The 267,292-nt window shown below is 47.0% G+C and overlaps 2 protein-coding genes across 2 annotated transcripts; one reads left to right on the forward strand and one right to left on the reverse strand.

Annotated features, from left to right (window-relative positions):
- The first annotated feature begins 6,049 nt into the window (after positions 1 to 6,049).
- CCDC152 (coiled-coil domain containing 152) lies at positions 6,050 to 107,968 on the forward strand. The gene is made up of 8 exons (XM_073655059.1): positions 6,050 to 6,130; positions 10,031 to 10,136; positions 12,305 to 12,373; positions 33,116 to 33,180; positions 40,721 to 40,823; positions 45,084 to 45,211; positions 70,109 to 70,195; positions 107,842 to 107,968. Exons 1-8 carry the CDS (start codon positions 6,050 to 6,052, stop codon positions 107,962 to 107,964), a joined length of 762 nt encoding a protein of 253 aa, XP_073511160.1. The 3' UTR covers positions 107,965 to 107,968.
- A 13,700-nt stretch (positions 107,969 to 121,668) lies between these two features.
- On the reverse strand, positions 121,669 to 130,334 carry SELENOP (selenoprotein P). The gene is made up of 5 exons (XM_073680290.1): positions 130,185 to 130,334; positions 127,602 to 127,817; positions 125,226 to 125,438; positions 123,752 to 123,869; positions 121,669 to 122,017 (listed from the first exon to the last, which is right to left on the reverse strand). Exons 2-5 carry the CDS (start codon positions 127,802 to 127,804, stop codon positions 121,700 to 121,702), a joined length of 852 nt encoding a protein of 283 aa, XP_073536391.1. The 5' UTR covers positions 127,805 to 127,817; positions 130,185 to 130,334; the 3' UTR covers positions 121,669 to 121,699.
- Between the last annotated feature and the right edge of the window lie 136,958 nt (positions 130,335 to 267,292).

Below are 267,292 nucleotides of genomic sequence, written 5' to 3' on the forward strand. Positions count from 1 at the left end.
TCACACATTGCATTTTTTATGCCTTTTTTATGCAAATTTTCAGCTGTGTTTTACAGTAGCAGCAAAGTCTATGAGATTCCAGAAATCTCATGCACACAGCTTGGTTTTTATTTGATCAGTATTTTGTGCTTTGCATGTTTTTTTGAAGAATAGAGCATGTCACTCCTTTCAGCGTTTTTTCACCCATTGGAAGTAATAAGTGGAGAAAAAAGCTCACCAAAAACGCAGGTGTCAGGTATTTCAGCATTTTTTCAGCGCTTTTTGTGCCAAAACCAGAATGACATTTTTTTTTCACTGAACTGTATGTACATGCACCAAACACACACAAAAAAACAAGAAAAAAAGCAAGAAAAATCCTGAACAAACCTCCTGCCAAGATATCAGGTTTTGCTGCAGAAAAAATACGCTGTAAAAATGCAATGTGTGAACATAGCCTTACGTCCTATGCCGAAAAGTAGTTTACTCAGACCCCTAAAAAATTCAGATCTTAGACCACATCCTCTAAATTGATTTAGACTCCAGATCAAATTAACTAAGTAAATTTTGACCCCCAAACCAGATGCCTGAGTTAATTCATATTGCAAACTATACTCCAAAATTAAATCAGACTGCAGACCCCTAAGTGATTTACACACTAATCCCGACACTAATATTTATTGATACAATAGTCCAGATCTTTAAATTAATTAGGACTCTAGACCAGACCCTTTAATTAATCAGACTATAGACTACTAGACCCATAAATTTAATCAGGCCTCAGACAAGACCTCCTACATTTGTTAGACCCAAACCTAAACATTTGAATCAATCATACCACAGTCCACATCTCTTAAAATGATTAGACCCAAAGATTAGATCACCTAAATTTATAAGACCCCTCACTAACCTCCAAAATTTCTCAGATGCCAGATCAGAACATCCACATTTATTATATTCCAGAAACAAACTCCTACATTTAATCAGACACTAGAAGGGGTTCCTAATTCTCGAATCTGGAGAATAAAAAGTAACCAGATCCCTACATATACGTCTCCTCTTGTCTCCACTTCAACTCTATGAAGCACAATGCCAAAACCTGACAGCATCACAATATTGTTTGTGCTGCTGAAAACCACCGTATGTCCTCCTGAGCAATTGCTCTAGTAGTCTCCAACCTCAACTCTCAACCCTAATGGCCAAGCTGCAAAGGTAGTGTAGTGTCGGACATAGCTATAAAGGGGGCAGAAGAAGCAGTCACACCTAGGACCTGTTGCTGTTAGAACTCTCCTGTTAGGTTTTTTTTAGTTTGCTGGTCACATGACCATTTTTGCCTATTTAATCCGGCTCCGCCCACCTGGTCTTGCTGGACTTCATTGTATTTACTACTCTTGAGCTAGCTTGGTGCTCTGTTGCCGTTCTCTGTTAGTTTTGCTAGGTCTTCTGACCTCTATGCTTTTTGTTGTGTGTTTGTCTTTGACTGCTATTTCTGCTAGGAGGTGTCCAACTTATCCCAGTCCCCAGTTCTTGTAGGGATCCCTCCCTCACATCTATAGGTCTTCGTACAGACTAGCCGAGGACTTTAGCGGGTCTGATCGCAGGATCAGGTTCCCCGTTACATCAGTGGATAGTTTTTTTTCTGCTTTGGGTTTGTTGTATGATGATCCTGATCGTGTCTCATCTGCTGAGTCTGAATTGAGACGTTTGAGGCAGGGATCAGGTAATGTGGAAAAATATTGTTCTCACTTCCGTCGGTGGTCTGCCCAGGTGGGGTGGAACGATTCAGCTTTGAAAAGCTTGTTTCTTGCAGGGCTAGGTGAAAGGGTTAAGGATTTACTGATTGTTTATCCCACACCTGGAAACTTGCAGGAGGCAATGCAATTAGCTATACGGGTGGACAGGAGACTGCGTGCAAGGGTTAATGAGAGCAAATCCTCTGCTATGTCAGCTCCAAGTCCTGAGAGGGTCTGTGCTGACAATGGAGAGCCGATGGAGATTGGGGCGATGACACCCCGCTCTCAGGAAAAAGACTGCAGGCTTTCTGAAGGCTTGTGCTTCTATTGCGGAAATTCTGGTCATTTTATTAAGAACTGTGTGCTTCGTATGAAGAAAGAAAAATTAAAAGGTCAGTTATGCCCGTATTGCCTGTTTAAATTCTAAGGGAGTATTCCTATCTGCCACTACTGCTGCTCAGGATGAATTAATTGAATTTCGGGTATTTGTGGATTGTGGTTCTACTCTGAATGTGATTGATGAGGGATTCTTGGAAAAACTTAGATTAGAACCTAAAACTTTGTCATCCCCTATTGCTGTGGTTTCTGTTGATGGCTCTCCCTTGAAGAGTGTTACTCATAAGGTCTGTGAATTTCCCCTCACTATTAATGGTATTCACCAAGAAAATTTGGATTTGGTGGTATTGGATAATTTGCCTTCTCCAGTAATATTGGGGTTACCCTGGTTAAAATTGCACAATCCTGTACTTGATTGGTCTACCAATGAAATTAAGTCCTGGAGCCCTAAGTGTTATGACAAGTGTTGTAACGGACGTATTGCTGCTGTGGATAAAGGGGAATTGCCTGTACCTATTCAGGATTTTTGGAGAGTTTTTTCTGAGGAGGAGTCACAAATTTTGCCTCCCCATAGAGACTATGATTGTACCATTGAATTTGTCCCTGGAGCGACTCTTCCTAAAAGTCGTTTATTTAATCTTACTATTCCTGAGAGAAAGGCTTTGGAGGAATACATACAGACAAGCTTGGCCGCCGGTCACATTAGGCCTTCCAAGTCTCCTGTGGCTGTTGGATTTTTTTTTGTAAAAAAAAAAGATGGCGGTTTACGTCCTTGTCTGGACTTTCGTGAGATTAATAAAATTAGTGTACGCAATCCTTACCCACTGCCATTGATTCCTGATTTATTTAACCAGTTAGTGGGGGCCAAGTGGTTCTCTAAAATTGATCTCCGGGGGGCATACAATTTGTTGCGCATGAAGGAGGGTGATGAATGGAAGACTGCTTTTAACACTCCTGTGGGTCATTTTGAGAATCTGGTTATGCCTTTTGGTCTCACCAATGCTCCAGCATTTTTTCAGAATCTTATTAATGACATCCTTAGACCTTTAATCGGCAAAAATGTGGTTGTGTATTTGGATGACATTCTGATTTATTCGCCTGATCTGGAGTCTCATTGGCGGAGCGTACGTGAGGTATTACAGTTGTTAATGAACAATTCGCTTTTTGCTAAGCTGGAGAAATGTGAGTTCGCTGTACAGAGAATTAGTTTTTTGGGCTACATTATCTCCAGTGAAGGTTTTGAGATGGACCAGGTTAAAGTTCAAGCTGTGCAGGAATGGCCTAGGCCTATTGGTTTGAAATCGATACAGAGGTTTTTGGGTTTCGCCAATTATTACAGAAAATTCATAAAAATTTTTTCTATTATTGTCAAACCGCTGACCGATCTCACCAGGAAAGGTGCTAATGCGGTTCAGTGGACTTCTGAGGCCATTGAAGCTTTTGTGTTTCTAAAGGAGAGGTTCACCTCTGCTCCCATCCTTATGCAGCCTGATGTGACTAAGCCGTTTTTGGTTGAGGTTGATGCTTCTTCGGTGGGGATCGGTGCGGTGTTGTCTCAGGAAAACAAGGATGGAGTACATCCCTGTGCCTTTTTTTCAAAAAAATTTTCTGAGACTGAACTTAATTACGATATTGGTAATCGGGAATTGCTGGCGATTAAACTCGCATTTGAACACTGGCGTCACCTCTTGGAAGGTGCTGAATTTCCCATTCAGGTTTTCACTGATCATAAAAATCTGATCTATCTTGATGCTGCCAAGCGCTTGAATGCCCGTCAGGCTAGGTGGGCACTTTTTTTCTTGCGGTTTAATTTTTCCGTTACTTACATCCCGGGTACCAAGAATGTTAAAGCGGATGCTTTGTCTCGCAGCTTTTCTCCCATAGTCGGTGTTGAGGAGGAAGAGGAGAGCATTTTACAAGAAGGTGTTGTGATTGCTGCTTTGGACTCCATTTTGGAGGATGAGATTCTTAAAGCTCAGGAGAATGCCCCATCTAACACTCCCCATGGGAGGTTGTTTGTGCCTAGGACCTTTAAGAGAGATTTGTTTGTTGAGTGTCATGAGTCTCGGTTGGCAGGTCATCCAGGAATTTCTGAGACCAAGAGACTTGTGGGTCGCTGTTTTTGGTGGCCTGGATGGCAGAAGGAAGTCATTAAGTGGGTGCGTCAATGTACTGTGTGTGCTAGATCCAAGTCTTCGCATGCTCCTGCTGCGGGGTTGCTTTGCCCTCTGGAGGTTCCTAGTGCACCTTGGACACATCTGGCTATGGACTTTATTACTGACCTTCCCCCCTCTGAAGGTTTCACGGTCATCTGGGTGGTCGTGGACCGTTTTAGCAAGATGTGTCACTTGGTTCCCTTCATCAAACTGCCTTGCGCTAAGACACTCGCTAAGGCCTTTGTCAAGGAAATTGTCAGACTACATGGTGTTCCTACTGACATTGTTTCTGATAGGGGACCTCAGTTCGTGGCTCGTTTTTGGCGTGCCTTTTGTGACAGGTTGGGAGTTCATTTGTCGTTTTCATCTGGATATCATCCTGAGTCTAATGGCCAGACAGAAAGGAAGAACCAGGATGTTGAGCAGTTCTTGCGTTGTTTTGTGGCAGACAATCAAGAGGGGTGGTCTGAGTTTCTGCCACTTGCTGAATTTGCTCTTAACAACCATACATCCTCTTCTGCTGGGTGTTCGCCTTTTTTTTGTTGTTCTGGGAGACATCCGTCTTTTGGGTCATTCTCCAAATTGGTTTCGGCTGTGCCTGAGGAGGAGAGTTTTTCCGGTGATTTGGAGAGAGTTTGGACGGATGTGCGTGGTAATCTTCAGGAGGCTAACAAAAAATCTAAGAGGTACTTTGATAGGAAACGGCAAGAGGTTTTGTTTGCTGTTGGTGACATGGTTTGGTTGTCCTCTAAGAATCTGCGATTGAGGATTCCTTCTAAAAAATTGGGTCCCAAGTTCGTAGGGCCCTTTAAGGTGCTTCAGATAGTTAACCAATCTGCTGTTAGGTTGGAGGTTCCTACGTCCTGGAAGATTAACCCGGTGTTTCATGTTTCTCTGTTGAAAAAAGCTGATGTGTCGGATGGTGACGCCTCTGCCACTGTTCCTCCGGTGGTGGAGGACGGGGAATATGAAATTTCCCGCATCCTAAATTCTAGACGGTATAGAGGGAGTTTGCAGTATCTCGTCGCTTGGAAGGGTTTCGGACCTGAGGATAACTCATGGGTGAGGGCGGATGATGTTTCTGCTTCCAGACTTGTCAGAGCGTTTCACAGGAGGTTTCCTGGTAAGCCTGGGCCTAGGGGATCTGGAGGATCCTCTTAGAAGAGGGGGTACTGTTAGATCTCTCCTGTTAGTTTTTTTTTAGTTTGCTGGTCACATGACCATTTTTGCCTATTTAATCCGGCTCCGCCCTCCTGGTCTTGCTGGACTTCATTGTATTTACTACTCTTGAGCTATCTTGGTGCTCTGTTGCCATTCTCTGTTAGTTTTGCTAGGTCTTCTGACCTCTATGCTTTTTGTTGTGTGTTTGTCTTTGACTGCTACTATTTCTGCTAGGAGGTGTCCAACTTATCCCAGTCCCTAGTTCTTGTAGGGATCCCTCCCTCACATCTATAGATCTTCGTACAGACTAGCCGAGGACTTTAGCGGGTCTGATCGCAGGATCAGGTTCCCCGTTACATCGTAGGGATCTAGTTTAGTTCTATTGTAGGGACAGTTCTCCTGTCTTTCCTTAGTCCCTGTAGCAGATCATAACAGTTGCCACATATAAAAACACCAATACAATAATAGCTAATGGTAGGCAGCAGGCTCTGTTACAAACTTTACATTGGGGTCTAAAGCTAATCCCACTCTCAACCTAGCATTGACTTTCCAAGTTCCTAGGGCTGGGTGCAGCCAATCAAGATAAATAGTAATCTGACACTGTATGCACTGTATTAATAGTCAATTTAATCTAATTTGTCTACTTGATTGATTATCCCACAGGCAAAGGTTTGTCTGCCCTAAATAATGTTTGAAGACACAGAATCAACGAAACCTTGTTCTATTAATCTTGACAAACTTCTTGAGGATTTTTCACAGATAGAAAAGGTACATACTGTGTACAATTTTCATTTGAAGGATGTGGTCGATTTTAGGTCTTTCTGGAAAAAGTAATTTTTTTTTCCAGGGTTTCATTGCTGCATCCTGAGAGCCATTGCTTAAGATAGGCATCAACTATGCAAGTACACATGCAGGGCTTTGTTAAAGGGAATCCGTCAGCAGGTTTCTACCATGAGAGAAGCATAATGTAGGCCTGAGAGCTTGATTTCAGCGATGCGTCTCTTACTAGGCTGTGTGTTGCTGTTTCAATACAGGGAGTGTTTTATTATCAGGGGATGATCACTACAGGACTAGGTGTAAAAAGCTGGTGACAGATTCCCTTTAATTAAGCTGCGCATATACTAAACTCTTTTGGCTGACAGCTATCTCTCCCTACTCCCCATACACATGAATGCTCAGCATTGATGTGTTCTCTATCAGGAGAGTAGAGTAAGCCGATGCCAGACTCGCCTAGCATCAGCTTATCTGCCTGCAGAACAAAAGGATCGGGCAATGAAATTCAAACCAACCAATCCTGGTCTTCCCCAACCTTATTCGTTGATGGAGAGTCAGCCGACCATATAAATTAGATGGTCAGCAGATCCCACCAGCAGGTTCAGCCAATTTATGAGCCAGAAAGGAAGTTAATTTTGATCCCAACTGTTACAGCAGGACATCGGCTGTTACTTACACCACTACCAAGATGTAATAGTAAAGCAGTTTGCAAGAATGGATAAAATCCTGCAAAATGCTATTACGATCTAGGGCAGGAAGGGTTTTTACAGGCATTTCAACTGATGTCCTATTTTTTGGATAGGATATTAAAGGGGTTGTTCAGTTTCTGAGCCGGGACCGGAGGGTATGTACAACCCCTGGCAAAAATTATGGAATCACCGGCTCGGAGGATGTTCATTCAGTTGTTTAATGTTGTTGAAAAAAAGCAGATCACAGACATGGCACAAAACTGAAGTCATTTCAAATGGCAACTTTATGGCTTTAAGAAACACTCCAAGAAATCAAGAAAAAAAATGTGGTACTCAGTAAGGGTAATTTTTTTCAGACCAAGCAGAGGGAAAAAATGATGGAATCACTCAATTCTGAGGAAAAAATTATGGAATCATGAAAAACAAACACACAAAAGAACACTCCAATACATCACTAGTATTTTGTTGCACCACCTCTGGCTTTAATAACAGCTTGCAGTCTCTGAGGCATGGACTTAATGAGTGACAAACTGTACTCTTCATCAATCTGGCTCCAACTTTCTCTGATTGCTGTTGCCAGATCAGCTTTACAGGTTGGAGCCTTGTCATGGACCATTTTCTTCAACTTCCACCAAAGATTTTCAATTGGATTGAGATCTGGACTATTTGCAGGCCATGACATTATGTGTCTTCTTTCAAGGAATGTTTTGACAGTTTTTGCTCTATGGCGCGATGCTTTATCATCTTGAAAAATGATGTCATCATCCCCAAACATCCTTTTAAATGATGGGATAAGAAAACTGTCCAAAATATCAATGTAAACTTGGGCAACATGTAATGACAGCCATCTCCCCAGTGCCTTTACCTGACATGCAGCCCCATATCATCAATGACTGTGGAAATTTGCATGTTCTCTTCATGCAGTCATCTTTATAAATCTCATCGGAACGGCACAAAACAAAAGTTCCAGCATCATCACCTTGCCCAATGCAGATTCGCAATTCATTACTGAATATGACTTTCATCCAGTCATCCACAGTCCACGAATACTTTTCCTTAGCCCATTGTAACCTTGTTTTTTTCTGTTTAGGTGTTAATGATGGCTTACGTTTAGCTTTTCTGTATGTAAATCCCATTTCCTTTACGCGGTTTCTTACACTTCGGTCACAGACATTGACTCCAGTTTCCTCCCATTCATTCCTCATTTGTTTTTTTGTGCATTACCTGTTTTGGAGACATATTGCTTTAAGTTTCCGGTCTTGACGCTTTGATGTCTTCCTTGGTCTACCAGTATGTTTGCCTTTAACAACCTTCCCATGTTGTTTGTATTTGGTCCAGATTTTAGACACAGCTGACTGTGAACAACCAACATCTTTTGCAACATTGCGTGATGATTTACCTTCTTTTAAGAGTTTGATAATCCTCTCCTTTGTTTCAATTGACATCTCTCGTGTTGGAGCCATGATTCATGTCTGTCCACTTGGTGCAACAGCTCTCCAAGGTGTGATCACTCCTTTTTAGATGCAGACTAACGAGCAGATCTAATTTGATGCAGGTGTTAGTTTTGGAAATGAAAATTTACAGGGTGATTCCATAATTTTTTCCTCAGAATTGAGTGATTCCATCATTTTTTCCCTCTGCTTGGTCTGAAAAAATTACCCTTACTGAGTACCACATTTTTTTTCTTGATTTCTTGGAGTGTTTCTTAAAGCCATAAAGTTGCCATTTGTAATAACTTTAGTTTTGTGACATGTCTGTGATTTGCTTTTTTTCAACAACATTAAACAACTGAATGAACATCCTCCAATCCCGGTGATTCCATAATTTTTGCCAGAGATTGTATGTGTTATGCATTCTCCCGGCCAAAGCTGACCAGTAGGCGCGGCCTCTTTCAATACAAGTGTATGTAGCGAGGCCGAGCCCAATAGTCAGGCTCTGGCCGGGAGAATGCATAACACATACGTACCCGCAGGTCCTGCGCTGTAGGGATTCATAACACTCCAGTCACACAGAGTGACTTATCATTTTTGACCGGAGAACCCCTTTAACGTTTCATCAGTGGGGACCACTACCACTGATAGACTGTGACATTTGTACAAGTGTGACTGTGCCTGGTACTTCAACCCAGTCTATGCAAGGGATACACATAATCCCATTAATAAATATACCCTTTTCAATTCTATTTTATTACATTTGATAACTGCACTCTATTTATTATCTTTAATTTTGTTTTATTTTTATTTTTGTTTCATTACATGTCATAAGTGTTAATTTTATGCAGCAGAAAAGACTTGAAGATTTAGCTTTCCTCAAAACATCATTTAAAAAATGTATATGGGTAATGCATAGCTTTGTTTAGAGCACCTTTACACCATTCCCTAATGTTTATCGAAGGCCACGGCCCCACTATCAGTATTTGGTCAGTATTTTTTCAAAACCAAAACCAGGAGTGATTGATAAATGCAGAATTGGTGACTTGTTTCTATTATACCTTTTCTCTGATTGTTCCTCACCTGGTTTTGCCCCCCACTCCTGAGAAAAAATACTGACCGAATACTGACCAAATACTGATAGTAGGGCTGTGACCATAGACTTACTATTGCACTCACCATATCACTCCAGTGAATGCTCTCTATATTTATTCGCTATACGGTTTAGAACATAGTGGCTAATTCATCATTGAATGTGCACATTTCTTGTCTAATTTTTGGTGTTTTTTGCCTGCTTTTCATTTGCACCTTATTAATCTTTTAATTTATGCAATTTTTAAAGACTATTTTATGTGTTTGCCTATTTATTTTTTATGTTCGCCATTGTCGTTGGAGTTTATCATTTCTAGATGTTTTTGCCCGATTCATCATTTGTGATTTGTTCAAAACTCGTAAAATTTGTTGCGATTGTACTCCCCACACCGGATTGATTTTCTGTCCGCCAGATATTTTGGTCTAATTGTTCCACGATTTTGCAAAATGTGCAACTTTCTAAAAAGTTGCAAAAAGGTTAAAAACAAAAGAAAAAAAATTTTTTTACAATATTTTGGAATTTCGAACAATTCAAGACATTTTAAAGAATTTGGCATAAAAAACACCAACGAATACCACAAGAAAAGAGAGAAAGGTGACTTTAAAAAAAATACAAATCATGAATCGAAGTTAATGTGTTATGCACACCACCATCTATAACACCATGCTTTGTGTTTGTGCAGAAATTTGCTGAGGTTAATGGAAAGAATAATCTGCTTGAAATCCAGCTGGAGAAATGGAGTCGAATGTGGAAAATTAGTCAGACAAAACAACTGAGCCTCACACAAGGTTTGATGATGATAATGATATTGTAGCATCCTAAAAACTGGTATCTCACAGCACTTCAGCTGATTAGTCTTTATTATTTCAGGGCACTTGTCACATGTAGACACCAGAATGTACTTAGTCAGGAAATGAAGGGCTGCCACAACTAATCTCAAATATAAAATAGGAATTTTTTCTGACGATTTTGCTGCAAACCCTGTGGCAAGTCCACAACAAGATTTCAATCTAATATATGTTATATGTAACCTTAAAGGGGTGTTCTTCTGGCATTGTTCACTTCCAAATCGAAAGATGATTGGTGCCACTGAATTGCATCTGTAAAATATGTGCCAGAACGCATGCATGATCAGCAAGTATTATGTACCAGTCTTCTTAATTAGAACCTTAAAGGAGTATTCTAAGCCGAGTGTCAGTGCTCTGTGCTACGATCCTCCTTGCATGAGAAAATCGCAGCACGGCTGCGGAAGACATGGAGAACGTAATTTCTCCATCTCCTCCATTGCTGGCATCTGCAGTAATCGCACTGCACTCAGATGAAATCCAAGTACAGTCCGATGTTTTGCACGCACCCATAGACTTGTATGGTGCGCACTGTCCGATATACGCTGCCAGTCGCAGCATGCAGCGATTTTTTTTTCTCATGCCGACTCAGCGTGAGAAAATAGATGCTAGTCGGCACGGCTCCATAGTATAACATTGGAGCGGGTACTATCCGATGAAACGTCACATAGTACTCGTCCCAGTTATTCGCTGGCTACTCTCCAGTGTGAGTGAGCCCTAACACCGCTTACTTTCACATAGGGAGATGAACGATGTCATCTGCACTGCTAACTTCCCGAACCAGAAATGTGTGTTGCTGGAATACCCCTTTAATGTTTTGCTTGTGGAAACACTAATTTCAATATGTGTGAATAATATTAGCAGATTATGTTATTTACTGTCCTATTGTATTTTTGCAACAATTACAGGAAAACTGCAGCAAAACAAACTGCGGCAAAATTACGTTTTTGCAGGATTGTGGCAAAACCTTTGCTGTGATCATGCAGTAATAATGGTAATAAAACACACTTTGAACCACAACGTATGAATGCATATGGCGGCACTTAGACACTGGTGCAGCTGCTCAGTTTTCCCAAGCACATCACCTTCAGGAAAATGCAGTTGGTCATTTCCCTAAGGCGGCTTCACCAGCATTGTAGTCGTCGTTCTTGCAGCGGCTCCGCCGCCTGAATCTTTCGATCTCTGTACTGTGAAGTATAGAGAGTGTACTGCTCCTTAGCGGAAACTGTCCAGGATAAACATGTCACTTCTTTTAACCTCTTTATTATTTCCAAACCCTGAAGTATTTAAAAAAAAGTGACATAGGAAGGAGCAAAATGTCTGTGCGCTATGTTCATTTTATGGGAAGCTTTTGCAGCTCTTCTTCAGGTGGATTCTGAGCGGAATCCACCTGAAAAAAACCCCACTGTGTACACATAGCCTTAGGCTGTGTGCCGACGATGAGTTTTTGGTACGTTTTTGAAGCTGAGTATTTTTGCTCCAGCAAAGTGAATGGGAATTATGGAAATCTCCTGCCCACTGAGCTTCTATTTAATGCTGCGTAGCCTGACCTACAGTGCGTGTTTCACATCCACAATATGGTCATTTCTCTAGCAGGTACGCTGAGTTTTATGTGCAGATTTTCCCATAGACTTGCATTAGAAGCAGAAAATCCGCAGGTAAAAAAATGCACATTCGATACTAGTATGTTTCAACTGCGGAAAGGCATCAAAAACGTGTGTAATCTCCACATGACTTTATTGATAAAGTTTTGTCAAAGACAAATACCAGAAAGTATCAAAAACAAAGCAGCTTTATTTAAAACATGACATGACAAAAATGGTTAAAAAGATGATAAAAACAGGTAAAAATATGCACTCAAAAGCGCAATGAAAAAAAGGCAAGTAACATAATTTACTTAATAGGTGCAGAAAGGGTGCAGAAAATCAGCAACATCAAAAACTCACCAGATACTCATCATGGGAACGTTGCCTAAATGATGCCGTGTGTACTTGGTCTAAGGCTCTGTGTACTTCAGGGTTAGAGTCTTGTTAGGTTTTTCAAGTAATTAATTCATTGTGAAAAGCATCATGCAAGAAATTCATGTCATAATTTTCTCTATTAATGTGCAGAGTGCCGCGCATTACAAGATGTGATCAAAGGTCTGCAGGAAACCATTGAATTACAATGTAACATGAGAGGTAAAACACTGTATTAATAGTCTATTATCATCGAATTACTAACATTGTGTTTATGGGGAAATAAACACCATTATGCTTACATTTATATAAAGATAGGAAAGACAGCGCACATAGGGCTTTATCCGTATAAAAGTAAATACCAGGTCCCACAATCAGTCTGACTCACCTTCTGAGGTTGTGTGAGTCACAACCAACTGTGAAGCACCTGTCAGATGGCCGCTGCAGGAGACCCCACTGATCAGTAAACAATGAGGGGAGATAAGAAGCTGGGCTGATCCTCCACGCTGGTCCAGAGACACACAAGGATTAATGATAAACCAAAACTTTCTTTATTACTTGGCCTACGCGTTTCGTGGCTACACTGCCACTTCCTCAGGGCTACCAAGTCAATCACAATCCACATATATATAACATATAATTACATATAATTTATAACATGTCATGTGTGACACGTGTAATTATATGTTATATATATGTGGATTGTGATTGACTTGGTAGCCCTGAGGAAGTGGCAGTGTAGCCACAAAACGCGTAGGCCAAGTAATAAACACGTCACCACTTCTGTATTTATCACCCACTCCTGGTTTTGGCTTACAAATACTGATGGAAAATACTGACCAAATACTGAACGTGGTAACGCAGCCTTATGTGATAACAACAGGTGTAAAAAAAATCCTCCCAGATCACTAGCTCAATGTCCTCCAATGTCAATCCAATAGAAGAAGGAGGCAGCACTCCAAAAAAAAATCCAGTGAAAAACACATGTAGTTTATTCACCCAATCTCCATGTAGCCTTTATCAAGCACAGTGGCGTGATCCCATAAACCCCCTGTATATACACACGAGGTTATTACATAACTGATTAAATTGATGATATTATTATATCAAAAATTGATAAATCATAAAAAATATGTTCCATTTCATCTATATCAATATGACCCTATTATACAGTAACTATGTTACATAGGGATAACATATACATATACAGCTCGGCTGATCGTTATTGGCACCCATGAAGTTTAAGTACATAATGTGGAATATCTCCTGAAAAAATGAATCAAGTGAAATAGTTTTTTTGTATAGAGACTCGTGTTACATACAAAAGAGCAAATCATAAACAATAATTTAAAACAAAAAACAATGGGAGGGAAAAATAGAAAAACCTAGAGCTTGCTGTGTCACTGGTATTTGGCACCATTTACATTTAGTATGAATCACATTTTGACTCGCATGTGGTAAATCACAAAAGAGATTCACCTGTGATTAATTGTTGGTGCCCATGTGACATGAATTAGCCAATTAATGATGACTTCAGTGTTTTAAAAAGCCACATGGAAGGCCCTGATCCTTTGTCACAATGGTGAAGACAAAGGAGCTGTCTGAGGACATCAGAACTGCTATTATTAGCAAACACAAGACTTCCAAAGGGCAAAAAGTCATCTCTAAAGACCTTGGTATCCCAGTTTCAACAGTGTGCAATGTTATTAAATTTTTTTCCAAGCATGGAACTGTCAAGAACCTCACTGGACATGGGGGAAAGAGGAGAATTGACAAGAGATGCAAAAAAAGAGCATGGACCGCACCTCCAAAGAATCATACATTGACCTAATACCTCTCGGCAAAAATATACAGTGCTGGCCAAAAGTATTGGCACCCTTGCAATTCTGTCAGATAATACTCAGCTTCTTCCTGAAAATGATTGCAATCACAAATTCTTTGGTATTATTCTCTTCATTTAATTTGCTTGCAAGGAAAAAACACAAAAGAGAATGAAGCAAAAATCAAATCATTGATCATTTCACACAAAACTCCAAAAAAGGGCCGGACAAAAGTATTGGCACCCTCAGCCTAATACTTGGTTGCACAACCTTTAGCCAAAATAACTGCGAACAACCGCTTCCGGTAACCATCAATGAGTTTCTTACAATGCTCTGCTGGAATTGTAGACCATTCTTCTTTGGCAAACTGCTCCAGGTCCCTGATATTTGAAGGGTGCCTTCTTCAAACTGCCATTTTGAGATCTCTCCACAGGTGTTCTATGGGATTTAGGTCTGGACTCATTGCTGGCCACCTTAGAAGTCTCCAGTGCTTTCTCTAAAACCATTTTATAGTGCTTTTGGAAGTGTGTTTTGGGTTATTGTCCTGCTGGAAGACCCATGACCTCTGAGGGAGACCCAGCTTTCTCACACTGGGCCCTACATTATGCTGCAAAATTTGTTGGTAGTCTTCAGACTTCATAATGCCATGCACACGGTCAAGCAGTCCAGTGCCAGAGGCAGCAAAGCAACCCCAAAACATAAGAGAACCTACGCCATGTTTGACTGTAGGGACCGTGTTCTTTTCTTTGAATGCCTCTTTTTTTTTCCTGTACACTCTATGTTGATGCTTTTTCCCAAAAAGCTCTACTTTTGTCTCATCTGACCAGAGAACATTCTTCCAAAACGTTTTAGGCTTTCTCAGGTAAGTTTTGGCAAACTCCAGCCTGGCTTTTTTATGTCTCGGGGTAAGAAGTGGGGTCTTCCTGGGTATCCTACCATCCAGTCCCTTTTCATTCAGACGTCGACGGATAGTACGGGTTGACACTGTTGTACCCTTGGACTGCAGGGCAGCTTGAACTTGTTTGGATGTTAGTCGAGGTTCTTTATGCACCATCCGCACAATCTTGCGTTGAAATCTCTCGTCAATTTTTCTATTCCGTCCACATCTAGGGAGGTTAGCCACAGTGCCATGGGCTTTACACTTCTTGATGACACTGCGCACGGAAGACACAGGAACATTCAGGTCTTTGGAGATGGACTTGTAGCCTTGAGATTGCTCATGCTTCCTCACAATTTGGTTTCTCAAGTCCTCAGACAGTTCTTTGGTCTTCTTTCTTTTCTCCATGCTCAATGTGGTACACACAAGGACACAGGACAGAGGTTGAGTCAACTTTAATCCATGTTAACTGGCTGCAAGTGTGATTTAGTTATTGCCAACACCTGTTAGGTGCCACAGGTAAGTTACAGGTGCTGTTAATTACACGAATTAGAGAAGCATCACATGATTTTTCAAAGGGTGCCAATACTTTTGTCCACCCCCTTTTTTAGGTTTGGTCTGGAATTATATCCAATTTGGCTTTAGGACAATTCTTTTTGTGTTTTTTCATTGAAGACAAATTAAATGAAGAGAATAATACCAAAGAATTTGTGATTGCAATCATTTTCAGGAAGAAACTGAGTATTATCTGACAGAATTGCAGGAGTGCAAATACTTTTGGCCAGCACTGTATATAACTGAACATGAGGTTCTTAGTTTAACATTCTGATCAGGCTGTATGAAGCCCACTGCCACGTCACGGCAAACCTCTTAGTGAGTCCTAACGTTTCCTGCCTAAAACGAGAGGTGCTGTGCGCCAACCACCGCCGCTGCGACAATGCACCAGCAGGGCGGGCGGCCTGGTGCCTCACAGCACCATGCTGCAAGACTGAGTCCTCATGACTCCAGGCCACGCCGCCTCACAAGCGCAAAGCCACAGCAACAATTGCCAACACACTGCACCAACACCACATGAAAAGAGCATTGTAACTCACATTCCTCAAGCTCTCAAGTGAGAGCAAAAATAGGCTAGAACCTCTTTGAAGTCTCCTGCTAATTTAAAATCACCTGTGCCAAATGGGAGGAGTGCTGGTCCAAGAAAGGGGAAAGAATATGCAATGCAAAAAAAGAGCATGGACCGCAAAACACCACGTCAAACATCCAAAGACCTGAAGGACAACCTGGAACAGTCTGGGGTCATGGTTTCCATAAGTACCATATTCCGCACACTAAACCAAGCAGACCTTTATGGGCGAAAGCCAAGGAAAAAACCATTGCTGAAGAAAAAATATAAAAAGGAAAGACTGATCTTTGCAAAACAGTAACTTGACAAACCTTAATCCTGCTAGGAAAATGTTCTGTGGACAGATAAAACAAAAATAGAGCTTTTTGGCAATGCAAAGCAACAGTTTGTTTACAGACGGCGCACTGAAGATTATAAGGAAAAGAACACCTTACCAACAATAAACATGCTGGAGGATCCTTAATGCTGTGACGTTGCTTTGCTGCGTCTGGTACTGGAGGCATTTACCGTATCACAGGAATCATGAAATCAGAGAATAATTAAGAGATTTTAGAGCGAAATGTCCTACCCAGTGTAAGAAAACTTGGCTTCAGTCAAAGATCATGGGTCCTCCAGCAAGACAATGACCCAAAAGTACACAGGAATAGTTGAAAAAGAAAAAATGGACTGTTTTAAAATGGCCAGCAATGAGTCCTGACCTGAATCCCACTGGAAATCTTTGGGGGGAGCTGAAATCAGCCATTGGGAAAAAGAACCCTGCAAACATTCAAGAGCTTGAACAATTTGCAAAGGAAGAGTGGGAGAAAATTCCAGCTGAGAAGTGCAAGGAGCTTATAGCTGGCTACAAGAAACGTGTGGAGGCTGTCAGTAATGCCAAAGGGTGTGCAACCAAGTATTAATTAGGGGTGCCTTTATTTCTGCACATGCTGTTCATTTTGTTTTTTCTTTGAAATTGCAACATGGAAGTTGAAAAACAATGTTTTATTGTTGTATTACTTTGGACAATTAATTAAGAAATCCTGAGGATATAACTTCGGTACATTTCCATTTATTTCTGAAGATGTTGTACAGTCTATGAAAAAAATGGAGTGCCAATAATGGTGAACAGGACTGTATACTTATATAGTGTATTCCAACACAAAGAAAATTCATTAAAAAGTGTGTAAAAACTATATTATTGAATAATAAGAATGAATTATGTACATTAAACCATAATAATATTGCTGCTTACCAACTCAAATAAACCACCACAGAGCTAATAACACGCAAGTCAGCAATCGTTATATATGGCCAAATTGTTAACACAAGCAAAGAGAAAAACAGTAGGAATAATATAAATAGTGGAGATAGCGGAGATAGGAACGGTACCGGCACGGGAGGTGAGTATAGGTGTTTTTCTTTTAATGGGGGCAAACATTCAGAGTGAGAAGGGGTTGTTCTAGTAGTGGACAATCCCTTTAAAGGTAGCACATGACTGCAAGTATTTTGTACATTTAAAAAAATGCATAAAGTTTTAGCATCAAACTGATATAAGTGCTCATTTATTCCAATAGCTAGTACACATATTCCCTGTTAACCAGTGGCGTACCACCAATGGTGACAGGCCACGCAGCTGCTATGGGGCCTGTGAACCAGGGAGCCAGCTCTGCCCTCCCACCCTCCCTGTCAATGCAAGTTCAACTGTATCCAATATAGATGAAAGCAATGTTGAACGAGGGAGCGTCAGCTGACACTTCCTCCTCCATTATTCTCCCCCGGCGCCTGACGTCTCAGTGCAGCGTCCGGTGCGCTGAGATGTGTGGCGCTTCAGTATGCCAGCTGTAGAGACCGGAGCAGTGGGGGAACAAGGAGGAGAGGTGAGAATTGTTGTTTTTTTTGTTTTGTTTTGTTTTTATATTCAATGAGTACATTGTGGTGGCCGTAATATTGCCTGGAGAACTATTATACTGTGTGGACTATGGGAGGGCATTATAGTAACATAGTTTTTAAGGTTGAAGGAAGACTAAGTCCATCTAGTTCAACCCACAGCCTAACTATATGTAGGACTATTGAGGGTGCATTATACTATATGGAGGACTATGAGGAGCGCAGTATACTATATGAAGGACTTTGGGGTGCATTACATTGTATGGAGGACTATTAAAGGTGCAGTATACTAAATTGAGGATTATGGGGTGCATTATACTATATGGAGGACTATGGGGAGTGTATTATACTATATGGAAGACTTCGGGGTGCATTACACTAGATAGAGGATTATGGGGAGTGCATTATACCATATTGAGGACTATGTGGAGTGTATTACACTATATGGAGGACTTTAGGGAGTGCATTATACTATATAGAGGACTTTGGGGTGCATTATACTATATGGAGGACTATGGAGGTTGCATTATACTAAATTGATGACTATGGGGAGTGCATTATAATATATGAAGGACTATACGGGTACATTATACTGTATGGAGGACTATGGAGGGTGCATTACACTATATGGAGTGCATTATTCTATATGGAGGACTATGGGGAGTGAATTATACTATATGGATGACTATGGGGAGTACATTATAATATATGGAGGACTATGGGGAGTGCATTATACTATATGGAAGACTATGGGGAGTGCATTATACTATATGGAGGACTATGGCGTGCAGTATACTATATGAAGGATTGTGGGCACTATGGGGCCCATTAAACTATATGGAGAGCTATATATATAACTTCTACAATGGAGCCCCATGATTTCTATGTACGACCCTGTTGGTATCTATCCAAAAAAGGGCAGTCCTTCAGAACTATACATAGGTGGTAAAATATGTGCACTTACCATGTATTTTGGTTATGGTCATGTGTGCTCCTTATGGTTTAAGGCTATTTGGGAGCATGGCCTAAACGTAAGGAGAAGTACAAAAATCGTGGGATTGTCCCACAATTACAGCTTATCATCTATCCACATGATAGGTATGACTCTGGGGACCCACTATTAATTATGACAAAGGGGGTTCTGTGTAACTTGTTTGAGTGGAGCACTTCCACTTCATTTATTGTTTTTGCTAATGATGAAAATAATACTTGGTGACTCCATCAGTCCCATGAACAGTAAATCAAGCATCAGCATACATGAGTGACCACTGTTTAATTTAAATGAGGGACACAGAACACCCTTTGACGTAATTGGAAGTGGGTCCCCCTGAGTGATTCGATACTTAAAACCTATCCTGTTGATAGATAAGTTGTCGTTGTGGGGCAATCCATATAAAACTTACCAGCAAACCCAATATCCCACAATCCACAAGGCACACCAATAAGGGTTCAAGAAGCTGAGATATTGAGGGTTTGTTATCTATGACATTAGAATATGTAACTTTTCTATGATGGGGGCATTTATCCCAACATTGTTATTACTTTGCGATAACCCAGCCTATCACTGGTTATGCTGCCTCTGAGCTGCCAAGGTGCCCACTATAAACCAGCTGATTCCAGCATTAAGCTCCCCATATACATTTGGGTGAGCTCACATCTGCTTATAAAAAGTAGCTGAGATTCTCAGCAAGAAAAGTTGGAGAGTGTCATGTGTTTTTTTGTCACCTAGTATTCGTATGACAAGCTATACGTTTTTAACATCAGCTTTTATATACAGTAATTCTATTTGTCATTACAAGCTAGTTTTCGAACTAATGAAATAATCTTATATACAGATATAGATATATACACTGCTCAAAAAAATAAAGTGAACACTCAAATAACACATCCTAGATCTGAATGAATGAAATATTCTCATTGAATACTTTGTTCTGTACAAAGTTGAATGTTCTGACAACAAAATCACACAAAAATCATCAATGGAAATCAAATTTATTAACCAATGGAGGCCTGGATTTGGAGTCACCCCCAAAATTAAAGTGGAAAAACACACTACAGGCTGATCCAACTTTGATGTAATGTCCTTAAAACAAGTCAAAATGAGGCTCAGTATTGTGTGTGGCCTCCATGTGCCTGTATGACCTCCCTACAACGCCTGGGCATGCTCCTGATGAGGTTGCGGATGGTCTCCTGTGGGATCTCCTCCCATACCTGGACTAAAGCATAAGCCAACTCCTGGACAGTCTGTGGGGCAACGTGACGTTGGTGGATGGAGCGAGACATGATATCCCAGATGTGCTCAATCAGATTCAGGTCTGGGGAATGGGCGGGCCAGTCCACAGCTTCAATGCCTTCATCTTGCAGGAACTGCTGACACACTCCAGCCACATGAGGTCTGGCATTGTCCTGCATTAGGAGGAACCCAGGGCCAACCGCACCAGCATATGGTCTCACAAGGGGTCTGAGGATCTCATCTTGGTACCTAATGGCAGTCAGGCTACCTCTGGCGAGCACATGGAGGGCTGTGCGGCCCTCCAAAGAAATGCCACCCTACACCATTACTGACCCACTGCCAAACCGGTCATGCTGAAGGATGTTGCAGGCAGCAGATCGCTCTCCACGGCATCTCCAGACTCTGTCACATCTGTTACATGTGCTCAGTGTGAACCGGCTTTCATCTATGAAGAGCACAGGGCACCAGTGGCAACTTTGCCAATCCTGGTGTTCTGTGGCAAATGCCAAGCATCCTGCACGGTGTTGGGCTGTGAGCACAACCCCCATCTGTGGACGTCGGGCCATCATACCACCCTCATGGAGTCGGTTTCTAACCGTTTGTGCAGACACATGCACATTTGTGGCCTGCTGGAGGTCATTTTGCAGGGCTCTGGCAGTGCTCCTCCTGTTCCTCCTTGCACAAAGGCGGAGGTAACGGTCCTGCTGCTGGGTTGTTCCCCTCCTATGGCTCCCTCCACATCTCCTAGTATCTGCTCCATGCTCTGGACGCTGTGCTGACAGACACAGCTAACCTTCTTGCCACAGCTCGCACTGATGTGCCATCCTGGATGAACTGCACTACCTGAGCAACTTCTGTGGGTTGTACTGTAGACACCGCCTCATGCTACTGTACCTCTAGGGGTGAGAGCAATGGCAAAATGAAAAAGTGACCAAAACCACAGCCAAAAAGGATGAGAACAGAGAAATGGTCGGTGGTCACCACTTGCAGAACCACTTCTTTATAGGGGGTATCTTGCTAATTGCCTATCATTTCTACCAGTTGTCTGTTCCATTTGCACAACAGCAGGTGAAATTGATTCACAATCAGTGTTGCTACATAACTGGACAGGTAGATTTCACAGAAGTGTTATTGACTTAGAGTTACATTGTGTTGTTTAAGTGTTCCCTTTATTTTTTTTGAGCAGTGTAGATAAGAGAGATAGATAGATAGATAGATAGATAGATAGATAGATAGATAGATAGATAGATAGATAGATAGATAGATAGATAGATAGATAGATAGATAGATAGATAGATAGAGTGGGGAAAATAAGTATTTGATACACTGCCGATTTTGCAAGTTTTCCCAAGTACAAAGAATGAATTTCTAATGAGTTTCTAAAAAAAATCCAGAAAATTACATTGCATGATTGTTGCATAATTAATTTGCATTTTATTGCATAAAACAATTATTTGATACAATAGAAAAACAGAACTTAATATTTTGTACAGAAACCTTTGTTTGCAATTACAGAGGTCAGACGTTTCCTGCAGTTCTTGACCAGGTTTGCACACACTGCAGCAGGGATTTTGACCCACTCCTCCATACAGATCTTCTCCAGATCTTTCAGGTTTCGGGGCTGTCGCATTCAGTTTCAGCTCCCTCCAAAGATTTTTTATTAAGTTTTGGTGGGAAGACTGGCTAGGCCACTCCAGGACCTTGAAATGCTTCTTATGGAGCCACTCTTTAGTTACCCTGGCTGTGTGTTTCAGGTCATTGTCATGCTGGAAGACCCAGCCACGACATATCTGAGGGAAGGAGGTTGTTGGCCAAAATTTCGCGATATATGCTCCCTTCAATACGGTGCAGTTGTCCTGTCCCCTTTACAGAAAAGCGCCCCTAAAGTATGATGTTTTCCCCACCATGCTTCACAGTGGGGGATGGTGCTCTTGGGGTTGTACTCATCCTTCTTCTTCCTCCAAACATGGCGAATGAAGTTGATACTAAAATAAAACTTTTTAGTCTCATCTGACCACGTGACCTTTTCCCATGCCTCTTCTGGATCATTCAAATGGTCATTGGCGAACTTCAAATGGACGTGTGCTAGCATAAGCACGAGGACCTTGCGTGCCCTGCAGGATTTTAATCATGGCCATGGTGGAGAGGCTGGAGTGTGATTGAGTGTGTGGACAGGTGTCTTTTATACAGGTAACGAGTTCAAGCAAGTGCAATTAATACAGGTAATGAGTGCAGAGTAGGAGGGCTTCTTAAAGAAAGACTAACAGGTCTGTGAGAGTTAGAATTCTTGCTGGTTGGTAGGTGATCAAATACTTATTTCATGCAATAAAATGCAATTTAATTATTTAAAAATCATACGTATTTTTTGGATTTTTTGCTAGATTCTGTCTCTCACAGTTGAAGTGTACGTGCGATAAAAATTACAGACCTCTCCATTCGTTGTAAGTGGTAAAACTTGCAAAATCGGCAGTGTATGAAATACTTATTTTCCCCACTTTAGATAGTATATGTCAGTGAGATATATAATTAGTGCAGTGAGTGTGTAGCTTACTGTACATGTATTTAGCTAATGATTAAATAAATTAAAGAAAAATGAAAAAAATGGCGTGGGGTCCCCCATATTATTCTCAACCAGCTGAGGGAAAGTCCCCAGCTGTCGACTTTCCCACAACTGGTTCAGAATAATATGGGGGACCCCATGCCATTATGTTCTTTAATTTATTTAATTATTAGCTAAATATATGTACTACACATGCACTGCACTAATTATATATCTCTCTGACATCTTTCTATCTACAGTGGGTACGGAAAGTAGTCAGACCCCTTTAAATGTTTCACTCTTTGTTTCATTGCAGCCATTTGGTAAATTCTACAAAGTTCATTTTTTTTCTCATTAATGTTCACTCTGCACCCCATCTTGACTGAAAAAAACAGAAATGTAGAAATTTTTGCAAATTTATTAAAAATGAAAAACTGAAATATCAAATTTGCCTTTGCTCAGACACTCATATCTAAGTCACATGCTTTCCATTTCCTTGTGATCCTCCTTGAGATGGTTCTACTCCTTCATTGGAGTCCAGCTGTGTTTAATTTAACTGATATTACTTGATTTTGAAAGGCACTAACCTGTATATATAAGACCTCACTGCTCACAGTGCATGTCAGACCAAATGAGAATCATAAGCTCAGAGCAACTGCCCAAGGAGCTCAGATACAGAATTGTGGCAAGGCACAGATCTGGCCAAGGTTACAAAAGAATTTCTGCATTACTCAGGTTCCTAAGAGCACAGTGGCCTCCATAATCCTTAAATGGAAGAAGTTTGGGACCACCAGAAGTCATCCTAGACCAGGCTGTCCAGCCAAACTGAGCAATCGTGGGAGAAGAGCCTTGGTGAAAGAGGTAAAGAAGAACCCCAAGATCACTGTGGCTGAGCTCCAGAGATGCAGTAGGGAGATGGGAGAAAGTTCTGTGTGACGCTCGCAGCCCTACCCTGGGAAGATGAGGGGATTACTCGGAGCCGGGTCAGATGTTTGGTGTGGGTAGTAGCCGTGGCCTGGACCCGTTCCGTGCCCAGGGCAGTCACATTAAAAAGGGTGGTACGGGCTATCAGGGTTGAGTGGTTGCTATCGACTACGCCACCTGTGGTACCTGGTGAAGGCCACCAGCGCTGCTGCAGTCCTCTGAGGTGGGATGTTGTGGCAGCCGTCGTTGATACTGCTCCCCACAGGCGGAGCAGGGCCTCAGGGCAGAGACGAGGATGGAGGGAGTTGTAGTGTAGAAGGTCTGGTGCTGCGCGGTGCGGTGCATAAATAAAGAGTCCGGAGGCCATAGGGGTTGACTTCCAGGGTTTTTACTCACGGTAGAGAGTGCGGCTGCAAGGCTTCTCCCTGCTCCTCACGGAGTTCTGCGGTCACCAGGAAAGGAGGGCCGGCAACCTCCGAGTGGTTCAAGTGCTTAATCAGGACCCCGCACCAGAGCATTCCTAGACTTCAGACTGAGTCCTCTCCTGTCTGTGTGTGTAGATAGGCCGGGTCTCCCTCTGGACTACGCTCAGAAAAAGGGTACGGGTGGCAGCTCCGCTCCTTCCGATATCCGGTGGGATCCTCTGGGCCTGCCGGGCTTCCCTGACTAGGACGTGGAGTAGCAAAGTCAGGTGTCGGGGGCCGGTACCCCTCTTGCAGCCGAAATCCCTCTGACTAGGCCAGAATAGCGAGGACAGGTGGCGTATACCGCTCCGTCTGCACCCCCTGGGATCCTTTTGCGGTGGAGCTACACTCCTAAGCTCCAGGCCTTCTTGGATATGGTCCTTGACCGGGTTGAGACATACGTTAACTCCAACCTGCCCCTCGACTCAAGGCCAGAGTACGAGGGCCGTGTCTCCATCTGACGCGCCCCTGGGACTGTGTCGCGCTGCGTTGCGCACGCGGGAGCTTACCCGGAGCCGGATCTCTTGAGGGTTGTAGTCTCGTGGCGGTGATCCGGTCCGTGCCCAGGGAGTCAGACTAAGTGGCGCTGTATCAGCGGTAGATGTTGGATGACTACGCCACCCGTTGAATGCAGCTTTGGAGCTGCCGCTGCAGAGCAGACCGCTGAGGCCGGTGGAAGGATGGTGCAGCGGGGATGGTATAACCCCCAACGGGAGGGGTATGGCCTCAGGGCAGCCGACGTGGATGATGGGGGTAGCAGGAACCACTCGGAGACGGTACGGTGTAGTTCAGGGTCTTTACTGGTGACAAAGATAGACCCTCCCGGAGTACTGGCTAGCGATTGGGGCCTGGTCAGTCCTTGAGCAGATGGGATCTCCCCTGGCCAGGCGGAGTTGTAGGCCTCCCAAACTAACTGTACTCTTCTGGCTACCTTGCTAGAGGCGGGTATAAGTAGCCCACGTCCCTGAGTGTACCGTGTGGTGCTCACCCGTATGGCCGGTGACTCGGGGCCTTCTAGTAGCTTCCGCTCCACGACGGCGGTGCTGGTCCCATGCGTGTGACCGTGCCTTCGGGTTTCTTGGCCAGAGGACCTGAAATCCCCTGCCTGACGGATTCTGCTGCTGGGTAGGAGTTAGTCCCCACAGCCTCGGACTCCGGGTCCGGTAAGAAATCTTCTCAGTCAGGGCGAGCTCTGCAGCTGCCAGCCCCTGACTCCTTGTAGCACTGCTCCCACAGAGCTCCTGTTGTTTCTTCCCATAGCTGCTTCTCTTCTCTGTCTCTACTTCTGGCATGGCTCAGGAGCTGGGCCCAGCCGGAGCCACAGCTCCCTGTCAGCCCTCCTGGCTGAACTCTCCCTCTGAACTCTCCAACCCTGCCTCAGCCCCAAGTTTATATAGGGGAAGTTCTTCCCCTCCCAGGACTGGGCAGGAGGTGTGGCATGCATAGGATTCCTGACCAAGAGACCTCCCACCTGCTCTCAGACATAACATTGCTGTTACTGTGGAAACCAGACCCCTGGGGTGCCACATTCCCCCCTAGTGAAATTTAGTACTCCGGGACTAAACATATTTTTAGAAAAACATAACAAGGTATAAACAATAATAATACAATAAGAAAAACACATAAAGATGGTCACGGCGTGTCCGCAACCGGGTGCAGTTTTTGAAGAAAAGCAAGGTGTCCATTTCACCAAAACAGGGAGACGTAACCAGGTAGGGGTCTGTCCTGCCCCGAGTCCTTAACAGTCTTTAGTCCATTCCTGGGTTACGCTCCAACCATGTACAAAGGATTCCCGGTAAATCCACCAAAGACTCCCATAAATTACTAGAAACACATAATTATTTACAGGATATGGCCGCTCTCAGTCCTCGGCCAGTGGGGATAAGGAATGGCTGCTCACAGTCCTCAGCCTGGTTTAAGATAGGGGCACATGGGGAACAATTCACTAATCCCAACGGGGACCATATTTTAATTAGCAGCAGTCCTTGTACCCTTACGGGTAACTATTTACAGCTCTTTATTCACGCTACTTCCCTTCAGTAGCTATGTCCTCTTTGTGCTCCCTCCTGAGGGTAGTCCTCAGACCCGTCCGGGTCCTCTTGGCTTTCCTCGTATTGGTGGTACTGCAGCTCCTCCTCGGTTAGCTGGGTTAGTATCTCTGCGACAGTCCTCCTCCCAGGTGGCCAGGACTTTACCTCCCTTTGGGCTGCCCCGGTTAATTGGGCCACCAGGATGCTCACTTTTTGCTCCTCTGTGAGGGGGTACACCTGGAAGAGGCTATCCAGCTTTTCTCTAAAGTCATGCAGGGTATGTGACTCCCCTGAGTACTGGGGTAGCCAGGCTGCCCCCGGGATATAGGGCATGGTGAAAGGCATGACCGCAACAGCGGTTGCGCTGGCGCGGGTTGAAGCGGTGAAGCTCTCCTCCGTATCCGGCATCCTTCTCCCCCCTAGTGGACCGTGGCCTACCTTGCGATGATCCTCTTCCGTAGGTCGCGGCTCCGCAGTGGATCGTCAGGGTTGAGGACCTTCCGTCGTGCTCCTGTGACGTCGGCGTCTGCTGGGCTCCTTCCAGGACCTTACGCAACGTCCGGACGTGAGGCGGGGCTTCAGTTCTCGCGCGCTTTCGGAGTCCACGCCCCTCTTCTTCCCGCGCGGCGTCCTCAAGATGGCGTCCAATGGCGGGAAAACTCCACGTATGGCGGGAAGAAGGCTGAAGATGGCGCCGGATGGCGGGAAGGAAGCGGAAGATGGCGCCGGATGGCGGGAATCTTCACCACAGGTAAGTTTGAACAGTCTTTTTCAGGCACGCAGTACCCGGTGGTTGCGGGCACGAAATCCTGCCGACTACGCCAAAAGTTGACGCGCCCCTGGGCCTGTGTCGCGCTGCGTTGCGCACGCGGGAGCTTACCCGGAGCCGGATCTCTTGAGGGTTGTAGTCTCGTGGCGGTGATCCGGTCCGTGCCCAGGGAGTCAGACTAAGTGGCGCTGTATCAGCGGTAGATGTTGGATGACTACGCCACCCGTTGAATGCAGCTTTGGAGCTGCCGCTGCAGAGCAGACCGCTGAGGCCGGTGGAAGGATGGTGCAGCGAGGATGGTATAACCCCCAACGGGAGGGGTATGGCCTCAGGGTAGCCGACGTGGATGATGGGGGTAGCAGGAACCACTCGGAGACGGTACGGTGTAGTTCAGGGTCTTTACTGGTGACAAAGATAGACCCTCCCGGAGTACTGGCTAGCGATTGGGGCCTGGTCAGTCCTTGAGCAGATGGGATCTCCCCTGGCCAGGCGGAGTTGTAGGCCTCCCAAACTAACTGTACTCTTCTGGCTACCTTGCTAGAGGCGGGTATAAGTAGCCCACGTCACTGAGTGTACCGTGTGGTGCTCACCCGTATGGCCGGTGACTCGGGGCCTTCTAGTAGCTTCCGCTCCACGACGGCGGTGCTGGTCCCATGCGTGTGACCGTGCCTTCGGGTTTCTTGGCCAGAGGACCTGAAATCCCCTGCCTGACGGATTCTGCTGCTGGGTAGGAGTTAGTCCCCACAGCCTCGGACTCCGGGTCCGGTAAGAAATCTTCTCAGTCAGGGCGAGCTCTGCAGCTGCCAGCCCCTGACTCCTTGTAGCACTGCTCCCACAGAGCTCCTGTTGTTTCTTCCCATAGCTGCTTCTCTTCTCTGTCTCTACTTCTGGCATGGCCCAGGAGCTGGGCCCAGCCGGAGCCACAGCTCCCTGTCAGCCCTCCTGGCTGAACTCTCCCTCTGAACTCTCCAACCCTGCCTCAGCCCCAGGTTTATATAGGGGAAGTTCTTCCCCTCCCAGGACTGGGCAGGAGGTGTGGCATGCATAGGATTCCTGACCAAGAGACCTCCCACCTGCTCTCAGACATAACATTGCTGTTACTGTGGAAACCAGACCCCTGGGGTGCCACACATCCACTGCAGGTTCACCCAGAAGCCACGTTCAGGGATGAAGATCACCATCAAAGAACCATGAGCCCAAGATGGCTGTTTATTAAATATGAAATATTAAGTGTAAACTAAATGTGCGTCCTCCACCCTCACCCACTACATGGTTCCCCCTATCTCTTGGTTCCCCAGTCTCCCATTTTCCCAGTAGGGGCAGCACACTAGTGCCTACTAGCCCCCTCTGGTGGGTGAAGTGTGGTGTTGGATATGGAGGTGGGGTCCTGACCATTGCACTGTTCTTACCTCGAAGGAGGAACATCACACCCCATTGAAGAGGTGCAGCATCCCTGTGGCGGTCGAACCCTCAGGGGCGCCACATTCCCCCCTGGTGAAACACAGCACGTCTGCGGGCTGCAAGGAGAGAAAAACCTGTTACAGTCTTTTTATATTTTTGATAACAGTAAACAATCTTCCCAATATGGGAGGCACTTCTTCTTTAACGTTACAAACTGCACAAATTATAAAAGTATAAAACCATCCAGAGACATTATGCATAGACAGACAGGTTAAAGTGCAAGGACGAAAAGTCAGTTCAGAAGCGCAAGGGACCTGTCCCAAACCCCCAACGTAGGCCCTGGGGTGGCTGCAGGGCATGAAGATCCCGAGTTGGACCTCCAGGAGAGCCACTCCAGACAGGTTTTTCTTCTGAGGTCTGAGGTAGAAATAGCCGCGGTTTTTACATAAAACCAATATGGAGCACCTAAAGAGATGCAAACTATATACAGTTAAAGAGTCTGCCTACTGCAAGTCCGCAGGGACAAATGTCTCTAGAAAAACTGGGAGGAAACATGGCAAACATTAATATAAACATAACATTGTATCTACAAACAGGTTACAGCCGCCGGGGCCGCTTAATCCACAGGTCCCCACCGGGGAAAAGGCTCATTCCTCCCGACGGAGGCTGGCCGGTCCTCCATGGCCGAGCGCGAGGGGGCATCACTCCTGGACACTTTGTGGAAATCCACGGCGTACCACCCCCGCACCCCGTAGTGGCGGGTGTATGAAACAAAGTCACCCAGGAAGAGGTTCCGGCCAGGGTGTCCCTTTTTCAGCCGCGGCTCGACGTCCCGCCGGCTGACGAAGACGTCTTGCTCATGCTGGGAACTCCGGATGAAGCCCCACCCCGCCTCATGGTGGAAGCGGACAACTTGCTCCTCCACACGGGGGCTTGGACGGGTTGCCTCCTCCTGGCGGGCCCTGGACTTTGCAGCCTTGGTGCACACCTCAAGGCGCTCGCAGCAAACTTCCCTCTGGCGTTGCTCCCGCTCGAGCTGGAGGGTCTGCTGGTGGCACAGCTCGCTCCTCCTACGCGCTTCAGCCCGGGTCTCCCGGGGGAAGCCCATCAGGTCCCCCCCCTGGTTGTCCCAGGCCCACTCTTCAGCCGCCGGCCAGGTGACTGTAGGTGCGGGCAGCAGTGACAGCAGGGGCTGCTGCGGGTCCTCAAGAAGTGTGGACCAGTCCGGGTTGGGGTCGGTGGATACCCCAGCAGACTCAGGTTCTTCCGAGTCGGGAGTTGGGAGGCAGTGCAGGTCCCTGCCGATAGCAGAGGCTTCAAGCTCCGGGGCAAAGACCTGCTCCCAGGTGACCGTGCCGGGCAGCAGGTACTCGGTCATGAGGTCCAGGAGGGGCACGGTGGGCTCAGCAGCCAGGACAGGGGTATCACACGCACCCACTCCTGGGCTGCACGAGACCTCTGTTGCTGCCTCCTCCTGAGCTGCTGCTCCTTGGCGGCGGGCCCGGATGCGTTGCAGTATTTCTTCCCGCCACGCAGCGGATGCCGCTTGCTGGGCCTCAGCCACTCTCCGAGCAAGGTCCGGAGTTTCCTGGCGGAGAAACTCCATATCTCCCGCTGTTAGAGTTATGCCACTTTGTTCACTGACGGGAGAAGAACCTGGGCCGGGTTCAGAAGGCTCCGATAGACTAGCTTCAGCAGCGTCCATGTCCGCTCCTGAGGATTGCAAGTCTCCAACTGCAATGGCTGCACCTTGTTGTTTTTCCATTACCTCCTCTTTTTGGAGTGGCTCCAGGGCGGTAGGCTGACAGGCACGCCTTCGTTCATCCCATCCGTTTTGACGGGTATTACCCCGCGGACAGTCTCTGCTGGAAGGGGCGGTCTGCTCTTTTGGCGCAATAGGGGAGCCTGGCCCACGATAGGAGGTGCTAGGAGACTGTCTTTTTGGTGCACTATGGCATCCGTTCTTCTTGGGCGGGCGCCATTTTAAGTGGAAACGACAGTCTATGGTGTAAAGGCGCACAGTACCCGGTAGCAATGGGCAATTTCCTTCCGTTGCTGCGGGCACGCGATCCTGCCGACTACGCCAGTTGTGTGACGCTCGCAGCCCTACCCTGGGAAGATGAGGGGATTACTCGGAGCTGAGTCAGATGTTTGGTGTGGGTAGTAGCCGTGGCCTGGACCCGTTCCGTGCCCAGGGCCGTCACATTAAAAAGGGTGGTACAGGCTATCAAGGTTGAGTGGTTGCTATCGACTACGCCACCTGTGGTGAAGGCCACCAGCGCTGCTGCAGTCCTCTGAGGTGGGATGTTGTGGCAGCCGTCATTGATACTACTCCCCACAGGCGGAGCAGGGCAGAGACGAGGATGGAGGGAGTTGTAGTGTAGGAGGTCTGGTGCTGCGCGGTGCGGTGCATAAATAAAGAGTCCGGAGGCCATAGGGGTTGACTTCCAGGGTTTTTACTCACGATAGAGAGTGCAGCTGCAAGGCTTCTCCCTGCTCCTCACGGAGTTCTGCGGTCACCAGGAACGGGGGTCCAACAACCTCCGAGTGGTTCAAGTGCTTAATCAGGACCCCGCACCAGAGTGTTCCTAGACTTCAGACTGAGCCCTCTCCTGTCTGTGTGTGTAGATAGCCCGGGTCTCCCTCTGGACTACGCTCAGAAAAAGGGTACGGGTGGCAGCTCCGCTCCTTCCGTTACCCGGTGGGATCCTCTGGGCCTGCCGGGCTTCTCTGACTAGGACGTGGAGTAGCAAAGTCAGGTGTCGGGGGCCGGTACCCCTCCTGCAGCCGGAATCCCTCTGACTAGGCCAGAATAGCGAGGACAGGTGGCGTATACCGCTCCGTCTGCATCCCCCTGGGATCCTTTTGCGGTAGAGCTACACTCTTAAGCTCCAGTCCTTCTTGGGTATGGTCCTTGACCGGGTTGAGACATACGTTAACTCCAACCTGCCCCTCGACTCAAGGCCAGAGTATGAGGGCCGTGTCTCCATCCACTGCAGGTTCACCCAGAAGCCACGTTCAGGGATGAAGATCACCATCAAAGAGCCATGAGCCCAAGATGGCTGTTTATTAAATATGAAATATTAAGTGTAAACTAAATGTGCGTCCTCCACCCTCACCCACTACATGGTTCCCCCTTTCTCTTGGTTCCCCAGTCTCCCAATTTTCCCAGTAGGGGCAGCACACTAGTGCCTACTAGCCCCCTCTGGTGGGAGAAGTGTGGTGTTTGATGTGGAGGTGGGGTCCTGAACATTGCACCGTTCTTACCTCGAAGGAGGAACACCACACCCCATTGAAGAGGTGCAGCATCCCTGTGGCGGTCTAACCCTCAGGGGCGCCACAGCTCCACAAAGTCAACTATCACTGCAGCCCTCCACCAGTCGGGCCTTTATGGCAGAGTGGCCCGACGGAAGCCTCTCCTCAGTGCAAGATATAGGAAAATCTGCATAGAGTTTGTTCAAAAACACATGAAGGACTCCCAGCCTATGAGAAATAAGATTCTCTGGTCTAATGAGATGAAGATAGAACTTTTTGGTGATAATTCTAAGCGGTATGTGTAGAGAAAACCAGGCACTACTCATCACCTGCCCAATACAATCCCAACAGTGAAACATGGTGGTGGCAGCATCATGTTATGGGGTGGTTTTTCAGCTGCAGAGACAGGACGACTAGTTGCAATTGAAGGAAACATGAATGCGGCCAAGTACAGAGATATCCTGGCTGAAAACCTCTTCCACAGTGCTCTGGACCTCAGACTTGGCCGAAGGTTCACCTTCCAACAAGACAATGACCCTAAGCACATAGCTAAAATAACAAAGGAGTGGCTTCAGAACAAATCTGTGACCATTCTTGACTGGCCCAGACAGAGCCCTGACCTAAACCCATTTGAGCATCTCTGTAGAGACCTGAAAATGGCTGTCCACCAACGTTCACCATCCAACCTAAAGGAACTGGAGAGGATCTGAAAGGAAGAATGGCTTAGGATCCCCAAATCCGAGTGTGAAAAACTTGTTGCAACATTCCCAAGAAGACTCATGGTTGTACTAGCTCAAAAGGGTGCTTCTACTCAATACTGAGCAAAGGGTCTGAAAACTTATGACCACGTGATATTTCAGTTTTTCTTTTTTAATAAATTTGCAAAAATTTCTACATTTCTGTTTTTTTTTCCAGTCACGATGGGGTGCAGAGTGTACATTAATGAGAAAAAAAAACGAACTTTTTAGAATTTACCAAATGGCTGCAATGAAACAAAGAGTGAAAAATTTAAAGGAGTCTGAATACTTTCCATACCCACTGTATCTATTCTATCTATATACCTATTCTGACAGTTCACGCTGTGATTTTACTGTATTCGGCTGATGAAATGTTGGGTTTCCTCTGACATTGGTGCATAAAAATCGAACGGCATATGCATGGTCCGTGTGCTGTGCGATTTTTTCTCGCACCCAATGACTTTCATTGGTGAGTCTCGGCCGTTTAACGCGGCCAACGCAGCATGCTGCAAATTTTTCCTCACTGCCTAATTGACTAACTTTGTAGCAAGTGCAATGCGAGGATTTCCCACATTGGAGTCACCGAGTTTAAACCCAGATGTGAGCGCACCCTTAGACTGATATTGGCCTACATTGCCTGGTCTGGCATATATATATGAGTCAACTGATTTTCAGAGATGTGGATTAGGAATGTCCGATTTTGTTTTCTGGGAGATAAGAGATGGGGTCTGTTGGCAGCTCTCTCATAGAAAATCACAGGAGCACTCTGACAAACGAGCACTTCTGTGTATGGGAGACACGGCCATGTTGGTTGTTGGCTAATCCATCAACCGAAACATCTAATGTCTATGCGGGCCTTTAGTTCTTTGTTATCTTTGCTCTGTTTGGTTCTTGTAACACACTTCTCTCTTCATTTTTGCATTTAGATGAAAATGACAACCTTAAGAGGAAGATAACTACTCTTGAAGAAAAGCTACAAGATGTAACACAGGTAACACTAGAATTACTTATTGGAAACCTACATCGGTTTTCTGCATTGCCCATTTACACAAGGCTATTCTTTTGCTTTTCAGTTCACAGAACATTTACAAGACAATAGTTACATTTTGGTGGATACAAACACGTTTTCCACCAATCAATTCTTAAAATACTGACTCCAAGAACTGCTGACTGCTGGCTCATCTACTGCACCAATGTGCCACCAAAACAACTATTTGGTACAGTAGTGTGCTGCACCCAAATGCTAGGTTTAAGATGTATAGTGGGCATGCTGGAAAATTGCTACTTTACCATTTCATCCACAAGTCAGTAGTACATAGTCAATTTGGGATTCTCCGGGTCAGTATGATTGCAGCAATCCCAAACTTGTACAAAATTTTGATAACTTAAGTGGTGAAATAAAATTCAGAAATCTGGGGAAAAAAAATAATAATAATATTTGGTTTGTGTCATGAATTTATGAGATTTGTAAAAAATTTTCTTGTGTCCATAGAACAGAGGGCTTGCTTTTTTTAAAAAAAAAACATTTTGGGTTACATATGATTATTATTGCATTTTATTGTATTATTTTGTAGAAGAAGCGGTCATCAAATACCAGCAATTCTGATGTTTTGATTTTGGGGGATCAAAGCGGCATGCACCATATGGGTTAAATTATATTTTATTATGATAGATTGGACTTTTGTCTATGCTGTGGTGTGAATTGTTAATTTTATTTCTTTATTTTGTCATGGAAAATGGAGGGTAATTTGAATTTTCAAAGGGTTTTTGTATTTTTTTTATATAAAAGGAGGGTAATTCGAATTTTCTTAGGGTTTTTGTATATATATATATATATATATATATATATATATATATATATATACACACACAGTACAGACCAAAAGTTTGGACACACCTTTTCATTTAAAGATTTTTCTATATTTTCATGACTATGAAAGTTGTACATTCACACTGAAGGCATCAAAACTATGAATTAACACATGTGGAATTATATACTTAACAAAAAAGTGTGAAACAACTGAAAATATGTCTTATATTCTAGGTTCTTCAAAGTAGCCACCTTTTGCTTTGATGACTGCTTTGCACATTCTTGGCATTCTCTTGATGAGCTTCAAGAGGTACTCACCGGAAATGGTTTTCACTTCACAGGTGTGCCCTGTCAGGTTTAATAAGTGGGATTTCTTGCCTTATAAATGGGGTTGGGACCATCAGTTGTGTTGTGCAGAAGTCAGGTGGATACACAGCTGATAGTCCTACTGAATAGACTGTTAGAATTTGTATTATGGCAAGAAAAAAGCAGCTAAGTAAAGAAAAACGAGTGGCCATCATTACTTTAAGAAATGAAGGTCAGTCAGTGCGAAAAATTGGGAAAACTTTGAAAGTGTCCCCAAGTGCAGTTGCAAAAACCATCAAGTGCTACAAAGAAACTGGCTCACATGAGGACCGCCCCAGGAAAGGAAGACCAAGAGTCACCTCTGCTTCTGAGGATAAGTTTATCCGAGTCACCAGCCTCAGAAATCGCAGGTTAACAGCAGCTCAGATTAGAGACCAGGTCAATGCCACACAGAGTTGTAGCAGCAGACACATCTCTACAGCAACTGTTAAGAGGAGACATTGTGCAGCAGGCCTTCATGGTAAAATAGCTGCTAGGAAACCACTGCTAAGGACAGGCAACAAGCAGAAGAGACTTGCTTGGGCTAAAGAACATAAGGAATGGACATTAGACCAGTGGAAATCTGTGCTTTGGTCTGATGAGTCCAAATTTGAGATCTTTGGTTCCAACCACCGTGTCTTTGTGCGACGCAGAAAAGGTGAACGGATGGACTCTACATGCCTGGTTCCCACCGTGAAGCATGGAGGAGGAGGTGTGATGGTGTGGGGGTGCTTTGCTGGTGACACTGTTGGGGATTTATTCAAAATTGAAGGCATACTGAACCAGCATGGCTACCACAGCATCTTGCAGCGGCATGCTATTCAATCCGGTTTGCGTTTAGTTGGACCATCATTTATTTTTCAACAGGACAATGACCCCAAACACACCTCCAGGCTGTGTAAGGGCTATTTGACCAAGAAGGAGAGTGATGGGGTGCTACGCCAGATGATCTGGCCTCCACAGTCACCAGACCTGAACCCAATCGAGATGGTTTGGGGTGAGCTGGACCGCAGAGTAAAGGCAAAAGGGCCAACACGTGCTAAGCATGTCTGGGAACTCTTTCAAGATTGTTGGAAGACCATTTCCGGTGACTACCTCTTGAAGCTCATCAAGAGAATGCCAAGAGTGTGCAAAGCAGTCATCAAAGCAAAAGGTGGCTACTTTGAAGAACCTAGAATATAAGACATATTTTCAGTTGTTTCACACTTTTTTGTTAAGTATATAATTCCACATGTGTTAATTCATAGTTTTGATGCCTTCAGTGTGAATGTACAATTTTCATAGTCATGAAAATACAGAAAAATCTTTAAATGAAAAGGTGTGTCCAAACTTTTGGTCTGTACTATATATATATATATATATATATATATATATATATATATATATATTTATATGTGTATGTTTTAACCTTTTTTCCCACTTTATTTTTTAGTCCCCATATAATAACTTGTACTATATACTGCAATACTAAAGTATTAAAGTACCTAGTGAAAGTGATGGCCTCCTGTAGCAGGACGCTGGCTGCCATGGCAGCCTGGGCATCCTTTGAATGTGTCATAAGAGGACCGGTGTCCAGATAGATCATGCCTTTTACCTGCTGCTGTCAGTGATTGACATCAACAAGTAAGCTGATGTCAGCAGATGGTGCAGGCTGTATCACACAGCCATTCCTGCTGTATGTGGAACTGGCTCATCTCCCACCTCATCTTGCAAATGTTTCAAAAGGTGTTTGACTTTCTGTCACTGATCGGAAGTCACAGACAACTCCATTTCCATAGATCTCAACTGCAACTCGCGTGCATAATCTTTTCGATTTTTTTGTTTTACAGCAAAATCACAACTCAAAGGTGACAGCAAGTCGCACAAATGTTGTTGGTCATGCAAATTGAGAATAGTTGTGCGACGCGTCACTGTGTATCCCCAGCCATACCGAGACCACACGGGATCTCCTAATTCTAGCCCCCCAGCCCCCATGAGTTGTACAGAATGGTATCTGATGATGCACAGTGGTCCAGGCATAGTTATACACTGCTGCTCACCTCTCCCTTGTCAGCTCGTGAGCCAGAGCAGCTCCTGATCGAAGCTCTTTAGGCCAAAAATGCTGCAGGTCTGAACCAACAGTCAAGGAAGACTGCCCGTCCCACTTTTCCCCCATCAAAGAGGAATTTGTGAGGCTGTGGAGCAGCAGACTCCACAAGATGGAAGATGAGGAGAACCTTGTAAGCTCTTATATTTGTCAAGTGAAGTTCAGTTTTTTTGAGAAAAGCTCTGTGAGAGTAGTAATGATACAATAGTTTTTATCTCAGTAAATTGAAATGCGACTTCTATAATGTTAATGGCTACAAAGCAAGCGACTCAGTGGTTATGAGCACCTCAGGACTAAACAGCATTGTTCTATATAATGCAGATATTTACATGGTGCACGCATTGAAAGCAAATCGATTCAGGGGGCTGCATTCATTTGGAGCATTTGGACGATCCTGATGATTACTCAATACATCATTAACCCCGAGAACAATCTGACTAAGGACTAATTTCATTTACTGCCGCAACAGGATAAATTGTCTTGTTCCCCTGCGAGCAATTAGTGGCAAAAACAAGTCAAATGAATACATTGTGATCTCAGAATAGAAGAAATTATCTTTTCCATTTTATTTTTTTGTAACTTTCGTAAGCAAAAAAGAGCTACTGTCTTGGTCTGGAGTCCAGTCCACTCCCCCGTGGCATTCAGACCAGGGTGGTCTTCACTTCTGCTCCTGGCATCCTTGGGCCAGCATCCTGGGCATATCTTGCGCTTCTTTGGCCCCATGACATAATGAAGATGCAATTTCAATGCGATACACGCAGTGACTAGGCTTTACTGGTCATTACGTTGTGTGGCCTAGTAAGGTGCCCTGAATGCCAGCTATAGGTATGAATACTCCCCTGGCTGACACGGAAGACCAGACTGGATGCTGGACTAAAGCAGCCCAAATGTTTTTTGCTTAACTCTAGTAACTACATGTGCAGTGTGACAATCTGGAGACTACAGTGTAGCATGCTACTGATAATTCATTGCAGTAGTTCCTCTACTGCAGTTATCTCCAGCCATAACTGAAAACGTTACTTTACACCTGAATGTGCAGTTACTGATTCAGGAATTACCTGTTCAACAGCTACCATTATCCGTGGCTTGATCACTTTATACTAAACATAATAATGCATGAAAAAAATATAAAGTTGATCATTTTTTCCCCCTCTGTTTGAAGATCCGCAGAATTTTCTGCATAGTCCTCAAACATTCTTATATGTTGGTCAACTCTCCAATACAGTGTTAGGCCACGGCCCCACTATCAGTATTTGGTCAGTATTTGGTCAGTATTTTTCTCAGGAGTGGGAGGCAAAACCAGGAGTGGGTGATAAATGCAGAATTGGTGACCTGTTTCTATTATACCTTTTCTCTGATTGTTGCTCACCTGGTTTTGGCTCCCACTCCTGAGAAAAATACTGACAAATACTGATAGTGGGGCCGTGGCCTTATACTATATCTAGCACTCCTGTGTTCTCTTGAGAGAGTCGCTGTCAAACATCTCATACATGCCTGATCTGTCAGGGGAGTGTTAAGGGGCAATATAAACATTAAACTGTCAGCCGAGTCCATCAATATCAGTGAGTTTGTATGACATCAGTATACTGTGGGGGCCTTCTACTGATGATCTGCTCATAGTCACCTGGGGGAAAAGCTGAGGAGATGAGACTTATCCACAGGTTGCAGCTTATCTATCACAAAGGCCCCCTTCACACGTCCGCTTAAAAAAACGTACACGTGAGGCCGTTTTGATGTCAGTTGTGTTTTTGGACGATTCACAGCTGACAATCCCAAGCCCCATCTCCCCGATGGCCACCACACCACAGCAGTTGGGAAGAGCGAAGGCGAGGCGCCAGAATTTGAGCATCTCATGTGATGCGCCACTTTTGGGGCCGCTGCGGGATGGAATTTTTAGGCTGGGAAGGGCCCAATATCCATGGACCTTCTCAGCCTGATATCAGCCCACAGCTGGCTGCTTTACCTTTGCTGGTTACCAAAAATGGGGTTACACCACATCTTTTTTTTCATGTATTTATTAGGTTAATACATGTATGACGCGCCGCCAGGGCAGTGGGGTACTCGGTGCCGGGCCGGTGGACGCTTAGAAAAGGGATATGTCACGGCGGCTGGCCCGGTCCGTGGCCCAGGGCGGTCAACAAAAAGGGGATTGTAACTTGGATAATGATAAAAATAAAAGTAAATAGTTTGTGACTCCACCTGTGGTACCTGGTAAGGTTTGCCAGCGCTGCTGCAGACCTCCGGGGGGTGATGGAATGGCAGCTGAGGTGTTTCTGCTCCCCACAGGTGGAGCGGGCCCCCGGGGCAGTGTGGAGTTTGGTGGTGGTGATGCTGGGCGTTGTAGTGCAAAGGGAGAGATGGCGCAGCTGAAATAACTGACGGAGGCAGTGCAGTGCAGTCATCCAAGTTTTTACTCACAGTTCTTATGTAAGTTCCACAGGTACACTGCGCGGGTGTCAGCCTCCCACGTCGCGCTGCGTCTACCAGAACAGGGGTTCAGCTCTTCCTCAGATAGATCAGGAGCACTTGACGGAACCCCGCTTTCTTATGTTCCTCACTAGACCGACTTCTCACGCTGGGTCTTCTCCCTCCTGCCCTGCGCTTCCCCATACACAGTCCCGATCAGGTGCTCTGAAGTCCCTCTGGGCCACTTGGAGTTCCCCGACCTACTTGACCTTCCCGGTGACTAGGATGAGGCTGTAGCAACTGCACTATAAAAGTCAGAAGCCTCCGGTTTTTCCAGCCGAGACCTGGAGTAACACGGCTGGTCCAGGGGCCAGTCCCCTTCTTGCATCCTGATCCCTCTGACACCTGGCAGATTCGGGGCGTACAGGTGCCGTCCTGCACTCGCCGTACCCCCTGGGATCCCTTCTATAGAACGGAGCCTTCCTCCTCTGCTCCCCTCCTGGGCCTCTATCACTAGGCCCCACTTGTGGAGTAGAGCTCCTGACGAGACTCTGCTCCCCGACTGTCTTCACACTCTCTAATCTCCTGGCCAGCCTGCAACTGGTCCTAGCTTCTGTGTCGTGCTGTTCCTTCACCTGTCGTTTGGTAGTAGGACCTTTTTCTGGCAACCACTATCCCTGGACGCCGGGGCCTTCGTGGTTCCTAGTCCTGTCAAGGGTTTAGCTTCAGGTCGACCAGGGACTTGTAGTCCTCCTGGTATACCGGTGATCCCTACTGGGTATAAAGGACCCTGTAGGCGCGGACCTGGTGTCCGTTTTGTGTCTTGGGGTGAGCCTATGATGCTCCTTTGTCCCCTCAACTCCTCTCTCCTCTCCTCTTTGCCTCCGGCCACACTCGGGGCCCTCAACTCAGCAGCAGACGTGCTGCGTCTTCACTGCTCTCAGTGGCAGCACACTCTCTCTCAGACTGAGAGACTGACTGCCTAACTCCACCCTCCATATATATATATCCCTAACGGGCTCCCTCTGGTGGTCTAAGGTGGAAGGTTGGATGTGTTTGTTTGTAATGAGGGCCTCTTGTGGAGAAGTCCATCCATGCACCCTTTTGGGTACTGTGGTACCTGTGAACAGCAGGGTGCCACACGTACAGTAAACTACACACACAAGGCACTAACTATATATTTCCCGGATATCTATCTGTCTCTATCTTTGCACATCTTTAATTTTTATTCTGCATTCTATTTGGTATGTGTTACACAGATGGCACACGGACGTCACAGGTACCGTCATCCGTGCTGCTGGAAAAACACGGAAATGTAATCAATCCCATATATTATAATGGGTGTGCGTGTGTACGTGTCTCCGGTACATGTGAAAACAGACGCCACACGTACCGGAAACATGGATGTTTGAAGGGGGCCTAATGCAGGCAGTGCATTTGGGGGAAATTCCTGCTTCAGCCAGTTATATTGCAGCCATACACAAGACATTGAGTTGAAGGGGGCAATGAACATCTCTGGACACATTATGAAGATTATGTCATATGTTTCTCAATTTTAGGCTACTGCCCCACTATCAGTATTTGGTCAGTATTTTTCCTCAGAAGCCAAAACCAGGTGAGGAACAATCAGAGAAAAGGTATAATAGAAACAAGTCACCAATTCTGCATTTATTCCCCACTACTGGTTTTGGCTGCCACTCCTGAGAAAAAATACTGACCGAATACTGACCAAATACTGATAGTGGGGCCATAGCCTTACAGACAAGGTTGTACAAAGTTTGTATTTGGTATATACAGTAGTGTGGTTTTAATTTGATTTTATTGTCATGATCTGTTACAAGCTTTATGCAATTATAAATTTTACACTTATGCACTTTTTTGCAGGAATATAAGAAAAATCTAGACTCACTACTGGATGACATGAGAACAAAAGAGAAAAATGACAAGATTCATGTACAGAAGGTCCAGTGTGAAATGGAGGAGAAATGTGGGTTTAACAATTTCAGTAAATTTATTAATTTATTTATTATTATTTTTTATATAAACTGAAGGTGTACAAGATGGCCCCAATTGTTAATTAAAATAAGTGACAAATACTTCCATGCCAAGTTACAGCATATAAACTTAACTGATGACACCCATGACCCTTTAAATAATTCACATCGCTGTTTGCCGTGCCATTCTGCTGCATAGATTTACGGCTGCTATTTACTTATAATGAAATGTATGAACCTGGTCTTATAACAAGCGTCATAATGGAGAGATCATCGTGTTTATCCTGTTCTAATAATATAGTATGTTCTTTGAGCTTGGAAATAAATGGACCCTAGTCATACGTCTCACAAAATTAAATTGAAAACTAAAGCTACAGAAAGAGGAATTGAAAATTTCCCCCCAAAAAATTCAAGAATTAAAATGCAAAAAAAGGCAACAGTATTTACCTGCCCAAGTCACAGAACTAATGCAGGATTCAGGAAAACCTCTTAATAAAGATGGAGGCAACGCTGGTGCAAAATACTGATGAGACAACCACTTACAGCCTACTAAATCAGCAGAACGTGATTGCTTAGTATTAAAATTGCACACAAAATAGGCTTGTATGTGGTGTTGGTCACACACAGGTAGTGCACAGTGTCTGGTTTACAGCCTATTAGTGACGCCCATACTATTCGACTCTATAAGTGCACCCCATTAGGACAGACATCCTAGTCTACAAGACCAACACTGATGGGTCTGGCTGCACCCTGAATAAAAAAAATACTGTGCAAAAAATATATGTAATAAATACGAGGTATTGGTTGGTATTTTGGCCAAAATACGCAAGCTCACAATCTGCATCAAGGATCCTCATACTCGCGAGTCCATACACTAAAATTAAAAACAAAGGTCACAGAAAGAGTTATTAAAATTTCTCAAAAAAAAATCAAGAAGTATTTACCTGCTCCGGTCACCTGACTGGGGTGTCATAGAATCATAGAATCATAGAATGGTAGAGTTGGAAGGGACGTCCTGGGTCATCTGGTCCAACCCCCTGCTCAAAGCAGGATTCACTAGATCATCTCAGACAGATGTCTGTCCAGCCTCTGTTTGAAGACGTCCATTGAAGGGGAACTCACCACCTCTCGTGGCAGCCTGTTCCACTCATTAATCACCCTAACTGTCAAAAAGTTTTTTCTAATATCTAATCTGTGTCTCCTCCCATTTAGTTTCATCCCATTGCTTCTAGTCTTTCCTTGTGCAAATGAGAATAAAGATGATCCTTCTACAATGTGACAGCCCTTGACATATTTGTAGACAGCTATTAAGTCTCCTCTCAGTCTTCTTTTTTGCAAGCTAAACATTCCCAAATCCTGCAACCGTTCCTCATAGGACATGGTTTGCAGACCAGTCACCATTCTGGTCGCTCTTCTCTGAACTTGCTCCAGTTTGTCTATGTCTTTTTTAAAATGTGGTGCCCAAAACTGTACACAGTATTCCAGATGAGGTCTGACCAAAGAGGAGTAAAGACCGATAATGACTTCACGTGATCTAGACTGTATGCTTCTGTTAATACATCCCAGAATTGTATTTGCCTTTTTTGCTGCTGCATCACACTGTTGACTCATGTTCAGTCTATGATCTATTAGTATACCTAAGTCTTTTTCACATGTACGCTTAGCTCTATTCCTCCCATTCTGTATATGCTTTTTTCATTTTTATTGCCCAGATGTAGTACTTTGCATTTTTCCCTGTTATAAACCATTCTGTTGGTTGCTGCCCACTGCTCCAGTTTATTTATGTCTTTTTGAATCCTCTCTCTCTCTTCTCTAGTATTAGCTATCCCTCCTAGCTTTGTGTCATCAGCAAATTTAATCAGTTTACCCTCAATTCCTTCATCTAAATCATTGATAAAGATGTTGAACAATACAGGTCCCAGGACGGAGCCCTGTGGTACCCCACTTGAGACATTCATCCAGCTGGATGTGAAGCCATTTACAACCACCCTTTGAGTCCGATCACTAAGCCAGTTATGAATCCACCTAACAGTTGCCTGGTCCATTGCATACTTGGTCATTTTTTCAATAAGGATGGTGTGAGATACTTTGTCAAATGCTTTGCTGAAGTCAAGATATACTATATCTACAGCATTTCCCTGATCCACCCAGTCAGTGATGTCTGTCCTCACAGGGTGCACTTAGATAGTGCTGGGCAGCCCACCTAATCTAATAGTATGGGCATCACTAATAGGCTATAAGCCAGACACTGTGCACTACTTGTGTGTGACCTTATACAAGCCTATTTTGTGTGCAAATTTAATGCTAAGCAATCACCCCCTCCATGAATTGGTATCCTGTGAGTGGTTGTTTCATCAGTATTTTGCACATGTGTTGCCTCCATCTTTATTAAGTAGGTTTGCTGCATGCTGTGTGACCTGGGCAGGCAAATACTGTTACCCTTTTTTACTGTCTCACAAAATTAGTGACAAGTCTGATCCATGTCTACACTAGTGCAAGACATAGCGTGTTTTGTGGACTATAAGCATATGTGCACAGAGATGTTTTTGAGGAGTCTTTTGGAGCAGGTTCACGCTGAAAACCGCCTGAAAAATTGCTGAAAAGACTCCTCTATTCATTTCTATTGTAAAATGGCTTGCTGATGGAAAAATCTCCAAACTAGGCACTGTGCAATCAAAAGGTTGTAAAAAAAACATTTCATGGAAAAAAACTCTGCAAAAACACTTCAGGAAATTAAAAACTCATCAAAAGCCTTTCCTGGAGTGGTTTTAACTAGAAAACTAGTAATTTTTGATTGCCTATAAAAAAAACTTTGAGTGTACATACCCTTAGATGCAGTTTTTAGTAAGTAAAAAACTTGTTAAATAGTGTGTGCGTCTAATGCTCAGGAGGCAACTTTCTATGATTAAGTAGCATGCTGACACAGCGTCCTTTCCAATCACTGAAATAACTATGCAGTGGCACAGTTCTCTCTCCTCCTGCCCCACACTGATCAGTGTGATTGGTGCAGGGCAGGAGAGAAAGCTATAAGGACTTGCATGTCGCCAAAGCTGCATGAATGCTGTAGGTCCTGACTAGTTCAAGGGCCTTTCTGTTCAAAGTGTGGTACTATATACACAGTCTACAGCAGAGTTGTGTGGGAGTATGTGTGTGTTGATGTAGCACAGCTGTGTTTGTGTGTTGATGTAGCACAGCTGTGTTTGTGTGTTGATATAGCACAGCTGTGTTTGTGTTTTCATGTAAAGGAGCTGTGTGTGTGTCAATGTAGCAGATATGTTTGTTTTGATGTTCAGTAGCAAAGCTGAATGTGTGTTGATGTAGCAGATGTGTGTTTTAATGTAAAGTAGCAGAGCTGAATGTGAGTCGATGTAGCAGAGCTGTGTGTGTAGCAGAGTTGTGTGTCATTCACAGTTCACACTGTGGCCATTTCACAGACAAAACTGAAGAAAAAAACAAAATGAGCATGTACTCTGTAGTAAATAAATAAGTAAATAGTAATAGTACATGTAAATAACATCGGGTACTTAGTTAACACTATTTTGATCAAAAAAATCGGAAAAGACATCCCATCACGACAAGGTGTATCCAATCGGGAGGGTACTATCCTGTCTCTAGTATTAAAATCTGGCTTTATGTCAGTCGACCTCAATGTAGATAAGGGCAGAGCAAAACAGGGGCCCGATTGTTTATCTGCCCATGGGAAGTTATATAGATGAAATTTATAGCTCAAAAAAATGGGGGAGCCACACCCCTGTTTGTACAAAGTACAATAAACTACAACAAAACCAAAGAAATCAGCCGGAGCTTAAGTTGGTATACGTGCAATGTGTAGGAGCACGTTCATGAAGCAGATGTGTCTTTGATGTACAGTAACAGAGCAGAATGTGAGTCGATGTAGCAGAGCTGTGTGTGTCTGTGCATGTACTTTGGCTGAATGTGTAGCAGAGTTGTGTGTGTATATGTGTGCTGCAGAGAGTGTACATATTGTGTGTGCTGTAAAGTTATATGTGTATTATGCACATGCTGCGGAGAAACACTAACAGTAGGTCTAATACCTTCCTATTCTACTCCACTGCATTATTGACTACACCAACTTCTTTACACCGCAAGCAAGGGAAGTTTTAATTTATTGGAAATATATTTTTCCAATATTTTTGCTGTCTTAACCTGGGTTGCGTCTTATAGTAAAGTGCGAGCTCTAGCATGAAAAATACAGAAATCCATTATCACATTAATTAATTTTATATTTACAGTATTGATTATCGAAGAAGAGAAATATAATTTGCTGTCTACAAAGGACAAGGAAATATCCGATCTATGGCTACAGCTACGTACTCACGAGAAAGAAAAGCAAAGCGAGATGATCAAGCAGCAGATAGAGGTATTTACAACTTACAAGCATCAATGATAGTAGGATCTATTACATAAATATATATATATTTTCCATTGTATTTGGGATAGAAATTTTTCAGGTTGTACAAAACTGCAGCCTATAGTCCTTGTGTTTTCAACCACAAGAGTCTGACCTTTTCAAGAGGTACAATTTCTTTGGCATTGGTCCGCTTCTATACTATTAGAAGTTTTGTCATGCTAACAAAGGGAGAATTTCTGATTTCAAAACTTTTTAAAGTTTTATAGGGAATTGCACAAAGCGCATTTCTCTTTATATCTACAGTATTTCTACGCACCATAAAGTGTACCAGCATAGACCCTACACTTTGGATTTCTTTTACCTATCCCAATATATCCAAATTTAAAAATAGGACAATTTTGAAAGAATTCTTCATGATAAATGTATAGCTCTGTATACAGCTCCTATGAAAAGCTTGGTGTTTCTATGGTAACAGACTACAAGTAACCCCCATGTAGACTGATCCTGCAGTCATGCTTGCTTCTATTTGTCCCCTACTTCTTGTGACTCGCCCCCTGGGCCGTGGGGTACCCGGAACCGGGCTTCTATGCGATGCTGGGGGTAGTAGTGGCAACCCGATCCCGTGGCTCAGGGTGGTCAGACCAAATTGTGGCAGTCTATTTATCAGTGTTTTGAATGTCCGACTACGCCACCCGTGGATTGCAGTCAGGGATGACCGCCGCTGCGAGGCAGACCACTGCGGCTGATGTTGGTGTGCAGCACAGGGGTAGGACAACTCCCCACGGGAAGAGTGTAGCCTCAGGGCAGTGTAGGTGAATGCTGGGGGTGATAGTGCAGGCCGCAGTAATAAGAGTTCAGAGTCCGCTTCAAACAGTCCAGGGTCTTTATTGTAGGTATTACTACTGACCCAACAGGAGTACCGAGTAGGAATGGGCCTGGGTGTCTGAGAGCATTCGGGCGAGCCCCACTGGTCAGGGTGAGTGTGAAGGCCTACCGTTCTCTCTCTGCCCTTGCTGACTATCCCCATTTTCGTGGTGTAATAGCCCACGTCCCTGAGCTGGCCGTGTACTTCGCCTGTATGGCTTGCGACTCGGGCCTTAGGTACCTTTTGCTTCTCCGTGCTGTACTGGTCCCTCTGTGTGGCGGAGCCTCCAGGCTTCTTAGGCCAAGGGACCTGAAATCCCTCGCGGGTTGGTTCTCTGCTGCTGGGCTTACAACCCTGACAGCCTCGGACCCCAATGTCCGGTAGAGTAGTTCTCTCAGCCAGGACCGGCTCTCGTCGCCTCTGTCCCTGGCTCGCAGTTTCTCCTCTGCCTCACGGACTCCTCAGCTACAGCTGAACTGTCCCTCCTTCTCTGGGACTAGTCTCAGTCCTGAGCCAGGTCGTCCAGTTCTCGCTAACCCTGCCCTCAGTTCCAGCTTTTATAGGGGCAGCCAGCTCCCCCTACTGGCCTGGGACAGGAGGTGCTGTATGCTAATTGTCCCTGACCAGGGAACCTCCTTCCTGCTCTCAGACACAGCCTTTAATATTTGTGGCATCCAGGCCTGGGGTGACACATTCCCCCCTAGTAAAATTTAGTACTCCAGGACTAAACAGGAAACACAAATACAGGGTATAAACAATAACATAACATATATACAAGTACATTTTGTCCTTAAGGTCACGGCGCTTCCATGACCGGGTGTCCATATCACCCAACAAGGTGAAGTTTTCCACAGTGTGGGGACCTGTCCCTAAAAACCCCAAGTTCCTGGCCTTGGGCGTGGCGGCAAGGCCGAGCTACCTACTTTGGACCACAAGGAGGCCACGCCGGACAGGTTTTTCTTCTGTGGCCATCTTCGAAAGAGGGCACCAAGTGCAACTATCTACATGGTAGTTCCGGTTATTCACCGTCCATAACCTGTCAGTCCATTGTATCTAGGGGAAACTGGAAAAACATTATCAATAACCAGGGTACAAACATAAAACATTAAATATATACACTGTGCATTTAGATCTTCCAGCGGGCTGGTATTTGACCCCTAGTGCTCCGGGTTGACCTGCATAACCCACTGTCTGGTGGTGGTCTAACCTGGCTTTCCTCACTAGTATTAAGGGTACAGCTACTAGCTGGGTTTACAGGCAGGGCAGGCAGCTGTCTTCGGGTCCTTTGGCTTACCGCAGGCATGGCAGGCTCACTGTCAGCAGAGGGTTGACTCTCCTGGGCCGCTGGCATGGGTTCTTCTGCCTCCGGAGCTGCTTGTTCTTCTTGTTCCTCCTGCTCTCCTGTAGGCTCCTGCTGGGTAGGTTGAAGGAAGTGTAGGACGCGTACCACTATGGCATCGTTTATCCGAGTCCAGGACCGGGGGAACTCTCTGAGAACGGTGCTGACCATTTTTTCCTTGTCCACTGCGGGTTCAAGGTCATCTTGATCTTCTCCTGCTCTCTGTAGTTGCTCGGGGCACCTTTTTAGGTGGTCTCTGGAGACCGTGCTAGTGGTTTCTCCTCCATCCTTGGTAATTACACATACCTGTTGTCGTGGTTGGACGGCAGTACTGTGTACGGGTCTCTCTCCCACTGGTCATCCAGCTTGTGAAGCTTTCTCTTCCGCTTCAGGACCTGCTCACCAGGTTCTAGGGGACCAGCAGGGGCGTGTTGGTTGAAGAGCCTCTCTTGCTTTTCTCTCGCTTGAGCCAGACTCCTCTCCACACTCTCCTGTACCTTCTTGTACTGTAGCCGTCGTTCCGTATCCCAGTCCGCATCTGGGGAGGTGTCCTCGGGTGTCAGGACTCTCATCTCCAGGTCCATAGGCAGCTTACCTGGTCTTGCTCGCGTCAGGTAAGCCTGGGTGCAGTTGGTAGCATTCACCGGGATATGGTTGTACAAGTCTATCAGGTCTGGCAGCTTCTCCGACCACAGGCTGCGTTCTTCCAGGGGCAACGTCTTGAGGAGATCAATGATGATATTATTCATTTTCTCACACAGCCCGTTGGTTTGCGGGTGGTAAGGCGTTGTCCGAAACTTCCTACAGCCGTAGAGGTTGCAGAACTCCTGGAAGACTTCCGCCTCAAACGCTGGACCTTGATCTGTCAAGACCTGTTCCGGATACCCGTGTGGACGGCAGAAGTGTTGTTGGAAGGCTCTGGCCGCTGTTTGGGCTGTCAAGTCTTTAACAGGAACTACCACCAGGAACCGGGAGTAGTGGTCCACTATTGTCAGGGCATAGACGTAGCCCGACCGGCTTGGAGCCAGTTTCACATGGTCCAGAGCTACCAGCTCAAGAGGCTGCCTGGTGACGATGGGCCTCAAGGGTGTCTTCTGGCTGGTACCGTCCTTCCTTCTGAGGTTACATGGGCCGCAGTCCCTGCTCCACTTCTCTATGGCCCCTCTCATACCGACCCAGTAGAACCGCTCTCTCAGTAGGAACTCCAGTTTCTTCCACCAGAAGTGTCCCGCTCTGTCATGGTAGGCCTCCAGGACCATTGCTGCATCTCGTCTTGGGACCACTACTTGCCAGGTCAGCTCATGCGTTCGGTGGTTGACAAGCCTTCTGCACAGCTTACCTTCGTAGAGGAATAGCCTGCTTTTCTCCTTCCATAACTGCTTGGCTTCCTCTGGAGCGTCCGGGCCAGGACTAGCGTCTGCCTGGGTTAACATGTCTTTCACCAGGCGAACTGCAGGGTCACTATCTTGCGTTTCAGCCCAGCCGTGGTGGGGTAAGGGGTTGAACATGACGGTGGTTAGGTCTTTGTCTCTTACCCGGTGAGAATACTGAGTGGCCCCATACCGGTGGAACGCAGGGAGCTCTACTTCCTCCAGCTCTTCCGAGTCTTCTTCTCCTTCGGGTAGGTGGGGCATTCTTGATAGAGCGTCTGCTTTGGCGTTGGTTCTGCCTGCCCGGTATTTGATTGTGAAGTCATAATTTGATAGCCGGGCCATCCGCCGCTGTTCTAGGGCACCAAGTCTTGCATTGTCCAGGTGTGTCAACGGGTTGTTGTCCGTGTACACGGTGAACTTTGCGGAGGCCAGGTAATGTTTAAACCGTTCTGTGACGGCCCACACCACTGCCAAGAATTCTAGGTTGAAGGAGCTATAATTCTCCGGGTTCCTTTCAGTGGGCCTCAGCTTCCGGCTGGCGTACGCGATCACCCTTTCTCTGCCCTGTTGGTTTTGGGACAGTATGGCTCCTAGCCCCACATTACTGGCGTCTGTGTGGAGGATAAAATGCTGGCCATAATCGGGGTAGGCCAGGATCTCATCCCACGTGAGGGCCATCTTCAACTGGCGGAAGGACTCCTCTTCCGGCTTGTCCCACTTGAAGGGTGGCTTGTGACTTCTGGATTTAGACTGACCTATCAGGAGGGTTCATCTTAGTGAACCCGGGGATGAACCTTCGGTAGTAGCCTACCAACCCGAGGAATTGCCTCACTTCTTTGATGTTAGAGGGGCTTGGCCAGCTCTTGTTGGCTGTAACCTTGTCGGGGTCGGGGGCTACTCCCTTAGCACTCACCACGTGCCCTAGGTACTGTACCTTCGGTTTTAACAGGTGACACTTTGAGGGCTTCACTTTCAGGCCATAGCCTGCCAGGGCTTCGAACACCTCGGCCAGGTGCTTTAGATGGTCCTCGTAAGTCTTCGAATAGACAATCACGTCGTCCAGGTAGAGTAGGACCGTCTCGAAGTTTCGGTGCCCTAGACAGCATTCCATCAGCCTCTGGAAGGTCCCGTGTGCATTGCAGAGCCCGAATGGCATACAGTTGAATTCACTCAATCCCATCGGGGTGGTGAAGGCGGTCTTCTCCTTGTCAGCCTCTGCCACAGGAACCTGCCAGTACCCGCTAGTAAGGTCCAAAGTAGAGAAGAAATTAGCTGATTTTAGTGCGGCTAAAGACTCCTCTATCCTAGGTAACGGGTACACGTCTTTATGGGTGATACGATTGATTTGTCTATAGTCCACGCACATTTTCATGGTACCGTCTTTCTTTTTTACCAGAACCAAGGGGGCTGCCCAGGGGCTACAACTGTCTCTAATGACCCCGGCTTCTTTCATTTCTCTCAGCATGCCCTTTGCGTTCTGATAATGTGCAGGGGGGGTACAGGTCTGTGTCTCTCTTTTATTGGTGGGTGGCTCCCCGTGGGGATGTGGTGTTCTACCCCTTTCACTCTGCCAAAGTCTAGCGGGTGCTTACTAAAGATTCTCTCTTACTCCTGAACCACCCGGTAGACTCCTTGTTTTTGGTGTGAGGGAGTGGAGTCAGCACCCACGTGGAGTTTCTGGCACCAGTCCTCCTTGTGTTTCTGGGAGCCATTATCCTCCACCGGTGGAGATGGAGGCAAGGGTTCCACGACCCTGAGAGCATTGTGTTCGACAGCAAACAATTTGGCTAATGTAGCGTACCGGGGCAAGTGTACTTCCCTCTCCCCAATGTTTAGAATGCGGACGGGCACCCTCCCATGGCGGACATCAACCACCCCCCGGGCTGTCAAAATGGTGGGCCTGCTGTCTGAGTACACGGGTTCTACCATGGCTTGGCATCATTTCACTTTTGGGAGGCATGGCAATGGGGAATGGGTCGCTCATCCTCACGCTACCGATCTCACCACCAGACAGTTCTACCTGTTGCCATCTCATCAGGGCTCTTATCTCTTTCTGGAGGACTCTCTGTTGGCTGGAGCTCGCATTCATCGCTACCTGCTGCAAAATTACAATCACTTCTGAAAGACAATTTTCAATCACGTTAGTACCCAAGGTTATTTTAGGGTGACTTTCTCGACGGTCAATGTCCACAATGATCACTCCCTGTGCCGGCAGTTCAACCTTACCAATCTGATTGGTCATCTCTCTGAACCCCACCTGCGGTACGGGCTGGCGATGATGCACAAGTCAGTGTCTGGATAGCGGGTTATGTCAGTGTCACTACAGTACTGCTTGAAAAGTACATAGGGGATGGTAGTCACTTGGGACCCGGTGTCCAGCAGTGCACTCATGGGGATACCGTCCAGCACTACGGGTAAAACCGGGCGTCCCCCTACGTACTTATCACGCCAATTAGACGGGCCTGATGACCTTATGCCTGTGGGTTGGCCCTCTGCCCCAGGTCGGACCCATTTAAAGTACAGTACCTGGCTACGTGTCCTGGCTGGCTGCAGCGGCGGCAAATCGGCTGTCCATCCTCAGTGTAACGGTCGGCGGGCCTCCCTCTGAATGACGGGATCCTCCTCTGTCGGCGCCACGGGACATCCTCCGGACTTGAAGCCAGCTTGATTGGTCCTGACGGGTCCATCTGTAACGACTGTACGGTCCTGGTCAATGCAGCAACACTCTTTGTCAGTTCTTGGACCTGATGGTGCAGGTTTGCAGGCTGGGATGGATTTAGAGCCTGTGCATCAGCCCCCACAAGGTCTGCGGGGTAGGGCGCCGCCCCCTGGTGGTAAGTGATGGCAGGGCGCCGGGAAGCTACAGCGCCACCTGGTGCGGGTTCTCGGAGCACCCGGATGGCCCTATCTTTGAACTGCGCAAAAGTCCAATCGGGGTTCTGTAGGGCCATGAGGCGCAGCTGGGTTCTGTGGGCGCTGGACAGCAGACCTTCTATGAACTGGTCAGTCAATAGTTTATCTGTATCCTGCACGCTGCCAGGGTCAGCTTGTTTGATTGCTCCCAGAGCTTCTTGCAGGTTCAAGGCATAGTCTCTGATACTATCTTGGGCTCGCTGCTTACAGCCATAGAACCGCATTTTGATCTCTGCTGAGGTACGGGTGTAAAGGTACCCCGCAGCCGGGTCAGAATGTCCTTTACAGTCCTTTTCTCCTCATCTGACCATGATTTCACTTCCCGCTGGGCTGCATCAGTTAGCTCCCCCTTCAGAATGCTTACTTTCTGTTCTTCTGTCAGGGGATAAACTTTAAATAAACTGTTCAGTCTTTCCTTAAAGTCAGTTAATATATGGGATTCCCCTGAGTATTGGGGCAGCCAGGCCGCTCCGGGGATGTAGGGCATGGAGAACGGCATCACCGCTGCTGCAGCCACGCTGGTGGTAGAAGGTCCCTCCGCGTTCGACATCTACCTCCCCCTAGTTAACCGTGGCCTACCTTCCGTTGATCCTCTTCCGTAGGCCGCGACTCCACTGGTGCTGCTCCGGGCGAGGACCTTGCATCGCGTCCTGGTGACGTCAGCGTCGCTCTCTCTCCTTCCAGGACCTTGCGCAGCGTCGGTGCGTAGGGCGGGGCTTCAGGTCTCACGCAGTTTGGACGTCCACGCCCCTCTTCTTCCCGAACGGCGTCCCGAAGATGGCGCCCGATGGCGGGAAAGCGGCTGAGGATGGCGGGAAACGGCTGAAGATGGCTGGAAACGGCTCCGGATGGCGGGAAACTTCACTCAGGTAAGTATAAAGTCTAATTCAGGCACGCAATACCCGTTTGTGGCGGGTTGGTCACAATCCTGCCGACTACGCCAAAGCTGACTCGCCCCCTGGGCCGTGGGGTACCCGGAACCGGGCTTCTATGCGATGCTGGGGGTAGTAGTGGCAACCCGATCCCGTGGCTCAGGGTGGTCAGACCAAATTGTGGCAGTCTATTTATCAGTGTTTTGAATGTCCGACTACGCCACCCGTGGATTGCAGTCAGGGATGACCGCCGCTGCGAGGCAGACCACTGAGGCTGATGTTGGTGTGCAGCACAGGGGTAGGACAACTCCCCACGGGAAGAGTGTAGCCTCAGGGCAGTGTAGGTGAATGCTGGGGGTGATAGTGCAGGTCGCAGTAATAAGAGTTCAGAGTCCGCTTCAAACAGTCCAGGGTCTTTATTGTAGGTATTATTACTGACCCAACAGGAGTACCGAGTAGGAATGGGCCTGGGTATCTGAGAGCATTCGGGCGAGCCCCACTGGTCAGGGTGAGTGTGAAGGCCTACCGTTCTCTCTCTGCCCTTGCTGACTATCCCCCTTTTCGTAGTGTAATAGCCCACGTCCCTGAGCTGGCCGTGTACTTCGCCTGAATGGCTTGCGACTCGGGCCTTAGGTACCTTTTGCTTCTCCGTGCTGTACTGGTCCCTCTGTGTGGCGGAGCCTCCAGGCTTCTTAGGCCAAGGGACCTGAAATCCCTCGCGGGTTGGTTCTCTGCTGCTGGGCTTACAACCCTGACAGCCTCGGACCCCAATGTCCGGTAGTGTAGTTCTCTCATCCAGGACCGTCTCTCGTCGCCTCTGTCCCTGGCTCGCAGCTTCTCCTCTGCCTCACGGACTCCTTGGCTACAGCTGAACTGTCCATCCTTCTCTGGGACTAGTCTCAGTCCTGAGCTAGGTCGTCCAGTTCTCTCTAACCCTGCCCCAGTTCCAGCTTTTATAGGGGCAGCCAGCTCCCCCTACTGGCCTGGGACAGGAGGTGCTGTATGCTAATTGTCCCTGACCAGGGAACCTCCTTCCTGCTCTCAGACACAGCCTTTAATATTTGTGGCATCCAGGCCTGGGGTGACACACTTGCTTACCATCTGAATGTATGTAACCAATGGGCGGAGAGCAAAAAGTATGGCTGCAAGTTGTTACCTACACAGGGCTTGTTTTCAGTCTCTTACCATGGAGACCCATAGGTCTGCATAAAAATTGTAGATCATAGATAGTAGTCAGTTCATTACTCATTTTAGATGCTTTGGGACGATTGAAAAATGTGGTTGCAAAACTGGACATGATCTTTTAATATGACCTAAGAACAAAGCTCTGCTGTTTGTTAGGTTGTATCACAGCATAGTTGCTAAACTTTTTCAATTTGCTGGGACTTTCACAAAAGTTTTGGAAACAATCCTGACAAATTCCAGCAAGTCATGGCACAGAAAATGTGGGCGGTTTACACAAGTAGGCATTCTTGTTTGATATTGGGCGCTTCTGTGGCGCCCCTGAGGGTTCAGTCGCCACAGAGGTACTGCATCTGACCCAGAGGTGTGGTATCTCACTCTCAGGTAAGGAAGGAGTGCTGCCCGGGACCCTAACACCTGCATCCAACACTACACTACTCCAGACCGGAGGAGGGGCAAGATGCGTCACTCTCCTGCTGAGCCCTGTCCCTGGCTGGAGTGGGGGGAACCAAAGTAGGGGGAACCATGTAGTGAGTGTGGGTGGAGGAAGAAGTTTAGGGGAGCTCAGTAAGAAGTGATATAAAATGGGATGGAACCATCTAGAAGGGGTTGTTGTTCTAGTCAGAGGAGAAGTGAGAGAGAGTCAGAGGAGGAGTTGGGAGCAGGAGCTATGCACGAGCTCTGCTCAGGGAAGTGCGGGCCTGAGAGAGGAGGCCCAGGAGAAGGAGAGGAGGAAGGAATGGGAGCAGAGAGAAGGCTCCAGGAGTGAAGAAAGGATCCCAGGGGTACGGGCAGTGCTGGAGGCCACCCGTACGCCCGAGTCTACCAGCGGTGGAGGGATCGGGTCGCAGAGGGGACCGGCCCCTAACTAGTGAGAATTGCAATATTCAACTAGGTAACCGGAGGGTGCAGCATTTCAGGTGCTGCAGCCAAAAGCCACATCTAACTCACCGAAAAGGTGGCCATAGAGGACCCAGGGGACAGAGAAGACGTCGCCCGACAAGGTCCGCGGTCACTGGATTGGGACACTGGGTGTGAGGTGCAGGGAGATGGCCAGAAGGAACACACAAAAGGGGTCCCGTTACGTACTTCGGAGGTATCTGAGGGTTTGCTGAACCCCTCCCTGAGTAAGCACAGGACGACGTGGGAAGTTATGATCTGCAGTTGTAACCAGGAGCAAAGTGAGAACTGTGAGTAAATCCGGAAGACTGCACCCCACTGTTTCTGTGAATTATTACTGCTGCGCCATCATCCCCTGCAGTACACTGCACAGCAACATCTATAACATCACCATTTCCTGCCCTGGAGTTAAGCTCTGCCTGTGGAGAGCTGAACCAACTCTGCTGCACTAACATCAGCTCCAGAGAACCTGCTCCGCAGCGGCGGCCCCATATAGCCGCATACCACAGATGGCGTCACAAACTTTATATAAAAACTATAAATCCCCTGTAAATAACCCCTTTTATTGACCACCCTGGGTCACGGACCGGGTCACCGCCACTGTGACATCACCCCCAGCACCGACCGGCCCGGCTACAAAGTACCCCACGGCCCAGGGTGCGCGTCACTTCCATGGCAAGTTTCCACTTTGAGAATTTCATGTTTTTGGATGAGATATATGGAAGGGTGAGTGTTGTATTTTGGAGAGCTAAACGAAACCCTTAAAGGGCTTGTTCAGGACTATTTAATTTTTTTTTACTGAGTCTAAAAACTAATAAATAGGTACTTGCTAACAGAAAAATTGAAGAAGTGCTCGTTCTAGTGACGCGCCCCCTGAGCCGTGGGGTACTCGGTAGCCGGGCCGGTCGGTGCTGGGGGATGTCACGGTGGCAGTGACCCGGTCCGTGACCCAGGGTGGTCAATAGAAGGGGAATAAAATAAAATAAAAGGAATAAAGTTTTTATATATAACGTTAGTGACGCCACCTGTGGTATGCGGCTATATGGGGCCGCCGCTGCGGTGCAGATCCTCTGGAGCTGATGGTGACGCAGCAGAGTTGGTTCAGCTCTCCACAGGCAGAGCTTAGCCCCAGGACAGGATATAGTGATGCTATGAGGTAGATGTTGTTGGTGCGGTGTAATGCAGGTGATGGCGCAGATAATGACCAGTCCACAGCTTAATGGCGGCTTCCTCTTATCTTTACTTGCGGTTGTTACGCAGACCGGGGCATGGGTACTAGCTGGTAGTAGAGGTCCGGGCGGCCAGGAAGCAAGTTGGAAATCTACCAGGCTAGGTGAAGTTGTAGGCCTTCCCTCTGCGCTAATCTCTTTGGCCCTGCTGCTTGTAGCTATGCTGCGGCCCTCGTCCCTGAGTAAAACGTCTGTTCCTCACCCGTATGGCAGGCAGCTCGGGCCTTCCTGGAATGTCGCTCCCACGTGGCGGTGCTGGGCCCTATGGTGCTGCGGTGTCGCCGGGCGTCTGATGGGGCCAGGAGACCTGCAGTCTCCTGCCCTCCGGTTTCTGCTGCTGGGCCTTCAGTGCCCCACAACCTCGGACTCTAGTGTCCGGTTCTTCTGCGCTTCCCGCTGGGGTGAGCTGGCTTACAGCTCCACTCCCCAGGTCCTTCTGACGCGCCCCCTGGGCCGTGTTTCAGGGGATACCCGGAGCCGGATCGGACGGGGGTTGTAGTCTCCGAGTGGCAGCGACCCGGTCCGTGCCCAGGGTGTCAAACTAAGTGGCAGAGTACTAGCAGTAGATGGTTGATGACTACGCCACCCGTTGAATGCAGCTATGGAGCTGCCGCTGCAGGGCAGACCGCTGAGGCCGGTGGAAGGATGGTGCAGCGTGGATGGTATAACCCCCAACGGGAGGGGTATGGCCTCAGGGCAGCCGACGTGGATGATGGGGGTAGCAGGAACCACTCAGAGACGGTGCAGTGTAGTTCAGGGTCTTTACTGGTGACAAAGATAGACCCTCCCGGAGTACTTGCTAGTGATAGGGGCCTGGTCAGTCCTTGAGCAGATGGGATCTCCCCTGGCCAGGCGGAGTTGTAGGCCTTCCCAACTAACTGTACTCTTCTGGCTACCTTGCTAGAGGCGAGAATAAGTAGCCCACGTCCCTGAGTGTACCGTGTGGTGCTCACCCGTATGGCCGGTGACTCGGGGCCTTCTAATGGCTTCCGCTCCACGATGGCGGTGCTGGTCCCACGCGTGTGACCGTGCCTTCGGGCTTCTGGGCCAGAGGACCTGAAATCCTCTGCCGGATGGTTTCTGCTGCTGGGTAGGAGTTAGTCCCCACAGCCTCGGACTCCGGGTCCGGAAAGAAATCTTCTCAGTCAGGGCGAGCTCTGCAGCTGCCAGCCCCTGACTCGTTGTAACACTGCTCCCCACAGAGCTCCTGATGTTTCTTGCTATGCTGCTTCTCTTCTCTACTCTTGTTCTGTCTTCTTTCTCACTAACCCTGCCTCAGCCCCGGGTTTATATAGGGGAAGTCCTTCCCCTCCCAAGACTGGGCAGGAGGTGTGGCATGCACAGGATCCCTGACCAAAGGACCTCCCACCTGCTCTCAGACGTAATATCTCTATCACTGTGGCAACCAGACCCCTGGGGTGTCACATTCCCCCCTAGTGAAATTTAGTACTCCGGGACTAAACATATATTTTTTTTTTTAGAAAAACATAACAAGGTATAACAATAACAATACAATAAGAAAAACACATAAGATGGTTACGGCGTGTCCGCAACCGGGTGCAGTTTTGAAAAGCAAGGTGTCCATTTCACCAAAACAGGGAGACGTAACCAGGTAGGGGCCTGTCCTGCCCCGAGTCCTTAACAGTCTTTAGTCCATCCTGGGTTACGCTCCAACTATGTACAAGGATTCCCGGTAAATCCACCAAGGACTCCTAAAAATAACTAGAAACACAAAAATTATACACAAGCAACTATAAACAAGTAAACATTATAAGATAGCTTAAACATTTAGATCCTCCAACGTGCGGGTAGCTGGCCTCTAGTGGCCCTAGTGGACCTACGGAGCTGACTGTCTGGCCCTGAACTACAGGGTGTAGGAGCTGTCAAGGGTAAACTGGGCAGCTGTCTATGGGCCCTCTGGCTCACTAGGGGTATGGCAGGCTCACTATAAGCAGAGGGTTGATTTTCCGGGTCTGCTTGTGTAGAGTCTTCTGCCTCCTGGACCGGCTGTTCTTCCAGCTCTACCGGTTGCTCCGTAGGTTCTTGGGATGATGGTTGGAGGAAGGTGAGTACGGGTACCACAACTGCACCATTGACTTGAGTCCAAGACCGAGGGAAGTCCCCGAGCACGGTACTAACCATATCTTCCCTTTCCTCTATGGGTCGATGGTCTTCTTGTTCCTCTTCAGGGTTCCTCAGTTGTTCGAGACACTTGTTCAGGTGGTCCCGGGATACAATGGCTGTGGTTTCCCCTCCGTCTTTACTGATGGTACAGACCTTCGGGTTTTCGTGGCTTGAGGGCAGTACGGTGTACGGGTCCTTCTCCCACTGGTCGTCCAACTTGTGGAGCCGTCTCTTCCTCTTCAAGACCTGCTCTCCAGGTACCAGGGGAACAGCGGGAGCATACTGGTTGTAAGTTTTCTCTTGTCTTTCCCTAGCCTGACAGAGACTTCGCTCCACGCTCTCCTGTACTCTCCGGTACTGCTGCTGCCTCTCTGTGTCCCAGTCTGTTTCTGGTGAAGTGTCCTCGGGTGTCAGGACTCCCATTTCCAGGTCAACAGGTAACTTACCAGGTCTTGCCCTCATTAGGTAAGCCGGGGTACAGTTGGTGGAACCTACCGGGATGTGGTTGTATAGGTCCACCAGATCGGGCAACTTTTCAGGCCACAGACTGCGTTCTTCCAGGGGCAACGTTTTTAGAAGATCCATTACCACCTGGTTCATTTTTTCACAAAGTCCATTAGTCTGCGGATGGTAGGGTGTCGTCCTTATCTTCCGGCAGCCATACAGATTGCAGAATTCCTGGAAGACCTCCGCTTCAAAGGCAGGTCCCTGGTCCGTCAGCACTTGGTCCGGGTACCCGTGTGGACGGCAAAAGTGCTGCTGGAAGGCTCTAGCTGCTGTTTGAGCCGTTAAGTCCTTGACGGGGACGACAACCAGAAACCGGGAGTAATGATCCACGATGGTTAACGCGTAGACGTAGCCACTTCTGCTTGGGGTCAGTTTTACATGATCCAAGGCTACGAGTTCCAACGGTTGCCGGGTGACGATGGACTGCAGGGGAGTCTTCTGGCTGGCGCGGTCCTTCCTTCTCAGGTTGCACGGGCCACAGTCTCTGCACCACTTCTCAATGGTTCCCCTCATGCCTACCCAGTGGAATCGCTCGCGCAGCAGGAACTCCAGCTTCTTCCACCCGAAGTGTCCAGCTCCGTCGTGGTATGCCTCCATCACCATGGCTGCGTCTCTTCGTGGCACCACTACTTGCCAGAGTAATTCATGCGTCCGGGAGTTAACCATTCTGCGGCACAACTTCCCTTTGTAAAGGAACAGTCAACTCTTCTCTGCCCATAGTTGTTTGGCTTCCTCCGGAGCGTCTGGTTCAAGGCGAGCCTCCGGCCGAGTCAGCATCTCCTTCACCAGTCGGACGGCAGGGTCGCTGTCTTGCGTTTCCGCCCAGTTGTAGTGAGGTAAGGGGTTCAACGTAGCAGCCTGCTTACTCCTTACCCGGTGGGAATACTGGATAGTCCCATGACGGTGGAACGCAGGGAGTTCAATTTCTTCCAGTCCCTCCGGATCTTCTCCTTCGTCCGGCAGGTTGGGCATCCTGGACAGGGCGTCCGCGTTAGTATTGGAGCGCCCTGCCCGGTATTTGATTATGAACTCGTAGTTGGACAGACGGGCCATCCACCTCTGCTCCAGGGCACCGAGTCTTGCCGTGTCCAGGTGTGTCAACGGGTTGTTATCCGTGTACACGGTGAACCGGGAAGAAGCAAGGTAATGCTTAAAGCGCTCAGTGACTGCCCATACCACGGCCAGGAACTCTAGCTTAAATGAGCTATAATTCTCGGGGTTCCTTTCGGTGGGTCGCAGTTTTCGGCTGGCGTAGGCGATTACTCGTTCTTTCCCCTGCTGGATCTGGGACAGTACGGCTCCTAGCCCGATGTTACTGGCGTCGGTGTAGAGGATGAAGGGCTGGCTATAATCCGGGTACGCCAAGATTTCATCCCCCGTGAGGGCCATCTTCAGCTGGCGGAAGGACTCTTCTTCTAGCTCTTCCCATTTGAAGGGCGGCTTCTGGTTCTTGGCCTTCCGGGACTGGCCTATCAGGAGGTCCTGCATAGGCGCTGCCTTTTTGGTGAAACCGGGAATAAACCTTCGGTAGTAGCCTACCAACCCGAGGAACTGCCGCACTTCTTTTACGCTGGAGGGGCTTGGCCATCCCTTAATTGCGGTGATCTTATCGGGGTCGGGAGCCACTCCGTCAGCGCTCACCACGTGTCCCAGGTACTGCACCTTTGGTTTCAGGAGGTGACACTTGGAGGGTTTCACCTTTAGGCCGTAACTCGCCAGAGCTTCGAACACCTCCGCCAGGTGTTTCAGGTGGTCCTCATAAGTTTTGGAGTATACGATGACATCGTCCAGGTACAACAGGACCGTCTCGAAGTTTCTGTGGCCCAGACAGCACTCCATTAATCGTTGGAAGGTTCCTGGGGCGTTGCAGAGTCCGAACGGCATGCAGGTGAACTCGCTAAGTCCCATCGGGGTGGTGAATGCGGTCTTCTCCCGGTCCGCCTCTGCTACAGGAACCTGCCAGTACCCGCTAGTGAGATCCAAGGTAGAGAAGAAGTTAGCAGATCTTAAAGCAGCCAATGACTCCTCTATCCTTGGTAAGGGGTACGCATCCTTGTGTGTGATACGGTTGATTTTCCGGTAATCTACACACATCCTCATGGTGTTGTCTTTCTTTTTGACTAAAACTAGCGGGGCTGCCCAGGGGCTACAGCTATCCCGGATTACCCCAGCCTCCTTCATGTCTCTAAGCATCCCCTTGGCGTGTTGGTAATGTGCAGGGGGTACGGGTCGATACCTCTCTTTTATGGGAGGATGATCTCCCGTGGGGATGCGGTGTTCTACCCCCTTGACTCGCCCGAAGTCTAACGGGTGTTTACTAAACACTCTCTCATACTCTTGAACCACCCGGTAGACTCCCTGTTTCTGGTGGGAGGGAGTGGAGTCAGTTCCCAAGTGTAGTTGCTGACACCAATCCTCCATTACTTTCTTAGAGCCGTTACCTTCCTCCGGGTGAGATGGAGGCAAGGGTTCCACAGACTGTATAGAGTTTTGGTTGATGGTATATAATTTTGCTAGCGTGGCATACCGGGGCAGGTACACTTCCCTCTCCCCGATATTGATTATGCGAACGGGCACCCTCCCATGGCGTACATTGACCACCCCCCGTGCTGTCAAAATGGTGGGCCTACTGTCCGAGTAAACTGGTTCTACCATTGCCTGGTAATCCCTACCTCTCAGACCAATAGCTGCCCGGCACCAAATCATCATTTCACTTTTTGGGGGCATGGCAATAGGGAAAGGGTCACACATTCTTACGCTACCAATCTCACCGCCGGAGAGTTCCACCTGTTGCCGTCGCATCAGTGCCCGGATCTCTTTCTGGAGCACTCGCTGCTCGCCGGAGCTGGCGTTCTTGGCAACCTGCTGTAGAAGGAAAATCACCTCTGCAAGACAATTTTCAATTACATTAGTTCCTAGAGTTATTTTTGGGTGGCTCTCATGTTTGTCAATGTCTACAATGATCAGCCCCTGTGCTGCCAGTTCGACTCTACCGATTTTGATGGTCACCTCTTTAAATCCGATCTGTGGCACGGGCTGGCCATTGCTGGCGATGATACTCAAGTCGTCGTCAGGGTAGCGGGTAATATCCGAGTCATTCCAGTACTGCTTAAAGAGCACGTACGGGATGGTGGTGACCTGTGACCCGGTGTCCAGTAGGGCACTCATGGGAATGCCATCCAGTACCACAGGCAAGACTGGACGTCCTCCCACATATCTGTCGCGCCAGTTCGATGGGCCTGGTGATCTTTTTCCTGGGGGTTGGCCCTCTACCCCAGGTTGTGCCCGTTTAAAGAACAGTACCTTTCCATATGTCCGGGTTGATTGCAGCGGCGGCAGATGGGTCGTCCGTCCTCGCTGTATCGGTCACTGGGTCTTCCTCTGGCCGGTGGGGTCCTCCTTGGTCGACGCCACGGGATGCCCTCCGGTCCGGATGCCAGCTGGATCTTCCCTGGGGTGGAAACCTGTAAAGACTGCACAGTTCGGGTTAGCGCAGCAACGCTCTTAGCTAGCTCTTGGACCTGATGGCGTAGGTCTGGAGCCGGGTCATTGTCCAAAGCCTGCGCATCAGCTCCCACAGGCCCTGCCGACAAGGGCGCCGCCTCCTGGTGGTAAGTGATAGCTGGGCGCCTGTGGGTCACAACGCCACCCGGTGCCGGTTCTCGGAGCACCCGGATGGCTCTGTCCTTGAACTGTGCAAAGTCCAGATGGGGATCCTGTAAGGCCATTGCCCGCAACTGGGTTCGGTGGGCATTGCAATATAAACCCTCTATAAATTGTTCAGTCAACAGCCTGTCCTCGTTTCCCACCCCATCAGGGTCGGTCTGCTTTATGGTCCTAAGGGCCTCTTGTAGGTTTAGTGCATAGTCCCTTATACTCTCATGCGCTCGCTGCTTGCACCCGTAGAATCTAAGCTTAATCTCGGCTGAGGTGCGGGTATCAAAGGTGTCCTTCAGCCGGGTTAGTATCCCTGCGACAGTCTTCCTCCCAGGTGGCCAGGATTTTACTTCCCTTTTGGCTGCCCCGGTTAGTTGGGCCACCAGGATGCTCACTTTTTGCTCTTCTGTGAGGGGGTACACCTGGAAGAGGCTATCCAGCTTTTCTCTAAAGTCATGCAGGGTATGTGACTCCCCTGAGTACTGGGGTAGCCAAGCTGCTCCCGGGATATAGGGCATGGTGAAGGGCATAACTGCAGCAGCGGTGGCGCTGGCGGGGGTTGAGGCAGTGAAGCTCTCCTCCGTATCCGACATCTTCCTCCCCCCTAGTGGACCGTGGCCTACCTTGCGATGATCCTGTTCCGTAGGCCGCGGCTCCGCAGTGGATCGTCAGGGTTGAGGACCTTCCGTCGCGCTCCGGTGACGTCGGCGTCTGCTGGGCTCCTTCCAGGACATTACGCAACGTCCGGACTTGAGGCGGGGCTTCAGTTCTCGCGCACTTTCGGAGTCCACGCCCCTCTTCTTCCCGCGCGGCGTCCTCAAGATGGCGTCCAATGGCGGGAAAACTCCACGGATGGCGGGAAGAAGGTCGAAGATGGCGCCGGATGGCGGGAAAACTTCGCGGATAGCGGGAATCTTCACCACTGGTAAGTTTGAACAGTCTTTGCTTTTCAGGCACGCAGTACCCGGTGGTTGCGGGCACGAAATCCTGCCGACTACGCCAAAGTTGACGCGCCCCCTGGGCCGTGTTTCAGGGGATACCCGGAGCCGGATCGGACGGGGGTTGTAGTCTCCGAGTGGCGGCGACCCGGTCCGTGCCCAGGGTGTCAAACTAAGTGGCAGAGTACTAGCAGTAGATGGTTGATGACTACGCCACCCGTTGAATGCAGCTATGGAGCTGCCGCTGCAGGGCAGACCGCTGAGGCCGGTGGAAGGATGGTGCAGCGTGGATGGTATAACCCCCAACGGGAGGGGTATGGCCTCAGGGCAGCCGACGTGGATGATGGGGGTAGCAGGAACCACTCAGAGACGGTGCGGTGTAGTTCAGGGTCTTTACTGGTGACAAAGATAGACCCTTCCGGAGTACTTGCTAGTGATAGGGGCCTGGTCAGTCCTTGAGCAGATGGGATCTCCCCTGGCCAGGCGGAGTTGTAGGCCTTCCCAACTAACTGTACTCTTCTGGCTACCTTGCTAGAGGCGAGAATAAGTAGCCCACGTCCCTGAGTGTACCGTGTGGTGCTCACCCGTATGGCCGGTGACTCGGGGCCTTCTAATGGCTTCCGCTCCACGATGGCGGTGCTGGTCCCACGCGTGTGACCGTGCCTTCGGGCTTCTGGGCCAGAGGACCTGAAATCCTCTGCCGGATGGTTTCTGCTGCTGGGTAGGAGTTAGTCCCCACAGCCTCGGACTCCGGGTCCGGAAAGAAATCTTCTCAGTCAGGGCGAGCTCTGCAGCTGCCAGCCCCTGACTCGTTGTAACACTGCTCCCCACAGAGCTCCTGATGTTTCTTGCTATGCTGCTTCTCTTCTCTACTCTTGTTCTGTCTTCTTTCTCACTAACCCTGCCTCAGCCCCGGGTTTATATAGGGGAAGTCCTTCCCCTCCCAAGACTGGGCAGGAGGTGTGGCATGCACAGGATCCCTGACCAAAGGACCTCCCACCTGCTCTCAGACGTAATATCTCTATCACTGTGGCAACCAGACCCCTGGGGTGTCACACTTCCTCGTCGCTGTCCTGTCTTCAACTCCTCTTCACTACTCTAACTAACCCCGCCTCCAGATTCCAATTGCTAAGGGGAGGAGCTCCCCTTTCTGGTCTGGTCCCAGGAATGTGTTGTATGCTGGTATACCTGATTAGGGGACCCCTCCTTGCTTCCAGGCATGGCATCACCCCTTGTGAGGGAGGCAATGCCACTGTGGCAACCGGACCCCTGGGGTGCCACACTAGCTCCTTGAAAAATTAAGACGATGATGATAATGATGATGACGATGATGATGGAAACACGCACATGGTGGAAGAAGGAAAATAAAGTGACACAGTCTGAATGCTAACTTGCTAACAGAGGCAACTGACGCGCCCCTGGGCCTTCATTGCGCGACATCGCGCGCACGGGGGCTTACCCGGAGCCGGATCCGATGGGAGTAGTAGTCTCGTGGCGGTGACCCGGTCCGTGCCCAGGGAGTCAAGCTGGACGGCAGTGTTTTGAACGGTAGATGTTGGACGACTACGCCACCCGTTGAATGCAGCTATGGAGCTGCCGCTGCAGGACAGTCCGCTGAGGCCGGTGATATGGTTGTGCAGCGTAGATGGTATAACCCCAACGGGAGGGGTATGGCCTCAGGGCAGCAGACGTAAATGATGGTGGTAGTGATGGTGCGGCAAGGAAGCTCAGAGACGTGTGATGCAGTTTCAGGGTTTTTACTCACAGGTGTTGCTCCGGTCACTTCGGCCAAGGGTGACCACCCGGGCCGTGCTGCGTCCACCAGGTGCGGGACTCGGTCAACTCCCGGGCAGTTCCAGAGCGTGGTCCTGAGCTCCCCTCTCTCTTTCTTCCTACTGGCCGTCCCCACCAGGGACCCACCTTTGTCCGGCTCCCTCGGGCCTCTTGGTGGCAAAACCTTTCCTGGCTTTCCTGACCCTATTCGTGGTATGCCTTCCTGGTGGATGTGGTGAGGGTCGTGCCAAAGCTTGACCACGATCTCCGGTTCCTGGCTAAGGATATTTTGCCTCTGCCAGTTTGGGCTCCGGTACCCTTTTCTGCCAACCCTTCACCCTTCTGATTTACTTCTGGGATCTCAGGGTTCCCTCTTGTCTTGTGTCTCTGGGCCTCTCTTCCTCCTTCTCTCCACTACAGGCCTGGCCCTGGAGCTGGGCCCAGCCGGAGCCACAGCTCCCTGTCAGCCCTCCTGGCTGAACTCTCTCTCTCAACTCACCCTGTCTCAAGATGGTGCCCACAATATATACTCCCTCTATGTGTGAGCCCAGGTGACTAGCACCCAATGGGCTCCTACCTCTATGCCCAGAGCCCCTCCCCTATCTGCCCCTACACTACTGGGATGTTCCTCCCCCCTCCCCACTCCAGCCAGGGACAGACGCTGTCGTACCTGCACAACTATTTGGTGGGAGTACCGTTGTTCTGTCCCCCGGAAATGGGGTGAGTGTAGTGCATGCAGCTATCTGAGCTCAGTCCCACACTCCATCCTTACCCGGGAGTGGAATACCACACCTCTGGTTTGAGGTGCAATACCCCTGTAGCAGCCGAGTCCTCGGGGTGCTACATTTTCCCCTGGTAAACCACAGCACGTCCTCGGGCTGGCAAAGAGCATAACATAATAAAACATACAAAATTTTTAAAGTGTACACTCACATATAAAACACTAATTAGGAACCCATCCCTTTATGGGAGGTACTCTTCTCTTTTTTTTTTTTTTTAACTTTGCAGGTATAAAACATTATCAGAAAATACCATTAACTCTTTTAGCATACGATACATTATAAAATATTACAAGTAACTTTTTACATTATCATTTTAGCAGCATTAACTTTCAATATAAAAACTCTTTTATATAAAACACATTCTTGATCTTCTGGCCACGGGGCAACTTGTGACCAGGTAAAATGCAACTGTCACTGATTCAAAATAGAAAAGCAGTCCTTTCCATAAAACCAGAAGGGGGCGCTTTAAGAAGCGCAACTATTTACAGGGTATGGCCGCTCTCAGTCCTCGGCCAGTGAGGATAAGGAATGGCTGCTCACAGTCCTCAGCCTGTGGGGATAAGGAATGGCTGCTCGCAGTCCTCAGCCTGTGGGGATAAGGGCACACGGGGAACAATTCACACTAGTCCCAACGGGGAACACACTTTAATTAGCAGTATGACAAGTACCCCTACGGGTAACTATATACAGCTTCAGTTTATGCTACTTCCCTTCAGCAGCGGTGTCCTCTCCTTGTCTCCTCCTGAGGGTAGTCTTCAGACCCGTCCGGGTCCTCTTGATCTTCCTCATACCGCAGCTCTTCCTCCGTCAACCGGTGCACGTGAAGGGCGTACGGTCCTTTAGCGCACTGATGCCGGGTGAAGGTGACCTCATCACCCAGGTAAAGGTCACGTCCTCGGTGTCCCTCCGGCAGGTGAGACTCGACATCCCTGCGGGTGACAAAGACATCGCCGGGGGTTCTGTGATCCCGGATAAAGCCCCAACCGTGCTCCAGTTGGAACTTGATTACGGTCCCGGTGGCGCGGGGACCGTGGGCTGCACGGGGGTTTCGCCGGGTCCGGCGTTTCTGCTCCGCGCTCTGTACCTGCAGCCGCTCCTCGCGGACCCGCCTCTCTTGCCGTTCTTTGTTGAAGACCTCTAGTTGTTGTCGGCAGCACTCCGCACGCTGGGCTGCGGCCGCCCGGGTCTCTTGGGTGAACCCCATGAGGTTTTCACCGGTGGGGTCCCATGCGAACTGAGCCTCCTCCAACGGGAGTGGGGTGATCTTGGCGGGCGCCGGAGCCGGGATCAGGGGCTCACACAGGGGCCATTCCTTCCGGAGTCGGGGATTGACGTACTCCGGTGGCCACACAAAGGACTGCCCATCCGGGCAAGTATGTTGTGCGAACAGGTCTTCACCCAAGGGCAGCACTGTGGAGGTTGAGGGCTCGGTGGTGGTAGCGGCGCCCGGATTCACCAGGCCTTGCGACCAGGCCGGTGGCACTCTGAAGGTGAAGGGCACTGTGGAAACGGCGGCGCCCGGGGGTACTCGGCCTTGCGACCAGGCCGGTGGCGTTTCCTGCTTGGCCGCGCTCAGGGTTGAGGCGCGTGACGTCACATGGGGCGTGGCCACGGCTCCTGCCGCTTGAGGCCTAGTTTGGAGCGGTGGCGGTGCAGCATCGGGCACGGTAAGGGGGATTTTGGGCTCTGCGACAGGGAGCTGGGGCAGGCTCACGGCTACTAGGCCTGGGGTGGTGACGTCCCCTTTACCTGCTTCCATCTCTTCAGCTCCTTCCACGGCGTCGTCTCCGGCCTTCGTCCCTCCTGCACCATCCTCAGAGGCAGACAGGCTCCTCGTCCCGGGTGGCGTTCTTTGCTGGCGGGTTCCAGCCTGCAGGGCCATTTCTCTGCTCCACTCGGCCAGCACTTCTTGCTGCACTCGGGCCATCTTCCGAGCCAAGCCCTCCAGCGCGGTATGTGCATGCTCCCGATCTTTGGGGAGCTGTGCCAGGATCTCCACCAGGCCTTCTGGGGTGGCGGCCTGCAACAGTCTCCTGACCAGAGGGTCGGTGCTGCCTGACTCTCCCTCCATCTCCGGGTGCAATCTTTCCAGACTCCTCCAGGCTGCACCCATCCTCTCTCTTTTGTTCTTGATCCGCCCATACTGAGGGTGGTCCCGGGGCCACTTGGTGATTGTCAGTTCCAGGGGCAGACCCCTCGCTCTGATGGACATCTCTATCATTGCAGTCTCTGCTGGTGGGGGCGGTCTCCGCTTTTGGCGCTCTTCTGGGACCAGGCCCACGATGGGAGGTGGTCTCTTGCCACCCTCTGGCACGCCCATAATGGCGTCCGCTCTGCCAGGGCGGGAAATCGTCTCAGATGGCGGGAATCGTCTCCTAATGGCGGGAAACTCCGTGGATGGCGGGAAAAGGCTGCAGATGGTGGGCAAACGGCGGGAAACGACCCGAGATGGCGTCCGATGGCGGGGACCCTCTGGAATTGGCGGGAGACTTCTTCTGACGGTACATATAAACTTTTCTTCAGGCACGCAGTACCCGGTAGTTGCGGGCACGAGATCCTGCCGACTACGCCAAATTTGACGCGCCCCTGGGCCTTCATTGCGCGACATCGCGAGCACGGGGGCTTACCCGGAGCCGGATCCGATGGGAGTAGTAGTCTCGTGGCGGTGACCCGGTCCGTGCCCAGGGAGTCAAGCTGGACGGCAGTGTTTTGAACGGTAGATGTTGGACGACTACGCCACCCGTTGAATGCAGCTATGGAGCTGCCGCTGCAGGACAGTCCGCTGAGGCCGGTGATATGGTTGTGCAGCGTAGATGGTATAACCCCCAACGGGAGGGGTATGGCCTCAGGGCAGCAGACGTAAATGATGGTGGTAGTGATGGTGCGGCAAGGAAGCTCAGAGACGTGTGATGCAGTTTCAGGGTTTTTACTCACAGGTGTTGCTCCGGTCACTTCGGCCAAGGGTGACCACCCGGGCCGTGCTGCGTCCACCAGGTGCGGGACTCGGTCAACTCCCGGGCAGTTCCAGAGCGTGGTCCTGAGCTCCCCTCTCTCTTTCTTCCTACTGGCCGTCCCCACCAGGGACCCACCTTTGTCCGGCTCCCTCGGGCCTCTTGGTGGCAAAACCTTTCCTGGCTTTCCTGACCCTATTCGTGGTATGCCTTCCTGGTGGATGTGGTGAGGGTCGTGCCAAAGCTTGACCACGATCTCCGGTTCCTGGCTAAGGATATTTTGCCTCTGCCAGTTTGGGCTCCGGTACCCTTTTCTGCCAACCCTTCACCCTTCTGATTTACTTCTGGGATCTCAGGGTTCCCTCTTGTCTTGTGTCTCTGGGCCTCTCTTCCTCCTTCTCTCCACTACAGGCCTGGCCCTGGAGCTGGGCCCAGCCGGAGCCACAGCTCCCTGTCAGCCCTCCTGGCTGAACTCTCTCTCTCAACTCACCCTGTCTCAAGATGGTGCCCACCATATATACTCCCTCTATGTGTGAGCCCAGGTGACTAGCACCCAATGGGCTCCTACCTCTATGCCCAGAGCCCCTCCCCTATCTGCCCCTACACTACTGGGATGTTCCTCCCCCCTCCCCACTCCAGCCAGGGACAGACGCTGTCGTACCTGCACAACTATTTGGTGGGAGTACCGTTGTTCTGTCCCCCGGAAATGGGGTGAGTGCAGTGCATGCAGCTATCTGAGCTCAGTCCCACACTCCATCCTTACCCGGGAGTGGAATACCACACCTCTGGTTTGAGGTGCAATACCCCTGTAGCAGCCGAGTCCTCGGGGTGCTACACAACTACCTGCCTGTTCGACCCGGCGCAGGCTCAGAGTAGTCACGGACCGCTCCTGCCGGCGATTCAGCTGCTCCACGTCAAGAGAGCAGCTCTTCTTCTTCCGTGCTGCTTTGTCAATTTGGCATGACTGCGGACATCTTGCTGATTGAGAGCCGACTAACTGCAGTAGTAAGTAGGGAGTCGCCTGTCAATCAGCATGACAACGGCAGTCACTCCTCTCTCAACAGAGCTGAGCAGAAGAGAAGGCGCTGCTCTGTTGACGTGATGCCAGCGGAAGCCACTGAATTAACAGAAGGATCCGTCTGTGACTGCTCTGTGCCGGCCAAGATTGGCACCAAGCAGAACAGGCAGGCAGTTAGCAACTACCTGCCTGTTAGTTTTTAAGCCCGCATTAAAAAAATAATATATGGTCCCGGATAACCCCTTTAAACATCCCTATTTTACCAACAGGTATAATAGATTTCACCAGCCTTGAGCTTAGACTGTGGGGATTGGGCTGCAGCCATGTTGCTTATTGTTCGCAGTGTAAGCTTTTCTCTGAAGCATAATTATTAGACACTGCAAAAAAGCATTAATGCTTTTAGTTTCTAACTATTTACTATATAATTTACACTTTACTATAATGTAACAGCTTAATAATTTTCATTTTTTTTTATCTTTTCAGTTCAACGCCAAATTAGCGAGAATCCAGAGCAGAAATTCCAAATTACACCCAGATACCAACAGTTTATCTCAGAATATCTACAGAATGGTATTTCTACGTTAATTTCCCTATAACGCACAGTATTAAACAACCTAAGGGAGAATTTGGTAATCTTACAGCTCCATCCATGCCGACAGATCACACATGAGGACGTGTGCTTGCAGGCTGTAGGTGATAACATCTAGATTTGTAAAATCAAATTAAACAATGAAATACTGTACAAAGTTCAGGCGTCTGAGTAAGAGAGCAATTTGCTAGGTCGCAGCTGTCCAATGCACTTGGAGATGTTTTGTTTTTGGATTAGAGATGTGAAAGGGTGGACATTAGGTAAATGTTGGATTTTGGAGAGCTATGTTCACACATCATGTTTTTTTCTGCGTTTTTTAAATGCAGATGCGTTTTAGAGTACCAGAAAAGTCTATGAGATTCCAGAAATCTCATGCACACATCATGTTTTTTTTTTGTTCAGGATTTTGTGCTTTGCGTGTTTTTTTGCAAAATAGAGCATGTCACTTCTTTCAGCGTTTTTGCAGTGTTTTTTTCAGCGTTTTTTCACCCATTGGAAGTAATGGGTGGTGAAAAAAAACGCACCAAAAACGCAGGTGTCAGGTTTTCAGCGTTTTTTGTGCCTAAACCAGAATGAGATTTTTTTTTTCACTCAACTTTATGTACATGCATAACAGAAAGCAAGAAAATAGCAACAAAAATCCTGAACAGAAAATGAACGCTGAAAAAAACATGATGTGTGAACATAGCCTAACTGTCGATGTCTGCAAGTGCAATGACAAATTTCTTTGTACATAGTATGTGTACATAAAAGATGTATTGAATAATCCAATTTTAAGTAGAGATGAGCTGTCAGCTGTAGGGTTTTTTATTTTTAAAAGTCTGCCATACGGTTCCAATGATATGAACCATTATACTTAGGGTGCCCAATATGCTATTTTTTATGGTCTTTACCAAGGGGGCGTTGCTCACAGGATAATTATGCCGAGCAGCCTAAATACACGCCCTCAAAAGAACTGCAAGCTGACCATTAAATTGATAATCAAGAAACCATTTGTGGATCACACTTTCCTTCAGCCCTAATTTTTAAAGGGGCTGTTTCTTATCCATAAAGTGATCTGCAATACCAAATACAGCCTGCGGACAAAAGCGGAGCTGTGTCTCATATAATTGTCTTTAAGGGGGCCATAAACATACAGTACAGTAAATAAATAATGTTGATAGCTGCACATGGTCTTCATTATATCTTTTGCACAATATGCTCTAATTTTGCATATTAATACTGCTCAGAGTTTAATAATCTACCCCTCATGTGTGACTGTTGTATTCTGGCTCTGGGTTTATTTAGAGACGATCATTGCCTGGTTTCTATTCCTTTGTTCTAGCAGTGCAGGGCTTATGTTAGCTACAACATAAAACCTAATTAAAAATTCCTGCACCAGCGACCATCTGCGCTTTTCTGCACTGACAAGTATTTGCTCATTAAAAACGCTGCATGATTTATTACATGTCCATTTACCGGATACAGTTCCTCCCCAAAACAATTCCATTACTACCACCCATTATCCCACCCACTTGCGCTGTATTATTTCAATACAATATGGATTCAATATTAATTTTATTAGCATATAGCTTCACTTTGCTACAGATAATTTTTTTATTTGCTTTGTTTACATGATATTATTACCACTGGGTGGCGCTGCTTTACTAGAATGTGAGATGTGTCACCTATACGTCAGTACTCCATACACCGGTGAAAAAGATTAGATTGACAATGAAAAAAAGCTGCTCAAACATAATTGCTTATTTTTTAATACTTGCAATATTATTTTCACACCCTTCTCTTTTCTCATCTTCTCTGCGGAGTGTCCATCTGTGCAAAATAAGGGAAACTTTCACGCAGGGATGATTTTAAGCGAAGTGGAGCCCTTGGCAAAAGTTTAAAATGGGGCCCTAAATGATCACATATTGCACATGGTGTGGGGGCCCTGGGCAATTGCCCAGTTTGCCCTCGCTTAACGCTGGCCCTGCTTGCATGTGACATAAGTTTTTCTATTAATATATAAAGAGCGGCGTTAGTGACGCGCCTCCTGGGCCGTGTGCGGGGGAATACCCGGATCGGGTCTCTGTGTAATGCTGGGGGTTGTAGTCTCTGTGGCGGCGACCCGCCGGGAGGAGTATAGCCTCAGGGCAGCGTGTGTAAATGGTGAGGGTTGTGATGCACGGGCGCAGCAGAAATGACTCAGAGTCCGTGCAGTGCAGTTTAGGGTCTTTACTGTTGGTAATGAAGAAGACCCTGCCGGGAGTACTGGCTAACATTAGAGGTCTGGTCAGTCTGTGAGCAAACAAGAGTCCCCCTGGCCAGGTGGAGGTGTAGGCCTTCCCGTCTGACTGCACTCTTCCTGGCTACCCTGCTGTAGTCGTGTAGTAGCCCACGTCCCTGAGTGTACCGTGTGGTGCTCACCCGTATGGCTGGTGACTTGGGGCCTTTGGTGCCTTCCGCTCCTCAATGGCGGTGCCGGTCCCTTGCTTGTGACTGAGCCTCCGGGCTTTCTACGGCCAGAGGACCTGAAATCCCCTGCCAGGTGGTTTCTGCTGCTGGATGTGAATATCCTCACAGCCTCAGATTCCGGTGTCCGGTTCTCTGCGTCTTCTGCCAGGACGAGCTCTCTGCTCAAGTCCCTGGTCTTCAGCTCGTGGCTCCTACAGAGCTCCTTGCTGCTGCTCTGTCCCTTCCTCTGGAACTAGACTCACTAACCCCGCCCCAGATCCAGTTTATAAAGGGCAGGTTCCTCCCCTCCCTGGACTGGGGCAGGAGGCGTGGCATGCAATAATGCTCCTGACCAGGAAAACCCATGCTCGCTCTCAGACATGGTATTTCTACCACTGTGGCAACCAGACCCATGGGGTGCCACATTCCCCCCTGGTAAATTTTAGTACTCCGGGACTAAACACATTTTATGAAACATACATAACAAGGTATAAGTAATAACACAACAACATATGTACAAGGAGTTCAGTTTTTATAGGTCACGGCGCTTCCGTAACCAGGTGTCCATGTCACCCAAGATGTATTTTGAGGGACCCGTCCCAAAACCTCAACGTAGGCCCTGGGGTGGCTACAGGGCATCGATGATCCGGAGTTGGGCAACGTCTTCAGCCACCTCCACGGGTTTTTGTTCTGTGGTCTGGACAAAAGGGGCACTTAACAGGTGCAACTATTTACAAGGTACAGTTCCGTTTATTCATTGTCCATAACCTGTCAGTCCATAGACCCTGTCGGGTAACTTGAGAAACATAATTAGTATTCAGGTAACAAACATAAAACATTTTAACATTTGCAATATACAGGTACATATATCACATTTAAATTCTCCAGCGAGCGGGCTTCTGACCTCTAGTGCTCCTGGTGGACCTACGTTACACACTATCTGGTGGTGTTCTTTCTGGGTCCCCTGTTTCCACCCCTTGTGTAGTGGGCTCGCTAGTGTCTGCACTACAGGTGTTTGGAGATGTTACGGGTAGGTTGGGCAGCTTTCTGCGTACTCTTTGGCTTACCACGGGCACGGCAGGCTCACTACTAGCAGAGGGTTGATTCTCCTGGGCTGCTGGTACGGAATCTTCTGCCTCCGGGGCCGGTTGCTCTTCCAACTCTACTTGCTCTTCTGTAGGCCCTTGAGGGGCTGGCTGGAGAAAGGTAAGAACGGGTACCACAATAGCGTTGTTAATTTGTGTCCAGGACCGGGGAAATTCTCCGAGCACTGTACTGACCATTTCTTCCCTTTCCTCTGCGGTTTGAGGGCTATCTTGGTCTTCATCAGTGCTTTGCAGCTGCTCGGGACACTTCTTCAGGTGGTCTCTGGAGACAGTGGCTGTGGTCTCTCCTCCATCCATACTGATAATACATACTTTCGGATTTTCATGACTTGAGGGCAGTACTGTGTACGGGTCTTTCTCCCACTGGTCATCCAACTTATGGAGCCGCCTCTTCCTCTTTAAGACCTGCTCTCCAGGTGCCAGAGGAACAGTGGGAGCATGCTGGTTGTAAGTCCTCTCTTGCCTTTCTCTTGCTTGAGACAGACTTCTCTCAACACTCTCCTGCACTTTCCGGTACGGCTGCTGCCGTTCTGTATCCCAGTCTGCCTCTGGCGAGGTGTCCTCGGGTGTCAGGACTCCCATATCCAGGTCAATAGGCAGCTTACCAGGTCTTGCTCTCATTAGGTAAGCCGGGGTGCAGTTGGTGGAATTTACTGGGATGTGGTTATACAAGTCCACCAGATCAGGCAGTTTTTCAGGCCACAGACTGCGTTCTTCCAGGGGCAACGTTTTCAGCAAGTCTATCACCATGGTTCATCTTCTCGCACAATCCGTTGGTTTGGGGGTGATAGGGCGTTGTCCTTATCTTCTTGCAGCCATACAGGTTGCAGAACTCCTGGAAGACCTCCGCTTCGAAGGCTGGACCTTGGTCAGTCAACACTTGCTCCGGATACCCGTGTGGATGGCAGAAGTGCTGCTGGAAGGCTCTAGCTGCTGTCTGAGCTGTTAAGTCCTTGACAGGGACCACCACCAGGAACCGGGAGTAGTGGTCTATGATGGTGAGGGCGTAGACGTACCCGGACCTACTTGGAGCCAGCTTCACATGGTCCAGGGCTACCAGTTCTAGCGGCTTCTTGGTGATGATGGGCTGCAGGGGAGTCTTCTGGCTGGCACGGTCCTTCCTTCTCAGGTTGCACGGGCCGCAGTCTCTGCACCATCTCTCAATGGCCCCTCTCATGCCTACCCAGAAGAACCGTTCACGCAACAGGAACTCCAACTTCTTCCATCCAAAGTGCCCTGCTCCGTCGTGGTATGCCTCCAGGACCATAGCCGCATCTCGTCTTGGGACCAATACCTGCCAGGTCAGCTCATGTGTCCGGGAGTTGACAATTGTCCGGCACAGCTTCCCCTTGTAGAGAAACAGTTTACTCTTCTCCTTCCACAGCTGTTTGGTCACTTCCGGAGCGTCTGGGTCAAGGCGGGCATCAGCCTGGGTCAACATTTCTTTTACCAGGCGGATGGCTGGGTCTTGCGTCTCTGCCCAGCTGTAGTGGGGTAAGGGATTGAACGTGGCAGAGTGCTTGTCCCTTCCACAGTGGGAATACTGGGTAATCCCATGACGGTGGAACGCAGGGGGTTCAGTCTCTTCCAGTTCTTCTGGATCTTCCCCTCCGTCCGGCAAGTTTGGTATCCTAGACAGGGCATCTGCGTTGGCATTTGTGCGTCCCGCCCGGTATTTGATGGTAAACTCATAGTTGGACAGCCGGGCCATCCATCTTTGCTCCAGTTCACCAAGTCTTGCAGTGTCCAGGTGTGTAAATGGGTTGTTGTCCGTGTACACAGTGAACTTGGCAGAGGCAAGGTAATGTTTGAAACGTTCCGTCACTGCCCACACCACTGCCAGGAACTCTAGCTTGAAGGAGCTATAATTCTCAGGGTTTCTCTCTGTGGGCCGTAGTTTTCGGCTGGCGTAAGCAATTACCCGCTCTCTGCCCTGCTGGATCTGGGATAGTACTGCTCCTAGCCCCACGTTACTGGCGTCTGTGTGGAGGATGAAAGGCTGGCCGTAATGAGGGTAAGCCAGGACCTCATCCCCCGTGAGGGCCATCTTCAGCTGGCGGAATGAATCCTCTTCCAGCTTATCACTGTGATCTTATCAGGGTCTGGAGCTACTCCGTCAGTACTCACCACGTGTCTCAGGTACTGTACTTTTGGTTTCAGTAGATGACACTTGGAGGGTTTCACCTTTAGGCCGTAGCCTGCCAGGGCGTCAAACACCTCTGCCAGGTGTTTCAGATGGTCCTCATATGTTTTGGAATACACAATGACATCGTTGTAACATACCTGGCGGCGTCCTTGCATAGTGGTCCATCTCCCACTGTGCAAGAGCGCACACTTGATCTCCAGTCCAGAATGTCTCTCTGGCTTCCCTCCATGCTGTCTGTTTGTGTCTGTTTCTGCTGCTTAAGGGCGGCGCCCGATCACTTCCTGTTTCTTGTACCTGCTGTGGGCACACCCCTTGTGCGTCCTCAGCCTATTGCTGTCTGTCTCCTGGTATTTAAACCAGCTGCTCCAATTAACCCATGCCTGAGCATTGTGTTTCATTCAGTGTGTGCTTTCACTCTGAAGGTGCCAGGTCCCGTTCTGTGTTCTCTTGTCTGCCTATCCTGGAGGCTGTATTTCCAGGCCTGTCTGAACACGCTCCTAGCCTGTTCCTCCCGCCTTCTAGGGGCCGATTACCTAGACCCGCTCCTGTATCTTGTCTGTCCTGTCTGAACACGCTCCTAGCCTGTTCCTCCCGCCTTCTAGGGGCCGATTACCTAGACCCGCTCCTGTATCTTGTCTGTCCTGTCTGAACACGCTCCTTGCCTGTTCGTTCCTCCTCTCTGGGGGCCGTATTCCCAGACCCGCTCCTGTATCCCGCTGCAGTGTCGGTCTCCTCCGTACACTCAGTTCCAGTCTGAACTCTCTCCTATCTTTTACCTGTTTTTTCTCTATGTCCGTTCCTTTCCTTTTTCTGCAGAGTCTGAACTCGAACCTAACTCCTGCTTGTTGTCTCTGTACTCCCGTTTGTGAGTTTGTGGTCCACTCGCTACTTCACTGCAAGTACCCTGTGGGTATCTGGCTCTGCCTTTCCCTTCCTGTCTGTTCCGTGTGAACAGAGCCCTGTCCCCCCTGCTCTGCCTTGCTCACCGCTCCGGCGGTTCTAGCCTGCTCTGCCTTGCTCACTGCTCCGGCAGCCTTGCTCCGCTCTGACCCTTTTGCTCCCTGCTCCGGCAGCCTTGCTCCGCTCTGACCCTTTTGCTCACTGCTCCGGCAGCCTTGCTCCGCTCTGACCCTTTTGCTCACTGCTCCGGCAGTCTCGCTCCGCTCTTATCCTTTTGCTCACTGCTCCGGCAGTCTTGCTCTACTCTTGCTCACCGCTCCAGGCGGCCTCGTCCTGCTCTACTCTTGCTCACCGCTCCAGGCGGTCTCGTCCTGCTCTGCTCTTGCTCACCGCTCCAGGCGGTCTCATCCTGCTCTGCTCTTGCTCACCGCTCCAGGCGGTCTCGTCCTGCTCTGCTCTTGCTCACCGCTCCAGGCGGTCTCGTCCTGCCCTGCTCTTGCTCACCGCTCCGGGCGGTCTCGTCCTGCCCTGCTCACGCTCACCTCTCTGGGCGGCCTCACTCTGCTGTGTTTGTCCGCCACATCTGTGGTTCTGTTCCAGAGTCCCAGTGTGTACTGGGTCCTATCCCGCCTGTGTTCCTACCTGCTAGTGCCTTCCTGTCTGCACTCTAGCCGTGCTTGCCTGTACCCCCCTGCCTGCATACCCGCCTGCCTGCATACCAGTCGTGCCTGCCTATTCCCACCAGTCTGTGTGCCAGCCTAACCAGTCTGTTCCTGTATTCCCCTGTGTGGGTCAACAGCCGTGTCCGGGGTCTGTCCTGGAGTAGCACCTGGTCCCTCTGCTCGGTTCCTCCTTGGTGCACTGGCGTCGTATGCCGTCGTGCGACCCTGGTCGGATCGGGTGAATACCTAGTTACGCCCCTCCAGGCATTCACTCTCCGGCACGGTCCAGTGGAATCACACGCACACGCCGCTCAGCCCGGGCGTGTGCTTTACAGCATGCTCAGGCCATGGTTCCCGTTGAGCCCCACGGCCTTCGCTCTCTGAGACGTTTTCCAGTGAATACGTGCATTAAAAATAAATAAAAATTTTTTTTTCTTTAGCTGAGTTCCAGGCGAAGTACGCACCCGTCCAGATGGATCTTTCTGCACTCGTTCCTGCGGATCCGCCACAATACTTTGGGGATCCAAAACAAAGTCGTGCATTTGTGGAGCAATACATGCTACACTTCAAGGCCTACCCTCTCTATTTTCCTTCCGATTGGGCTAAAGTGGCCTTTATGATTGACTACCTAGCGGGTGATGCCTTGAAATGGGTCACTCCCCTATGGGAAGCATGGGATCCTGTCGTCCTTGACCTGCAGGCCTTCCTGGTGGCCTTTCGTATGGTCTTCGAGGACCCTAACCCTGAAGCCCCTGCTGAAGCTTCGCTTCCCAATATCCCGGAGCAGCCCCGACGGGTAATGTGTGTGGGTAGCGCACTAGTCCTCCTGCCCGAAGAGACTACTGCCCATCCAGACTCCACACAGGATGACTACGCTCTCCGGAATACTTCTCACAACCTCAAGAGGCAGTCCAGACGTGCTAGATGTAGAGACAAGCCGTCACGCCAGGGTCTGTCCTCCCTGAGACCTCCTGACCCCAACCTTGAAGTCCCTACTGAAGCTTCATCTCCCTGTATCCCGGAGAAGCCCCAACGGGTAATGTGCGTGGGTAGTGCACCAGTTCTCCTGCCCGAAGAGACTACTGCCCATCCAGACTCCACACAGGAGAACTTCCTGCATCCGGCATCAGGTGCTTCACCCACTTTAACCAGTGTGCATGTCCAAGGATGCTCCGAAGCTGTGATTACCTCCGAGTCTGTGCACCTCTACTACTTGGCGGAGGACCCCCTGTTGCCTCCTGAATCCTCCGGGATACCACTCGATGACAAATGGAGAGAGACTTCTCTACACCCGGTACTCGATACTTTGTCCGCTCCGTCTTGTGAGCCTGACAATGGGTACCCCAAAGTGGTAGTTACCCCCGAGTCTCTACACCCCTCCGACCAGGAGGAGGACCTCCAGTTGTCTCCAGAACCCTTCGGGGTGCTACCTGGTAGCGAAAGAACAGAGACTCTCCTATACTCTGTACCTGATACCTCGCTCGCTTCGTCCAGTGAGTCCAACCTAGTGTACTCCGAAGCAGAGGTTACCCATGAGTCTCTACACCCCTCTGACCAGGCGGAGGACCTCTAGTTGTCTCCAGAACCCTTCGGGGTGCCACCTGGTGGTGAATGGACAGAGACTTTCCAATACTCGGTACCCGATACCTCGCCTGCTTCGTCCAGTGAGTCTGACCTAGTGTACTCTGAAGCAGATGTTTTCTCCGAGCCTCTGCACTCTTCTGACCCGGCGGAGGACTTCCAGTTGTTTCCTGAATCCTCCGGGGTACCACCAGATAACAAAGAGACAGTGACTTTTCCTCATCCTGTACCTGATAACCCGTCTATTTCTTCCTGTGAGTTTGACAAGATGTACCTCGAAGCAGAGATTACCCCCAAGTCTCTGCTCCCCTCCAACCTGGGGGAGGGCTTCCAGTTGTCTCCTGTACCCTCTGGGGTGCCACCTAAAAATATGTGGAGAGAGACTTCCTTGTGTGCTGTTCCTGGTACTCCACCCATTTCGTCTGTTGCTGAGGATGGCTGGATAGGAGGTAGCATCCTAGCTAACCAGATGAGACCAGTTTTTCCTGTGGACAGTGGAAGTGATCTCCTTGAAGTGAAGGATTGGCCCTCGAATTCCCTGCGGAAGATTCTGGCAGGCCTGAAGAAGAGGGGGCGTAAGGGGGGAGGTACTGTAACATACCTGGCGGCGTCCTTGCATAGTGGTCCATCTCCCACTGTGCAAGAGCGCGCACTTGATCTCCAGTCCAGAATGTCTCTCTGGCTTCCCTCCATGCTGTCTGTTTGTGTCTGTTTCTGCTGCTTAAGGGCGGCGCCCGATCACTTCCTGTTTCTTGTACCTGCTGTGGGCACACCCCTTGTGCGTCCTCAGCCTATTGCTGTCTGTCTCCTGGTATTTAAACCAGCTGCTCCAATTAACCCATGCCTCAGCATTGTGTTTCATTCAGTGTGTGCTTTCACTCTGAAGGTGCCAGGTCCCGTTCTGTGTTCTCTTGTCTGCCTATCCTGGAGGCTGTATTTCCAGGCCTGTCTGAACACGCTCCTAGCCTGTTCCTCCCGCCTTCTAGGGGCCGATTACCTAGACCCGCTCCTGTATCTTGTCTGTCCTGTCTGAACACGCTCCTAGCCTGTTCCTCCCGCCTTCTAGGGGCCGATTACCTAGACCCGCTCCTGTATCTTGTCTGTCCTGTCTGAACACGCTCCTTGCCTGTTCGTTCCGCCTCTCTGGGGGCCGTATTCCCAGACCCGCTCCTGTATCCCGCTGCAGTGTCGGTCTCCTCCGTACACTCAGTTCCAGTCTGAACTCTCTCCTATCTTTTACCTGTTTTTTCTCTATGTCCGTTCATTTCCTTTTTCTGCAGAGTCTGAACTCGTACCTAACTCCTGCTTGTTGTCTCTGTACTCCCGTTTGTGAGTTTGTGGTCAACTTGCTACTTCACTGCAAGTACCCTGTGGGTATCTGGCTCTGCCTTTCCCTTCCTGTCTGTTCCGTGTGAACAGAGCCCTGTCCCCCCTGCTCTGCCTTGCTCACCGCTCCGGCGGTTCTAGCCTGCTCTGCCTTGCTCACTGCTCCGGCAGCCTTGCTCCGCTCTGACCCTTTTGCTCGCTGCTCCGGCAGCCTTGCTCCGCTCTGACCCTTTTGCTCGCTGCTCCGGCAGCCTTGCTCCGCTCTGACCCTTTTGCTCACTGCTCCGGCAGCCTTGCTCCGCTCTGACCCTTTTGCTCACTGCTCCGGCAGTCTCGCTCCGCTCTTATCCTTTTGCTCACTGCTCCGGCAGTCTTGCTCTACTCTTGCTCACCGCTCCAGGCGGCCTCGTCCTGCTCTACTCTTGCTCACCGCTCCAGGCTGCCTCGTCCTGCTCTACTCTTGCTCACCGCTCCAGGCGGTCTCTTCCTGCTCTGCTCTTGCTCACCGCTCCAGGCGGTCTCGTCCTGCTCTGCTCTTGCTCACCGCTCCAGGCGGTCTCGTCCTGCTCTGCTCTTGCTCACCGCTCCAGGCGGTCTCGTCCTGCTCTGCTCTTGCTCACCGCTCCAGGCGGTCTCGTCCTGCTCTGCTCTTGCTCACCGCTCCAGACGGTCTCGTCCTGCTCTGCTCTTGCTCACCGCTCCAGGCGGTCTCGTCCTGCCCTGCTCTTGCTCACCGCTCCGGGCGGTCTCGTCCTGCCCTGCTCTCGCTCACCTCTCTGGGCGGCCTCACTCTGCTGTGTTTGTCCGCCACATCTGTGGTTCTGTTCCAGAGTCCCAGTGTGTACTGGGTCCTATCCCGCCTGTGTTCCTACCTGCTAGTGCCTTCCTGTCTGCACTCTAGCCGTGCTTGCCTGTACCCCCCGGCCTGCATACCCGCCTGCCTGCATACCAGTCGTGCCTGCCTATTCCCACCAGTCTGTGTGCCAGCCTAACCAGTCTGTTCCTGTATTCCCCTGTGTGGGTCAACAGCCGTGTCCGGGGTCTGTCCTGGAGTAGCACCTGGTCCCTCTGCTCGGTTCCTCCTTGGTGCACTGGCGTCGTATGCTGTCGTGCGACCCTGGTCGGATCGGGTGAATACCTAGTTACGCCCCTCCAGGCATTCACTCTCCGGCACGGTCCAGTGGAATCACACGCACACGCTGCTCAGCCCGGGCGTGTGCTTTACAATCGTCCAGGTATAGCAGGACCATCTCGAAATTCCTGTGCCCCAGGCATCACTCCATCAACCGCTGTAAGGTTCCTGGTGCGTTGCAGAGCCCGAACAGCATACAGTTGAATTCGCTGAGACCCATTGGGGTGGTGAACGCGGTCTTCTCCTTGTCTGCCTCTGCTACAGGAACCTGCCAGTACCCGCTAGTAAGATCCAAAGTGGAGAAGAAGTTAGCAGACTTTAATGCAGCTAAAGATTCCTCTATCCTAGGTAACGGGTACGCATCTTTGTGTGTGATACGGTTGACCTTTCTGTAATCTACACACATTCTCATGGTGCCATCTTTCTTTTTCACAAGAACTAGTGGAGCTGCCCAGGGGCTACAGCTGTCCCTGATTACCCCAGCCTCCTTCATTTCTCGCAACATTCCCTTGGCATTCTGATAGTGTGCAGGGGGTACAGGTCGGTATCTTTCCTTTATGGGTGGTTGGTCTCCCGTGGGGATGTGGTGTTCTACCCCCTTTACTTGCCCAAAGTCTAGCAGGTGTTTGCTAAAGACTCTTTCGTACTCCTGCACCACCCGGTAGACTCCCTGTTTTTGGTGTGAGGGAGTGGAGTCGGTGCCCACATGCAGCTTCTGACACCAATTCTCCATTTGTTTCTTGGAGCCGTTACCCTCCTCTGGTTGAGATGGAGGCAAGCGTTCCACGGCCTTTACAGAGTTTTGGTTATCGGTGAACAATTTGTCTAGAGTGGCATACCGGGGCAAGTATACTTCTTTTTCCCCAATGTTTAGGATGCGGACGGGTACCCTCCCATGGCGTACATCGACCACCCCCCGTGCTGTCAAAATGGTGGGCCTACTGTCTGAGTAGACGGGTTCTACCATGGCTTGGTAGTCCCTTCCTCTTAACCCGATTGCAGTCCGGCACCAGATCATCATCTCACTTTTTGGGGGCATGGCAATAGGGAACGGGTCACTCATCCTAACACTACCAATCTCACCACCAGACAGTTCTACCTGTTGCCTTTTCATCAGGGCTCTGATCACTTTTTGTAGGACACGCTGTTGGCTGGAGCTGGCGTTCACCGCAACCTGTTGTAATATGACAATTATCTCTAAAAGACAATTTTCAATAACATTAGTACCCAACGTTATCTTAGGGTGGCTTTCACGACGGTCAATGTCCACAATAATCAGTCCTTGCGCTGGCAGTTCAACTTTACCAATTTTGATGGTCACCTCCTTGAATCCCACCTGCGGTACGGGCTGACCATTGCTGGCGATGATGCTCAGATCGTCATCTGGATAGAGGGTAATATCTGAGTCATTCCAGTACCGCTTAAAGAGCACATAGGGGATGGTGGTTACCTGTGACCCGGTGTCCAGTAGTGCACTCATAGGAATGCCATCCAGAACCACAGGCAAGACCGGTCGTCCCCCTACGTACTTATCACGCCAGCTCGATGGGCCTGATGGTCTTATGCCTGGGGGTCGGCCCTCTGCCCCAGGTTGGGCCCGTTTAAATGACAATACCTTGCCATATGTCCTGGTTGGTTGCAGCGGCGGCAGATGGGTTGTCCGTCCTGGTCATAGCGGCCACTGGGCCTTCCTCTGGATGATGGGATCCTCCTCCGTTGGCTCCAAGGGAAGTCTTCCGGACTGGAAGCCAGCTGGATCTTTCCTGGGGGGGACACCTGTAAAGACTGCACAGTTCTAGTTATCACGGCAAAGCTTTTGGTCAGCTCTTGGACCTGATGGTGCAGGTCTGCAGCCGGGGCTTTGTCCAAAGCCTGTGCATCAGCTCCCACAGGCTCTGCAGACAAGGGCGCCGCCTCCTGGTGATAGGTGATAGCTGGGCGCCTGTGGGTTACAGCGCCACCTGGTGCCGGTTCTCGGAGCACCTGGATGGCTCTGTCTTTAAACTGCGCAAAGTCTAAATCAGGGTTCTGCAAGGCCATTACACGCAACTGGGTTCGGTGGGCGCTGGACAGTAGACCCTCAATGTACTGTTCAGTCAACAGCTTATCCTCATACCGCACGCTGTCAGGGTCTGCCTGCTTAATGGCTCTCAGGGCCTCCTGCAAATTCAAAGCATAGTCCCGTATACTGTCTTGTGCCCGCTGTTTGCATCCATAAAATTTTAGTTTGATCTCTGCTGAGGTGCGGGCATCAAAAGTGTCCTTTAGATGGGCCAGTATTTCCTTTACAGTCCCCTTTTCCCTGGCTGACCAGGACTTCACTTCTCTTTGGGCCGCTCCGATTAACTGGCCTGTCAGGATGCTCACTTTTTGTTCCTCGGACAGGAGGTATACTTTGAATAAACTATATAGTCTTTCTTTAAAGTGCTCAGGGTATGCGACTCTCCTGAGTACTATGGTAACCATGCCGCTCCGGGGATATACGGCATCATGAACGGCATCACTGCGGCTGCAGCCGTCCTGGCGGTGGGAGCTCCCTCCATTCCTTGTGTCTTCCTCCCCTCTGGTTAACCGTGGCCTACCTTCCGTTGCTTCTTCTCCGTAGGCCGCGGCTCCGCAGGCGATCGTCGGGGTCGAGGACCTTGCGTCGCGCTCTGTTGACTTTGGCTTCCGCTGGGCTCCTTCCAGGACCTTGCGCAGCGTCAGTACATAAGGCGGGGCTTCAGCTCTCGCGCGCTTTTGACGTCCACGCCCCTCGTCTTCCCGTGCGGCGTCCCGAAAATGGCGCCCAATGGCGGGAAAATGGCTGCGGATGGCGGGAAAACGGCTGCGGATGGCGGGAAACTTCACCACGGTAAGTATCACAGTCTTTCTTCAGGCACGCAGTACCCGGTGGTTGCGGGCACGAAATCCTGCTGACTACGCCAAAGTTGACACGCCCCCTGGGCCGTGTGTGGGGGAATACCCGGAGCCGGGTCACTGTGTAATGCTGGGGGTTGTAGTCTCCGTTGCGGAAACCCGGTCCCGTGGCTCAGGGTGGTCAAACCAGTGGCAGATCTGTTTACTTGGTTTTTAATGTTTAAATGTCAGACTACGCCACCCGTGGATTGCGGTCGCTGAGAACCGCCGCTGCGGGGCAGACCGCTGAGGCTGATGTTGGGTGCGCAGCAGAGGGTAGTATAACTCCCCACGGGAGGAGTATAGCCTCAGGGCAGCGTATGTAAATGGTGAGGGTTGTGATGCACGGGCGCAGCAGAAATGACTCAGAGTCCATGCAGTGCAGTTTAGGGTCTTTACTGTTGGTAATGAAGAAGGCCCTGCCGGGAGTACTGGCTAATAATAGAGGTCTGGTCAGTCTGTGAGCAAACAAGAGTCCCCCTGGCCAGGTGGAGGTGTAGGCCTTCCCGTCTGACTGCACTCTTCCTGGCTACCCTGCTGTAGTCGTGTAGTAGCTCACGTCCCTGAGTGGTACTCACCCGTATGGCTGGTGACTTGGGGCCTTTGGTGCCTTCCGCTCCTCAATGGCGGTGCCGGTCCCTTGCTTGTGACTGAGCCTCCGGGCTTTCTACGGCCAGAGGACCTGAAATCCCCTGCCAGGTGGTTTCTGCTGCTGGATGTGAATATCCTCACAGCCTCGGACTCCGGAGTCCGGTTCTCTGCGTCTTCTGCCAGGACGAGCTCTCTGCTCAAGTCCCTGGTCTTCAGCTCCTGGCTCGTACAGAGCTTCTTGCTGCTGCTCTGTCCCTTCCTCTGGAACTAGACTCACTAACCTCTCCCCAGATCCAGTTTATAAAGAACAGGTTCCTCCCCTCCCTGGACTGGGGCAGGAGGCGTGGCCTGCAATAATGCTCCTGACCAGGAAAACCCTTGCTCGCTCTCAGACATGGTATTTCTACCACTGTGGCAACCAGACCCCTGGGGTGCCACATTAACAGTAGTGTTGAGCCACCCCCGTAGTGTTCGAGTTCGGTTCGGTTCGTCGAACACCCGTGTGTTCGCCGAATTGTTCGTCGAACTGTTCATCGAACACCTTCGAACACCGTTAAAACCAATGGCAGGCAAACAAAAACACATATAAACACATAGAAAACACCTTCAAAGGTGTCCAAAAGCTGACAAACTGCTCAGAAGACACAACTAACACATGGAAAAGTGACAAGTACATATAGTCATGCGAAAAGAAAAGAGGTGGAGGAGTGAAAGGAGGGGGAGACACAGATATAGGCATGTCATGCCCTTCTAAAATCCAAAAAGTGAGAAGCCGACACGGCCAGTCCGTTCCTGCCCGTGCCACCTCTGTGTCGCCGGGTTTGTGCCAGAGCCGTGGTGGACCCTGACGGCCAGCCCCCCTATCCCAATACTGGTGCCTGTCCGCCGGTGGGTCGAGGCCCCCCACGGTGGGGGGGGAGTAACATCTGCAGAAGAAAGACCATCTTCCAGCCAAACTAAGATGTCGACTTCTTTTCGTGGACAATGTGATACGATCCCATTCTTACGGACACGCCCATCGCTACAAATTCTAAATGAGGCACAAAAACAGCAGGTGCTTCAACGGATATCAAGTGCTCCTTCAAGTGGGCTCTCCATCACCTCAATTTCAACATCACAAATACTCCAGTCCTCAGAGGTGTCACCCCAATCGCACTTGCTTCCTCACAGCTCCCAAGTCTCCAGCTGCCCGTCTGAGTATGGGGTAGCACAGATGGTTGAGTCTGCACAGCTGTTTACTTATACTATAGCCTGGGAAACGGAGGTCTGCTCCAGAGCTTCTGTTAATCCAGATGAAGAAATGATCTGATCTGATGCCCAGAATCTTTATAAGTCGGATCCAGGACCAGATAAAGAAGGTTCTGAGCATAATGTAGACCCTTGTTCCCAAACTGTAACTCCTGTTGGTGGAGACAATGATGAAGACGATGATGAGACTCAAATACCTGATTGGAGCGACAACTTGACTTTTCGGTCAGGGCAGGAAGAGGTTGGCTCTGAGGACGACGGGTGTGATAACACACAGGGTGATGATGACGAGGTTGGAGATCCCACTTACTGTCAACCCACAGTCAGCCAGTCGATGAGGTCAGCAGAGGAGGTGGAGGAGGATGTGACTAGCCCTGGGGATGGGGATGACTCGGTACCCGGGCATTTGCCTGGCCTTGGGGATGTCGCGGTGGTCGGCTCCCTGGCCCGTACCCTGGGGTCTCTCTTTAAAAGGGTGGATAATTGTTAATTTTATAAGAGTTCATGACGCCACCTGTGGTATCTGGTGACAAGCACCAGCGCTGCAGCAGTCCACTGAGGCCGGTGATAAGGCAGCTCGATGGTATAGCTCCCCACAGGTGGACCTAGGTCTCAGGGCAGCGTATGCAGGGGGAATGCAGGACAGGCGAGACCCAGCTGGGTCAGTGCAAGAACGGGAACGGACACGGTAGTCACTTCAGTACCTTTTACTGGTGGAAATTCAGGCACATCCCGGAGCACTGTAGGGTGAAGGGTGCATATCAGGATCCTCCCCAATGAGCGGGTGTAGGGCCTCCTGTTTCTTGCCTCTGCGTAGTAAGTTTCTGACCTGCCTGGAGCTAGGCCTAACTTTGTCTCTGTCCTGCGCTGGCTGACCTTGTGGTAGGGCCTTCTCTTGGAGTTCACGCTCCCAGTATGCGGGGCCTAAGCGTCTCCTGGCTCTGTTACATATCAGCACCTTAGCGATCCTGGGACTTGTAGTTCTCCAGGGATTCCGGTTATGCCTTACTGGGTCATAGAGATACCGGTAAGCTCGGATCCTGTGTCCGGTAAATGCTTCGGGGTGAGCTGGTTAAGCTCCTCTGCCCCTTATGTACTAACTCGCCACTCGCCTTCGGCCTACTCGGGCCCTCACTAGGCTATACACACTAACGGCAGCTTGCCGCTCTTCACTGATCTTACGGCACCGGCACACCTTAAGCTCTATCTGTGCTCCCTGAATCTAGCAAGCAGGAGCCTCGTGCTCCACTGCTGAACTATTAACTGCGTTCTCTAGACTAGACTGAGCTCCACTGCAGACTGACCTCTCTTAGGCTTCTCTACTGCAGGAACTCTTCAGAGGAACTGAACTGCCTAGCTCCACCTTCCCTATTTATATCCCTAACGGGCTCCCTCTGCTGGTCTGAGGTGGAAGGTGGAGATGTGTGAATGTTTATGGGGGCCTCTTGTGGAGGATTCCATCAATGCACTCTTCTAGGATCTGTGATACCAAGCGCAGCGGGGCATCACAGATGCTATTGACGACGAGGTTAGGTTGCGCCTTCCTGAACAGAGACGGAGTACTGGAAGCACGTCAACAACTGCATCCTCAACCACAACTCTGCCTCTGACCACAAGTCGTAGTGGCTCTTCAGGTCACATGGGCTCTAAGCCTTGCATAGCCTGGGCATTTATTCAGATCGATAAGGATGACCCAACTCGTGTTATCTGTAATATTTGTCAGCAAAAGCTAAGTAGAGGCCAAAAAATCCATAGTTTGAGGACTTCATGCATGTACCGTCACATGGATATGAAGCATAAGTTGCAGTGGGAAGCTCACTGTGCTACAATGTGGCCTAGCCGGCTGGGCCAACCACCGTCTGCCCCATCTTGTGCATCCGCAGCCTCTTCATCCTCTGTGACTGGGGGGACAGCAGTCACACATGTTTTTGGATGCAGACCTGCCACCTCTTTACCCGCAACAGCCAGTGTGATTGGCAGGTCGTCAGTTCATTGGGAAGTGGAAACACCTGCTAGTGTTGAGCGCTCTCCGACATCGAGAGCACCACCTTTGGATCAAGGCAACCTAACATGTCCGCCTGCATCTTCCTCACAGACCGGCAGTTTGCCGGGGACACCCTACTCAACACCGTCTAAGCACAACAGCCAGCCCTCGGTCCCTCAGATGTGGAAAAGTAAAAGACCATTTCCTCCTAGCCATGAGAAAGCTAAGAGGTTGAATTTCACCATCTGCAAGCTGTTGGCTACAGAAATGCTGCCTTTCCACCTGGAGGACACAGAGGATTTTCAAGACCTTATGTCCGTCACAGTGCCCCAGTACCAGATGCCCAGTCGGCACTACTTCTCAAAGAAAGGTGTGCCTGCGCTCCACTAGCATGTCGCACACAACATCACCGCTTCTTTGAGAAACTCTGTGTGTGACAGGGTGCACTTCACCACAGACACTTGGACGAGAAGGCATGGACAGGGGCGTTACATGTCGCTGACTGGGCACTGGGTAACTATGGTGACAGCAGGACAAGGGTCTGCTGTCCAAGTCTTACCGTCCCCACGAGTTGTGCGTCAATCCTCTTTATCTCGAAGTTCCTCCACTGCTTCTGCCTCCTCAACCTCCTCTCGGTCCTCCACCTGCACCCAAAGCCTGTCTGGTAATGCCACCTGCTTTCTAACTGCGCAGAAGGAATCCTGCACACCTCCTTACTATGCTGGCAGCAGGGCTCAACGGCATCAGTGTTTACTTTGAAATGTCTGGGAAATGTGAGTCACACAGCTGAGGAGTTGTGGTCAGCTCTGGAGACCCAGTTTCATGAAAGGTTGTCTCCACTGGACCTGCAACCAGGGAAGGCCATGTGCGACAATGCTGCAAACCTGGGTGCGGCACTTCGCCGGGGCAATGTCACACACGTGCCTTGTATGGCTCACGTGTTGAACCTGGTTGTCCAGCAATTTTTAGCCCACTATCCCGGACTAGATGGCCTTCTGCAGAGGGCACGGTCGCTGTGTGCTCACTTCCGCCGTTCGCATCCCGCAGTTCAACGACTTAAATCTCTACAGAAGTCGTTGGGCCTGCCAGTTCACCGGCTGAAATGCGATGTGCCGACACGGTGGAATTCAACTCTGCACATGTTGCAGCGACTGTGGCAGCACCGACAAGCCCTGGTGCAATACGTTCTGACGTATAGCCTGGGCCAACGAGATCCAGAGGTGGGGCAAATCACGCTGCAGGAGTGGTCTCAGATCAGGGACCTATGAAGTTGACGCGCCCCCTGGGCCATGGGGTACCCTGAGCCGGGCCGGTAGACGCTGGGGGTTGTAGTCACTGTGGCGGTGACCCAGTCCGTGACCCAGGGCGGTCAATCCAAGGGTAATTTGTATATATGGATTTTATAATGTCTGACTACGCCACCTGTGGAGTGCGGCCAAAGGGGCCGTCGCTGCGGAACAGTCCTCTGAAGCTGGTGGTTTTGCAGCAACGGTATTATTACTCACCACAGGAAGAGTGTAGCTTCAGGGCAGTGTGGGTGGATGATGGTGGTTGTAGTGCAGGGAGTCAGTAATGAACACAGAGTCCGTGTGATGCCGTCTCAAGATATTACTCACAGTTGTTGTAGTCCAGACTACAGGTACCAGAGCAATCTCCCCCGTCGTGCTGTGCATACTCAGTGAGGGGCTCAGTCCACCCCCAGATAGCTCCGGAGTACTTAGCAGGACCCCCTTCTGTGTGTCTTTTCTCTGGCCTTCTCCCTGCACCTCACACCCAGTGACACTTCTATCCGGTATCCTCGGGCCTTGGCGGGTGACGTGTGTTCCGTCCCCTGGGTCCTATGTGGCTACCTTCTTAGTGAGACTGGTGTGGACTTTGGCCTGCAGTACATGAAATGCAGCAGCCTCCGGTTTCTAGTTGAGCCTTGCTGTTTCTCCGCTACTTGAGGGACCGGTTCCCCTTATCTGGCCTGACCCCTCTACCTCCTGGTAGCAGCGGGAGTACGGGTGGCCTTCTGCACGGCCCGTAGCCGTAGGGTCCCTTCGGTTCCTGGAGCCTTCCAGCTCCCACTCCTCTCTTCTCTCCTTCAGTCCTGGGCCTCCCAGGCTAGGCCCGCCTCCGGAGCAGAGCTCATGCCTAGTCTCTGCTCCTGTCACTTTTCCTCCTCTGTCTGGCTTGCTCTTTCTAAGATGGCTTCCTATTTATACTCTCCTTGTCATGTGCTCCCCTAAGCTGCTCCCCTAAGCACCCACTACATAGGACCCTCAAACCAGCTAGGGACCTGGGACTGTGCTCTCCCTTAGGAGCAATCTCGCCCTACCCCCACTGCAGGTATGTGTTGGATGCAGGAGTCAGGGTCCCGAGCCATACTCCTTCCTTACCTGAGGGTGAGATACCACACCTCTGGGTGAGATGCAGTAACTCTGTGGCGACTGAACCCTCAGGGGCGCCACACACCCTTCTGCACAGTTTTGAAATGGCGACGAAGATGTTTAGTGCTGACGACGATGCCATTATCAGCATGACTATTCCGGTGATTTACATGCTGGAGCACACATTAAACAGAATTCAGAGTCAGGTGGTGGGACAAGAGGAGGTGGAGGAAGTAGAGGAGGAGTCGTATGCGGAAGGGATAACATCTCCAAGGTCCAGACGGTTGGCAGCACCAAGGCGGCAGGCATGGGAGGGTGGGGGAGAGGGATTAACCAGGGCGCATGGTAGCAGCCAAACTGTTGAGGAAGGTGCAGGAGCCGAGGAAGAAGTGGAGGACGAACTGGCGATGGGCATGGAAGACTCATCAGATGAGGGAGACCTTGATCACATTTCTGTTGTGCGAGGTTGGAGGGAGAGGGCAGAGGAAGGAAGCATGATTCTTACCTCGCTACCAACACAACAAGGACTTGATACTTCTGGATGCGCAAGACACATGAGTGCCTTCATGCTGCACTACCTGCAACATGACCCCCCGATTGTCAGAATTCGAAGTAATCCCGACTACTGGGTTGCCACACTCTTAGATCCCCGGTACAAAAGTATATTTGCCGAAATAATTCCTGCCATAAAAAGGTATTGACGAATGCAGGAGTATCTGCAGACGCTGTTGCAGAATCTTACATGTGCTTTTCCACAAAACACCAGTGGTGCACGTAGTGAATCTCACAGTTCTAACTTGCCAACGGTGGGACTGTCGAGTCTTCATCACTCAAACAGTAACAGTAACACAGTATCTGCTGGTAACAGCAATTTTGTGGAATCGTTTCACCACTTTTTTAGACCATCCTTTGCAAGGCCACAGGAGACAAGAAGTCTGACACATAGTCAATGCCTAGAGAGGATGGTACAGGAGAATCTCCAAGTGAACATCGAAGCCATGACTGTGTCACTGGACCCTTGCTCATTTTGGTATTCCAATCTGGAATAATCGCCGGAGCTCGCCACTCACGCCTTGGAGATCTTGTCATGCCATGCAGCCAGCCTTCTCTCTGAACGTGTGTTCAGCGCTGCTGGTGGTGTGCTGACAGATAAGCGCACGCGGCTGTCCACTGAGAATGTAGACAGACTCACGTTCATAAAGATGAACAAATCATGGATTCGCAAGGACATTTCTACCCCTGTGTCATCCTTGGGAGACTAAAAGCTTGGGGATTTGGTAAAATCACCTCACCAACCGTTTTAAGCAACAGTGGGGCAATTGATGCCACTTAACCCTAGAACGCATGACCATAAAAATCTACCCTTTCACATACCTGGGGCCCTTTAGGCCCGTGTACAAATAACATGGAATAACTCAAACTCAAATGACAAACAACTATATACATGAAGAATACCTAGAGTTTCAAAATTCTAACTAAAGTAATCTTGCAGAAAATAGAAAACAATTAACTGGGCGGGCCTGCAAGGCCACAGGTATGCGTTCTAGGGTTAAGTGGTGTCTGTGCCACAATTTTGGGAGTCCCCTTGCTGTGTCTTACGTGACGTTGGCATCGTCAATTCCAGGTGGGTTGGGTCGCACCCCCCCCTTTTAACTGTAAGAAACTACATACACTATGGCTTGGGGTAACACAGATGGTTGAGTCTGAAGAGCTGTTTACTCAGAGGTCTGCTCCAAATCTTCAGTGTCTGCTAGTCAGCATAGAATTTTTAACTGCATCTAGCCTAGGCAATACTTTGGGCGTAGTAGCCCAGCTGCGAAGCAAGCTGCACCGCCTGTGTATCTAATAAGAATTTTTAAATGAATCTAGCCTAGGCAGACTGTGGGGACCCCCAACCAAACCCAGACGCTCAGCCCCCCTACCGCCTCCCTTTCATGGACAATACAATAATGTAACTCTTACAACTGGATGGGTGAGGATCGGTCACAGCTTTATTAACTCTTTATACTCATTCCATTAGAAAGGCATTTTATTTCTAAAATAATTCAGCTTGTTGCAGCATGCCCTGGGTCCCCACTCCGGCAAGTTGGCCAACAAGTGTAACTCTCCAACATGTCCTTTCTATTTCCAGGCCACGGAGGATCCAGCGTACTCGTATGCAGGACTCTGACCCCCACCCATCACTCTTAACGCTTGTTCCACTCCGTCCTGGAGTCCTGACAGGAATATGTCCAGTCCAATATCTATTAAGTGAACACCGTCGGGCCGTATGAGGCCTGCTTTATGTCCTTCCAGTTGTCGGTGTCGTATCACTACACCGCCTCTGACTCTTCTAAATTTTGCCATCCGAATATTTATTACCCGCCTTGTCCATTCGATGGCCGTGATGTCTCGCGCACCTTGCCATACCGCTATCGGCACAATCTCTGACCATACTATAGCTAATTTTGTGAAAAATTCTCTGAAGCGCTCAGTGTCTAGTTTCATTATTGCCATTAGTTATGCGCTCTTGTGATGACCTAGGTTGTTTCCCCCGGCCTGTATAACTAAGATGACCGGACCTCTTGCCTCTCTCCCTACCTTGATTACCTCCATTAGTACCTGTGGCCATAGCAGGCCTCTAATACCTCTCCAGTTGAAATATGTGTTATGAAACTCTAATTTCCTCCCGCCTGGGCGGACTTTCGCCCTTTTTTGTGCCCAATATATATACGAGTGGCCTATCACTCACACTGTTGGCTTAGCGTCACCTGTAAAAGAAACAAACCACGTTAGGATAACAAGTCCGGTCTTATGTATCTCGCCAAACACGTGGTTTGCCATCTCCCTATCCTCTGAACTTCCGTTTCTGACAATCCTGCTCTTGCTGCTTCCGTGGCCGCACCTATGCGGAATGAGTGTGTCCCGTAATCTTTGGGGTGGTTCCCTGCCGATGTTATGCATTTATTAAATATAGCTTGGAACAGGTATCTTGATAATGGCGTTCCATCAATGTGTGATAGGAAGAAATTACTTTGTGATCTGATGGTTAGATATGTTTTTACTATTGTTACCCGACTCAGTGTACCGTTTGTGGGTTGTAGAAGTACCCAAGTACCCCTGCCCGCTGGAACCGTTTTCGATTGGTGTATGCGTAGACGTATTGCATTATTGGCTATGACTACGTCCTGGTGTAATAAGCCTCCACTGGTGGTAATTTTGGATTGAGGGACTAATTCGCTTATACATAGCGCCCCGAAGAAGGCGATCACAAATGCAGTAGACATTAGTGTTGCTTCAAATTGTGAGTGTCATGTTAATGGTGTTAGGGATATGATGTGAGAAATCAGTTTTAGTGACACGGGACGGGACGTCTACATTCCTGACTTGGCTGACCCCTTTTCCACCCTTTTATGGATTGTCTGATGATGAATCTTTGTCACATCTCCCCAATTCAGTAGTTGGAAGTGAAATGCTACTCCGGTCAGACACCGCTGCGCTGACGCTCCTGATATGCCCCTCATCATTAGCTGGTGGAGAAATTCTATGGTGACTTGTGATCTGGCTTGTTCACATTGGTCAACCCGTCTGCCTGCTACTAGTCGTGTCCACTCTTCCCATGCCTTACCGTATGCTTGCCACGTTGACGGGGCAACTGACGCTCTGATTAATGGCATCAACTATTCGCCACTAGATCCCATAGGGAGGGTGGGCAACTGTTGCCCGATGGGTGGGCGTTGTGGAAGAGCTCTGTGAAAATCTGCCAATTGAATTGTTATAAAGCGTTAGCAGCATAGTGGCTAGCGCGGACCCATACATTGTGTTTTAGGCACAGGAATGCTAGCCTGCGTAGTAGGCCTAGCACTGGGAGAGACGATGATGCCATCTTATTAATGCAGTGCGCTAGGCTGGTGTTTTGTGTTATGAAGCGTATATTTTTGTTAGCCAGGCGCGCGCCCCATATTTCTATTGCTACCACTATTGGGAAAAATTATTTTCAGGGCTAGATGCAGCTAAAAATTATTATTAATTTCAAAGCTAGTGGAGCTTGGTATAGATGGCCTAATACAATGAGTCCCACACACTGCTAGAAGCCCAAATATTTTTTCAGAGCTAGATGCAGATAAAAATTATTTTTAATTTGCAACCTGATGGAGGTCAGTATAGATGAACTAATAGACCCAGTCCCACACACTGCTAGAAGCCCAAATATTTTTTCAGAGCTAGATGCAGAAAAAAATTATATTCAATTTGCAGCCTGATGGAGGTCAGTATAGATGGACTAATAGAACAAGTCCCACTCACTGCTAGAAGCCCAAATATTTTTTCAGAGCTACATGCAGAAAAAAATGATATTCAATTTGCAACCTGATGGAGGTCAGTATAGATGGACTAATAGACCAAGTCCCACACACTGCTAGAAGCCCAAATACTTTTTCAGAGCTAGATGCAGATAAAAATTATTTTTAATTTGCAACCTGATGGAGATCAGTATAGATGGACTAATAGACCAAGTCCCACACACTGCTAGAAGCCCAAATATTTTTTCAGAGCTAGATGCAGATAAAAATTATTTTTAATTTGCAACCTGATGGAGGTCAGTGTAGATGGACTAATAGACCAAGTCCCACACACTGCTAGAAGCCCAAATATTTTTTCAGAAGTAGATGCAGAAAAAAATTATATTCAATTTGCAACCTGATGGAGGTCAGTATAGATGGACTAATAGAACATGTCCCACACACTGCTAGAAGCCCAAATTTTTTTTCTGAGGTAGATGCAGAAAAAAATGATATTCAGTTTGCAACCTGATGGAGGTCAGTATAGATGGACTAATAGAACAAGTCCCACACACAGCTAGAAGCCCAAATATTTTTTCAGAGCTAGATGCAGATAAAAATTATTTTTAATTTGCAACCTGATGGAGATCAGGATAGATGGACTAATAGACCAAGTCCCACACACTGCTAGAAGCCCAAACATTTTTTCAGAAGTAGATGCAGAAAAAAATGATATTCAATTTGCAACCTGATGGAGGTCAGTATAGATGGACTAATAGAACAAGTCCCACACACTGCTAGAAGCCCAAATATTTTTTCAGAGCTAGATGCAGAATAAAATTATATTGAATTTGCAACCTGGTGTAGGTTAGTATAGATGGACTAATAGAACAAGTCCAACACACTGCTAGAAGCCCAAATATTTTTTCAGAGCTAGATGCAGAAAAAAATGATATTCAATTTGCAACCTGATGGAGGTCAGTATAGATGGACTAATAGAACAAGTCCCACACATTGCTAGAAGGCCAAATATTTTTTCAGAGCTAGATGCAGATAAAAATTATTTTTAATTTGCAACCTGATGGAGATCAGTATAGATGGACTAATAGACCAAGTCCCACACACTGCTAGAAGCCCATTTTTTCAGAAGTAGATGCAGAAAAAAAATTATATTCAATTTGCAACCTGATGGAGGTCAGTATAGATGGACTAATAGAAAAAGTCCCACACACTGCTAGAAGGCCAAATATTTTTTCAGAGGTAGATGCAGATAAAAATTATTTTTAATTTGCAGCCTGATGGAGGTCAGTATAGATGGACTAATAGAGAAAGTCCCACACACTGCTAGAAGGCCAAATATTTTTTCAGAGCTAGATGCAGACAAAAAATTATTTTTAATTTGCAACCTGATGGAGGTCAGTATAGATGGACTAATAGAGAAAGTCCCACACACTGCTAGAAGGCCAAATATTTTTTCAGAGCTAGATGCAGATATAAATTATTTTTAATTTGCAACCTGATGGAGGTCAGTATAGATGGACTAATAGAGAAAGTTCCACACACTGCTAGAAGGCCAAATATTTTTTCAGAGCTAGATGCAGAAAAAAATTATATTCAGTTTGCAACCTGATGGAGGTCAGTATAGATGGACTAATAGAACAAGTCCCACACACAGCTAGAAGCCCAAATATTTTTTCAGAGCTAGATGCAGATAAAAATTATTTTTAATTTGCAACCTGATGGAGATCAGTATAGATGGACTAATAGACCAAGTCCCACACACTGCTAGAAGCCCAAACATTTTTTCAGAAGTAGATGCAGAAAAAAATGATATTCAATTTGCAACCTGATGGAGGTCAGTATAGATGGACTAATAGAACAAGTCCCACACACTGCTAGAAGGCCAAATATTTTTTCAGAGGTAGATGCAGATAAAAATTATTTTTAATTTGCAGCCTGATGGAGGTCAGTATAGATGGACTAATAGAGAAAGTCCCACACACTGCTAGAAGGCCAAATATTTTTTCAGAGCTAGATGCAGATATAAATTATTTTTAATTTGCAACCTGATGGAGGTCAGTATAGATGGACTAATAGATAAAGTCCCACACACTGCTAGAAGGCCAAATATTTTTTCAGAGCTAGATGCAGAAAAAAATTATATTCAGTTTGCAACCTGATGGAGGTCAGTATAGATGGACTAATAGAACAAGTCCCACACACAGCTAGAAGGCCAAATATTTTTTCAGAGGTAGATGCAGATAAAAATTATTTTTAATTTGCAGCCTGATGGAGGTCAGTATAGATGGACTAATAGAGAAAGTCCCACACACTGCTAGAAGGCCAAATATTTTTTCAGAGCTAGATGCAGACAAAAAATTATTTTGAATTTGCAACGTGATGGAGGTCAGTATAGATGGACTAATAGAACAAGTCCCACACACTGCTAGAAGGCCAAATATTTTTTCAGAGCTAGATGCAGAAAAAAAATTATATTCAATTTGCAACCTGATGGAGGTCAGTATAGATGGACTTATAGAATGATGCTATGCCCAAAAGATTTTACTTCACTAGGTGCAGTAAAAAAATTGGTATTCTATACACAGGTGGTATGTCTTGCAACACAGATAGGCTACTCCACTGACTAACACACTCTGCAATAGGCCAAAAAGGATTAGCTTTGCTAGATTCAGCCAAATGCTGTGAAAAAAACTTGCACAGCACTGGCACAGACCTGCCTGGCAAAAACTGATAGGAACTGATGTAACCTAGTCCTGAAAAGGACTGCAATTACAATTAGTCTTTACTCCCACAATCTATCTATTTAAGAGCACAGACCTGCCTGATAAAAGTCGTAGGAAATGCTGTAACCTAGTCCTTAAAAGGACTGCAATCACAACTATTCCCTACTCCCAAGCTATCTGTAGATTTGTGCGAAAATTGGCTTGAAATTAACAAGGTATAGCGCACACAGCAACAGCGGTGCCGTCTAACACGCAGCTGCAGCAGTGAGAAAATGGTGGCGACGGGGAAAATGGCTTGGTCTTATAGGGCAAGGACATGTGACATACACTGCCAATGACACATGCCCTTGCTTGTGTGAAAAAAAGCACTTCGCTCCGTGTGTGCGCTGCTGATAGGCTGACAGATTGCACCTCCCCACTGTAAATGCGGGAAAGAGAAAAAAAAATGGAGTTCTTCATTATTCCTGCAGAGATCCATCCCCTGCCCCTCCCCCCGCCCCGCTGTACACTCAAACTGCGTATTAACATTAATTTTCATCATTACTGAGAAAAAATCCAGTTATGATTTTGGTGCACGAACAGTTATCGAACATAACCTCGAACAGCCGAATTTTTCTCAAATCGTTTGTGTTCGCCGAACGTCTCGAACACCGCCCAAAACAGCTCGAATTTGAGATTGGCGAACAGTTCGAGTAGAACAACGCTCATCTCTAATTAGCAGTGGTGCAAATAGGTGTTTTCGGTTGATCTAATTAGTTTCCATCACTACTGCCCACAACTTTTTACAAAACTGATCCATTGGTGCAGAGCGGAGTCCGCAGTCACACAGCTATTGTCTACATTGGGTGTCCTAGTGCCTTATATTAAAGGGCTAGGCCAGGGCTAATATACTGCTGACCTATCCATAGGATACATTAACACCCATGAGTGCCTTATGTGCTTTATGGGATATTCACCATGATGACAACAGATACATTTTTCATTCACAGGCAATAATGCACTTGTTTCCAAGAAAGGTGAATCTTAAAAAAAAGATTACACTTGACAGGAAAGGACAATTTACAAGTACTGAGGAACTTCTGAGTTTATTATAAATGTTCTTCAACTCGAGCAGAAATGGAGAAATTAGCATTTAATAAAAACATATCAAATGTCAGAATGATCATAAATCAGAGTTTAGTTAAATAGTAGCTACAGATTTGAATCTTTTATTAATAAATCAGTATATCTGAAAATGAGAAAATTATTTTCTCACTTCTCAATCACTTCTCTCTTGAACTGATCATTCACTGTCAAAAGCTACTCAAATCTGTCTACAGATCTGTCTTCAGTGAAGATCAAATTACACTTGATGCCTATAGAAATCTATGTAGGGAAAGGGAAAGTAGCTGGAGGAAAACAAAACCATACAGGCACCAAGACAAACTGATGAGGCTTCTAGTCCCAATTCACCAGCAGCATGTACCAGACACTGACTGCATGATTTCAGCCATGTATGTTTGACTCTAAAATGCTGCAGTGTTTCAGAGAAAAATATACTTTAAAAGCCACCGGGACCAAGCCACACTTGTAGGAAACTTGTAGGTCTTGAAGGAAAGGCTGATCCCCAGCAGTTTCTCCCCGCCCGCTGCCAGTTACTCACATGTCTCTCCCTATGCACATAGGGAGAGACCTGTCAGTCATTGGCAGTGGGTGAAGACAAGCCACTGTGGTCCAGCCTTTCTGACTTAGTCCCTGGTTGTTTTTAAAATATATTTTTCTCCGAAACTCCGCAGTGTTTCAAAGTCAAACATATAAGACTGAAATCAAACAGCTAGTGTCTGATGATACATGTTGCCAGTGCACTAGAATTCTAGCACAAACTATTGTGAGTAACAATCCTAAAAGTCAATATTGACCCTTTATCAAGCCTTGTCCCCTCATCAGGGCAAAGAAAATATTCTGATTTGGCTAAGTGAGAGGCCTCTGACTTAGGGCCAGCTTGGCATTATCAGCTGGCCCTAAGCCCGAAATTCATGGGGTCACGCCAATATTAGACATGACCACCATGAATTTCTATTAAAGTATTTAAAAAAACACAACACCCAGAATAAAGTCCTTTAATTGAAATAAACACACAATTTTTTAATGTTCTAAATTAAACCATACTTACCATCACGCCCATTCCAGCTGAAGCCAACGATCTCCTGCAATAAAAGTAAAATAATAAAGCAACCTCATCCTTACCTTTCCATGGTTCCCACGACAGCTTCAGCTCTGCTACATTGACATGACAGGCTGGATCGCAGCCGAAAGCTGCCATCCAGCTTGCCATGCCGCAGACACTGAGAAGCGCAGGCATGCTTGCGCTCTGCAGTGTCTATGAAGGATGGCATGCTGGATGGCAGCGCTCAGCTGTGATCCTGCCTGTCATCTCAATGCCATCCCAGCGTTGGAGAATTCTCCTGCTCAAGCGCTGACTTCATTCACAGGACTGCGCTTCTCAGTGTCTGCGGCATGGCAAGCTGGATGACAGCTTTCGGCTGCAGTCCAGCCTGTCATGTGAATGTAGCAGAGCTGGAGCCGTCGTGAGAACCATGGAAAGGTAAGGATGATGTTGCTTTACTATTTTACTTTTATTGCAGGAGATCGTTGGCTTCAGCTGGAATGGGCGTGATGGTAAGTATGGTTTAATTTAGAACAATAAAGAATTGTGTCTTTATTTCAATTAAAGGACTTTATTCTGGGTGTTTGTGGTTTTTTTTTAACTTTGACTATGGGGTTAGTAATGGGGGTGTCTTATAGACGCCTCTCCATTACTAACCTGGGCTTGATGTCAGCTGGCATTATAAGCTGACATCAACCCCAGCCCTATTACCCCCTGCCATCGCTACAGGGCAGTGGGAAGAGCGAGGCTAAGTGCCAGAATTGGCACATCCTATGGATGAGCCATTTCTGGGGCGGCTGACGGCTGGTGTTTCTAGCCTGGGAGGGGGCCAATATTCATGGCACCCTTCCTGGGCTATTAATATCAGCCCCCAGTTGTCTGCCTAGCCTTTGCTAGCGAAATAAAATAGGGGGGACCCCACGTCATTTTTTTTGGGGTCCCCCATTTTAATAGCTGGTGAAGGCTATGTATTCAGCTGGGGGCTGATATTAGTAGCCTGGGAAGCTCCGTGGGTATTACCCCCTTCCCGGGCTTCAAACATCTGCCCCAGCCGTCCGCTTAACCTCCGCTAGAGACTAAAATTACGGGGAACCCCACGCCAATTTTTTTTTTTAATAAATCCTTTATTTTAACACTAAATGTCAAGTACAGTAATCAACACTATCACTGTACTTCTTATATATGTGACTGACTTGTTTCTATCTATCTAATCTATGTGTGATGCTCTATTCTTTCTGTTATAAATTGTCGGGTACCGGTGTATGCCGCTGCTGAATTGCCGGCTTTTCATGTAATACATTCTACATTATTCTTAGTTGTTTTCCTTCATGTAGAATTAACCTACAAGGAAAGAAAGGGTTTATTTTTATTCCGATATTTGTGTCCCATTGACTTGCAATGGTTTCCGGTATCGGAATCGGCGATATCCGATATTTTTTGGGTATCGGTCCGATCCAATCCGATCCGATATTTCCCGATATCGGAAGGTATCACTCAACACTATTCGTAAGCCAACCAGCTCTTGCCCGCCGCCTCACATAGCGCGCGTGTGCATGGAGCAGAAGATAAATGGTTTTAGATATTCAGGACAGGTAAGTATAGCCCTGTCATTAGCCCTTTTCTCACTTCCTCCCTCTATTCCTTCTCAGGGTGGTAGATTCTGGAGAGTGCATGGCTCCGGAGAAAAAAACTAGTTGTGGGGGCACCTTTCCCTGCCATCCAGGGTGCGTGCGGCTTTTTGGGAGAGGTCCTGTATGGTGGTGGTGGTGTGTGTTTGTCACGTTAGGTATTTAATCTCGAGGCCTGGATATGCTCAAGCTAGGTACAGTATCCACGTATACACCCTGTATATCAAACTTGGGTGTGACCTTGCACTATTCACACACTAAATCACTTTTTATGATCAACTCGTTCACTGCTCTAACACCCCAAGCCACTGAGGGTTGCCTGTGGGCCTCACCTGCTGGTCAATCAGCAGGTCCGGTGGTCATCCATCTGACCAATTAGAGTGGGTCCTTCCTGCTGTGGGGCCACGTCTCTTCCTGCAGCTGGCCCACCCCCCTCATCTACCTGTGGTTTGGGCTTCTTTTTCTCTAGATATTCAACCAGGATGGGTCTTCTAACATCGCTCCATGACTTGCTCCAGCACGACTTAATGCACTGGTCGGCCTAAGTGTCCTCAGTCATGATCCTATTGTTTGTTGTTGGGGTATTCTACACTCACAGTGTCCCAGTGGCTCCCCCTCTCTTTTATCACCATCCAGTTACCTAGTATGTTTGCATGTCTTGCAAGGTCGGATTTCCCTTGGGTCAGGCAGTAACATATTTAGCTGCTGGTACCTCCCTTGTCCTCTGCCGATTGCTGCCCTGGGGATCCCCGTGACCTGGGTATGAGGATGTGCCCCTCCCCTTGCATGGGCCCCAGCTCGTCTGTACCCTAGACCTTGGGTGTGGTTCTGGAACTAGCATCCAGGGCTTTACCACCCTTAGTACTATGACCACTGCCCAGTCTGTGCTCACTGCTTCACCTCATACCACTGTCTGCAGTTATGTGAAGGCATTCTTCAGGACCAATCAAGCAGTTGGTCAGTCAGGCGATCAACACTAGCAGTGTGCTGACAGTTCAGTTGACCCTATTGGGGCCGAACCTGGGAAGTATTGTGTTCGCCAGACTGTCCTGGTCACTCCAAGGTGGGCGCAGGTTCTCAGTCGTTCAGTCTGTAGCAATGTACACTTCAGGAGTTACTCACACACTCCACTTCTAGATGGGCTGTAGCCTTGTCACAGTGGGGCAAGGTTACCAGGGTAATATATTCCTGATTTGCGGCCATGTGGCATCTAACAGACTCCTCTTGGCCCTTCATATGCTGTACACCTCCCAGAGAGCGTCAGACCTACCAACTGAGGCTGTTCTGTCTACCATCCGGAGTAGGACAGACCAGCCAGCTAAGACCTTACAGCCAGGTAAATCCCACAGAGGACCCTGCAACCCAGAGATTAATCTGACCACCGTCCAGAGTGAATCAAGACACACCAGTTGAAGCCTTACAGTTGGGCGAATCCCACTGAGGACCCTGTAACTCAAAGGTTATTTGGACCACCATCTAGAGTGAGTATAACCTTCTAGATTAGACCTCACAGCCGCGCTGTTTCCACAGATGATCCTGTAACCCGGACACTAGGTGGATCACCTCCCACAACAGGTAAGGTGGTGCATCGCAGGTGTGATTCTGTTAGCATTCTACCTCATTCCTGGGTGAGTCAGGCCCATGGGGGGTTCTCTTTGTAGAGCGCACCGTATGTTTAGCAATCTACAGGTGCTCCAACCACCTTCCTCAGTGGCTCTGAACTCCACAACAAGGACTTCTTTGGAGGAGAAGGTCAGGCAGGCAATCCAGATAGTGTGAGTGGTATATTACAGTGCTCTGGCTATTTTCCACAGTTGGTCAGATCAACAAATAGATTGCAATCATAGTGATGTATTGTTCAAGTGAATCAGACAGTATCCTGACAATGCTCCCATTTGTCTACAGCTTACTGAGTCTTCTCAGCTGTACGTATGGTGAGGGAAGCTATGATATGCTCTATCTTAGGGGTAGATTTGGGTAGCTGCAGTTTTGGCCTCTCAGATCGTTCGTATCTGCTTTATCCCATTGGCTTCAATTAACTGTCAGAGCCCTTCAGCAGGACGTGACCGCACTAGTGAACCTGACTGTATTCAGTGTGAGTCTGACCTCTTAACCAGTGTCTTCTCATTTTTAGGTCATATCGCACAAGCAAGCCATATGGCATGGAAGCAGACAAGGCACTTTCTACTTACCTTAGATAAGCTCCCTTACCAGGTGGATGACAATAGCAGACCAGTCAGTACACTGATATCTTTCTTAGATGAGTTAAGCCCCCGTCTCACATAGCGATATCGCTAGCGATATCGCTGCTGAGTCACGGTTTTGGTGACTCACCAGCGACCTCACCAGCGATGTCGCTGTGTGTGACACTTTGCAACGATTAGGCCCCTGCTGTGAGGTCGCTGATCGTTGCAAAGTGTCCTGGACCATTTTTTGGTCGTTGGCCTCCCGCTGGCCAGCACACATTGCTGTGTGTGACCAGCGGGACCAACGATCTGGCTGGTAACTATGGTAAACATCGGGTTACTAGGGGCACGCGCGCACTTAGTAACCCGCTGTTTACCATGGATACCACTCTGCTACGGTGCGCGGAGGCTCCCGCGCACCGTAGCAGAGTGGTATCCATGGTAAACAGCGGGTTACTAGTGGCACACGCGCACTTAGTAACCCGATGTTTACCATAGTTACCAGCCTGCTCCTGCTTGCAGCAGGCTGGTAACGGGAGCAGGACATCCTGGAACGATTCTTTCCACGATGTCGCTGCTCCCCTGATCGCTGGTGAGCCTGCCTGTTTGACAGCTCACCAGCGATGTATTAGCGATGCAGCAACGATCCCTGACAGGTCGTATCGTTGTCGGGATCGCTGCTGAATCGCTTAGTGTGACGGGGCCCTTAGACCATCAAACTCAGACTCATAGATTCAGGGTGGAATGTAACCAGCCCTAAGGGGACCCTCACCACTTCTCAGGACAGATGCCTCTTCAGAGAGAAATCAGTCAGGCTGAGACTGTTAGTTTTGCAGATTACACAAGAATTGTTCTGATCATTTATTTTTTTCTCTGCAGGCCAGCACCACAAGCAGGGCCTTCTTTCTATGGCTGATCACAGATCAAAAAGGCAATCCAATTGGTACCAGGACTACTATACCGCTTGGTAAATCAGGTTGCACACACGGACCAGTAAGTGCCTTGGCCTCGTCGTAGGTGAGTCAGTCCAACTAATTCAGACCCCTTGGTATTTCAGGTGAACAAAAGGTCTCTCATCTAATTCTAGGTGAGTCAGACCTATTGGCGAAGACCTTTCAGTTTGGCAAAGTTGCAAGACTTCTGTGCACTTCTTCAACTTCCAGCTAGTGTTTTTGTTTCAGGGAGAGACCTCTCAGCTTAGTGCATCCCTAAAGCAATCAAGGTTGCCCTGCTGAGGCTTTTCCGCTGAAGAACAAGGGCTCCCTCTTGATTCCAGCATTTAGAAGGCACTTTTCCTCTAATTCTAGAGACAGGGGTTACTGACTCACCCAGTAGATCCTTTTTGCTTGGCAATGTGGGATGCAGGTGGCTTACACTCATTTAGGCATCTTCAGCCGATAAGAGACCGTTGATCAGATGCACCAGGATTGATGCTTCCTGAGTAGGGCTGTACTTTTTAAGTTGCATTGGGTGACTATTGAGGCCTCTCTTTTGAGGTGGTTAGTTCAGTACTTTTTATCCTTTATGCTGTCTCTGTCTTATCTTAGTCCTGTTCATCTACAGTCCTTGATGCCTGGGTTGGAGAATACTGGTAGTGCTTTCATCCTTTCAACTCCTATGGGAGCCCTGGCCAAATTTGTCTCATTTTAGTGTTAATGCAGGTTGTTCAGACTATCGACTTCAGATATGTTGCCTGGTTCCCCAGGGCGTGCAGAGATTTTATGCCTCTGATGGTCTCCCAAGTAGCCTACCACCTACACTAGAGCTTCCCCCAGTAGGTGATGGGTCAGGGCAGATGTGTGGGCTCTTCCACATTCCAGAGCAATCTTGGTCTTTCCTTAGTAAGGCAGGAGTCTCTTTACCCAGGTTGGTCTGAATATTTTGAAGGCTGGTTCTGCTTAGGATTCTGCAGTTTGAGTCCAGAACCCCTGTTCAGCATGGCAGATGCCCCCAGTCACCAGCTGCCCTCTTCTACACAATTTTTTGGTCATTTAGTTTATCGGCAGGCTTGTAGGGTCCGTAGTTATGAAGGTTTCAGATTTAGTTTGCCTGTCTAAGATTAGGGAACAAGGGCTTTAAGGGTCCTTTTTCTCATATTTACTTTAGCATCTGTCTCATAGGTGAAGGCCTGTGGGCAGCCTTCGTATGGCAATATCCTCCTTTTTAAATTTTTGCATGCCTATATTGAGCTAGGACAGACTCCCAATAGCCAGGTTTCTACCTTAACGTTCCTGGTCCAGAAGAATTTAACTTGTAGGCCGTGGATCAGGACTGCCTCTAGTGGGGCTTGTTGTTTTGCGGTCTTCTCCCTTTCGCCAATCAGCGAGAACCCTTTATTTCGGCTTCCTAGTGATTTTTCTCCTTTCTAGTGATCTCCTTCTCTGGGACAGTAGTCTGGCGTTTGGCTCTCTCTCCTTTCACCTCAGCGGGATTCTCCGCCTTTTGACTTTAATTAGGAAATTGCTCTCCTTCCTCTAAGTACTACACCTCTCACCTTCCTGAGAGGCTCTCACATAATCTGACATGGTCAGAGCTGTGCATCTCTATTTGTCTCTCAGAACTCTGTTCGGATGTCTTGTGGTCATCCCGGTATGCTCTGGCAGAGGTTTGACTGCCTCTAGGGTGATCATTGCTTGCTGAGTCAGATCAGCCATTAGTGAGGCTTATAGGGCAGGTGCCAGTTCTCCTCCATTCAGGGTTAGGGAACACTCTGCGTGGACTGTAAGAGTTTCCTGGGCTGTTCTTCTTCAGGCATAAGTTTTCCAATTATGTAAGGCAGCGTATTAGTGCAGATCTTTTCTAGATTTTACAGAATCCACACCTTTGCTTCTGTAGACGCAAATCTTGGCAGGAAGATACTGCAGTCAGCAGTTGCCTAGGTGGCAGCTTGAGCCGGAGTGGAAAACTTCTGTGGTAACAGTATAATATTTGGTTTTTCATTCCCACCCTAGGCCCAGCTTTGGGAAGTCCCATGGTTTCTGTGTCCCCCAATGAGATGAACGAGAAACGTACCGTAGATTTTTGGTACTCACTATAAAATCTGTTTCTTGTAGTCTTCATTGGGGGTCATAGCACCCACCCTTGGTTGCCCGGTTTTCTCTCAAGATATAATTGGATTATTTTCCATTTATGTTGTAGTTCTTTTTAGGGCTTCTCCTACTGCTTTCTCACTAAACTGAAGAGCCTGATGCTGGCATGCAAGGAATAGTCTGCAGGGGAGGAGCCAATTTTCAATTAGATGTATTAATAGTGTCAGTCTTCAGGTGGTAGCAGACTATCCCACGGTTTCTGTGTCCTCCAATGAATACTACAAGAAACAGATTGTATGGTGAGTACCAAAAATCTACTTTTCTCATTTGTCTCATTGGGGGATCTCTCAAAACTGCCCCATACTCTCGGCCGGGTGTACCTGTGTTCCCTATGAGAGAGCCGATGCCATACAGCCATACTGGCTTACCCTTCCTCTAAAAAAAAAGCATCTACCTCTGAAATTCAACAGACTGGTCCCGACATCATCTGTTGGGGAAGAGTGGGGAGACCCCTATATACATTATAGAGTCAGCTGATCTAGCCAAAATCGGTTGGATGACTTTTATCTAGGGTGTACAGGGCGTTAAAGGAGTTGTCCACTACTTTTACATTGATGCCCCATCCATGGGATAGGGCATCAATGTCTGATCGGCTGGGGTCCCTCACCCGGCAGCCGCTGGCCGGAAGTGCTTCCCTGCGGAGCTTGGCCATCTAGTTGTAGTGGCCGCCGAGGGGTACTGCACATCCGCCTCTTATTCAATTCAATGGGAGGTGAATGTGCAGTAACCCGCGGTGGCCACTACCACTAGACGGCCAAGCTCCGCAGGGAAGCACTTCCGGCTAGCGGCTGCCGCCGGCTCTGATAACAGCTGATCAGCGGGGGTGCCGGGTACGGGACCCCGGCCGATCAGACATTGATGCCCTATCCTATGGATGGGGCATCAATGTAAAAGTAGTGGACAACTTCTTTAAGGATGACTGTTGACGATAAGAATTACCAGTGAATACCCACAAAAAGCTGAGTTCATTCTGTATGCAAGTTGGATGTTTTAATAGGTTCTTTAAAGAATGAAAGCACACCCAGAGTTTGACAAGAGGAAGACTGCAGAGGACGGTAGTTGAGAAGGGAACCCCTATGTTTTGTCTTTATTTTGTAAAAGCAAAAGCTTTTAGAGCAAAGTGTATTAGCACTAAAACGTTTGTGAACTATTAGTCAATTATTCTAATCAGAATCCTAGATCTGCTTCTCTTCTTACAGAAATTACAGCATTTGCAAGAAGAAAAGAACAAGGAAATTGAAAGTCTCAGAAACATAATTAAAGATTTAGAAAGAAGACTGAGTGGCGGATCAGACTCCCGGCTAAAGAGGAAACGTTTCTGAAAAATTTCAAGTAAATGGATGTTATACCTTGTTATACCTTGTAGAAAAACATTGCCGGATTTTCTATTTGTCCTTAAAGAGGTTGTCCACTACTTTTTCATTGATGGCCTTTCTTTAGGATAGGTCATCAATGTCTGATAGGCCGGGGTCCGACACCCGGCACCCCCGCCGATCAGCTGTTATCGGTGTCGGCGGCCAGAAATACTCACTTGCGGAGCTGGCCATCTATTTGTAGTGGCCGCCGCAGAATACTACACATTCGCCTCCTATTCAAATCAATAGAAAGTGGATGTGCAGTACTTGTCTGAAGATTGCCATCGCATGACACATAAGTCTCTTTTTTCTTGTGACTGCTTTGCTGTTTTTTTGTGCCAAATTCATCAGTGTCGCTCAATGATTGATAAATTTGGTGCATCTTAATAAGATATTACACTTCTGTCCAGGAATTATACCTTTTATGTCACACCCCTAGTGGAGGGAGTTTGCAACTTCTTCTTTGTGGCTTTGTAAAAAACTAATCTGGCTAAAACCTCAGTTTTGAAAAGTAAAAAGGGGTGTAAAATTGCAAAAAATCACCCATTTTTTGTGTAAAAATGCTGTGCAGCGAAATTTGAGACTTTTTTTACACTAGTAAAACTGGCACAATAGCCGTAATGCCCCCTTCCTCCATGACTTACCGTAATTTCCAGGACTGGCAATTCCTACCAAAAATCTCCAGACTGCGGCAAGGAAACCACTCAGAATGTAAAGGTCCTCAATAGCCCTGAAGCAGTTTAGAAACCATATCCAATGCATTAAAAATTTGAAGCCATTCCCTAATATATTCTGATAAAAGGCATCAAAGTAGAGCTTCAAGGGGTATTCCCATATCCATGGTCCTATCCTGGTATGTAGTGAATGTAATTATACAATTAGTAAATATCTCCAATTAGAAATGTAGTATAGTTCTTCTCATTAACTATGTCACTTACCCCATGTGCACGGGATATGCAGTAGCTTAGGTATCCATTGTGGTCACCACTCATATAGTGACAGTTAGTTGCTAGTGGTCGAAACCATGGATACCTTAGCTACTTCAATGCCCTGCACATGAGGTAAGTGACATAGCTAATCAGGAGAACTATACTACATTTCTAAATGTAGGTATTTTCCAATATTATTATCACACCTACTACATAATGGGATAGGATTATGGAGATGGGAATACCCCTTTAATTTTAGGGATTATGGACATGGTAAAGCCTTTACAGTAGTGGTCAGGGGTTGCACTTTTTTTGCGTGTGGAGAGCTGTGTAATCCTCCAGCGGGTGACTGGAGAGATATACTTTCCCTCGAAGCAATGCTTTTAGGCCAGGATATGTATAGAGTCTAGTGTTGAGCGAGCACTAAAATGCTCGGGTGCTCGAAGCTCGGGCCGAGCTCACTGTGATACTCAGGTGCTCGACCCGAGCAACGAGCCCAATGTTAGTCTATGGGAGACCCGAACATTTTTGCGGCGGCTCCCCCGGCAGTCTGTAGAAAGCCTAAAAAGTGCCCAAAACGATAGTGACAGTGCTCAAATGACATGGGGACAGCATGGGGATCGCCCCAGGAAGCATTTCTGACCCCCAGGTCACTGCTGTCAACAACGTGGTCAGAGGTATTAAGCCACTTTTACAGGCTCACAATAAAATGTTCAAAAACGAAAGTGAAAGTGCTTTCCTGTGAAATATGTTAACCCCTTAACGACCATGGGTCTTTCTGTTTTTGTGTTTTCCTTTTTTGCTCCCCTTCTTCCCAGAGCCAGAACTTTTTTAATTTTCGTTCAATATGGCCATGTGAGGGCTTATTTTTTGCAGGACGAGTTGTACTTTTAAACACCATCACTGGTTTTACCATATCGTGTGCTGGAAAATGGGAAAAAAATTCCAAGTGCAGTGAAACTGCAAAAAAAAATGCAATTCCACAGTTGTTTTTTGGGTCCTTTTTTTACCACGTTCACAGATTGCTAAAACTGACCTGCCATCATTATTTTCCAGGTCGTTACGAGTTCATAGACACCAAACATGTATAGGTTCTTTTTTATTTAAGTGGTGAAAAAAAAATCCAAAGCTTGCTAAAAAAAACAAAAAAAATGACGCCATTTTCCGAGACCCTTAGCTTCTCCATTTTTCGGGATCTGGGGCCAGGTGAGGGCTTATTTTTTGCGTGCCGGGCTGACGTTTTTATTGATACCATTTTGGGGTAGATCCGATGTTTTGATCGCCCGTTATTGCATTTTATTGTAAAGTTGTAGCGACCAAAAAAACTTAATTCTGGCGTTTAAAATTTTTTTCTCGTTACGCCGTTTACTGATTGTATTAATTCTTCTTTTATATTGATAGATCGGGCGATTCTGAACGCGGCGATACCAAATATGTGTATGTGGTTTTTTTTTTATATATATATATTTTATTTTCAATGGGGCGAAAGGGGGGTGACTTAAACTTTTATATATTTTTTATTTTTTTTATTTTTTTAAAAACTTTTTTTTTACACTTTCTGCTTGCTTCTATAGTCTCCAGAGGACACTAGAAGCAGCAGTTGTCTGATTGCTTCTACTGCATACAAGCGATGAGCAGATCGCTTGTATGCAGGAGAAATGCTCACTTGCTATGAGCGCTGACCACTAGGTGGCGCTCATAGCAATTGAGACATGACAACCACAGGCGTCTGCTGCAGACCCTGAGTTGTCATGCCCACCCATTGGTGACCCGCGATCACGTGACGGGGTCACTGATGGGCGGGGCTTAGGACTCCCGGAAGCGCGAGTTAAATGCCACTGTCAGAGATTTAACATGTTAACAGCCGCGGGTGGATTGCGATTCCAATAATCAGCTGACATGTGCTCGCTTCAGTGCGGGCTCACCGCCGGAGCCCCCGCTGAACCGGCCTTCCCGACCTGGTGCGTACTATTACTGACCAGGTCGGAAAGGGGTTAAGGAACATCCTTTCCAGGGTAAAGACTTGTGTATAAGGTAAAATAAATAACCAAAAACAAAAATAGTCCTCCACACCTTGGGCTATGTTCACAAGTAGCATTTTTTATGCGTTTTTGCACGTTTGTATTGCTTTCAACCGTGACAAATGCATTCACCGGGAAATGTCATTTTAACATTTTACAACCTTATCTGGCCATGTGCTGTGTGACACATGCATACAGTGCTAAAAAGACATGGGAACAGCATGGGGAAGACCCCTGGAAGCATCTCTGACACCCAGGTCACTGCCTAAAAGTGTGCCCATCAGAAGTGATCCTTGCCGCATCAGAAGATGCAGACTTGCAACTATCCCTGTGCAAGTCCTTGTCCCAGGGCAGTGTTCAATTGTACCTCCCCCATAACTTGCAATACAAGCGCAAGTATGCAGCCTGCCACCCACCCACCCCCAGGCTGCAATACCATACTGCTAGCTTGCTTGCACTTGAAATTGGGCCTTTTAGGCATGTGGAGGTGGAATCTGGCCACCACGTCATGGCTGCGTCGGTAGCCTGGTATTCATACTCAGTCCCCAGCCGCCCGGCGGCCGGGTGTCCACGCTTGGTCCCCAGCCGCCAGGGGGCGGCCGGGTGTCCATACTCAGTCCCCAGCCGCCCCGCGACCGGGTGCCCACACACAGTCCCCAGCCGCGTGGGGGTGGCCGGGTGTCCATAAACGGTCCCCAGCCGCCCCAATTTGTCCCAGTGCGCCTTATACACAAGCGCACATACCAAAACATTACCTGTGCCCTCCCCAGTGCATTTAGTGGGAAGGACAGCCTAACCACAAACACGTGGACAAGTGAATGTGGCCAGGAATGGTCCATCTCACTGACGCCTTCACACTGGGTTAATATTGTGGAAGCCGGGACACAGTTGGACACTGGGATGCAACACGTCCTCCAGACATAGAGGATTGCGGGTCCTGGGTCAATCAGGCTTCAACACAAAGTTCAGAAGGTAGACAGCAGCAGTGGTCGGCCTCCTACACAACGAGTAAATTATTCATGATCATGAGGCCATCCACCTCCTTAGCTTTCTGTTCCTTGGAATGCAAGCGCATGTATGTAGTAGCAGCTAGGCCTGAGGTGGTCAGCGTTTTGGCGCATATTCTACCTCCTTCGAGGATTGCTGGATGTTTTCCTGCTACTATCCCAGTTCTATGACTCCTGTTAAAACAAAGCTTCAGGTGATGAATGATGGATGAGGTGGTGGCAAAGGAGAAAGAGCAGGAGGAACAGGGACCATTCACATCAATATCAGGCCAGCCAACCACACATGTCTTGTAGGATATGTTTCTGTACCAAAAGGAGCGGTTCAGCTACACAGTTATAAGGCATACAGTGAATGCAATGCCTACCAAAAATTTCGAGGCACTCCAATGCCCCTTGGAAGTGACATGGAGGTCAGAGGGCCTTAGCTAAACCGTTTTTTCCATTTATAGCAACTGGGTCTCCTGTACACTGTTGGCCTAAGCAGGGAATGGAAGGCTTTCCAAAAATTATTAGGCACTGCAATGCCCCTTGAAACAGACGTGGACTACAGCGTATTAAAAACCTTCTACCCATTATCGGGGACTGGTTCTCCCTTAGTGTTCGCCTATGCATTGAAAAGCAAAAGCTGACAAAAATTAGGAGGAAATGCAATGCCCGTTGCAAGAGTCGTGGAGGTTAGAGGTAATTAAAAACAACATGTCAATGCCCCTTGGAAGAGCTGTGGAGTTCAGAGTGGTTTAACAAGACGGTTTTAATGCCCCTTAGAAGAGACGTGGAGTTCAGAGTGGTTTAACAAGACAGTTTTAATGCCCCTTGGAAGACATGTGGAGGTCACAGTAGCTTAACAAGATGGTTTTAATGCCCCTTGGAAGAGACGTGGAGTTCAGAGTGGTTTAACAAGACAGTTTTAATGCCCCTTGGAAGAGTGGTGGAGGTTACAGAGGAATAAAAAGACAATATCAATGCCCCGTGGAAGAGACGTGGAGGTCACAGTAGCTTAACAAGACGGTTTTAATGCCCCTTGGAAGAGTGGTGGAGGTCGCAGTGGAATAAAAAGACAATATCAATGCCCCTTGGAAGAGTGGTGGAGGTTACAGTGGAATAAAAAGACAATATCAACGCCCTGTGGAAGAGACGTGGAGGTCACAGTAGCTTAACAAGACACTTTTAATGCCCCTTGGAAGAGTGGTGGAGGTTGCAGTGGAATAAAAAGACAATATTAACGACCCTTGGAAGAGACGTGGAGGTCACAGTAGCTTAACAAGACGATTTTAATGCCCCTTACAAGAGCCATGCAGTACAGCATATTAAAAACATAATTCCCATTATTGGGGAGTGGGTGTCCCATAGTATTTGCTTATGCCTTGCAAGCAAAAGCTGCCAAAAATTAGGACGGAGCAACTTGCAATGACCCTTACAAGAGCCATGCAGTACAGCATATTACAAGCATAAGTCCCATTATTGGGGAGTGGGTCTCCCATAGTATTTGCTTATGCCTTGCAAGCAAAAGCTGCCAAAAATTAGGACGGAGCAACTTGCAATGCCCCTTACAAGAGCCATGCAGTACAGCATATTACAAACATAAGTCCCATTATTGGGGAGTGGGTCTCCCATAGTATTTGCTTATGCTTTCCCAGCAAAAGCTGCCAAAAATTAGGATGGAGCAACTTGCAATGCCCCTTACAAGAGCCATGCAGTACAGCATATTACAAACATAAGTCCTATTATTGGGGAGTGGGTCTCCCATAGTATTTGCTTATGCTTTCCCAGCAAAAGCTGCCAAAAATTAGGACGGAGCAACTTGCAATGCCCCTTACAAGAGCCATGCAGTACAGCATATTACAAACATAAGTCCCATTATTGGGGAGTGGGTCTCCCATAGCATTTGCTTATGCTTTCCCAGCAAAAGCTGCCAAAAATTAGGACGGAGCAACTTGCAATGCCCCTTACAAGAGCCATGCAGTACAACATATTACAAACATAAGTCCCATTATTGGGGAGTGGGTGTCCCATGGTATTTGCTTATGCTTTCCCAGCAAAAGCTGCCAAAAATTAGGACGGAGCAACTTGCAATGCCCCTTACAAGAGCCATGCAGTACAGCATATTACAAACATAAGTCCCATTATTGGGGAGTGGGTCTCCCATAGTATTTGCTTATGCTTTCCCAGCAAAAGCTGCCAAAAATTAGGATGGAGCAACTTGCAATGCCCCTTACAAGAGCCATGCAGTACAGCATATTACAAACATAAGTCCCATTATTGGGGAGTGGGTCTCCCATAGTATTTGCTTATGCTTTCCCAGCAAAAGCTGCCAAAAATTAGGACGGAGCAACTTGCAATGCCCCTTACAAGAGCCATGCAGTACAGCATATTACAAACATAAGTCCCATTATTAGGGAGTGGGTCTCCCATAGCATTTGCTTATGCTTTCCCAGCAAAAGCTGCCAAAAATTAGGACGGAGCAACTTGCAATGCCCCTTACAAGAGCCATGCAGTACAACATATTACAAACATAAGTCCCATTATTGGGGAGTGGGTGTCCCATGGTATTTGCTTATGCTTTCCCAGCAAAAGCTGCCAAAAATTAGGACGGAGCAACTTGCAATGCCCCTTACAAGAGCCATGCAGTACAGCATATTACAAACATAAGTCCCATTATTGGGGAGTGGGTCTCCCATAGTATTTGCTTATGCTTTCCCAGCAAAAGCTGCCAAAAAATAGGACGGAGCAGCTTGCAATGCCCCTTACAAGAGCCATGCAGTACAGCATATTACAAACATAAGTCCCATTATTGGGGAGTGGGTGTCCCATGGTATTTGCTTATGCTTTCCCAGCAAAAGCTGCCAAAAATTAGGACGGAGGAACTTGCAATGCTGGCACCCTGGTGGTATAGTGGTGGTGGAGGCTGAGGATAAGGAGAAGAAGATTAAACAGCCGAAACGAGGAAGCGTATACCCATGTGTGGGTGTGAAGCGGTGCATGTGAATACACCTCCCGAAATAACACAGTGGATTTGACTTTATGTTACTCTGCTGTCATTTGGTGGTGATGAGAAGTCTGGCCCAATCCAGGCCTTGTTCATTTTGATAAGGGTCAGCTTGTCAGCATTGTCAGTTGACAGGCGAGTGCGCTTATCAGTTATAATTCCCCCAGCGGCACTAAAAACACGCTCCGATAACACGCTAGCGGCAGGGCAGGCCAGGACCTCCAAGGCGTACAGAGCGAGTTCATTCCAAGTGTCCAGCTTGGATACCCAATAATTAAAAGGCACAGAGGAATCACGGAGGACGCTGGTACGATCGGCAAGGTACTCCCTCACCATCTTTTGAAACTTTCCACTCCTTGTGAGAGTACCCCGCGCCTCAGGGCCTGTAAGCTGGGCGGGTGTCAGAAAACTGTCCCAGAACGTTGACAGTGTTCCCCTGCCTCTGCTGGATTGGAGTTGCATCTCTCTCGCCTGTACGCCTTGGTTGGGCAACGAACTGTGACCTCTGCCGCTTGCGTGTTCAGATGGGAATTTTTTTAAGAGTTCTGCAGCAAGGGCCTTCTGGTATTGCCCCATTTTTGTAGACCTCTCCACCTCAGGAATAAGAGAGTGAAAGTTCTCCTTGTAGCGGGGGTCTACAAGTGTCACCAACCAGTAATGACTGTCACCCAACATTTTGACAACGCGAGGGTCATGGTTAAGGCAGCGTAACATAAAGTCAGCCATGCGTGCCAGACTGGTAACGGGCAAGATTTCCGTGTCCTCACCAAGATGACGACTGACCATGCTCTCCTCCTCCTCCTCTTCCTCCTCTCCCCTGTCCTCAGGCCACCCACGCTGAACCGACGGTATGACACTTGTACAGGTACTACCGTCTACAACGCATGATAGCAGCTCCTGTTCTTCCTCCTCCTCCTCCTCCTCCTCTCCCTCATTGTCCCCCAATGCACGTTGGGATGAGATGAGGCTGGGCTGTGTGTAATCGCCCGCTACGGCTTCTTGATCCATCTCATCATACTCTGGCTGCAATGCCTCCTCTTTAATTCTCTGCAGAGAGCGTTGCAAAAGACAGACAAGTGGGATGCTGACACTAATGATGGCGTCATCGCCACTCACCATCTTGGTGGCCTCCTCAAAGTTTGTCAGGATGGTACATATGTCAGACATCCAGGTCCACTCCTGAGGTCTTATGTGTGGAGTCTGACCTGAATATCGACGGCCTTGTTGCAGCTGGTACTCCACAACTGCTCTCTTCTGCTCACAAATCCTTTGCAACATGTGGAGGGTAGAGTTCCAACGTGTGGGACATCACACACCAGTCGGTGTGCCGGAAGCTGCAAACGCTGCTGCAACACAGCAAGGGCGGCGGAAGCGGTAGCCGACTTGCGAAAATAAGCTGACAGGCGGCGTACTTTCACAAGCAGATCTGGCAACTCAGGGTACGATTTAAGAAACCGCTGAACCACGAGGTTAAGCACATGAGCCAGGCATGGTACGTGTGTGATCTCACCTCGCCTCAGAGCCGCCACCAGGTTATGGCCATTGTCACACACGACCATGCCGGGATGTAGGTTCAGCGGTCTCAGCCACAGATCTGCCTGCTCTTTCACAGCTGTCTACAACTCACAAGCAGTGTGAGGTTTATCACCTAAGCTTATGAGTTTCAGCACAGCCTGTTGCCGCTTGGCGGAGGCAGTACTGCAATGCTTCCAGCTTGTAACTGATGTGGTGATATCTGAGATGGAGGCTGAACATGAGGAGGAGGAGGAGGATGCGCAGGAGCTGTACACTGTGGGGGCAACTCTGACTGACATAGGGTCCGCAATCCTCGGTGTGGGGAGGATGTGTTCCGTCCCAAGGTCCGACTGGGTCCCGGCTTCCACTATGTTTACCCAGTGTGCCGTCAGAGAGATATACCGTCCCTGGCCACAAGCACTTGTCCACGTGTCCGTTGTCAGGTGGACTCTCCCAGTAACTGCGTTGTTGAGGGCACGGCAGATGCTTTGGGACACGTGCTTGTGTAGTGCGGGGATGGCACACCGGGCAAAATAGTGTCGGCTGGTGACCGAGTACCGAGGGACGGCCACCGCCATAAGATTGCGGAAGGATTCCGTCTCCACCAGCCTAAAAGGCAGCATTTCCAATGCAAGCAGTCGTGAAATGTGCGAATTTAGGACTGTGGCCTGTGGGGCGTTAGCTGCGAATTTCCGCTTTCGTTCAAAGGTCTGGGATATGGACAATTGAACGCTGCGGTGGGACGTGGACGTTGATGCTGTTTCTTGAGAAACTGCCATAAGTGAAGACTGAGAGGAGGGGGCATCTTTACATGCAGTATGGACAGGGGATTGCCTTGCACACACAACAGGGGGTTCTATTGCATGCACAACAGTGGAAGAAGCAGTGGTGACACCCGCTGACACTGGTCGTGGACCCTGGGTTTCGCCCCACAAAGTCAGGTGCTTTGCTGCCATGTGCCTGATCATGCTGGTGGTGGTCAGGCTGGTAGTTTTGTCACCCCTGCTGATGCTGGCATGGCAGGTGGAACATATGGCCTTTTTGGGGTTATCCGCAGAGTCTTTAAAAAAATTCCAGACTCTGGAAGACCTACCGCTTGTACTGGCAACGTCCCTCGTGTTGGTGTTACGGGGAACGGTTGCCTGCCTTCTGTCTGCGGCCACCACACTGCTTCTTCCTGCCTGTTGGGGTACTCTGCCTCCCTCCCCCTGTGTGCTCCGGGCCTCACTCTGCATGTCCTCCTTCCACGTTGGGTCAGTTACTAGATCATCCACCACCTCCTCCTCTTCCACTTGCGCACCACGATCCTCCTCCTCACTTCCTGGCAATTGTGTCTCGTCATCGTCCACCTCTTGTGACAGATTGCCAACGTCGACTTCCTGTGGCCGTGGCTGTTCAAATATTTGGGCATCGCAACATGGGATCTCCTCTTCCACCACTTCAAGCCTATCAGGCGAGGGGCCCAAATATGGAAATGGACCAGTGAACAGCTCTTCAGAGTGTCCAAGTGTGGGATCACTTGCTGTCTGACGACACTCGGCATGGTGGGAGGAAGGAGCATCAGGGTGAGGAGGAGTATGCGGTCGAGACTCACGGCTACTAAGAGATGACCGTGTGGAAGACAGACCGGAGGTGGTGGTGCCCAGGTAACTGGAAGTATTGTCTGCTATCCAATTAATAACCTGTTCACACTGATCAGTTCTCAATACTGGTGTTGTTCTGTGCTTCCCTAGTAATTCGGTCAAGAAGTGGGAGCGAGAAGATGTGGCTGTTGGTTGTGGCACATTTTCACCTTGGCCACGGCCCCGTCCTCTGCACGAACCATCACCAGAACGTCCACTTCCACGTCCCTTGCCACGCACCTTGCCCATTGTAAATGAAGTAAAATAGCTTACACTTGCACTATCAATGGAAAAAGGGTAAAGAGTAGATTAGAACCGTGGAAGAGGAAAACCACAGTTATTGTTTACTGGGGTATACCACACTTTTTTAAATAGAGATATTTGCGGCTGAACAGTGAGCGACACACTCAAACTGCTTTTTTTTTTAGATACCAAAGGCCCAAAACTGGATAGTACAGAGATTTGACCCGTGGAACTGCGAAGCCACAATGGGATGTCGGGCCTACACAAGACTATTTTCAACAGATATATTTGTGTCTGAACAATCAGGAGACACTTTATTTTTTACGGCAAAAAATGCCAAAAGCAGGATAATAGAGATTTTTTTACTGTGGAACAGCAAAACCACAGTTATAATTTACTGGTGTATACCAGGCTTTTTAAAATATATATATATTTGCGGCTGAACAGTGAGCGACACACTCAAACTGTTTTTTTTAGATACAAATGGCCCAATGTCTGATCCGGAGTGACTGTGTTTTAAATACTCGAAGTGACGCTGTGCGGCCAGCCAATCACTGTAATGCCCACAAACAACATGGCTGCGCCATTACAGTGACTGGCTGGCAATCCCTGCATGTTCATTGGCTCTGTAAAGAGCGCCAAACATGCAGGGCGGAGACCCGAGCTCCCGCCCGAGTAACCCGGAAATGCTCGGTGCTCGCCGAACATCCCGAGTAGCGTGCTGCTCGGGCGAGTACCGAGCAGTGTCGAGCATGTTCGCTCAACACTAATAGAGTCCAATTGAGTAAGTTACCTTCCTATAAATTTGGGTCATACCGAGGTACAGTAGAGACCTTGTGCCTCTATGGCAGTCTGATTACAGCTCGTTTGTGTCTGTGTTTTCTTTTTTAAGGACAGAGGTGTTAGTGGGAAGAAATAGGAAAGTCGGAAAAACATCTTGGGACCTCTTTTTCTCGGTAACGGTTGGATATCTCAGGAGTCAGACCACCAACTATAATACTTTCATCCTTTTATGACCTAATTTACAGGTTAAAATGCAATAAAAAAAAGTAAAAAAAAAACAAACAATAAAACTAAAAACCTAAAAAGATGGATGGACTAGAACAACAATCTTCTTTTCAAGGGAATCTATCAGCAGAAAATGACCCAAATTTACATCAGTTTCTTTGTTAACTGTATTTTTTTTTTGCAGTGTTTTATTTTCCATATCGCAATCTCTATTAACGATAAAAAAAATAGAAATCTTGCAATTTTTACATTGGCCACTGAGGCTTGTTTAGATCTGTTGTCTCAGCAAATCCAGATGTACATAAGCGACAATACGCAGACTATTCTATAAACTCTTTTGTATTGAAGCATCTAATGAGCGTGTGCAAAGGTCATTGTGAAGAGAGGTGCATCAGGGGGAGCTGTGGTATCCTGGGTTATCAGCTGTGTATAGAAGTGTTAGGCTATGTTCACCACATGTCCAGCAATGATCCAGCAGCAATCTGTTAGTAAAAAAGTTGTGCAGACCCAACTTTTTAATCAGTTTTTAAGAAAATTATCTGTACTGAATCCGTTTTTTAACATTGAAGACCATGGAAAATGGATCTGTTAATTAGCCATGAATTTTCTTCCATTTGTAACGGATTCAGTAAGCAAAAAACGGATCCTTTAAAAGTGAAAGAAAAACAGATGGCCAATTAACAGATTCTTTTTCAATATACTTCAATGATAAAAACTTCAGTGTCAAAAATCTGTTCAAAACTTTCAATTGAAACCCAGAACAAGGATGCCAAAGTGTATTTAATCTTTTATTGCGCTTGTTTTGAGACATCAGACATCTTCTTGACACATACAACATTCCTGCTTTGTAGTATTGCTATAAAGGGTTAGTCAGGTTCACTAGGAGGTAAATTTTCCCCATTAACCATCATTAATTTACAACATCTGCCGTCAAAGCCAATTACTCAACAACTATTTCTCATATCTCAAAAAAAGAAGCCTTAGCCTATGATATAGCATCAACCTATCGCAAATAGCATTAGCAATTTTACAGACTAAGCGTAGGAAATGTAGAAATGTGGTCTAATGGATAGTGTTTGGTCGGTTAGAATGATGGATCTAAAAACTAAAAGTATTTTTCATGTCTAATGTTTACAATATAGAAAATAAAATTAGGACTCAATAAGTTTGCTTTCTTCCCTAGCTCTACATCCCGTCATGGTTGCGGGCATCAGACTGAAACCCCTATTTTGTAGTTTATGCTTCAGCCTTCATGGGTGCAATCACAATTTAAGGACACGAACAAGAGAGGCTAAATACTTGAGCTGCATTCGAAAGTTCTAGGATGGTAGATGGTACGTCTTCAAGGTTGACCTTGTTGATACTCAAGGGTCAGGCAACAAACTGCTATGCAGGCCATTGTCCAACTCTGAAGCCACAGGCCAACCATTGAGATCTTAGGAAACAGAAACCTTGACCTACTACATGCATCCCCACTAGATCAGGCCTGGGCAATCTAGAGATCACCAGTGACGTAGGAACTCTGAGATCTAGCGAATAGTGATGAGCGAGCGTGCTCGTTTAACTCTTTCGCCGAGCACGCTCGGGTGCTTTCCGAGTATCTTCAGCGTATATTAATTTCGAGCCCCTGCATCTGCATGATTTATGGCTGTTAGTCAGCCTCAACACGTGCAGGGATTACCTGTTTGTTAGTGAGCCTCAACACATGTGAGGATTCCCAAACAGTCATAAATCATGCAGACGCAGGGACTCGAACTTAATATACGAGCACGCAGAAGATACTTGGAAAGCACCCGAGTGTGCTCGGCGAAAGGGTTAAACGAGCACGCTCGCTCATCACTACTAGCGAAGCTTGCTAAATCTGAAGTCTCCTAAGATCTGGAGATCTGCTGGTTGCCCACCACTGTTCTAGGATCCTCCATGTCTGTTGGTATTGAGGTCACATTACGGTGTTAACACATTATGTTTGGTCTTATGATTGGGGAATACAAGCAGGGACATAGTCTACTTTGGCAGCTTACACGTGAACCCTGCACTGCTCCTGTCACTGTCAGTTCCCTGTTTCCTTGGATCATTCTCAGGCAACACGGTGCTCTGTTGCTGACAGGGGCTTGGCGTCAGGCTGGCCTGCACTTGCTTTCTGTCATGCAGCTGGAGGCAGACGTCACTGTCAGGATTCTGACAGGTCTTCTGTCTGCAGCTCCTGTCACCTGCAGGAAGCTGGAAGAACCTCCTTACACTGTCAAGTGACCCCATTATGTGCTGCCTGGATGGACAGATATCTGCAGTGTCATCATCAGCTGTTTGAGACCTTTCCTGACTCCTCCTCCCAATCTCAGAGGTATTGCTTTTGTCAGCTCTTGACCTTCTTTCAGAGCTTGTTTTCTAGAGCTGGACCTTCTGTTTCCCTGTTTGGGACAACTGCCCTCTCAGGGAGACCCTCTGATCTTCGCTCTGGCTCATTACGCTCTGCTGCCCTATCAAGTGGAGTCTGACAACCCTCTGCCTTATGGTGGTGGTGATGGTGGTGATGATGATGCATTTTGTGACCATGGACATTTGGCCGGATAGAATCTTCCACTGCAATCTCCTTCTCCCGGTGATGGCTACCAGAGTGTTTGTGAGGCTCTTCATCGGTCTTTGCCTGCATTGGTGTCTCCTCTTCTTTTTTGCACACATCGTTGGGGGTCTAGGATAATAGATATCATAAATAGTACAAGTAACACAAGATGCAAAGAAATGTTTCGGTAAATGTAGCTATTAGAGCAGATCTGTCATCAGATTTTATAAAAATGTATACATTATTAAATAGACGTCTTAGACATAATGGGGCTCGTGTACCTGCTTTATAAAGCCATGTTAGAATGGATGTATAATTCCTGACAGTAAAGTGAGCTAATAGTGAGAGTGTCTAAGTGTATTCAGTCTCTTACCATCCACCCAGACTGACAGCAGTAACTGGTACTGAGCAGTGTTAGATATTAACAGCAGCAGGGAGGAGGGACACTGAGGAGTACTCTCTACATATCGGGGTGTGCCCCCCACTTATCTTCTTTATATAGTTTTCAATGGGCAGAAAACAGTCGGTCCTGGGTCCTGCTCTGCCCCATTTATTGAGGCCTATACTAGAGATAGGACCATCCTGACTGGGTGCACCTTGTCGCAGTGGGATGGCTTTTATGCTTTTTTTATCAAAATAGTGTCAACCAAGTACCCGAAATTAGTTGCCTGCACTATTATTATTTACTTACTTCCTGGAGAGTATTTGCTCATTGTTTTTATCCTAGGTTTTCTACTTATACAATATGTATAACTGAAATAACTAGCAACACATTGATTGAAATCCCTGCTTATTCTGGGTTCAGAACACCAGTTCAAAAGACATCTCAATAATTGAAAGTCTTTCCAGTAGAGCTGTCAATCGCTAATTAGGACCGCCCACTGGACTCCTAAGCTATGAATAAGCAGATAATCAAGTTGGCATGTTTTACTGAATCTTTTCACACAAAACATTTTATCAATCGGCTCAGCTTCTCCTGCTCTACAACATGATGTTGGCCGATCAGCCACATACAGAACATGACAAGTGCCCTTTAACAACTTTCTCTTAAAGGGATTTTCCCACAAACACAGTATATTTTAATGAATAGATCTTTGAAAAATATTAAGTTCCACAAATGGATGTGTTTAAAAAAATGTTCCTGCGCTGAGATAATCTTATAAATGTGCCCCTGCTGTGTACAGTGTAATGGCTGTGTCTGACCGTACAGGAACATGGTCTGATCATACCACAGCTCCTGGGCAGGGGAGGAAGAAAAAGAGTATACAGACATTATAGCAGGGGATGGATCTCAGCTGATTCTTTTTGCGAGCCAAAACATTTCCCTGCCTTTCTTAAGCAACATTTTACATCAAAGAAAGAATCATTTCAGCGATCCCCTGCTGTCCTGTCTGTATACTCTTTTGCTTCCTCCCCTGCCCAGGAGCTGTGGTATGATCAGACCAAGTCCCTGCACGGTCAGACACAGCCATTACACAGTACACAGCATGGGCACATTTATAAGATTATCTCAGCACAGGAAAAAAAAATTTAAACACATCCAATTGTGGAAAATATTATTATTCAAAGATCTATTGATTAAAATGTTGATTAAAATTAACTTTGTTTCGTGGGAAAACCCCTTTAATCTTGCTTATCCCATGACAATGCTTTCACTGCATTGTCATGTAGACTTAATAAATCAGTCTTTATCCACATGTCCACACCTCAACAAGCACAGATAGCCGCATCTAAGCATATAACGTAAGTGCTCGTTCATCTACACACCTTCCACCTTCCTCTCTCCGCTTTGTTCAGGCAACAAAAATAGTAACATTTAGAATAGACTTTCCCCAAAAATTTCCATATAGGAAAGTAAATTACCTCATGCTTGCATTCCCCACAAGTCGTGCCACAGTACACCTGCTTTATTGCGTCTTCTACATAATTAAATTGCAGGAACGAAAAAGGAAGCGTTAAATGTTTCACCAATCGTCCGCACCTGAAAGAGAAACAGGAGGCATGAAGTCAGGGTGCGCAATGTGGGGCCCACCATAGTACTCTGCTCAGCTCCCAGACAAGAGGATGCAGACACACTATCCTCGGAGGACAATGTGTGGCTGGCACTATGATGAAGGGGAAGGTTTGACTGGCATCATTTCAGCACCATTGTTGGGCTAGAACTCTTTTGGGAGCCCCTCATATGGGGTCACCAGTTTTTTAAGATCTCCCCCATTAGATGGAAGTCGAACCTTTAGACCCCTTACCTTGCGGATATCTATGGCCCATCCTGCATATATGTAATAAATGTCTCAGATAGGGAGACCCCTTAAAAGGGGTTTCCAGCCCAAACTCCTATCCACTGAATAAGTGATCGTAGGAGGGATTTTTGCCTCCTGTTCTTCCCGGACCACAAAAATGAAGGCAGGGCGAGAAGAATTGTGTGGTAGGTTGCCCATGCCCCTGCCATGCCATTTACTACGCTGCCCTCAGCTTTCATTGTCAGTGCCATAGACGTGAATGTATCGGCATGTGGCTCCATTTAACACTTCCCAGCATTGGGACCGACATGGATCATATTCTTATGACTATTGTTGGAGGTGATCACCTGTGGAATTACCGGTCTCTCCAGAACTTGATAGCAACATCATTGGATGAAATATACTGATGCTGGAAGTGTGAGGGAGGATTGTGGTTGATGCTGATTCTGTAATGAAGATCATTATTGCGGTAAGGTTGTATTTTAGCTGTATTTATGCTGGACCTCTTTTTTTTTAAACTTTGCCTTGCTCCGATCTGATTGGTGTTTGTGCTAAATAATTGTAGTGATAAATTAGATCCATATCCCCCATTCACCAGATAAAGACCAATTCGGCTTCTGATCAGTAGAATAAATGGGGTTTCTGTCTTATATGGAATAAAAAGGAAATAAGCATGTGTGCAGGGTTCGGACAAAAACTGCTCCCACTAAAATCAGAGCGTTGACCCGGCATTATTCTAATGTCTATGGTGGACTTTTCAGGACAAACAGACCAGGAGACATGAAAATACAGTACAAAATAAACCATGTGTCACGATATTGGTATCAGAGTAAGGACTCCTGCAGACATCCGTGTAAATCGGTCCCAGTACGGACCACAACGCACGAACTGATCTCCTGACCCAAACACAACAGCTTCATAGACATATACAGTATGAACCTATCAAGTTCAGGTCAAGAGACTAGCGGACAGTCCATGCATTGCCGTCCATGCTCTGACCCTATTTTACAGATGTTTGCTGGAGCCTTTAGGGAAAAAATACACAGTAAAAAGATGGAGGACTGGGGGAGACATTGTGTAGTAGATAGATGACAAACCTGTCATAAATTAAAAAATCATTTTTTTTCACTTTCAGCAGGCTCCAGATGTCCGCCTGGTCCTCCTCTTGTTGATACACAGGAATGTACTCGGAGACTCGGATTTTCAGCTCATTATATTTCGCTCGGGAATCTTCCCCTTGGTGATTGACCACAATGAAGGACACGTTCGTGTAGTTTTCTTTCTCCAGTTTCACCCGCAGTTCATCCAAACTAAGACAGTAATAAATAAGACTCAGGTTCTCCTGCTTAACAGCTTTCAGTTTTTTTTCAGGCTATATAATATAATGCAACTTTCTATCAAACTATCGGGGATCTTACTGAGATTGGCATGTGATACACCAGATGTAAAGAGCGCAGCACTCGAATAAGAGTAACGATAAGCCCACGTTGTGTGTTTGATGCAGATTTCGCAGCTCATCTGCAGCAGAATCTGCACCAATATCCACTCGTGTTACATGGGGATTGTTCTGTGCAGTTGGTGCAAGAGTAAAATCCGCGCTCATTCCGCTCAAAGAACTGACACTCTGCATGTCTTATAATCTGCGCCCAGGTCGCTTTCTGCAACATGTAGATGAGACTTGTTGAAATCTTGTCATCTTATCTGGTGCTGATTTTGTTCATGTAAACCTATGAGGAAAATTTGCAACAAATACACAAAGTGCGGACACACCCATGAAGGGGAAAACCACCTACAATGGGCACCACATCTTTGCCATGGAGCAATGTAAAAAGGTGGCCTCTGACTAATCTCCTTTTTCAGCGATTATATGTAAAAAAGATTTACAATCACCAAAAATAAGCACAGATCTTAAAATTTGTGAGGGACAAGGCGGATTAGATGTGCTTAAAGAGAAATGACAACTGATTCATGTTACCTGAACCACGGGCAGCATAAATCACTCTCCGTCATTTCAGTCATGTTGTACTCTGAAACGCAAACGTCGATTCAGAGAAAACATATTTTTTAAAGCCGACAGGGATCATTCGACTAGAATCCAAGAGGCCGGTTACCGGTGGCTTCTCTCCACTTGCTTCCCTTGACTGACAGATTTCTTCCTATGTGTGTGTATAGGGAGAGACCCTTCAGTCAAGGGGAGCAGGGTGGGGAGAAGCCGCTGAAGACCTGACTCTTGGACTAGTCATCCGACAGCGCATAGTCCCCGGCCGGCGTTGTAAGTATGTGTTCTCTGAATTGCCATAGTTATTCAGAATACAACATACATGGCTGGTTCCTGCTGCCAGTGGTTCAGGCAGAATAAATCAGCTGTCTAGTTCCTATAACACAAAGAAATGATAAAAACCATGAGATGGATTGGTGGATGGATGGATGGAAGGAAGGAATGATGGATGGATGATTGGATGGAAGGAAGGAATGATGGATGGATGGATGGATGGATGGATGGATAATTGGATGGATGAATTGGTAGTTTGATTAGATGGAGGGACTGATGGACGAGATGGATGGATGGAAAGAAAGAATGGTGGGTGGATGGATTGGTAGTTTTATTAGATGAAGGATAGATGGATGATTGGATGGATAGGTAGTTGCTTAGATGGAGGGATGGATGTATTGGATGGATGAATAGTTTGATTAGATGGATGGATAGATGCATGATTGGATGGATGGGTAGTTGCTTAGATGGATGGATGGATTGGATGGATGAATAGTTTGATTAGATGGATAGATGCATGACTGGATGGATGGGTAATTGCTTAGATGGATGGATGGATGGATGGATGGATGGATGGATCGGATGGATGAATAGTTCGATTAGATGGATGGATGGATAGATGCATGATTGGATGGATGGGTAGTTGCTTGGATGGATGGATGGATTGGATGGAAGAATAGTTTGATTAGATGGATGGATAGATGCATGACTGGATGGATAGGTAGTTGCTTAGATGGATGGATGGATTGGATGGATGAATAGTTTGATTAGATGGATGGATAGATGCATTACTGGATTGATGGGTAGTTGCTTAGATGGATGGGATGGATGGATAGATGCATGATTGGATGGATGGGTAGTTGCTTAGATGGATGGATGGATGGATTGGATGGATGAATAGTTTGATTAGATGGATGGATAGATGCATGATTGGATGGATGGATGGATGGATGGATGGATGGATGAATAGTTTGATTAGATGGATGGATAGATGCATGACTGGATGGATGGGTAGTTTCTTAGATGGATGGATGGATTGGATTGATGAATAGTTTGATTAGATGGATGGATAAATGCATGACTGGATGGATGGGTAGTTGCTTAGATGGATGGATTGGATGGATGAATAGTTTGATTAGATGGATGGATGGATGGAATGTCGGTTGATGTGAACTTGAAAAAAGGGCAAGTGTGATCTTACCTGGAAGCCTGCAGGAGGCACAAGTATCAGCTTGCCGACAGGATTGCCACAACGGTGACCGTTCCATCTGAATCTTGCATGGGATTCTGGTTTCCAATCTTCCAGTCCGGTGGCTTTTTGCACAGTGTGCGGTGACCCTGGCTCTCTGCCCCTCCCCAGGGGAGAAGACAGAGAGCCAGGGCAAGAGCAAAGCCCTTCCACATGGTTGGGCTTCACCTGCAAAACAAAACAGTGTTATATTTTCTGTAAATAAAGAGCCAAGTGGCTTCTAATCTGTGCTCTATTAGGCCATATTAACAGGCATTAGATTTGTTGGATAATATATCTTTACACATGCTTGCTCTCCTTACAGGTCAGTGATAACAAATACACATAACTCCGAAGGAGTAACTTTTCGTGGAATTCTGCACTGCATTGTGTGTCCCTCTATTATTCCTCCTGGAAATGTATAAATAGGTTTACAGACGGATTGTACCATTAATCGCCGTGTTTCCACAAACACTCAGACGCTGTTTAATGAGCACTGACAATGTTATGCTGTGCATGGATGAACCCTACTGACAGAGGGAACAGTATCACCCAGTTGTCAATGCGATAGTTCCAGGAGTAATAACGGAGGAATTGGCACAGTGCAGAGTTGTAAAAATATAACATTTTTTGTCATTCTTAATTTTTGGGGAAATACAAGTATTTACTAAAACAAAAATGTAAGTGGGGCGACAGGTCCTCTTAAAGCAGTGAGACACCTCCTTATACTCTATCATTACAAAACTAGGCAAATATCTAAAAAACAATACAGGTAAGGGAGGATGCCCTTTATTATACAGTCCAGGACAATATGTGCTGTCATTAATCACATCTGGGATTACTGCCATGCTCTCTTGTTCCAGGTCCCCATCAGGTAACATAGCATCCTGTTCTTTCTGAATGAGCTTTCTTTACATAATGACACTTTCAGAAATCAAATCCGGAACATAATGCGCACATAATATAAGGTGCGGCTTCTCCACTTGTGCCCTCACCTGATCCATCATACAGGACTCCATCCTGCGTTCTCAGATTTATACAACCTTGCTCTGGTTTTGGCCACAAAGATTATAATTGTAGTTTTTTTTCCCCCATTTAGAGTGAGCAGCAACAACCCCATTTTCTAGCTATTTAAAGAGTCACCGCTTATTTTATTTATTAACTGTTTATTTATTTTCAGAAATCAATAGTGCCCATCAAAATAAGAAACTCTGCAATATACAAGTGCATCTCACTAAATTAGAATATCATCAAAAAGTTAATTTATTTTAGTTCTTCAATACAAAAAGTGAAACTCATATATTATATAGAGTCATTACATCAGAGTGATCTATTTCAAGTGTTTATTTCTGTTAATGTTGATGATTATGGCTTACAGGCAATGAAAACACAAAAGTCATTATCTCAGTAAATTAGAATACTTTATAACAACAGCTTGAAAAATGATTTTAAAATCCAAAATGTATGTTCAGTAAATGCACGCAATACTTGGCCCGGGCTAGTGTAGAATAATTGCGATTTTATTCTCAACTCATTTCAAATCTCTATAATAATTTTCAGTGCATTCTCCCAATGAAGAAATTATAGAGACTTTGAAACGCGTTAATAAAATCCTAATTATTCTATAATACTCTGGACTCTCTGGATATCCTTCTTTATTACCGACCAGCAGTGCAGCACACCTGCATTTCCTATATCAGAACATATTGAAATGGCAGGATCACAGGTTGTTGTTTTTTTATTAGTTTACCAGGCCTCCCAAAATGAGATCAGAAATTCATATGGATCAAAAATGGTAATGATAAAAACTAGTGCAAAAAAAAAACAAAAAAACAAGCCCTTATACAACATTATCGATTGAAAACTAACAATTACAGATCCTGGAAGGCAAAGAGGAAAAATCGAAAGTAAAGAGGGGGCGCTCAAGGGATCACATAAATGTGGAGCCGTCCTTCCTGGTTACAAAGGAGGAAGAATACAGCAGCCATGCATGGGGAGGTCAAGAGACGGAGGCCCCCTTTGCCCTTGTAGTAAAGTGCTTATGATAAAGGACAAAATAAAACATTTTAATGACATTTTATTTTAGCTCGTGCAATCCCCTCGGTTTGCTCTGTGTAAAAATCATGTTTGATGACAAAACTGTATATTTCCCAATAATAAGGAACAATCGCAACTATGGGTAAAGCAACAGGCTGACTACTACACACTTGTAGCAGAACGGACCTTGCCAGATGTAGCAAAAGTTGATTTTGCCATATGCAAAGGTGTCGAATTTGCCATATGCAACAAATTTTTGAAAAATTGAAACAGAGCAAGTAATTGAAAGATAAAACAGAACAGAATTTGACATTTAGTGTAACTCATCATAACTTATCACTACACACAAACACTGCAGCCCCCAAAAGAGTTGGATTCTTTAAATCTATTTTCTTTGTTCTACCACAAAATCTTTTAAAATCTGTTCTAAGCGGCGTAGCGGAGCTGACGGAGGAGCGCACAGATGACATACACCACAATAAATATTATAGTAAATATTATTGGAATGTGATCTCTTACTCTGGCCCTGGTCCTGCGCAGGCTGCACCGCTCTGCAGGACTCCACAGCACGGCCCTATATATACTCAGCCTGTTTACAAAGTGCACACAGGACCAAGAGTCCAGGACCGTAAAAGGGAGGCACCAGGAAAAAAAATTACTCTAAAAGTACATAACAAGGAAAAAAATGCAAAATCTGGATACATACAACATAGGCAGAAAATCCCTTGCAAATAATAGGAGGGCATCTAAAACATCCCAGTTCCTAAAAAAAACAAAATAAGTGCTAATACAGTCCCCCTCACACCCCTGTAAGGGAATGGTTTGCTCCATCCTGAGTTGGGAGCGTCCTGACCTCACATTCCTCTTGTGTCCAAGATTTTGAGGAAGAAGAGATTGAAAAGTGCATAGTTAGCTATTTGTTTTGCAAAGTTGTCGAAAACTATCTTCTGCTGTTTCTTAAACCAGGGCCTGACAATAAGGCCACCATTACGGCTCCCGAAATGGTTTTCACTCAGCTTTCCTACAGTTCTGAGTGGCAAAACAGACGTGTTCAAGAGACGTGGATCATAGATATATTAAATAGACAAGCAAAGTATAAGTCTCCACATTACACCTGCAGGAGGTTTTATCACTTCTCATTCTAAAATAAGTCCATATGACTCGCCCCCTGGGCCGTGGGGTACCCGGAACCAGGCTTCTGTACGATGCTGGGGGTAGTAATGGCAACCCGATCCCGTGGCTCAGGGTGGTCAGACCAAATTATGGCAGTCTATTTATCAGTGTTTTGAATGTCCGACTACGCCACCCGTGGATTGTGGTCAGGGATAACCGCCGCTGCAAGGCAGACCGCTGAGGCTGGTGTTGGTGTGCAGCACAGGGGTAGGATAACTCCCCACGGGAAGAGTGTAGCCTCAGGGCAGTGCAGGTGAATGCTGGGGGTGATAATGCAGGCCGCAATAGTAAGAGTTCAGAGTCAACTTCAAACAGTCCAGGGTCTTTATTGTAGGTATTATTAATGACCCAACAGTGGTACTGGTTAGGTATGGGCCTGGGTGTCTGAGAGCATTCGGGCGAGCCCCACTGATCAGGGTGAGTGTGTAAGCCTACCGTTCTCTCTATGCTCTTTCTGACTATCCCCCTCTTCGCGGTGTAATAGCCCACGTCCCTGAGCTGGCCGTGTACTTCTCGACCGTATGGCTTGCAACTTGGGTTCCTTTTACCTTTGGCCTCTCTTGGCCTTGCTGGTCCCTTCTGTTGTGGCGGAGCCTCCGGGCTTCTTAGGCCAAAGGACATGAAATCCCTCGCGGATTGGTTCTCTGCTGTGGGACTTAGAGTCTTTACAGCCTCGGACCCCAATGTCCGGTTAGATTAATTCTTTGCCAGGACCAGCTCTCGTCGCCTCTGTCCCTGGCTTGCAGTTTCTCCTCTGCCTCACGGACTCCGCAGCTGCTGCTGACCTGTCCCTCTTCTCTGAGAACCCTTCTGGTCACTTCAAAAGTGGGTTCTGGTCTCTCTAACCCTGCCCCAGTTCCAGCTTTTATAGGGCAGCCAGCTCCCCCTACTGGCCTGGGACAGGAGGTGCTGCATGCTAATGGTCCCTAACCAGGGAACCTCCCTCCTGCTCTCAGACACAGCCTTTAATATTTGTGGCATCAAGGCCTGGGGTGACACATTCCCGTATAGTAAAATTTAGTACTCCGGACTAAACAGGAAACACAAATACAGGGTATAAATGATAACATAACATATTTACGAGCACATTTTGTCCTTAAGGTCACGGCGCTTCCGTGACCGGGTGTCCATATCACCCAACAAGGTGAAGTTTTGAACGGTGCGGGGACCTGTCTCCATAAACCCCAAGTTCCTGGCCTTGGGCGTGGCGACAAGGCTGAGCTACCTACTTTGGACCACAAGGGAGCCACGCCGGACAGGTTTTTCTTCTGTGGCCATCTTCGAAAGAGGGCACCAAGTGCAACTTGTAGCGTCGGCGTCCCTGCCTCCTGCCACTGTGCTTAGGGCACTCACGCGCTCCCCCTCTCTTAAAGGGGCCGCGCGCGCCGTCCTAAGGAGTCCCCGGCCAATGGCCGGAGGATCTCACCATATATAAGGCACCTCCTCCAAAATGGAGGTGCCCGAGCAATGTTGTTGCAAAGCCTATCAACTCTGCTTCAGCCCTCAGGTCCCGTTACCAGATACCTGCCAGTTACCTGCCAGATTCCTGCCTGATACCAGTCTATCTGCTTGCATTCCTGCGGTCCGACAGTCTGCCTACCAGCACCTGCCAGTCTGTCTATGGATCAGTCTGCCCGCTCACCTGGGAGCGCCCACCTGCTACCTGCCTGCTAGCCTACCTGGAGGCTCTGCCGTCACTTGCCGTGACCACCAGCCAGCCAGCCGTGAGACTCTTACCCGCTCACCTGGGAGCGCTCACCTGCTACCCGCCTGCTAGCCTACCTGGAGGCTTAGCCGTCACTTGCTGTGACCACCTGCCTGTCCAGAGACTCTTGCCCGCTCACCTGGGAGCGCCCACCTGCTACCTGCCTGCTAGCCTACCTGGAGGCTCTGCCGTCACTTGCTGTGACCACCTGCCTGTCCAGAGACTCTTGCCCGCTCAACTGGGAGCGCTCACCTGCTATCCGCCTGCTAGCCTACCTGGAGGCTTAACCGTCACTTGCTGTGACCACCTGCCTGTCCAGAGACTCTTGCCCGCTCACCTGGGAGCGCCCACCTGCTACCTGCCTGCTAGCCTACCTGGAGGCTCTGCCGTCACTTGCTGTGACCACCTGCTTGTCCAGAGACTCTTGCCCGCTCACCTGGGAGCGCTCACCTGTTACCTGCCTGCTAGCCTACCTGGAGGCTCTGCTGTCACTTACCGTGTCCACCCGCCTGTCAAGAGACTGTTCCGGTCACTTGCCGTGTCCGTTCTGTCCTTCTACCCTGAGACTGTTCTTGTCACCTGCCGTGTCTTCCTTCCCGCCTTCCCTGGGAGCCACCTGCCTCCTTACAAAGACTGCCCCTTTGTATAATAGCTCAGAGGTTCCACCTCCCAGACCTGTTACAGTTTGCTCGGGCCATGGAACCCGGTGGCACCCAAGCTCCCTCGCTCTCTGACCTATATCATGAACTCTCCCGTCAGAGGTCCCAACAGGAGTCCATCCTGAGTCACCTGCGTAGTGTTAACTCCCGCCTGGACACATTGACTGCCTAATCGGGAGCTGCCTTCACTCGCACACTTACTACCCCAGCACCGCCGCTGCCCATCAATACCATGGCATCTCTTCCCGGTCCCCGCCTCTCCGCCCCACCTTGTTTTGGCAGAGATCCCGGCCAGGCACGGGGCTTCATTAACCTGTGCACTCTGCACTTAGAACTGTTGGCACACCAGTTTTCCACCGACCAAGCCAAAGTAGCCTTCATCATGTCTCATCTCACAGGGGAGGCGCTGGCTTGGCTAAATCCTCTATGGGAGAGAGGAGACCCCCTGGTGTCCAACCTGCCAGCCTTTCTCACGGCTTTCCGGAAAGTCTTCGACGAACCAGGACGGAAGACCTCATCCGCCTCATCTCTGCTACGCCTCCACCAAGGAAGTCTTTCCGTGGGCCAATATGCCATACGGTTCCGTACCCTTGCTTAGGAGCTTGCCTGGGATAACGACGCCCTGGTGTCCGTCTTCTGGGAGGGTCTGTCCGGCCGTATTAAAGATGAACTCGCCGGTCGGGACATTCCTACCACTCTCAACAACTTAATTACACTTGCCACCCGGATTGACATCGGGTTCCAGGAGCGCACCAAAGAGGTCACTCGTGAGAGGAGGTTTCCACGCCTTGCCCCTACCTTCCAGAGACCTGTCACTTCCTCCGTTACTCCCCAGGCGTACTCACCCGAGCCTATGCAGGTCGACCAGACCAAGATGGTCAAAACCCGTCAAGAATTACGCCGTGCCGAGGGGAGCTGCTTCTACTGTGGCAGTAAGGAGCACCGGATCCGTTCCTGCCCGGAGAGGTCGGGAAACGCCTGTGTCTAGGATCGCTCAGAGAGGTCGCCCTAGACAAAAGTAAACCCTCTCCATCTCTGATGCTGTTGGTCTCTATCATCTGCGGGGAGAACCGTTATTTTGAACTGGCTGAACTTGACTCTGGAGCTGCCGGAAATCTCATTTCTCAGTCCCTGGTAGAGAAATACCGCATTCCCACCAAACCTCTGGCTGTACCCTTATCTGTCGCCGCCGTGGATGGGGGCCTCTTACCACATCTCATCCAACTCATCACCGAATCCATAACTCTGCAGGTGGGAATGCTGCACTCTGAGAGCATCTTCTTCCATGTTCTGCCTGGACTCTCTCACGCCCTCTTGCTAGGCCTACCTTGGCTCCAGAGACATGCACCCGTGCTTGATTGGCAGACCGGAGAAGTCCTTCGCTGGGGACTGGACTGCCATAAGACTTGTTTAGTTCCCGTTCATCCTGCTCGTCCTTCTCCTACCCCAGCCAATCTACCCGGCCTACCGGTTCCCTATTGGTCTTATGCGGACGTCTTTAATAAAAGAGAAGCAGAGACATTACCCCCTCATAGACCATACGACTGCCCAATCGACCTGATGCCCGGCGCTACTCCTCCCCATGGGCGTATTTACCCTTTGTCCGCTGCTGAGACCCGGTCCATGTCTGAATATATTGAGGAGAATCTGGCCCGGGGATTTATCCGGAAATCTACCTCCACGGCGGGAGCAGGCTTCTTCTTCGTCAAAAAGAAGGACGGCTCACTCCGTCCCTGTATAGACTATAGAGGCCTTAACCAGATCACAGTGAAAAATAAATACCCCCTTCCACTCATTCCTCAATTATTTGACCGTCTGAGGGGGGCTAGAATCTTCACCAAGCTGGACCTCGGTGGGGCGTATAATCTGGTCCGTATCCGTCAGGGGGATGAATGGAAGATGGCATTCAACACCCGGGACGGCCACTATGAATACCTTGTAATGCCCTTCGGTCTCTGTAACGCTCCCGCCGTCTTTCAAGAGTTGGTCAATGACATCTTCCGTGACCTTCTCTACTCCTGCGTGGTGGTGTACGTGGACGACATCTTGGTCTTCTCTCCGGATCTTCTCACTCACCGGAGGGACGTTCGTCAGGTCCTGCTCAGGCTCAGGCAGAACCACCTCTACGCTAAATATGAGAAGTGCCTCTTTGAGCAGACCTCGCTTCCGTTTCTGGGCAACATAATCTCTCAGACCGGCCTACGAATGGATCCTGAGAAACTGTCTGCCATCCAGAAGTGGCCCCGACCAGAGGGGTTGAAGGCTATTCAGCGGTTCCTGGGCTTCGCCAACTACTACCGCCTCTTCATTCCGCACTTCTCTTCCCGGACTGCCCCTATCTCTGCGCTCACCCGTAAGGGCGCTAATCCCAGAGAATGGCCGCCCGAAGCAGAGGAGGCCTTCCTTTCCTTAAAACAAGCTTTCTCCTCCGCTTCTGTGCTGCATCGTCCGGACAGCAACAAACAATTCTTCCTAGAGGTTGACGCTTCCTCCTCCGGAGCCGGAGCGGTACTTACCCAAAAGTCGTCTTCCGGAAGAATGGTAACCTGCGGCTTCTTCTCCGAACTCTTCTCCTCTTCTGAGCGCAATTATTCTATAGGAGACCGAGAATTATTGGCCATTAAGCTGGCACTGGAGGAGTGGCGTTACCTGCTCGAGGGGGTACTTCACCCGGTAATAATTTACACGGACCACAAGAACTTAGCTTACCTCCAGAGCGCCCAGAGACTTAACCCGCGCCAAGCCCGGTGGTCCTTGTTCTTTGCCCGCTTTGATTTCATTCTTCATTTTCGCCCGGCAGACAAAAACATCAAAGCTGATGCCTTGTCCCAATCCTTTTTGGTCTCTGATCTTGAGGAGGAGCCTAAGCACATCATCGACCCCGCCAGAGTAATGCAGGTGGCCCCCGTGAATCTAAATCGTCTTCCACCCGGAAAGACGTTCGTAACAGTACCTGATCGTGAGAAGGTCCTACACTGGGTACACTCGTCTAAGCTAGCTGGCCACGCTGGTCAGAAGAAGACCCTCCAGCTTATTACCCGGCATTACTGGTGGCCTACCCTGCACAAGGACGTAATAGATTTTGTTTCTGCCTGTGTGTCCTGCGCCCGCAACAAAGTTCCGAGACTCCTGCCAGCCGGCCGCCTCCTTCCTCTTCCTGTACCTGCTGCCCCGTGGCAGCATATAGCTATGGACTTTATAACGGACCTCCCTGTCTCTGCCGGTTGTACGGTCATTTGTGTGGTCGCTGACCGCTTTTCCAAGATGGCTCACTTCATTCCCCTGCCGGGTCTCCCGTCTGCATCTGAGTTAGCTAAAGACTTTATCCACCATGTTTTCCGTCTTCATGGTCTTCCTCTCCACATTGTCTCCGACCGAGGGGTTCAGTTCACCTCTCGCTTTTGGCGAGCCATGTGTAAATTGCTGGGGGTCACCTTGGACTTTTCTTCTGCTTATCACCCACAGTCCAATGGCAAAGTAGAGCGTATCAACCAAATTTTAACCAGTTTCCTCCGGCACTTTGTTAATGCTCACCATTCCGATTGGGTGGATCTTTTACCGTGGGCCGAATTTTCCTACAATAATCACGAGAGCGAATCTTCCACCAAATCCCCGTTTTTTGTAGTCTTCGGTCAGCATCCTCGGATCCCGTTTCCCGTCTCCACCTCGGTGGACAATCTGGCTGCGGAATCTCTCGTTAGCGAATTTTCCTCTATTTGGGAGAGTACCCGATCCGCACTTCTTCGGTCATCCGAGCGGATGAAAAAACAGGCTGACAAAAGACGTCTGGATCCACCACAATTCCGTCCTGGAGATAAAGTCTGGCTCTCGTCCAAATATGTCCGGCTCAAGATTCCTTCCTACAAGTTAGGGCCTCGGTTCATCGACCCACTGGAAGTTATCAAACAAATCAACCCGGTGGCCTATAAATTGAAACTCCCGGCCAACTTGCGGATTCCTAACTCCTTCCATGTATCTCTACTCAAACCCGTGGTACTTAACTCTTTTTCCAAGTCTACAGGTATGCCTCCTGCTCCGATTTCCGCTGAAAACGAGTTTGAGGTAGAGAACATTCTGGCCACCAAAAGGGTAAGAGGAAAGTCCTTTTTCCTACTGGATTGGAAGGGGTTTGGTCCTGAGGAGAGAACGTGGGAGCCCCGGGAGAACATCCATGCCCCTCTCATCCTTGATAAATTTCTCTCTGGCCTAAAAAAGGGGGGGCCTAAAGGGGGGGTACTGTAGCGTCGGCGTCCCTGCCTCCTGCTAGGCAGGGACGCCGTTCCCCTCACCTCTCCGCTCCGTGCCCGGCGTCTTCCTCCCACTCTGCTGGCAGCGCGCGCTGCTTCCCGGCCATTGTGCTTAGGGCGCGCGCGCGCTCCCCCTCTCTTAAAGGGGCCGCGCGCGCCGTCCTAAGGAGTCCCCGGCCAATGGCCGGAGGATCTCACCATATATAAGGCACCTCCTCCAAAATGTAGGTGCCCGAGCAATGTTGTTGCAAAGCCTATCAACTCTGCTTCAGCCCTCAGGTCCCGTTACCAGATACCTGCCAGTTACCTGCCAGATTCCTGCTTGATACCTGCCTGATACCAGTCTATCTGCTTGCATTCCTGCGGTCCGACAGTCTGCCTACCAGCACCTGCCAGTCTGTCTATGGATCAGTCTGCCCGCTTACCTGGGAGCGCCCACCTGCTACCTGCCTGCTAGCCTACCTGGAGGCTCTGCCGTCACTTGCCGTGACCACCTGCCAGCCAGCCGTGAGACTCTTACCCGCTCACCTGGGAGCGCTCACCTGCTACCCGCCTGCTAGCCTACCTGGAGGCTTAGCCGTCACTTGCTGTGACCACCTGCCTGTCCAGAGACTCTTGCCCGCTCACCTGGGAGCGCCCACCTGCTACCTGCCTGCTAGCCTACCTGGAGGCCCTGACATCACTTGCTGTGACCACCTGCCTGTCCAGAGACTCTTGCCCGCTCACCTGGGAGCGCTCACCTGCTATCCGCCTGCTAGCCTACCTGGAGGCTTAACCGTCACTTGCTGTGACCACCTGCCTGTCCAGAGACTCTTGCCCGCTCACCTGGGAGCGCCCACCTGCTACCTGCCTGCTAGCCTACCTGGAGGCTCTGCCGTCACTTGCTGTGACCACCTGCCTGTCCTGAGACTCTTACCCGCTCACCTGGGAGCGCTCACCTGTTACCTGCCTGCTAGCCTACCTGTAGGCTCTGCTGTCACTTGCCGTGTCCACCCGCCTGTCAAGAGACTGTTCCCGTCACTTGCCGTGTCCGTTCTGTCCTTCTACCCTGAGACTGTTCTTGTTACCTGCCGTGTCTTCCTTCCCGCCTTCCCTGGGAGCCACCTGCCTCCTTACAAAGACTGCCCCTTTGTATAATAGCTCAGAGGTTCCACCTCCCAGACCCGTTACACAACTATCTACAAGACAGTTCCGGCCATTCAGTGTCCATGACCTGTCAGTCCATTGAACTAGGGAAACTGGAAAAACATTATTAATAACCGGGTAACAAACATAAAACATTTGCAATATACAGCATTCAGATCTTCCAGCGAGCTGGTATTTGACCCCTAGTGATCCGGGTTGACCTGCGTAACCCACTGTCTGGTGGTGGTCCAACCTGGTTTTCCCCACTATCATTTAGGGTACAGCTACTAGCTGGGTTTACAGGCAGTGCAGGCAGCTGTCTGCGGGTCCTTTGGCTTACCGCAGGCATGGCAGGCTCACTGTCAGCAGAGGGTTGACTCTCCTGGGCTGCTGGCATGGGTTCTTCTGCCTCCGGGGCTGCTTGTTCCTCTTCTTCTTCCTGCTCTCCTGTAGGCTCCTGCTGGGTAGGTTGAAGGAAGTGTAGGACAGGTACCACTATGGCATCGTTTATCCGAGTCCAGGACCGGGGGAACTCTCCAAGAACTGTGCTGACCATTCCTTCCTTGTCCACTGCGGGCTCAAGGTTATCTTGATCTTCACTTGGACTCTGCAGTTGCTCAGGGCACCGTTTTAGGTGGTCTCTGGAGACAGTGCTAGTGGTTTCTCCTCCATCCTTGGTAATTACACATACCTTCGGGTTGTTGTGGTCGGACTGCAGTACTGTGTACGGGTCTCTCTCCCACTGGTCATCTAGCTTGTGAAACTTTCTCTTCCGCTTCAGGACCTGCTCACCAGGTTCCAGGGGACCAGCAGGGGCGTGTTGGTTGAAGAGCCTCTCTTGCTTTTCTCTCGCTTGAGCCAGACTCCTCTCCACACTCTCCTGTACCTTCTTGTACTGTAGCCGCCGTTCCGTATCCCAGTCCGCATCTGGGGAGGTGTCCTCGGGTGTCAGGACTCCCATCTCCAGGTCCATAGGCAGCTTACCTGGTCTTGCTCGCATCAGGTAAGCCGGGGTGCAGTTGGTAGCATTCACCGGGATATGGTTGTATAAGTCTATCAAGTCTGGCAGCTTCTCCGGCCACAGGCTGCGTTCCTCCAGGGGCAACGTCTTGAGGAGATCAATGACGATATTATTCATTTTCTCACACAGCCCATTGGTTTGCGGATGGTAAGGCGTTGTCCGAATCTTCTTACAGCCGTAGAGGTTGCAGAACTCCTGGAAGATTTCCGCCTCGAACGCTGGACCTTGATCTGTCAAGACCTGTTCTGGATACCCGTGTGGACGGCAGAAGTATTGCTGGAAGGCTCTGGCCGCTGTTTGGGCTGTCAAGTCTTTTTTTTTAAATCAGATATTTTTTATTAAAAGACTTTTTATAACATTATACATAAACAACAGTGAAGCATCACTAAACTAGCAGTGCCTCTCAAGACCCACCCGTTCCCCTTCCCCCCACCCATACCAGCCCCAAGAACCATATGGCAAAAAACAATTTTTGTTACAGACCGTATACCATCATAAAGCTTATCCGACTGTTAAAGCATTACTAGTTTGATCCATGGGTACAGAGCTTAGTATCTGATAATCAGTAATTAGTTATACAGAACATGAGAGACCACAACATTTTAAATTCAAGTGATATTTAAAATAGACATAATATGATAACCATGAAACATATTCCATTTACCCCAGATTTTATCGAATTTACGTATAGCCTTCCGCTTTTTGTACACTCCCTCTTCTAATCTCAATAAAAGACGCATTCTATCCAAGAATTCCTGGAACCTGAGAGGGGAGGGATCCAACCAATGTGCAGCTATAAGCTTTCTGACCTGGTATAGAGTCCTCTTAACAGCTATTATTTCATCCTCTTCACATCCTATTATTTCTACAAGGCCTAATACACACACTTTAGAATATAGGGGTAAATTACACTCAAACACATCATTAATGTATTGCACACACTCATTCCAGAATACAGCGACCCTTCTACAAGTCCACATCATATGCATAAGATCTGCTCCTTCCTCTCCACATTTTGGACACGCACTGTCATTCCTTGCCCCAATGCGCTGTAGAAATTTGGGGGTTCTATATACCCTATGTAATAAATACAACTGTGAAAGTCTATGTGCCTCACATGTAGATAGTATCGGAACGCTCCCCACCACATCTTCCCACTCCTCTGAGGATATAGTACCAATGTCGCGTTCCCACCTCTCCTTAACATTTAAGGGTCTGTCCCACTGAAATTGCTGCATAAGTATCCCGTAAATTCTGGAAATCAATCCCTTCCCACCTCTATGGCATAATAATGTGTTAAACAGTAGATGATGTTGGATTTTACTTTGCATATGTCACGGCTGTACAAACCATGCATGCCTCAATTGGAGATAAAAATAAAAACTAGTTTGTGGAATACAATATTCTTCTTTTATCTGTTGGAACGATTTAAATATTTCCCCCTCTAATATTTGCGCCACATTAGTTATTCCCAATTTTTCCCATATTCCAAATCCTTTCAGTTTATGGATCTCTGGAAGGCCCGCATTATGCCACAGCGGAGTAAACGGGGTAAAGCCTTTTATTCCCAACAACAATTTGATTTTCTGCCACGTTTTCCCCATAAGTGTTAGGGTCGGGAGGTGTCTCCTAGCATCCCACCCCGAGATTCCTGTTTCTAGAAAGGAGGTAATTGGCAGATTGTGTGATAATAGACGTATCAGTTTATCTAGGTTCCCCTGGATTAACCAGAGCTGTTGCATTTGAGAAGCTAGAAAATATATCCATGGATTAGGTGCGTCTAGTCCCCTTCTGATCTTTGGGCCTTTTAAGTGCATCCAAGCTGATTCTGGCCACCCCTTTTTTCCAGATCAATTCCCGAAACAGTGCCTGAAATTTATAAAATATTCTCATGGGGATCCAAACCGGTGAATTATGAAGGATATATAATAATTGGGGCATTAACACCATTTTAATTAAGTTAGTTCGACCTACCATTGATAGGGGAAGTTTGCTCCAAGTATTGGCCTTTTGTTGAAATTTAGTAAGCAGTTCAAGTAAATTTAAAGAAATATAATCTCCGATAGATGCGGTCACTCTAACTCCGAGATATTTAAATTCTCGCACCACCTTCAAGCAAGTACTCCCTACCCTAGTATTCTGAGACAAACCATCAACCGGCATAAGAACTGATTTGTCCCAATTAATCCGTAAACCGGAATGATCTCCAAACTGCCTTATTAAATTCATAGCTGTCGTCAGAGATTGCTCCGTGTCACCCAAAAACAACAGAAGGTCGTCAGCATATAGGGCCACCCGCTCCTCCAGTGTTTTGTAGCGGAAACCCTGAATTTCACTGCTGGAACGAAGCTTAACAGCCAATGGCTCCACAGCCAGGGCGAACAGTAGGGGAGACAACGAGCAGCCTTGACGCGTGCCCCTGCCCATTTAGATGCTACCAGAAAGACTACCATTAATTCTAATCCGAGCTAGCGGATTGTTATATAGAAGCCGTACCCAGGCCCGAAATCCAGTACCGAACCCCATTTTTCGCAAAACAGCCCATAAATACTCCCATTCGACACTATCAAAAGCCTTAGCGGCATCAAGTGATAGTACTGCCCTACTACCCGTATTTTGTGACTGCATTTGTAGATTAAGAAAAAGCCGACGCAAGTTAATTGCCGTCGACTTGGCCGGTATAAACCCAGTTTGGTCTTCTGCAACCAGATGTGTAATAACTGTCACCAATCTGGTAGCCAAGACCTTAGCTAAAATTTTAACATCTACCGAGAGTAAGAATATTGGCCTATATGATTCGGGGTTTAGTGCATCCTTTCCAGGTTTTGGCAAAAGAACTATGTTAGCCTCCCTCATTGAAGTCGGCAAGGCCCCCCCCTCCCTCGCTTCCTTAAACACTTCCAGTAACCTGGGAAGTAAAACCCCCCCAGCCTCCTTATAAATTTCCGTGGGGATCCCATCAGCACCAGGGGCTTTGTTATTTTGAAAATCTTTTAAAGCTTCCTGCATCTCCTCCAGTGTAATTGGTGCATCTAGTTGCTCTCTCTGGCTATCTGTTAGGCATGGTATTTGCATATCATGAAGGTATAGATCTATGTCCCTTTGTGCCTTAGTCAGTTTGGACGCATATAATTGTCTATAGAACTGAAAAAATTCTTCCATTATATCCTTTGAATCAGTAATTACCACACCCTTAGTATCCCTGATAGCTGCAATCATAGGAGCCCCAGTCTGGGCCTTGGCTATAGTGGCCAGCAAGTGCCCTGCACTCTCTCCCTCCACATAAAACTGTTGTTTAAGAAAGAATCGTTTATGTTCTGCTTGTTTCAATATATGGTCATTTAGTGTAGCCTGTGCCCGAGTCCAGTGTTCCCTATTCTCTATGATTGGAGACTCAACATACCTCTGCTCCAGTATGTCTACTTCCCTCCGCAACTCCTGAGTACGAGCCCTATTTTTGGATTTGATCACGGAAATTTCCTTAATCAGGATCCCCCTTAAGAACGCCTTCATGGCTTCCCATACCGTATCTAAAGGAGCAGAGCCTATATTGTCTTTAAAGAAATGCTCCAATTTACCTGCTAAATCTAACTGTTCCCCGAATACGTCCAGCCAGTAGGGGTTAAACCTCCACAGTGCCCTTCTGTTTATGGTGCGAGGATCGATCCCCAGAACAACCAATAATGGGGAATGATCAGATAACAATCTCGTGCAGTATTCTACTTTAGTGACTAGAGGGACTAGATGACTATTTCCCAGAGCCAGGTCAATTCTGGACAGAGAGGAATAGGATGCTGAATAACACGAATACTGTTTAACATTAGGGAAACGAACCCGCCACACATCCACCAGATTGATTTCCTGTAGGACCCTTGCCAACGATGTCTCTTGAGCAGCCCCTCCCCCCACATTACCCCTATACTTATCAAGCTCAGCGTGTAGATACATATTAAAATCACCGATAACTAACAGGGGTATAGTAGAAAATTCCGTTATTCACGGGAATAGTTGTCGCAGAGTCTGTATAGAGAAAGGTGGAGGAACATATAGAGCAATTAGGCAAATTCTAAGTCCAGCCACTCTGCACACTAGACATACATACCTACGCTCTCTGTCACAAATACTTCTTTCACATTCAAAGGGTAAATTCGGATGAATCAATATACTAACCCCCCTAGAGTAAGTACTATGTGTAGAATGATAGGCCGGCCCCCTCCAAAGCTTGCTCAGTGCTGCAGCGGCCTCCGTATTGCAATGCGTTTCTTGCAGACAGATTATCGACTCCCGATATTCCTTAAGATATTTAAGTGCCGAAAATCTTTTGTTGTGATCTCCCATACCTCTAATATTCCAGGATACTACATTAATCTGCTTAACCATGTTTTAACGATTGAAGATGAACTGTCACATGCCCCCCTCTGTACCCACACGTGTGTCTGATCATCAAGATTATGGTATTGTAATAATACACAGTCTGCACCAATCAAAGTAAATTCTGTTCTTTTACCCCCCCTCACTACCTCATTTAACATCCCCCCCCCTTGATCAAATGAATACCAACAGCCGTAACATGAAGAGTCTGGTGTTTAGCCTCATGCAGCCTAGTAGGCCTTAAGCACACGAGGCGCCGCAGCATGAGTTGCATCACAGACTCCCTCACTCCCCCCCCTTACACAACGTTCCCAGAACATTCAAACAGCAGAATATCTTAACCCTGCCTATACATTGTAGGTGAAACCAGCACCTCAACAACCATATAAGTATATTGGCCTGCCCGAGGTATATATGAAAGCCAGGTTATAAGCAGTATATAATAACTGTAAAATAATGATCATAACATTTATAAACAGAGATTCATTAGCCAACAGCGGAGTATTATCCACTAGAATTCAAATTTCTTGAATTATTATATTATAATCTGTCAAGAATCTTCTCAAAATTGGTGTCAGCCCGCCTGGATTTGTCTCTCTTTTAAGTCCATCCACTTTGCAGCCTCCTTTGGTGAATCAAAGAAATGAGTTTCACCCAGTGCTGTGACCCGCAGCCGTGCAGGATATAGCATTGCATAGGGTACTTGAAGTGCTCTCAGTCTGCGCTTGATATCTTGAAATTAGACGCGTCTCCTTTGAACCTCCACAGAAAAATCAGGATAAAAGGACACTCTCGCCCCCTCTATACATAAGTCATTAGCAGACCGCGCCAATTGTAGGATTTTATCTCTGTCACGAAAATGCAGCATTTTGATTAGAACTGTACGTGGCATTGCCCCAGGCGGCGGAGGTCTGGTGGGGACCCTGTGTGCCCTCTCAATAGCGAACATTCTAGAGAATTTATCCTTTCCAAAGGATTGCAGCAGCCATTTCTCAAAAAAGTCCACCACCTCCCTGCCCTCCGCCTTCTCAGGCACACCCACAATGCGCACGTTATTTCTTCTTAGGCGATTTTCAAGATCATCCGCTTTATTGAGTAAATAGTTAATAGAGTCAGTAGCTGTTTTAAGCGTTTTAGTCATAGGAGACACAGTATCCTCCAAATCCCCCACTCTGCCTTCTGTTGCAGCCCAGCCGTGGTGGGGTAAGGGGTTGAACATGACGGTGGTTAAGTCTTTGTCTCTTACCCGGTGAGAATACTGAGTGGCCCCATACCGGTGGAAAACAGGGAGCTCTACTTCCTCCAGCTCTTCCGAGTCTTCTTCTCCTTCGGGTAGGTGGGGCATTCTTGATAGGGCATCTGCATTGGCTTTGGTTCTGCCTGCCCGGTATTTGATTGTGAAGTCATAATTTGATAGCCGGGCCATCCACCGCTGTACTAGGGCACCAAGTCTTGCATTGTCCAGGTGTGTCAACGGGTTGTTGTCTGTGTACACAGTGAACTTTGCGGAGGCCAGGTAATGTTTAAACCGTTCTGTGACGGCCCACACCACTGCCAAGAATTCTAGCTTGAAGGAGCTGTAATTCTCCGGGTTTCTCTCGGTGGGCCTCAGCTTCCGGCTGGCGTACGCGATCACCCTTTCTCTGCCCTGTTCGTTCTGTGACAGTACGGCTCCCAGCCCCACATTACTGGCGTCTGTGTGGAGGATAAAAGGCTGGCCATAATCGGGGTAGGCCAGGATCTCATCCCCCGTGAGGGCCATCTTCAGCTGGCGGAAGGACTCCTCTTCCGGCTTGTCCCACTTGAAGGGTGGCTTGTGACTTCTGGATTTAGACTGACCTATCAGGAGGTCCTGCATTGGAGCTGCCATCTTTGTGAACCCGGGGTTGAACCTTCGATAGTAGCCTACCAACCCGAGGAATTGCCTCACTTCTTTGATGTTAGAGGGGCTTGGCCAGCTCTTGATTACTGTAACCTTGTCGGGGTCGGGGGCTACTCCCTCTGCACCCACCACGTGTCCTAGGTACTGTACCTTCGGTTTCAACAGGTGACACTTTGAGGGCTTCACCTTCAGGCCAAAGCCTGCCAGGGCTTCGAACACCTCTGCCAGGTGTTTCAGATGGTCCTCGTAGGTCTTCGAATATACAATCACGTCGTCTAAGTAAAGTAGGACCGTCTCAAAGTTTCGGTGCCCAAGGCAGCATTCCATCAGCCTCTGGAAGATCCCGGGTGCGTTGCAGAGCCCGAAGGGCATACAGTTGAATTCACTCAATCCCATCGGGGTGGTGAAGGCGGTCTTCTCCTTGTCAGCCTCTGCCACAGGAACCTGCCAGTACCCGCTAGTAAGGTCCAAAGTAGAGAAGAAATTAGCTGATTTTAATGCGGCCAAAGACTCCTCTATTCTAGGCAACGGGTATGCGTCTTTATGGGTGATACGATTGACTTGTCTATAGTCCACGCACATTCTCATGGTACCGTCTTTCTTTTTTACCAGAACCAAGGGGGCTGCCCAGGGGCTACAGCTGTCTCTAATGACCCCGGCTTCTTTCATTTCTCTCAGCATGCCCTTTGCGTTCTGATAGTGTGCGGGGGGTACAGGTCTGTATCTTTCTTTTATTGGTGGGTGGCTCCCCGTGGGGATGTGGTGTTCTACCCCTTTCACTCTGCCGAAGTCCAGCGGGTGCTTACTAAAGATTCTCTCGTACTCCTGAACCACCCGGTAGACCCCTTGTTTTTGGTGCAAGGGAGTGGAGTCAGCACCCACATGGAGTTTCTGGCACCAGTCCTCCTTGTGTTTCTGGGAACCATTACCCTCCGCCTGGGGAGATGGAGGCAAGGGTTCCACGGCCCTGACAGCATTGTGTTCAACAGTATACAATTTGGCTAGTGTAGCGTACCGGGGCAAGTGTACTTCCCTTTCCCCAATGTTTAGAATGCGGACGGGCACCCTCCCATGGCGACATCAACCACCCCTCGGCTGTCAAAATGGTGGGCCTGTTGTCTGAGTACACGGGTTCTACCATGGCTTGGTAGTCTCTTCCTCTTAACCCGATTGCAGTCCGACACCAGATCATCATTTCACTTTTGGGAGGCATGGCAATGGGGAACGGGTCGCTCATCCTCACGCTACCGATCTCACCACCAGACAGTTCTACCTGTTGCCGTCTCATCAGGGCTCTTATCTCTTTCTGGAGGACCCTCTGTTGGCTGGAGCTCGCATTCATCGCCACCTGCTGCAAAATTACAATTACTTCTGAAAGACAATTTTCAATCACGTTAGTACCCAAGGTTATTTTAGGGTGACTTTCTCGACGGTCAATGTCCACAATAATCACTCCCTGTGCCGGCAGTTCAACCTTACCAATCTTGATGGTCATCTCTCTGAACCCCACCTGCGGCACGGGTTGACCATTGCTGGCGATGATGCTCAAGTCATCATCTGGATAACGGGTTATATCAGTGTCACTCCAGTACTGCTTGAAAAGTACATAGGGGATGGTAGTCACTTGGGACCCGGTGTCCAGCAGTGCACTCATGGGGATACCGTCCAGCACTACGGGTAAAACTGGGCGTCCCCCCATGTACTTATCACGCCAATTAGATGAGCCTGATGACCTTATGCCTGGGTGTTAGCCCTCTGCCCCAGGTCGGACCCATTTAAAGTACAGTACCTGGCTACGTGTCCCGGCTGGCTGCAACGGCAGCAAATCGGCTGTCCATCCTCAGTGTAACGATCAGCGGGCCTCCCTCTGAACGACGGGATCCTCCTCCGTCGACGCCATGGGACATCCTCCAGACAGGAAGCCAGCTTGATTGGTCCATCTGTAACGACTGTACGGTCCTGGTCAATGCAGCAACACTCTTTCTTAGTTCTTGGACCTGATGGTGCAGGTTTGCAGGCGGGGATGGATTTAGGGCCTGCGCATCAGCCCCCACAAGGTCTGCGGGGTAGGGCGCCGCCCCCTGGTGTTAAGTGATGGCAGGGCGCCGGGAAGCTACAGCGCCACCCGGTGCAGGTTCTCGGAGCACCCGGATGGCCCTATCTTTGAACTGTGCAAAAGTCAAATCGGTGTTCTGTAGGGCCATGAGGCGCAGCTGAGTTCTGTGGGCGCTGGACAGCAGACCTTCTATGAACTGGTCAGTCAATAGTTTATCTGGATCCTGCACGCTGCCAGGGTCAGCTTGCTTAATTGCCCCCAAGGCTTCCTGTAAATTTAGGGCATAATCTCTGATGCTATCTTGAGCTCGCTGCTTACATCCATAGAACCACATTTTGATTTCTGCTGAGGTACGGGTATCAAAGGTGTCCCGTAGACGGGTCAGAACCCCCCTTACAGTCCTTTTCTCCTCAGCTGTCCAAGACTTTACCTCCCGCTGGGCCGCACCAGTTAACTGCCCTATCAGTATGCTTACTTTCTGTTCTTCTGTCAGGGGATAAACTTTGAACAGGCTATACAGCCTTTCTTTAAAGTCGCCCAAGGTATGCGACTCGCCGGCATACTGTGGCAGCCAGGCCGCTCCGGGGATATAGGGCATGGAAAACTGCATCACAGCTGCAGCGGCTACACTGGTGGTGGAGGGTCCCTCCGCGTCCGACATCTTCCTCCCCCCTAGTTAATCGTGGCCTACCTTCCGGCGATCCTCTTCTGTAGGCCGCGGCTCCGCTCCCGATGCTCTGGGCGAGGACCTTGCGCAGCTCAGTGATGACGTCGGCGTCCGCTGGATCTCCTTCCAGGACCTTGCGCAGCGTCTCAGCGTAGGGTGGGGCTTCAGGTCTCGAGCGTTTTTGACGTCTACGCACCTCTTCTTCCTGTGCGGCGTCCCGAAGATGGCGCCCGATGGCGGGAAACGGCTCCAATTGGCGGGAAATGGCCCCGAATGGCCGGAAACTTCACTCAGGTATGTATAAAGTCTATTTCAGGCACGCAATACACGTTTGTGGCGGGTTGGTCACAATCCTGCCGACTACGCCAAAGCTGACTCACCCCCTGGGCCGTGGGGTACCCGGAACCGGGCTTCTGTACGATGCTGGGGGTAGTAGTGGCAACCCGATCCCGTGGCTCAGACCAAATTGTGGCAGTCTATTTATCAGTGTTTTGAATGTCCGACTACGCCACCCGTGGATTGCGGTCAGGGATTACCGCCGCTGCAAGGCAGACCGCTGAGGCTGGTGTTGGTGTGCAGCACAGGGGTAGGATAACTCCCCACGGGAAGAGTGTAGCCTCAGGGCAGTGTAGGTGGATGCTGGGGGTGATAATGCAGGCCGCAATAGTAAGAGTTCAGAGTCCGCTTCAAACAGTCCAGGGTCTTTATTGTAGGTATTATTAATGACCCAACAGTGGTACCGGTTAGGAATGGGCCTGGGTGTCTGAGAGCATTCGGGGGAGCCCCACTGGTCAGGGTGAGTGTGTAGGCCTACCGTTCTCTCTATGCTCTTTCTGACTATCCCCCTCTTCGTGGTGTAATAGCCCACGTCCCTGAGCTGGCCGTGTACTTCTCGCCCGTATGGCTTGCAACTTGGGTTTCTTTTACCTTTGGCCTCTCTTGGCCTTGCTGGTCCCTTCTGTTGTGGCGGAGCCTCCGGGCTTCTTAGGCCAAAGAACATGAAATCCCTCACGGATTGGTTCTCTGCTGTGGGACTTAGAGTCTTTACAGCCTCGGACCCCAATGTCCGGTTAGATTAATTCTTTGCCAGGACCGGCTCTTGTCGCCTCTGTCCCTGGCTTGCAGTTTCTCCTCTGCCTCATGGACTCCTCAGCTGCTGCTGACCTGTCCCTCTTCTCTGAGAACCCTTCTGGTCACTTCAAAAGTGGGTTCTGGTCTCTCTAACCCTGCCCCAGTTCCAGCTTTTATAGGGCAGCCAGCTCACCCTACTGGCCTGGGACAGGAGGTGCTGCATGCTAATGGTCCCTAACCAGGGAACCTCCCTCCTGCTCTCAGACACAGCCTTTAATATTTGTGGCATCCAGGCCTGGGGTGACACACATAGACATTACTATGGAGCTGGTCCTTGCACAGATATGGCAGCTCTTCTGGGAAGGATTTCTAGGAGATTTTAGAGGGCGTCTGTTAACAAGGTTAGTACACGGATGCAACAGTGCAGACAATGAGGAGACAGTGGTATTTAAAAAATAACTATTTACAGTGGTGTGAAAAAGTGTGTGCCCCCTTCCTGATTTCTTATTCTTTTGCATATTTTTCACACTTAAGTAAAGTAAACACAAAATATCGTTTTTAAATGAAGGTCTTTATTATTACGGGAAAAAGAAATCCAAACCTACATGGCCCTGTGTGAAAAAATAATTGCCCCCTAAGTCTAATAACTGGTTGGGCCGCCCTTAGGAGCAACAACTGTAATCAAACGTTTGCGATAACTGCCAATGAGTCTTTTACAACGCTCTGGAGGAATTTTGGCTAACTCATCTATGCAAAATTGTTGTAATTCAGCCGCATTGGAGGGTTTCCGAGCATAAACCACCTTTTTAAGGTCATGCCACAGCATTGCAATCGGATTAAGGTCAGGACTTTGACTAGGCCAATCCAAAGTCTTAATTTTGTTTTTCTTAAGCCATTCAGAGGTGGACTTGCTGGTGTGTTTTGGATCATTGTCCTTCTGCATAACCCAAGTGTGCTTCAGCTTGAAGTCACAAACAGATGGCCGGACATTTTCCTTCAGGATTTTTTGGCAGACAGCAGAATTCATGGCTCCATTTACCACAGCAAGTCTTCCAGGTCCTGAAGCAGCAAAACAGCCCCAGACCATCACACTACCACCACCATATTTTACTGCTAATATGATGTACCTTTTCTGAAATGCTGTGTTACTTCTATGCCCGATGTAATGGGATATACACCTTCCAAAAAGTTCAACTTTTGTTTTCGTTAGTCCACAGAGTAGTCTCCCAAAAGTCTTGACGATCATCAAGAAATTTTCTGGAAAAACTTAGGCAAGCCTTTATGTTCTTTTTGCTCAGTAGTAATTTTCGTCTTGGAACTCTGCCATGCATGCCATTTTTGCCCAGTCTCTTTCTTATGGTGGAGTCATGAACATTGACCTTAACCTTGGTGTTGTGGGATCTTTTGTGACTTCTTGAATGAGTTGTCGCTGCGCTTTTGGGGTAATTCTGATTGGCCAGCCACTCCTGGGAAGGTTTACCACTGTTCCATGTTTTTGCCATTTGTGGATAATGGCTCTCACGGCGGTTTGCTGGAGTCCCAAAGCTTTAGAAATGGCTTTATAACCTTTTCCAGACTGATAGATCTCAATTACTTTGTTTCTCATTTGTTCCTGGATTTCTTTGGATCCCAGCCTGATGTCTAGCTTTTGAGGATCTTTTGGTCTACTTCACTTTGTCAGGCGGATCCTATTTAAGTAATTTCTTGATTGACAACAGGTGTGGCAGTAATCAGGCCTGTGTGTGGCTAGGGAAATCTAACTCAGCTTCCCAAAGATGTGATAACCCACAGTTAATTTATGTTTTAAGGGGGGGAGACGCAATCACTTTTTCACACATGGCCGTGTAGGTTTGGATTTCTTTTTCCCTTAATAATAAAGACCTTCATTTAAAAACTGCATTCTGTGGTTACTTGTGTTATCTTTGTCTAATATTTAAACTTGTTTTGTGATCTGAAACATTTAAGTGAGACAAACATGCAAAAGAATAAGAAATCAGGAAGGGGGCAAACACTTTTTCACACCACTGCATATACACACTGTCCTCCATATTTACAGTTAAAGGACTGCTATCTTCAGTAATGCCTTGTCCGAAAACCATAATAACGGGCGCCACTCTCACTACTGGGACTGTCACCGTTATCCTTTCTCTAGGGGGCTCAAAACGTTACACAGGCCCTAACTGGGATCGACGATACTACCCACTAGGCCACAAGTCCCAGATTGGTGAGTTGCTTGGTATACGGTACGCTCCTCACACTGCTGTCTTTGTTCCCTAAAGCACAGTCCCAGTTCCCTCTCTGTACCGTACGTATGCACTGGAAGTAACAGCTCACACAAACGTGTCTCTACCGTGGCCTTGTCCTCTCTCTCTCTCTCTCGGATCTGACCCTGCTCACTCGGTTCAGCTGCCGGTCTTTATGCAAATATTCTGACTGGTTTGGTCTCTCAATGTTATGCGCTTCAAAGAGGGATCTAAAAAGTCAGGCACCAAACCAGCGAAGGCGCAGCCACTGACGCACTTGGTACAAGCTGCTCAGCTAGGAAAGCCCTTGAGGGCCGGGAATACTCTTCACCCAGCTCCCATTAAATAGAAGGGGAACTTTGGCAGAGCCCTTCCCAAGCCCACTGTCGCCGGACAGCTGGCGTCGGGTGACGTGGCTGGTACCCAGTCTAGGACAAGGTGAGTACCTCTGCAGGAACTCCACAAAGCGTAACCAAAAGAGAAAACCCTGCTGTAATAGCAAACCCTAATGTTAACACCACAAACCACCAAGCACATGGGAAACTGCAATAAACAGCAAAGGTCTGAGCAGGGAGCAGGATTATATAGCTGCCTAATGATCAGGTGCTGACTACCTTCCAATCATTCCCCAAACAGTTACTCCCTGCTAGCTTCAACAGCAGGCTGGACAAAATCCCACCATTGCTTATTGCAAAACAAAACAGCGTCCTGCGTTGCTTGGCAACCAGGGAAGATAGCGTCCCATATTCCGTAGGCAGAGAAATCAGTAAGGGACATGGCGTCCTGTGTCCTCACATCTCACAACACCAGCGTTCGATGCTCCACAAGATTGGGACAATTTCCCTGTATGCATGGTAACTCTGCTTCCTGGGTCATGACAATGGCGGCGCTTGCGACCAGAGTAGCGCCGTACTGGACCAGCTCCATTACCAGATGGGAGCACAGAACCATGATTCTTAACACTCGACTCTTCCCTCTGGTCTGGTCTTTGGCAGTGGTGGCTATAAGCCAACTCCACTGTTCACACGTCCGCCCTGCTACTGGTGTAGGCGCCGGCTCCTTCTATTCTTTGCCTTCCCAGGCTTTTTATAACGCCAGCAACTAGCTAACTCACTATATCAGTAGTCATAACCATGGATACCTAAGGTCCTGCAATGCCTGCACATGAGGAAAGAGACATAGCGAATCAGAAAAACGATACTACATTTCTAATTAACTGCACCACAGCTGTCACCTGACCCAGTGTCTCCTCTAATCTTTTCCCTCAGGGGACGTGTGTTCCGCTCTTCAGTTCCTACTATTGTTATTCTCTCCGCTTTCTCTATTCTTATCATCTTTGGTTGGCAGATGGTGATGTATGCTTGCAAATGTGACACCCCAGGGGTCTGGTTGCCACAGTGATAGAGATATTACGTCTGAGAGCAGGTGGGAGGTCTCTTGGTCAGGAATCCTATGCATGCCACACCTCCTGCACAGTCCTGGGAGGGGAAGAACTTCCCCTATATAAAACTGGGGCTGAGGCAGGGTTAGTGAGTAGAGAAGAAGTAGAGACAGAGAAAAGAAGCAAATATAGGAACAGAACATCAGGAGCTCTGTGGGAGCAGTGTTACAAGGAGTCAGGGGCTGGCAGCTGCAGAGCTCGCCCTGACTGAGAAGATTTCTTACCGGACCCGGAGTCCGAGGCTGTGGGGACTAACTCCTACCCAGCAGCAGAATCCGTCAGGCAGGGGATTCCAGGTCCTCTGGCCAAGAAACCCGAAGGCACGGTCACACGCATGGGACCAGCACCGCCGTCGTGGAGCGGAAGCTACTAGAAGGCCCCGAGTCACCGGCCATACGGGTGAGCACCACACGGTACACTGAGGGACGTGGGCTACTTATACCAGCCTCTAGCAAGGTAGCCAGAAGAGTACAGTTAGTTTGGGAGGCCTACAACTCCGCCTGGCCAGGGGAGATCCCATCTGCTCAAGGACTGACCAGGCCCCAATCGCTAGCCAGTACTCCGGGAGGGTCTATCTTTGTCACCAGTAAAGACCCTGAACTACACCGTACCGTCTCCGAGTGGTTCCTGCTACCCCCATCATCCACGTCGGCTGCCCTGAGGCCATACCCCTCCCGTTGGGGGTTATACTATCACGCTGCACAATCCTACCACCGGCCTCAGCGGTCTGCCCTGCAGCAGCAGCTTCTTAGCTGTACTCAACGGGTGGCGTAGTCGTCCAACATCTACCGCTGATACATCGCCGCTCAGTTTGACTCCCTGGGCACGGACCGGGTCACCGCCACGAGACTACAACCCTCAACAGATCCGGCTCCGGGTAAGCTCCCGCGTGCGCAACGCAGCGCGACACAGGCCCAGGGGCGCGTCAACTTTTGGCGTAGTCGGCAGGATATCGTGCCCGCAACCACCGGGTACTGCGTGCCTGAAAAAGACTGTTCAAACTTACCTGTGGTGAAGATTCCCGCCATCCGGCGCCATCTTCAGCCTTCTTCCCGCCATCGGTGAAGATTCCCGCCATCCGGCGCCATTTTCAGCCTTCTTCCCGCCTTCCGTGGAGTTTTCCCGCCGTTGGACGCCATCTTGAAGACGTCGCGCGGGAAGAAGAGGGGCGTGGACTCCGAAAGCGCGCGAGAACTGAAGCCCCGCCTCACGTCCGGACGTCGCGTAAGGTCCTGGAAGGAGCCCAGCAGACGCCGACGTCACAGGAGCGTGACGGAAGGTCCTCAACCCTGACGATCTACTGCGGAGCCGCGGCCTACGGAAGAGGATCATCGCAAGGTAGGCCACGGTCCACTAGGGGGGAGGAGGATGTCGGATACCGAGGAGAGCGTCACTGCCTCAACCCCCGCCAGCGCCACCGCTGCTGCAGTCATGCCTTTCACCATGCCCTATATCCCGGGAGCGGCCTGGCTACCCCAGTACTCAGGGGAGTCACATACCCTGCATGACTTTAGAGAAAAGCTGGATAGCCTCTTCCAGGTGTACCCCCTCACAGAAGAGCAAAAAGTGAGCATCCTGGTGGCCCAATTAACTGGGGCAGCCCGAAGGGAGGTAAAGTCCTGGCCACCTGGGGGGAGGACTGTCGCAGGGATACTAACCCGGCTGAGGGACACCTTTGATACCCGCACCTCAGCCGAGATCAAGCTTAGATTCTACGGGTGCAAGCAGCGAGCACACGAGAGTATAAGGGACTATGCCCTGAACCTACAAGAGGCCCTGAGAGCCATTAAGCAGACCGACCCTGACAGCGTGGGAGACGAGGACAGGCTGTTGACTGAACAATTTATAGAGGGTTTATATTGTAATGCCCACCGAACCCAGTTGCGGGCAATGGCCTTACAGGACCCTCATCTGGGATTTGCACAGTTCAAGGACAGAGCCATCCGGGTGCTCCGAGAACCGGCACCAGGTGGCGTTGTGACCCACAGACGCCCCACTACCACTTACCACCAGGAGGCGGCACCCTTGTCGGCAGGGCCTGTGGGAGCTGATGCGCAGGCTTTGAACAATGACCCGGCTCCAGACCTGCACCATCAGGTCCAAGAGCTAGCTAAAAGCGTTGCTGCGCTAACCCGAACTGTGCAGTCTTTACAGGTTTCCACTCCAGGGAGATCCAGCTGGCATCCGGACCGGAGGACATCCCGTGGCGTCGACCAAGGAGGACCCCACCGGCCAGAGGAAGACCCAGCGACCGATACAACGAGGACGGACGACCCATCTGCCGCCGCTGCAATCAACCCGGACATATGGCAAGGTACTGTCCTTTAAACTGGCACAACCTGGGGTAGAGGGCCAACCCCCAGGAAAAAGATCACCAGGCCCATCGAACTGGCGCGACAAATATGTGGGAGGACGTCCAGTCTTACCCGTGGTACTGGATGGCATTCCTATGAGTGCCCTACTGGACACCGGGTCACAGGTCACCACCATCCCGTACGTGCTCTTCAAGCAGTACTGGAATGACTCGGATATCACCCGCTACCCTGACGACGACTTGAGTATCATCGCCAGCAATGGTCAGCCCGTGCCACAGATTGGATTTAAAGAGGTGACCATTAAAATCGGTAGAGTCGAACTGGCAGCACAGGGACTGATCATTGTAGACATTGACAAACACGAGAGTCACCCAAAGATAACTCTAGGAACTAATGTAATTGAAAATTGTCTTGCAGAGGTGATTTTCCTTTTACAGCAGGTTGCCAAGAACGCCAGCTCCGGCGAGCAGCGAGTGCTCCAAAAAGAGATCCGGGCACTGATGCGACGGCAACAGGTGGAACTCTCCGGCGGTGAGATTGGTAGCGTGAGAATGTGTGACCCTTTCCCTATTGCCATGCCCCCAAAAAGTGAAATGATGATTTGGTGCCGGGCAGCTATTGGTCTGAGAGGTAGAGATTACCAGGCAATGGTAGAACCAGTTTACTCAGACAGTAGGCCCACCGTCTTGACAGCACGGGGGGTGGTTAATGTACGCCATGGGAGGGTGCCCGTTCGCATAATCAATATCGGGAAGAGGGAAGTGTACCTGCCCCGGTATGCCACGCTAGCCAAATTATATACCATTAACCAAAATGCTATACAATCTGTGGAACCCTTGCCTCCATCTCACCCGGAGGAAGGTAACGGCTCTAAGAAAACAATGGAGGACTGGTGTCAGCAACTACATTTGGGTACTGACTCCACTCCCTCACACCAGAAACAGGGAGTCTATCGGGTGGTTCAAGAGTACGAGAGAGTGTTTAGTAAACACCCGTTAGACTTCGGGCGAGTCAAGGGGGTAGAACACCACATCCCCACGGGAGACCATCCTCCCATAAAAGAGAGGTATCGACCCGTACCCCCTGCACACTACCAACACGCCAAGGGGATGATTAGAGACATGAAGGAGGCTGGGGTGATCAGGGATAGCTGTAGCCCCTGGGCAGCTCCACTAGTCTTAGTCAAAAAGAAAGACAACACCATGAGGATGTGTGTAGATTACCGGAAAATCAACAGTATCACACACAAGGATGCGTACCCCTTACCAAGGATAGAGGAGTCTTTGGCTGCTTTAAGATCTGCTAACTTCTTCTCTACCTTGGATCTCACTAGTGGGTACTGGCAGGTTCCTGTAGCAGAGGCGGACCGGGAGAAGACCGCATTCACCACCCCGATGGGACTTAGCGAGTTTACCTGTATGCCGTTCGGACTCTGCAACGCACCGGGAACCTTCCAACGATTAATGGAGTGCTGTCTGGGCCACAGAAACTTCGAGACGGTCCTGTTGTACCTGGACGATGTCATCGTATATTCTAAGACTTATGAGGACCACCTGAAACACCTGGCGGAAGTGTTCGAAGCTCTGGCAAGCTACGGCCTAAAGGTGAAACCCTCCAAGTGTCACCTCCTGAAACCAAAGGTGCAGTACCTGGGACACGTGGTGAGCGCTGACGGAGTGGCTCCCGACCCTGATAAGATCACCGCAATTAAGGAATGGCCAAGTCCCTCCAGTGTAAAGGAAGTGCGGCAGTTCCTCGGGTTGGTAGGCTATTACCGCAGGTTCATCCCCGGTTTCACCAAAAAGGCAGCTCCTATGCAGGACCTCCTGATAGGCCAGTCCCGGAAGGCCAAGAACCAGAAGCCGCCCTTCAGATGGGAGAAGTTGGAAGAAGAGTCCTTCCGCCAGCTGAAGATGGCCCTCACGGGGGATGAAATCCTGGCGTACCCGGATTACAGCCAGCCCTTTATCCTCTACACCGACGCAAGTAACATCGGGCTAGGAGCCGTGCTGTCCCAGATCCAGCAGGGGAAAGAGCGAGTAATCGCTTACGCCAGCCGAAAACTGCGACCCACCGAAAGAAACCCTGAGAATTACAGCTCATTTAAGCTAGAGTTCCTGGCAGTGGTGTGGGCAGTCACCGAACGCTTTAAGCACTACCTCGCTTCTTCCCGGTTCGTCGTGTACACGGATAACAACCCGTTGACACACCTGGACACGGCAAGACTCGGTGCCCTAGAGCAGAGATGGATGGCCCGTCTGTCCAACTACGAGTTCACAATCAAATACCGGGCAGGACGCTCCAATACCAACGCGGACGCCCTGTCCAGGATGCCAAACCTACCGGACGTAGGAGAAGATCCAGAGGGACTGGAAGAAGTCGAACTCCCCGCGTTCCACCGTCATGGGACTATCCAGTATTCCCATCGGGTAAGGAGTAAGCAAGCCGCTACGTTTAACCCCTTGCCTCACTACAACTGGGAGGAAACGCAAGACAGTGACCCTGCCGTCCGACTGGTGAAGGAGATGCTGACTCGGCCAGAGGCTCGCCTTGACCCAGACGCTCCGGAGGAAGCCAAACAACTGTGGGCTGAGAAGAGTCGACTGTTCCTTTACAAGGGGAAGTTGTGCCGCAGAATGGTTAACTCCCGGACGCATGAACTAATCTGGCAAGTAGTGGTGCCACGAAGAGACGCAGCCATGGTGATGGAGGCATACCACGACGGGGCTGGACACTTCGGATGGAAGAAGTTGGAGTTCCTGCTGCGCGGGCGGTTCCACTGGGTAGGCATGAGGGGAACTATCGAGAGGTGGTGCAGAGACTGTGGCCCGTGCAACCTAAGAAGGAAGGACCGTGCCAGCCAGAAGACTCCCCTGCAGTCCATCGTCACCCGGCAGCCGTTGGAACTGGTAGCCTTGGATCATGTAAAACTGACCCCAAGCAGAAGTGGCTACGTCTACGCGTTAACCATCGTGGATCATTACTCCCGGTTCTTGGTTGTCGTCCCCGTCAAGGACTTAACGGCTCAAACAGCAGCTAGAGCCTTCCAGCAGCACTTCTGCCGTCCACACGGGTACCCGGACCAAGTGCTGACGGACCAGGGACCTGCCTTTGAAGCGGAGGTCTTCCAGGAATTCTGCAATCTGTATGGCTGCCGGAAGATAAGGACGACACCCTATCATCCGCAAACTAATGGACTTTGTGAGAAAATGAACCAGGTGGTAATGGATCTTCTGAAAACGTTGCCCCTGAAAGAACGCAGTCTGTGGCCTGAGAAGCTGCCCGATCTGGTGGACCTATACAACCACATCCCGGTAGGTTCCACCAACTGTACCCCGGCTTACCTAATGAGGGCGAGACCTGGTAAGTTACCTGTTGACCTGGAAATGGGAGTCCTGACACCCGAGGACACTTCACCAGAAGCAGACTGGGACACAGAGAGGCAGCAGCAGTACCGGAAAGTACAGGAGAGCGTGGAGCGAAGTCTCTGTCAGGCTAGGGAGAGACAAGAGAAAACTTACAACCAGTATGCTCCCGCTGTTCCCCTGGTGCCCGGAGAGCAGGTCTTGAAGAGGAAAAGACGGCTCCACAAGTTGGACGACCAGTGGGAGAAGGACCCGTACACCGTACTGCCCTCAAGCCACGAGAACCCGAAGGTCTGTACCATCAGTAAAGACGGAGGGGAGACCACAGCCATTGTATCCCGGGATCACCTGAAGAAGTGTCCTGAACAGCTACGGAACCCTGAAGAGGAACAAGAAGACCATCGACCCGTAGAGGAAAGGGAAGATATGGTTAGTACTGTGCTCGGAGACTTCCCTCGGTCTTGGACTCAAGTCAATTGTGCAGTTGTGGTACCCGTACTCACCTTCCTCCAACCAGCATCCCAAGCACCTACGGAGCAACAGGTAGAGCTGGAAGAACAGCCGGTCCAGGAGGCAGAAGACCCCACACCAGCAGATCAGGAGGATCAACCCTCTGCTTGCAGTGAGCCTGCCATATCCCTAGTGAGCCAAAGAGCCCGTAAACAGCTGCCCAGTTTACCCTTGACAGCTCCTACACCCTGTAGTTCAGGGCCAGACAGTCAGCTCCGTAGGTCCACTAGGGCCACTAGAGGCCAGTTACCCGCACGTTGGAGGATTTGAAGTGTTTAAATTGTTTTATTTGTGGTCACCTGTCTGTTACTTGTAAATAATTATGTGTTTCTAGTTATTTTTAGGAGTCCTTGGTGGATTTACCGGGAATCCTGTGTACATAGTTGGAGCGTAACCCAGTACGGACTAAAGACTGTTAAGGACTCGGGGCAGGACAGACCCCTACCTGGTTACGTCTCCCTGTTTTGGTGAAATGGACACCTTGCTTTCTTCAAAGACTGCACCCGGTTACGGACATGCCGTGACCACCTTTATGTGTTTCTTTATTGTATTGTTATTGTTATATCTTGTTATGTTTTTCTAAAATATGTTTAGTCCCGGAGTACTAAATTTCACTAGGGGGGAATGTGACACCCCAGGGGTCTGGTTGCCACAGTGATAGAGATATTACGTCTGAGAGCAGGTGGGAGGTCTCTTGGTCAGGAATCCTATGCATGCCACACCTCCTGCACAGTCCTGGGAGGGGAAGAACTTCCCCTATATAAAACTGGGGCTGAGGCAGGGTTAGTGAGTAGAGAAGAAGTAGAGACAGAGAAAAGAAGCAAATATAGGAACAGAACATCAGGAGCTCTGTGGGAGCAGTGTTACAAGGAGTCAGGGGCTGGCAGCTGCAGAGCTCGCCCTGACTGAGAAGATTTCTTACCGGACCCGGAGTCCGAGGCTGTGGGGACTAACTCCTACCCAGCAGCAGAATCCGTCAGGCAGGGGATTCCAGGTCCTCTGGCCAAGAAACCCGAAGGCACGGTCACACGCATGGGACCAGCACCGCCGTCGTGGAGCGGAAGCTACTAGAAGGCCCCGAGTCACCGGCCATACGAGTGAGCACCACACGGTACACTGAGGGACGTGGGCTACTTATACCAGCCTCTAGCAAGGTAGCCAGAAGAGTACAGTTAGTTTGGGAGGCCTACAACTCCGCCTGGCCAGGGGAGATCCCATCTGCTCAAGGACTGACCAGGCCCCAATCGCTAGCCCGTACTCCGGGAGGGTCTATCTTTGTCACCAGTAAAGACCCTGAACTACACCGTACCGTCTCCGAGTGGTTCCTGCTACCCCCATCATCCACGTCGGCTGCCCTGAGGCCATACCCCTCCCGTTGGGGGTTATACTATCACGCTGCACAATCCTACCACCGGCCTCAGCGGTCTGCCCTGCAGCAGCAGCTTCTTAGCTGTACTCAACGGGTGGCGTAGTCGTCCAACATCTACCGCTGATACATCGCCGCTCAGTTTGACTCCCTGGGCACGGACCGGATCACCGCCACGAGACTACAACCCTCAACAGATCCGGCTCCGGGTAAGCTCCCGCGTGCGCAACGCAGCGCGACACAGGCCCAGGGGCGCGTCACAGACACTTTGCATAAACACTATTGTGTGTGTCTCTTCACTCCTTCATCCCCTTACATGTCTGTGGGAATTTTTACCCCTTCATCCAGAAAAACATTTGTCAAATATGTCTTGTATGCTGAAGCAATAGGATTTCCCTTTACCAGAACTAAGAGGCCAAGACCAATCCCTGAAAAATAACCCCAGAGCATTATCTCTCCCTTCCAAACCGTACAGCGGGCACAATGCAGTCAGGCGGGTAACATTCTCTTGTCAGTCGCCAAACTCAGACTTGTCCATGTGACTGCTAAATACAGAAACAAGATCCATCATTGCACAGAACACATTTCCGGCCTTACACCACTTCATCTGTCACTTGACATTGTGCTTGGTGATGTAAGGCTGCATGCAGCTGCTCGGTAATGGAAGCCCATGCCATGAAGCTTCTGGCGGCGGCACAGTGTTTATGCTGATGCCAGAGGAGGTTTGGACTCTGCAGTTATGGAGTCAGCAGAGCGGTGGTGACTTTTATGCCCTCTGCTCCTCAGCACTCAGTGACCCCACTCTGTAACTTTACGTGGTCTCCACTCCGTGACTAAGTAGCTTCCACTTTTCAATAATATCACTCACAGGTAATGGGGGAATATTTAGGATGGAAGAAATGTCATAAATGGACTTGTTACACCAGTAACATCCTATTCAGGGGCTGACATACCATTGCTGCAACCTGTGCTACGGCACAAGGGCCAAGCAGATAAGGTGGCCCCCTTCCATCTACAAAGCAGTTGAGCTATTGGACTGCAAAGGACCCATTGTTCTATTTTTGCACACAGGTCCACCCTGGTATCAGTGAGCTCTCTAGGGCTTAGTGCCCACGATGCAGAAATGAAGCATCTCCATGGCATTTCCGCATCTCCATGGCAGAAAAACACATGCGTTTTTGACGCGTATTTGCATGCGTATTTGCCATGCGTTTTTCCAATGCATTGTATAGGCAAATACGCATGCAGAAACGCACAAGAATTGGTCATGTCCGTATTTTTTCTGCGAGTAAAATCTGCGCAGAAAAAATACAGGCCATGTGCACAGAACTTGCTGAATGTCATAGGAAGTCATGGGATAAGGTATGCAATGTGTTTCTGGAGCGTTGACGCGCTGCAAATACGCACCAAAAACGCATCGTGGTCACACAGCCTCAATCGAGCCATTCTCTCACTAATGTTAGTAATGGCAGACAGCATGGCAGGGGGGCAGATGTTATACCCTGAGAGCGATGGGAGATTTTGTTTTTCCTAATACTTTTGACCATATAATGTGTATATATTCGTATATATGTAAAAAGTGAAATTCCCAACATTCTGGACAGAAATCTCTATTTGTCACTAGACATAAAAAAGCAGAGGGCAGGTTAGTACAGGTCCATACAAACACGTGCCAACCTGCCACATCCAGGCTTCTCTTAGGCTGTAAAATATTAGTTTACTTTGTCAGAGCCAATAAACTAATTATATGGCAGTGTATTAGTAGCCAGGGAAAGCAGATATACTGCAGAACACCGGGGTACTGTGGCTGGCATCAGAGGCTTCCTTTCATTTGGGGCAAAGAATCAAAATGCTACCCTAGCCCTGCTTTTAAATGAAGGATTTGCTGATCCCTCTCCCTGCACTAGTGGCATTTGTCCCACAATTCCCTCACTAAAGGGGTTGTCCCATCATATGCTATTGATGACCTATCTTCATTGATATCAGAATGTTAGGGGTCCTCCGACACCCCCCATCAGCTGCTGTCACCTCTGGTGAAGTCTGGATTTAGGCCTCCACCAGAACTGCACAGCTCTGTTCAAAGTATAGCAGCCGCTGCTGCCGGGTAGTTCAGATCAGCTCCTATTGTCTTGCTGTTCTGCAGTACTCAGCAGCGGCCATTATACATTACATGGAGATGTGCACAACAGCTTCCTCCAATGTTTACATGGGGCTGCCGACAAAGCTACTAACAGCTGATTGGCGGGGGATTTTTGTGGGTCGGACCCTGCATCTATATGATATTGATGACCTATCCAATGGATACTGTCGATCATCAATAATAAAAGCCTGAAGAACCCCCTTAATATCACCCTTAGTCTGGCACTGTAGTTAACTCCTGCAGGCACTGTGGATGTGTTAGGGTATCTGTATAAGGATTGGATTTGCCTTCCACAGCAGAATCCATGTCTTACAGTAGTGTTCAAAATAATAGCAGTCCAATAAGACTAACCAGATTATTCACTGTTTTTAGTATAAATTATATTACCACATGTCAAACAATTTACCAGTTGGTGCAGTATATTCTAAGAAAACCAACAGACTCCGCATTCATGATCTGCATGTTTTTGAGTCTGTGTATTTGAATAATTAATTGAAAGGGGATATGTTCAAAATAATAGCAGTGTGGAGTTCAATTAGTGAGGTCAATCATTCTGTGAAGAACAGGTGTTAATCCGGTGGCCCTTATTTAAAGGTGAAGCCAGCACATGTTGTACATGCATTTCTCCTTGAAAGCCTGAGAAATATGGGTCGTTCGAGACATTGTTCAGAAGAACAGCGTACTTTGATTAAAAAGTTGATTGGAGAGGGTAAAACTTCTAAAGAAGTGCAGACAATGATAGGCTGTTTAGCTAAAATGATCTCCAAAGATTTAAAATGGAAAACAAAAGCAGAGAGATGTGGAAGAAAACAGAAGGCTACCATTCGAATGGATTGAAGAATAGCCAGAGTGGCAAAGGCTCAGCCAATGATCAGCTCCAGGATGATCAGACAGTCTCAAGTTACCTGTGAGTACTATGACAGTTAGAAGACGCCTGTGTGAAGCTAATCTCTTAGCAAGAAGTCCCCACAAAGTCCCACTGTTAAAAAAATGCATGTACCGTACTAAAGTGGATACAATTTGCCAAATAACACATCAATGGGCCTAAAGAGAAATGGAGAAACATTTTGTGGACTGAAAAGTAAAATTGTTCTTTTTGGGTCCAAGGGCCGCAGACAGTTCGTCAGATGACCCCCAAATTCCGCATTCAAGCCACAGCGCTCTCTGAAGACAGTGAAGCATGGTGATGCAAGCATCATGATATGGGAATGTTTCTCTTACTATGGTGCCAGGCCTATTTACCGTATACCAGATATACCTGGGATCATGGACCAGTTTGCATATATTAAAATTCTTGAAGAGGTCATGTTGCCTTACGCTGAAGAGGATATGCCTTTGAAATGGGTGTTTCAACAAGACAATGACCCTAAACACACCAGTAAACGAGCAAAATCTTGGTTCCAATCCAACAAAATTTAGGTTATGGAGTGGCCAGCGCAATCCCCGGACCTTAATCCGATAGAACACTTGGGGGGTGACATCAAAAATGCCGTTTCTGAGGCAAAACCAACAAATGCCCAAAAATTGTGGGATGTAGTCAAAGCATCCTGGGCTGGAATAACAGCTGACAGGTGACAGAAGTTGGTTGACTCTATGCAACATAGATGTGAAGCAGTTCTAAAAAACTGTGGGTATACAACTAAATATTAGGTTAGTGATTCACAGGAATGCTAAGTCCTCAAAAAAAGAGAATACGTATTGTGAGTTTGTAAAGACAAATGCAGACACTGCTATTTTTAGAACAGCCCAACATTCATTTTTTGTTATTTTCTGTAAAGTAGCTAAAATTATATACATTTCTCTTCATGTTTTGAATTAGAAAACAGTGTGTAATGTTCCCAATGCATGGAAATAAAAACTAGTATAAAGATTTTGTGCTTAACTCATGCTTTTGAACACTCTGCTATTATTTTGAACACTACTCTACATGCAGATCTTGACCTTATGTATTGCAAAGGATGAAACCACTTGAAAATCCGGAAAAGAATTGCCGCGCTGAAATTTTTTTTTTTTTTTTTTTTAAATGTCAGTTTTGAAAAAATTTGCATGTAAGATTTTTGCAGCTTCTAGATGCAATTTGAAAGACTCATCCACATGGTTTTTGCTATATTCCACAGGGAATTTTCTGCATGCAAATCCATGTGGAAAACCTGCAGTAAACACGCCACATGAGCATTTACACTGTGTTTGTAACTGATATGGCGCTATAAAAGTTTACACTCTCGTGGTGGCACTAAACTCCATACTGTCTTCTAGTGTGAACTTTGTGTGACTATGCGTTAAATTGCTATGGACATAGAAGGATCCGCCTCAAAAAGCACCACAAAACAGCCGTAAAAAATGAACATAACGTACAGCAATGTAAAAACGACGTTCCTGAGCACACGTTCAGTCTTTTGTTGCTTCTTTTTACCTCTTCAGGTTTCGGAAACCGTGAGGCTTTTTAAAGAAGTAGCCTGTTCATTCCTCAGGAGGCTTCTGCTGGGAAGATGCCCTCTAGTTATACCTTATTATAGAAAAAAAAATGCTTGGGGGGCAGCAGAGCGTCTGCAAAAATGTTGCCAAAACCGCTAGCGATGCCACTTAAGGAAAAAGACCAGTGGCCGATGGCTAGGAAAACCACGGAGGGTCTGTTGGTGTCTTAGAGATGTTACATACCCTAAACCTATGATAAGACACTACCCACATAATGATGCCATATATTGTCCATACAATGCTGTCATTCAATGTCTGCTGTATAAATCCTATATATTGAAGGGATAAATATTAATGTCCCTTGTGGCCTAGGGCCCCAGTCTCAGGTTGCTCCTGGAGACACAGTCCTTCAGGTTCCTCCTGAAGATGCCCCAATATAGGACAAGAAACCAATAGACACTTCAGGGATTAGTGACACTGGAGATGGCAGGTAAGGGACAATTTACCAAGTTTGCCATGGATGCCAGGCGGGCTATGCCCTACCGCCCTCAATGCAGCCTTGTCCTTGCTGTTGCATGTAGACAATGCAAAGTATAAATCCTCAAAATGAAATGTCTGTTTCTGGAAACTAGGAGAGTTTGCCAGTGACTCGTGAAAGCCATCATATGCCAAGCCGATGGAAGGTCTATAATTTACACCTGTTATTTGTTTCCCACTCTGGCAGCGTTCTAACACCAGAGTACGTGTTTATGGAAGCGTTCACACACAGATTACAGTCATAGTCCAGCTGAATGAGTGATATATTACTGCAATGAGTAAATTATAGACTGCCGTTATCTGAGATTACTTAGCAGACGGCATCTCAGCATGTGAGAGTCACATGGAATATAATGGCTTCTAATATACATCCGATCATGGCTGAGACGGAAATAACAAAGACTAAGGGCAGCTCACAGGAGGTAGGGCCCGGGGAAACAGCTGTTTTCGCAACTGTCATCCACTTCTACAGGAGTGTCTTTTAGATAGGTCATAAATATTGATTGTGGATGAACCATTTGAGACCTTTTAGGCCATTTCAGGGTCATGTGTGGTGGCATCTTGGAACCACTCTATTATGAACACAACTGTCCATTTATTACATGGACACTATTTATCTCCAGCAATGTTCAAGCGACAAACTTCCATGGCAATAGCTATATGACAGGGATTAGTGATGAGCGAGCATGCTCATTTAACCCTTTCACCGAGCATGCTCGGGTGCTTGCCAAGTATCTTCGGCGCGCTCATATATTATGTTCGAGTCCCTGCGTCTGCATGATTTACAGCTGTAAGTCAGCCTCAGCACATGTGAGGATTCCCTAACAAACCAGCAATCCTTACATGTGTTCAGGCTGTCTTACAGCTGTAAATCATGCAGACGCAGGGACTCAAACATAATATACGAGCACGCCGAAGCACCCGACCATGTTTGGTGAAAGGGTTAAACGAGCACGCTCGCTCATCACTCACAGGGATCTCTGGAGCTGTTCCCATATGAAAGGGTTGTGGGAAGAGATGAGGGCTGTGTGCAAACAAAGGATCAAACAGGGTGCTACTTTACAACAGCTCTTCACCAGCCCCCTCCAATCTAGCTACAGAATGCAGACCTAAAGAATAGTAAACACCCAATGGACAAAAGTATTGTGCCCCCTACACATTACACCTACATGATACCCATTTTTAAATCCATAGACTATGGAGTGGGTCTGCACTTTATAGCTATGACATCTTCCACTCTTCGGTGTTGGCCTTCTAAAAGATTTTTGAGTTGGTGAGGTCAGATACTGATGTTGGACGAGAGAGCCGGGCTCACAATCTCCATTCTAACTAATCCCAAAGGTGTTGGATGGGGTTGAGGTCAGGGCTCTGTACCAATCATGTTCTTTCACACCAAACCCACAAAACCATGGCTTGATGGACCTGGCATTGTGCACTGGGCACAGTCATGGGGAATACAAAAGGGCCTTCCAAAACTGTCCCAAAAAGTTGGAAGCAACAATTGTCCAAAATATCTTGGAACTAAGGGGCCTAGTTTGACCCATATAAAACAACCCCATGATATTATCCTTCCACCACCAAACCTTACAGTTGGCACAATGCATTCAGGCAGGTAATGTTCTCCTGGCATTTGCCAAACCCAGACTCGTCTATCAGATGCCAGAAAAAGAAGTGTGATCCATCACTCCACGGAACACGTTTCCACTGCTCCAGAGTCCAGTGGCAGCGACTTTATACCACTTCATCTGATGCTCAGCATTGTGTTTGGTGATGTGAGACTTGCCTGCGGCTGCTCGGGCATGGAGACCCAAGCTATGAAGCTCCCGGCAGGACACAGCTTTTGTGCTGATGCCAGAGGAGGTTTGCACTCTGAGGAACCTGAGTCAGCAGAGACTTGGTGACCTAAGCACTATATGTTCTCTGTAATTTTATGTGGTCTCTACTTTGTGACTGAGTTGCTGTGGTTCCTAAACATTTTCACTTCTCACTAATATCACTCACAGTTTATGGTGGAATATTTAGGAGGAAGAAAAGTCCTGACCTGAGTTGTTACACCAGTGGCTGCTATTACAGCACAGCGCTGGTATCTATCATCTCTCTAGAATGAGCCATTCTCTCACAAAAGTTAGTAAAGGATGACGGCATAGCCAGGGGCTGGATGTTATATACCGGGTGAGGGGCTGGATGTTATATACCGGGTGAGGGATCAGATGTTATATACCGGGGGCGAGGGGCTGGTTGTTATACATCGGGGACGAGGGTCCGGATGTTATATACCGGAGATGAGGGACTGGATATTATATGCCGGGACGAGGGACTGGATGTTATATACCGGGGGCGAGGGACTGGGTGTTATATACCGGGGGCGAGGGTCTGGGTGTTATATACCGGGGACGAGGGACCAGATGTTATATACCGGGGACGAGGGACTGGATGTTATATACCGGGGGCGAGGGTCTGGGTGTTATATACCGGGGGTGAGGGACTGTATGTTATATACCGGAGATGAGGGACTGGATATTATATGCCGGGACGAGGGACTGGATGTTATATACCGGGAGCGAGGGACTGGATATTATATACCGGGGGCGAGGGACTGGATGTTATATACCGGGGGCGAGGGACTGGGTTTTATATACCGGGGGCGAGGGACTGGATGTTATATACCGGGGGCGAGGGTCCAGATGTTATATACCGGAGATGAGGGACTGGATATTATATGCAGGGACGAGGGACAGGATGTTATATACCGGGGGCGAGGGTCCAGATGTTATATACCGGAGATGAGGGACTGGATATTATATGCAGGGACGAGGGACTGGATGTTATATACCGGGGGCGAGGGACTGGGTGTTATATACCGGGGGCGAGGGACTGGATGTTATATACCGGGGGCGAGGGACTGGGTGTTATATACCGGGGGCGAGGGACTGGATGTTATATACCGGGGGCGAGGGTCCAGATGTTATATACCGGAGATGAGGGACTGGATATTATATGCCGGGACGAGGGACTGGATGTTATATACCGGGGGCGAGGGACTGGGTGTTATATACCGGGGGCGAGGGTCTGGGTGTTATATACCGGGGACGAGGGACCAGATGTTATATACTGGGGGCGAGGGACCGGGTGTTATATACCGGGGGTGAGGGTCTGGGTGTTATATACCGGGGGTGAGGGACTGGGTGTTATATACCGGGGGCGAGGGACCAGATGTTATATACTGGAGGGCGAGGGGCCAGATGTTATATACCGGGGGCGAGGGGCCGGATGCTATATACTTGGGGTGACAGGCCGGATGTTATATACCGGGGGCGAGGGGCCGGATGCTATATACTGGGGATGACGGGCTGGATGTTATACACCAGGGACAATGGGATTGAATAGAAAACCTGAATTCAACAATTATGAGTGGTATGCCGGTATCTGTTCTTGTGGACAGAACTATGCCAAGGAGTTTGATTTCTCCTATACCTAAATGTTATTTACTTGTTCACAGTGGAAATGTTTCAGTCCATTTATAATAGGAAGTTGTTTTTAATGCAATCACAAAATATATTCAAGTAACCAGATGGGTAGAGCTTTACCTTTAAGTAGATCTGTTTTGGGGCAGCATAGTATCTGTTCCACAGTAAGTAATATTGTACTATTTGGCTAATAGACCCTAACAAAGGAAACAATGGACCTACAGTATTCACGATGGGAGAAGCACTGCCCACCCTGTCCCTCGCACTAGTGACTGCTGCCTGGTATCTGCATGGCATGTCCCGGTTTGCTTTGGAGATCTCCTAAATTAAAGTGAGTCTGTGACCCTAAAATGCTAATACGCCACTTATACAGGCATTTAGGGTACTTAGCCACTATAAAAATCATATCTGTACTATAGTTTTTAGTAGTTTAGCTGCCATAAAAAAATTGTATGCAAATGAGAGGGCTTCAGTGCACCCTCTGTCCCTTAGTTTGCACACTCAGCACTTCATTCACAGCCTTCAGGAGAGCACTGCTTGAACTCATTCGGTGGCTCTGCAGCCCCGCATAGACACGGCACGCGCCCCCGCACAGTGTGATCACCAGCTCTCATTGCTGGCTCCAGTCTGTGGAACAATACCGGGGCGCAGTGGTGGTGGTCAGCAGCCAGAGACAAGACCCAGCAATCCCACTATGTGAGCGCGGATGCAGAGTGCATGCGGAAATGAAGAGCGGCTGATTGTCTTATCTTGATTGACACTGCATCTGCACTCACATTGTTCACATGCAGCTTTTTTTTCTTACTTTTTTATGAGAATTAAAAGCTGCTTGTATCAGCAAAAGCTATGAGATCTCAGAAATCTCATGCACAATGGGGTTTTTTTCTGATTGAATTTGAGAACTGCAGCGTTTTTAAATCTGCAGCATATCAATTCTTTCAGGGTTTTTGCACCCAATAGAAAGCAATGAGAAAGTGAAAAAAAGCAGTAAAAAATGCAACTACGGTTTTATTTACTAAAACGACGTTTATTAATCATGTCCTGCAGAGAAAGCACACATGTAATCCGCACCCAAAAACGGGGCAAAATACGCAACACAAGCGCCGTGAAAAAAAACACTGCAATGACTCTAAAAAACGTTTTTACTGACAAGAGAGCAGGTTTGGGCTGCAGGGAAAAAAACGCAGCAAAAACACTACATGTGAACATAGCCTTATTGCTGAGTCTCGTCGCCGGCTTGTGTTTGCCACCACCTCTAAGTACTGTACTGCATACAGGAGCCAACAATAAGTGCTGGCATTGGCACTATGTGAGAGCGACTGCAGTGTCTAGGCAGAGGTGCAGGGCCGCTGATTGTCATATTTAGACCATGGCCCCACTATCAGTATTTGGTCAGTATTCGGTCAGTATTTTTCCTCAGGAGTGGGAGACAAAACCAGGTGAGGAACAATCAGAGAAAAGGTATAATAGAAGCAAGTCACCAATTCTGCACTTATCACCCACTCATGATTTTGTCTCCCACTCCTGAGAAAAAATACTGACCGAATACTGATAGTGGGGCCGTGGCCTTAAATTGATACTGCTGAACTCAAAGTGCTCAGTGTGCAAACTACACCGAGGGTACACTGAGTTCTTGGCCACTCCAAGGGTGCACTGAAGTCCCCTAATTTGTATACAAAATAAATAGTTTTTTTACGGAATCTAAACCACTAAAAGCAATAGTATAGGTATGATTGTTATAGGGGCAAAGTCCCCTACATACAGTTATATGAAAAAGTTTGGGCACCCCTATTAATCTTAAGCTTAATGTTTTCTTAAAATTGGTGTTTTTGCAACAGCTATTTCAGTTTGATATATGTAATAACTGTTGGACACAGTAATGTTTCTGCCTTGAAATGAGGTTTATTGTACTAACAAAAAATGTGCAATCTGCATTCAAACAAAATTTGACAGGTGCATAAGTATGGGCACCTCACCAGAAAAGTGAAATTAATATTTGGTAGATCCTCCTTTTGCAAAAATAACAGCCTCTAGTCGCTTCCTGTAGCTTTTAATGAGTTCCTGGATCCTGGATGAAGGTATTTTTGACCATTCCTCTTTACAAAACAATTCCAGTTCAGTTAAGTTTGATGGTCGCCGAGCATGGACAGCCCTCTTCAAATGATCCCACAGATGTTCAATGATATTCAGGTCTGGGGTCTGGGATGGCCATTCCAGAACATTGTAATTGTTCCTCTGCATGAATGCCTGAGTAGATTTGGAGCGGTGTTTTGGATCATTGTCTTGCTGAAAGATCCATCCCCTGTGTAACTTCAACTTTATCACTGATTCTTGAACATTATTGTCAAGAATCTGCTGATACTGAGTGGAATCCATGCGTCCCTCAACTTTAATAAGATTCCTGGTGCCGGCATTGGCCACACAGCCCCAAAGCATGATGGAACCTCCACCAAATTTTACTGTGGGTAGCAAGTGTTTTTCTTGGAATGCTGTGTTTTTTTGACGCCATGCATAACGCCTTTTTGTATGACCAAACAACTCAATCTTGGTTTCATCAGTCCACAGGACCTTCTTCCAAAAAGAAATTGGCTTCTCCAAATGTGCTTTTGCATACCTCAGCCGACTCTGTTTGTGGCGTGCTTGCAGAAACGGCTTCTTTCGCATCACTCTCCCATACAGCTTCTCCTTGTGCAAAGTGTGTTGTATAGTTGACCGATGCACAGTGACACCATCTGCAGCAAGTTGATGCTGCAGCTGTCTGGAGGTGGTCTGAGGATTGTCCTTGACTGATCTCACCATTCTTCTTCTCTGCCTTTCTGATGTTTTTCTTGGCCTGCCACTTCTGGCCTTAACAAGAACTGTCCCTGTGTTCTTCCATTTCCTTACTATGTTCCTCACAGTGGAAACTGACAGGTTAAATCTCTGAGAAAGCTTTTTGTATCCTTCCCCTGAACAACTATGTTGAATAATCTTTGTTTTCAGATCATTTGACAGTTGTTTTGAGGAGCCCATGATGCCACTCTTCAGAGGAGATTCAAACAGGAGAACAACTTGCAAGTGGCCACTTTAAGTAGCTTTTCTCATGATTGCATACACCTGGCTATGAAGTTCAAAGCTCAATGAGGTTACAAAACCAAAAAAAGTGCTTTAGTAAGTCAGTAAAAAGTAGGTAGGAGTATTTAAAACAAGAAAATGATAAGGGTGCCCATACTTATGCACCTGTCAAATTTTGTTTGATTGCCGATTGCACATTTTCTGTTAGTACAATAAACCTCATTTCAAGGCAGAAACATTACTGTGTCCAACAGTTATTACATATATCAAACTGAAATAGCTGTTGCAAAAACACCAATTTTAAGAAAACATTAAGCTTAAGATTAATAGGGGTGCCCAAACTTTTTCATATAACTGTATCTATATAAGTAGTTTACATAGCGTTTTGGGGGTGACAGACTCCCTTTAAGAAACCAAGTCTTGTGCTAATGGTCACAGATCATCTGACCTACAAAGCCTCTACGTCAGCAATCAAAGAAAGAAGTTGGAAAAACTATTTTTTCTGCTGATCACCACAAGTAAAAACGGGAAGTCACGGGATAAGAGACTATGACTTTTCTAGTTCACAAAAAAACAAAAATCTGGGCAAATATTAACTCACTGATTCTAATACAAACATCCTAATCCTTGGATAAAAGAGTCTGAGGAAGGTGATGGGCAACATAAGAAAATCCGGAGAACACATGGAGTATTAATGACTCATAAAAAACAACATTTTATTTATCACAAAAGTTAAAAATTACAAAAAACATGCTGTGCACATAAAAACAAGAGACAATACAATAGAATATGCTTAGCCGAAATTTCCATAATTCACATGAATAGTGTCCCGCATGGACATATGCAAGGCAAAATGTTCTTAAATTATATAGTAGAGCAGTAAGCTATCCATAGCCATTCATTAGACCTAGTGCATACCAATGCTATGCATATGAACCATTAAATCAAACAGTGGGACTCAGAACATACCAAAGTGACTGGAAAGCTATGTCAGGAAACGGCCAGCACAGAAAGGATCCCTCAAAAAGACCCCTATGCGCGTTTCGCTCAAAGTATTTACCGCTTCATCATCCCCCAGTGGGAATCTGGAATTTCTATGAACAATAAAATATTTCAGTCTATGTGAAGAAGCGAGTGCCAAGTCTTTCTTACACAATTTTTCAAAGAACCCGTTGGTGGGCACCTATATCCACCCATATTATAGTAAGCAATCTTGCCATAGAAAACTACATCTCAACAGTGTTTCAGTTCATGGCATTTAACTTTAAGGGGATTTACACAGTATTTACATCAGAAATTAAAGTGCAAAACTATACTAGAATTGATTTTCTGACGCACATATAACATGCGATGCTCCTAATTTATTAAGAACTGCACCCCTTGTAATAAATTAGGCACATCACTTGCGCCTCTTAATAGATTTGATGCATCTTATTCCAGCATACTTTTTATTACAACTTCACGTAAAGAACTCTGCTTTTAAAGAGAGACTGTTACCTAGTCAAAAGTGGGCAGCAATTTTAGCTTTTATTTCTTCTGTTCCCCTGAGTATTTCATTTTTTTTCAATCCTACATACAGTTTTTATGGTCTTCAGCCAAGGGCTCGTGGCATCCAGGGTAACACTGCAGATACTTGCCCCAGAGGATCCTGTGAGCACCACCCAACTGGTAAAAAACATAAAAATTAGCATATTGGCTACACTAAATAAAAAGGCACATATTTCTGGAACCAAATTGCATATTTTTTTTTTTTAAATGCAATATTTAGGGGAGCAGCAGGAATAAAATAAGAGACAAAAACACCTTTGACCCGGTGATAGGTCCTCTTTACTATCTTCTCTCCATTGTGTTCTCTTTGAACTTTATTTAGTTCTAAAAGACAACTTTTGATAGCAGGACATTCTGTGTTCCTGTAGAGAATGAAGAGGAAGTGAGAACAATTGTGATAATTTCCTGTTTATATCTAATATGAATGTTATGTATCTAAAAAACAACATTCAGAGAACAGATCACGTGGGGGGTTTAATCGTAAGGTGTTTGAACTGGGAACCGTTTCCATATGTTACTTTCCTAAAATATTAGCATAATTATTAGTAAAATGTCCTTGCCAACTCTTTAAAATGGTCGTGTGGGAGATTCTAGAGTGTGGCACTTTATATATATTAATATAGATAGATAGATATAAATATATCCACACCCCCTTCTTACTAGCCATGCCTCTTCCATGACCCATTTTGGCATCACACAGAGAAAACCTTCAATGTGCGCTGTTTGCTGAGAAATTTCAAGAGAGTTCTGCGGCACATGGGTGGTTCGACCACTTTCTGCGAGGTCTACCATTTCTCCCAAAGCCTCCTGGGCTCTTCTGTAGAGAAAAGAGTGTAGATCTGACAGCCATTGCTGGCCTGTGGAAAGTTGAGTGTCTTTCCATATAAAAACTATAATAGTTGCCTATATCACTTATCTTATCCGGCTAAGAGACCTAACTAAGTTACAATATTAAAGGGGTTAAATACCACAGACTTTTATGGCAAGACCAGAGTTGTGCAAGGACGTGGTTTTCGGGACAATCTTCAGTTCCAAAAATGGAAGTGTCTAGTGCCATTCCAATGAATCAAATATGTCTGAATCAGAGAGATCCCAGAACTTTAAGCATTTTCATTTATATTGTGCTTTGAATTAACTCTAGTATTACTAGCCTATTTGGGACTTTAGGACAAATCACTGTTTCCTTTTTTAATTTGTCGCATTCCTTAAAAAGGATTCTCCACTGGAAATGTGGACCCCAAAATCTTTTATATATGTAACATAACAAATAGGGAAGGTACTCACGCTCTTGCGATCCAGTGCCGGAGCAGTGGTGCTCTTCCTTTATCAGGTCTCTGTGTTTTGGCTGCAGTGATGATGTCACACCACCACTGCAGCCAATCACTGAGCTAAGTGGTTCTGCCAATGTGGACAGCATGAGCTGCCGAGCTCAGTGATTAGTAGCACATCATTCCCGGCAGCACATTGTCAAGTGTAAACAGGCGCTTGCTGCTGAGAACAATGACAGTCTATGCACACAGAACAAACATATGAATAATCATTCTGTGCTCATTGAAGTGTGGTCGCCAGGCCTAAGTTGGCTATTACATGACCATTGGTCACCTTACGAGTAACCCATCGACAGTCCTTTAATGGCCGAATTCAGTGAGTGTCAATGCAGCCTCAAACACGACGATGTTCTGCCAAGAACGATGATTTTTAAGGAAGCTTAAATTATTTCACCAGATGAACGAGTGTTTTACTTATTTAGGCAGCCTGTTTAAACAAGTTGATATTAAGTGAAATCACCTAAGAACCCCCCTTCCCGATTATTTGCCACCCTCAGACTGCTTATATACGATTGCCGAATAGCTAGATGTAAGGTGATCGGTGGTCGTTTAGACAAACTGACCTCATTTTCATTGACTGCAAGTATGTGTTACACGCACACTGCCTAAGTTCAGATGGGGGCGAGACCGGTTACATGAATTCGTTGGAATCCGGGGGGAACCGTTACTCAGGGCAACCATAGACCATAGGCTGCACCTTCTCTCAGGCACATGATAGATTCAGTTGCTGACCAGACACATCTGACAAGAGTCTTCATAAACGGTAGAACAGTAACATTTAATAAGGCACGGCCAGTGCAATGCAAATATCTCTTTGAGCAACAGGCTCCAGTAATAACAGTACAGTCTCCTTTGCAGCATAGCAGAACACATTCTATTATCCGGTAGCACAATACAGCACAGTTTTAATGCATACACAACCACAGGCTTTTCCTTCACAAGGACTCAATAGTTCACAGCATTCTTTATCCTGCATGGAGATGGAGGGGGGAAGGGTGTGATGAGGGAGATGATCTCTATGACAGGTTTCCTTCCAGTCCTTATCTTCCTGGCAGATAATACTCCACACTGTTAGCTCAGGGAGTCTAACTGACCTTTGTTTAGCTTCCCTCCTGACCTGAATTCTGTTCCCTTGCCTTCTGTGAGATACAGTTCATAAGCTACCTTTCTCTTCGGCTCTGGCCAGACAGTAAACAACTTCCCCACAATCCCCCTGGGGCTCTGTTAAAAACACTCCCCTTCTCTTGTGACTGTGTTAACTCCTCTAGTTGCTGGATGCTTCTGGAGTACAACACTTCCTGTTTCCTGTGCTTGTATTACTTCTAATAGTTGCTGAATGCTTTTAAAGCAACAGCACTATTATTGCATGCCACACTCTGCAACAGCACTACTTCTGCATGTCACACTCTTCCCTTCTTTTTGAATGTCGTCCTCGACATTCGTCTTAATTGGTCAATCTGAACAATTCTGAGACAGTGGTGAAAGTTGGATAACTTTATATACAAATTGGTATTGTGAAATTGGTATAACGTTCATAAACATTGATAACCTAATCTTATGACCTTTTTCTTGTAGGATGCCTGTAAGAAATAAACAATTAACACAATTAAAACAATCAGCATCTCTTCAGCTGGAGCTTTTCGTATGTCTTCAACCAGCTCTCTCTCTCTATGCTTTAACAGTTCTTTGTTTCTACAAAGTCATTTAAGGAAAATCAATGCATGAAAACAAGTCTTTCCACCAGGCAACATCTTCCATACTGCCTCTCGGTGGTGAATACCACTCAAGTGGGCTTACCTGGTCCGCAGGCAGAGATACCTGTTTACAGTCCTTGGCACGTGACTCGGTTCACCAAGTGTCTCATACGTCAGCATCACGGGCCTCATCGTCGACATCCTCCTGGTGGGTTGTTTCTCAGAGACCACGGGTTCTTCGGTCACAGAAGTTTCTTCCGCCACACTCATTTCCCGTGCTTCCTCAGATGCTCTTGGAGCTGCCTCTGTAAGTTCCAGCACTTCTCCTGTGTCGCTTGTTTCTGCACGGTCTGGTAATTCCGCTCCTCCTGAGTGTTGATCAGTCTCTTCAGGGGCCGGGGTTTGATCATCAGATCTGAATTGGACTTCATCTGTACTCCTTGGTACGAACTCTGGAGCCTCAGGACTTAGTTCATTCTCCTGAGGATGGTACATCCCTCTCCTTGCCGGCCCGAGAAATACAACAGTTTGTTCTTCTCCATCGGAACTTTCAAGGTCACTATCCACCTCCGGAACTTCAGTCTGTGGTGGTCCCTTAGTCGATCTCGGACGATGTCGGTCTAATTCTGGGAAGTCTTGTTGTGGTGGGAGATAATCACAGGGTAGTAGTAAATTCCAATGGACTATTATGTTTTTCTTGTCTCCTATTTCCTATCGGATTTCATACACTGGGTTGTCATCAGCTTTCCTCCTTACGACCACATACACATTGTCTTCCCAGTACGAGCAAAGTTTTCCTGGACCGCCTTTCTCACATACGTTCTTGACTAGCACCCGGCTTCCTGGTGCCAATTCGGCTCCATAACATTTTCGATCATAGTACTCCTTACTCTTGCTCTGTCCTTGCGTAACCACTTTGGATGCTATGTTGTATGCCTCTACCATACATTCCTTCCATTTCTGAACGTACTCCGGATACATTCTGTAAGTCTCTGACACCGGAGTATCAAACATGATGTTGATTGGCCGTCTTGGCGATAGTCCATACAATAGGAAAAAGGGTGAGTAACCCATTGCATTGCTCTTTGTACACTTATAGGCATGTACCACTTTTGCCTATTACATGCCTATAACTCTTCCAGACTTTCTTCTCATCAGCTGTTAAAGTGTGCAACATCGACAATAATGTCCGGTTAAAACTTTCCACTTTTCCATTACCCTCTGGGTGATAGGGAGTTGTGTGGGATCTCTGAATTCTACAGTACCTTTCTAGCTTGGCAAAGAGCTGGTTCTCAAATTCTCTTCCTTGGTCGTGGTGTAACCTCGTAGGGAACCCAAACCTTAAAGCAAAATCATTGAAGATCTTCTCTGCCTCTGTTCGACCCGATTTATTGGTGGTGGCATATGCTTTAGCAAATCGAGTGAAATGGTCCATCACCATCAAGATGTATTTGTAACCACCATTGCACATCTCGAGATGTAGAAAGTCTATTGAGACCATCTCAAACGGATACGTTGTTTGGATTTTGCCCATAGGTGCCCGGGTTGATGTGCTGGGACGTTTATCTTTCAGACACCCACACTCCCTGGTCACGTACCTCTCAATATCTCTCTGCATGTATAGCCGGAAGAAACGTTCACGGATCAAATTTGTTGTCCTTTCCATTCCCAGGTGTCCCATGTTTTTATGGAGTTCTTTGAAGACCAACCTACGGAATACTCTGGGTAGTACCAACTGCCGGTTTTGTCCTCCTTTATGATACAGGATGCCATCTTCACTGAGGTATAGCTTCATCCATTCTTTAATTAAAACAGATACTGCTGGTGACTCAGTGTTTCTCTCCCATTTACTTGTAAACCGATTCTGGTCCACTTCAAGTAGTATTCTACCAATAATCTGATCTTCCCGTTGTGCTCTACGGATGTTCTTTTTTGGTAGTTGTTGAATAGACCGGGGGGTGATCTTGTTCTCTCGCTTTTATGGTGGTTTCCACCGTCAACGGACACCACAATGGTGTGCCTTCCTCCTGATAAGCTTGTACTGCTTGGGTAGTGCTCTCAATTGCTTCCAGACTAATTTCCTCCGAGCATTCTTGCATGAACTCCTCAGGCTCTAGTGGCATTCTTGACAATCTGTCAGCATCCGCATTGCATTTTCCTGGCCTGTACTTGATGCTGAAATTGAAGTCAGCTAGTTCAGCGACCCATCTCTGTCCCATTTCGTTCAGTTTGGCTGTAGTAAGGACATAGGTCATAGGGTTGTTGTCAGTGTGTACCTCAAACTCTTTGCTGTAGTTGAGATAATCTCTAAATCGTTCACAGATAGCTCATTTCAATGCCAGAAACTCTAATTTTCCAGAATGTAGATGGTAATTCTTCTCGGCATCTGTCAACGTTCTAGAACCGTAACCGATGACTCATTTTTCCATCTTGATGCTGATACAGGGCAGCTCCCAGTCCAACTTGAGAAGTGTCACAATGAAGAACAAATGGTAAATTGAAATCAGGATATCCCAAGATTTGGTGGTTTTACCAGGTAGTCTACTAGATCTTCCAATACCTCCTGGTGGTCTGCTGTCCAGAGAATGGGCTGTTGGGACGAAACGGCACTGTTTCTTTTAAGCCCGGTCCTACCCGTATTCTTCTTTTTCTCCATAGGTGTTGTTGTCTCTGTCGTCCCCCCTAAGAGGAGGTATAGTGGGGCGGCAATCCTGGAGAAGTTCCGAAAGTAAGTACGATAGTAGGAGAGGAATCTTAATATCTGCCCCAACTCCCCGACGGTAGAGGGCCGCTTGTCTTTTAAGGCCAGTACCGGAGCGATTTCTACTGGGTCCATGGTATATCCTTCTCCGGACACAATTTTCCCTAGAAATCGGACTTGTCTTTTGAACAGTTCACACTTCTTTGGAGTCAACTTAACTCCATGTTGTTGATACCGTTGTAATACGGTCCTCAAGTGTTCAACATGCTCCCAGAAGGTTTTGCTGTGTACCACATTGTCATCCAAGTACAGCTGGCAGATATCGTTCCTCAATTCTTCTAAACATGTCTCCATGCTCCTCTGGAATTCTGCTGGAGCTGAACTGAGCCCAAACTGTATGCAGATCCACTCATATAATCCCCACAGTGTGATGAATGCTGTCAAGGGTCTACTGGACTCTTCACCAACCCTTGGTGGTATTCCTTACCCTGATCGAGGACAGAGAACCAGGTGCTTCCTGATAGGCTATCCAGCATATCTTGGATCTTTGGTATCTGGTGTTGATCAGGTACTGACTTTCGGTTTAGTTCCCGTTAATCACAACAGAGTCTTAACGTACTGTCCTTCTTCCTAACACAGACAATAGGAGAGGAATAAGACGACCTCGACTTTTGGACCCAACCTCTGTTGATGAGATCTTGAAAATATTCTTTCACTTCACGATGTAATGGTTTTGGCACAGACATGTAACTTCTGGTTACTGGGGTTGTCTTTCAAATTGATTTTTAAATGCAACGACGGGATACAGCCTATAACAGAGTCATCTTTGGAGAACGCCTGACACTCTTCTCTCAGCATCTGTTTTGCTACCGCTAGATCTTCAGCACACAAGTGTTCCAGGGGTACTGGGGGATCCCAGGACCCCGAGGTGGGTTGCGCAATTTCCTCTCCTGGGCAACTCCTGTTCCTTGATGGGGAAACTGAATTCACTGTAGACCCCTGGGCTGGTCTCACACTGGCTGGATATACCGTTTTAACCGTTTCGATGTGACCTAACACAGTCTTTGGATCCAGTCTAATTTCGTGTTTTGTAGTATTCATCACCGGTACTGTCACTCTAGAAAACCCACCAGTAGGAATCGTAAGCACAGTCTCACTTTCAACTAGGCCTTCCGGAAGTTCTGAGGAGTCTTTTGGCACAAACAGTCTTTTCTGGACTTTTCTTCCCGATTCTACCCGGACTCCACACCTCATCCCCACCATTTTGTTTGCAGGGATAATGGTTTGGCGCAAACCTACCTTGACTTCTTTTAGGTCCGTTGTATTCTGTGCTTTCTTTACTCTATGAATCACGTTTTCCGCCACGGTGTTGGGTATGGCGAGCGATGTGGCAATTGCATCCAACACCAGCACCCCTGCCTTGCGTTTCGTGATGACCTCACTGATTACATTATAACCCAGGATAGGATCCTCTTCCACGTTCTGATCACTGGTCATGAGAAAAGGTACCAAAAGCTTGGTGGTGTTGCTGTTCTTCATGGCCCTGAGTTGGAAAGTCACTTTCACCCAGCCTATGAAAGGGATTTCGGGCTTTGCCGTGGCGTTTCACTGGTCCCAAGAGTTCTTTTAGTGACCGAAGGCAAGTGTGTGGCAGGTAGCGCCTTTTTCATTCTTCATTTAAAAGGCTCGCTTGGACTCCTGTGTCCCACAGTGCTTTTACTAGGAGACCATCTAGCTGGCACTGTATAAAGCACCTTTCACCGATTAGGCTGATGAGGCTATCTTTACTGACCGAGGAATCCTCCTCCCAGGAGTACATCATTTGACCTCCGCACTGGGCATTAAGTAACTGATGCCCCAGTCTCCCTTGCAGCTGTTGTAGACGGGAACACACTTGGGGATAGTACTGACGCAGCCATTTTACCTCATGTGCCGTTCTGGGGTTTGGTGAAATTTGGATTTGCTTCCATTGTCCTCCTCCTTGTCGCGGTTACCAGTCACCCCGCACTGGTAACCTTCTGTCTTTTAACCTAAACGACCGTGACCATTGGCATTCCTTGGCCTCACCACATCGTAGACAGTGGACACACACCATACTGTGATTTGATGAACGACACGCTTCACAGGCCGTGTATCTTATGTTTTGGAACCCACTCCCGGGTCTGAGGGATACCGGTTCTGGCCTGGAACGAATCAACTTTTTCACCTCAATCAACTCGGCTCCCAGTCTCCTATTACTTTCTCCCAGTCAGCGCTGGCGGTCCTCTCTTTTGTTGGTGATTTAAGGTTCTCCAACTTCATTTTGGTGATTTTAGGAGCAGAGCCTTTCTTTAACTTCTGTGCGCTCTCTGACTCCAAACTAGCGGCCTCATTCATTTTTTCAATTAGTACTTCGTCCAAAATGCCAGGATCTTCTAGGTACTGTTTCAGCTGCAACTTGATATCTTTGCTGATTAATCCCGTTCCCAATGATCTCAAGAACTTCTTCTGGACTAGTCCAGCATCAAACTTCTCTTCCGCTTCTACATCTCTGGATGCAAACAACAGCCTATCCTTCAGTTCAATTGCTCTGAACAAGAAACTTTGGGGTCTTTCATTATTTTTCTGTGAGAGGTTAATGAGTCAGTGGAACAATTCTGAAGTACTCTCTTCTTTTATAGTGCCCTTTTAAAATCATCTGCAGCTGATGAAAGGTCAATTGACTTTTCATTTCTAGCATACTATGGAGATTCAGTCCTGGGTTGATCGCTTTCACCACCCCTTCAACAATCTCATCTGGCTGGTAGCCTTTCTGTAAGCCTGCATCGATCTGGTGCAACAAGTTCCTATAAGACAGTCTCTCTTTCTGTTCACACTCTCCAATCTGTCCCAGGATCTTGAATTCTTTTGTTATGGTGATTTGTGGTGTTATAGAGGACTGTCTCCCTGATTTATCTAACCAAGGTTAAAGGTCCTGTCTGAGTCTATCACCTGTTCAGAGGTTTTGGTCGATTCCTGCAGGGCTGCTGTTAGGGCTTTGAATTGTTCTTTCAATTCATGTAGTTCAGTCTGTGGACAGAGATTCCCACTTTTGGTAATTGGTGCCGCCCCTCCATCCTCCAACTTCAACCTGGTTAGAAACTGTTAGTTCCTGGAGGAATGTCCCCATGACGTCTTCAGCTTCTTTCTCCCCCATCTCATCCATTTTTGCATTAATGGCAGCTAACAGTTGCCTGCGGTTGTGTGCTTTGGAAATCTGTTCTACTGACATCTTTATATGTTCTGCTACTGTTCTCAATTGTTCACAGGTTAACTGAAGAAGCAGCTCACTAATTCTGTCCACTTGTATTTCCACATCCATTGCCGCTGGTGAATTTTTCTTTAGGGCTGGTCCCCTTTAACTGGTGTAGCAGAGTTGAGTTGAGGTGCTGTGCTGCTGTGTTTTTCCAGACACTTTTCCTCTTCTCCCTCTACACGCTAATTCCTGCTAAGGATTCCCTGTACGGGCCACCAATGTTACACGCATGCCGCCTAAATTCAGATAGGGGCGAGACCAGTTACATGAATTCATTGGAAGCTGGGGGGAACCATTACTCAGAGCGACCATAGGCTGCAGCTTCTCTCAGGCACACAATAGATTCAGTTGCTGATCAGACACATCTGACAAGAGTCTTCATAAACAGTAGAACAGTAACATTTAATGAGGCACGGCCAGAGCAATGCAAATGTCTCTTTGAGCAACAGGCTCCAGTAATAACAGTACAGTCTCCTTTGCAGCACAGCAGTACACAGTCTATTATCCGGTAGCACAGTACAGGACAGTTTTAATGCATACACAACCACAGGCTTTTCCTTCACAAGGACTCAATAGTACACAGCATTCTTTATCCTGCATGGAGATGGAGGGGGGAAGGGTGTGATGAGGGAGATGATCTCTAAGGCTTCCTTCCAGTCCTTATCTTCCTGGCCGATAATACGCCACAGTATTAGCTCAGGGAGTCTAACTGACCTTTGTTTAGCTTCCTTCCTGACCTGAATTTTGTTTACTTTCCTTCTGTGAGATACAGATCATAAGCCACTTTTCTCTTCGGCTCCGGCCAGACAGTAAATAACTTCCCCACAATCCTCCTGGGGCTCTGTTGAAAAAAAAAACCCTTCTCCTGTGACTGTGTTAACCCCTCTAATTGCTGGATGCTTCTGGAGCACAACACTTCCTGTTTCCTGTGCTTCTGTTACTTCTAATAGTTGCTGAATGCTTTTAAAGCAACAGCACTACTTCTGCATGTCACATATGTGATTTGCATACATGCAATCATGTGCCAACTAGACGTGCACAGCATCACTTAATACTAGTGTATTAAACGAGGCCGCACACGTCTAGTCAGAATGTGGCCGGAAGTATGTAAATCACATGCTTGGGGCACGTGCCCACTCCCGGAGAATCCTCACAGCACGACCTGTGAGGATTCATAATTCTGCAGTTACATACAGTGACTGCAGACCTGTACCCTAAGGCCGAACAACCCCTTTAACATAATGCCAAGAACCTGATTTTAAGCAAGGTGATTGGCAGCCTGACAATCAGTTCCTAGGCACTCTCACTCTCCATCATCAGGCAGTGTAAATGCACCCTTATTTTCTGTAATTGTGGTAATTGCACTTGACGCGCCCCCTGGGACATATTCCTTTTTGAGGGGAATACCCGGCACCGGATCAGATGGGGGGTTGTAGTCTCCGAGCGGCTGTGACCCGGTCCCGTGCCCAGGGCGTCAAGCTCAGTGTTATGTGGCAGCTTTACAGATGTTACCAAAGTTCTTTTGTGTCGACTACGCCACCCGTTGTGATGCGGTCACTGTGGCCGCCGCTGCTGCAGGGTCCGCTGAGGCTGATGGTGGGTGCGCAGCTTGGTGAGATAACCCCCAACGGGAGGGGTATAGCCTCAGAGGGGACAGGCGCAGAGGATGGGGGTTGTGGTGGTGCGATGCAGCCGGCAATGAAGACAGACTCGGGTTGTGCAGTTAAGGGTGTTTACTTACTGCTGATGTTGTACTGGTCACTCCAGCTGCTAGTGACCACCCGAGCCGTGCTGCGTCCACCAGGTCCTGGATCCGGCCAACCCCCAAACAAGTCCAGAGCGTGGCCCTGAGCTCTCCCTCTGTCCTTTCTTCAGCCGTCCCCACCAGTGATTCACCTAGGTCCAGCTCCCTCGGGCCTTCTTTTGGGACACCCTTGGCCCTGGGTTCCCTGACCCTTCATGTGGTGTGCCTTCGGGGTGAATGTGGTGGGTGACCGTGACAGACACTGCCCACGGTCTCCGGTCTCTGGCTGGGGAATGTCTTTGCCCCCACCAGCTTGGGTTCCGGTACCCTCTTGCTGACTCCTCACCCGGTGCTCTAATTTGGGTTCTTGGGTCCCTTCAGTCTTCCCCCTCTGGGTCTTTCTCTGCTCCACTCTCTCTCTCTCCAGGGCTGCTGTTTCCTTCTCTCTCCTCTCCAACTGACTTGTTCTCAGCGTCTGACCCTGATCTAAGTTGGTGCCCTCCTTATATATCCCTCTATGTGTGAGCTCAGGTGACCAGCACCCAATGAGCTCCTATCACTACCCAGACTGCTCCCCCTATCTGCCCCTACACTACATGGGATGTACCACCCCCCTCCCACTCCAGCCAGGAACAGGCTCGGTTGTACCTGCACATTTCTAAGTGGGAGTACCGTCGGCCTGCTCCTCTGGAATGGGATGTATGTAGTGCATGCAGTCTATCTGAGCTCAGTTCCACACTCCTTCCTTACCCGGGAGTGGAATATCACACCTCTGGGTTGAGGTGCAATACCCCTGTAGCAGCCGAATCCTCAGGGTGCTACACACTCTACAGACCTGACCCGAGGGCCTGTGATTATCCAGGAACATCAGGCCACATATTGATAACCCGCAGTTTCACTTTAGATGAACCTTGTACGTGTCTTTAGAGGAACCTTGTACATGGGCCAATACAGATTGTACAGGAAATGTCTGTATTTTGCCTGTAAGCTCCTTCTAGGTTATGTCTCCTTTAAATATAATCTGCCTCAAAGAACATTTCACCTAAAAGAGAAGCCAGAATTCAAACCCAATTCCCCAAAAATTGGAAAACTGTGCAAAATATAAAGAAAAGAAGATCGCAATGATCTGGAAATCTTTTATAGTCATAATTTATTCACAGAATATAGAGCACAGATCAGAAGTTGACTAGACATGTTTCCAATTAATTTGAAAAAGTAACTCGTTTAGAACACATCTCAAAAAGGTTGTGCCCGGGCCATGTGTCTCATTGTGTAGCATCTCCTCTTATTTTTTTACAACAGATTATAGATGTCTGAGGGGACCTATTGCTGTTTTTTTGGGAGAGGAATATTGTCCCATTCTTGTCGGATGTAGGATTCCAGCTGCTCCACAGTCCTGGGTCTTTGCCGGATTTTTAATTTCATAAAACGCCAAATGTTTTTTATTGGTGAAAGGTCTGGACTGCAGAAAGCCGATTCATCACCGAACTCTTGTTCTGCGGAGGCATGCTGGTGTGATGGATGCAGTATGGATTTAGCATTTTCTTACTGAAATATGCAAGCTCTTGTCTGAAATAGACGTTGTCTGGATGCAGCATATTGTTGTTCTAAGACCTGTATATAATGCTCAGCATTGATAGTGTCTTTCAATATAATAATAAATAATAATAATTTTTATTTATATAGCGCCAACATATTCCGCAGCACTTTACAATTAAGCGGGGACATGTACAAACAATAAATTCAAGATGTATAAGATGCCCATGCCATACTCACTAATCGAGTCCCAGACCATCAGACATGCAAGAACTGTCCTCTGGTCACAAGCTGGATGGTCCTTCTCTTCTTGATGCCATAGGACATGCTGATGAGCTCTTCTTGAGGCCATGGTTTAGCTAAAGAATTTCAAATGTTGATTCATCTGACTACAGAACAGGTTTCCATTTTGCCTCAGTCCCTTATAAATGGGCTATCACCAAGAGAAAACTCCAGCGTTTCTGGATTGTGTTGATATTTGGCCTCTTCTTTGTGTGATAGAGTTTTACCTTGTATTTGTACATTACACGGCGAACTGTGATCACAGACAATGATTTATGGAAGTATTCCTGAGCCCATGCAGTGATTTGAATGACTGACTCATGCCTGTTTTTAATGTGATGCTGCCTGAGGGCCTATACATCACTAGCATCCTTTATTGACTGTGGGTTTTATATCTTGTGCACATGGATTTCTCTAGAATACCTGAGTCTTTTAATGATATTATGTACAATATGTACTGTGAAATATTCAAGTCTTTACAACTTTACGTTGAGGAACATTTTTCCTAAACTGTTCCACAATTTATAGACACAGTTGTTCACAGCTTGTTGAACCTCTGACCATCTTTGTTTCAGAGAGACTCTGCCTATCTAACATGCCTTTTTTATACAGTCATGTGACATAGTTGAAAATCGACCCTCCAGCTATTTTGCATTAGTATCACTTACTTTTCTGGCCTTTTGTTAACCCTGTCCCAACTTTTTTGAGATGTGTTGCTGCCATCAATTGCTAAATGAGATGATTTTTTCAAATGAAGTGGAAAAATGTCCAACAAACATTTATACACATACAATCTATAGGGCTCCTGTGTATAATGTCTCTGGTGGTAATATTAGTGCTAGTACTGTGTTTTTTATTAATAAATCAATGTCTAATGGACTTGTTTGGTAATATTATAGTGCTATTTGATAACTGTATGATTACTATTTAGAAGTATTATTTGAAAAATGATCTTATGATTTATATATTGTGTTTTCTATGAGATTCGCATATTTTATCTCTAGTCTTTTTTTAATGGGAGGAAAGTAAACATATTGGATCTATCACGTTACAGTGGTTCGTACATCTGGCCAACACGCTGGCAGGAGCCCAGGTCCAAATTTTGCATCGGGGCCCAAAGGACTCTTAAGGGGTCCTGCAAGATAATCGTGAATGACTGTTGTTAAAAATGCTCCTTTCATGATTATCTTGCAGTGTCAACAGGCTGACGATCACTCGATGAACAAGCAAAATGCTCATTCATCGGATGAAATGATCTTTTGTGCAGAATAAAAGATCTTGTTCATAGTGGTGCATCGTCCTGTGTGAGACCAATGAAATGAGCCGGAGCACATTTTGGTATGAGTTCAATGTGTAGGTGCACATTCACACTGTGGCCATTTAACTGAACCTAATAGAACCTAAGATAAAATCAGCAAATACCCTGCAGTAAATAAATAAATAGTAAATAACTTTGGGTACTTAGCACTATTTTGATCAAAAGAGCATAAAAGCCATCCCACCGTGACAAGGTGTACCCAATTGGGATGGTCCCTAACTCTTTTAGTTCACCTCTCTATTTAATAATAATAATCTTTTTATATACGTAGCGTCAACATATTCCGCAGCGCTTCACAATTCAGGTAATTTACAACATTATTGGCACTGTCCCCATTGGGGCTCACAATCTGCATTCTCTATCATTATGTCTTTGGAGTGCAGGAGGAAACCGGAGAACCCGGAGGAAACCCACACAAACACAGGGAGAACATACAAACTCCTTACAGATGTTGTCCTTGGTAGGATTTGAACCGAGGACCCCAGCGCTGCAAAGCATCAATGCTAACCACTAAGCCACCGTGCTGACATATTTGGCCGCAGACTTCAAAATACAGTGGGTACAGAAAGTATTCAGACCCCTTTAAATTTTTCACTCTTTGTTTCATTGCAGCCATTTGGTAATTTCTAAAAAGTTCATTTTTTTCTCATTAAAGTACACTCTGCACCCCCATCTTGACTGAAAAAAAAACTGAAATGTAGAAATTTTTGCAAATTTATTAAAAAAGAAAAAATATCACATGGTCATAAGTATTCAGACTCTTTGCTCAGTATTGAGTAGAAGCCCCCTTTTGAGCTAGTACAGCCATGAGTCTTCTTGGGAATGATGCAACAAGTTTTTCACACCTGGATTTTGGGATCCTCTGCCATTCTTCCTTGCAGAACCTCTCCAGTTCCGTCAGGTTGGATGGTGAACGTTGGTGGACAGCCATTTTCAGGTCTCTCCAGAGATGCTCAATTGGGTTTAGGTCAGGGCTCTGGCTGGGCCAGTCAAGAATGGTCACAGAGTTGTTCTCAAGCCACTCCTTTGTTATTTTAGCTGTGTGCTTAGGGTCATTGTCTTGTTGGAAGGTGAACCTTCGGCCAAGTCTGAGGTCCAGAGCACTCTGGAAGAGGTTTTCATCCAGGATATCTCTGTACTTGGCCGCATTCATGTTTCCTTCAATTGCAACCAGTCGTACTGTCCCAGCAGCTGAAAACCCCCCTATAGCATGATGCTGCCACCACCATGTTTCACTGTTGGGATTGTATTGAGCAGGTGATGAGCAGTGCCTGGTTTTCTCCACACATACTACTTAGAATTATCACCAAAAAGTTCTATCTTCATCTCACCAGACCAGAGAATCTTATTTCTCATAGTCTGGGAGTATGTCTTGCACTAAGGAGAGGTTTCTGTCGGGCCACTCAGCCATAAAGGTCTGACTGGTGGAGGGCTGCAGTGATAGATGACTTAGTGAAACTTTCTCCCATCTCCCTACGGCATCTCTGGAGCTCAGCCACAGTGATCTTATTAACTCTCTCACCAAGGCTCTTCTCCCATGATTGCTCAGTTTGGCTGGACTGCCAGGTCTAGGAAGACTTCTGGTGGTCCCAAACTTCTTCCATTTAAGGATTATGGAGGCCACTGTGCTCTTATGAACCTTGAGTACTGCAGAAATTCTTTTGTAACCTTGGCCAGATCTGTGCTTTGCCACAATTCTGTCTCTGAGCTCCTTGGGCAGTTCCTTTGAGCAAATGATTCTCATTTGGTCTGACATGCTCTGTGAGCTGTGAGGTCTTATATAGACAGGTTTGTGTCTTTCCAAATCAAGTCCTATTAGTTTAATTAAACACAGCTGGACTCCAATGAAGGTGTAGAACCATCTCAAGGAGGATCACAAGGAAATGAACAGCATGTGACTTAAATATGAGTGAGAAAAGGGTCTGAATACTTATGACCATGTGATATTTCAGTTTTTCTTTTTTAATAAATTTGCAAAAAATTCTACATTTCTGTTTTTTTTTTCAGTCAAGATGGGGTGCAGAGTGTACATTAAGGAGAAAAAATGAACTTTTTAGAATTTACCAGATAGCTGGAATGAAATAAAGAGTGAAAAATTTAAAGGGGTCTGAATACTTTCCGTACCCACTGTATATGGGGGCAAAGCAGGACCCAGACATGACTGTTCAGACACATGTCCATGGAAAGCTATATAGACTAAATGCACACTCTTTTGATCAAAATAGTGCCAACTAAGTACCCCATGTTATTTTCATGCACTATTACTATTTATTTACTTACTGCAGGGTATTTGCTCATTTTGTTTTTATGCTAGGTTCTCTTTGTTCAATGGTCACAGTGTGAATGCACACATACACATTGCACTTATACCAACATATGCTCTGTCTCATTTCTTTGTTTGCTTTAGTTTTTTGTACTTTGTACATACAGGGCCATGGTTCCCCCTTTTTGGGCAGTGCATTTTGTCTATATAGCTTTCCACAGGAAGGTGTCTGAACAGTCGGGCCTGGTCCTGCTCTGCCCCTGTCTATTGAGGCCAGCTGGCACATAGAGAGCTTTTACACTAGAGAAAAGACCATCCCGATTTCTGTACACCTCGTCACGGTGGGATGGCTTTTACGCTTTTTTGATCAGAACAGTGTCAATTAAGTATTATTACATGATTTATTACTATTTACTACATAGTATTTGGTCATTTTGCTTTCATCCTACGTTGTGTGTGTAAACAGGACTCGTACTGCCGAGAATTATTCCAGTCTATGCTCACTGAGCGATCCAGTATAGACCGCTCAGTGCATATCATTTACTTTGGTCTGCACATTCATACGACCGCCGATCAGTAAAAGTGTACCGCAGTTAGGTCCGTGTAAAAAGACCCTTAATTACTGGTTGGATCCGAGTGATTAGTATATTATCCCCAGTGCTATAGGGGAGAGTATATGGAGGTAACTTACTATAATGCAAATAACCCTTTAACTGAGTGCATCACTAAGATTGTGGAAATGCATAAGGCATACACTAAATCCTCTACATCAGGGATGGGCATTCTACGGCCCGAGACAGATGAAGGGTTGAAACAGTGGCCCACGGGCCGCACCATGCCCTTCCCCGCCTGCCGTCCAACCGCCGCCGCCCACTGTCACAGCTATCTGCATCCACAGAGGATTGCTCATACTTTACATATGGAGGCTATGTGAGGCTCACCCTGTATATATGGAGGCTATGTGGGGCTCATACTGTATATATAGAGGCTATGTGGGACTCATACTGCATATATGGAGGCTATGTGGGACTCATACTGCATATATGGAGGCTATGTGGGGCTCACACTGTATATATGGAGGCTATGTGGGGCTCATACTGTATATATGGAAGATATGTGGGGGGCTCATACTGTATATATGGAGGCTATGTGGGGCTCATACTGTATATATGGAGGCTATGTGGGGCTCATACTGTATAAATGGAGGCTATGTGGGGCTCACACTGTATATATGTAGGCTCCCACTGTACATATGGAGGCAAAGTGGGGCTCACACTGTGTATATGGAGGCTCACACTGAACATATGGAGGCAATGCGGGGCTCACACTGTATATATGGAGGCCATGTGGGGCTCATACTGTATATATGGAGGCTATGTGGGGTTCACACTGTATATATGAGTTTATGTGGGAGCTTATACTGTATATAGGAGGCTATGTGTGTGGCTCCTACTGTATATTTGAGGCTATGTGGGGCTCATACTGTATATAGTCAGGCTATGTAGGACACCTGCTGTATATAAGAGGCTATGTGGGGCTCACACTGTTTATAGTGATGCTACATGGGGGCTCATACTGTATATAGGAGGCTATGTGGGGTCTCATATTGTATATAGGAGGCTATGTGGGGACTCATACTGTATATAGGAGGTTATGTGGGGGCTCATGCTGAATGTAGGAGGCTATGTTGGGGCTCATACTGAATGTGGGAGGCTATGTAGGGGCTCATACTGAATGTGGGAGGCTATGTGGGGGCTTATACTGTTTATAGGAGGCTATGTGGGGGCTTATAATTTATATAGGAGGCTATGGGGGGGCGCATACTGTATATAGGGGTCTGTGTGCAGCTCATACGGTATATTGGGGATGTCAGCATACTTTATTCTGCTCAGTACTAAGTGATACAATTAATAATAATTTAATTATTAATTATCAAAATTAATGTCAGCCTATTGGTTCTGCCCTCCACAACAGTCACAGTCTCTCATGTGGCCCCCTGGAAACTTAATTGCCCACCCTGCTCTACATTATTCTTTAATAATAGTGTAGCGCTGGATTTTTCTTTTATGGGACTGTAGGGAAGTGCACCATAGTCTGGGGGGCAAACAGGGTCCCATACAGAGTAAGGCTTTCCCCCGCAGTGTGGCCCGTAACAGGTGTGTGACACCTTTACACGGACAGGTCTGTAATAATGCTGTGTGCACTAGGCCATCTGTCCATATCACTGAATATCATTTAAGTGTTTAACATTATTGATTTCTCAATCATTACCATTTGATAAGAACTTCCCACACCTCATCCTCTGGCACAGCAAATTGTTATTATCTATACCAGATTATAAGCTCTGACTGCCCTGTGTAAACATATATCGTATAGTCCTGCTCATTGTTATTGACACCCGTGAAATTTAAGTACATAATGTGGAATATCTCCTGAAAAAAATGAATCAAGTGAAACAGTTTTTTTTGTATAGAGACTCGTGTTAAATAGAAAAGAGAAAATGATAAATAATAATTTAAAACAAAAAAAATGGGAGGGAAAAATAGAAAAACCTAAAGCTTACTGTGTCACTGGTATTGGTAATAATTTAGTATGGAAACACATTTTGACTCGCCTGTGGTAAATCACAAAAAGATTGTCCTGTGATTAATTGTCGGTGCCCATGTGACATGAATAAGCCAATGAATGATGACTTTACTGTTTTAAAAATCCACATGGTAGGCCGTGTTCCTTTGTCATAATGGTGAAAACAAAGGAGCTGTCTGAGGACATCAAAGCTGCTGTTATTAGCAAACACAAGAGTTCCAAAGGGTGTAAGGCCATCTCCAAAGACCTTGGTATCCCATTTTCAACAGTGCGCAATGTTATTAAAAAGTCTGCCAAGCATGGAACCGTCAAGAACCTCCCTGGACGTCGGTGAAAGTGGAAAATTGACAAGAGATGTCTTCGAAGTTTGGTGCGAACGGTGGAAAAAACACCACGTCAAACATCTAAAGACCTGAAGGCCAACCTGAAACAGTTTGAGGTCATGGTTTCAACAAGTACCATATGCCGCACACTAAACCAAACAGAGCTTTATGGGCGAATGCCAAGGAAGAAAGCATAGCTGAAGAAAATACATAAAAAGCAACGACTGGTGTCTGCCAAAGAGCACTTTGACAAACCACAATCCTTCTGGGAAAATGTTCTGTGGACAGATGAAACAAAAATAGAACTTTTTGGTAATGCAAAGCAACAGTTTGTTTACACATTTAATGAAGCTTATAAGGAAAGGAACACCTTTCCAACAGTTAAGCATGGTGGAAGATCCAAAATGCTGTGGGGTTGCTTTGCTGTGTCTGGTACTGGAGGCTTAGACCCTATCACAGGAATACTGAAATCAGAGTATTATCAAGAGATTTTAGAGCGAAATGTCCTACCCAGTGTAAGAAAACTTGGTTTGAGTCGAAGATCATGGGTCCCCCAGCAAGACAATGACCCAAAGCACACATCCAAAAGTGCACAGGAATGGTCAAAAAAGAAATAATGGGCTATTTGAAAATGGCCAGCAATGAGTCCTGACCTCCATCCCGTTGAAAATCTTTGGGGTGAGCTGAAATCTGCCATTGGGAAAAAAAAGCCTGCAAATATTCAAGAGCTTGAACAAACTGCAAAGGAAAAAATGGAGAAAATTCCAGCTGAGAAGTGCAAGGAGCTTATAGATGGCTGCAAGAAACGGTTAGAGGCTGTCAGCAATGCCAAATGGTTTGCAACCAAGTATTAATTAGGGGTGCCTTTATTGCTGCACATGATGTTTATTCTGTTTCTTCTTTGAAATTGCAACATGGAAGTTGAAAAACAATGTTTTATTGTTGTATTACTTTTGACATCTAATTAAAAAATCCTGAGGATATAACTTTGGTACATTTCCATTTATTTGTGAAGAAAAATGAAGGGCTGTCAATAATGATGACCAGCACTGTATATTATTGAGTGCGCCTTACAGGGTTAATAGTAGTTACCTAGTCGGTTTTGCTGTGCACGGATTCTAGTATCTGCAGAATGATAACGGTGTCGATATCAGAAGTTATTATTGCGTGATTCAATGATGATAGTGACAAGCAGCTCAGATCGCACGATGATTTCGGTGGCCAAAACAAACCAGTAAAACAAGAGTATAATTTGCTGAGTGGGCACCAAGCAATCTTCACTGCCAGACTTCTGTCCTCATAAGTGCAGAGACATAAGGACACACGGAAACATGCTGATTTTTTACCTTTACTCCAGTGCTGCTCACATGATAGAGAAAACATATCTGCTGCTCTTTAACCCTCATCATAAATAAGGCTGGGGGCCTTAAACTTTTATATACCCATATTATACAATATGAAAGTCATATCAGTGTTAAAGTAACCCCCTACCCTGAATATCACACCATGGTCCGAGAAAAAAAACAGACTGCACGCGACACTTCACACGGATATATGAATATAGCCTAATAGTTTTGCTCTTGTGTGGTGGGATTATCCATCACAGGGTCTGTCTGGGATTATCTACTATAAGGCTTGCACCCTGTGTGAAAAGAAAGCCAGGACTGGAGTGCTGTTCATACTGCTGCTGACTTTACTGGAATTAGTCTACTTTGATAATGGAATATAAATTATTACAAGGGAGAGATTCATTACTTGAGAACGGTTAAAGGGAACCTGTGAGGAGAATCATGCTGCTCGAATGATGTGCAGTATAAAATATACTTCAGCTCCCCCATTACTTTGCTCCAGGCCAGCACAAGAGGTGGGCGGCGGATTGCATACGGTCCACCAAAGGGTTTGTTGTGACTCACAGAACTGTTAGTCACCGGCTCTCTTTTTTCCTTCATACTACATTCGAACGTATACATTGTGTGCTGGGACCGTGGCAGAGGAGCCCCGGTGTGCAGCAGCGTGATTAGGTCAGGTAGTGGTGGAGGTGATGAGGACGTGGTGGGCACTGATAAGTGCTTCATGAAGGAGCTGAAGATTACATGTGCTATTATTTTGGATGAGGGTGTTGCGAGGGCACATTATGGATCAATTAGGGGGGGGGGCTGTGAAAGGGGCCAGTGTGGGGGAGATATTATGGAGAAAGCCAGTTTAGGGGAACATTGTGGAGAGGGGCAGTGTAAGGAGATATTATGGAGAGGGACAGTATGGGGGAACATTATGAGGAAGGGCAGTGAAAGAGGGATATTAGGTGCAGGAAGCACAGTGAGGGGCAATTAATTATTCAGGGGCTTAGCATGGGAGATATTTTTATTTATGGACAGCATAATGATACTTTTATCTTTAAGGGCACCGTGTCTACAGAGATGAGTTGTGAATGTGAAAAGTCATCATGGGAACAACTCCAAATGGAGAAGATGTCAACATTAAGGTACCTGGGTGTAAATGTTCATTGTGCTACTGCCTGCAACTCAACAGTACTGTGGTTCATGTATGGTCCGCAGTCTGATGATGGCTAGTAACCACAACTCCCAGTATCTCTTTACCATTACTAAGGATATACTGGGAATTGTAGGTTCAAGCAATATCATTATATATGGGGCTGACCTGGCATTACAATTGATCGCTGTACTGATGGTGGTTCTGGTGCTGCATTCATGTACTTCTGGTGCTTCAGAAGCAGCATTCATTTACTGACAGTGGTACTGATGATGGTTCTGGCGATGCGTTCATGTAATGACAGTAGTTCTGGCGCTGCATTCATGTACTGATGGTGGTTCTGTTGCTGTATTATGTTCTGATGGTTGTTCTGGCGCTGCCCTCATGTGCTGACTGTGGTTCTGATCTTTTACACATGTAGCAATCCTTAACTTTTTTCATGGTAAAGCTTAAAAATCCTCAAAACTTACATATTTGAGATGGATTTGTTTGAGTTTCTACTCCAAAAACTCAGTTTAAGTTAGCGTATGTTCACACTGATTTTTTTTTAACAGAAACTCTCCAAATCCTCAAAACATGATTCTGGTGATATAGTCTTGCAGGTATCCCTTTAAAATTTTTTGCGGCCCTTGGATATGTATGGCAGTATGGCAATGTGGCCCTTGGACCAACAAAATGTTGTGCACCCTAGTTTGCTCTGAAACATGTATCTGAACTTTAATACGCGCAGAGGGAGAAGAATCAGAGCTTGAAGACAAGAGCAGCTCCCTCTGATTTCTCCTCACCTGGCTTGGCTTGAATACTGACTCACTATCAGTATTTGGTCAATATTCGGTCAGTATTTTTTCTCAGGAGTGGGAGCCAAGAGCAGGAGTGGGTGATAAATGCAGAATTGATGACTTGTTTCTATTATACCTTTTCTCTGATTGTTCCTCACCTGGTTTAGTCTCCCACTCCTGAGAAACAATGCTGACTGAATACTGATCAAATACTGATAACGGGGCCGTGTTCACTTGTAGTGTAAATGCTGCATTTTTTCTGCTGCCATTTATCCACATATTTTCCTCACCAAAATAAGCAATAGCATTCTTCTGATTATAGCATTTTTGATGCGTTTTGCTAATTACTTGATGCAATTTTGGTGCAAATTTGAATCAGCATTTTTAATGCGTTTTTTAGTAGAGAAAACTTTGTTCTGCTCGTAAAATCGCAGTTGCGTTTTTACATGCCGCTTTCAAGCTCTCCCGTAGTGAGAAAATGCACCCAAAAAATTGCACACTTCAAAGTAGTCTTTAAATGCACAGTGCATATGAGTATTCAGAACTTTACATCCACTTTGCTTGGACAGTTAAACGCAGATTTTCTGCACCAAAAAATGCAGTGCAAAAAAATGCAGCCTTTACATTTAAACATTTATGTGTGAATACGGCCTTAGGGAGTGGAAACAGCAGAGCACAATGCTGAGTGGCAGGGGAATAAAAAAACAGAGCCCTCCATTCTTGCGATGTTGTATTTATCACTTATCCAGTGCACAGGTAATAATTGTTCTCGGCTGGAATAACCTTGTAAATTATATAACAGTAGAAGCCCCTTTAAGGAAGAGTCCATTACCATGGAAGATGGAACAAATGACTAAAGTAATGAAAACCCGATTTTTGGATGACACAATCAGAATAATCCAGAATGATGACAGGGGACTGGGGACAGTCACAGGTTGATCTGATAAAACACCGTTCTCTTTATCAGCAATATTCAGCTTCCAGGTAACAATTCCGCTCCAACAACCGACATATAATCATCCCGTCTGCTTTATGGTTAGTAAAGGTCAACTGACAACCTGTAAATTCTTTTCAACCTGGTTGAACTCAGTGATTGTTTGCAGTACAGCAACATTTCATTGTCCTTCCCAATATGCAGTGCCTTGAAAAAGAATTCATACCCCGTGAACTTTCCCACATTTTTTCACATTACGCCCACAAACTTAAATGTATTTTTTTGAACTTTATGTGATGTATCAACACTAAGTAGCAAATATTTGTGAAGTGTAAAGTAAATGATACATGTTTTTTTTAAATATTATAAAAATATAAATATAAAATAGTGTCGTGCATTTGTATTCAGCTCCCCCTGAGTCAATATTATGTAGGACCACCTTTCACTGCAATTACTGCTGCAAGTCCTTTGGGGTCTGTCTCTACCGGCTTTACACATCTAGACTCTGAAATTTTTGCCCATTCTTCTTTGCACACTCGATCTAGCTCAGTGAGATTGGATGGAGACGTCTGTGAACAGCAATTTTCAAGTTTTGCCACAGATTCTCAATGGCATTTAGGTCTGGACTGTGACTGGGCCATTCACACACATGAATATGCTCTAATCTAAACCATTCCATTGTAGCTCTGTCAGTATGTTTAGGGTCGTTCTCCTTCTGGAAGGTGACCCTACGCCCCAGTCTCAAGTCTTTTGCAGCCTCTAACAGGTTTTCCTCCCCTACCTTAGAGCACTGCAGCCATTCCACACAGACGCGCTCTGGGCATGCGCTGTGACTCCCCTGTGGCGTCCTGGGCCATGTGGCGTTGCCTGGGCGATGTGATGGATGATGTCACTCCTCCCTCCCATCACTCGTGTCGTACCCCTGCCCGCATCATCACTGGAGGCGTTGCAACATGACGAGCAGCGCACTAATTGGCCCTGTCCCACATTCCTGTCACTTAAATAGGACCCACTTCTTAGTTATGACCACGCCTCCTGACGAAGCCATGAGGTGAAACGCGCATCAAGGCGCCCAGCTGATCCCTCCTTGAGCCCCACGCTGTCATTAACCATAACCTAAGGTACTTTCCTTGCTGTTATCCCTTAGTCAGGCACTATGTGTAGTTAGTGTCCACTTCACTGCATGACTCTACTCCCAGATCTCCAGACATATATGCAAAATAAGGGTTGAACTGCTGAACTGTGCATGTAGATTCTCCATTATTTGCAGGTGCTGTATATAAGCATATGCACAGGATTGCAGTCGTGTATATATATATATATATATATATATATATATATATATATATATATACAGTAAAGACCAAAAGTTTGGACACACCTCCTCATTTAAAGATTTTACTGTATTTTCATGACTATGAAAATTGTACATTCACACTGAAGGCATCAAAACTATGAATTAACACATGTGGAATTATATACTTAACAAAAAAGTGTAAAACAACTGAAAATATGTCTTATATTCTAGGTTCTTCAAAGTAGCCACCTTTTGCTTTGATGACTCACCAGCCAAGGTTTCAAGAAAAAATGCACACCAGGACACGGCCGGCCCCCTTTTGTTAGAAGGAGGTAACACAGGTGCAGAATGCTAATGAGCAATCGCCCTCACCCACTCTCACTGGAGGGGCGACTGCCCAGCACTAAAACTGCACACAGATGAAACTTGCAGTAGGGTGCAATTCACACACTCGCGGCACCGTGCCTAGCCAGCATCCTATTACACGCCCCTACTATTCGACTAGGCAGGATGCCCAGCACCCTATCCATGCATCACAGAGTTGTGAAGCCCCCACTCACAAGGTCACCATTACTGGGCCTGGCCGTGCCCTAGCAGATTAAAAAAAAGTGCAAAAAATATCATATGAGGTATTAGTTGATATTTTGGCCAAAATACGTAAGCTCGCAACCCATCGTCAAGGGTCCTCATGGTTTTGCGAGTCCCTACTCTAATATTAAAAACAGACAGCATAGCCAGAACAAGGCATTCACTTGATGAGCCTCAAGAGGTAGTCACCGGAAATGGTTTTCACTTCACATGTGTGCCCTGTCAGGTTTAATAAGTGGGATTTCTTGCCTTATAAATGGGGTTGGGACCATCAGTTGTGTTGTGCAGAAGTCAGGTGGATACACAGCTGATAGTCCTACTGAATAGACTGTTAGAATTTGTATTATGGAAAGAAAAAAGCACCTAAGTAAAGAAAAACGAGTGGCCATCATTACTTTAAGAAATGAAGGTCAGTCAATGCGAAAAATTGGGAAAACTTTGAAAGTGTCCCCAAGTGCAGTTGCAAAAACCATCAAGCGCTACAAAGAAACTGGCTCACATGAGGACTGCCCCAGGAAAGGAAGACCAAGAGTCACCTCTGCTTCTGAGGATAAGTTTATCCAAGTCACCAGCCTCAGAAATCGCAGGTTAACAGCAGCTCAGATAAGAGACCAGGTCAATGCCACACAGAGTTCTAGCAGCAGACACATCTCTACAACAACTGTTAAGAGGAGACTTTGTGCAGCAGGCCTTCATGGTAAAATAGCTGCTAGGAAACCACTGCTAAGGACAGGCAACAAGCAGAAGAGACTTGTTTGGGCTAAAGAACACAAGGAATGGATATTAGACCAGTGGAAATCTGTGCTTTGGTCTGATGAGTCCAAATTTGAGATCTTTGGTTCCAACCACCGTGTCTTTGTGCGACGCAGAAAAGGAGAACGGATGGACTCTACATGCCTGGTTCCCACCGTGAAGCATGGAGGATGGGATGGTGTGGGGGTGCTTTGCTGGTGACACTGTTGGGGATTTATTCAAAATTGAAGGCATACTGAACCAGCATGGCTACCACAGCATCTTGCAGCGACATTCTATTCCATCCGGTTTGCGTTTAGTTGGACCATCATTTATTTTTCAACAGGACAGTGACCCCAAACACACCTCCAGGCTGTGTAAGGGCTATTTGACCAAGAAGGAGAGTGATGGGGTGCTATGCCAGATGACCTGGCCTCCACAGTCACCAGACCTGAACCCAATAGAGATGGTTTGGGGTGAGCTGGACCGCAGAGTGAAGGCAAAAGGGCCAACAAGTGCTAAGCATCTCTGGGAACTCCTTCAAGATTGTTGGAAGACCATTTCCGGTGACTACCTCTTGAAGCTCATCAAGAGAATGCCAAGAGTGTGCAAAGCAGTCATCAAAGCAAAAGGTGGCTACTTTGAAGAACCTAGAATATAAGACATATTTTCAGTTGTTTCACACATTTTTGTTAAGTATATAATTCCACATGTGTTAATTCATAGTTTTGATGCCTTCAGTGTGAATGTACAATTTTCATAGTCATGAAAATGCAGAAAAATCTTTAAATGAGAAGGTGTGTCCAAACTTTTGGTCTGTACTGTATATATATATATATTTAATCAGTTTGCATGTGGCACACAATTGTGTGCAGCTATTATCTGTCCCTTATCGGATGGTTTCTGCCTGTTCCATTCAGGAAACCCTGCTGGGTGGAACTTTTTTGCATAGTGATGTATGTATTTTTTCATGGTATATAAATTGTATTTGTTATGAGTACATTCGGTCATCGGTATTAGCTCTCTCGCCACTGAGCCATATATATATCGAGGAGTGCTATTACTAGCCTGTATGCTCTATTTGGGATGATTATAGTCACTTACATGAGATGTTTTCCATCTCATCCCATACTAGTTTTTAGCTGTTTACTCCTATCACCTATCATGTTATGTCGTTTGTTAAATTTGATTGACATTTTGGAATAATAAAATTGATTTATTTCTCCACCCTCTTAGTGTTTGGGTGTTTTACATATATTGATTATATACATTACATTAGTGGTACTAATTATAACGTCTGGAAAATACTCCTTGTAAGGTTATGTTTGTCCTGCATTTAGCTCTATCTTCCCATCAACTTGGACCAGCTTCCCTGTCATGTTTGCCGGTGGGGATGGTGTTTTCTGGGTGATGTGCACAGTTAGTTGTCTGCCACACATAGCGTTTCGCATTTAGCCACAAACGTTCTACTTTGGCCTCATCTGACCAGAGCACATTCTTCCACATGCTAGTTGTGTCCCCTGTATGAATTTTTGCAACCTGCAAACAGGACTTCTTATGGCATGCTTTCAAAAATGGATTTATTTGCAAATCTTCCATAAAGGCCAGATTTGTGGAGTATATGACTAATAGTTGTCATGTGGACAGATTCTCCCACCAGAGTTGTAAATCCCTGCAGCTCCTCCATGGGACTATTGGCTGCTTTTCTAATTATTGCTCTTCTCGGCCATGTTTTGGTAGGTTTGCAGTTGTGCCGTTCTCCTTCCATTTTTGGATGATAGATTGAGATGTTCAGAAGCTTGGGTTATTTTTTTTATAACCTAACTAACCCTGCTTTACTCTTCTCCACACTTTTATCCCTGAACTGTCTGGTGTGTTCGTTAGTCTTCGTGATGCTGTTTGATCCCTAATGTTCTTAAACAAACCTCTGAGGCCATCGAGTCCATGTAAAAAAAAACTGCCCCATTGAATAATATTGGTCCGACTGCTTTCGTTTTTCTTCCATGGACAGCAATCAGACTGAAAATACGATCGTGTGAACACATCCGTGTGAAATGTCTCCATGCTTCCTGATTTTTTATTGGATAGCATGTGGACCCATTGATCTCTTCTTATTCTGATTGTCAAAATCGGATCAGAATAGGACATGATTAGAATCTCATGACGTTTCATTCTCGGATCCGAAATTGTAACACAGGTGTGAATATATCCATTCTTCTCAATGTGTCCACATGCTGTCCAATTTTTTTATTCGGGCAGCACAAGGACATTTCACATGGATGTGTGAATGCAGCCTTAGGTAGACGACCCCTCTCCTCCACACCAATCTACCAGTCTCCCCAACCACACTATACAAGCTTGTTCCTCTATGTCAGGGGTGAGGAATCTTTTTTCTGCCATTTGGATATTTATACCATCCTTAGAGGGCCATACAAATTGCGCGCTAACTTTGCCCACGAAGTACGCCCTGAAGCTGGTACTGGTGTCAGGACAATCTTTCATTGTATGTGCCTCAGCGATCACTAGTGAATACTGCATGCACGTGCTCACAGAGCAAAAAGAAATTAATGGGCCGGCGACCCTCAAAATACATCTGCCAGCCCAAGTACTGTGGTCCCCAGGAAACTGCCCGGGGGCCAGATAAAAGGTCATTAAGGGCCATAAACGGCCTGCAGGCCTGAGGTTCGCCACCCCTGCTCTAGGTGACTTAGAACAATTCAGAATGTCACCAAACTTCCTCCTCATATAGGGTCAAGCTACATCTGCTTTCCGTTAGTAAAAGTGTACTCCTGGGTTGTTGATAGGCTTTTCTGCTTCAGTTTACTGCTTTTGTCCTGTATCTTAATACCCTGGCCAATGCAGACTGTTGATGCCTACTGGCACTCAGGGTACGTTCCCCGACAGCCCACTCAACCTCCTTATAAATACCGCACTAAGGCTATGTGCCCACGATGCAGAAATGCTCAGGATTTTTCCTGAGCGTTTCTGCATCTCCCTGGCAGAAAAAACGCATGCGGATTGTACATGCGGATTGTACATGCGTTTTTCCTGCCAGGGACATGCGGATGTGAAGCGTTCTTCACATGCATTTCCGCATGCGGGTTGACAAGCGCTTTCCAAGCGATTTTAGCATCACTTGGAAAGTGCTTGTCAACTTGGTCACACTATATAAATCCATGCAAACTGCATGGATTTATATACTGTAACCTTAAAGAATGGTAAAAAAATAAATCTATACTTACCTTCTGATGGCCCCTGGAGTCTTGCTTCGCTCCGTCCTGGCTTGCTGGCAGCTCGCGGTACACTGAAGGACCTGCCGTCACATGACTATGACGTCAGCGCAGGTCCTTCAGTCCACCACGAGTTGCCGGCAAGTGAAGACAAGGAGACCGAGGGCCATCAGAAGGTAAACATAACATTTATTTTTTATTTTTTATTTTTTTTTACAGGTTCTATGGTACCCGGGTCTGGAGGAGAGTCTCCTGTCCTCCACACCTGGGTACCATCCGCACATTGAAACGCTTGGATTCCGCATCTACAGAATCTACTAAATAATTGGTAGTGCTGCGTTTTTTTCCGCAATGATAATCCGCAGCGGAAATTTCCGCAGCATGTGCACAGCACATGCGGATTATCATTGGGGGACATGGCAGGCCTTCTACCATGCGTTTTTTAAGCATTTCTGCAGCGTCTTTGCCGCTGCGGAAACGCTTAAAAAACGCATTGTGGGCACACAGCCTAAGAACTTAATAATTATAGCATGTATTTACAGAAAAATTGTGAAGTAGACATTTCAGAAGATGTCTACAGCAGCAGGTAGAAAGGTTTCCTCTTTGAAAGAAATAATTGTGTAAATTCTTATAAGGATGATTTACATTTTCCCAAGACTTGAATTTCTACTTATTGCTGCTCATATAAATCTCAGACAATTTCTTTAAGCCTGTATATAGCAGCTGAGGTCGATTAGAACAAGAACCTTGAGGTCAGAGAACACTTAGGGAATGATGAGTGGTGGATGGTTCAGAAAACACTTTATACCCATTATTCTATTTCTGTTTGCTTGCATTTAATGAATCTTGATAATAAACCGGACTGTCTGGAATCTGGAGCTCAATTAGTGTCGGAAATGAAGGTAAGGACATTAGTATCCAATTGTGCCACAGCTGAGCTATTCGTCCCATTCTTAGGAAGAGAGGTTCATTCACAATAGAACGTCAGTCATCAATGAGGTTTTCCATTCAAGTGGTTTTAGAGGTTTTGTTTAGGCAACCAGTGCTGATCCGCTGAGGTCAACCAGGTTCTATTAAATATGGTTTTCATCCACAGTGATTACTCACTCTCATCTCTGGAGCTCTTTTCACAATCATTGGGCCTCTCAGCTGCTACCCTGGTAATTACTACCTTGGAGAGTGCTGTGAGATCATTCAGTGTCATGAGCAGAAGGGCGCTGAATGTGCAACACACCAAGAAGGGTTTGTCAACGATTCCAAACCTACATCCGGATAGCAACACCAGCACAGGACCTTCCAATGGGTTTCTTTGGAACCAATGTTTAAACTTCAAGTTTTGGTTGGGGTGGTATAAACTACAATGCCACTGCTGGTAGCAACTCCAGTTTGGGGTGGCATAAAGTACACCCCATTGGTGGTGGCAACTATAGTTTAGAATAATTATTACAAGTTCACTTTGCATGTATTGTGATGCATTGTAGATCTCTCCATTTACTTCCATGGGAGTTAAAAATACCAGAGTAAGCTTACTTGGCTATTTTAAAAACTCACATGCAAGTGAATGGAGATATATGTGCATGCCCAGGCTCAAGATGGAGCTCGCTTCTACAGATAAAAATCGATCAGTCATTTATAGTATAGCCTTTGGACATGTTATAAGGTGTCTGAGATAGGAATACCCTTAAAATCCATAAATAGACCTTAATTTTTCACCCATCATAGTTGATACACCATCAACATTGCTCACAGCTCGATGAGGCTATCCAGAGAAAATGAGCAAGAAATGAAGCCCTGAACATTAAAGTTAATGGTCTTTCTGTACAGTATATGACGCGCCCCCAGGGCTGTGGGGTACTCGGCAGCCGGGCCTCTGGTTGCCGGGGGATATCACGGTAGCCGGCCCGGTCCGTGACCCAGGGCGGTCAGTAAAAGGGGAATATTTATAAGAAATTTAAAGTGTTCATGACGCCACCTGTGGATTGAGGCCAAAAGGAGCCGCCGCTGCGGAGCAGTCCTCTGGAGCTGGTGTTACGGCAGCAGGGATGGTGTGGCTCTCCACAGGAAGAGCAAGCTCCAGGGCAGTGTAGGAAAATGGTGGTTGCGCTGGGCATTGTAGTGCAGAGAGGGGACGATGGCGCAGATTAAAGAATGGACGGAGGCAGTGCGGTACAGTCATCCGAGTTTTTACTCACAGTTCTTATGACAGTTCCACTGGTGCACTGTACAGGTGTCAACCTCCCACGTCAAGCTGCGTTCACCAGGCAGGGGTTCAGTACTTCCTCAGGCAGGTTAGGCATACCTGACAGAACCCCACTTTCTCGTGTTCCCAGCTAGACCGTCTTCACGCTGGGTCTTTCTCCCTCCTGCCCTGCGCTTCCCCACTCTGAATCCTACTCGGGTTATCTGAAGTCCTTCGTGTCCGTCGGAGTTCACAGACCTGCTTGACCCTCATGGGGATTAGAACGAGGCTTCGGCAACTGACTATATAGGTCAGGAGCCTCCGATTTTTCCAGCCGAGACGTGAAGTACACAACTGGGCCAGGGGCCGGTCCCCTTCTTGCGGCCTACGATCCCTCTGTCTTCTGACAGATTCGGGGCGTATGGGTGCCGTCCTGCACTCGCCGTACCCCCTAGGATCCCTTCAACAGAACGGAGCCTACTCCCTGCTCCCCTCCTGGGCTGCTGACACTAGGCCCTAGTGGTGGAGCAGAGCTCCTACTGAGACTCTGCTCCCAGACTGTTCTTCTGAACAGTCCTCTCACTACTGTCCTCTCCTCCCTAAAATGGCTTCCCATTTTATACCTCCTTCAACAGTGCTCCCCTAAACTGCTTCCTCCACCCACACCCACTACTGGTTCCCCCTACCTCTGGGTTCCCCCCACTCCAGCCAGGGACAGGGCTCAACAGGAAAACACATTGCATCTTGCCCTTCCAGCCGGCCTGGAGTAGTGTAGTGTTGGATGCAGGTGTTGGGGTTCCGGGCAGCACTCCCTCCTTACCTGAGAGAATGAGACACCACACCGCTGGCTGAAGTGCAGTACCTCTGTGGCGACTGAACCCTCAGGGGCGCCACATATATCTGCATAAGCTGGAACACGCTCTAAATACTAGAAAAATAGAAGGCCTCATAGCATGGTTGCCTATTTATTTTATCCCACCATTCCTCCTAGGTTTCTTATTTTATGTATGGATTTGTTTATGACATTTTCCATTATGGGGGTAATCTACTCTAAAAAAACATGTTAATATGGACCACTAGTAATCTAACCTGGTGTTGGTAAGGCTGTTTCTTTTTCTGTGAGATATTTTTTTAATTTATGTCCTTCTGTGAGCCGTTTTTAATTTTAGTGTAGAGACTCAGGAAGACAATGATGACCCTTAACGTGGGTTGTGAGATGGTGTATTTTGGTCAAAATATCGACCAATACTTCATATTTTATATCTTTTTCATCTTTTTTTATTGCACATTCCATTTCCATTTGTATGCAGGATGCAGCCAGACCCTTTAGTGTTAGTTGGGTGAACGGGGGTGTCTGTCTAGAGCGTGCACTTATTTAGTGCTGGGAAGCCCACCTGATCTAATAGTATGGGAATCATCAATAGGCTGTAAGACAGACACTGTGCATCACACATACACTACCGTTCAAAAGTTTGGGGACACCCAGACAATTTTGTGTTTTCCATGAAAACTCATACTTTTATTTATCAAATGAGTTGCAAAATGATTAGAAAAAATAGTCCAGACATTGACAAGGGTAGAAATAATGATTTTTATTAGAAAGAATAATTTTCTCCTTCAAACTTTGCTTTCGTCAAAGAATGCTCCCTTTGCAGCAATTCCAGCATTGCAGACCTTTGGCATTCTAGCTGTTAATTTGCTGAGGTAATCTTGAGAAATTTCACCCCATGCTTCCTGAAGCCCCTCCCACAAGTTGGATTGGCTTGATGAGCACTTTTTGCGTAGCATACGGTCAAGCTGCTCCCACAACAGCTCAGTGGGGTTGAGATCTGGTGACTGCGCTGGCCACTCCATTACAGATAGAATACCAGCTGTCTGCTTCTTCCCTATATAGTTCATGCATAATTTAGAGGTGTGCTTTGGGTCATTGTCCTGTTGTAGGATGAAATTGGCTCTAATCAAGCACTGTCCACAGGGTATGACAATGCATTGCAAAATGGAGTGATAGCCTTCCTTATTCAAAATCCCATTTACCTTGTGCAAATCTCCCACTTTACCAGCACCAAAGAAACCCCAGACCATCACATTACCTCCACCATGCTTGACAGATGGCGTCAGGCACTCTTCCAGCATCTTTTCAGTTGTTCTGCATCTCACAAATGTTCTTCTGTGTGATCCAAACACCTCTAACTTTGATTCGTCTGTCCATAAAACTTTTTTCCAATCTTCCTCTGTCCAATGTCTGTGTTCTTTTGCCCATATTAATCTTTTCCATTTATTAGCCAGTCTCAGATATGGCTTTTTCTTTGCCACTTTGCCCTGAAGGCCAGCATCCCGGAGTCACCTCTTCACTGTAGACGATGACACTAGCATTTGGCGTGTACTATTTAATGAAGCTGCCAGTTGAGGAGCTGTGAGGCGTCGATTTCTCAAACTAGAGACTGTAATGTACTTGTCTTGTTGCTCAGTTGTGCAGCGGGGCCTCCCACATCTTTTTACTCTGGTTAGAGCCTGTTTGTGATCTCCTCCGAAGGAAGTAGTACACACCGTTGTAGGAAATCTTCAGTTTCTTGGCAATTTCTCACATGGAATAGCCTTCATTTCTAAGAACAAGAATACTGTCGAGTTTCACATGAAAGTTCTCTTTTTCTGGCCATTTTGAGAGTTTCATAGAACAAACAAATGTAATGCTCCAGATTCTCAACTAGCTCAAAGGAAGGTCAATTTTATAGCTTCTCAAATCAGCCAAACCATTTTCAGCTGGGCTAACATACTTGTGCAAGGGTTTTCTAAACATCCATTAGCCTTCTTACACAGTTAGCAAACACAATGTACCATTAAAACACTGGAGTGGTGGTTGTTGGAAATGGGCCTCTATACACTTATGTAGATATTGCAATAAAAACAAGACGTTTGCAGCTAGAATAGTCATTTACCACATTAACAATGTAAAGAGTGTATTTCTGATTCATTTAATGTTAGCTTCATTGAAAAAAAAAGTGCTTTTCTTTAAAAAAGAATTAAATTTCTAAATGACCCCAAACTTTAGAACTGTAGTGTACTTGTGTGACTGGCGCTCTATGCAAGCCTCAACTGTGTACATTTTTAATACTAGGCAACCACCCCCTCCCTCCATGAATTGGCAGGTTTGTGAGTGGTTGTTTCATCAGTATGTTGCACCTGTGCTGCCCCCGCCTTTATCATGGGGGCCTGCTGCATCCTGTTAGTGTATTAGTATTCTGACCTGATGTTGGTAAGGCTGTTTCTTTTTCTAGACAATGTGAACTGAGGTCTAAGATGGCAGACATACAAGAAACAGAGGCATGTTCACACTAGCAAAAAAGAAGCAAGACAAAAATATATCTCATACCCTACCATAATTATATATAAATGTAAAGCAAAATTGCATAATAAATATAGGGTACTTAGTGAACTATTTTTGATCAAAAAAATATGTTTGCATTCTGTGCAATTTAAGGGTGTGGCATGCCCTTTGTTGAGCTGATTGGTATATATGTAGCTTACCACGGGCCTAGGTGGTCTGGAGTTGGGACCCGGTCCTATTTGTCTACCCTTTTATATGCATTACTTCAACTTTGATATACAGTAAGGTTTTTAATATAGGCAGTATAGGTACCGTCCCAATTTAGGGTCACCTTGCCGCTGGTGGGACGGCTTGTATACTTTTTTTTTTGATCAAAAATAGTTCACTAAGTACCCTATATTTATTATGCAATTTTGCTTTACATTTATATATAATTATGGTAGGGTATGAGATATATTTTTGTCTTGCTTCTTTTTTCCTGTTTCTTTTTCTGTAAGATTTTTTCTGAATGTATGTCCTTCTGTGAGCCATAATATGGACCATGTGCAGCATTAGACCAAATGAGATACAAAAACCAAAAGAAGTGAACTGGAATATAAGTTCGTACGCATGCAGTGTGTAGGTGCATGTTCACACTAGCCACTAAACGGACAAAACCAAAAGATAAAAACAAAATGAGCAAATACCCTGCAGTAAATAAAAAGCAATAGTGCATGAAAATAACATCGGGTACTTAGTTATCATTGTTTTGATCCAGAAAATGTAAAAGCCATCCCACCACGTCACGGTGACCCTACTTTTGTTTTTATCTTGGGTTTTTTCAAATGAGATACAATCAACATCTTCTATTTATTGGGTTCATGCTCCAATAAAAGCATTACTGTATTCGGAAGTGATGGCATATCGCTAGAACCTGCAATCAGGTAGTAATAGCTGAGGGTCCAAGCTCTTGGAAACACCCATTCCGCCCCCCCCCCCCCCGAACCTGAGAATGAATGAGTGTTCTAGAGGTCAGATCCTCAATGACTATAAAGTGATGGCATATATTACAGATATTTCATCATTCACAGAGATGGAAACTCCCCTATTTCAGCTGGCCGACAGGTAGCTTTCATTTAGTAGGATCTATTCTCTCAAACACTGTTTCTAACCCTTTATTTCTATTAGTTTCGTACTACAGTATTCGTTTTGGTTCTCAGTAGATGAGCCAATAACCCAAATATAAGTTTGAGATCCACAGCACTAAAATTAGATTTTATTCTGAAGAGTAGACATGGACACGAGGCCAGATGACAGTGGTCCAAGTTGGGATTAGTTATGGATCTTTATCAACTGTCAAATGGGTTCAGGTTAGTAATCAGTGGGGTGACAGAAAATGCTGAGATCGCATACTACGCACGCCGCGGACTATGTCCATGACTCCATTAGAAGCACCTGAGAAAGGTCTGTAAGAGACTGAAATGTTGAGCGTGGTTATCTGTCTGTCCAGTTTAGCAGGGTAAAATCACACTATCAATCATTACTTTGTCTAAGGCTTTCCTGTCTGACTGTTTACTGGGGTATTATTAGTATTTGCTCCTTAACTTTGTCCTCGTATAAAGTTAATAATTCATCGATGTACTTGGAATATCTAATCCAAGCAGAGCCTGCTGCCTCTAGTAACGGGAAAATCAAATGAGCTGATATTATAAAGCTTTGAAACTAATCCCCAAAAATCTACAGCAACTGCAGCCACCTATTTTGCATACATTGTACTTCCGGTAATTAGTATAAAAAGTCCTTCTTTTAATAAGTCCTTATTAACAATTAAAGGCCATGAATGTTTCCCTCCCTCCCTCCCTCCCTTCTAAGGCTGTGTGCACATGTTGTATTTTTGCTTCACTTTTTTTTAGAGCAGATGTGTCACAAAACCTGAAAGGTTTCCTGATGCCTGCAAAGTGAATGAGAATCCTGAAGTGTCATGCACACGTTGCTTATTTGTGACTTGCAGATTGGGTGCAGATTTAAGTAGTGTTTGCTACAGGTGGCGCTATAAAGTTCTAGTCCTCTTCCTCTCTGAAGAGGCAATTTGGATATTTCATTTTCCTTCTGGTCTGACGTATACTACCAGAGACAATAGGTGTTTTTTAACGGCAGTAAAAAATATATGTTTATTAAATAGAGATTAAAGGAAGAATCATACAGTCTAGCAATGGAAGACCACAAAACACCAACACATAAGTATCACATTTGTAAAAGACATAATAGTCAAAGTACACTGCTCAAAAAAATAAAGGGAACACTCAAATAACACATCCTAGATCTGAATGAATGAAATATTCTCATTGAATACTTTGTTCTGTACAAAGTTGAATGTGCTGACAACAAAATCACACAAAAATCATCAATGGAAATCAAATTTATTAACCAATGGAGGCCTGGATTTGGAGTCACCCTCAAAATTAAAGTGGAAAAACACACTTCAGGCTGATCCAACTTTGATGTAATGTCCTTAAAACAAGTCAAAATGAGGCTCAGTATTGTGTGTGGCCTCCACGTGCCTGTATGACCTCCCTACAACGCCTGGGCATGCTCCTGATGAGGTTGCAGATGGTCTCCTGTGGGATCTCCTCCCAGACCTGGACTAAAGCACCCACCAACTCCTGGACAGTCTGTGGTGCAACGTGACGTAGGTGGATGGAGCGAGACATGATGTCCCAGATGTGCTCAGTCGGTTTCAGGTCTGGGGAACGGGCGGGCCAGTCCATAGCTTCAATGCCTTCATCTTGCAGGAACTGCTGACACGCTCCAGCCACATGAGGTATTATTATTATTATTATTTATTATTATAGCGCCATTTATTCCATGGCGCTTTACATGTGAAAAAGGGGGTATAATACAAGAACAATTTCAATAATCTTGAACACAATGTGACAGCGACTGGTACAGGCGGAGCGAGGACCCTGCCCGCGAGGGCTCACAATCTACGAGGGATGGGTGAGGATACAGTAGGTGAGGGTAGAGCTGGTCGTGCAGCGGTATGGTGGAGCGGTGGTTACTGCAGGTTGTAGGCTTGTCGGAAGAGGTGGGTCTTCAGGTTCCTTTTGAAGGTTTCCACGGTAGGCGAGAGTCTGATACGTTGGGGTAGAGAGTTCCAGAGTAGGGCGGAAGCACGGGAGAAATCTTGTATACGGTTGTGGGAGGAGGAGATAAGAGGGGAGTAGAGCAGGAGATCTTGTGAGGATCGGAGGTTGCGTGCAGGTATGTAACGGGAGACTAGGTCGGAGATATATGGAGGAGACAGGTTGTGAATGGCTTTGTATGTCATGGTTAGGGTTTTGAACTGGAGTCTCTGAGCAATGGGGAGCCAGTGAAGAGATTGACAGAGAGGAGAGGCCGGGGAATAGCGGGGGGACAGGTTGATTAGTCGAGCAGCAGAGTTTATGATAGATTGGAGGGGTGCGAGAGTGTTAGAGGGGAGGCCAGAGAGCAGGAGGTTGCAGTAGTCAAGGCGGGAGATGATGAGGGCGTGCACTAGTGTTTTTGCAGATTCATGGTTTAGGAATGTGCGGATCCGGGAGATATTTTTAAGTTGGAGTCAGCAGGAAGTGGAAAGGGCTTGGATATGTGGTTTGAAGGAGAGTTCCGAGTCCAGGGTTACCCCGAAGCAGCGAGCTTGAGGGACTGGGGAGAGTGGGCAGCCATTGACTATGATGGATAGGTCAGTTGGGAGGGTTGAATGAGATGGCGGAAAGATGATGAATTCTGTTTTGTCCATGTTAAGGTTTAGAAATCTAGCAGAGAAGAAGGATGAAATAGCAGACAGACATTGTGGGATTTTGGTTAATACGGAGGTGATATCGGGTCCAGAGAGGTAGATCTGTGTGTCATCAGCATAGAGGTGATAATGAAAGCCATGAGACTCTATGAGCTGTCCCAGGCCTAAGGTGTAGATGGAGAAGAGCAGGGGTCCTAGAACTGAACCTTGGGGGACACCGACAGATAGGGGGCGAGATGAAGAGGTGGTGTGTGAGTGGGAGACACTGAATGTCCGGTCTGTTAGGTATGAGGAGATCCAGGAAAGGGCCAAGTCTGTGATGCCGAGAGATGAGAGAGTCTGTAGTAAGAGGGAATGGTCCACTGTGTCAAAGGCAGATGACAGGTCTAGGAGGAGGAGGACAGAGTAGTGTCGCTTAGATTTGGCGGTTAGTAGGTCGTTTGTGACTTTAGTCAGTGCAGTTTCAGTAGAATGGTGCGGTCGGAAACCAGATTGTAGGCGGTCAAAGAGGGAGCAGGAGGAGAGGTGGGAGGACAGTTCAGAATGGACATGTTGTTCCAGTAGTTTTGAGGCATAGGGGAGAAGTGATATGGGGCGATAGCTAGACACAGAGGATGGGTCAAGGGAGGGCTTTTTGAGGATGGGTGTGATTGAGGCATGTTTGAAACATGAGGGGAAGACACCAGTTGTTAGTGACAGGTTGAAGAGGTGGGCTAGGGCTGGGATGAAGATAGTGGTAAGGTTTGGGATGAGGTGGGACGGGATTGGGTCAAGTTTACAGGTGGTGAGGTGTGATTTGGAGAGTAAGGAGGAAAGTTGATCTTCAGAAATGGTGGAGAATGTAGTTTTGGAGGAGGAGGGTTGAGTAGGTGTGGGGAGGGGCTGTGGGGGCTTTAGGCAAAAGCTTTGTCTGATGGTGTCAATCTTCTGCTTGAAGAATGAGGCAAAGTCTTCGGCTGAAATAAGAGGAGAGGGAGGAGGCACTGGGGGACAGAGGAGAGAATTGAAGGTGTTGAATAGTTGTTTGGGGTTGTGGGACAGGGAGGATATGAGAGATGTGAAGTATGTTTGTTTTGCTGCAGTGAGTGTGGACTTGAAGGTAGTGAGGGACTGTTTGAATGCGATGAAGTGCTCATGGGAGTGGGACCTTTTCCATCTACGTTCAGCAGCCCTGGAGGCCCGTCGCAGTTCTTTAGTTAGGCTGGTGTGCCAGGGTTGTCTGTTGATTGTGCGAGTCTTGGTATGCATGAGGGGGGCGACCGAATCGAGAGCTGCAGCTGTTGTGGTGTTGTATAAAGTGGCAGCAGCATCTGCATCATGTAAGGAACTAATGTCTGTAAGAGGGAGGAGGGATTCAGAGAGAGAGTGTAGGTCAAGGTGTTTGAGATTTCTACGAGGGTATTCAAGTTTGTGGAGTGGGGATTGTTGCCCCGGGGAGGAGAGAGAAGAGAATGTGAGTAGGTTGTGGTCAGAGAGAGGGAGAGGTGAGTTAGAGAGGTTAGATAGGGAACAGAGGCGGGTGAAGATGAGGTCCAGCGTGTGGCCGTGTTTGTGGGTGGGTGTGGAAGACCACTGGGTAAGACCAAAGGAGGAAGTGAGGGATAGAAGCTTAGAGGCAGCTGAGAGGGAAGTATCAATGGGGATGTTAAAGTCGCCCATGAGGATAGTGGGGATGTCAACAGAGAGGAAATGAAGTAGCCAGGTGGTGAAGTGGTCAAAGAAAGTGGTGGCTGATCCTGGGGGGCGGTAGATGACAGCCAGTTGGAGGTTGGAGGGGGAGTAGATGCGCACACAGTGCACTTCAAAAGACGGGAGAGTAATTGCGGGCGGCAGTGGGATCTGGGTGAAGGAGCAGTTTTCTGAGAGGAGGAAACCTATTCCTCCACCGTGCTTGCCGTTGGGGCGGGGGGTATGGGAGAGGTGGAATCCGCCATACGAAAGTGCAGCAGGAGAGGTTGTGTCGGAGGGGGTGAGCCAGGTTTCAGTGATTCCGAGGAAGGAAAGCTTGTTAGTGATGAAGAGATCGTGAATGTAGGAAAGTTTATTGCAGACAGAGCGAGCGTTCCATAGAGCTCCTGTTAGTGGAACTGGGGAAGCGGGGGCTGGGCGGATGGGTGTAAGGTTAGAAGGGTTACGAGAGTTTGGGATAGATCGGGGGTAGGAGGTGGAAGTGAATGTAGGGATGTGGTGAGGAGGGCCAGGATTTGGAGAGATGTCGCCGGCAGTAAGGAGGAGCAGAGAAAGCGTTATTAGGTGGGAGCAGGAGAGGGCATGAGGTGGCTGTCTGTGTTTGGAGACAAAGGATTGTATGTTGTGGAATAGCTCTGAGGAAGAGGTGAGATGGGTGGGGAGAATGGAGGGAGAGATGAAGAGTTCCTTTCCAGGTGTAGGGATTAGGGGTGGTTGAAAGAAGTGAAGGATTAAGGGGGTGAGAGTGAAAACAAAAACAAACATTGTTTACTGTGACTTAGTATCCAGGTACCTTCAGTTCACTTCAGGTTCAATTCAGGATTAATTCAAATTTCAGGCACTTCAGCTCATGGACACTTAAGCTGAGGGACACAGACTTCAGTCTGACACAGACTCCTAGTTCTCAATATATGGCCTACAGAATGCATTCAGCTGTGAACCAGAGGGGAGTGGTCTGTGCTCATCTTGATCAGCTGATTAAGGCTGAACCAGATGTAGGATACTCAAAGGTTCAGTAAACAAGGTCATAAATGAAAGTGGGGGGTGGGTAGTGTAACTTGGGTCACGTACCATTAGTATATAGTAGGAGCAGAGAGATATAGGGAAGGCTGCATGGAAATCAGGATGGAAAAGTTGGGTCACGTACCATTAGTATATAGTAGGAGCAGAGAGATATAGGGAAGGCTGCATGGAAATCAGGATGGAAAAGTTGGGTCACGTACCATTAGTATATAGTAGGAGCAGAGAGATATAGGGAAGGCTGCATGGAAATCAGGATGGAAAAGTTGGGTCACGTACCTGTAAGAGGAATGGATAAACAGAGATGCTGATTAGAGTGCGGTGGTGGCCGGTAAGGTACAGTCTGCATGCATCATATTATTCAGGATTAATTCAAATTTCAGGCACTTCAGCTCATGGACACTTAAGCTGAGGGACACAGACTTCAGTCTGACACAGACTCCTAGTTCTCAATGTATGGCATTGTCCTGCATTAGGAGGAACCCAGGGCCAACCGCACCAGCATATGGTCTCACAAGGGGTCTGAGGATCTCATCTCGGTACCTAATGGCAGTCAAGCTACCTCTGGCGAGCACATGGAGGGCTTTGCAACCCTCCAAAGAAATGCCACCCCACACCATTACTGACCCACTGCCAAACCGGTCATTCTGAAGAATGTTGCAGGCAGCAGATCGCTCTCCACGACGTCTCCAGACTCTGTCACGTCTGTCACATGTGCTCAGTGTGAACCTGCTTTCATCTGTGAAGAGCACAGTGGCGACTTTGCCAATCCTGGTGTTCTGTGGCAAATGCCAAGCGTCCTGTACGGTCTTGGGCTGTGAGCACAACCCCCATCTGTGGACGTCGGGCCCTCATACCACCCTCAAGGAGTCGGTTTCTAACCGTTTGTGCAGACACATGCACATTTGAGGCCTGATGGAGGTAATTTTGCAGGGCTCTGGCAGTGCTCCTCCTGTTCCTCCTTGCACAAAGGCGGAGGTAGCGGTCCTGCTGCTGGGTTGTTGCCCTCCTACGGCCCCCTCCACGTCTCCTGGTGTACTGGCCTGTCTCCTGGTAGTGCCTTCAGCCTCTGGACACTACGCTGACAGACACAGCAAACCTTCTTGCCACAGCTCGCATTGATGTGCCATCTTGGATGAGCTGCACTACCTGAGCAACTTCTGTGGGTTGTAGAGTCCGTCTCATGCTACCACGAGTGTGAAAGCATAACCAACATTCAAAAGTGACCAAAACATCAGCCAGAAAGCATTGGCACTGAGATGTGGTCTGTGGTCCCCACCTGCAGAACCACTCCTTTATTGAGGGTGTCTTGATAATTGACAATAATTTCCATCTATTGTCTATTCCATTTGCACAACAGCATGTGAAATTGATTGTCAATCAGTGTTGCTTCCTAAGTGGACAGTTTGATTTCATAGAAGTTTGATTTACTTGGAGTTATATTCTGTTGTTTAAGTGTTCCCTTTATTTTTTTGAACAGTGTATATTGTAATGCAGCGGCTTGCGGCATTACTGTAATTGTCCAGGGTGTGTTTTGGCCAACCATGTACCTCCCCCAGGTGACTGGTCACATGACTGTGACATCGCACAGGTCCTGTGCACACAGAAGGTCTGATCACATGACTGTGACATCAGCACAGGTCCTGTGTGTGCACTAGAGCAGTGGTCGGCAAACTTTTTTGCACCAGGGACCGGCTTTAAGCAAGACCAGTTTTCAATGGCCCAGTGGGGGTGGGGGCGGGGCTTTGGTCATATGTGGGTGGGGTTATGGAGGGGTGGAGCTTAGTGCATACTTATCATATAATTATGACATTTATAATGAGAATGTGATTCAACTTACCATAGGTTCAGAATGAGTGGGAGCACCAGGCTTGTTTCCCTGGATCAGTGGGAGCACTGGGCTTGTTTTCCTGCAACAAGACGGTCCCATCTAGGTCCCATCTGATGATGATGACCACTACTGCTGCTACTGGACACAGCCACTGCTGCTATGAATTTTCACTGTTATTTGCTTTTTTCACTTTAACCAGAAAATCTGCTGCTGGGCCGCACAACACCAGAACACAGCTACAGGAGTCATAAGGGTGGGACACCTGACGTCATATCTAGCTGCCCATTAGCATCCAGAGCCCCTCCCCCTCCAACTCGCAGCTAGCAGGAGGGGAAGGAGCGCTGGATACACATGACCTGCTTGTCCCTGCTCCTGCCTGAGCACATTCTGCGAGTAGGGCCGCATGGCTAATTATCTATTCACTGCCAGTCCCTCCTCCTCTTTTCTTATAGGCTACTGATCACATGCTGGCTTTCTCCCTGCTGATCCTCTACAACTGTCAGCGGCGCCGCGGACCTGCTGAAAAACCCCAACGGCCCGGTCCTGGTCCGCGGACCGGCGGTTGGGGACCTCTGCACTAGAGGATATATAAACCCTGGTAGATTTGAGACAGTGTGTGTAAGGCGTGAGGCCTGTTCCCGTGTGTGGGACACCGTTAGCCTGGATAGGCTTAGTGAGGCCTAGTGAGCCCTAGTGAAGCCTGGCGAAGCCTGCAAGGCAGAGGCTGGATCCTTATGGGTAAGCGATACCAGTAGCCTTGTAGGGCCAAAGGTTTGGAAGGCAAGAGTCCTGGAAGGCAGAGGCTGGACGTTAGGTGAGACAACATACCAGTAGCCTTTGAAGGAACGAGGGCTGGAGACCCCCATCTGGGAAGCCGTAAAGCCACAGTGGTGGCAGAACAAAACTGACTGAAGCAGCTAAAACCCGGCAAAGGTAAAACACTGCATTATATGGACGTTGCTATAAGTGACTTTGCTGGAGGCTGTAACTGGAGCCAAGTGGGCCTGTCTGCCACTTGAAAGGCTCCTGGATATTATATGTGTATGTCGGCGAGCCACTGAGTTGGACTCGGTTATAAGCAGTTATGATAAATAATAATCTGCTGGATTGTGAAATTCCGGAAAGGTGTTGCATGGTGTGCTTTAATTGACCCGGTGAAGCGAGTGTCCCCCAGCATGATGACTAGCGCTGCCTTACAATATATAGATTTAAGAAACATGAAAATCAAAAGATCATAATTGTTACACGCAAATATTGCACAATTTAGGAATAGATATATATGATTAATATTACCAAGGGGAAAATGACATGTCTATGGAAGCTATTTTGAAGATAACTTCATAAATTCAAAGGCCCAAGTAGGTACACATATATAGTATGTGGTGTTCAAGCTCCATAAGAGATCCCCTATATGTGAAGAAACATCCAAAATGGATGAAGAAAAGTGACAAGGTGACTTACATATCCAAATGGTTGATGTGGGATGTGGTCCTGTGCCTCTACGCACGTTTCGCCCTCGCTTCTTCAGGAAGACAAAAGACAGGAAAGTTATAGGTCTTACTGGCCTCCAATCATGTTATCTGGCTAGTTATCTGTCCCAAGTAAGTGATTGATGGATGCTGCCACTGCTTATGGAAACCAAGGATCCAAATTAAAGAGAGCTTACCTCAGATTCCTATTCCTGCCTTGCCCTGGATTGAAGATTGAAAACCTTTCACTTATTTACATGAAGATCCCATCCAACAGTAGACACAATTATCTATTTACTATTTTATTTTACTCATTTATATGACGCCAGTAATTCCACAGCACTTTACAGACATTATCGGCACTGTCCTCATCACTGTCCCCATTGGGGTTCACAATCCAAAGTTCCCTATCAATATGTCTTTGGAGTGAGGTAGGAAACCAGAGAACCCGGAGGAAACCCACGCAAACACGGGGAGAACATACAAACTCCTTGCAGATGTTGTCCTTGGTGGGATTTGAACTCAGGACCCCAGCGCTGCAATGCAACAGTGAGCTACTTTGCTGCCCAGCTTTCTGCTTTGTAGTGACAGTGGCCAAAGCAAAGCATTTATTCACCTTCTTTAAAGAAAAAAAAATATATTCCTTAATGCTGCTATTGATCTCCAAGGTTGATGATCTCATTATCATATGAACTTGACCTCTTCCCTCTTTTGAAAAAAAATCATAAAAACTTTGTACTACTAGATGAACTTTCAACAATCTAAAGAGTGTGGTGACATTCTTCTGGCTTTATCCTGAAGGGTAGGCTTTCTTTTTGGGCAATATTCATTGCCCTCAGTCCACTGCTTTTTGTTTCCTTACCTTTCCTTCTGTGTTTTCTTCAGACTTAAAAAAAATGGAGGTAGGTCAGAAGTTTCAGCAAATACTTTTTAAAGTCTACATTGGGGATGGAATTTTATCTTGGGCAGAAAGACATCTTGATGCAGAAAAGTGTAATTTGACATGTAACAATGAAAATTCAATAACTTTTATTATGTTTGTGATAACTTATTGCGTCCTGATATCTTTCTTGCATGTTAGTTTAAGAACGGCTATACCTGTGTCACTGAAGAAAGAGGGTCCTAAAACCGATCACAAGAAGCATGATTTATTTTATTAATGTAATATATACTCAGATAATTTTCATAATAATTTTTATTTCTATAGTGCCAACATATTCCGCAGCACTTTACAATTCGGAGGGTCATTGTTGAAACAAGGTAAGACGTTACCGAGTAACATGTAGTGCAACATATACCAAGAGGAGAGAGGGCCCTGCCTACAAGCTTCTAATCTATGATTAAATGAGGGGACACAAAAAGTAAAAATAAAGTGTTTGTATTGTATGGTCCAGTCATCAATATAATAATAGTGGGATTCAAATAATGCTGCATGAACCACAGGGCTGTGGAGTCGGTAAGCCAAATCACCGACTCCAACTGCTTAATTTCCCTGACTCCCGACTCCAACTCCACAGCCCTGCCTCACTACTGAGCGTGTACATAAAGCGCAGCACAGATTCATCTCAACTAAAAGCCGAGATCCTTAGATCAGGAACAGAACAGACATTTATAAGACATTTCATAACTTTCCCAAATTCTTATGAAAACATTTACAGCACATCCTACATTGTACTACTGAACCCCATTTTTTTAATATATTTTAGGAGTTGGAGTCTGTCCATTTCATACCAACTCTGACTCCACCAAAATGGTCACCGACTCCATGACTCCAACTCCACAGCCCTGATTAACCAGTCAAGAGCCAGTATGTGGACAAGTACAGATACAAAGTGCTATTGAATGTGTGGAAGATTAGTGAGGTGATGTGATAAGCCAGTCTAAAGAAATATGTTTTTAGGGCACGTAGATACTGGGAATCAACTGGATTGTCTAGGGTAGTGCATTCCAAAAAACTGGTGCAGCATGAGAGAAATCCTGGATACGTAAGTGGGAGGTTCGAATTATGGAGGATATGGGTCTTTGGTCATTAGCGGAATGGAGGGAAGGTAGGGTGGTAGACAGAGATTAGGGAGAAGATGTAGGGAGATGGAGAACTGTCGAAAGATTCTTCGGTAAGAGTGAGAATTTTAAGTCTTATAATTGACCATAGTTAACTTTGTGTAATCTACATTTACTTTACATTAGGGATATAGGATAACTGTAATTATGCAAACACGTAATTGTCCTCTAAACCTGAAGAACAATACTAATAATGAGTGTGGGCAACACAGTAACAGCTAAGTGTTAATGTCAAATCTAACCAAAGCCTCCCACTTATAGTAGTTCTGTCCACTTATATGGTAGTTTGGCCTTTGGGACCAGGGCCAGTCTAAAAGTGAAACCTTAGCTAACCTTTATGCAAGATGGGTTTTTAAAGAAATCAAGCAAACTAAAAGAGCTGGTCAACCATCACATATCACATCCACTGTAAAAATCTTTAAAAACTGAATATTTGCTGTTTACATGCTAAGTTGATCTAGTGAAGGGTTATGCCATTTACTTACAAATAATACAGCACCACCTGGTGTAAAGAGTGTGACGCGCGCCCCTGGGCCGTGGAGATACCCGGAGCTGGGCCTTGTAGATGCTGGGGGTTGTAGTCACCATGGCGGTGACCCGGTCCGTGACCCAGGGCGGTCAAACCAGGGTAGTCTATGGGTGTCTGTTATAAATAGTCCGACTACGCCACCTGTGGGATGCGGTTATTGGGAACCGCAGTCCACTGAAGCTGATGGTGTGTGCAGCAAGGTGATGTGACTCCCCACAGGAAGAGTGGAGCTTCAGGGCAGAGCGTATGGATAATGGTGGTGATAGTGCCGGGATCAGTAATGATAACACGGAGTCTTTGCAGTGCAGTCCTAGGGTCTTTACTGGTGGGAATTATATAGGCCCCAACTGAGTACTTGCTAGGGATAAGGGCCTGGTCAGTCTGGGAGCAATCCTAGAATCCTCCTGGCCAGGTGGAGTTGTAGGCCTGCTGTTCTGACTAAACTCTTTGGCTATTCCGCTTATAGTCGTGTTGTAGCCCATGTCCCTGAGTGTAACGTGTTGTGCTCACTCGTATGGCTGGCGACTCGGACCTTGTGGATTCCTAGCTCCTCTGTGGCGGTACTAGTCCTTTCATGTGTCTGAGCCTCCGGGCTTCTGTGGGCCAGGAGACCTGCAATCCCCTGCCCTGCGGTATCTGCTGCTGGGCCTGAATGGTCCCACAGCCGCGGACTCCGGTGTCCGGTCCTCTGTGTACACTGGCCAGGACAAGCTAACTCCAGCTCCAGTCCCTGGCTCCTTGCTCTTCTGTGTCCTATCTGACTCCTGACACTGACTTAGACTCTCTAACCCCGCCTCCAGACCCAGTTATGAAGGGCAGGATCCTCCCCTTTCTGGTCTGGAGCAGGAGGTGTTGCATGTAATGTGTTCCTGGCCAGGAAACCCCTGTTTTGCTCCCAGACATGGTATTACTACCACTGTGGCAACCAGACCCTCTGGGGTGCCACAAGTGTATAGCAATGTGCAAATCCATTTAATGAGCAGACTACAACTGGATACACATGCACAATCTCCCTGCAGTTTCTTTTCTACATATTGTTCCTCTGCACACTGTTAAGTAGTCTTCAAAATAGCTTACTACCCCGTTTTCTATTTCTATTGGATATTTGTAACGGGAGTCAACCCCTTTAAGGCTTCACATTTTTTTTTATCTTTAGACAGGTTTCTCAGTTTTAATATGGAAAAAACAAACATCCATGCCTAGAAGCATTAGCTCTTTTTACTCAAATAAAGTTGAATAAAATGACACCTTGCTATCTGTGATCTGATGTCTTCATTCCAGAGGAATCCACTTTTTTTTTAAATATCTAAATGAGCTAAGATCTATAGACGGAAACAGATCTTCCTGAGAGTCTACGTCTGGGGGCGTGTACTTCTTTTCCCCCTGTATAACGTTGACCAATCATAAGCAGGCAGCAACATACAGGGTAAAGAAGAACACACACCCACAATAGCTTACAGCAAATGTATCTGTGTGAGACATGTAATAACAGACAGTCTGCTTTTTTCACTGATCTCACTACAGTACACTACACTGCAGTATCAGGAACGGAGCACAGATGATTGTGATTACATACACCTTTCATCTCATGGAAGGCAGTGAGGGGGAAGGGGCAGTACAGCAGAACTGACAGCACTATGAAAGAAGAGCTGCAATGCAGCTGTACTGCCCCTCCCCCCACCTTGGCTGCTGTGCTGTGATTAAAACTGAACAAGTGTTAGCAATCACACTTACAGTACTGCTCATCGTTATTGGCACCCATGAAGTTTAAGTACATAATGTGAAATATCTCCTGAAAAAAATTAATCAAGTGAAAATCTCCAAAGACCTTGGTATCCCAGTTTCAACAGTGCGCAATGTTATTAAGAAGTTTACCAAGCATTGAATCATCAAGAACCTCCCTGGACGTGGAGGAAAGAGAAAAATTGACAAGAGATGTCTTCGAAAGTTAGTGCAAATGGTGGAAAAAACACCACGTCAAATATCCAAAGACCTGAAGGACAACCTGGAACAGTCTGGGGTCATGGTTTCAACAAGTACCATACGTCGCACACTAAACCAAGCAGAGCGTTATGGGTGAAGGCCAAGGAAGAAAGTATTGCTGAAGAAAAGACATAAAAAGGAAAGACTGATCTTTGCCAAAGAGTACCTTGACAAACCACAATCCTTCTGGGAAAATTTTCTGTGGACAGATGAAGCAAAAATAGAGCTTTTTGGCAACGCCAAGCAACATTTTGTTTACAGATGGCACAATGATGCTTATAAGAAAAAAGAACATCTTACCAACTGTTAAGCATGGTGGAGGATCCAAAATTCTGTGGGGTTTCTTTGCTGCGTCTGGTCCTGGAGACCTTGACTGTATCAAAGGAATCATGAAATCAGAGAATTATCAAGAGATTTTAGAGCGAAATGTCCTATCCAGTGTAAGAAAACTTTGTTTGAGTCGAAGACCATGGGTCCTCCAGCAAGACAATGACCCAACACACACAGCACATTCAAAAGTACACAGAAATGGTTGAAAAAGAAAAAAATGGACTGTTTTAAAATGGCCAGCAATGAGTCCTGACCTCAATCCCATTGAAACTCTTTGGGGTGAGCTGAAATCTGCCATTGGGAAAAAGAACCCTGCAAACATTCAAGAGCTTGAACAAACTGCAAAGGAAGAGTGGGAGAAAATTCCAGCTGAAATTTTTCATGGTGAGCAACACTGTATGTCCAGGCACTTTGTAATCACACAGTAATCACAGTACTCCAGGCACTTTGTAATCACACACAGCTCAGCAGTGAGAGCAGATTGATTGTCATTACATGTCTCACACTGGGAAATCTATTCTAACCTGTTGTGGGGATGTGTTCTTCTTTCACCTCCATGTTACTGCCTGATTATGATTTGTCATCATGTAGGGGGAAGTATATGCCACTAGAAGCAGACTCTCAGGAAGATCTCTGTCCGGCTCATAGATCTTAATAGCTAATTTACCTATTAAGAAAAATGTGGATTTCTCTGGAATAAGATATCACATCACAGCTATCAAGTTATCATTTTATTCAGCTTCCTATGGCCTACATGCCCATATAGACGGCTTAGGAGCGTTGATCTTTATGACAGATTCCCTTTAAGGACTTAGGCCCCCGACGACTTTCTCAAGATTCCCAGGCCGGCTAAGGGGACTCTTGAGGAGGGATTCTCTGGTGATCCACTGTCTGGGATACTAAGCCCACGTCTACCCTAGCAGCCTCTGTAGAGCCTGATGCTTTCTGCTGAACTGCACAACACAGAAACTGAACTCTTCCTGTTCCTGACTCTAACCAGAGATTCCTAAAATGCCCACCCACTATGGGCTGTCCTCACACATAGTTAACTCTCAAACTGTCTCTATGCAGGTTGTGTTACCGGGAAAACGTCACCTTTCATCTACATTCTAGACAGTGACATCTTGTGACCATTAGTTACTACTACAGCCCACAAGGAACAAAGCATTATTCACATTCTATGCCAGCAGCTTTCATGTCTTCAGGGGGAACATGGCAGCTTGTCCATCTCCTTACAGATTCACACACCATATAGTAGCATGAGGTCTCATTTTTTGTTGCACGAGTTGTACTTTTGATTGACACTATTCATTCTGCCACATATTGTACTGAAAAAAAGGGAAAAAATTCCAAGTGCGGTGAAATTGCAAATAAAGTGCAATTCCACATTGGTTTCTTGGGTTTTTTATTTACCATGTTCAATATATGGTAAAACTGACGTGGCAATATGATTCTCCAGGTCAGTACAAGAACGGAGATACCAAACATGTATAGTTTTTTTTTATTTAAGTGGTAAAAAAAAAATCTGAAATTTGTCAAAATTTTTTTCGCTTTTGTCATCATTTTCCGAGACCCCGTTACGTTCTCATTTTTCGGGATCTAGGGCTGTGTTAGGTCTTATTTTTTATGCTCTGAGCTGACATTTTTATTGATACCATTTTGGGGTAGATACGATGTTTTGATTACCTTTTATTGCATTTTATTGTAATGTTGTGGCAACCCAAAAAAAGTAATTCTAGCATTTTGATTTTTTTTCTCGTTACGCCATTTATCGACCAGATTAATTTATTTTCATAGATCGGACATTTCTGAATGCAGCCGTACCAAATATGTGTATTTTTTATTTTCTTTTGTTTTATTTTTAAGGGGGCAAAAGGGGGGTGATTTGAACTTGTGTTTTATTTTTATTTTTTACTTTATTTAATAGTCCCTTTAGATGTTTTGAAGCTGCGATCATCTGATCAGCACCGCTATGTATAGTGAAAATCACAATCTCCTACGAAAGCCAGTCACACGCCGGTGTTCACAGGAGGATCGTGATGACAGGCATGGGGGTCTTCAGCAGACCCTCGGCTGTCAAGGCAACCCATTGGCGCCCCGTGATCACGTGATGGGTGCGCCGATGGGCGGGATCAATGATGCGCTTCCTGTCTGTGTGTGTTAAATGCCGCTGTCAATGATTGACAGCGGCATTTAACTGGTTAACGGCCACAGGTGAGTCTCAGAGCCACCCGCTGGTGTTAGAGGCACTTGACGGCTGATTAAATTAGCCATCAAATGCAGGGAAAGATGCGGGGTCAGTGTGAGCCCGCATCAAAGGCAGGGACACAGCCAATGACGTAAATATACATCATCGTTTGTGAAGGGGTTTACTCGGACCATTTTTTTTTTTTCAAATGGGGAGAGTGGTTTAAAAATTCAGATATTTTATATGCCACTAGTGTTTTGTAAAGTCTATAATAAATTTCCCCATAGGGCTAATTTAGTTAAATGATATGGATGCCTCGACTGCAATATGTCTTACACAGTTCCCCTATTTGGATTTCTCACAGCATGATGTCTAGATTTTGAGGATCTTTTGGTGACTAGGGAAATTAAACTCTGCTTCCCAAAGATGTGATAAACCACAGTTAATTTATGTTTTTAGGGGGAATGAGCAATCACTTTTTTATACACAGGGCCCTGTAGGTTTGGATTTCTTTTTCCCTTAATAATAAAAGCTTCATTTAAAAACTGCATTTTGTGTTTACTTGTGTTATCTTTGTCTAATATTTAACTTTGTTTTGTGATCTGAAACAGTGTGACAAACATGCAAAAGAATAAGAAATCAGGAAGGGGGCAAACAACACTGTAGTATGTATTATTTTACATTAAGTAAGTAATATCAAGAATGCCTCAATTCCTGTTTGAAATAGGTCAAATCCTATCTGCGCTAGATCTAAAATAAATCCTGCAAATTTCTGCACAAAATGTGATAGTCCTGTCCTAATCTGGATCCTTTCTGGAAAGGGGTGTTGGAAATTTTAAATAGGGTTTATTCAATTCACATAGCCCCTACTCCTTTTGTGTGTACACTGGGGTATGTTGAGGACTTTACTACTGATGAATATAGCAAGACGGCTGTGTCCCGTATGTTGTTTATGGCCAGGAAACTAATAGCTCAATATGGGATAACAGATAAGGTCCCTGTAATTCCGGAGTTTCTAAATTCAATAAACTGTTGATTTCATTTATAAAGTGGCATTTATTTAACCCCTTCGCAACCCTGGGATTTTCCGTTTTTGCATTTTCTTTTTTTGCTCCCCTTGTTCCCAGGGCCATAGCGTTTTTATTTTTTGGTCAATATGGCCGTGTGAGGGCTTATTTTTTGCGGGACGAGTTGTACTTTTCAACGTCATTACTAGTTTTACCATATCGTGTACGGGAAAACGGGAAAAAAATTCCAAGTGCGGTGAAATTGCAAATAAAGTGCAATAACACAGATGTTTTTTTTTTTTATTTTTTACCATGTTCACTGAATGCTAAAACTGACCTGCCATTATTATTCTCCAGGTCATTACCAGTTCGTAGACACCAAACATGTATAGGTTCTTTTTTATTTAAGTGGTGAAAAAAAATTCCAAAGTTTGCTAAAAAAAAAAAAAAAAAATGGCGCCATTTTCCAAGACCCGTAGCGTCTCCATTTTTCGGAATCTAGGGCCAGGTGAGGGCTTATTTTTTGTGCGCTGAGCTGAAGTTTTTATTGATACCATTTTGGGGTAGATCCGATGTTTTGATCGCCCGTTATTGCATCTTATTGCAATGTTGCGACGACCAAAAAACATAATTCTGGTGTTTAGAATTTTTTTCTCGTTATGCCATTTACCGATCTGATTAATTTTTTTTTTATATTGATAGATCGGGCGATTCTGAACGCGGCGATACCAAATATGTGTATGTGGTTTTATTTTTAATTATTTTATTTTGAATGGGGAGAAAAGGGGGTGATTTAAACTTTTATATTTTTTTAATATTTTTAAAAACATTTTTTTTTCACTTTTTGCTTGCTTCTATAGTCTCCATAGGAGACTAGAAGCAGCACTTGTCTGATCGCCTCTGCTACATAGAGGTGATCAGCAGATCACCTCTATGTAGCAGAAATGGTCCTGTGCTATGAGCGCCGACCACTAGGTGGCGCTCATAGCGACCAGCTCATGACAACCACTGGAGTCTGCAGACCCACAGTTGTCATACCCATGCATCGGTGACCCACGATCACGTGACGGGGTCACCGATGGGCGGGGTAAGTGACGCGCTTCCGGCGCGGTGATGTTAAATGCCGCTGTCAGAGATTGACAGCGGCATTTAACATGTTAACAGCCGCGGGTGGATCGCGATTCCACCCCCGGCTGTTGCGGGCATAAGTCAGCTCTAAGAATCAGCTGACATGTGCCCGGTTCAGTGCGGGCTCAGCACTGGAGCCCTCACTGAACTGGGGGTTACAGCCTGTTGCGTACAAATACGGCACAGGCTGTGAAGGGGTTAAAAAGGAATGTTATTACAACATTTGAAAAGCTCTGGGCCCCATGGATTGATGGATCAGGGTTGGCATCAAGAGTTACAGAGATACCATTTGGGTCTTTTTTGATTACTAAATGCTAATGATTACTAAGACCTGGGCATAATACTGCTCAGACAACACAGGGTGAGGGTAAAACAGTGTGGCAATGCTTTATTGAGCCACCAAACAGACAATAAACATATAGAACAGTCCTAGCAAATACCAAGATGGTGCAAAATTAGTCTCACCCTTCCGCTGGCCCACCGGGAATAGAGCAGCTGCAACTTTGGGACTTCCAGGGCCAACTACCTCAACCAGTGGCACCAAGCTTTGGGTGGACACTCACAGAGAGGAGGTAGCGGCAAGCTTAGGAAGCTGACAGTCCATTGAGGTACAAGGCCAGGAGACCCGAGGGTCCCACCCTTGCTTCTCCGAACATATCCCTTGGACCAGGTGACCGGATGGTCCATACTGGCTTTTTCTTGAGTGTATTCATGGGTTCCAGGTGACCAGATGGTCCCGACCTGGCTAACCCAGAACATATCCATGGGACTAGATGACTGGAGGGTTACAATCCTGGTTTCCCCAAACATCTCCATATGGTCAGTGATGGTTAATGGAGCAGATCTGTATACTTCCAACCAGAGCCGTGTTCCCTTAGGATGGCATCCTGTAGAATCCACATCTATGGAGCCATGCTACCAAGTTTCTGTCCTGAATAGTCTCACTGATTCTGCTTGCAGCACAATAGAAATCCCTTTTTATATTTACATCTGTGTCTCAGGTCATCATTCACAGGTCAGGGAGTGAGTTGCAGGGCTCATGTCTCATTGTTTGAGAATTTAATCAATTTGCATAGTTTGTATCCCCCTGCTCTGTAAATGAACTAACTAACTGGCCTAGTACAATGTGTAATTAGCATATTAACAAACAACATTGTTCCTCAACCCTGAGTCGCTGTCCTCCATACAATAAGTTGCAGTAAATATCAACTGAATTGTCAACATTCAGGTTTATACCTTCTTGACCCACCAAAGAAAAACACATAAATTCAAAAGTCAACACAAAGATAACAGTGTATTTCTCCTGGCTTAACGAATTTAGACGTCTGGATAATTAAGATTAGAAGCTGCGTCGTAATACTAGTCTTATGCAATGTATAATTTCCAGATGCATTACATTTCTCGGTGACACATTTTTCAACATACTCTTATTCATCTGTATTTAACCTTTGTTATAGCAAGTTAACAGTAACCAACTAAGTAAGGTATCTTTTCCTTTAGCGAACTGTTGTTCTTCTTTTGCACTTTGGTATCACTTTTTATACTGTGTTGGGAGGCGAGGTTTATTATATTTTTGTCTGTAATTGTCCTTAATTTGAAATTTTCAATAAAAAACATCTGATCTAAAAAAAAAAAAATTCCCCATAGGGTATAATGTTCCAAAGCATCAGTTATCTGCTATTGTGTAAGTGTCATCTCTGGCATTGTTTGGTTCAATAGTGGGAGTAAAGCTGTTAATGTAATAAACGTCAAGCACTCTTTTCTCTTTCTGCTCTTCTCGGATGAACTGTACCACATTAGTGGAAAAAAACAAAGTACCTCATTAAAAAGTTTCCCATTAAGAAAAGAACTGATAGTAGCAAATGTTCCACTAACTACAGGTGTTACATAATAGCCTGTGTAGAATAGCATAAGAAGCGCTATCAATATGTGGCAGCATACACACGACATTACTGAGTGTTCATTGTATTAGATATGAAATCCCGACCATAACAATATGGCAGTGGTTCTATGTCAAACCCCTTACTGACTGGTTAAATTTTATTTAAGTGCTTTTGTTTTTTCCCTCTTTTTCTTTCAAGAGCCATAACTTTATTTTGCAATCAACATGGTCATTTGAGGGCTTGACTTTGCTGACGATTGAGTTGAGGTTTGAATGACACGATTCATTTCATCATGTAATGTCCTGGAAGAAGGTGGGGAAAAAAAAACAATTCTGCCTTTGCTTTCTGAGTTTTGTCTTTACAGGATTCATGGTGTGGTAAAAATAAGCTGGAAAAATGATTATCCAACAGACGCAGCTCAGCTCGATTTTCAGCTCTGCATTGTCCAGTTACTACAAGCTCCAATGTGGAGGAGCGCAGGAAAGTTGAGCTCTGCAGGAAACCAGCTAACAATTATGTAAGACCACACAGGCAGCTGTACTAATGTAGATGGGATTGTAGGAAATAAAATCAAACTGTACAGGAACAGAAAGTGCACAGCAGCAGACGCTGGATTCTAAAATTCCATTAGCTGGATGATAACTCAGAGAGGTGGTGATAGTAATGAGCACACAGGAGTGGAGGAAAGGGGTCTGCAGCACTGAGGAAAAAGCAATGAACAGCTAGGAAATGTAGTTTCAACCATACAGAACTGCCCATTCCACGCAAAGCTGGATGCAATAGAAAAAACTGCTCCAGACGAAAATCCAGGTAAAAAATACAACTTTATTCCAATGCAATTTAAAAATGACATCTTTAATTTCATTCATGAAAATAGTATGAATTTCCAAAAGCTGGATGCTCAGAGGGGCAGATGGAGATGAGAAAAGACACAAGGTTACAAGAAACTTTATTTTGGACTTAGTTTGTATATTGAAGCACCACTCCAGTGTTTTTTTGGAGTGGTGCTTTAAATGTAAGTCCCCTGCCCCATCTCATACTCACCTGCCACCTTCATCCTTTCCAGCGTCGCTCCTGTCGGTCTCCAGCGAAAAGTGACCTGCCAGCAGCTCCAGTGTTTCATGGAGCACCGCAAGGTGACTTTTCAGTGCAAGTCTATGAGAGTCTCGTTCTGGCTCTCATAGATGCATTGGGCTCTTGTGAAGTAACCTCTGACTACCGGCCAGTCAGAAGTTAAGGGCACAAGATGGCGCCGCGTGACTGGAGTGGCGTCAGTAAAAGGTGAGTATAAGAACAGGGGCAGGGAGCCTACATTTAAAGCGCTGAAAAAACAAAATTCTGGAGTGGTGCTTTAATAATAATTATGCATTTACTTTACTTTATAAGAAATAATGTGATTGTGAGAATAACCCTTTAAAAGAAACCAGAACCAATAGCAGAGCCCAGCTGCGTCATTGCTGTTTTACATCACTATGTTTCAGAGAAAACCTTGTATGAAGAACCAGCTGGAGACTAGTCCGGCATGGCCCATGGCCAGCTTCTCTCATCCTGCTTTGTTTGATTAAAAGGACTCTTCCTATGTAAACACATATTGGTATCCAAGCAATAATGTTTCTCCTTGGGGAGAGTGACATTTGTATACTGGTCTGACGTCTCTCACGCAGCCAAACCAGATCTCTCACTTTGAACTGATGAGGGGCAGTACCCTGAAACACAGTGTCTGCATATTGAGATTCTGGTTCTGGCTTTTATCCTAAGTCATGTGACAAAGCTCGTTAAAGGGTCGATATTGACTTTTAGGATTGCTACTTCCTGTAGGTGGCACTAGAGTTCTAGTCCTCTTCCTCTCTGAAGAGACAATTTGCATATGTAAATACATGGAAGAGAGCTAACAAGCAACTGGAGCAGGGGGCGGGGAAGCCAGCAGGACTAGTCAGGCCTCTCCTTAGTCTCTAGTCGGCTTTCCAAACTATATTTTCTCTGAAATGCAACGGCGTTTCGAAGTAAAACATACTTCACTGCAATTTCACAGCCAGATTCTGACTCATGGTGCCCATGGTTCCAGCAGCATGTATCTACAGACAGGTTCCCTTTAAGGATATATCTTTGCAATTGGTATTGTCGTTTTTAAATAAAGATTATTTTTGTATGATATATTGCTTCTTTACATATTTTGCCAATATGTTTCTGGTGAGTAATTGCATGTTTAATTACCTATTTGGGTACTCCTTAGCACTATTTTGATTATTATTGTGCATTTATGGGGCTTTTTGACCAGATTTGGCTTCAAATCCTTAAACAAATACTGTCATGCCATGTCCAAAAATGCTATTTATCTGCAGATATAGTATAGCAGGCTTATTGGGGCATTGGCTACAGGAAGAAAATGAACTTGTATCCTCCCTGCAGCCGCTTGCTTGCAGTGATCAGGTGGTGCAGGAGTGGTTACAGTAACCACTCACTACATAATGAACGTGCTGTAATCAGTCCCTGGCACTTTGATTGACAGCCTGTTGTGCATATATCTGCTGCAGAACAAGTTTACTGATTACAGCTGCACTCACTGTGTAGAAGCAGTGACTGTATTAGCTCCCTGCAATGCCCAAACGACTGGAAGTGAGCAGCTGCAGGGAGGAAATATCTTCATTTTCTCCCTGTACCTACTTCTCCAGTAAGGCAGCAAGGCATTATTTTATTACTATTTAGCTGCAGATTAGCCCTATGTCTGCAGGTAAACATGAACATGACAGATTCCCCTTAAACTTGTCTTCAGTGTCTGTTTGGGGGGGGTCAGACCACTGGTGCCGACACTGATCATCAGATTTAATGCGCTCTATCAGATTTCCAAATGCTACGTCTAAAATTGAAAATAAGCCCAACTTGTACTTTAATTTTTACTCAAAATTACAAATGGTAAAAAAAAATTAAAAACAAAACAGGACATTGAAGGCACCTGGTATTTTTCCTTTAGGCTCCACTGCTGATTTTGTCAAAAGAAAAATTGCATAAGTCCCTAAACATTTCCATAATCTAAACTAGGAAACCTATCAATTATTCTGAATTCAATTTACATTGGTATCGAGCGTCACGTCCCTTGCAGGACATCTTGTGGCGACATTTCTGAACTACAGGCAAGAAAGAGTTCTGAGAAATCACAGCACAGTCTCATAAGCGACATCTGTGGGGAGCTCCGCGCTCCAAAACTATAGACTTCTGATATAGAATATATCCAGCACATCACTCAACCTCATTAAAATCGAAAGCACTTTAAAGGGGGTTATCCTGGCCTCCGTGTGGAGGAGCGCACTGCCCCCCAGTTACCCTTTTTCCTGGGTAACAGGCACTATATTTCCGGCCTGTATGTCCACTGCTGCTCTATGAGGCAGCTCTTCTCTCTCTGTAGCATTGAAGAAGCAAAGTGGCACTAAGGCTGGCCAGGATCAGAGGGTAAGAGTGGGCTCCAGCGACCGGCTTAAAGGGGTTTTCTGGTTTCAGAAAAACAGTTCCGAATGCTGCTGTTTATTTGAAAAAAAAAGACAACTGAGCTTTACTCAGGTCTCTCTCTGCTTGTGTCCGACTTCCGGTGACTTTTAAAGTATATTTTTCTCTGAAATGCTGCAGCGTCAAACATACATGGGTGAAATCAAGCAACCTGTGGATCGGACAGCATGTATCAGCTGTCAGGTTGGCTTTAAATGTATGAATTTTTGCAATAGTTTCATCTAATATCTTGGACCGTCAGCTTCTGTGCATCACAGAGTTTACAATCAGATCTGTGTCCTCATGAACAATCTTCATTAGCTTAGAAAATGGTTCAGAAGTGAGATAAAGGCTGCAGACCCTGCTGTCAGAATACGCTCACTGATTTCACCGTAAGGCCACGTGCACACTATCAGTATTTGGTCAGTATTTTCTGATACAGAAAATATCCAGCACATCACTCAACCTCATTAAAACCCAAAGCACTTTAAAAGGGGGTTATCCAAATCAGTATTTGTAAGCCAAAACCAGGAGTGGGTGATAGATACTGAAGTGCTGATGTGTTTCTATTATACTTTTCCTCTGATTGTTCCACTCCTGACTTTAGCTTACAAATACTGGTGTAAAATACTGACCAAATACGGAACATGTGAACATGGCCTTAGTTTATTATTCAGTCTGCTGTGAAATTTTTATCCTATGTAAGCCGCCGGGGACCAAGTCACATGAGAGACTAGTCAGAGAGGCCGGTCCCAGATGGCTTCTCCCCACCCACTGGCAATGACTGACAGGTCTCTCCCTGTGTGTATAGGGAGAGACCTGTATGTCACTGACATCGGGTGGGGAGAAGCTGCTGAGGTCTAACCTTTCCTACAAGCTCATGTGGCGTGAAAGTATGTTTTTTTCTGAAATGCCGCAACTCTTCAGAGTCTAACATATGTGGCTGAAATCATGAAGACTGTGCCTGATACAGGCTGACAAAAGTTCGTGCAGCATGAATCCACTGTCAGATTACCCCTTCACGCCGCGGCCCTTTTCCGTTTTTGCACTTTCATTTTTTTCTCCTCTTCTTCCCAAAGCCATAACTTTTTTATTTTTCGGTCAATATGGCCATGTGAGGCCTTGTTTTTTGGAGGACAAGTTGTACTTTTGAACAACACCATTGGTTTTACCATATCGTGTGCTGGAAAACAGGAAAAAAATTCCAAGTGCAGTGAAATTGCAAAAAATAACGCAATTCCACAGTTGTTTTTTTTACCATGTTCATTAAATGCTAAAACTGGCCTGCCATTATAATTCCCCAGGTCATTACGAGTTTGAGGCATGTATAGGTTCTTTTTTATTGGTGAAAAAAATTCCATTTGCTAAAAAAAAAAATACAAAACCATTTGTTTTTTTAGGGACCACATCACATTTGAAGTGACTTTGAGGGGTCTATATGACAGAGAATACCCAAAAGTGACACCATTCTAAAAACTGCACCCCTCAAGGTGCTCAATACCACAATCAAGAAGTTTATTAACCCTTCAGTTGCTTCACAGGAATTAATGGAATGTGGAAGGAAAAAATGAACATTTTACTTTTTAGTCACAAAAATTATCTTTTAGCCCCAATGTTTTTATTTTCACGGGTAACAGGAGAAATGGACCCCAAAAGCTGTTGTGCAATTTCTCCTGAGTACACCGATACCCCATATGTGGGGAAAAAACACTGTTTAGGCGCATGGCAGGGCTCAGAAGGGAAGGGGCACCATTAGACTTTTTGAACGCAAAATTTTCTGGAATCGAGAGAGGACACCATGTTGTGTTTGGAAAGCCCCTGATGTGCCTAAACTGTGGAAACCCCCACAAGTGACCCCATTTTGGAAACTAAACCCCTCAAGGACCTTATCTAGAGGCATAGTTTTATAGTAATGATTATAAGGCTTTTGGTTTTACTGGTGTCTGAATTTATATTGAGGGATTATGTGTAAATTGTGTGGAATACATCAGATTATAAAGGTGCGTTGTGTTAACAGGGTAAAAACTAATTTTATTTATTTGTGGACGTTTGGCACGCTTTGAAGGAATCCTTAATGCCGAGGCTAGGTTTCTCAGGGCAGGTTTCACAATGGTAAATTGTGTCATTTCGGATTCACCTCTTGGAGCATTCTCTGCACCGTTCTTGTGATCTTCCCTTCTTCGCTGTTTGGGGAACCTCTCCTGGAAAATGATGACCTGGGAAAATATGGGCACTATCCGTTTCAGAAGTACTGGGACCCTCACCTTCCTGAGTGCCAAACATTAGGGCCTTGATGACTACCTTCGGAAACTGAAGAAAGGTCCCTGTATTACCTGCAGATCAAAACAGCACAAAAGCATTGTAGTGCCATCTGTACAATACATGGCCAATTTTTTGTACAATACTTTAGCTTTTGGCATGCCACTGTATGGTTTGAGGACCTGATCTGAGAGATCTACACCCCCCATGCACTTATTATAATCCAAGATATAATCTGGCTCTGGGACTTGTATTGTGGTACCTTGGCCAGTAACATGGGAGCTGTTGTCACGGTATGTGGTGGTCAAGATAAAGACATCCCTGTTGTCCTTATACTTGACCAACAGCATGTTGTCGCTGCATTGGGATCTGCTTTTGCCCTTTCTCAGCAGTTGTCCAATTAGCGGCTTAGGGAGGCCTCTCTTATTTTTCCACACGATGCCGCATGCAACTATACCTCTGACAGACAGGGTCTTGAGTGGGATGCTGGTGTAAAAATTATCAATGTAGAGGTGATAACCCTTCTCCAGCAGTGGGTGACTCAATTCCAACACAATTTTCCCAGTCACACCCAGGACAGGGGGCATTTAGGCTGCGTGCCCACTATGCGTTTTTCAAGCGTTTTTGCTGTGGAATTTCCGCACCGAAAATGCTTAAAAAACGCTTGGTAATAAGTGCCCCATGTTCCCCAATGATAATCCACATGTGCTGTGCACATGCTGCGCAAATTTCCGCTGCGGATTATCATTGCGGAAAAATACGCAGCATGACCATTAAATTTGCGGAAATGTGGCATGATTGCCGCCATTGACTTGCATTGAATCGCATAATATCCGCACGACTACATGTTCACATGCGGATATTAAGCGATTCAATGTGCGAATGGTACCCGGGTCTGGAGAAGAGGAGACTCTCCTCCAGATCCGGGTACCATAGTACCTATAAAAAAAGAATAAAATAAAAAATAGACATTATACTCACCTTCTGATGACCCCCGGTCTCCAGTACAGTGCGTCCTGGCTCCCCGGTGGTGTAAAAGAACCTTCCATGGCATAATTTAGTCATGTGACAGGTCACGCGACCAGAGAGAAGACTGCGGGCCATCAGAAGGTGAGAATATATGTTTTTTTTATTTTTTACCATTTTTATTCTTTTTTTAACTATTAACTTGGTCACACTATATAAATCCATGCCGGTTGCATGGATTTATATAGTGTGACCAAGTTGTCAAGCACTTTTCCAAGTGATGCTAAAATCGCTTGGAAAAGCGCTTGACAACCCGCAAAAACGCTTGACAAACGCTTCTACCCGGCAGGAAAAACGCATGCATTTTTCCTGCCAGGGAGATGCAGAAAAAATCAGCAGCATTTCTGCATCATGGGCACTTAGCCGTGGGTCAATCTGGGTGTCTTTCCCTTTGTAGACCCTAAACCTGTGGGTGTACCCTGAGGTACACTCACACAGCTAGTACAGTTTAATTCCGCCCCTTGCCTTCTTACTCGGTAGGCATTGTCAGAATTTTTTAATACAAAAAAAGAGCATGGACTGCACCTCCAAAAAATCATACATTTGATCAAATGCCTCTAGGCAAAAATATATATAACTAAACATGAGGTTCTTAGTTTAACCCCTTAAAAGCCCAAGACGTTCTAATACGTACCTGCACCCTGGGACTTAAGAGCCAGGTATGGAATAGTACGTCATGGCGATTGCACACAAGCTGTGCGGGCGCGATCGCCGCCGGGTGTCAGCTGATTGTCACAGCTGACACCCGGTGCTATGTGCTGGGAGTGGTCCTGCACCACTCCCGGCACATTAACCCCCGCAATGCTGCAATCGAAGTTGATCGCAGCATTGCGGGGGCAAGAGGAGGTGATCGCGATACTCACCTCTCCTGCCGGAGTCCAACGCTGTCTGCCGCGGCTTCCCGGATTTTGCCATGACGACCCGATGTCATCATGACAACATCCGGGTCACCAGATAGCAGGAAGATACTTTGGTCAGACGCAGTGCATGACCAAAGTATCTTCTGCATCTGCAGCGCTGACAGCCTGTATAGCAAAGGGATGGTGCTCCATCCCTATGCTATACAGGCGATCAGAATAAAAAAAGTGAAAGTCCCATAGTGGGACAAAGAATAAAAGTGAAAAAAGTGTTAAAAAATGGAAAAAAAAAAGATTGTAAAAATAAAAAAAATAATCCACCAAAAATAAAAATATAATGTACCCATCAATAAATATTATTCTGAAAAAAAAACAAAAACAATAAAAGTACACATATTTGGTATCGACGCGTCCAGAACGACCTCGTCTATAAAACTCTCCCACTAGTTAACCCCTTTAGTGAATACGGTAAAAAATAAATAAATAAAAAAAGAAGCAAAAAACAATGGTTTATCATCATATCACCAAACAAAAAATGGAATAAAACGCAATCAAAAAGACGAATACAAATAAAAATGGTACCGCTGAAAATGTCATCTTGTCCCGCAAAAAAAAAGCCGCCATACAGCTCCATCAGTGGAAATATAAAAAAGTTATAGCTCTCAGAATAAAGCAATGCAAAAAAAAAAATGTTTTCTATAAAATTGCTTTTATTATGTAAAAGCGCCAAAACATAGAAACACAATATAAATGTGGCACCACTGTAAACGTACTGACCCGAAGAATAAAGCTACTTTATCAATTTTACCACATGCGGAACAGCATAAAAAAATGTAAAAAAAAAAATCCTGAATTGTTGGTTTTTGTTTATTCTGCCTCCCAAAAATCGGAATAGAAAACGATCAAAAAATGTCATGTGCCTGAAAATGGCACCAATAACAACGTCAACTCATCCCGCAAAAAACAAGCCGTCAAATGACTCTGTCGGCCAAACTATGGAAAAATTATAGCTCTCAAAATATGGCGATGTAAAAACTAGATTTTACAAAAAAAAGCGTCATTTAGTGTGTGATAGCTGTCAATCATAAAAACCCCATATGATTCTGGTATCGCTGTAATCGCACCGACCCGAAGAATAAAGTCGTCTAATCACTTATACCGTACGAGGAACGGCATAAAAAATAAACTCTAGGGTTAGGGTTGTGCTAGGGTTAGGATTAGGGTTGGGATTTTTTCAAAAGTAAAAAAAAAAGAGATGACGTTATGGCGACTAGTGTTGAGCGCAAGTGCTCGCTACTTGAGTTTGCATCGGGTGCTCGGGTATGCATTGAGTATCGCGGATGCTCGAGTGACATGCTCGAGTCTCCGCCCCATATGCTTCGCGGCCAAAAAAAACTTGCGGGGATTGCCTGCCATGCACGAGCGATCCCCGCATGTTTTATTTTTGGGTGTCTAATAACCATGAAACATGCGGGCGGGGACTCGAGCATGTCACTCGAGCACGAGTGCATACCTGAGTACCCGATGCAAACTCAAGTAGCGAGCACTTGCGCTCAAGACTAATGACAACTTATTCAATATGATGACCTAATGTTATCAAATTCTGTGTCATACCTCTGGGTTCTAAATGTTCACTATACCCCTTGATAGAATCCTTGAGGGGTGTAGTTTCCAAAATGGGGTCACTTGTGGGGGGTTTCCACTATTTAGGCACATCAGGGGCTCTCCACACGCGACATGGCATCCGCTCTCGATTCCAGACAATTTTGCGTTTAAAAAGTCACACAGTGCTCCTTCCTTTCTGAACTCTGCCGTGCCCAAACACTGTATTTTCCCAACATATGGGGTATTAGCGTGCTCAGGAGAAATTGCACAAAAGTTTTTGGGGTCCATTTTCTCCTCTTACCCTTGTGAAAATAAAAAATTGGGGCTAAAACATCATTTTTGTGGAAAAAGTTAGATTTTTTTATTTTCACGGCTCCATGTTATAAACTTCTGTAAAGCACTTGGTTGTTCAGGGTGCTCACCACACATCTAGATAAGTTCCCTGAGGGGTCTAGTTTCCAAAATGGTTTCACATATGGGGGGTTTCCACTGTATAGGCACATCAGGGGCACATCCGCTAATTATTCAAGCAAATTTTACATTCAAAAAGTCAAATGGCGCTCCTTCCCTTCCGAACCCTACCGTGCGCCCAAGCATTGGTTTTCCCCAACATATGGGGTATCGGCTTACTCAGGAGAGATTGCACAACAAGTTGCATGGTGCAATTTCTCCTGTTACCTTTATGAAAATGCAAAACTGGGGGCTGAAAAACATTTTTGTGGGAAAAATGTGAAAAATTTATTTTCACGGCTCCAAGTTATAAACTTCTGTGAAGCATCTGGGGGCTCAAGGTGCTCACCACACATCTAGATAAGTTCCCTGAGGGGTCAAGTTTCCAAAATGCATTCAAAAAGTCAAATGGCACTCCTTCCTTTCCGAACCCTGCCGTGCACCCAAACAGTGTTTTTTCCCCACATATGGGGTATCTGCGTGCTCAGGGGAAATTGCACAACAAATTTTGGGCTCCATTTTTTCCTGTTACCTCTGCGAAAATAAAAAAAATTGGGTCTACAGTAACATTTTTGTGAAAAAAGTTAAATGTTAATTTTTTTCTTCCACATTCCAAAAATTCCTGTGAAGCACCTGAAGGGTTAATAAAGTTCTTGAATGTGGTTTTGAGTTCCTTGATGGGTGCAGTTTTTAGAATGATGTCACTTTTGGGTATTTTCTGTCATAAAGGCCCCTCAAAGTGACTTCAAATGTGATGTGGTCCCTAAAAAAATGGTTTTGTAAATTTTGTTGGAAAAATTATTAGACATGTGGGAAATGTTATTTATTAACTATTTTGCGTGACATACAGTACAGACCAAAAGTTTGGACACACCTTCTCATTTAAAGATTTTTCTGTATTTTCATGACTATGAAAATTGTACATTCACACTGAAGGCATCAAAACTATGAATTAACACATGTGGAATTATATACTTAACAAAAAAGTGTTAAACAACTGAAAATATGTCTTATATTCTAGGTTCTTCAAAGTAGCCACCTTTTGCTTTGATGACTGCTTTGCACACTCTTGGCATTCTCTTGATGAGCTTCAAGAGGTAGTCACCGGAAATGGTTTTCACTTCACAGGTGTGCCCTGTCAGGTTTAATAAGTGGGATTTCTTGCCTTATAAATGGGGTTGGGACCATCAGTTGTGTTGTGCAGAAGTCTGGTGAATACAGAGCTGATAGTCCTACTGAATAGACTGTTAGAATTTGTATGACCTGTTACGGCCAATGTGGTTTCCTACCTGATGGCTTCCCTCTTCACAACATACCCAGGGATCCCATGATCCTGTCCCTGAAATAAAGACTCTACAACATGTTATTTGTTGGATAAATTTGGCCACAGCGGCCGTTTATTAACAAACAACAAATAACAAACAAAATAACAATGAAATAAATATATGTACATAAATATATGGAGGGAGGGTTCTTGGAGCTAATAGATCTGGCTTTAAATTAACTATAAAAATCAACCGCCATGTTACCCTCAGCCGTTCCGCACCAGCTCGAGGGCACCAAAACTTCCACATTCCGTGAAAGACCAACCAACTAAATGCTCCCGAGGTAAAACCCCGTCCAGAGCCTAGAACCGACTGCCAGATCACCCCCACTCAATTTAAACGACCTGGAATTTTTCCCAATTCCTTCCACCGACAATTCGGTACCAACTCCAAGAACCCCACCCCCCGCCAACCACGAACAGCCCTGAAACCTTAGGCTCGTGAGTGCCCCAAAGCCACCAATGCCCTTTCAATCCCCTCCTATATTGCAAGGGCCCAAAGATCCATACCGATATCATTGAGATGGACCCCGTCCTTCAACCACAAATTTCCAACCCCCAATTCCAACTCAAAGTGCCTAATACTTATGCCACCATTCCTTGACACGAAGCTATTTAATTTTACTCTTGCCCTATTTATACCTTTTTCTGATCTGACCGCCCGCCATTTCTTCCTGGGCACTATATCTGATCAAACCGTCAGAACCTCAGGGAACGAAGTCCACAATCTCAAAAAATCAAAACGGATATCCCGAATCAACTCTCTCACGGGCCTTGCCCCCAAATCGCTCCCTCCCAAATGCACAACCAGAATATCCAGTGTTCTGTCCAATCTTGCCGCTTTATGAAAAAACCGGCAAAAACCGGCTCCATACCATCCCCCTAAAACCTAGCCACCTTATAACCACTTGTACCCTCGGAAAGCCCAATTGCCTACCGTCACGCCTTACGTCAGCACGCAGCGCCCCCCAATGCACATACGAATGTCCGAAAATCCAAGCTAACGAGGGAACGCCACCTAAAAGAATAATAAACAAGCATATTCAACAACTATTCGACAACTCACAAATGAACAAAGTCCTGCGGTATTTAACGACGAACATACGTCAAAATACGGTCCGAACTCCACCTTCCAATCCGCTTTATCACCTTCGCCCCCAAACCGCACCTATCAGCCTCAGACGCTGCGCCAATCCTAAAGGGATGCGAACCATAAACACGTGGGCTAAGGCCCAACTCCTGCACCTCCTTTTTTAGGACGGCTATAAACTGGAAACGGGAAAGAAATGACCCATCGCAATGACGTAACAGTGGGCCGGATCTACCTGTCGACACTTGCCAATAAACCTCCAAGCACCTTCTTGGACACATCAGAGCCCCATCCAATCTACCTAAAACGACGCGCTTACCTCTACCCAACTGATCAGTTTTTGAGCGTCTAATCCAAAAACCGATACCTCAGGCCCAGCAACTCATGTCTTCGGCTAATAAACCTCCCTCCCTATTCCTGCTGGGGGCGACCAACTCGCCTACTCTCATCGCCCCGAAAAAAGCTAAAGAAAAGGCCAACTTAAACAGAGCCGCCTCAAAAGTAGAACAACAAATCCTTTCCAAAACCAGACCTAACCTTTCCAACATACTAAACGTGACTGGCCTACGCTTATCCAAACTCTTGCTACCTTTTCGAAAACCTCTAAGTGCCTGCTTGACCAAAAAGGATTTAGTAACATCAGTCAAACCCTGTAACTTGAAACCGAATGCGAGCCCAGCAACAAATTTACTAATTCTAGATGCCGACCACCCTAAGTCCGCAGCCTTACCAACCAAAAACAAGACCGCCAACGTCCTATCCTCGTCACTCTCTATTGCCCCCCAATGCGACACCTAGCTTTGCCATACTCGCCACGATGCCTCGTAAGCAGACCAGGTTGAACTCGCCACTGACTCCTGGATTAATCTTCCAGCTCATCCGTAATCAGCTGCCACAACTGCGAAGGGCATTCCACTCCTGTGACTTCTGCCTCCGGTGCCAGTGAACGGAAACGCTCCCACTGGAAACGAGACAAAGCATCCGCTATAGAATTTTGGACACCTGGCACATGTACCGCCGAAATCCATGCATTCAACTCCAAACACCGGAGTACCAGTTCCCTGACCAGCTTAATAACTGGAGGAGACGAGGCCGACAATCTGTTAATCACTGCCACCACACCCATATTATCACAGTGGAACCTAACTCTCCGATTCAAAAAGAACTCACCCCAAATCGAAACCGAGACTACAATTGGGAATAATTCCAACAGAGCGAGCTTCTTTGTAAGACCCCTCTCTTTCCAGGAATCGGGCCATTTTCCCACGCTCCACTTTCCCTTACAAAAAGCTCCATAGCCAGCACCGCCTGCCGCGTCCGTGTAAATCTCGCAATCAAAGCTGTTCAAAAACTCCTGCTGAATCAATGACCTGCCGTTGTAATTGTCCAAAAAACGCTTCCACACCAACAAGTCCTCTCTATGCTCTCTATTCAAACGAATAAAATGATGCGATGCCCGCGCTCCCGCAGTTGCCCTTGACAACCTACAACAAAATATTCTGCCCATAGGCATGATCCTACAAGCAAAGTTCAATCTCCCTAGCAGTGACTGGTGCTCCTTCAATGTCACCTTACGCAATTTACCAATTCGCTCGACCTCCTGCTTAACAACAATTTATCCTCGGGCAATCGACACTCCACGCGTTCCGTATCAATCAATATTCCCAAAAAACTCAATACAGTACAAGGACCTTCGGTTTTCTCTTTAGCCAAAGGGACCCCAAAACGTTCCGCAACCCACACCATGGCTGATAACAAATTACCACAGACAAACGAATCTGGGGGACCTATGAACAAAAAATCATCCAGGTAGTGGATAACGGACTGCACACCTGCAACATCCCTGACCACCCATTCCAGAAAAGTACTGAAAGTTTCAAACAATGAACATGAAATAGAACAACCCATAGGCAAACACCTATATAGGTAATAACCTTTGTTCCAAAAACAACCCAAAAGCGGAATGCTAGCCGGGTGAACCGGAAGTAGCCTAAAAGCTGATTCAATGTCAGTTTTCGCTAACAATGACCCAGGCCCGTACCTACAAACCCATGCCACAGCTGCATCAAATGATGTGTATTCAACCAAACATAATTCTGGCGCTATACCGTCATTGACCGAACAACCTTTCGGGTACGACAAATGCTGGATCAGGCGAAATTTATTCGGCTCCTTCTTAGGCACTACCCCCAAAGGAGAAATGATCACACCTTCAACCAGTAGACTATCAAAAGGCCCCGCCATACGACCTAACTCCACTTCCTTTGCCAACTTAACACCGACAACCTCTGGATGCAACAAAGCAGATCTCAAATTCTTAACAAAAAAAGGAACCGTATGGTCAGGAGGCGGGATCCTGAAACCTTCCAAAAAACCATCATTAATAATCCTAGCCTTCGATTGATCAGGATATCTACTTAGAAAGGGGGCCATCCCTAGCAGATTCACTGGAGTCACCCCCTTGACCGGTACCCACAGACATCCTTTCTTTTCCTTTTTTGAAGCATTTTGCTGCCCCATGTGAGCTCCCGTTGCAATGGGAACAAACGTGCTTGAACTTACAGCTGTTCCCATATTTGCACTGGCCATCATTAAATTTCCAGCACGTTCCCGACTTCTCTTTTCCTCCCTGTGCTCCCTGACTACCTCCACCCGGTCCCGATGATTGACTCCCGCTTCCTCAGCTTCCGTGAAAGGACTGCCAATATCTTTCTGGTCCCACTTAATCTCAGGCCGCACCACCTTCCTCTGCCTGAATTGCTCGTCGTACCTCAGCCATGTTTGTCCCCTGTAAGTACGATGCGCTTCCCCAATCGCGTCTAAGTAACAGAATAAACCAGAGCAATTTTCAGGAAACTTTTCCCCAATGACACCGGCCAATATAGCAAATGCTTGAAGCCAATTTGCAAAAGTCTGAGGGATCAAGCGCCACCTGCGCTTCTCCTCCTCCTCCTTTTTGCTATCATCCTTCCTCCCCTTGTCTAAATTAAACTTCTACAGGGGAAGGAGGGAGAAAATTTAGACATATTCATCACGCCAAATTTTCTCCTTCACCTCTTTTTTTAAATGTGCCCCCAGTGGCCCCTCGAAGCACACATACACCTCACCCTTTGGCCTATCATCCAGCTTCACCGTATCGCCCTTGTCCTTTTCCGTCTGAACCATTACCGAAACGCCCGTAGATGCTACCTCTGTGCCTGCCGCAGACCCTACCGTAACGCAACTGGGTTGCAGCAACACCTCCTGGCCTGGTAACCAGGCTCCTACAGGGGATGCCCTTTACCCACCCGCTCTCCATTCTAAGCAAAATCTGTGACATGCTATGCAAGATATCCCTAATCCCCAAAACCTCTGCACCCCCGGGACCGCCTAAACTCCTCCTCCCTGGCCCTGCAAACTGACCACTACCTCCCCCTAGCAAAACAGACCCTGCGGGCAACAAACAAGACATAGAATCATACTCACACAGCTGCGCAGGTGCTGTGTCCCCACCAGCCGGAATTCCTGAGTCCTGACGATCACCTCTTCCGTCACGGTCACCGCTGGAATCGGATTCTTCTGTGTCCGTTCGCCGCTCAAGGCCCGCGCCCCTGGCCTCCACGTCACCAGGGGGGACCTGAACGGTCACGGATGCTGCAGACTGTCTTCTCATCGACGATCGCCTCCCGCCAGACCGTCTTGTACTCCTGGATGCAGCTCTGGGCCTCCTCCGGCTACCAGACCCAGACGCACGGGCCTGGTCCGTGCTGCCAGACCGGACGCTGCCAGGCAGCGCGGTGTAGCTGCCCGCCGCTCCTTCCCTTCCGCGTCGTCCATGTGAGCCAGGCAGCAGTGGTTCCCTGGACTGCTGCCTGCCCGCAGATGCTTGCCACCCTGGTGTCATAGCGGTGCTCCCAGCAGGCACCCCGACAGGGGCATCACCAGTGGCACCTGCCGTTTCCTGCGCTGCTCCCCCGATCATCCTGAGCCCTCTCCCCTCGTTATGGCCCCCACCGCTGGAAGCAGCTGGCCTGTGCGGCCCAGCTGCAGTACGCATGCGCCGCTCAGCCAGGGCCCGGACCTCCGGCTCCAGCGACGCTGTTCCCGCAGGCCGCACATCCGGTGCGGCTCTCACTTCCGGCGCGGCCCTGACTTCCGGTGAGGGCAGGGACCACTCCATCTCAATCACCTGCCGCAGGGTCCCCGGAGGAGCTCCGGAGCCTGCGTCTGTTGCGCGTGGATACCTCCGGTGACAGTCTCTTCGGGGGCCGGGTCCTCCTGCTCCTTCTCAAAGCTCCGGATGGCGCCTCCATATTTTCGGCTGCTCCCAGCAAAGCAGACAGGTGGGCCTCCAGCCATCCCCCTCTCCGTGACCTGGCGACGTCTCTGAGCTGGCCCACCAAGGATTCAACGGACGCCATCTCTGGGTAAATCACTCTGCTGCTCCTCAGGGAATGGCAGTTTTCCCGCACTTTTCCCTATATATACACCTCTCCCACTACCCGCCCCCAACTTCCCCTTATCCAATCCCAAGACCGCTTTATTCAAAGGGGGGGGTGAAACCTCCAGGCCAATCCCGGTCATGGGTGGCTTCGCCCAAGCTGTGCTGTCTCCAGCCCCCTCCTTTATGGCAAGAAAAAAGCAGCTAAGTAAAGAAAAACGAGTGGCCATCATTACTTTAAGAAATTAAGGTCAGTCAGTCTGAAAAATCGGGAAAACTTTGAAAGTGTCCCCAAGTGTAGTTGCAAAAACCATCAAGTGCTACAAAGAAACTGGCTCACATGAGGTCTGCCCCAGGAAAGGAAGACCAAGAGTCACCTCTGCTTCTGAGGATAAGCTTATCCGAGTCACCAGCCTCAGAAATCGCAGGTTAACAGCAGCTCAGATTAGAGACCAGGTCAATGCCACACAGAGTTCTAGCAGCAGACACATCTCTTCAACAACTGTTAAGAGGAGACTTTGTGCAGCTGCCTTCATGGTAAAATAGCTGCTAGGAAACCACTGCTAAGGACAGGCAACAAGCAGAAGAGACTTGTTTGGGCTAAAGAACACAAGGAATGGACATTAGACCAGTGGAAATCTGTGCTTTGGTCTGATGAGTCCAAATTTGAGATCTTTGGTTCCAACAACCGTGTCTTTGTGCGACGCAGAAAAGGTGAACGGATGGACTCTACATGCCTGGTTCCCACCGTGAAGCATGGAAGAGGAGGTGTGATGGTGTGGGGGTGCTTTGCTGGTGACACTGTTGGGGATTTATTCAAAATTGAAGGCATACTGAACCAGCATGGCTACCACAGCATCTTGCAGCGACATGCTATTCCATCCGGTTTGCATTTAGTTGGACCATCATTTATTTTTCAACAGGACAATGACCCCAAATACACCTCCAGGCTGTGTAAGGGCTATTTGACCAAGAGGGAGAGTGATGGGGTGCTACGCCAGATGACCTGGCCTCCACAGTCACCAGACCTGAACCCAATCGAGATGGTTTGGGGTGAGCTGGACCGCAGAGTGAAGGCAAAAGGGTCAACAAGTGCTAAGCATCTCTGGGAACTCCTTCAAGATTGTTGGAAGACCATTTCCGGTGACTACCTCTTGAAGCTCATCAAGAGAATGCCAAGAGTGTGCAAAGCAGTCATCAAAGCTGTTACGGGTCCGGGTGGTGGAACCTCTGTGCCGAGGTGCAAGGAGGGACCCAGAGGGGCGTGACTAAGTATCCACCCGAACCGACCCTGGTCGTACGGCAGCTAACGACACCGTGACCAGGGAGGATCCGGGCTGAGGGACCAGGTGCTACTCTGGGGACGACCTTGTAAGAGAGCAGGTGGCTCCCATGGGTCAGATGGCTGGAACTGACCGGTATGGTGGATGGACACGGCAAGCAGGCGGAAGTCTCTGGTAGCTGACAGGTGGTCACAGTTCGAGAAAGCAGGGCAAGTAGCAGTCTTTAGGTTTACCAGGAAGGTGGTCACAACAAGTGACGGCAGGGTCTCCAGGCAGGCTGGCAGGAAACAGGCAGGTGCTCCCAGGTGAGCGGGCAGATAGACGAGGCGGGTAACTGACAGGTAACTGGTGGGCGCTCCCAGGTGAGCGGGCTGACGGACACAGCAGGTAACTGGTGGACTCTCCCAGGTGAGCAGGCAGACAGACGAGACAGGTAACAGGCAGGTAACTGGTGGACGCTCCCAGGTGAGCGGTCTGACAGACGAGACAGGTAACAGTCAGGTAACTGGTGGACGCTCCCAGGTGAGCGGACAGATAGCCAAGGCAGGTAACAGGCAGGTAACAGGTGAGCGCTCCAGGTGAGCAGGCTGGCAGGCTCGGCAGGTAACGGACAGATAACAGGCTGGCAGGCAGGACGAGAAGTCAGGCTAGCAGCGGGACCTGAGGGCTGAAGCACAGATCAGACACAGTGCAAACAACTTTGCTAGGGCACCTCCATTTTGGAGGAGGTGCTTTATATATGGGAAGTCCTCCAGCAATTGGCCGGGGACTCCTTAGGACGACGCGCGCGGCCCCTTTAAGAGAGGGGGAGCGCACGCGCCCTAAGCACAGTGCCCGGGAAGGAGCGCGCGCCGGCAGCAGCGAGGGAAGGAGCGCTGGAGGACGCCGCGCGCTGAACAGGAAGGTGAGAGGGACGGCGTCTCTGCCTAGCAGGAGGCAGAGACGCCGATGCTACAGTACCCCCCCCCCCCCCTTTAGGCCTTCCCTTTTTTAGGCCAGAGAGAAATTTCTCAAGGAGAAGCGGAGCGTTGATGTTCTCCCTGGGTTCCAAAGTTCTTTCCTCAGGACCAAACCCCTTCCAATCCACCAGAAAAAAGGTTCTCCCTCTTGCCCTCTTGGTGGCCAGGATACTCTCCACTTCAAAGACGTCCTCAGCAGAAACCAGAGTAGGAGGAGTACCTGGATTGTAGGAAAAAGTGTTAAGGACAATGGGTTTGAGGAGGGATACGTGGAAGGAGTTGGGAATGCGTAGGGTGGCCGGGAGTTTTAATTTGTAGGCCACTGGGTTAATTTGCCTGAGGACTTCGAAGGGTCCGATGAACCGAGGGCCCAACTTGTAGGAGGGTACTTTGAGCCGCACATATTTGGAAGAGAGCCAAACCTTGTCTCCCGGACGGAATTGAGGTGGATCCAGACGTCTCTTATCAGTATATCTCTTCATCCACTCGGAGGACAGAAGAAGAGCGGACCTGGTACTCTCCCAAATAGTAGAAAATTCGCTGACAAGAGACTCTGCGGCAGGGATGTCCACAGAAGCGGAGACAGGAACTGGAATCCGGGGGTACTGGCCATAGACAATAAAGAACGGGGATTGGGAAGAGGATTCGCTCTCATGGTTATTATAAGAGAACTCGGCCCATGGTAGGAGATCCACCCAATCCGAATGGTGGGCATTAACGAAGTGCCGGAGGTAGCTGGTCAGGATCTGATTGATCCGCTCCACTTGACCATTGGACTGTGGGTGGTAAGCGGAGAAATCCAGGGTGACTTCTAGCAGCTTACATGTGGCTCTCCAGAAGCATGAGGTGAACTGAACCCCACGATCCGACACAATGTGGAGGGGTAGGCCATGGAGACGGAAGATGTGGCGGATAAAGTCTTTAGCCAGCTCGGGTGCAGATGGGAGACCAGGCAGGGGAATGAAGTGGGCCATTTTAGAAAAGCGGTCAACGACCACCCAAATGACTGTACAACCGGCAGAAACAGGAAGATCGGTGATAAAGTCCATAGCAATGTGCTGCCAAGGAGCAGCAGGTACGGGCAGGGGCAAGAGATGGCCAGCTGGTAGATGTCTAGGAACTTAGTTATGGGCACAGGATGAACAGGCCGCGACGAAGTCTACAACGTCCTTACGCAGGGTAGGCCACCAGTAATGCCGGGCAATGAGCTGGAGGGTCTTCTTTTGGCCAGCATGGCCAGCTAGTTTAGAAGAATGTTCTCAGCGAAGAACCCTCTCCCGATCTGGTACTGCTATAAACGTCTTACGGGGTGGAAGACGAGTCAGATCCAAGGGGGCCACATTCATCACCTTGGAGGAGTCAATGATGTGCGTAGGCTCCTCCTCTTGATCAGAGGACAGGAAGGACCGGGACAAGGCATCAGCTTTGACGTTCTTGTCCGCCGGGCGGAAATGAAGAATGAAGTCGAAGCGGGCAAAAAACAATGACCACCGGGCCTAGCGAGGATTGAGTCTCTGCGCATTTTGGAGATATGCCAGGTTTTTGTGATCCGTGTAGATGATTACCGGGTAAAGAGCCCCTTCTAGCAGATAGCGCCACTCCCCCAGTGCCAATTTGACGGCTAGCAATTCACGGTCTCCTATGGAGTAGTTGCGCTCAGACGAGGAGAAGATTTTGGAGAAAAAGCCGCAGGTAACCATTCTCCCGGTAGAATATTTTTGGGTGAGTACCGCTCCGGCTCCGGAGGAGGAGGCATCAACCTCCAGGTAGAATTGTTTATTACAGTCCGGACGATGCAGGACGGGGGCAGAGGCGAAGGCTCTCTTTAAGGAAAGGAAGGCCTCCTCGGCTTCAGGCGACCATACCTTGGGATTAGCCCCCTTACGGGTAAGCGCAGATAAGGGAGCAGTCCGGGACGAGAAGTGTGGGATGAAAAGACGATAGTAATTAGCGAAGCCCAGGAATCGCTGTATCGCCTTCAAACCTTCTGGACGAGGCCATTTTAGAACAGAAGAGAGCTTCTCTGGATCCATTTGTAGACCTGTCTGGGAGATAACATAGCCCAAGAATGGAAGGGAGGTCTGGTCAAAGAGGCACTTCTCGTATTTGGCATAGAGGTGGTTCTGCCGGAGCCTAAGCAGGACCTGACGAACATCCCTCCGGTGTGTGGGGAGATCCGGAGAGAAGACCAAGATATCGTCCAGGTAAACCACTACGCAGGAGTACAGGAGGTCACGGAAGATGTCGTTGACCAGCTCTTGAAAGACAGCGGGGGTGTTACAGAGACCAAAGGGCATCACAAGGTACTCATAGTGACCGTCCCGGGTATTGAATGCTGTCTTCCACTCGTCTCCTTGACGGATACGGACCAGGTTATATGCTCCTCGTAGATCCAGCTTGGAGAAGATCCTGGCTCCCTTGAGACGGTCAAACAATTCGGAGATGAGTGGCAGGAGGGATTTGTTTTTCACAGTGATTAGATTGAGTCCTCTGTAGTCAATACAGGGACGTAATGAGCCATCTTTCTTTTTGACAAAGAAGAATCCGGCTCCAGCCGGGGAGGTAGATTTTCGGATAAATCCCCTAGCCAGATTCTCTTCAATGTATTCAGACATGGGCCGGGTTTCGGCTGCAGACAATGGTTAGATACGCCCACGGGGAGGAGTGGCGCCAGGTACCAGGTCGATCGGGCAGTCGTATGGCCTATGGGGTGGCAACGTCTCCGCTTCCTTTTTACTGAAGACGTCCGCATAGGGCCAGTATGGAGCCGGGAGACCGGGTAGATTAGCTGGAGTAGGCAGAGGGCGAGCTGGGTGGACCGGAACCAGGCAGGTCTATGGCAGTCAGGACCCCACCGGAGTACTTCGCTGGATCGCCAGTTCAATACGGGTTCATGTGTCTGGAGCCAAAGTAGACCCAGCAACAGGGAGTGAGAGAGTCCGGATAGCACATGGAAGATCTTCTCAGAGTGCAGCATTCCCACCTGCAAAGTTAAGGGTTCAGTGACGATCAGGAACGGATCAGGTGCTCCTTGCTGCCACAATAAAAACAGCTCCCCTCGGGATTTGACCAACTTGGTCTGGTCGACCTGCATGGGCTCGGGTGAGTGCGCCCGGGGAGTGACTGAAGAAGAGACAGGTCTCTGGAAGTTAGGAGCAAGGCGGGGAAACTTTCTCTCACGGGTGGTTTCCTTGGTACGTTCCTGGAACCGGATGTCAATCCGGGTAGCAAGTGACACCAGGTCGTCCAGGGTGGTAGGGATGTCTCGACCGGCAAGTTCATCTTTAATCCGACCGGAAAGACCCTCCCAGAAGACGGACAGCAGGGCCTCGTTATCCCAGGCAAGTTCAGAAGCGAGGGTACGGAACCGTATGGCATATTGGCCTACGGTGAGAGTCACTTGGCGGAGACGTAGCAGAGAGGAGGCTGACGAGGTCTTTTGTCCCGGTTCATCGAAGACTTTGAAAGTGAGGAAAGTTGACAAGTTGGATACTAGGGGATCCCCTCTCTCCCACAGGGGATTTAGCCAAGCCAGTGCTTCCCCAGTGAGATGGGACATGATGAAAGCCACTTTGGCCCGGTCGGTGGTAAAGTGATGTGCCAAGAGTTCAAAGTGCAGGGTGCACTGGTTTATGAAGCCCCGAGCTTGAGCGGGGTCGCCTCCGAAACGAGGAGGTGCAGAAAGCCGGGGTCCGGAGCAGGATGCCATGGTATTGATGGGCAGCGGCGCTGCTGGGGTGCAAGTCATACTACTAGCGGTGGTTGCTGGTGGAGCAGTCAGTGTGTCCAGGCGGGAGTGGACATTCCGCAGGTGGTTCAGGATGGACTCCTGCTGGGATTTCTGACGGGAGACTTCCTGGTATAGGTCAGAGAGCGAGGGAGCTTGGGTGCCACCGGGTTCCATGGCCCGAGGAAACTGTTACGGGTCCGGGTGGTGGAACCTCTGTGCCGAGGTGCAAGGAGGGACCCAGAGGGGCGTGACTAAGTATCCACCCGAACCGACCCTGGTCGTACGGCAGCTAACGACACCGTGACCATGGAGGATCCGGCCTGAGGGACCAGGTGCTACTCTGGGGACGACCTTGTAAGAGACCAGGTGGCTCCCACGGGTCAGATGGCTGGGACTGACCGGTATGGTGGATGGACACGGCAAGCAGGCGGAAGTCTCTGGTAGCTGACAGGTGGTCACAGTTCGAGAAAGCAGGGCAAGTAGCAGTCTTTAGGTTTACCAGGAAGGTGGTCACAGCAAGTGACGGCAGGGTCTCCAGGCAGGCTGGCAGGAAACAGGCAGGTGCTCCCAGGTGAGCGGGCAGACAGACGAGGCGGGTAACTGACAGGTAACTGGTGGGCGCTCCCAGGTGAGCGGGCTGACGGACACAGCAGGTAACAGGCAGGTAACTGGTGGACTCTCCCAGGTGAGCAGGCAGACAGACGAGACAGGTAACAGGCAGGTAACTGGTGGACGCTCCCAGGTGAGCGGTCTGACAGACGAGGCAGGTAACAGGCAGGTAACTGGTGGACGCTCCCAGGTGAGCGGTCTGACAGACAGGGCAGGCGGATGCTCCCAGGTGAGCGGACAGATAGCCAAGGCAGGTAACAGGTGAGCGCTCCAGGTGAGCAGGCTGGCAGGCTCGGCAGGTAACGGACAGATAACAGGCTGGCAGGCAGGACGAGAAGTCAGGCTAGCAGCGGGACCTGAGGGCTGAAGCACAGATCAGACACAGTGCAAACAACGTTGCTCGGGCACCTCCATTTTGGAGGAGGTGCCTTATATAAGGGAAGTCCTCCGGCAATTGGCCGGGGACTCCTTAGGACGACGCGCGCGGCCCCTTTAAGAGAGGGGGAGCGCACGCGCGCCCTAAGCACAATGCCCGGGAAGGAGCGCGCGCCGGCAGCAGCGAGGGAAGGAGCGCTGGAGGATGCCGCGCGCTGAACAGGAAGGTGAGAGGGACGGCGTCTCTGCCTAGCAGGAGGCAGAGACGCCGATGCTACAAAAGCAAAAGGTGGCTACTTTTAAGAACCTAGAATATAAGACATATTTTCAGTTGTTTCACACTTTTTTGTTAAGTTTATAATTCCACATGTGTTAATTCATAGTTTTGATGCCTTCAGTGTGAATGTATAATTTTCATAGTCATGAAAATACAGAAAAATCTTTAAATCAGAAGGTGTGTCCAAACTTTTGGTCTGTACTGTATCTCTCTGATTTAAGGGCATAAAAATTCAAATTTTGAAAATTGCTAAATTTTCGCCAGGTTTCCGTTTTTTTGACAAATAAACGCAAGTGATATCGAAGAAATTTTGCCACTATCATGAAGTACAATATGTCACGAAAAAACAACCTCAGAATCAGGGGGATCCGTTGAAGTGCTCCAGAGCAATTACCTCATAAAGTGACAGTGGTCAAAATTGTAAAAATTGGCCTGGCCACTAACATTCAAACCACATTGGGGGGTAAAGGGGTTAATAGAGGAATGTGGGATTTTCTCCACTGCCTGAATTTGTGTCGGAGGCAAGGAAAGCGTATGACTCCTCTGGCGAATATCGTCTTCTTGATGAATGGGCCATTTTTATTTTATTTTTTAAAACACTTGGGATGTGTGTGTGTAAGAGGTGCTTTTACACGTGTATTGTGTGGGGTTTGTGTAAGGGGTACTATTTATTATAAAACAGAGAGAAAAAAGTAAAGAGGAAAAATTTAGAAGAAATACTAAGGCTAAGTGCACACGATGCGGATTTAATGTGTTTTTGCGGCGGATTTTCGCCACGAAAACGCATTAAAATAGCTTGTAATAGGTCTGCCATGTACTGCAATGCAAATCCGCATGTGCTGTGCACATCATGTGGAAATTTCCTCTGCGGTAAAAAACGCAGCAAGACCAATTCTAGTGCAATTCCGCTGCGAAATCACCATAATTTTTTCCCTCTGCTTGGTCTGAAAAAAAATTACCCTTACTGAGTACATTTTTTATCTTGATTTCTTTTAGTGTTTCTTAAAGCCATAAAGGTGCCATTTGAAATGACTTTAGTTTTGTGCCATGTCTGTAATCTGCTTTTTTTCAACAACATTAAACAACTGAATGAGCATCCTCCGAGCCCGGTGATTCCATAATTTTTGCCAGAGGTTGTATTATTAAATTACAGTACATGATAGGGAAGATTGATGACCAGTTTTCTTAGGTAAATCGCCTTAAGCCACAGTTGTCATATTATTACAGCATCCTTTCCCGGACTTCATTTGTTATAAATGTATGGTCGCCAATCCTAATCCCAACAAGTGGGAGAAATTTATCATATCAAAAAATAGATACTCTCTGCCCTTGAGAAAGCGGCGTGGGCCGCGAAACGTATGTTGGGCTTTCCTGCTCTCACTCCCATGTTCCTCCTGTGACATGTGGTACTTCATTGGTGGGTTATTAGGTCACTTCTCCTTGTGCCACCACTGTTTTTCTGATGTGTGGGTTTGTTTGAACCTTAGACGTTAACCCCTTTTTCATTGTGTTCACCATTGAAGTCTTTGTGGTGGCTACAGGGGAGGGTGGACTTTTCCAATTAACTAACATTTTGGGGCACCTGTTTGCACGTATTTTTTAGCTTGTAACCCTGATGTAGGTGGGCTCACAGCTTAAGATTAATAATATGACCTGTACGGGCATTGTGCAATTGGAGTGTCTCTTAGTATTATGAATTTATAAATAGTAAATTTTATCCCACCGTGATGTAACACACCATCCGGTTCTATCTCCTTGTAAGTATTCTATTTACACTGTGTGTGCTATTTAATAAAACATTGTTATTTATATGTAAGCAAGTTTTGCTGTGTTGTACTCCAATTTTTCAACTAGTTTTCTCGCTCAGCTTGCATGTGGACAGCATTCTGTCTATTATACAGGGTACTGCCCACCATTCCTGTTTTCATTAACCCCTTCAGGACCCAGCCTATTTTGACCCTAAAGACCTTGGCATTTTTGTCAATTCTGACCAGTGTCCCTTTACGAAATAAAAACTCTGGAACACTTCAACGGATCCTAGCGATTCTGAGATTGTTTTTTCGTGACATATTGGGCTTCATGTTAGTATTACATTTAGGTCGATAATATTTGCGTTTATTTGTGAAAAAATCAAAAATATGGGAAAAATTTTGAAAATTTTGCAATTTTCAAATTTTGAATTTTTATTCTGCTAAACTAGAGAGTGATGTGACACAAAATAGTTAATAAATAACATTTCCCACATGTCTACTTTACATCAGCACAATTTTGGAAAAAAAAAAAATTTTGGTAGGAAGTTAGAAGGGTTCAAAGTTCATCAGCAAATTTTCTTTTTTCCAGCAAAATTTGCAAAGCCATTTTTTTTAGTGACCACATCACATTTGAAGTCCCTTTGAGGGGTGTACATGACAGAAAACACCCAAAAGTGACACCATTCCAAAAACTGCACCCCTCAAGCTACTCAAAACTACATTCAAGAAGATTATTAACCCTTCAGGTGCATCACAGGAACTAAAGCCACATGGAAGAAAAAAATGAACATTTTTATTTTTCTAACAAAAATTTTCTTTTAGCCTAAATTTTTTAATTTTCACATGGGTAACAGGATAAAATGCATCCTAAAATTTGTTGGTCAATTTCTCCTGAGTACACTGATACCTCATATGTGGTCATAAACCACTGTTTGGGCACACGGCAGGGCTCAGAAGGGAAGGAGCGCCATTTTACTTTTTGAATGGAAAATTAGCTCCAAAAGTCAAATTGCGCTCCTTCTCTTCTGAGCCCTGCCATGCGCCCAAACAGTGGTTTATGACCACATATGAGGTATCAGTGTACTCAGGAGAAATTGACCGACATATTTTAGGATGCATTTTATCCTGTTACCCATGTGAAAATTAAAAAATTTAGGCTAAAAGAAAATTTTTGTGAAAAAAAAAGTACTTTTTTGTTTTCACAGATCATTTTGTGAAGCACCTGGGGGTTCCAAGTGCTCACTATGCATCTAGATAGGTGCCTTGGGGGGTCTAGTTTCCAAAATGGGGTCACTTGTAGGGGAGCTCCACTTTTTAGGCACATTAGGGGCTCTCCAAACGCAACATGGTGTCCGCTAACAATTTGAGCCGATTTTCCATTCAGTTTGTTTGCGGACACCATGTCCCGTTTGGAGAGCCGCTGTGTGCCCAAACATTGGAGCTCACCTACAAGTGACCCCATTTTGGAAACTATACCCCCCAAGGCACCTATCTAGATGCATAGTGAGCACTTGGAACCCCCAGATCCTTCACAAATTAATCCGTAAGAATCAAAAAAGTGTTTTTTTTTCCACTTTTTCATTTTTATGAATCAATTTGTGAAGCACCTGGGGGTTCCAAGTGCTCACTATGCATCTAGATAGGTGCCTTGGGGGGTCTAGTTTCCAAAATGGGGTCACTTGTGGGGGAGCTCCAATGTTTGGGCACACAGCGGCTCTCCAAAAGCAACATGGTGTCCGCTAACAAATTGTCGACTCAAATTGTTAGAAGACACCATGTTGCGTTTGGAGAGCCGCTGTGTGCCCAAACATTGGAGCTCCCCCACAAGTGACCCCATTTTGGAAACTAGACCCCCCAAGGCACTTACCTAGATGCATAGTGAGCACTTGAAACCCCCAGGTCCTTCACAAATTAATCCGTAAAAATAAAAAAGTGTTTTTTTTTCCACTTTTTCATTTTTATCAATCAATTTGTGAAGCACCTGGGGGTTCCAAGTGCTCACTATGCATCTAGATAGGTGCCTTGGGGGGTCTAGTTTCCAAAATGGGGTCACTTGTGGGGGAGCTCCAATGTTTGGGCACACAGCGGCTCTCCAAATGCAACATGGTGTCCGCTAACAAATTGTCGGCTCAAATTGTTAGAAGACACCATGTTGCGTTTGGAGAGCCGCTGTGTGCCCAAACATTGGAGCTCCCCCACAAGTGACCCCATTTTGGAAACTAGACCCCCCAAGGCACCTATCTAGATGCATAGTGAGCACTTGGGACCCCCAGGTCCTTAGCAAATTAATCCGTAAAAATAAAAAAGTGTTTTTTTTTTCACTTTTTCATTTTTATCAATCAATTTGTGAAGCACCTGGGGGTTCCAAGTGCTCACTATGCATCTATATAGGTGCCTTGGGGGGTCTAGTTTCCAAAATGGGGTCACTTGTTGGTGAGCTCCAATGTTTGGGCACACAGAGACTCTCCAAACGCAAAGGGTTCCAATTTGTTAGCGGACACCATTGTATAGTGCATGTCAGGTTGGTGTGCGGTGTGGTATATTGTAGTGCATACACCACACACACACACAACACACACACACAATCTCATACACTACAACACACACACACCAACCTGACATAGCCTCCTCAGCTGAGTACGCCCTAGACTGGGATGAGCGGGACGGGCGGGACATTTTGTGTGCTCTGTGCGTGTGTAAAAAAAAAAAAAAAAAAATCAAAACTTTATTATAGTGTGAGTGTACGTGTGTGTGCTTGGTGTAACCTTCTGCAGTCACGTGTGGGGGCGGTCAGGCGTAGGGGCCGGTCAGGCGTAGGGGGCGGTCAGGCGTAGGGGGCGGTCAGGAGTAGGGGGCGGTCAGGAGTAGGGGGCGGTCAGGAGTAGGGGGCGGTCAGGCGTAGGGGGGGTCAGGAGTAGGGGGCGGTCAGACGTAGGGGGCGGTCAGACGTAGGGGGCGGTCAGACGTAGGGGGCGGTCAGACGTATGGGGCGGTCAGACGTAGGAGGGGGCTGAGGAGATGGAGGAGCCAGAAGCAGCAGCAAGGGGGGTGATCACTGGGGCAGGAGCCGGCAGCAGCAAGAGGGGGTAGGAGGCCGGCAGCATCGGGGGGTGATTACTGGGGCAGAAAGGGGAGCAGGAGCTGGCAGGAGCAGGGCGGGACATTTTGTGTGCTTTGTGCGTGTGTAAAAAAAAAAAAAATCAAAACTTTATTATAGTGTGAGTGTACGTGTGTGTGCTTGGTGTAACCTTCTGCAGTCACGTGTGGGGGCGGTCAGGCGTAGGGGCCGGTCAGGCGTAGGGGGCGGTCAGGCGTAGGGGGCGGTCAGGAGTAGGGGGCGGTCAGGAGTAGGGGGCGGTCAGGAGTAGGGGGCGGTCAGGCGTTGGGGGGGTCAGGCGTAGGGGGCGGTCAGACGTAGGGGGCGGTCAGACGTATGGGGCGGTCAGACGTAGGAGGGGGCTGAGGAGATGGAGGAGCCAGAAGCAGCAGCAAGGGGGGTGATCACTGGGGCAGGAGCCGGCAGCAGCAAGAGGGGGTAGGAGGCCGGCAGCATCGGGGGGTGATTACTGGGGCAGAAAGGGGAGCAGGAGCTGGCAGGAGCAGGGGGCTGATTACTGGGTTTTCGGGGGGGGTGATCACTGGGAACGGGGGGGGTGAACACTGGGAACAGGGGGGGGTGAACACTGGGGGAGGGGGTGATTATTGGGAGGTGGGGGGTGATATCACTGGGACTGGGGGATGGTGGGTTTGATCACAGGAGCAGGGCATTTACAGCCTGCTGCTGCTGTGATCACAGTCCACCGGCTGTCAGAAGGAGAGCAGCAGCCGGTGGATGAAGACGTGGGAGAGGGAGCGGAGGTCGGGGTGCAGGTATGAAAGTGGAGGGGGGGTGGAGAGGGGGGCGGGGGGGTGGAGGGGGGGTCGGGGGGAGTGGCGGCAATACTTACCGCTGATCAGCGGTGGCGGCGGCAGACGCGATCCACAGGGTCCACAGCAGGGGGTCCGCAGCAGGGGGTCCGCAGCAGGGGGTCCGCAGCAGGGGGTCCACAGCAGGGGGTCCGCAGCAGGGGGTCCGCAGCAGGGGGTCCGCAGCAGACGATCTAGGGTTGGGAAGGTGCTGGGAGGTTTCAGCCATCCCTCCATATCTGATTGGGGCTAGTATCCATGTGACGCTAGCCCCCCAATCAGATCTGGGGGGAGGGGGGGAACAGAGGTGACACTCCCCCCAGCCAATGGCTGATGCTGTAAGCATCAGGCAATGCCCAGATTTAAATATTATACCAATTTTCATTGGTGAAATATTTAATTCATACCGATTGGCAGTTTCACTAAAAGTGAAAATGAAACAGCCAATCGGAGGGGTCCCAGGCACGGGGGGGTTAATCCACCCCCCGGGGGGTCGACTTCAGGATGTCCAGTTGCAGTAGCAACTGTGACACCTGAGCGACCCCGCTCGCAGGCGCTGCAGGGGCTCTTTCCCTCCATGTCACAGACGCTGTGACATGGGTCGGGAACGAACTGTTTTCCATGTCACAAACGGTGTGACACGGGTCGGGAAGGGGTTAAGTGTGATTTATGGCAAATTTTTGTTGTTATCAAAAAATGGAACTGCAGATGAACAGAAAAAATTGTGAATTAAAAACATGAAATAAAAATGATATACAATAATAATGAAATACAAGAAACAAAAAACACATTGCATGTGGAAGTGGTGGCAAATGTCTATTATAAAAACAATGAGAAACTAAGTGTTTCATTAATACCAGAAGGGGTCAGGGTACCCAAAGTGACTATCCATTTTGCCAAATGTTTCCCTATATCTTGTCCCTGTATACCAGTGTGGATGACAGCTTAAAGGATTTGGGGTACAGTCATGATGCATTTTATGTGCCGAGGGATCGGTTTCAATTCAGTAATGTCAGCCGCTGTCCTGGCCACAGCAATGTGCCTCACATGCTCTCGCACACGAATCCACAGTTCTCAGGAAACAAGTCCAATATATATTTTTGGACAACCACAAGTAGCATAGTACACCACATTGGCACTAGTTCACGTTATGTAATGTTTGATCAAAAATTGGTGAAGTTCATAAGCAGAATCAAATGTGGAACTGCGGGATTCATAAGTCTCCAGTCACACAGAGTGAGTGCAGACTTATCATTTTAGACAGGACAACCCCTTTAACATCTCCTCCTGTGGGCTCTGCCCCTGTTGCCAATAGCAGATGACAGCGTAGATTGGAGGAGCAGCTGATGTCCCCAGGCACAGGAGCCTGGAAAAGAGCAGCCTGTGGGAAAGGAATCCCAGTGAACAGAGAGACACAATTATGGGAAGTCGGAAAGAGGAATAAGAATACAGCCAATGAGTATCTGAAGACAAGGCCCAGTTACTTTACAGAGAGGTTATTCAGCTACAGGAAATCTGAAAAAAAAAAGGAATAGATTCTGGGATAAGCACTTTAACGGTAGCGACCTCTCCGCATGATAATGCCCCTGCCACACTGCAGCTAGTGTTCAGAAATGGTTTGAGAGGCATAACAAACAGCTCAAGGTGATAAACGGCCTCAAACTTCCCCAGATGTCAATCTGCTCAGTCATCTGTGGGATTTGCTATAAAAACAAGTCTGAGCCAAGTAACAGGATTTAAAAGGAATCTGTCAGCATGTCTATGTTATGTAGTCTGAGAGCAGCATGATGTCACTTACAGGGCTGTGTGTTGCTGTTTCATTAATCAGTGTTTTTCAGTGGACTATAACTATAGTCAGGACTGGCTCCAGGTTTTTGTGGGCCCCAGGCGAAAGAATCTCAGTGGCCCCTTTGACACATACCACGATTCATGATGCACAGATACCACAGAGAAATATAGATATAGTACGAAGCAGAAGATTTGACTTACTTCTTACATTACTTGAGTGATATCTCATCTATTCTCCAAAAGCTCAGAAACCGGCAATTCCTCGCAGAGCACAGTGCAGACTGGACAGTATACACTGTGTGCAGAATTATTAGGCAAGTTGTATTTTAGAGGATTATTTTTATTATTGATAAACAACTATGTTCTCAATCAACCCAAAAGACTTATAAATATCCAAGCTTAATATTTTTGGAAGTTGGAGTGTTTTTTTTTTTAGATTTGGCTATCTTAGGAGGATATCTGTTTGTGCAGGTAACTATTACTGTGCAGAATTATTAGACAACTTAATAAAAACCAAATATAATCCCATCTCACTTGTTTATTTTCACCAGGTAAACCAATATCAGTGCACAAAATTTAGAAATAAACATTTCTGACATGCAAAAACAAAAAAATTAGTGATCAATAAAGTCACCTTTCTTTATGATGACACTCAACAGCCTTCCATCCATAGATTCTGTCAGTTGCTTGATCTGTTTTCGATCAACATTGCATGCAGCAGCCACCACTGCCTCTTCCAGAAACTGGCAGTAGGTCTGGGAGTTGAGCTTCACTCCATCCTCAACCCGAAAAGGTCACACAAGTTCATCTTTGATACCAACCCATACCAGTACCCCACCTCCACCTTGCTGGCGTCTGAGTCAGAGTGGAGCTCTCTGCCCTTTACTGATCCAACCTCTGGCCCATCAAGAGTCACTCTCATTTCATCAGTCCAGAAAACCTTTGAAAATCAGTCTTAAGATATTTCTTGGCCCATTCTTGACGTTTTATCTTATGTTTCTTGTTCAAAGGTGGTTGTTTTTCAGCCTTCCTTACCTTGGCCATGTCCCTGAGTATCGCACACCTTGTGCTTTTTGATACTCCAGTAACATTGCAGCTCTGAAATATGGTAAAACTAGTGGCGAATGGCATCTTGGCAGCTTCACGCTTGATTTTCTTCAATTCATGGGCAGTTATTTTGCGCCTTTTTTGGCCAACACGCTTCTTGCGACCCTGTTGGCTATTTGCCATGAAACGCTTGATTGTTCGGTGATCACGCTTCAAAAGTTTGGAAATTTCAAGACTGCTGCATCCCTCTGCAAGACATCTCACAATTTTGGACTTTTCAGAGCCCGTCAAATCTCTTTTCTGACCCATTTTGCCAAAGGAAAGGAAGTTGCCTAATAATTAAGCACACCTTATATAGGGTGTTGATGTCATTAGACAACACCCCTCCTCATTACAGAGATGCACATCACCAGATTTACTTAATTGGTAGTTAATGCAGCTTGGAGTAGGACAACATGTATAAAAAGTATAATGTGATCAAAATACTCATTTGCCTAATAATTCCGCACACAGTGTAGTGCTCCATACAGTATTATGGGCACCACATAGTCCTCTATACAGTACTATGGGCACCACATAGTCCTCTATACAGTATTATGGGCCCCATATAACGCTCCATACAGAATACTGGCCCCCCCATAAAATGCTTCATGCAGAATACTGGCCCCCATATAACGCTCCATACAGAATACTGGCCCCCGTATAACGCTCCATACAGAATACTGGCCCCCATATAGCGCTCCATACAGAATACTGGCCCCCCATATAACGCTCCATACAGAATACTGGCCCCCATATAACGCTCCATACAGAATACTGGCCCCCATATAATGCTCCATAAAGATTACTGGCCCCTATATAAGGCTCCATAAAGAATATTGGCCCCCTTATAATGCTCCATACAGAATACTGTCCCCCCATATATTGCTCCATACAGAATACTGGCCCCCATATAATGCTCCATACAGAATACTGGCCCCCTTATAATGCTCCATACAGAATACTGGCCCCCATATAATGTTCCATACAGAATACTGGCCTCCATATAATGTTCCATACAGAATACTGGCCCCCATATAATGCTCCATACAGAATACTGGCCACCATATAATGTCCCATGCAGGCTGTGCCCCCATATAATGCTCCATGCAGGCTGTGCCCACAGATGATGCCCCATGCAGGCTGGTCCCCCATATAATGCCCCATGCAGGCTGTGCCCCCATATAATGCCCCATGCAGGCTGTGCCCCGATATAATGCTCCATGCAGGCTATGCCCCCATATAATGCCCCATGCAGGCTGGTCCCCCATATAATGCCCCATGCAGGCTGGTCCCCTATATAATGCCCCATGCAGGCTGTGCCCCATATAATGCTCCATGCAGGCTGTGCCCCCTTATATGCCCCATGCAGGCTATGCCCCCATATAATGCCCCATGCAGGCTGGTCACCCTTATAATGCCCCATGCAGGCTGTGCCCCCATATAATGCTCCATGCAGGCTATGCCCCCATATAATGCCCCATGCAGGCTGTGCCCCCATACAATTCTCCATGCAGGCTGTGCCCCCATATAATGCCCCATGCAGGCTGTGCCCCCATATAATGCCCCCTGCCTCCTTACATAAAAAAATCAAATACTCACCTCACCTGCTGCCGCTACTCTCATCACTGCTCCGGAGTCTTTCCGCTCTTCGCTGTGACTGCTCAGTAGAGGGCGCCGTGGAAAGACGTCATCTCGCGTCTGACCTGAGACGTCACAGTGCAGCAGCCGCGGAAGATACAGGGCCTGCTGGGGAGAGGTTAGTATTGTGCCAGAACCCTGAGCAAGCAGATGGGGGGGTGACGGGCACTGGCACCACTCTCCTCCCCTCACACGTCCCACAGCGTGCCGGGGTGTCCGCCTGCATGCTCAGGGCCCGGGTGCGCCGGGTGCTGAAGACGGGCCTGACTATAATACTAGGTTTCTCGTGCCATGTAGTCCTCCCGCTCTGTAAAATCCCGCCTCCCACTGATTAGCAGCTTTTTTTCCTATGCACAGTGTACACAGAAAGCTGACGATCAGTGGTGTGGGCGGGGTTATACACAGCTCAGCATTCTGGGCACTGCTAGATCTGTAGAAGAAAAAACTGTAATATGACAGCAAGAAGACCAGCAAGTGACACTTGGCTGGAATCAGGGTCACTGTCCCTGCATCATGCTGCTTTCAGATTGCATTGCAAAAACCTGCTGACAGATACTCTTTAAAAGGATCACAGTAGCCCCCACCAAGCAAGATAACAAAGGTTGTGTGTCCTCTGCAGTAGCCTTCACTATGGTGTATTACGAATAAGGCAGCCAATGTTGGAAAGGAGATCAAGTTGAGGCCAAAGTTTAAGATTTCGGACTCAATGGATAGTGCAGTGTGAACTGCCTCTTTCATTGCAGCCTATGATGGCAGGTTTGGAGTTTTGGCGACGGATGTTTTTTGTGTTGTGTTATTTAAAATAAAAGACTTTATTCTGGCCGTGTCTTCCATTCCAAACCTTACTAAGGGGTAGTAATGGGGGGCGTCTCCATTACTAACCCGCGCTTCATGTCAGCTACTAATACAAGGCTGACAAGACATAAACCTCAACCCTATTACCCTACTTGCCACCGCATCAGGGCAAGTGGGAAGAGAGAAGACTAAGCGCCAACACAAAAAGAAAGTTACAATAAGTTGATATTAAAAAAAACACCTTATATTCACCTGTCTGCCGTAATCCCAATGTCCCACAGCGAACCGATCACCCGGCAGCACGATATACACTGATAGGAGTACGATCACTCCCGGCAGTGTATAGCGCTGAGCTGCCAGGACAGAGGTCACTGGAGTTCATCAGCTGAGAGCTCCAATGCGCTCACTTACGGCATCGGTGCTGCATGAGAATTTTCCCACACAACACTGATGCAGTAAGTGAGGTCACCGGAGCTTATCAGCTGATCTTCAGCTGATGAACTCCAGTGACGTCAGTCTCAGCCCTATACACTGACAGGGGTGATTACATTCAGTGTATATAGTGCTGTCCTCTACAACAGTCACTTCAGTGATTGCTGGTGTGACTGCTGTAGAAGTGACCCGGCTCGCCGTGGGACACTGGGATTACATCATGATGGTGGACAGGTGAGGAATATAGTTGTTTTTTATTTTAAGTTTCTTAACAGGTGACAGTGGCTTCAGTGGAATGGGTGTTAGGTGAGTATAACAGTGTTTTTTATTTTTAAGTAAATTATTAAAACCGTGTTGAATTTTATTTAAAATAATAGACTTTATTCTCGCCGTGTCTTTATTTCAAAAACTTTACTACGGTGTTAGTAATGGGGGCATCTTATAGACACCCTCCATTACTAACCTGGGCTTCATGTCAGCTGCCAACCCTATTGCCCTGCTGCAGTGGCAAGTGGGAAGAGCGGAGGCTAAGTGCCAGATTTGGCGCATCTTATGGAGCGCCAGTTCTGGGGCCGTTGAGAGCTTATACAGTGGTGGCCAAAAGTATTGGCACCCCTGCAATTCTGTCAGATAATACTCAGTTTCTTCCTAAAAATGATTGCAATCACAAATTGTTTGGTATTATTATCTTCATTTAATTTGTCTTCAATATAAAAACACAAAAAAAATTGTCCTATAGCCAAATTGGATATAATTCCACACCAAGCCTAAAAAAGGGGATGGACAAAAGTATTGGCACTGTTTGAAAAATCATGTGATGCTTCTCTAATTCGTGTAATTAACAGCACCTGTAACTTACCTGTGGCACCTAACAGGTGTTGGCAATAACTAAATCACACTTGCAGCCAGTTAACATGGATTAAAGTTGACTCAACCTCTGTCCTGTGTCCTTGTGTGTACCACATTGGTCTTCTTTCTTTTCTCCATGCTCAAAGAACTGTCTGAGGACTTGAGAAACCAAATTGTGAGGAAGTATGAGCAATCTCAAGGCTACAAGTCCATCTCCAAAGACCTGAATGTTCCTGTGTCTTCCGTGCACAGTGTCATCAAGAAGTTTAAAGCCCATGGCACTGTGGCTAACCTCCCTAGATGTGGACGGAAAAGAAAAATTGACGAGAGATTTCAACGCAAGATTGTGCGGATGGTGGATAAAGAACCTCGACTAACATCCAAACAAGTTCAAGCTGCCCTGCAGTCCGAGGGTACAACAGTGTCAACCCGTACTATCCGTCGGCGTCTGAATGAAAAGGGACTGTATGGTAGGATACCCAGGAAGACCCCACTTCTTACCCCGAGACATAAAAAAGCCAGGCTGGAGTTTGCCAAAACTTACCTGAGAAAGCCTAAAACGTTTTGGAAGAATGTTCTCTGGTCAGATGAGACAAAAGTAGAGCTTTTTGGGAAAAAGCATCAACGTAGAGTGTACAGGAAAAAAAAAGAGGCATTCAAAGAAAAGAACACGGTCCCTACAGTCAAACATGGCGGAGGTTCCCTGATGAAGTGATTGTAATGGGGGATTTCAACTACCTGGATATTGACTGGGAAACAGAAACCTGTAGATCTCAGAAAGGAAAAAGGTTCTTGACAAATATTAAGAATAATTATCTCTCCCAACTAGTGCAGGAACCAACGAGAGGGAAGGCCGTGTTGGACTTAATATTGACTAATAGGCCTGATAGAATAACTGAGGTACAGATATGGGGGGCACCTAGGTAATAGCGACCATAATATTATCGACTTCAAAATGCCCTTCAGTAGGGTTATCAATAAGGGAATAACAAAAACATTAAACTTTAGGAGGGCGAGGTTTGATCAGCTGAAAGAAAGCCTTCAACTTATTGACTGGGACAAAGTTCTTAATCAAAGGAATACGAATAGTAAATGGGAAACCTTCAAAAGAATTCTGAATACTCAGTGCGAGAGGTATATATCGTATGGGAATAAAAGGGCCAGAAATAAGAGGAAACCAATATGGTTGAACAAGAACGTAAAAGGGGCGTTAAATAGCAAAAAAGAGGCATTCAAGAGATTAAAACAGGAAAACAGTAAGGAGGCACTAATGTGTTACAAGGAAAAAACGAGAACCTGTAAAAAACAAATAAAAATAGCGAAGGAGGAAACAGAGAAACGTATTGCTAGGGAAAGTAGATCAAATCCCAAACTGTTCTTTACGTATATAAATAGTAAAAGGATTAAATCGGATAATATTGGACCGATAAAAAGTGAGGAAGGCAAAATCATAGAGAAAGATGAGGATAAAGCTAATCTATTAAATAATTTTTTTTCGACAACTTTCACAAAGGAAATCGAACTAACAGGAGAAATGAGAAGTGACAAACTTAATCCTCCACTAAGTATGACAAATCTAACCCAAGCTGGGGTACAGAAACGCCTCAGTAACATTAAAATAAACAAATCACCAGGACCTGATGGCATACACCCACGGGTACTAAGGGAACTAAGTAATGTGATAGACAGACCGTTATATCTTATATTTAAGGACTCTGTTGAGACTGGGTCTGTGCCACTTGATTGGCGACAGGCGAATGTAGTGCCAATATTCAAAAA

Source organism: Phyllobates terribilis, unplaced genomic scaffold (assembly GCF_046119375.1).
Source record: "Phyllobates terribilis strain yellow unplaced genomic scaffold, ASM4611937v1 Scaffold_1__5_contigs__length_1240528914, whole genome shotgun sequence".
Lineage (NCBI taxonomy): Eukaryota > Metazoa > Chordata > Amphibia > Anura > Dendrobatidae > Phyllobates > Phyllobates terribilis.

Excerpts from the sequence above, each read along its gene's own strand:
- CCDC152 (XM_073655059.1), top strand. The coding sequence starts at position 6,050 with ATGTTTGAAGACACAGAATCAACGAAACCTTGTTCTATTAATCTTGAC. Across the intron at positions 10,137-12,304 it reads ACAACTGAGCCTCACACAAG|AGTGCCGCGCATTACAAGAT; the intron begins GTTTGATGATGA and ends ATTAATGTGCAG. Across the intron at positions 33,181-40,720 it reads AGCTACAAGATGTAACACAG|GAATATAAGAAAAATCTAGA; the intron begins GTAACACTAGAA and ends ACTTTTTTGCAG.